At 43.8% G+C, this 287,197-nt stretch overlaps 5 protein-coding genes and 1 long non-coding RNA gene across 24 annotated transcripts; 2 read left to right on the forward strand and 4 right to left on the reverse strand.

Moving 5' to 3' along the window:
* Window positions 1–24,106: 24,106 nt before the first annotated feature.
* CELSR1 (cadherin EGF LAG seven-pass G-type receptor 1) lies at window positions 24,107–192,487 on the forward strand. 8 transcript variants are annotated; one of them, XM_075081303.1, is made up of 35 exons: window positions 24,107–27,808; window positions 95,166–95,804; window positions 112,568–112,790; window positions 116,987–117,102; window positions 120,146–120,234; window positions 141,752–141,909; window positions 143,050–143,213; window positions 144,952–145,077; window positions 150,040–150,206; window positions 150,677–150,862; window positions 151,196–151,309; window positions 151,637–151,811; window positions 152,528–152,669; window positions 154,672–154,792; window positions 156,037–156,220; window positions 157,050–157,151; window positions 158,975–159,069; window positions 159,790–159,999; window positions 162,619–162,802; window positions 164,971–165,114; window positions 166,291–166,492; window positions 166,830–166,997; window positions 169,431–169,557; window positions 170,198–170,398; window positions 175,289–175,463; window positions 180,023–180,135; window positions 181,081–181,160; window positions 182,453–182,579; window positions 184,544–184,669; window positions 184,977–185,113; window positions 185,604–185,707; window positions 186,518–186,688; window positions 187,547–187,789; window positions 188,097–188,361; window positions 190,275–192,487. In XM_075081303.1, the coding sequence occupies exons 1-35, from the start codon at window positions 24,619–24,621 to the stop codon at window positions 190,282–190,284; spliced, it is 8,778 nt and encodes a 2,925-aa protein (XP_074937404.1). In that variant the 5' UTR covers window positions 24,107–24,618; the 3' UTR covers window positions 190,285–192,487. The 8 variants fall into 8 exon arrangements, with proteins under 8 accessions (XP_074937404.1, XP_074937406.1, XP_074937409.1 ...); XM_075081305.1 differs by having other exon boundaries at window positions 187,589–187,789; window positions 190,242–192,487; XM_075081308.1 differs by having other exon boundaries at window positions 184,977–185,071; window positions 187,589–187,789; window positions 190,242–192,487.
* Window positions 118,532–136,651, reverse strand: LOC142051785 (uncharacterized). Of its 6 annotated transcripts, XR_012658636.1 has the most exons (6): window positions 136,159–136,651; window positions 131,005–131,784; window positions 125,843–128,709; window positions 123,134–124,588; window positions 120,839–120,983; window positions 118,532–118,802 (listed from the first exon to the last, which is right to left on the reverse strand). It is a non-coding gene; the product is annotated as an uncharacterized LOC142051785 (long non-coding RNA). The 6 variants fall into 6 exon arrangements; XR_012658635.1 differs by lacking the exons at window positions 118,532–118,802; window positions 120,839–120,983 and having other exon boundaries at window positions 121,446–124,588; window positions 125,843–128,350; window positions 128,569–128,709; window positions 136,159–136,646; XR_012658632.1 differs by lacking the exons at window positions 118,532–118,802; window positions 120,839–120,983 and having other exon boundaries at window positions 121,446–124,588; window positions 125,843–128,355; window positions 128,569–128,709; window positions 136,159–136,646.
* A 16,896-nt stretch (window positions 192,488–209,383) lies between the features above and the next one.
* On the reverse strand, window positions 209,384–222,091 carry TRMU (tRNA mitochondrial 2-thiouridylase). 3 transcript variants are annotated; one of them, XM_075081312.1, is made up of 11 exons: window positions 221,956–222,091; window positions 221,366–221,531; window positions 219,052–219,158; window positions 218,420–218,542; window positions 216,862–217,034; window positions 215,855–215,908; window positions 215,242–215,308; window positions 214,317–214,417; window positions 213,175–213,319; window positions 212,846–212,928; window positions 209,384–211,103 (listed from the first exon to the last, which is right to left on the reverse strand). In XM_075081312.1, the coding sequence occupies exons 1-11, from the start codon at window positions 222,038–222,040 to the stop codon at window positions 210,957–210,959; spliced, it is 1,251 nt and encodes a 416-aa protein (XP_074937413.1). In that variant the 5' UTR covers window positions 222,041–222,091; the 3' UTR covers window positions 209,384–210,956. The 3 variants fall into 3 exon arrangements, with proteins under 3 accessions (XP_074937413.1, XP_074937415.1, XP_074937414.1); XM_075081314.1 differs by lacking the exons at window positions 221,366–221,531; window positions 221,956–222,091 and adding an exon at window positions 219,520–219,629; XM_075081313.1 differs by lacking the exon at window positions 212,846–212,928 and having other exon boundaries at window positions 210,889–211,103; window positions 221,956–222,083.
* A 1,413-nt stretch (window positions 222,092–223,504) lies between these two features.
* Window positions 223,505–235,629, reverse strand: GTSE1 (G2 and S-phase expressed 1). 2 transcript variants are annotated; one of them, XM_075081310.1, is made up of 12 exons: window positions 235,544–235,629; window positions 234,444–234,527; window positions 233,654–233,717; window positions 232,955–233,573; window positions 231,563–231,730; window positions 230,078–230,231; window positions 228,482–228,859; window positions 228,230–228,302; window positions 227,553–227,801; window positions 226,212–226,392; window positions 224,931–225,071; window positions 223,505–223,940 (listed from the first exon to the last, which is right to left on the reverse strand). In XM_075081310.1, exons 2-12 carry the CDS (start codon window positions 234,520–234,522, stop codon window positions 223,857–223,859), a joined length of 2,190 nt encoding a protein of 729 aa, XP_074937411.1. In that variant the 5' UTR covers window positions 234,523–234,527; window positions 235,544–235,629; the 3' UTR covers window positions 223,505–223,856. The 2 variants fall into 2 exon arrangements, with proteins under 2 accessions (XP_074937411.1, XP_074937412.1); XM_075081311.1 differs by lacking the exon at window positions 235,544–235,629 and adding an exon at window positions 235,166–235,255.
* An 18,629-nt stretch (window positions 235,630–254,258) lies between these two features.
* Window positions 254,259–257,644, reverse strand: TPRKB (TP53RK binding protein). 3 transcript variants are annotated; one of them, XM_075081317.1, is made up of 5 exons: window positions 257,519–257,644; window positions 257,145–257,386; window positions 255,675–255,797; window positions 255,213–255,389; window positions 254,259–254,379 (listed from the first exon to the last, which is right to left on the reverse strand). In XM_075081317.1, exons 2-5 carry the CDS (start codon window positions 257,283–257,285, stop codon window positions 254,293–254,295), a joined length of 528 nt encoding a protein of 175 aa, XP_074937418.1. In that variant the 5' UTR covers window positions 257,286–257,386; window positions 257,519–257,644; the 3' UTR covers window positions 254,259–254,292. The 3 variants fall into 3 exon arrangements, with proteins under 3 accessions (XP_074937418.1, XP_074937421.1, XP_074937420.1); XM_075081320.1 differs by having other exon boundaries at window positions 257,145–257,378; window positions 257,614–257,638; XM_075081319.1 differs by having other exon boundaries at window positions 257,614–257,633.
* ALG10 (ALG10 alpha-1,2-glucosyltransferase) lies at window positions 257,575–262,427 on the forward strand. 2 transcript variants are annotated; one of them, XM_075081316.1, is made up of 3 exons: window positions 257,575–257,949; window positions 258,204–258,401; window positions 261,034–262,427. In XM_075081316.1, exons 1-3 carry the CDS (start codon window positions 257,725–257,727, stop codon window positions 262,087–262,089), a joined length of 1,479 nt encoding a protein of 492 aa, XP_074937417.1. In that variant the 5' UTR covers window positions 257,575–257,724; the 3' UTR covers window positions 262,090–262,427. The 2 variants fall into 2 exon arrangements, with proteins under 2 accessions (XP_074937417.1, XP_074937416.1); XM_075081315.1 differs by having other exon boundaries at window positions 257,644–257,889.
* The last annotated feature ends 24,770 nt before the right edge of the window (window positions 262,428–287,197 follow it).

Consider the following 287,197-nt stretch of genomic DNA (forward strand, 5'->3'; position numbering starts at 1 on the left):
AAATTCACCTGCCTACAAGGTGATAAAGTCATCCTCCTTTAGGGAATTGCACTGAGTTTGCTGCGCTGTGGCTGCTCATTTATTATTCGTGTACATCCAGCTTCTGTGCACCTCTCCAATTTATTGGCCATTGAACCTCCTCCTATGCAGGTGTGGGAGACCTAACGTGCCCCATGGGCTAGGACACATCTTGGTGAGTACCAGGCCGCCTCTGGAAAACAGACAGGAGAGCCATGAGTGCTGTCAATATAAGCACTCAGTCTCCTCTCTTCACCTGAGACTGTCTGGGAGGACCAACAAAAGGAGGGAACATAAGTGCACCATACCCTACTTCATTAAAACTAAGGAAATTTGAGGCTCCTATTTTGCCATTTACCATCTTCTTTTTGTAGGCTTTCTGTTTCTTTGGGGTGCTGCAGTATTCAGGGGTTTCTAGGAAGCCTGGTCCTGAGGGCTCTAATGGAAACAAGCTATTGAACTGCTCCATGTCAACAAAACCTGCTCTTGCAGGAATCTTTTTGAGGCATGGGTCAGTTCTAGCAAAGTGGGAAACCTGCAACGGCAGGGGCTGCTGGTAAATGGTTGCTTTCTCTGAGAGGTTACTTTCTTGGGATGACTGTTTATCCCACACCTACTTTCTCCTGTTGTCAAGGTAATAAAATGTCACATCCGAGTGCTGACTTTGGAGATGCAGCTTCCTTCTGTCTCTTCTCACAAACTTGCTGCAATGCCATGTCTGTATGGTCACATCCATGTGAACCCTCATTAAGCTCATACTGCTCCCATACTGACTTGCACTCTGGCCCAAACTGCAGCTTTAAGTGGAAAACTCAGCAGGAGAGCAATATAAGAAAACACAGATTTATCCTCCCCACCACCCTTTTGCAGCTGGCATTATGGCTAGAGGACCCAGACACTTCTCACCACAGCTGACCTCAGCTAAAAAAGCTTTCTCCATGGGGTCCACCATCAGCCCCTGGCCACTTAGCAGGAAAGAGCCAGAGCTCTTTTTAGCCCAGATGATTCAACACAAAGAAGCCTTTATAGCTCAGCAGCAGGCATCTCGCGCCTCTTCTCATCACGCCTTTTCTCAGGTTTTAAATACAAGGGGACAAAAGTTCTTGCAAACCCCCGATTCTGTCAGTTCCTGAAGCATATGCCTGTAATGCTGTTCCTGGCCTGTAAGTGTCTTTAAACGGAAAAGATAGAGCTCAGGAATCACAGGACACTGCATGCACTCTGTCTCTCTCAAAGCCAGCATCTTCCCTGGCATAAGCTAATCACCACTTGTAATGTTCTGCATTTGTAGGGCAGGATACTGAATAACACGGAACTGAAATTTCAATGCAAGCAGCTGTGCTTCATGAAGAATGAACAGGAGGTCCTCCATGCCAAAGGGTATCACAGCAATCATGAGCTCAGCCATATTTTAAAGGGATTAGAAGTGCATAGATGGTAAGAAGAATTTTAATAACAAAAGACTAAACGGATGCAAGTTTGCAAGCACTAGGAGCTCTCCACTTTATTGCAAAGATACACTAGTTACAAAGGAACAGCAGGAACAAGCCTTATCCCACCCTGCCAGCTGCAGTGAGGCTTGCAGCATCCACAGAAACAGCCCATACCTGTCAGCCCTGGCAAGGAGCCTCCACTAGGTAGCAGCAGAATAGAAATTCATGCTATAACTTCCATATTTATATGAATGACCAGTTCAGAAAGCAATACTCAATTTTTGGATTTTCCCTCTTCTTTTTTGTTTGTAATTTACCATTTGGATCACATTTTCCATGTTTTCTTCAGAATCTCAGGGATTAGCCTGGCTGTGGATACCTTTAACACCAGATACACACCTGCCAAGGCCTGAGCAGGCAGCAGCTCTGGAAGTGACCTGGAAAAATGTGAAGTCAACCTAAATACCTGCAGTTTTGCTCTGGGCACAAAGATGCCAAAGCATCTGTGCCTATACAAGGCTGAACAACTTTGCACTGATACTTAACCCTGATGTTCTTCCAGTTTCTCTCTAGCAAACTGTCTTCGAAAAGTAAGAGGACAGAGCCACTGCTTGCTCACTTAATGTATAACTCAGGGGGAAAAAAGCACCCTGATTTCTTTCCTGCCTCTGTTTGGATGAGTGAGTAAGTGAGCTTGAAATAAGACCCCGAGCTGTTAGAAGGAGCACAGGAATCGCTGGCTGTAGCCACCTGCTTTCCAGCTCACAACCCTTAGCTCTGCAGTTACTCCTATTCCTAACCTGGGGCATGCCTTTCTATATCTCCTGCCAAGGCTGGGCCACTATTCAGAAAAAAGAAATCAGGGAAAATACATGAAGGAAGAAGCAAGTGTTTCTGAAGAGGAGGATAACAGATCAGTACCACAGAAACTGTTTGGTTTTATCCCTTAAAAGGTTAATGAGAAAAGTGCACGTGACTTGGAGCAGGAGTCCATTCCACAGCAAGCGCCACCTCCTCCAGGCTTGGCATCAGGTGCACTTTCACTTTCTAATATTTTTGGACAAGGGATCAATTTAGGAGGGCACGAAGGGTGAGGACTCCTTGGAAGTTAGGAACAGCATTATTATTACTGAAACCTTCCACACATCTCTAACACAGCTAAGTGCCTGCACACAGGTGGAAATCCAACCTCTGCTTCTCATTCTAGCTTCAAAACAGTAGTCATCTTAACTGGGTCTGAAGATTCGAGCACTAGTAATAGTAGCATCTCTTGTTGTTGTTGTTGTTGTTGTTATGAACCTTCATAAAAGATCTTTTGCCTGTCCCTGAAGGCAGTGTAACAATGAAAGCCTTAATATTATTTCAGCACTGAAAATAGTGTCCTCTTATCTTGGTTATGTCACGTTCCTGCACTTGTCAGATGATGACCCAGAAGAGGCAGAGCCATATCAGATGGTCTTCTCAGTTCTCTGGAGTCAGCCAGGTATAAGGTTTGACTGGGCATTATAAAATATTTATCAGAAGACATGTGGTTGAGCTGACATCTCTGATCACTTGTGGGGTTTTATGACACAGCACGTCAGGTTGTGTTTCGCTATGCAGGGCTGCTGTTCTGAACTGGCATCTCCCTGGCTGTATCACTGAGCACTCACAGTCAAGATTTATGATGTGGATGTGCATAGTGTAAACCATACCACGTTATATCCTGTGTGTCTTGCTAGAGGCCCAGTCACTGTGCTCAGTAAGCTCCAGTATAAGATCCTACTTAGATTCTCTGGTTATAACTAAGTGAGATTTCACTAAGAATTGAACAGGTGGAAAAAGTCTTTTTTCATCTTCTGAGACTCAGTTCTCTCCTTCGAGTCAGCCACCTGAGACACCTCTGCCAGGGTGCTGCGTCGCACACCGAAGACGGTAGCACCTTGTCCTTACAGAAAGGGGTGTGATATCGTCTGGGTTTTGAACCCTGAGCTGAAACAGTGCCCCTGCCATACAAACAAGCTGAGTCACGGAGACAGCCTCAGGGAGAGAGGCCGTGGGCACAGCAAATACAATCCAGTCCAAAGCCCTGTCCCTGAAGGACAACACACACAGAGCTGCTTCCAGCAACTCCTGTATGAGCTGGCTTAAACCTGCAGCTAACAGTTATTTTCATTCTTATAGATAAAGATAAGCTTTGGATATGGCAGAGCAGTATTTGGTATAAATCAGTTCATTGAAGCTCAGCCAACTTGTGTCAGGGCTGAAATAAAACTGAAAAGAATAAGTCATCCATCCCAATTATTTTATTTTTATTTCAGCAGTTCTAAAATAATTCAAATGACAGCAGGTCTTGACAGCAAAGAAAACATCTTCTGTGCCAGAGAGCCTGCTCACAGGCACAGGGAGAGGATTGCAGGCTGGCAAGGTCACGGAGAGGTGGAGCACAGCAAGGGACCCTACCAGGGTGCAGAAGGTGAGTGCGTCTCCCTGGCCCCGCTGACCTGCCCTGCCCCTTACTGACAGTTTGCAATCTGCTCAGTCTTGGGCAGGTCCCAGCGGTGCCCCATTGATGAGGTACAGCCTACACTTGCTCCAGGCTCCTGGAGAGAGGTTGTGACACCGCCATGTGCAGCCATTTATAGGGGACATTGGATAGTGGAGATTTATGCCTGATGATTTGGTCTGCTTGGCATAGAAAATGGCTGTTTTCTAGGCAAAAGTAGCCTATAGGCTGTTGTCCGTGATGTCTACTCCCATATTTCATGATCTGCAATAGCAGCAGGCTGTAGGCAGCAGGCAGGGGGTGGTGGCTGTTTTATTTCACCACTACAGCCAGAGGGAGCATGGGGCTAAACCTGGCCACCTCTAGTTTAGACTTTACAGGTGATCCTCTCTTGATTCAGCACTGACAATCACATCACGTTGAGGAATTTTTCAGAGAAGATCCTGGTGACTGCCTCCATTTTGTTTTCTGCAGGCCTCTAACTGTTTCCAGACACATGCATGGCACCCCTTGTTGCAGTCTGTTTGGTTAACATAAAACCACAGTGTCAGCATCTGCTTATATCCTACCTTGTCCTCCACAGCTTTCCAGCTTCTCCAGCCAAGTGCTGGCCTCACCGGGTCTCTGTCAGGCTCAGAATCCTTTCTGCAAAGTTTCCTTAAGCCTCCCCCTCTTTTTTCTGCTCCTCACTGCAGGTGGCTTTGGCCAGCTCTTCCCTAACAGGCAAGGAGGTACCATTTCCCTCTCTCCCTGGGCTTTTGTCTCCAGAAGTAGATTAAACTTCAAGAAATAAGATTTTTATCTGCCTCAAAGCCCCTCACCACAAAGCACAGGTGAAAAGGCCTCAAAGGATTGCTTATCATGCTGCCATGATGGAGGAGGCTGAGCACTTACAGTGCAGTTGAAAGGGAGTTGCAGTCCTCGCACACACTGGCAGCTGCAAAAACCCAGCACTGATGAAGTAACATCATATTGCTTTACTCTGCTCTGCCTGGATGACTAGTGCAGGTGCTGGTATCTCTCATCACTGGAGCGAAGAGCAATTTCCGTGCTGTGAGCCAGTTGACCTGCACCAGGATGAAGTGACCTACTCCCCAGGAGTGCACATTTCTCTCATTTTACAATGGAGGGAGCATGAAAACCTTCCTTGAAAACCAATATCTGAAATTAGGCAAGTCTGTAGTAGGTAGGATATGGCAGAGGGAGAACACAGACCCACAAAGGGCTCATCCAGCAGTGCCTGATGGCTGTGCATCCCCCAGGATATTGCATCCCTGACCCTCCCACCAGCAGTCGTACGTAGGCTATTAAGTGTTCGCCATGGCAAGCTGCTGTGCTGAGAGATGCTGAACCACATCTGGTCCAGCTCAGCATGCTGGAGGCTGGCACAGGCGTCTTCTCCACAGACCTCCTCTCCACAGACCTGATCCTCACCAGAACCAGGGACATACCCCTGCCAAAAGTCTTTCCAGAACTACTACATTTCTGGGATTCCCTTTATCATCTTTGTGCCTTTTAAGGCAGAAATTCTGCCTGAGCCACCTCCCAGCAGGGTTTATCTGAAAGCAGCACATCAGGGACACGGGTTATGCCATCTTGGGCAGTGGAGACCCCTTTGAGAAGATTATGCCTGTGGCCCTGCTCTTAGTCACCCGCTCAGCTGGCAGAGCTTGCCTTCCCCACAGGAAGCATTTCCACTGAAAGGGAAAACTCAGTGCTTGTTTCTGAATCCCACAGAGAGCAAGACAAATCCACCTGTGGGAAAAAAAAGAAGAAATAGAGTGTGCAAGTTTTGCAGGCAGCTCTCGTGACACCTGGCATCAGTTGCACACCTCTGTCCTGCCTGCAGGCACTACAGAAGTCTTCTGCCCTTCCCAAATCTGTCCTGGAAGAGCTTGTCTCCCTGCTGTTTGGAGATTGTGGGCACAAGCAGGAGCTTGAGAACAGTCTTGGACTTCAGGAGTTTCAGCTTTACCTGCCTGTGGCATAGGGTTGACACCAAAATGGTATCCCTAAGCCACCTGGTTGTGCTTCTCTTGCACTGGGCCATGGCAGGAGCAGAATGAAGCTGGGCAAATTCAGCCTACAGCTTCTCACGGACTCAGTTCATGCCTAGTGCCAGTGGTCACAGAGTGGCCTACACACACCCTTTCATCTTCTGGTTAGTAATAAAACAGGAAAATTATCCTTCCTCTTACTCTGCCTCCCTTAAGGAAAGGGGTAAGGAAAGCATACATCCCTGAAGCTCATGGAAGGTGGTTAAATATCATCACAGACTGAATGAACATTGTATTCAGCCATCCCTCAGTGCTTCTTCTGCCTACCAGCACTGGTCAAAACTACGATGCTAATGTGGGTGTACTCCCATGGGCATATTCTGCAGCAGAGTTTTGATTCTGTTGTGAGGTGGGTGTTAGCTTCACCAGCATCGTCATTTTGAAGGTGGGAGCACAGGTTTTCTCCTCTACCGATGCCTTGGAGATACCCTGAGGCAGACAAATCTGTGTACTTGCACAGAGGCAGCAGGAGGATTAGGGACAGTTTTTTAAGCCTGAGTCACTCCTCCTGATGCTGAAGGGCTTACTCCCATTGCACCAGTGTGGCAGGGGCAGAAGATGGCTCCATTTGAGTTTGGCTTCCCTTAGCTAGAAGAGCATGGTGCTTTCCTCAGGCAGCAGAACAGGCTGTGTTCCTTACTCTGTGTTTAGATCCAGGAGATTTGGGTTTCTTTGATTCTTCTTGCAAGTCATATCCTGTACTTTGCAACTAATTTCATAAAATACTTGTGGGAACAGAATCGGACATGCTGCATCTCTCCCTAAAACTAACATGATCCTACTAGAGTGGGAGTTTGGGGGATTAGTAGCACTTAATTACACAGTTCTTTGAGTAGTATGAATCTTCCTCATACGCAGGTTGGAAGAGTCACAAGCTAATGACAAATATTTGTTCTCTTTAATTATGTGTAGCAAGAAAGGACAGCCCAGCTCCCTCCAGCTTTCTTTCTTCATCACTCCGACAGCTTCAACACCACCTGTTCTTAGAGCAAAGCAGGCACAGAAATAAAATCCACACTGAATTTTGGACAGGGCATCACAGACTTGTAATGTGAGCACATGCACTTTATTTATAAGTACCAGCACACCTAAGACATCACAGACCTTCCTGATCACAGAATCACAGAATCATAAAATCACTTAGGTTGGAAAAGACCTTTAAGATCATTGAGTCCAACCATAAACCTAACACTGCTAAGTCCACCATTAAACCATGTCACTAAGCACATCTACACATCTTTTAAAGACCTCCAGGGACGGTGACTCAACCACTTCCCTGGGCAGCCTGTTCCAATGCTTGACAAACCTTTCAGTGAAGAAATTTTTACTAATATCCAACCTAAACCTCCCCTGGTGCAGCTTGAGGCCATTTCCTCTCAGCCTATCGCTTTTTACTTGGGAAAAGAGACCAACACCCACCTCACTGCAACCTTCTTTCAGGTAGTTGTGGAGAGTGATAAGGTCTCCCCTCAGCCTCTTTTTCTCCAGACTAAACAACCCTAGTTCCCTCAGCTACTCCTCATCAGACTTGTTCTCCAGACCCTTCACCAGCTTCATTGCCCTTCTCTGGACACACTCCAGCACCTCAATGTCCTTCTTGTAGTGAGGGGCACAAAACTGAACTCAATATTTGAGGTGCAGCTTCACCAGTGCCAAGTACAGGGGCATGATCAGTGCGCTACTCCTGCTGGCCACACTATTCCTGAGACAAGCCAGGATGCTGTCGGCTTTCTTGGCCACCTGGGCACACTGCTGGCTCATATTCAGGGTTGTTGTGACCCCAGTGCACGACCTGGCACTTAGCCTTGTTGAACCTCATACAGTTGGCCTTGGCCCAATGAGCCAGCCTGTCCAGATCCCTCAGTAGAGCCTTTCAACACTCCCGCCCAACTTGATGTCACCTGTAAACTTACTGAGGGTGTACTCAATCCCCTCATCCAGATCCTTGATAAAGATTTTAAACAGAACTGGCTCCAAAGCCAAACCCTGGGAACACCACTTGTGACCAGCCGCCAACTGGATTTAACTCCATTCACCACAACTCTTTGGGCCCAGCCACCCAGCCATTTACCCAGTAACCTTTCTTGCCTTCTTACCTTCACTTGCCTTTTAGAAGGCCCACCCCTAGCAAATTGTTCAGGTGAAGCAGGGAATTAATGTATTATTTCTGGTCACCGAAGGATTTCTAGATGTTGTGGAACACAGAGGCATCACTGCAGTTCTTCCACAGTCAGACAGAAAGGAAGGGAGCGGGGCTGTAGCTGCTGTCAGTTGTGAAACGCTCCACAACGTGAAGGCAAAGCCATACCTGACGGCTGCAGAATAACTACCTGGTCCATCTATCCAGCTCATTTGGGCATCTATGGGAAGAATTTTGATGTAACTACACATGAAAAAAGCTTACCAGCAGTGAGCAGATGGACATCAGCCCCTTTTTTGAAGCAGATGGGTTTTTGTGACCCATGTGCCCTCTGGGCACAGAAAGCTCATCTGAACCGAGCAAAGGCACTTCTCCATTATTGAAGTGTTCAAGGTCAGGTTGGACAGAGCTTTGAGCAGCCTGACCTAGTGACAGATGTTCCTGCCTGTGGCAGGGTCTTGAACCAGATGATCTTTGAAGGTCCCTTCCAACTCAAACCATCCTGTGATCTGAAGAGAGTGAAGGCAGCTGTCACCTGCATCTCCACGCCACTGACCTGGTGGCTGCCAAGCACAGGACAGTCACCCCTTGCTGTCACACTCAGGGGCTTAAAAATAGGGTTTTTACCTGAAGCTGCATAGCTGGGACTTACCCAGCCTGGCCCCAGGCCCATGCTAGGCCTCCCCACCCACAGCTGGAGCTTTGTATCACAGCTCCTGTTTTGGGATGTGTCCACTTCAGACAGCAAGCCCTCAGGCTGATTAGATCTTTTCCTGAGGGTCAGTTAATCTTGTCAGTCCAGAAAAAGTGGGGAAAAAAAAAAAATCCGTCTGGTCTTTCCCCTGAGCTGCTTTTCCTGTACATCACTGTTATTCTTCTACTGCCCTTCCTCCGGGCCCCCATCCCTCACAAGCCTTGTTGCTGAAATTCCCTCGGGAGCCAGGACTAACCTCGCAGGCTCCCACTGCTTCACCTCGCTCCTCACCCGCCGAGGACCTTGAGCACTCTCCCTTGCCTTCCAGGATCTCCCAAAAATGGCTCCTACTCCCCAGCAGCTCTTCTCCTCCTTGTCTTCCTCCTCATCGTCATGTGTTCACCCCTCTCCTTCATCTCTTTCATCTGGGAAGACAGATTAAGCCTCCCTCTGCTTTGACCAAAGCCTAAAAGTGTTGGATCACCCTGATACTGAATCCACTTTCAGACTAATCAAATTTCAGTCTTTAGTGGTAAATCACATCATATAATCTCTGCCTCTATCAGCCAAAGGGTCTTATAAGGGTATCCTTGGAAAAACAGAGCTTCCTGCTCATTTCAGGAGAAGCAAGTGCTGATGATCCCTCTTCCATTTTGAGAAGAAAGGGGTTTCCTCTGAAATGTAATGAAACTTGTACAGAAGATAGCTCAAAAATGGGTACAATCATCACTCCAGGACCAGGTGTTGATCTTCACCAAAGTCTTGGCCTGCACCACTATGCTATGTCTGAAGCAGCATCCTTAACCTGAGGATATTATTAAATGGCACATATTATTTTTGCATTTAAAAATATTCAACAAAAGCTAAAATTAAAGGAGCATGCTCTTCAAAGCCAGGCTGGACAGACCAAAGCACTGCCAGCTCTACCTCTCCTGCTGGCTGACACTCAACCCCTTCCCTGCGGTCCTCCTGCTCTGCCTGGCATTCCTGGCTCACTGCTGGCTTGCAGGGCCCTTCTCTGGTTTATTCCTGCTAAGTAATCAGACAAAAAAAAAGAAGTTCCTGCTCTTCTTGTGTAGCTCTCAGGTGATGAAAAACCACGTTCAACACATTAAATTACTGGTGTAAACATGTTGCAGTGAGGAGACTGGAAGAGCTGACCCAGCAGGCCGGTCTCACCCTGCAACACACGGTTGGGTTTCACAGAGTTTACCAGCAAATGGAATAAAATGCATTTAAAGGCATCCTGAAGCTTCAGACCAAAACACTGGAGGGGTAACCAGACCTCAGTAAGTGCCAGACCCCAGGCTTTCAGGAACCTATGGCAGCAGGAGGATGGCGTGAAAAGAAACCCAGAAGCTGCTTTTCGATAGGAGTGTCAGCCTGATGAGTTCCAGCAGCGTGCTGTGAAGCCATGCGTCTCCCAGTGCTGCCCGCCATGCTCCGATGGCAAAGAGGATGTCATGCAGCCATGCTGGGACCTTCCACAGCAACACCTGGCTGGTGGAGACACACCTCCATAACCCACAACCCCATCCTGGGGTGTCCTACAGCACACTCCAGATGTGGGACTGGGCTCAGCATTTATACCTTCTGCTCTGTGGGGCTGAGAGATAACGTTTTCAGGAAAAAGCTTGCCAACTGATGACCTTTCCTTCTGGACTGATTCTGGGAAAAGGGAAGGAATAACCCGAAGAGTGTCTAGGCTTGGAGTTTTGGGTTGCTGAGAGAAGTTTCCTAGCACCTATAGCCCAAATCCATCCTGATGTAGTTGGATGTCTTTTGAGTTTTTAAAATGGTAAAACCAGGAAATGCTTCAGGTGAGATGAAATCTTTACAGTAAAGCACTGCCAGCAGGGAGAAATCCAACACCTCCCATACTATCAGCAGCCAGCTGAGCAGTGTCCTCCCATCCTGAGCCCCAGCAGTGCTGCAAGGGGAGGCAGGGAAATTCACCTCCCCAGGGCCAGGGGACACTGGAAGGTGCTGTCTTGGTTTTGGAGGTGATAGAGTTAATTTTCTTCCTGGTAGTAGTATAATGCTGTTTTTTCAATTTAGTATGAGAATAATGCTGATTCCACACTGATGTTTTAGTTGTTGCTAAGTAGTGTTCACACTAAGTCAAGGACTTTTCAGCTCTCCATGCTCTTCCAGGTGCACGAGAAGCTGGGAGGGGGACAGGTGGGACAGCTGACGCCAACTGACCAAAGGGATATTCCATACCATATGACATTATGCTCAGTATATAAATTGGGGGTGTTGGCCAGGCTGAGGGACCACTGCTCAGGGACTGGCTGGGTGTCAGTTGGCAGGTGGTGAGCAATTGCATTGTGCATCACTTATTTTGTATATCATTATTATTATTAGTAGTAGCAGTATTAGTATTTTCCCTTCCTTTTCCGTCCTGTTAAACTGTCTTTATCTCAACCAATTAATTTTACTTTATTTTTCTGATTCTCTCCCCCATCCCACTGGGGTGGGGGGGTGAGCAAATGGCTGCATAGTGTTTAGCTGCCTGCTGGGTTAAACCACAACAGGTGCGTACCACCCCTCCCCCTTGCCAGCACCCTCTGCCCAGGGCCCTTGAGACTATTCAAAATGTGTAATCTTATATAACTTAATCATAACAAAATTCCAATCATTTGTATTCAGTTATATTCATATAAAATTAATCATCAGAGGCATTATTTTGCATGTATCGAATTCTGCTCCTCTGATAGATTTTAGGAAACCAGCAAGCATATCACTTCACTGTTCTTCATACAGTACTTCTAAGCTCAAAATCCTATGACATCTGAGAAAATCTTAAAATATCTATCAGTTTCACCAAATTGAAATGTTGGTGTACTTTAACTGCAGTTTTAATAGACTTTCCAGGTTTTCAAATACTTTTACTCAAAAGTACACTCAAAGGTTTGGGGGGTTTTTGTGGTTTGGTTTTGTTTAGTTTTGGGGGTTTTTTTTGACTGCTGAATGAGCAGTTTTGTATGCTGTAATTATGGGGGAGAGCTGAACATCTACAACCCTGCTCCTCCAAGACAGGCATGGATTATAGGTAGTGTCATTCAACCTTTTACATGCAGAGTCTGTGGTGTAATGGGGTCCTGATCCACATGAGCTGCTGCAATATGGATAGTAATAGGTACAGCTGATATATAAGGTCAAGAAAAGATTTATGTCATTGAAAGATCAGGATTGAATGCTGCTCCTGTACAGAGAATAAATTATACATGTAAATTTTGTCCTCAGCAGCCCAATACCTTACATTTGTTTGTTTCTTCTCCTTGTAAGTAATGCCTGAAAACTCATGAAAAGACCATGAATGTAATACAGATACTGCTGTGCATATTTAGTGTTTAATATCTTTGAGTTTTGGTGCTAACATTTGGCTCTTTTTTTAATAACACTTTCATAAGGCCAGACTTGAAAAGTCTGTGACTTAGAGAACTCTCAAAAGACAAATTACTACATTTTCCACAAAAAAGAAAAAACACCTTATTCTAAAGAGCTTCACTGGATGGTCTTTGAGAGTCTTAACACTTACTCTACTGTTTCTATCTTTGTCTTGAAAGGTAGAGCAACTCTACCATGATTAATTTTTCATGGGTTCCGTAGGAAGGGATAATTAGAGTGTTCTTCGTACCTATTGTCTCCAACTGCTTTCTAATTAACTAATTGACTACAGAGCTAATGAGATTCAAAATTAATTTTTATATTTTAATTTGTCAAGACCTATTTTAAGAACCATGAATACAGATTGGCCAGAAGATTTCATTTTATGTCAGTCAGACCCGTATTTTGGAAATACTGTTATATTATCACCTGGGTATCTATTTTGCAATGGCTTTTGCCTCTACCTGGTGGCTGGAAGATGAATTGCATGATTCCCAGTTTTTCTTTGGTGGGAGGCAGGCAGCCTTGTTGGATAAGAATATATAGAAACATGAAAAATACTCTAAGCTTTCACTATCTAAGGACTTTTTTTTTTTCCATTCCACAGTCGGGTCAAGAAACTATTGGAAAGGATAGGTAGTGTGGATATGTGAATAAATATATTCATCACAGCATCAGCGGTCATGACTCACATATCTGTAAGATTTCTTTGAAAGCATCGACAAGCGAGTGTCAACAGACAAGCAAAATCCTACAGATACAGTCAACTTGATTTTCAAAAGGCATTGGGGAAATCCTTCAACAGCAGCTCATAAAGTAGCTTCCATGGATTAAGAAAGAATGTCTTCATGTGAGCAAGCAATTGGCAAAAACCAGGAACACACTAGCAATATTCACAGGGAAGGGGAGTCCCAGCTGTACATAACTGTCCCAAGTAATAAGGATGAAAGTTACTGCAGCAGTTGCAAAAGGGTTTCAGAATACCCAGAAATCGGACTGCAAAATGGCAGGTGAAAATTGCAGATAAAAGGTAGATAAGTTAAAGTCAAACCCATTAGCGAACCCAATTCTAATTTCCAGTATGCAGAGATACAACCTGAACCAGCTATGGTAAATCAAAACATGATGTGCAGTTTAGGGCCCCCATCTCAAGGCAAATAAAATGAAAAAAAAAACAAGTTACAGAAAACAGTTACAGCCATTTAACCTGAAAATAAATAATTGAGGGGGGACTATGATGGCTGCCCATGAAGTCCTGAGCAGTATGAGGAAAGCGAGCAGAGGGACTGTCTGAGGGTGTCTTAGACCCCGAGAAGGTGACAGATTCTACAGGGAGGGAAGGGGAAGGTTCTTCACACAACACGTGCTGAAGCTTCACAGCAGTTTGTGGGAGGATGCCAGAGTTTACAAGCCTCAGAAAGCAACCAGCCAAATTTGTGGAAGATAAATCCATTTGGCACTATTAAAAACAAAGGTATCATTTCTGGTCAGGAAGTCTTTGTACCACAAATGGTTGCAGTCTGCAAGCATTTTTGGGAAGCGCCAGTACCTGCTTGTCTTCTCCTTACACTCTGCCTGCAGGACCTGTTACTGGCCACCACCAGAGATGGGAAGAAGCCAGGAAGCCTTCTGGTCTGCTTATTCTTGATTTTTATGTATCGCTCACATCCAGTACCTACCACGTTTGAGGAGAAACCCCAAAGGACACTAAGCATTTGCTGGAGCACATCTCATCTCCCACCAGATTACATTTCAAACCTCACCAGGAGCTGTTTATTTACAGGGTCTGTGCTAGGAATGGAGAAAGATAACCAGAAAAGCCTCAGCTAAATGTGAAAGAGGGCTAAAATCTTTTCCATTTTTAAGTCCATAGTGTACAACAAGTGTTACGCTGAGAAACTGCAACATATTCCCATAATACATGTACTTAAGGAGGATGTGTAGCATTCATAGGTCACCTTAATTCTGGCATACTCTCAAGAGCTTGACTTAGCAAAGGAAGTAATATTAACTTAATTTGATCTGTGTGTGTTTTTGGGTGAATCATTAATATGAATCATTTATAAAATCAGCAACACGCTACATTTGTGCTCATTTTGAGATGACTTTCCTTTATCAGACCCAGTGTGGCTCAAGCTGCCTGCTCTGTTCCTGTAAGTGCAGGCAAAGCCTGTGCCGAACACGAACACCGACCCATTGGAGGGTCCTGTCTGCCTGCATCCTTCGGTCAGACTGTGTCTCAGGGCAGCCAGTACTCCCACAGTGCTGAAACCCCACAGTGAGCACCGGTGCTTGGTGGATTCAGCCTGAGAGATGCTGAGCACTTGCTGCCATGGCCACCCCTCTTGCGGGCATGGTCCCCACTGCATGGCCAGCCTCTGGCAGCATCAAGAGCAAGAAGGCAGGTCTGTATGTCTTTCAGATATGCCTATGGGTGCCAGATAAACTCTTGCAACGACAGTGCTAATAATAGTGATACAGCAGCAATCCAGCCCAAGCAAGGAAGCTGGGCTCAGACCGCCAGCAGAAAACACGTCAGCTATGATTATCACATCCCAGCATATCTCACTTAGCAAAACTGTCAATGGGTAATTCAGCAATCTAAACGAACACTGCTGGTGAGGCCTGCCGGGGAGGTCCACCCAGCACTGTGTGGTTTTGATGCGCCAGCTGCTTCTGATAGAGCACTGCAGCGCTGCAAGTTCATGCCCCGAAGCAGTTCCAGTTGCCAGGATCCAGACTCCAAGGGAGAGGGAAAATCACAGAAAAATGCTTGATTAGGAGCCACATCTCTCGGATCACTCTGCCATCACCTCTGCACATCCACAGGAAACCTCTGTGCCCATACCTAGGTGATGAAGTGCAGGGACAGAGCAGATACTAGGCAGTTCTGGCACTTCCAGGTTTCACTGGCTCAGTATCGCAGGAGGGCAGGCTGGCTTGGCACAGGCTAACTACAAACCACTGACAACCATCCTGAGAAATTCAGTACCAGGTAGGAAGCCCAGCTGTGAGATTATTGCCATTTTCCAGCTTGTAGCCACTTTATATCTCATTAAGTCCTAAGAGAGACTGGTTTCAGACGGGACCAGAAGAGAGGGAATGCTAACTGATGATCCCTCCTGGCAGTCTTGACCCTCTCTTCTGTCCTGCCTCACTCCATCTTTCTTGCTCTGTTTTATCCTGCCCCTTCTCTGCTGCTTACTATGCTGTTTTGAATCACAGAATCACAAAACTATTGCAGTTGGAAGGAACCTCTGGGGCTCAGCTGGTCCAATCCCCTGCACAAGCAGGACCACCGATAGCAGGTTGCCCAAGGCCAAGTCCAGACAGCTTTTGAGTATCTCCAAGGACGGAGACCCCACAACCTCCCTGGGCAGCCTGTGCCAGTGCTTGGTTACCCTCACAGTGCAAAAGTGTTTCCTGATGTTCAGGTGGACCCTCCTGTGTTTCAGTTTGTCCCCACTGCCTCTGGTCCTGTCACTGGGCATCACCAAGAAAAGCCTGGCTCTATCATCTTTGCACCCTCCCCTTAGGTGTTTATATGTGTTTATAAGAATCTCCCCTTGAGCCTTCTCTTCTTCAGGCTGAACAGTCCCAGCTGTCTCAGCCTTTCCTCACAGGAGAGATGCTCCAGCCTCTCCATTGTCTCTGTGGCCCTTCACTGGACTCTCTCCAGTACGTCCATGTCTCTCCTGTATTGGGGAGCCCAGAACTGGCCCCAGCACTCCAGCTGTGGCCTCCCCAGTGCTGAGCAGAGTGGAAGGATCACCTCCCTCCACCTGCTGGCAATACTTTGCTTAATGCAGCCCAGGATACTGTTAGCTTGCTTTGTGGAGAGGGCACATCACTGCATCACTGGCTCAGTAGTCCTGGCCTTGAGCACAGTAGGCCAAATTCCACTTTCAGCTATTCCCATGATTTAAGAAGATTTTCTGATTCACAATTCAGAATTAATTTGGCTGCACTAGCTATGTCAGTATAACAGGGAAGGTAGAGAAGCAGAGGTTTTGCTCTGAGCTCATTTGTGGCAGACACATTCAGTATTACAGTTTGGCTGAAAAGACTTGCACAACCTCATGAAAACCAAAATGTTGCTCACCAGAAGTAGCAAGGAAAATGAGTCAAAGAAACAATCCGCAAAGTAATGAGCAGAAAACCTGATAAACAGCAGTTGCCTCCAGGAGAAAAATGCTGCAGAGCTCATCTGAGGAGAGAGGTTTCAGTGAAAGTACCCTAATAGCCACCAAGTTCCTACCTAATGGTTTAAAAAGGCTGACCCCTTCTCTATTTTAGAAAAATGCTCCCTTAGGGGTGAGCAAACGACCTGAATAGAATTACGTCTTCCAAACAAAAAGACCAAAGGCTTCCCTTCATCCCCTTTCCCAAGAAGCGACCCATTAGCACCCAGTGATATCCACAGGAGAAGCTCAGCATCCCAACATTATGCCCCATAACTAAGCCAGGACCCTTCTCTGCCCCTGCCTGTGCTGACAGCTGGTTAAAATTTTCAGAGTAAGCCAATTTTGGCAACCTTTTTCATGGGTGACTGTGGCAGCTGCAGGAATATTTTTAGTTCCAAGTCTCTCAACCTCCTCATAGTTCAGAAAATATTTTATCTTTTGCACTGTGGGTGGCAATGGAGATTAGCGCTTCCTAATGTTGCAGCAATGTTCCCTGGATGAGTAGCAGAGGTGACGGTGGGAGTCTCAGCACTTTGCCCGTGGCCTGCAAAACCCAGGGGCACTCTGCATCTTCCTGATGTGACATGGCAGAAGGTGCAACTAATTGTAGAGACAGCAGCTAGGGGTGATGCTGCACACTCCAGAAGGAATGGTTAGAGATATTCCCAGAGGATTTTTTTCACCTGAAAGTGTATTTTCTGCCCCTGAGGACAAACAAATCATCAAGACAGCGTTTATAGCTGTAGGTCAGCTCTGGAGAAGCAGGCAGGGTGTTATGGATCTGTTTTGGCTCTGCAGAGCCCTGTGCGTTTTCCCTGGGAACCATTGCTGTGGCAAGAGTGACGGTGGGATTTGAAACCAAAGTCACTCCATGAGAAGCCGTCTCATGTGTCTCCTGTTTCTTTGAGGACTGTGGGACCCACGTCTGTTGGTATAGGGAAGATCAGCCTGGCAGCAGCAGTAGGGATGAGTTACAAGCCTGACAGCCTCACAACCTTCCCACTCCCCAGCCTGTGTGACCAGTGATTATTTTTGCCCTTTTTCCTGACTACAGCTTCCAGGCTACAACATCTGAAGATAAGGGTGTTTCAGGGAATGCCAGGCAGAATAAAAAAATGACCCCTGGCTGTACCTGAGCAAGAAAGTGGGTTCCCTTGTTTGCACATGGCTCATCCTCCCACAGCCACTGCGGTGCTGCTGGTGAGACTGCTGCATGCAGAGGGGCTCCAGCCGCTGCAAATAGGCTTGACCAGTTTTACTCAAAGAGCAGAATTTGGACCGTTTCCCAGATTATAATTACCTATATATAAACATAATGATAATTATGCTACTTAACCAAGACCTTGGAGCACAAAGCTGACAAGTGATGACAACTAAATTCATTAAGAGTGTGAATGTTCTTCCTCTCTTTTATGAAACATATTGATTGATCCCCAAAGAAATCCAACAACCAGACACATGATCTGCTAATAAGTGGTGAGCCCGGTGAAGGCTGCTGGAGAGGCAGGATAACCGATCCTCCCCAGGAAGAGCCTTGGTGCTATATAGCTAGTAGAAGAGCAGAAAAGTGGACCATTAAAACATTGCATTTTGAAAATGCAATATGTTTCATGCATTTGGAGTGAAACCTATTTTTTCACTTTATTTAGACAGGGAAATAAATCAGGGCAGGGGCTGTTCTTTGGCACAGAGGCCAACTGGTATGGCATGGCTTGCACCCAGAGAAAAGCTCTTTTACCTTTCCCAACAAACACAGGGCAACCCCATCCACATTTCTCACTGGGCATGGTCCCAGGGCTGTGCCAAGCCCAGCCTGGCGTGGGCTGGCCGAGGGGGTGAGCTGGCATGGGACAAAGCTCAGCCTGAGAGCACAGCAGTGGTGCAACACGGCGGTCGTGCACCAGCAGTCGGTCCTGACCCCTCTGGATGTCTGCAGGACGACATGCTGTCTCTGCATACCAGTCCCAGAACCAGAGAGAGTCTAGACTGGGGCCCGTCAGAGTCTTACTGATGCTTTTTTATGCCATTTGGTATATTGATTTTTCAAACGCTTTCTATTTTTTCAGTCACAGGTGCCAAGCCCTAGGTATGATGACAAACACTCAGAAATATGTTACAAAATGCATCTACAAAAAAAAAATTACTCTTCCTAGGCTTCTTGGGAAAAGACAAAAAGGGATTGTGGTGCATGGTGTGCTTCCAGACCAGCACTAGAAACCAAGACTATATCTTCCCATTGAACTCTAGGTATGAAATAGCACTAAGAAAGGGGAAGAAATAGCAATGGCATAATACTTCATCTGCAGAAAATACAATGATTAAAAGACATGCTGAAGACCTACATCACCTTCTTGGTCTTTTTGCTGAGATAGCCACAAAGCCTCAAACCTCACCATTATCCGAGCAACCTGTTATGCTGCCTCCATATTCCCATGTTAAGCATTTCAGTTGATGTTTTTATTTTTCCAACAGGTCAAATAATCCCCTGCCTGCAAGTGTTTCATTACAGTTGCGTGCTTCCTCCCCTAACAGTCTGAAATACCTTGTCTTTGAATGTTGTTGAACTTCTGGAAAAGGAACGGTTCAGACCAAAGTCACAGTGTCCTTGCTTTCACTCTGCCTCCATGCCCACCAGCAGCTCTTTAAATACTCTTTCATAAGCAGTTGAAAGAATTTCTCGTGATGGTTTTCCTGAGCAAATGTTACTGTGTCCGAGGAGCACATGGCAAGCTTATGGAAAACAGGCTACAAAGCCCCACTGCCAGGAAAGAGCTGAACAGAAAGGTGACTGAGTGTGTAGTTGTTACAAAAATAGCCAGGATTGTTGAATCTAATGACATCAAATCTAAGATGCCTCTGGAGGGATGAAGAAGAATATCATGATGCTGAGCGAGTGGGCAATAAAATGGCAGATGATATTCAGTGCTGATAAGAACAAAATAAGGGAGATTGGAGGAAAAAGCCTAATCATGTCTCTATGTAAACCATAAAAAGTTCAGAAAATATTATCTGTAGACCTGGACTTTCTGCTCCACTTACTTGAACTGGATCATTAATCTCGGGTTTTATACACTATTTTGTTACAGAATTTGTTCCAGAACTTGTTAGTTTGTAGAACTACATTTCCGATGCACTAGCCTCCGCATCACTCTTCCCATAAATAAAAGTTGAGCTGTATTCAGCTTTTATTTGCTCTTGGCCACCGTGCAATTTTTTGCTCTTCTGTTGGTTTGTTTGTCTATTTGCATGTTGCAACTAGTGGAGCCTTTAGCTAATGTAACTGAGGAGGGAAAAAAATACCCAAACCAATTTAGAGTGAGGAAATTCACAGGCAGTGTTTGAGAAGGGTGGAGCTGAGCTCCTTAGGGTAAATTATAAATGGATGGCATTAAGTCCATTAAGGAAATAAACAAGTTCCAACACTGAATCACTGCTATCTCCACCAAGGATTTTAAAAGAAGCAACAGTATGATTGGCTACAACCAAACTCGCTGTCTAAGAGCTCTAAATTGTTTCTTCTCTTTCTACAAAAGAGAAGCTACATACAGCCATAAAACCTTCAACATCATTCCTGCAATAAGGATCCCATCATTTTGGAATCTGTTCTTGGCTTTAAGAATAATGAACATTAGCAATAAAAGTATTTTCTGAAATGTTTCCAAACCCGTGTGGTTCCTGCAATAGGTGAAGGTTCAAGTTTCACCTTATGGAGCTCAAACTAATTCTTTTATTCTTAAAATAAACTCAGATGAAACATTAAAATATAAATTTTTTTTGTTCGTTTGAGCTTTTTTTGGGCTGGACGTGGAACAGATTCGTAGAGGGATCGGAAGTCCAAACGCCTGTTCAGAGAGCAACTTGTTATCATGCTTTCTTTCTGTAGAGGTTGGAGAAATTGTCTAAAATCCTGGTTTTATCCAAGATTTTAAAATTCACTAGAATGACACTGGGACTCAGCTCCAGTCCTGGGACCAGTTTACACGCTGCGCTGGGACGAGGCCTCCTGCGGGTGCTTTGGGCAGATAAGCACCCCTCTGTGGTGCCCAGCCCCAGAGAACCAGGGACAAGTCAGCCAGGGCAGCACCAGGCTCCCACCTGGCTCCTGCTATGGGTGGGGCCCACATCAGAGCAAGGCTCACCTCTGAAGTTGTGGAATTCCTCTTAGCTTGCCCCTGTCTTTTTTGGTTAGACTTTGTGTGGGATCTCAGAATACTGACCTCTGCTGATGTGCGCTCCCAGACCCAACCTTGAGGGTAGGATATAACAGCAACCAGCACAGATATCCTAAAAACAAGCAAGTTGTTTGTTATCCGGATTTCTTTTTTTCATGTCAATTTCAATGCAATATGTTGTCAATTTATTTGAAATCACGGCTAATAAATAATGTTCCCCTCCAGAACCTAGTTTTGTTCACTTCTAACGTGTGGCATAAAACTTCCAGTTTCTTTCCAGGTGCTGGAAAATTGGAAGGTTGAAGAATAAAGTGTGGTTAAAGGCTGCTTTATTGCTGCCTGTTGTGGTTTCTCAGATTATTTTCTCAAAGCATTACTTCAGCAGGAATAGATCACCGGTGCATTTGTGAAGTAAATAAATGCTGTTATGAATGTGTGTTACATGTATTAGTTTATGTTAACACTATGTATACAGAGATCCTGTACAAGATACAGTTTGTGTTGCATCGATACCTAAATATGAGGATAATTTTCCTTCTCGTGCATTACTTCCCCCCAAACGAGAGTTTAGAAGATAAAACCACTGGTTGGTGGGGTGGAGGACACGCTACAGAATAATCTTTTTGCAATATACCTCACAAATCCCATGACAAAAACATTTTCACCACTCTTATTCTTTGAAGTGAACCATTTGTAACACAGCATTACTGAACACAAATTTTTCTTTCCTCCAAGTACTGATGGCCCAAGGTGAGATAAGCTCTCTCCTTCCAGAGAAGCACCTCCTCCGCAGGGGTGGATGTTACACTGAATCGCTTCATTCCCAAAAATGTGATTGGCTCTAGATGCAGGCAACCCCAGCTCTGCATTCCTCTTCCTCCGGGCCACAGATCTCACAGCAGAGTTTCAATTAAGGAATGATTCTTGGTCTCTTCCCTGGTCTCATAAACTTAATGTTTTAAGAAAATCCCTTAAAGTTTAATTTTTTTTTTTAAGAGCTGAGCATTGAACTTTTTTCTTTTTTTTTAGCTTCTCAGTTTTGTTTTAAATTCACTTTGGAAAGAAACTCGAAATACTTCACTCCCGGACAAGTCGAAACAGAGCATTTTTTGAACTGTGAAATGAGTATGTCATCGATTGGTACCAAGGAAACAAAGGGTCAGGCAAAACCTCACCCTCTTGCATATTTTTGTGGCTGTCGCCCATCATGGTGATGTCAGTGTGATTTCTTCTATAGGAAAGGGCAGCTTATAGCAGAAAATCTGCAGAAACAGTCCCAAAGGGAGTATCTGATTTTCATAGAAGGATCAGACTTCATTGAAACCCTGCCTGTTGAAACACAAGACACACGTAATTCTGATTCTCCTCTGCACCTTCAGTTGCCTTTACCAACCGTTTGGTTTTGCCATTGCCTTCTCCAACTCTTCCTGACCCACAGAAGCAGCGGCAGAGGCGGATCACGCCAGCCCCGACCTCTGTCCAAGCAGCGACCCCTGTTTCTGTACGGAGCGATATGGGAACAGGCGTGAGACATCTCACCACTGCCTGTGTGTCTGAACACCCAACACGTCAAATAACCAACATGTCAAATAACCCACTCCTTTCATGAGGGCAACGAGTCGGCCTTCAATACTGTATTCACCATTTGCATTTAAAATATATTTTTACAGTAAAATTACATGCCAAGTTGTGTAACGCATGAAAGGAACAATAGGGACTATGCAATTAATGAGAAAACAGTGAAATATGTCAGATAACCAAGACAAAATTAACTGCAAATAGAGGGCAAGTCACACAAACAGGAATGGGATGGAATAATCAGCCAGGAATAGGATGTGTAATTATGCATGTAATTGGTTTCATCCAGATGCCTTTACAATACCTTCCCTTTCCAGACTCATGGATATTGCCTCTTCTTGCAATAAAATGGAAAGAAAAAAGTTTGAGCTGACTTTTCTTGCAATCTGTTTAATCTAATAGAAACTCTGGAAACGTACACAGATCTCACTTTTAAAAAGATGCAGAGAAGGATTTTTTGTAACAAAAGCTTATTTTTCAAAGCATTGGCATTAAGCATCACAGCAAGGAAATGTAGAGAGAGGTGAGGAAAAGATGGACTTAAAGTAGGGCTTTCTTACACAGATCCCAGGTTAATATTGGTATGATTTAACCCAGCTACAGAGTGAGCTGCTTGGCTTTCAGAGTGTAAAACAGATCACCACATCCACTCAGACTTGTTTAATTTTTTTAAGACCTATTTCTTTCCTCTTCCTTTTCACGAGCTATCATTTTCATCGGAGGATCTGAAAAACCAGCTAGGCTTCTAAATTCCATTAAAAAAAATTCTAATTGAGTAAAGCTGAATCAGCTAAACATCTTCCAAAACTGCAATTTATCAAGCTTTTTCCCCCCTGACAGACATCTTGGCAATAATCCAGGTGGGGTTTTCCCTCCCTTGCAATAATGCAGTTCCGGGGATGAAAGCAGTTGAAAGAACCTGTTTTTTTCACAGCCTTCTTATAAGTGTTGAAAAGCCCGAACTGACAGTAACAGACCGCTCTGAAAGCTGCCTTCCAGCTCCAACGCGGCACAGCGTTTTGCAAAACCCCAGTCGGCAACCTTTAGCGGCTTATTGCTGGCCGCCTCCCGGGCTTCTTTGGACGGAAAGCTCTTGCGCCCGAGCTCCTGGAGGTCAGCAGGGGTGCGATGGGGCGACGCGCCCCACCGGGGGGCGACCCGCGCGGCCGCTCCCCGCGGGCGGCTCCGCGTCCCGCGCCCTTCTCGCCGCACCCGCAAGAGGACACTGCAGCCGCGGGGATGAGGGCTCGGCCCGGGCGCGCCGCGCCGACGCGCGCGGGAGAGGCGAAAACCTGAAACGATATAACGCGTTAGGCGTAAATTCATAGAATTGACATTATAATGACACGAGGGGCTTGGCTTTGCTTCTTCCCACAAGCTACCTAAGTTTGCATCTTGTATATAATTATTTGCAATAGCCCCAAAGAAATCTTTGATTCAAGGCTCCGGGTCCTGCCGGCTGTTTTGCGCGGTTCAAAGCGCGAGCGTGGCGGCGAAGCCCACCGCCGGGGCGCAGGGCAGCCCCTCGGCCGGGCAGAGGGCGCGGGTTTCGCCCTGAAAGGTAATTTCACTTTTTTTCTCCCTCCACAGGGAGAACGAAAAAAAAAAACCAGTTTAACTTTGTTCTGGGCGACGGACCGGGGACGACAGGTGGCTGCTGGGAGGGGGGGCTGCTGTGACCCGCAGCACCCCTCGGAGCACCCGGTCTGGCGGGGGCAGCGGGGCTGCAGCAGCGGTACCTGCTCCGCCGCCCCCCGCCGGGGAGGGCAGCGCTGCCGGGGCCGGGCCGGGGCCACGGCCGGGGCCGGGGCCGGCCGCCGACAGGCGCCGGGCGGCGGGGCGGGAGCCCCGCGGGGAGGGACCCGGCCCGGCCCCCGCCGCCGCCGCCGCCGCCGCCGCCGCCCGGGAGGGGCCGGGCGGGGCCGCAGGAAACCCCGCCCCGGGCAGCGCCCGCCGCGCTCCGCGCAGCCTGCGCCGCTCAGCGCCACCGCGGAGCCCGGCGGAGCGGAGCGGGGCGGCAGGAGCGGGACGGGACGGGACGGGACACGGGGTGGCTCCGCTGCGTCGCGCAGCCACGCGAGACCGCGTCGCCCGTGGGTCGACCCCGCCGCTGGGGGGGACTTCGGTATTTAATTTTCTTTTTTTTTTTTTTTTTTTTTTTTGGCGACGGAGACGAGCAGCAGGTTTATGCTAATCACCTTCTCGGGAGCGGCAGTGGGAGGAGGAGGAGGAGGAGAGGAGCCATTTTGAACTCACTTCAAAGTTTAAGGTGGAAAAGTTGGAGCTCTCCAGCCCGCTGCCCGGGGACGGGGCGCGGGGCCGGCGGAGCCCGGGCGGCGGCGGCGCGGGGAGGGGAGCGGGGCCGAGCCGGCGGCTGATGGATGAGGGCGGGCGGGCAGCCCGGCGGGTGGATGGATTGTGCGGCAGCCCTCTGCCCGGCACCGCTGCCCGCTGAGCCCCGGAGATGCTGCGGCTGTCCGCCGCCGCCTGCGTGTCCTGGGCCGCGCTGCTCTGCGCCCTGGCGCCGGCGGGCGGCGGGGAGCTGCGGCCGCCCCGCGCCGCCCCGCTCCTCCACCTGCCTCCGGGGGCGGCGGGGCGCCGCGCCGCCCCCGATCCGCCGGCGGTGCCGCCCGCCGGGCGCCTGAGGGCGGCGGGGGCCGCGCTGCGCCGCGCTCCGCCCGCCGAGCCCCGCGCCGGCCCCGGCCCCGGCCCCGGCCCCTGCCCGCGGCACGGCCGGCGGAGGGCGGCCGCCGAGCCCCGCGGAGCCGCCGGCGGCTGCACCCTGCTGCCGCGGGAGGAGGGCGCTGGGCGGCGAGCGGCGCGGCGGGCGCGAAGCCCCAACAGCCCCCCGCAGTTCCAGCTGCCCAGCTACCAGGTCTCCATCGCCGAGAACGAGCCGGCCGGCACGCCGGTCATCGTGCTGCGGGCCCAGGACCCCGACGAGGGGGAAGCCGGCCGGCTGACGTACTCCATGGAGGCGCTCTTCGACGAGCGCTCCAATGACTACTTCTCCATCGATGCCGAGACGGGCGGCGTGGTCACCGCCCGCAGCCTCGACCGAGAGACCAAGGACACCCATGTGCTGAAGGTGACCGCCTCCGACCACGGCTCCCCGCGCCGCCGCTCGGCCACCACCTATCTGACAGTGACCGTGAGCGACACCAACGACCATGAGCCGGTGTTTGAGCAGCCCGAGTACCGGGAGAGCATCCGGGAGAACCTGGAGGTGGGTTACGAGGTGCTGACCATCCGTGCCACCGATGGCGATGCCCCAGCCAATGCCAACATGCTTTACCGCCTGCTGGAGCCGGGAGCTGGTGACGGGGTCTTTGAGATCGACCCGCGCTCCGGGGTTGTGAGGACGCGAGCCCCAGTGGACCGTGAGGAGGTCTCTGAGTACCACCTGGTGGTGGAAGCCAATGACCAGGGCAAGGATCCGGGACCACGCAGCGCCACGGCTATGGTGCACATCACCGTCGAGGATGAGAACGACAACTACCCTCAGTTCAGCGAGAAACGCTATCTGGTCCAAGTGCCAGAGGACGCCCCAGTCAACAGCCAGATACTGCAGGTACAGGCCACAGATCGGGACCGGGGTAGCAATGCCCAGGTGCACTACAGCATTGTGAGCGGCAACCTGAAAGGCCAGTTCTACATCCACTCTTTTTCTGGTGCCATTGACCTGATCAACCCTCTGGATTATGAGACTATTCGGGAGTACACGCTCCGGATCAAAGCCCAGGATGGGGGCAGGCCTCCCCTGATCAACTCCAGCGGCATGGTGTCGGTGCAGGTCGTGGATGTGAATGACAACGCCCCCATCTTTGTGAGCACTCCCTTCCAGGCCACGGTGCTGGAGAACGTTCCTCTGGGCTACTCAGTGCTGCACATCCAGGCCGTGGACGCTGACTCTGGGGAGAACGCCCGCCTGGAGTACAAACTCATAGAGATGGCACCCTCCACCGGAGGTGCCCCTGTAGCAGCTGACGCTGGGTTTCCTTTTCAGATCAACAACAGTACGGGGTGGATCACAGTGGCTGCAGAGCTAGATCGAGAGACTGTGGAGAACTATCACTTTGGGGTGGAAGCCAGGGACCATGGCGTGCCAGTCATGACTTCCTCAGCCAGCGTGTCCATCACTGTCTTGGACGTGAACGACAACAACCCCACCTTCACAGAGAAGGTGTATCACCTCAGACTGAATGAGGATGCGGCTGTGGGCAGCAGCGTCCTGACCCTGACAGCAGTGGACAGGGACGTTAACAGTGTTGTGACTTACCAGATCACTAGCGGCAACACCAGGAACCGTTTTGCCATCACCAGTCAGAGCGGAGGGGGGCTGATCACACTGGCCTTGCCCCTGGATTACAAGCAAGAAAGGCAGTATGTGCTCACAGTCACTGCCTCTGACGGCACTCGCTTTGACACCGTCCAGGTCTTCATCAATGTCACGGATGCCAACACGCACCGCCCAGTCTTCCAGAGCTCCCACTACACAGTGAGTGTCAGCGAGGACAAGCCCATCGGCACCTCTATTGTCACCATCAGTGCCACCGATGAAGACACGGGGGAGAACGCGAGAATCACTTACATTTTGGATGATAACATACCCCAGTTCCGCATCGACCCTGACACAGGCACCATCACCACCCTGATGGAGCTGGACTATGAGGACCAGGCCTCCTATACGTTGGCCATTACAGCCCATGACAATGGCATCCCCCAGAAATCAGACACGACCTATGTTGAGATCCTCATCCTAGATGCCAATGACAATGCACCCCGCTTCCTGCGCGACCGCTACCAGGGCTCAGTTTTTGAGGATGTGCCGCTCTCCACCAGTGTCCTGCAGCTGTCTGCCACTGACCGTGACTCAGGCCTCAATGGCCGTCTCCTCTACACATTCCAAGGTGGTGATGATGGAGATGGAGACTTCTACATCGAGCCCACTTCTGGAGTGATACGCACACTGCGTAAGTTAGACCGCGAGAATGTGGCTGTCTACAGCCTGCGGGCCTTCGCTGTGGACAGGGGCAGCCCACCGCTGAAAGCCTCTGTGGATATCCAAGTGACCGTGCTGGACATCAATGACAACCCCCCTGTCTTTGAAAAGGATGAATTTGACATCTTTGTGGAGGAGAACAGCCCTGTGGGCTCTATTGTGGCACGAATCAGTGCAGCTGACCCTGACGAGGGGACCAATGCACAGATCATGTACCAGATTGTAGAGGGGAACATCCCTGAGGTCTTCCAGCTGGACTTGCTCAATGGAGACCTCACAGCCCTGATGGACCTGGATTATGAGAGCCGGACAGAGTACGTAATCGTGGTGCAGGCTACTTCTGCCCCTCTTGTGAGCCGGGCAACAGTGCACATCCGCCTCCTGGATCAGAACGATAACCCGCCTGTGCTGCAGGACTTCCAGATCCTCTTCAACAACTACGTGACCAACAAGTCTAACAGCTTCCCCTCTGGCGTGATTGGCAAGATCCCAGCTCATGATCCTGATGTGTCTGACAGCCTGGCCTACACCTTTGTGCAAGGCAATGATTTAAACTTGCTCCTTTTGGACTCTGCCACCGGGGAACTCAAACTCAGTCGCGATCTGGACAACAACAGACCCCTGGAAGCCCTCATGAAAGTGTCAGTCTCAGGTAAGCATGCGTTCGAGGCTCATAAAGTGCGTAATTCTGCTTGTCAGACCAGTACGGGGGCATGGGCAGAAATAACCCACTTGCAGTTTAGTGCGCAGCTATCGGTTTCCCAAGGCAGCAATTTATCTGTGAAATTTTTGGAGAGGAACCACAAAAATGTATCAAGCCCACGTGCTGTGGATTGAAGTGGTGCATTGAAATTGTTTAGTAAATGTAGATCACAAGGGTAAATAAATATGTGTGTGCGTGGATGGGTATATACTCCCTCAGTTGAGGTGGTACCTGGGCTGGTACCTGGGTTTTCTGATGTGGTTGAATAGAGGTAATAAATGAAGTAACTTGCAAAGATGTGAGGAATGCACATGAATCTGTAATGCTGCCTCCCCTCCCTTGTTTTTTCCCTCTTAGGGGGGGGAAAAAAAAGTTGAGGTTTGGTATCTCTACTTTTTTAGCAACAAAACATGTTTAGTTCCATCTGCATCCCAGAGGTTTGTCTGGCAGGTCCTTGGACCTCAGACCAGTCCTCTGCTGGCGTGGCCCGGGTGGATGTGACGCTGGCGGAGCTGTGCTGGTTTGCATTGCTGGTGTGTGTTCCTGTGGGAAATGGCGACACTGAAAGCAGTGACTTATGGCTGTGTGATAGCTGTGTAACGCTGCTAATGGCACTGGAGTTGCTTTAGTAGAGCTAGGGGCAGGTGCTGGCCAAATAGAGCCCCCAAATCAGCGCTGTTGGGGGGAGAGAGGGGTACTGTGCCATTAACTTCCTCAGAGAATTTGTGTCTCTGTGTCTGTGAAGACTGTTCGATATCGTCCAGCGTATACTGTTATATGAGCACATATATGGTCTTAGGATATAATTCTTTTTCTGCTTGGTTGCTTGTTTATCATGGAATTACTTTATGTGCCTCTAATTGTGGCATCAGTCATGCAATGAGTAATTTCCTCTGCAGGTGCCACGCTATAAAGTTTACTGTGGACCTGATCCCATACTTCTGTTGACTTTCAGAAGTTTAACCAGATACGTTCCTCGCTGCCTCTCTCTGCAACCTAAAGCTAATATTTGTATTCTTTGTGCAAAAAATAGCTAAAGTACTAGGTACATAAAATGACACTTTGGGAGATGCTTCATTTTGGATTACTGTATTGAAAAAATATTAATCAAACTGTGGCACAATCCTGGCAGCGCTTTTTTTAATGCAAGTAGTCATGGTTTTGCAGCGGGGCCTCGGGGAAGTGAGCCATGCTCTCCCTTGTGTTGGCAGGCTTGAGGTCCTTTTTGCTGCAGGAAAATGAAAGTGGTATTAACTGAACTGATTGAATTTACTGTTGTGCATTACTTGACAAGCCACTCCTGTTTATTCCGAAATGCTGGGGGGCAGCTAATGTGGTAAGGTAGATCATAAATGCCATTTCCGTGTCCTGTGAGGACTTGCAGAAAAAAACAGGCAGTTGGCTTGTGACCTTAAAGAAAAACATTTGGATTAAGGTGCAGGTGATTGCGTGGTCATTGTCTGTCTGAACCAGTAGCTCCTTATCTAGTAGCAGAAGATAAGAACTTGACTTGGAGCAAGAAGCTTCGTTAGACCAGATGAGGAGAGTGTTCAGAACAGAAAAATAGATTGCATGAACTATTCCTTTCTCAATCTAATGATTTGCGCAGTTTAAGTGGATGAAATCTCAGGTAGGAATGAAGACCTCTCCTTTCTTAAGTAACCAGGAGCTTGATCATTCCAACGTTGTTTTCTTGTTTGGTGAAGGTGTGAACTTTGAAACTCTGCTGTGATGTTGATCAAAATTGGCTGTCCGCTGGATGTGTTGAGATATTTGAAAGATTGAAGCTTTTGATGGGTAGGATTTTAAACTCATTTTGACAAGCACTGAACTCCATTTGACGTTAATCTGGAGAAGTTTGCTGTTTGGAAATTGAAAGGGCAGAAATTTGAGATTTGGCAGTGTGTGATTGTGTCCAGAAAGTCTCACCTGCCTGCTTTCTCTGGTTTATCGGATGCTTTTGAAAAGAAAAGAAAAGAAAAAAAAAAAAAAGCAGAAGCTCAGATAGAAGTACTCCACCACAAGGTTATCTCTAAGTGTTGCAAAAGACCTACAAATCATCTGCTAAAATGACCTGCCAGTTAACTGAAAAATGTGTCTATGGAGTAGCCATTAACCTCTCAACCCAGACAAACCCCAAGTCCTGCCTTGCTCACAGCTGCTCTTCAGGTCAGGGAAGGATTGGAGCTCTTGACAAACTTGGGGAGTTTGAGCAATATCTGAGTCGGAAGTAGCACTGCTGCTATAAAAATGTTACTTCCACCTAACGATGTGTTGTGCTGTGGAGGCATGTCAGTGTGTGCGATGCTAGTGAGGAACCATGCTACTCAGTTAAATGAGTTTGAGACTTTGGTACTTAGCTAAAACCAGCATTTTTTCATTTGATATGGGGATTATTCAAATAAGCACGGTAAATTTGGTCTTCTGCAAATAAACAAAGCCTTAAGAATCATGAAAACGAAGCAAACAAAGCTAAGAAATTTCATAAAACCTGAGAACAGCACACTCAGTGTTTAAAACTTACCCTAACAGTGCAGACATTGTCAGAAGCTACATGGGAAGGTGGGCAGCCCTGGGCAGGCTTGGCCCCTGCGTGGCGCTGCCTTCGCCCTGGGGCCAGGGTACCTGTGCGGCTGTGCCCCCGCAGCTGGTCAGGAACCCACCCAAGCCGAGGAGGGAAGAATGTGGGTGGTGTGGATATTAGCATTTTGCTTTGGATCTGGAGGGAGCTTTTGAAGTCAATCTCTTTTGAAGTGAATCTCTCTGGGTGCCCTTCTGTCTTTGCCTGTTGCACAGAACCATCTGAGTGAACAAACCGGACCCCTTTGGAATGAAACTAATCCAGATATGCTCCAGGGGTGCCCCAAGGGGACCCTTAAAAAGATGCATTTTCCTTTTTCCATTCTACCTTCAAGCCTTTTCTACAGAAAAGCAGAGCTTGACTTTGTGTCCCCACGCCTGCACATAGCGTCGTTAGGTTTATGTTGTTTCAACTGGGGTGAAGTGTGGACCCTGCTGAAATCCTCCCTCGCTTTCCAGGGGGGCAGGATTTTCGCTGGGCTTCTGAAACAGGTGGTCAGGGGTTGATCAGTCTGTGATGTCTTAGTGTTATTAATAAATATATGGCTTAAATTGACAGGATCATTAAAAAATTAGGTTTTGTCCACAGTGATGTTCACAATAATATCAAATTGGGATTTATCCGGTCAAAAAATGGGTTAAACATTGCTCAGGTCCCATTGCATTTGCCCATGTTAAACATTATACTGCGGTCCCCACCGGTGCTAGGGGGGAAGGCTGGTGCTAGCCTCAACTTTGCACAAATGTTGCACAGGTTTGCCTGAGTATCACATTGCAAACGCTGCTGGCACCTGCTTGGCTGTGCTGCCACAAGTACTCCCACTTATCAACGACAGCTTGCCGGGATACAATAGATGTGTGCGCAAACTCCCCTGGGAACCCAGCCTAACTCACCAGTGCAGGCAAAACCCAACCTGACTGTATGCTACAGCTTTTGAGCGGTCCAGATAAATGTAAAGTATCATGGTGTGACATACAGTTCTGGAAAGGTAGTGCTCCTCAGGAGAGCTGGTTTTCCGCATGGAGGGATAGACACCCAAGCGTTTTTGAGGACATGCAAGCTCAAGTGTCGCCTTTTACATTTCTTTGGCTTTTAATCTCTAGTGGCATTTAGTGGGGTTATTGACTATCAGCAAATACAAATTAAGATAGAGCTCGTTTGTGCTGCAGTAAACTTGGGATTTTTACTGAAGGCTTGTTAAAGGATCTTCATTATTATTGTAATGTAAAAGTCATTATGCTAATGATCCTGGATCTCCAGCTCTGTGCCTTCTCCATACAAATGTAACAGAACATGGAATACTTTGGTTTAGCCCTTCTGATGAAACGGTATGGCCACAGGTGTGCCTGAGATGCATGGCATGGGGGCGTTATTTGTGTGTGTGAAAACGATTTGAGATTAAAGGGGGGAAAACAAACTCGAGGGAAAAGACGTCTCTGTAAGTGCAGGAGCACCTTTGGGCGCAGAAGGTGAGCACAGGGCGACAGCTTGGGATGCAGGCCAGGCGCCTCGGCAGCATCGGGGTGTGCCCTGGCCTCATGCCCCCACCTTGGGTCAGCGGGGCAGATGGGGCTGCTGGGGCCTTGTGAGCTCTGGGGGGCAGATCTGCAGGGCAACTGGTTCTTTTAGGGGTGATGCTTCTGGCTGCCTGCAAGGACTTGCTTTCAGGGTCAGCAAGGGGCAGTTAGCACCGGAACTATTATTCTCCATGGCTCCCCCCGCCCAAAGAAACACATTCTCTCACATGGCTGCGGTGGGATCCCTGCAGGTTATACAGTTAGGAGATGATGGAAACGGACGGGTGGAGGCTCCTGTCTCCCCCCCTCCCTCCAGTGGGAGGAGGTGTGTTGGTGTGTTGTGTGGCTGCAGGACTTTTGCACACTTGTGTTCCTGGGGACTTTTGGGCTCTTGCACTTCGCATGTGCATCCTGCAACTAAGGGGGAGAAAGCAGCAGCTTGAAGCCTGCAAAGACCAGGGACGCAATGATGAGGAGCCTTGTTTAGGAAGATGGTGTGCTACTGTGAGCTGTGAGATGGCAGCCCGGGTTGTTACTTGGTGTATTAAGTGGAGCTGAAGTGAAGGATGACCCGTAATGGTTAGTAGCATTGGTTTTTAACACTTAAGTTTATTTTCCTAAAAGAGCAAAGCAAGAATAGTGCCCATCATTTTAAAGTTAGGGTAGCTTCTGGATCTGGTCTGGCTACCTAAATCCTTTATTCCAGCCATATAGGTTTTATATTCTGTTCTGCTCTATAGGCGAGATGCATTTTAGATATCTGAGCCTCCAGCCTGCAGGAATTTGACTTTCCCTCTTCAGCTGTATGATCTGTTCCAGCTGATAAAAAGCTGTGGCTGCCGTGTTGCTTTTGTATGTGCTTCCTTCCACTTCATCCCTGGATTTTATAGGAGTGGTGTATTTTTGTTTCAAAAGACAGGAAAACGTCTGTGGCTATGCGAGGAAAATATTTAATGGAAGGCTGACTGACAAAATAACTTTTTACTGAGATAAAAGCAATCTGCATGAAAATAAATAAAATAGGGAGTTATCTGCAGCTCATGTTACTGTAAATAAGCAATTTATTTGCTCAAACAGTTATCCCCAGTAATAAAAAGAGAAATGTTTACCACAGCACACTTCAGAAAGTAAATGAGATGTTTTAACTCAGATAAAAGATATTTTGTCCATCAACTTCTTTCATTTCAGAAAATGCTACTGTGCATTGTAGCTGTCTCTAAAAACGCTTGTTTCTCCCTGTTTCTGTCTGTGTGCAGTGCAGGCTATATATTTCCATTTTTTGTTACACAGTTTTTAACCAGATATTTCTACCTTAGTGTGCCTTGGTGGTTGAAGTATACACAGATGGCACTTCTTAACCTCACCCCAGAAAGTGAAGCTTTGAACTATAAATACTAGAGGTCACAACTGGTTCCTGGAGAAAAAAAAAAAAAGTGTATATCAAAGCCCCATGTAAACCCAAACTCAGCAATGCAGCTTAGAAACTGAAGGGTGTGTTTGATTTTGCAGCATCTTCTTGTTGAGATTTCTGTACAAGCTATTGGGTTGCCTTGATTGAGAAGGCATGAGAAATGGCTTATTGAGGTTGCAGGGTGTTTGGGCTGCTTTTGTACACGCTTTGCTTAGCCTACTGATAATTTTTTGTTGTTGTTGCCTAAATTTTGATGCTTTTCTCAGTGATTTCTGGGAAAGAGCAAGACTTTAGGATAACAAGAAGAAGGTATAAGAAGAACAAGGCTGAAGGTGTGAGAGGGAGAAAGATCTACTAGGCTTTACTTGATAATCAAATCCCAAGGGATAGAAATTAAATTTAGGGAAGTATGATGGTGGGATTGCCTGGAAAACTTTTTTTCCCCTATTTTAAAATTATTTGCAAATGGGGAGATAGTTGTAATAACCACTTTTAAATTGGATTAGTAATTGTTATATGTTTTTTTGGTTACTTTTTAAGCTCCAGGGTGTACTAATGAATTTGTTTCCTTGGTGTTTTCCCTTGTTGTGATTTGCTTCCCTCTTAGAAGTCACTGAAGTGCTCTTACTTCTGACTTGCACTTGTGGGTTGGGAAGAATCCTCTTTTGTTCTGTTGTTCTGGTCACACGTTTCCTTGCAGTTCAGAATTGGTTTAGGCTGGGGTTGTGGAGCCTGCTGCAAACTGCCAAATAAAGAATAAACATGAAGTTGTTGTTCAGGGTAATGACAGAAGAACCCTTTGTTTAGAGTACAGTTTTCTAGGTTTGGATATTAGGATGACAGTAAACGTGCAGTACAATTGGTGGTAGGGAAAGTAGGTGATGTGAAGCAGTGGGATTTTGTACTTCATTATCTCAACATCCCAAGTGCCACCTGAGGAAGTGGCTGGCTGCTGATAAACTGTATAATTTAACATTTTCTCATTGAATTGTCCATTTTCCTTCAGCATATGTACTTAATATCTTGAAACTCCCTTTTATTGTTGACTCCCATCTTTAAGCTGAATGGGTTTTCTCAGATATCCCACAACCAAGGAAAGTAATGCTGGGTTTTACAGTATGACATTAGGTGAAGGTAGGTAGCGTGCTCACTACTCTTCTGGTAGGGCTCTTACTGGTGGGACCCTTAACAGACACTTGGATGGGACCTCAGGCATCCTCACATTTCCACCAGTCTGATCAGAGCATGGCCTTGGTGTCTCCCAGCACCTTTATGGAAGGGTTGAAGAGGCTCATCCATATTCTCCTGCCTCTTCCTCAGAGTGTGCTGCAGGTCCGCCAGACACCCCTGCAGCTGGCGGGTTGTCTCAGGTGTTTAGGCTGGCTGGGTGCTCAGGGTTCATGGGTTCAGGGATATGTGATAGCACGCAGCACCTAGGACGGTGTTTACAGTTCAGCCAGATATGTAGCTGCTGCATACATTGGCACAGCTGAGATTGCTTTCATCTGGTTATTTTGGGTACAGATGGCAATGACTGCACCGTAGCATGGCTTTGGCTTGAGATCTCACAGGGCCTCTGGATTCCCTTTTGGGTCAGGTGAGACAGATACAAAGATTGTGGGAACGTGACCACTCTAAAAGTTGGGAGCAGAATTACTTTCTGGGAGGAAATGAGCAAACGTGAAGCAGAAACCTCTTCTAAACCTATGTGCTACAAATACCTTTTCAATATTTAGCAGCGTAGGCAACTCTACCTGTAACACTCATGCATGGAAGATGAGTAAGGGGAGGATCAAATGTTGGACAGAAGATCTATTTTTTCCATCCCTTATCCCTCTCTTTTTTTAAGCCCTTGGGATTTTGAGAGCCAGTTGGTGGGGACAGACTCGCTATGTTTGAGTGCTTGAGATAACAGAATTTAGCTGCTTACCTCAGTATTGCCTAATTTGCAGGATTTGGGCAACTGTCTCTCTTGGCTTCCCTTGGCATATTGACTTGTATTTCCAAAAATATCTACGGAGAGTCTCTAGGAAACATAGGAGAGTTAGTAGACCTGAAGATACTCAGATCAGATCTCATGATCCTTTTTTGGCAATATTCCATGTTACAGTCTTTCTGTCCTGGTTTCTGTGGGAATGGTGATGTTTTCAGGTAAAACAGTACTCTAGCTACTCTGACATAGGCTTTGCCATTTAAGAGACAAGTATGGCAGTGCTGTCTTTTATGAATGATAGGCTTTTTTGTTGTCTGCTTCTTAAGGCAATTTGGTCAAAAGATTGCATAAACCAGAGTACAGAACAAGTTGACGAGGGGCTCAGTTCCTCAAAGCCTTGTTTGCAGTGGTTGTCCACTTGAAAGAAAGAACATCTGAGACCTGAATAAATTCAGTTTTTCCACTTTGTGTTTCTCTGACAAGCGACAGTTTTATTACTTTCTCCCCAGTGCAGCTTTTTTTCCAGTGTCAAAAAACACTCACCTATTTATAGATGTAACACAAGTTTCCAAAAGGGGCAGGATGTAATCTGCTTGGAAAATTTTGAAATCTGCCATTGAGCGAGCTTTTGTTTGTTTGGCAAGGATCTGCCTAACAGCTTTTTTTTTGGTAAGACCTGGGTACATACACTTCTGTTGAGATTTCATTGCAATGTGTTGATTTTGTTGGATTGAAACAGCATAATCAACGGTATGGCTTGGGTCTTACGGTCAGATTTGTATCACCCTCCATGATCTGCCCAAGAAATCAGGTACCTCGTCAAAGGCGGTCGTGCAGGCTGCAGCCATGACTGGCTGATAGGCAGGAGGGCTGCTGGCTGGGCATGCCCATCTCACCCCACTGATTAAAGAGGGAACCCAAATGACTGACTTAGGCTGATTGCCTTGTTGTTAGGTGGCTAAAGTTCGATGGGATGAACCCATCCTGAATGTGTGTCCCAGGACAGAAGGTTTATTTTTCTTTTGTAGCGATGATTGTACTCATTTCTGTTACAGCAAACTACCTGTAGTAACAGGTGTAGCAGACTAGATGGAAAGAAGAGGGGAGGTTATAATTTGCAAACAGGAAAATGTTTTCCCATTAATAATGTTAGGAGAGACTTCAAATATTGTCAAGAGTTTGAGTGAACGAAGAGGGAAAGTATGCTTTTATGGGGATTTGGCATTCAACAAAGAAATAAAATTTTAAAATACTTCAGAAAGGTGATATTTGCACTTGAAAAAACAATTGGAGAAAAAAGTAGGATTTGCTGGAGAGAAAAGAAAACTTTTGGACTTTGTTTCAACAAGTCATTAATGCTGCTAAGCTGTAACCACATTCGTATTTATTCCAGTATTTACACTAGACAAGCACAAAAAAGCAAATAAATGAAAGGGTAAACCTGTAATAAATCCTCAGGGGACCACATAATAAACATAGGCATGTTCTGCTTATCAAATACAAAGGAAAGTAATCTGTTTTCAACACCATTGCAGAATGTGTGATAGATGCTACATTCTGTCAGGTCTCCAGCACTTTTGGAAATGATGCATCTGGTCAAAATATTTCAGCACTTTTTGAAGGAGGGAGGAGAGGCCATTGTTAACAGCCATTGTCAACACGGCATCTCCTGCCTGCTGCAGAGTCTGTGGGCTAGGTCCAGTTTCAGGGGGAAGCAAAAGCACCTGGACCTCATCAAAAGGGGCAAAGCAGGGACTATATTATTAGATTTGAGTTTCACAGACATGATGGCCAGCACCTAGCAGTCTGTCTTTGCTGTGAAGTCCCAACGGGCTATTAGGCTTGGAAGCAAATGTACTCAAGGTGATTCTCTGTAGCTGCCATGCCACCAGAGCATGCATCATGAGTACAAAGAGCTGCTGGATCAGTTGGGTTTGCTCTTTCCTTTCCCTAGCTCCAGATCAGACACCTTGGCCCTATTTAAAACTGATGTTAGGAAGTCATTGAGTTTATTGGATTGTTCTGTCATAGCACTTTTGGACTTTCCAGGAACCAGCCCAGTCTCTCATTTACTTGTGCGCTTGCAGCAATGCTCATGCTGGGTGTAATTCTAAAGGAGAGCCTTTAACGTACAAGCTGTGACTTTTGTTTTTAAAATTTATTTATTTATTTAGCTGTCTGAATTTATTTTAAATAATGTAAAAGCTGTCCCACACTAATGTATTACTTGTTTTAGCAGAGTGTGATTGTCAGCCAGCAGACAATGCAGGCACAGCTCAGCATGGCTAGAAAGACGCATTTGGCACCTCTCACAGCCTAAGTCCAGTAGAGAGAACTTGTAGCTAACCACCAAATGCCACAGCGCCTCGCTTTTAGGTGCCTGTTCCCTACAGTGGTATCCTGTTTTAGGCAGTTAAGTGTCCTATAAAGTGCGAGTACTTGAAATACCATCCCGTTACAGCCTGGGCTCTTCACTCACCATAGCAATCAGGACACTTAGCGAGGGCAGAGATGGGCTGGGCTCCAGCCCTTGATCTCAAGGCTCTGACTGTGCTATGCATTAAAGAGGAGCCGAATAAGGTATGGAAGCCATTGTGGGACTCATGTTTCCCATCTCTTAGGTAAGTGCCATAAGCTACAGGGTCATGCTGACACTTGCAGGGTGCTAGAGAGAAGGCTTTCTGGCTCATGTTCATGCATGTGGGCACCTCCGCTTCAGTCGAGCAGAGGTATGGGCAGTCTGGCTTTGACCCTCAGCTGCTGGATTTTGTTTATGCCACAATAAAAGCTGGATCATGAACCATTCAGGCTGTGTCAGGACTAGGTCAGTTCTGCCTGTAGCCAGGGACTTGGCTTTTCCCACCTGGGAACTCAAAGGTAAAATAAACAAGAATCCCAGGGCTTTCCAGGGAGTACTTTCCTATTGATCAGAGCAGATTTGTTTGTCTTCTGGCTTTAACTATTTGTAAATGTATTTTGCTTTTATGTGGAGCGGCCCCCAGATGGGCTAAAGGGTCAGTTATGGAAGGATTCACAGGCTCAGACTTAAATTACACGGCTAAATATCAACCATAGTTCAACCCATCTTCGCCTACTGTTTAATCCTCTTTCTCACTGCAGTTTGCCCTGATGATAGACTTGCTAGTAATTATCGACATGTTGCTGCTCGTCGCTTGGATCCTGTGGCTTTTCCCGCAATGTGCTCATTGACGCTATAACTAGCCGACATTGTCCTGACACATACAGTAAAGGTCTCTTGGCAGCAATGACTGGGTTGAACTACCCTGTCGTTGACTCGGTTTCCCTTCTCACAGGGTGTATTTCTGATGTTGGCCTCCTTTTATTGACACAGTGTAATTTAGCAATGTGTGTTCTGCATGATGAGCTCTCCATCTGGCAGATAATTGCCTGCTAGTTTAAATCCCATCTTAACTTCAGTTTCTTGAGATCATGAAACCTGCTGGTGTCTTCTGGTTGGTTTTGCAGGCTGTTTGCAAAAGGGTTCATTACAAGCTAAAGCGATGCGGACACATTTCTGTGAGTTTTTTGGAATGTTAGGTAACACAGATTAACTTTTAGGTCCTGGTTACTAAGCTACCCAACATTATTCTGCATTGAGTTTGGCAATCTAACACTTACTTTTGTTGACCAAGCTGCTGACAGTAGGTGCTGGTTGTTTGCACTGGTTATGCAAAGTTGGAACCTTGGGTACATTTTAGGACCTGGTGGATGTTGAAGGGTTGTTAGGCAAAACACACTGGTGTTTCTCTTTCCTTTTTGCTTATCTTCTTCTCACCTCTCCCTTTGTGTTCATTTGATCTGTTTACCATGTGCTGTTTTGCAGTGAGGTGCCACATCTGTGGAGTTTGCCTGCTGCAAATTTGTACAGGGCCATGCGCAGTGGAGACTTCATGGGGGCTGCTGTAAATAATTAGGATTGCCACCAGACATCGACTGACCAGCAACCCCATGAGATCGCCAGATACAGAGGGCGCCGCTGGGGACTGCCCCGGGCCTGGCCGATGGTGTGTCCCGCAGGTGCTGGGAGCTGGCTGGCGCCTGCCCACCAGGCACGGTGCTTGACGATGGTGTGGGGGCATCCTTTCTCGCTGCCTCCCCTCTTGCCTTTGAGGGGGCAGGGCAGGTTTCTTATCTGTCCCTCACTCTCTTCTGACCACTGTGCTGTTACTGGCTATTAGGTGAGTGCTTTGGCCCAAGGCAAGGGGCAGGGTCGGTCCCTTCCAGGGGTGCCCTGTGAGATGCTGCCAATGAACTGGTGACAGGCATCACATCGCCCTCATGCTGCCAGTGGGTGCTTTGGGGTTGGGATCTCAGTGGTGCTGGCTGTCGGGTGCAGCTTCCAGAGGTTTTGCAGGTGCAGCCCTTTGACCTGGTCTTGCACAGGGTCCCAGCGGCCATGGCATGAGGTGTTGATGGTCCCACGGTGGTTTTGCTGCCCGACATGGACAGTCGCAGGATGGCTGTGGCCAGCCCTGGGTCATGGGGCACACTGCACACTGAATGCTGGTGCTTGTCATCTTTGCAGTCCATGGGAGCAACACCTGTACCCATGAACTAGAAATTTGGCCCAGTTTGTGTATAAATGGTGACTTTAGGTTTTTTTCTATCCCTTGTGACAAGTTGCAGTCGCCTTTAGTGGCTCATTCCTTCATGTGCTGGCCCCCTTATGGCTCAGCCAATAGCAGTGTCTGGGACTTTATTCAGCGTTAAGAAGCTTTAAACTAAGACATTCCTATTTACTACCACCAGCATTGATGGACATGTCCAATTAATGGCAATAAACTCATGTGAGAACTGAGAGACGAGGATATTCTTTATAGTGTATGCAGTGAACTTGTTTGTTTTGTATGAATGAGTTTTATGAACTTTTGTACGATCTGCTTTTAAAATATGTCCCTTGCCAAATTGTTGGGGATTTCTTAAGCTGAGATGACTGATTCACTCCTTGGCTCAGCCAGTGTACATCAGGCTGTGCTGAAGCCAAGGTGCTGAGATGATCTGATAAAATTACCCAAATTCTTCACACCACCCTGGCAGTTGAGCATCCATCCCCTTTTTTCCCTGGGGGTAAGTCCTCCAGGAGAGGCCATTTTGCCTGCTCTGAGGTAGTGTTGATGACTCCCTAGGTTTTTGCTCTGAGTCTCCTTGATCAGACTTTATCTGTCACAAGATCCTATCATTCTTTTCAAGGGAAAAGAACACTTTCCCTAAAGGGAAAGTAACGTGACAACTTTGATGGCCAGTTTGAAAGCTTTCTCAGACTGGAAAGTGTCCCATGAGGTAAACAACTTTACTCCCATTCTGCACATCCCATACTGATCATACAGGATGGTGTTTTACTGGCTTACTGCTGCATAAAGTTGGGATATTGTGCATTTCCAGGTATCTAAATGAACTTCTGTAAATGACTAATGATAAAACAGACTAATTAAATTTTATTCCTGTGCTGAAACTGAATTTTAAAGAAATCAGTCTGAGATGCCAGCAGTAGTGAAATTTGCAGTGTTGCTCTTTGTACTGTAGAGCCTTTGTGCTTACTGCTGTCGTCACGTTACACAACATTGCCTAATACCCGGCAAGGTGTATTCTTGGCTCATTCAGCAGGTAAGACTCCCTCAGGGTCACTGAATCCCTCCATGTACTCAGCAAAGAGCTCAGCTTAATGATTTTATGGCCGCACATCTGTGTTCACATTTCCAGTGCCTTTTCCTTTTTCCCTTTTATGGTATGGTGATTATTAAAAGCAGGGTTCTGACTAGTTTTGTGACCAGTGTCATCCCTCCCTGCTTCCCACTCCAGGCAGTCACTTGGTGGTGGTCTGTCCTGGGGATGGGATTTTTGCTGTTGAACACCTGCTCCATTCTTGTGGTGCGGTGGAAGAGGCTGACAGGTGTAGGCACCTTGGGGAGATGCTCAGGTCCTGGGTTAGGGGCTCGAGCTTGCAGCAGAGAGCTGGTCCTGTAGCAGATGAGGTGCTGATCCATTAGAGCTTCAACATGATTTAATAGATTTTGGAAAGCACAATAGTTAATAATCCCACACTAAGAAACTGACACTGCTTCTGTTTTGTATTAGACATCTTAATTAGTTTATTTTCCATTTCTCTTCTTAGGCATTTCATAGCATTTAATTTTCTCTACAATAATTTATGAGTCACGAGATCTCTTGGAACAGGTTAGCCTCTGAGTGATGGTGTTTCAGCACCTCTTGTATTTCCTTCAGTTGGATCGTGTGTTGCTGCTTGTTTAGAGGCATTGCTGCCACTTTCCTGAGGAAGACAATATATTTTTACCTGGGTGCGATCTGCCAGGACCACACTGCCTTCTCTTTGGAGTCAGGCTCTCCACCTACTTAGGCAGTATTTAAAGTGCTTATCAAATACTGGGTTGGAAAATTATTCCATTTTCTGAAATGACAGTATTTGGGTAACTCACTTTTGTTGTCCAGCCACTGCCTGTGTGTTTGAGTTGGTTCGGAAAGATGGAAGCAACAGACCAGCTGAAAAATGCATTGGCGCATGGGGTTTCCACCGCAGGGGTTTGTTAAGTGGGAGGGGTTTATTAAAGAAAGTGAGGTATTACATGCTGTTGTACAAGGCACTGTGAATATCTCATCTCTGTACTATTCTGATAGCTCCTAGTCAAGAAAAGTTCATTTATATTATAAAGAGAACAAGTAGAGGAACAGAGAATTTGTTTCACTGGAGGTATCATTTATGGTAGAAGATTGCATCTTTCGTATTGCAAAATGAAAACCAGAGAGGACTATGATTGCTACCTAGCTCTCTGAAGTACTTATGGAAAACAAAGTTAAGAGCAGGGCAGTTTAAAGGAAAAAAAATCTGTAAGTGAACCGACTCTCAATAAATTTAGGTGGGATGTTAGAAGGCAGTTTGAAACCTTTGGGGAAGCAAATTTCTGGAACAACCTCTCTGTGAAGGGCTGCAAAGAAGTGTTGCTGGGTTTAAGATGAAGCTTGATAATGAAGGCTTGATAGTTTATGAGTAGTATTATGTATATACAACACACTTCCTTAAGAAGCTTCCTTGAACAGAAAATTGAACTTGCTGGTGGGAAAATTATTTCCTGTTCTCTTTTAGCTGCAGAAATTAAACACACGTATTAACAAATAGTAAACGCATTAGCACTTTGAACTGCCTCAGCTTGTGCAAGTTGTTGTGTGTTGATAACAGCATTGCTATCTTCTCCTAAACTTGGTATCAAAAGAAGATAAAGAATCCACAGGGCAGCATGGTTCAGCAGATAAACGAATAGGGCTGGAAGTTATTCACAAATGTCACAGGCTGCAAGTTGCAGCAAATCTGAGCCAATCTTGCTTCTGGCTGTTACAGTCTTTCCCTTCCAGCACCTGTAGAACATTGTGCTGGGCTGTTTCCATGCACCAATTTGCTAAAAGCCAACCTGCCATTAAAAAACTTCAAAACAGAGTTCTGACTTAGCATGAAGAAACAGCTCAGTCCATCAAATGAGTATCAGAGACAGTGCCAGGGACGATGAAAGTTGATAAAAACCCAAACTCCCAATAAAAACCAAACCAACAAACAAGTTCTGGCTTAGTGTGGACAAACAGTTCAATGCAGTATGAGATGAGTGCCAATGCAGAAGAGGAGAGGGACTGTGGCAGTCAGCCTTTAGATGAGCATAGGGCTGCTGTGCATTTACAACCAAAGCCCAAAGAAAAACATTCATTTTTGTTGGGTTTTTGAGCAGGATTTTTATTACCTCGTGCTGGAACAGTTCAGCATGGTCGGGCAGGTACCAGGGATGGTGTAAAAGAGGAGGCAGTAATTAGGTGGGTTTAGGCTCTACCTTTGGCTTAGTGGGTTCTCTGCAGCTTCTTCTGGGAGGAGATTATAAATGTTTGCCTATGTTTGCATTTTGTTCCTCCTGGAAGGTAGGAAGTCTCTAGAAAGTCCTTTCAACATATGAGAAGGTTATGCTGCCCCTCCCTTAGGCATGTGCGACCACATTGACTTAAACTAAGGGGAGAATTTGTTCCAGCGCTCTGTACACAATACTCAGCACCTAACCCATGTAGGCAAGTGTGTCAGCACTCGCCACTCTTCATCTGAGGGTACAAAACTCCCAGCTTTCATTTGTATGAAGTTCTGCCACCTGGACGTTCTACAGCTTGAACCTACCACAGATTTTGCGATGCAAAATTCAGATGTGTTGTGCTAACATCAAAACCATAGGAGATTCAGTAAACATGTTTAAAAACACCTGTCTTGGAAACACACAGAGTGCAAGAAAATATTGTAGTAAATGAATGCAAAAATAAACAACTGAATAATATTAGTTCTTTATTCCCTGTAGATTGCTGCCTTTCTAGGTTTGTTAATAAAAAAAATAACAACAAATTTTTGCTTAAAAAAGGTAAGAAATTCTCTGGTAGTAAGGATTTTGCATTGAGAAGGTGTATGTATTTATGAGTTCTGGCTCAGTCCTTTGAATTATCTAGGCACTACTGTAACCGATAAGTGAATGCTGATAATACTGCTAATATTTCAAGGACTCTTTGCAGCTATAGGGAAGTAGTCAGTAACTATCACACTCCTCTGCATTGCAGGACAGTTTTTTTTATTTGCTATCTTAATGGTGTTATATACATACAGTTTTTTTGAGCTCTGGTCACCTTGTCATGCAGCAGGTCCTTGGCAAGCAGCCTCATGAACTCTTTAAGATGCTTCTTACAGCGGCTGGGCTCATTGCCTGCCCTGGTGTGGCTGGGATTTGGATTGCAAATTCCTGATCTAAACAAAGACGAGGACTAGAAAATGCTGGTCTTTGGCCTCTCTCACACTTTAGGAAACCTTGCTGGCTTCAGGGGATTGTACTGGTAACTGACTACACTTAAAAAAAAACTCCCAAACTTCTGTCCTTGCAAAGATGGGTGCAGCCCCACCAGTAGGCACATTGCTAGAGGAGGGAAGAGAGAGTTGGCTCCAGGGGGCTGCTGGGATTTCAGGCATCATCTTATCTAGAGCTACTTCAAGCGTTGTCCACACGTGTTCCCTTTTTCTCTTTCCCCCTGCTTTGTCTCTTCAGAACTACAGGGCTGGAAAACAGTGTTTTTGGAAAAGGCAGAGGGTTGGAGAAAAACTGGGTGGAGGCAAACCGTGTGTGCAGGATGTGTTCCCTCACTGCGCTCGTCAGCTGCATCCAAAGGCCGTACAATCTCAGAAGCAGCTTCCTGTAATTGCTTTCACGAGACAGTATCAACTGGTCCGGATTTGGCCTGTAGTGGCTTGTGTTTGGTGAGAAGCAGAGGAGATCAGTCTAACTAAACAGGGTGACTCATCAGAATTGGGCTCATGCAATGGTTTGTGTGTATAAAAGCGCTTAAAGTTGGGAAATGGGCTGTCATGTTCGTGAAATCATTATCTCCCTTTGGTTTGCCACTCTTCAGAGCTGTTGAAGATGACCTGTAAAGGCAGTGTCAGCCATAGTCAGAGCAAAAGGTGACTGTGCTTTGCTGACACCTAATTCCCCAGGGGCTGTGGGCAGGGACACTCATGTTACTGCGAGGCAACCAACGAGACTAAACTTGTGTCCTTGCAGCTGGGGTTTTTGCCATCTTCATCATCGAAGGTGATCAAAAAAGCTCAAACCACTCGTTTGTGTGGAAACCTGTATGGACAACTTTGCACAATAGTTAGCACTGAATTAAGTGTCATGTAATTATTCATCGGTTGGGTTTAGAAAGTGTGGCAGTTGCTTCCCTGAAGCCAGGATTGTGTAGCATGGCAAGGAAAGCTGATTTCATGTCTCCTGAGCTGTGTTTTGATTTGAAACCATACTCCCTCTTACTCTTCTCTCGGGTATCCTTGTTTTAAAGATATTCACCACACGCTGAGATCTCCACCTCTCTTGTGGCATAAGGTCACAGGTCTTCATCTTAATGGACTCAGAGGAGCCAGGTGGAGGCAGAGAGAGCATATCCAGATGGACACCAGGATTACCCTGCTCCTTACCCTGGGAATCCAGTCAGGGACGCATGAGAACCCTCCTTAGGAGGGGAACTGGAAGGTAGACCCAGCTGCAAAGGCTTGGGAGGAGAATCTGGTTTGATCTGCAGATGAGAGCTCTTGCAGACACAGAGCCAGTGCGGTGGCCGGGAGCTGCCGCGGGGCCTGAGGGCCGTGCTCGGAGGGAAAGAGCCCCGGGGCTCCCTCACACCGATCTCTGCAGACAGGAACAGTCTCTCATTAAAATGATGTCTTGAATATAATATGCACAAAACCAGCCTCTGGGAAAAGCTGGTGCTTGCTGGAGAAGTTTTTTGGGTGTATCCTGCTCTGTGAGTGAGTTACAATTTCTGTGAGGTACAACACACCCTGTTTGGATGTGTTTGTTAGTCAAAAAGTACACTGACTTCCTTCTGCTTCAGAAGAAGTGTCTGAAGCAGAGGCAGGTAAACAGTGAAAGCGGATCTCCTCGCACAGCTCGTTCTGGGGCTAGAGGCTGCACAGGGACTGGGGTTTAGCTGGGCTGTCTGATTCAGCACCCTGTGTAGGTAATTAAGGTATACCCTCCAATTAGCCTAAGCGGCCGTTTTATTGATGTGTGAGATCAATGGGCCTAACTGCCGTACAGATAGCAGAAAATAGTCTGGATTATTTTAACCACTGTTTTGCATGTTTAAGTAATTCAAAGTAGAAAAGACCTGCCCTGCTAGTGTTTACAGAAGCTCATTAAGCAAGGCAGGGATGCTTGCCTGCTCCGGAGGCTAAATGGCAGAGCCTGGCTGGGCCAGCACGGCTCCCTCTGCTCCATCCCATCCTGGCGTGGCCAGGATCCGTCCCTACAAGGGAGCCAGCTTGGCAGGGCGCTACCGCACCGGCCAAAAACTGCACCAGGTCCAGCACTGATGCTGCTGCAGGTGATGGTACGCAGCGCCCTGTTTCATTTACTACCATAAGCATCACCTCTCAGACCTGCTAAATTATATGAGGCCAAAGGGATGCCTAAGCTAATATCCCCAATCTAGCTCTGCCTAGTAACAAATACTAAGGAAAGAGTGTGAGAAATAGGACAAGTACAGACTGGTCCTTCCCTTCTTGCACTGTCCCAGCTCCTGGCAGGCAGATGTTTAAGAGCTTTTGGGGCTACAGGCTTCCCTCGGATCATGGTGTTGACTTGCCATGGGGCAAGTCAGTGCCACAATCCATGGCCCCGTCATCTCTCAATCTGTTTAATCCCTCTCTGAGGTTTATGCTTTCCCCAATGCCTGATCACAGTCCTCACTGTTCAGATGCACACACTTACAGAAATTGTTTCCTGTTAAAACATGTTGCCTGATCATTTCACTGCATGATCTTCAGTTCTTATATTGTGAGGAACAGGGATTATTTGTTCTTGTTCCCCATCTTATTGTGATTTTATATTTCTTTGTCATGCCTCCCTTACCCCTCTGTGTTCCCATCCTACGAGGAGTGCTCCTAGTCTTGTAACGTACTGTGAAGATGATTTCTCCAGGTGTGCCTGACTTGCCCAGGAGGGTATACATTAAAGTATCCCACTGTAAATGGGTGCATTTATGCCCAAACCATTTCCAGGGAAAGGGTAAATTACGGATTTGGTAACTGTCTGCAATGTTCTCAGATGCTTTGAGCTTCTTTTTTTTCCTGCGAATTTTTTAGTGTGTTTACATCATTCTTTAAAACTCATTTGCAAAACTTACAAAGCTTCAGCCATAGACCCACCACTCCCTGGATAGCTGCTGCTGGTGGCTGCTGGCTACTGTCTGAAAAGCAGTGGGGTGCCCCATCTAGGTTTTTGTTATTCTCTTTGCTTATCCCTCTAACTGCGGTGTTTTGGGTACATCTAATACCCATTTCAATACACAAGTAGTAGATATATTGCCCCACCACTCATGGTAAGCAAAGCTTAGTCATGTGCTTCAGAGAAGAATAAAGAACTAGGTACAGCGAATGTATTTTTACATTTTTATTTGTATTTGTTGGCAGCCTTTTAGCCTGCAGATTGCCAACACAAACATGGGCAGGAGAGCTGTGCTAAGCAGGGTTTGCTGTCCTGCCCGTGCTGCAGGTGATACAGGGTAGCCATGACCTGGGCTGGGTTTCTTGTCAAAATTAAGAAGTTTGTCCCTATTTGACTTTCAGTTCCATTCGGGCCTGTCTTCAGGTAATTGCTGGTTGTGGAAACAACCAGGAGAAGAGGAGGGCGGGAGATACCCATGACTTCAGGGTCTCTGCTCGCCTTAAGCCAGTGTGGGCGTATCACACCTGCCGAGCTGACCCCTGTGCTGTTCCTGCACTGGGAGCAGGGACCATCGTGGCACTCTCATCCCTAAGGGAAGAGCTCAACTCAAGCTAAACATTTCCCTCTATTTGCTGGTTTATTTATTTGTCTGGGTACTTTTGCTATTATAACCACATTAATTGTGAGTGCATCTGAACCTCATACTTTAATTGCTGTATGAATTGCCTTTGGATCGGTAAGGAAAATCCCTGTATTTTTCTTCAACAATTAATGCTGCCTTCCTGGTCAGGATTTTGCTTTGAGGTGGGACAGGTACAGCTGCCTGGTTTCTTAGATGCCTTGCTGAGCCCCTTGTTATAGAAAGACCAAGGTGAGTGTACATGGCCAGATTTTTTTCTACAAGAGCTCTTTCCACTAAAATCAGAACACACTGAACTTCTTTACTAAGCCAAAATCAGTTCAGGAAAGATTACTGTAGGCTTCAAAAAAAGACCAAAGCAGTGAGAATATTACCTAGATAGCATAAGGAGTTCAGAGCTTTGGGAGCCTCATAGTGCTGGGGGAGAAGCTCTTCACAGGGCTCTGTCACCAGCCCATCAGAGAACAGCTTTACCCAAAATGGGAGCTCAGAACTGGCCTTGAGGCTAACAACATTGGATGCATATTATTTTTAGGTGTTAGGTTTTAATTTGTCTCTATTTACTGGTTTTAAAAAAAAAACAAAACCCAAAAACCCAGAAAATTTTCAGCAATGTTGTTCAAAGGACATCAAAAGGAAAGTGTTTGCTGTATTTCTTGTGTTTATGTTTGTAGAGCATAGGGTCTTGGTCTTGGTCCCATTTTGGATTATAAATCACTATAATAAAATGAAAAAAAGCCAGCGACTCTGCTTTGCCTTGCACGCAAGTATGATAGAGCATTTCCTTTATTTAATTTTTTAAAGTTTTCCGTATATGTTTTGGACTCCACTTTTAGCAGGTGAGACTTAACTGGAATCTTACTGGTGCTGTCTCAGTCACAGCTGATTGAGCAGGGAATTATTAACCCAGAATAAGAGATAACATGAGGATTACTGTAAAGTTCCTGCCTCTGTCAGCTTTAAGTGAACTGTGTTACTGCAAAAGCTGTGGAAAGTTCAAATTGCTTGAGATCATGCCAAAGGACTGTCAGTGGTCTTTTGTTAGACACTGACCACCTCAGGCAGGGCTCACAAAGAGAGCCTATTTTGTTTAAACTGAGCAGTGCTAGCTCTGTGCTCCAAAGTTACAGCCTAGCTACCTTCCCCTACATCAGTGTTTGGGTATTAAAACTGATTAGCAGTGTCTCTGCAAAAGCCTCCAGGAGAGAACCTGGCAGCAGTGTGACTCGCGTCTTCCTAGCTTTAATGGAAACTAACTGCAAAGCCCCTGTAGTCCTGTGGACTACCTCCGTATTTACCTGAATCATAAAACTTGGTTTTGACCAAACACTGCTGGTTGACCCCTCCATATTGCTGGCACCTGAGTTCACCATGCTGAACTGGACATCTCTGCTGTCATTGAGCTCTGTCAGGTTGATAGATCATTAAAACAGAGCAATACCCTGGACCCTGGACAGTCCAGATGAGGCTCTGCATCGCTTAAGCAGTGCAAAGCTGTGATGGAGACATCTGCAAGGCCCCTTTTGTGGTTGAGATCTGGGGATCAAGTCTCTTTGGCCACCAGTTCCCGTCTCACTGTTGCTGAGAGATGCCCTCTCCGTTGCACATTCTCCTCTGAACAGCTTGCATTCCTCTGGGGGATCTCAAACATTGCACTGCCGTAGTTCTTGTGGAGCAGAAAATCCTGAAATGTCCTCAGCTGCACTGAGGAGCAAGGTCTTCAGTGGCCAAATGGGGCCATTGTGGCCAAACCTTTCTTATCAACTAGAACTGGAGTTGGGAGGCTGGACAACCCATTTCTCATATTGTCATTTAAAGCATCCTCCACTGTAGAAATGGTCTCCTTGATGCCAATATCTGCAACATCTGGATTTTACATCATTTTAGCAGGAACTTTTCTAGGTTGCCAAACCCTTGGAGACAGAGGAAGTGGTGACATCAGCAGACCCAGGAACTATTCTTCATTGTCAGCTCCTGGAGAGGTTGAGATCACCCTCCAGGAACTGGAGGATGTTGAAACCTGTTGTACCTTGCGATGGGAAACATCTAAGTGGTGCCTTCAAGAGGCCAGTTACGGGGCAGAGCAGTGGTGACTGGAGGGGTTTCCATCAGTTCCCCAAACTGCCCATGTCTATCAAAGCCATAGGTTGCCAGCAGCTGCCCTGAGTATGTGACCACAGCTTTCCCAGGTGTTCGTGGAGGAAGCTGAGAGGACCAGCTGGAGAGCTGTATACCCTTGTTGCCAGTGGAGCTTGGTGCTCTGTGGGTAGAGTATCCTGACAGAAGTCTCCAAACTTGAATGCATTTTGTTAAAATAACCTGGTTGGTGGCACTGTGCCAGCAAAATTCATGACTCTCACCTCTTTTCTAGATTGACTGACCTGTGTCTTTAGCTTTAGCTTGGGAGGTGTTGCCTTCTGGGCTGATTTTTTTTCCATCATTGTCAGGAGATTGGTGGGGCTGTGTCTGGCTTTCTGCACCTGTGCCTCCGTTGACTTTGATGGATGCACGAGTTTGTCACTGTTCAAGCTACTCCCAGCTTGGCCAGCATCAGTTCTGGAGGACTAGACAAGGACCAGCCTTTGTCTTAGCTGAGAGACAATGTCATCTATGTATGGAAGCTATAGATAGCCTAGAGCTAAATGTATGCTCGCATAGCTCTGCTGTCCTCAGAGCAAGAGGCCACATTTCAGGAAAGGAATTTGTCGCTCTCATAATTCAGTAAAGAGCAGCATGGCCAGTCCTGCCCCGTCAGCATGTCCTGCCCCCAGCGGTCCTCACTAAAAGGCCTTTTTGCTCGCTCTTGGGGGCTGTGGACGCACAGCCTTAACTGGGCGTCGTGTCTTGAAGTGGGATCTGGCTGCCAGTCCCTTTACTGATGTAATTTTTCTGACAAAGCTTATTTTCATTAGCCAAATGTATAGGCATTCATAAATGTTTTGTAGGAAAGTTCCTAGATCCCCTGGCTGAACGCTTTGGAGCTTAGTTTCCTTTTCTCTAATGTCAGAGACACAAGTATTACCAGTGGTGGTTTATATACTCTGAGAGGTCTACAAATATCCTTAAATTGCAATATTTTTCATGTTTACTGTGTGTTTGTATGTGACCATATCCCAGTATATCACTGCAACTATTTTTGAGGTCAAAATATTGAGAGATCCACTGTTCTGATATTTTAACTCAGATAGAGGCAGTAGCAAGATACAAGATCTTGTACTAGTTTGACAATTTAAATTGCTTTCTGAAGCAGTAGATCCTAGTGAGAGTCAAAAGCATGGATATGCGGGGGGTTATGTGGATTCTTCCAGAACCAAAGATGTTTCCCCAACCCCTTTATGTGTTGTGGTTTTTATTGTAATGTCTCTCTTGTAACATACGTGCTGCTTCTAGAGGAGAAGGCTCAGTACAGTAGTTGTACTCTTACCAAGTCAAAGGCTAGCCTGGAGGATTACATTCTACTCAGGCATGTCTTACATAAAATTGCCTCCTTCCTTTTAACTATTGTATATTTTATACCACTGTATTGTTATTGTATAACATTGAAACCCTCTTTTTTTGTGTGCATACCTACACGTGGGAAGAACACCACTGCGATAAAAGCGAACAATTCTTGCAACACGTCGTTACGGCTGCCAGTGCAGGTGGTTGGTTGTGTGCATGGCCTTTCCATCCCTCAGATTCAATAGCAACAGCTGCTAGGGCTTTTGTGTCAGCTACGATTGGATGGCAAAACTATTCTCTGCCTGTTTCTTCCCGTGCCGCTCCGCCACCCCTGCAGCAGGCTTCCTGTGAGCTCTGGGTAGTGAGACTGTTTGTGCAGGGTGAGGCTCCAAAATCCTCGTTTTGCACTCCAGCATCTGCCACTGATTTACTGCAAGCTGTTTTAGCTCTGCCATGTAACCTGTGTTAATTTATTTCCCTGTGAAATTAGTAACAGGTCAGAAATCAGAGTAGAAAATGAGCTTGCTGGAACCTGGGTGGGTGGAAAGCCTCACTGAACGGGAAAACCAGGCGGCCACATGGCTGCAAACCACCCCGCGGAAATGCAGAGTCTGTACGGGGCTGCGCTAATGTGCCTCTAAATTGACACCGGGTTGGGACTGTGCTGTGAATATTGAAGAGTCTCCTTTATCGTATTCCCCATGAGGTAATTCTTACAGAATAACATCAAATCACTGATGAAAGGAAAACCCTTTATTTGCTTATTCTAGAGAGAGATGGCAATACAGTACAAGAAACACTCTGTAAATACGAGTTGTGAGAAAAGGTTGCGTTTGATTTTGTTGATGAAGATGTAGCAGAGACGTAGCAAATAAAACTGACAAATGTTAAAGAATCTTTATTGTGGATTGACATAAAATGTGGATTTGGAGCGGGTACCTCATATTCTCCTTATGTGTCCCCTATATAACGCATCTTTATAGGTTTGCAAACTCCCCAAGTGCCAAAACCATTAGACTCCAGAACGCCCATGTTTTACACAAATGATGCTTATGGCAGATTGTTGGTTGGTTATTTTTTTTTTTCTTATTCTCTCTACTGCTTTTTCCCTTTACAGCAGCAATCTTTTGGCCAGCGATAATGCAAAATTCCCAGTCCTTTTCGAAAGCTGATGTTTGCCAAAACAGTAACCTCATAGATTATCTTCTTGTCAGTAAGGCTTTTAACCACAGTTTTGGCAGAGCCTTGAAACATGCCCTTTCTCAGGAAAAAGTTGTCTGGGCTAGAAAAGCATTGGCATTAAAAAGAGGTTGTCATAGTGATTGAAACCTCCTCATAGACATTCCTCAGGAAAAGTAGGCTGCAAGATGCACCTTTGTAGTCCCTTTTTTAAGTAAGGGACCCTTTAAATTGAAGAGCCTATTTCATTGTCTAAATGCAGATTTCTGTCACTTGTAAAACAATAGGACTCTGGAGTGCTGTTTGTGTATCAATGCTTATTTTAATTACTTTCTACAAGAAATGGCTCAATGGGTATTAAGTTCCAATTTCTTGCTATTGCAAGGCTCCAGGTTTTTTTAGGTCTAAACCAGAATCACAGCTTGGTTCCCTAGATTAATAGGAAAAGATTCGAGGAAGACACTCAAACTGAGCCCTGAATGACCGGCCCTGAGCAGGCTTGAAAAGCACAGCCTGGGAAATCTGTCCTTGTAGATGTTTGGTCTTTTACATGAAAGGCCTAAAAAAGGTCAGGACTTCACTGTTATCTCTCAAGCAGGCAGATCCACATGTATGACCGATGTGTTTGGGTCTGGACAGAACTGTGTGCAGATAAAATAAGAGAGAATTCAGAATATAAACAAATAATTTTTATATTAAGTCTAGAAATATAGCATTTAATCAGTATGTTTTTTATCTAGAGGTGCAATTATTCATTTGAATCACTGTTATATCTGTGTTATATTTCTGTTTACCAAAATAAAATGAGGAAGCATATGTTTCTGTGTCAGGGTCTTCACTATAAAGTGCAGCAAAATATATGCTGGATAATCTGGGACAATACTGGAAGATAATTAAGCTAGTAATGAAATATGTGCAGGGGATGGGGTGAGATTGTAGAAGTCCCCTGGCAATTACGTCTTTCAGTGCTTGGAGTCTCTGGCTGTGCCTTATTCCGTACACTTACTTTCAATTCTTTCATAACACATGCACACACAAGGAATATTAATTAGATGAAAACTAAACTCATGGCTAGCCCAGAGCCATCTGTTACAGACCCACTTTTTTTACCTGGCTGCCCAACAAGAAAGGTCTAATCCTGAGACATTTGGAGATGGTGGCAGAATGAGAGGTGTTGATGTGAGCTGCGCTGGATTTCAATGCTTACTCGTGCAACAAAATTAACCCCAAATTCCAATCCTGTTGGGATTAAAGGAAGAGACAAAGAAAGAGACCTTTGGGAAGATCTTGTTATTTCTGGAAGTACCTAAACCCTGCTGGGAACGGGGCCTAATGAGAACCTATTATTGTTCTTATTGTTCTCTCTGAAGTCAAAGGGACTTCTGCAATCGACTTGAAAGGAGCAGGACTTGGGAGCCATTTATTTTACTTTCATCCCCTGTGTGAGAGTTCATCAGTTCTAAAATAGTGACTTCGGGGTTCGCGGGTGAGAAACAGGGGCTCGTTTTTTATGTTGCATCAGGGTTTCTGGGAAACTGGGCAAAGCTGTGTTGTAGTTTAAATCTGGCTCACAGTGCGTGCATCTGCCCCTTTCAGTTCAGATCACAAGTGTGCTTTTGAAGCAGATCTGCTGATCATTCCCACTTACTCCACTTCGATGTGCATCGTGGAGTCGCCTGGGAGCACATGAAATGGGCTCCTCCCAGACAAAACTAATCCAGTGGATGTACTCTATCTGCGATCACACAGTCCTTGGGACTGAACCAGGGTGGGCAAGACCAGGAACCCCTGCAATGGTTCAGAGAGGCTGTCGGCCCCCTCTGTTTCACCCAACAGATCCTATTGCACTGCCGTGTCTACATTATGTGCTTGTGCTGCTACAGCAGCCTGGAGGGGAATACGTGCTTGACCCTGAGTATCCTGGTTGTCCATCCTTGCCTGGGTGTCAGGCTGTAGTCTAGAACAAGTCTGCAGGGTGTGGAAAATCCATGTGAGGGACACCAAGCTCCCAAGATCTTCAGTAGTGAGAGACGGGTTTTGTCATTTCAGCACACAGCCGTGCTCGCCCGGTGTCTGCCTCCTCTTGCTCTTGGAATGCTGCAGCAGGCGCCGGATTACTGCTTTCATGGAAAAGTTTTTTCCTTTCACATAAGCAGCTGACTTTAAATACTTGAGAAATATTCCTGGGCTGATTGAAATATGTTGGGTAATAGATTTTTAAAGCAGCACAACATGTCGGACTCGGAGTTCCACTTGGCAAAGTGATTGCTATAGGTGAACTGTGGTTGAAACAATGTTATGAAAAATTTTTTGTCTGCTCTTTCTTCTTGAAAGCCCCAAAGTTAAGGAGGACCAAAATCTGGATCCAGTTCAGAGCTTTGTGGCTGAAGTTCCTCTTACATGTTATTCTCCACATGAGAAATTGCTATAAGTGCTCATTCAAAAATTCTTTAGGAAGAATAATAAAGGCATTTCAAGAAATTTGCTTTAATATTTGCTTTATGGCGACTCCCACCAGCTACAGGTGTCTCTCCAGCTGCACTTTCAGCTTGGCAACTTTCCTGGTCCGCCTTCCCTGGCGTTTGTTTCATGCTGCAGCCTTTCATCCCTCGTTCCCTGCCCGGCCAGCGTTAGGGACCTGGTGGGAGCGCTGGGTATGTGCCTTTGTCCCCAGGTTACTCATCAACCGGAGGGGCTGGCGGGGCTCGGGGGGCGCCCAGTTACTGTGGTTACCGGCGGCATCGTGCTCTGCTTGTAAATGCGATCTTTGACCGTAGCTCCGGAGGAATTTTCACAGCTCCCGGAGAAGACAAAACTCCAGGAGTCGGGATGTAAAAGGTTATCTGATACAAGGCAGATGAAGCAGAGGCTTGTTCTGTGGGAAAGCAAATCCCTCTGCCTCACAATGAGGGAAATGTTGCAAGGTTTTTCAGTTTCAGGCGTATTCCTTTGCAGCTATGGGCTCATTAAACTTGTTTTCTCTAGCTCTGGTACAAGGGTCATGCACAGTGGTAGGGGTTTGGTCGTTGGCTGTTTGGAGAAGTATAAGGTCACTCAAAATTGTTCTTCTGCTTGTGTGTTTGCAGCAAGAAAATTTTATTGAGTCTTTCATCAGTAGTAGCCAGATCGTATCTGCTCCAGGGTATCACTCATCTGGCCCAGCAGAGTTAGCACATTGAATGCCCTGAGCTAGGGGCTGAACTTACAGAAAGTAAGCTTGAGACTTTGCATAGTCACAGCAACAAAACCATGGCTGAACTATAAGTTTCTCCAGGATCTCACAATAAATGTGTTTTAGCCTGAAAGGTTGCTGTCACCTGCCTGTGGGAGGGTGTTCTCAGTTTTAATTTTGTTTCTGTCTGCTGAAAAAAGATACGTCCCTGGATAACAGAAATCAGGGCCAGAGCACTAGACACATGATAATATTGCTTCATTTACCTTTGTACTTTGTCTTGCGATCACTGTTACATTACTTTAATGACTTTAGTTTTCAGAGGATCTTGCATCCATAGACCACATATATCTATTTCACATCGCATCGTTGTTTACTTGAATTACTTAAAACATTTCATTCCAGGTGTGGGTTTAACAGGGGAAGGGGTTGGTGGTCCCCAGTGTTGCTGCGGCAGAAGGGGAAGCACAAGGGGTGTAAGTACGGAGATTGCCCCCCATTGCCAGGACTCTGCCCCCCTCCTACCCGCTTCAGATGCTCACTCCAAGCTCTGCTTGGGATTCTGGGAGCAGTCCTTGCTTCTTATCACTCCTAAGTACATCCCCGGAGTTCAGTCTTCACTGCCTTTATTCTTTTAATACTTATATGGAAAATAAGCCGGCACCTGTGCAGTTGATGAAAACACCCAAGAAATTATTGCCTACCTGAGTTTAAAATCTGGGTGAGCAGATCCTCAGCCCTTACGGTGGGAAGATGGCAGCTGGCTGCTGGCAGTGGAGGTCCTGCCCTTGGGTCAGAGGAGAAGAAGAGGCCACAGTGGAGCACTGTGTTGGCTCCTGGTCCTGGGAAGGGGGTGAAGGGGGAAGCCAGTCTGTTTTGGATGGTGTCAGGAACAAAACCATGGGAGCAAATGCAGTTAAGACGGTATCAATTTTTTTTTCTCAGTTCCCTTTTTGCTTATGTGGGAAGTTCCCAAACCGCGTATGATTCAGTGCGGCCCGACAACATGGGTGTTTGAAGACACTCCCCTTGCACAACGTCAGGAGCTGCAGACGCAGAGCTTGAGGGGTGCTGTGAGGAGAGATGTCCCAAGGCAAATGTGCGGGTAAAGGGAGCCAGAGTGGTGTAACAGGCGGGGGCTGTGTGCTGCTGTGAGATTACAGCCCCAAATGGAGATGATAGGCCAGATACAGTTTCACCGGGGCTTGTTCCATTGCGTAAAGGGTTCTTTTTAGTGCAGCCAGGAATCCCATTAGCCTTTTCTTTTCCTGAACAACCTGTCTCCTATCCATTGGCAGTACATTTTAGTTACCTAGCATCATATAGTGCATCTTATGTGGTTTAGCTGTAAAATGCATCTCTACATGTGTTCACATTACAGTGAAGTCTGCCGCTGCTACGACCAGCCCCTATGAGCCTTAGTCACGCAGTGTCCTGCCTGACTCCATGGGTCTGTCCCAGCGGGAGATGAGCAGGATTTGGCTGATAGTGTGGCTACAGCCTAGCACAGTCTTGGGGAATTAAATGTATCAAATTGATTTGGGTGGTCTGGGATGTGATGCTTTAGAGCCTGCAGCATTGCAGTGATGAAATTTTTGTGAGGTGTTTGACTTGTGGGAAATATTTTGCTCCTTTTCTGTTATTTTTTAACATCTATATAATTTTCAAGACAGAAATCCTCCACCTCTTCCCCTTGAATAGACTGAGAAAGCAACTCTCTTACTGTGTTATAAACATTTTAATATTAGCTATGTTCACCTTCTAGTTCCTATAATGTCACATTACTCTGGACTAGGAGCTTGAGAAGGTATTTGCTTCCAAATGTTAACTGCTGTATATGAAATGATAAATTAGAAAAATTATTCATTTAATTGGTTTAATTGAAAGAGCACCCAAAATATCCAAATGTTGTTTAATCAAAATTAAAATAGTAGATATTAGGCAATATCACTCTTATGTTAGTATCTTCGTCTGCATTAGAGGAAATCTGCCCTATGAAAATCCTTTTATCTGTGTATAGAAGTATCTTAAAACTGTTTATAATCTTGCTGAATTACATTTGAGTTGTCCTTCTGCTGTGAGAGGTAAATACTAATTTAATTTCACTTTTTGATGGAGCTGTTCCATGTGGATACCAACAGCTTATAATTAGTCATGCCATCACACACTGCAGAAGGTGTACCATCCAGTGTTGTTTCTCAGAATAAATTGCTTCGAAAAACTGTCAGCAAAGAGGCTATTGCAATTAGACAATTTAGAACAGTGCTAATGAAGATAAAGCTGCAGGGATATTTGGCCTAAGTCAATGTGGCTAGCAATGACGGCCTCTGCTGTTTCTGCCTGAAATACTAGAATACGTGTAATTTGGCTGCAAGCAGTAACAGTTTTCAGGTATAAACAGGTCAGTTCACTGTAAAGCACAGAGACACAGAAAGTTATTATAATAATTTTCAGGTCTAAAAATTCTGTCTATCCCTCATAAACATTTCTCCAGGCACCAACGCTGCAAATTCTTCCCTGGGTGAGCTGTCCTCTCGTCCCTGAGCAATTTCTGTATCTTCACTGTAACAGCTTGGGTAGAAAGAGGTTTTCAAGACCAGGTCAACAGTTTGACTTCCTTTCCCTCGGGGTGCTAGAGTTTATTATAACAAACCGATTTTTGCCATTTTCAACTCATTTTTAAGAGAACAGACTATTTTTGGTAAGCAGTCTAGACCTGTTGTTTGTCCTCTTTTCATATGGATTTTGTAATGCTTTCCTCCATTGAGATCTGTTCTTACTAGAATTGTTATTTTGGCAAAAGCTGTACGCTGACAGCGGTTTGCATACCTAAAATGCTGAGGTCGCTTGTACAGTGATGCCGTTAGGTTTCTGTGTCTCGTGTATTTGTCTCCCTGTCGGATTAGCCATTCTTGCTACGCCACCAAGAACATCTGTCAATCTTTTCTGTGCTGTCTGGCAGCTTCATTAAGGATCTCAAATGCATGTAAACACCTTGGGGACTGGGGCACTCTCTGACTTTTCTCTTGGCCAGTGCAGTGCATTTAGCCAGTGCTTAACCCGCTACATTTCTGAGTAATAATGACACAGATACTATGTGAGTACTCATAAAAAGCAGAAAATTCATGGTCTCATTTTGAAGGGTTTGGGAACCGGCCTCTCCCACAAAGGTCATTGGGGTAGGGAGAACTCAGACTTTTCCATGTCAAGCTTTTAATGTCCAGAATGTCCTTTTTACTTCAAAAAGGCAAAATTGTCCCGCTGGCTGTTGTTACTGCAGGATGTTCCCAGGTCATGTTCTGCACTGTGATTTACTGGTGGAAAGGTATTTGAGGTCCTGGTAATTGTATTTGTTTATTTAGGTGGGCTTTTTTTGTGTGATTGCTTGAGGGAATCAATGACTTCTTTTGTTTTTCTTAATTTTATTTTCTACCTGCATCATAAGTTGTTGGACAGATCAGAGGCAGTTTTCTCTTGGTACCTGCACTTCAGGTGACATTTCCAATGGCAGTCATATGAAAAAGAAGGCAAACAAACATAGTAGATGCAATCCTTCCTTAGGGTACAATTACTTTTTAGATGGTGCAATAGTGGAATATGCCTTCTAATCAGGAGATACATCGAGGAGAGGGCGAGAGCTTCACTGCGCGGGTAGGAAGGCAGAGGGCTGGGGCTGGTGGTCACGGGGCCTTTGGCTGCAGAGCGCTTGTGGAGCGTTATGCCCGGAGGTGTGCGTCAGGCAGAGCTGCCCCAAAATACAAGGCCTCCTTTCCCTGTTGGGGTGGGGTTTGTCTTTTTTTGGAATGCAGCTTCCTAGGGCTGAGCATAATTCAAATAACCTGTGATTGATAGCTGTTATTAGTGCTTCTCTTTTCAGATAGAGTTCAGGGAGGGTGTGAAGATCAAGCAACCGGGAGCTAGATCTGTCCTGTCTGGGGTGGATCTTTTCCATCCATACCTGGCATCTGTGCTTCTGAAATGATGCAAAGACTTTATTAGTGGATGAGTTCTCTGTTTTTACCTCCAAAATTTATGCAATGGCAGGCGTAGTTTCACTGCCTAAAATACCTACTTCTTGAGGTTGTTTTCACTATGGAAAATATGTTGTATTTTCTGAATTGGCTCAAACAGTTCACTTCAGTTACCCAAGGCACAGCATCAAGAAAGTGAGGGACTTCTGTAATCCTCTTGCAAATTTGCTGAGGTCAGTAGAGTTGTCTTATCTGAGCCCTGTGAGCTGACCTTACAGAAAATAGGAGTGCCTTATCTTGACTGTATTTCCCTCAGGGTCAGTGACACACACTAGTTAACTGGAGTTAAAATAAAACAAAAACCTCCCTCCCATGAATTCAGAGCCCAAATATTCTCCTAAACTTCCTTCCTGTGCTTCTGTGGATATTGCCAGTGCTAACATAGCTCTTGCTACCGGAGTCTGTGGTGCTTCTTCCCATTGGATGTGGATGGCGATCTAGAAGAAGGGTCCGTATGTGTACCCAAATACAGAAGGCAAAGGACTGTAGCTGTATCTCACAGGAGAGTTTGTTTTGTTGTTTCACTGTAGCTTTAGATCAGTCTGTTTTCCATGGCATGCAGTTGGCCCGGTTTTAAATATTGTACAGGCTTGGATTTCTGCTGTGTATTTTTCTGTATAAATTATCTCTGTATATATTCATGAATGTATCAATATCTCTTTATATTTCTCTTATAAAAAATTTAAAACTCTATAGAGCTTTTTACGGCAATGACATAAACTATGGTGTTATTAAAAGACATGAACATGTTGCCTTGTTCTTATATTAGATGGCTTTGAGGATGTAATGAGTGCATTAGCAGTCTTAAAAAATCAGTTTGTGAATCAAATCTTGACTCATGCACAAGAACTTTTGACTTGCTGAGTTAGTCTGTTGGATTTCACAGAGCCAGCAAATTCATGAAGTATATGAATTACTGGCCTCTTGGCAATTCCTTTTTCCTTTTTTAAAATACATCAGATTTTCTAATACTTAAAAAGTTGTTTTCATTGTAAGCATGGTCATTTCATATTATCAAACTATTTTGGTAACTGTAGACTCCTACGCAGCAGTTTTCTGGCCTTTCTTCATAAAGCTGACGTTCAGGTTTCCAGGAGATTTGCATTGGCACAAATCACTGTCCAGCCTCAAAGGGCCGCAGGTGCCTCCTGCACACAGACTGTGCCTCTCCTCCTCCCTTCGAGCTGCTCTTTGCTCCTTGAGCAGTCATGGCATGGTCACGGCAAGGTTCCTTAGCCAGAGGAGAGTCCTGGAGACAACATTACCATTTTTTTTTCTGGTGTGAAACCCTTGCAAGCAGGCATGCTTACTGGTTTTCTTAATGCCCTCACACCTGGAGCTCTGCTATTTCACAGGAATCTGTTTACCATTCTAAGAAAGGTGGTTTTCTAGAGAAGCTTCAGGAGCCCCCAGTCCCCAGTGTCATTAAGTGTCTTAACTTTATAGCACGAATAGTAAGATACCAACATTTGTTTTTACTTGGATAAACCTCCGTGCTCTTTTTGAGGCTTAGCTCCTGATTTCTGAGGGCATTGGAAAAAATATTATAAACATTCAAATACTTTTGTAAAGGAATTCTCTCAGGCTGCAAGCTGGGAGAGCTAATATTCTTACATTAGTATGGAAACGCCTTAGGCCTTTCTTTGTTCTCCTTTATTGATACTATCTGAAGCATCTTTAGAATCAGGTTCTAGATTCATTAAGTCTGGATTTATATGGGTGAGGCGTTGCTAATTAGCCATCACACTCTGTTCACATCAGTCCAGCTGACACCGCTCTTCACAGAAATCTGTAGAATTACGTGATTTACGTGGATATCACAACAAGTGTATGTCCCCTTACAACAAGTAAGGTCAGGGGACTTTACCAGGTTCGAGCATGACAGGCTGGGTGGCAATTAGCAACTTTGATCATTATTGGAGCATTACCGTGCTTTGCTGCTGCACCTCTTCTTCATGTACAGCGTAAATTGGGTTAACCCTGGCTGTAAAGCTCCTCTAACAATTTGAAGTAGTGCTGTTACAGCTAATGGGACTTGCACATCCTAATCTTTTAGATCACTTTGAGCATCTTAGACTAAATTAAAAACAAAAGGGAGAAAAAACCAGTGTTAAGCTAATGTTACGGACCTAACTTAAACTCTCAAAAAACAAGAGGATTTGGCATCATTATCTCTGCCTGTTGTTCCTGGATATTACTGCTATTGTGATCCCTTATAAGAAAGAGACTGACCTGCAGGAGACTGAGAGCTTGGGTGAAAAAAATAAACCTCTTTAGTGAGCAAACATTTAACAGCTTTAATACAAGATTTCCCAACCTGCTTCAATTTACTTTTAAAATCGTGTGTTGTTATGAAAAAGCAATACTCTTGACAGTTGTGCTGTGTTTTAATAGTCCTAGGGCCTAATTCTGCCATGCTTGCATTACGGAACAACTTTGTTCCAGGAGCAGTCATATGGCAATTACCAAGTGTATGCTACTGCACATCATGAGTAAGCATGTGATTTAATTGCCTGGTGGGAGAGTCTCAGTAGTGTAAAAAGAAATATTGACCTTTCTAAAGCCTAATACCTGAAGTTTAGCAAAACTAGATAAAGCTGTTTTCTATCTAAAAGCCAAGAATATTCATTGAGCATTGGGAACTCCATGTAAAAATGTGATGAGAAAAGTTGGCCACAGCTCTGGAAGAAGTGTGGTACAGGTTGGAACCTGCACCATTCCCGGGGATGGGAATTTTTCCTTTGACTGGGCGGAGAGCAAGATAAAGATCGGTTTGCTGAGCTCTGAGGGACCAGTTAAACAACTCTGGTGTTGGTCGTGTTCTCATGATAGACCTATGGACTAAAAACGTACAACTACTTCACCAAGTAAATGCCTCTAAATTAACACTGATAAATTAACTAACCTAAGCCTTTACTGTTCTGTGCCATATTTTAGCATGTTGGGATCTGAAAAGATTTATAACAGAAGAGCAGAGTATGCACTCTGATGAGGGAGAGTAACAGTCTGCAAGCACATCTTACATATACCTTACTTTTAGGGATCTTAACTGGGCATTAATCAGTGTATAGTTCATTAGCAAAATTATCCTTTCAAGTCTATTTACATAAAACACACCGATCGCCTTTCATCAGATTTTCTTTCAGAGGGAGTGGCAAGAATCTCTGACGACAATTTTCTTAATTTCTCACACGATTTTCTTAATTTTTTTGGTTGTTCTTCATTGAGTGTCTTAGTTGTTTTCATTTGAAAGATGTTTTGCTGCCCTGTAGATTTCTCTATTGTTTGTCGCTATAAAGCTGTTGAGCTGGATTCTCAGCTAAGCTCTCTTCTGGAAGTGCATCTTCTCAGATGATGGTTTCGAAGTTGGAAGCCGAGAGAGCAGAAGATCTTGGTGTGTGCTCACACAGAGGTAGAATGGCTCTGACCAGGACAGCTGCTGAGTGTAGCCATGGTGTGGTGGTTACATTGACCTCAGGTCAGGACAGCCGCAGGAAGAAAACCTGGGAGAGATGAGACGAATGGGGATTATAGGGTGGAGGTTTGGCCTGGGAGGGAAGAGTGCTCTCTCCTTAAAAAAAAACAACCAACAAATTACATGTGGTTTGCTTCTGTGAATGGAACTCATTTGGTGCACTGAAAAGCTTTAGAGCAACAGCATTAGCCAACAGCATTTAACAGTTTATCTTCCAATAGCTAAAGAGTTGGTTTCATGGGGTAAGGAATCCGATCTGCCTCCTTTCCTCACTGAGTCCTTTCTGGTTTGCAGACAAGCCAGGTTGCCTGTCTTGTCTTCTCCACTTGACCGTATTGCAGCTAGCATTGTAGCACATGCCATGGTGAAGAAAGGATGCGTGGAAATGCTATGGCAGGGCGGGAGCCCACGAAGAGCTCTTCAGTGTTAGAGTTGACTTTGCTTCCCAAGTAACACATCCTGAGGGTTACACAGTGTATCGTTTTGGTCATTGTCTGAAAATTATTTGTGACTGGGGATGTCCATAATCTACAGTCTGTTTATTCATAAATATCAGCCCATTAATTTCGTTTAACCTTTCTGACTTTATCTTGGCAAATAGTTATCTGCGGTACTGTAGACTGTAAGTGCCTATAGATGCTATGCCTTTTTGATTTTTATCAGGGGTTTACCTTGGCCTTCAGAGAAATGCAGAGAAAAAATAATTAACTGTATAACATCTGCTCAGACAACTTACTGACTGACTTGCAGATGTGGTTGGATTCATATGCACTGTTGGCATGTTTGCTTTGTGGTATATTTGACCAAATTTGTGTGCCAGGTTGATGGAATACAGTAGACATCAAGTCTACATACCTTCTGCATGGTGCCACTGTCATGCAGAATATTCCTACCCTGTGCCACAGAAATATCTCAGGTGGTTCTCATTCCCACAACAAGGAAAACAGATTTCTTATTTCATTACTTTTGCACCGCAAAGCACTGGGTGAGGACTCTGTGGCAGGCAGCGTTGAAATGTTCAAAACCAGAAGATAATGGAAGGACAAAAATAGGTTTCCCCTCATGGCAGGAATCCCTCTCTACTAAAGTAAACAGAGAAAGAATTAATCTATAAATTCCATTTTAAAACTTCTGTCTATTAAAATAGGATTATTTAACCAACATAATACAGGAAGTTATGTAAAGATTTTAATGATGTGCCATGTACTGCTTTCAATTATTAATAGACATCTCTTTCATGAACTGTATTTTGCTCTTTTGATGAGTAAGTGTTTTCACCTGAAGATGATGAGTGAAAACTGTGCATGTTTTGGTGGAGCGCATCGCTCTGGCAGATGGATGGCCCCAGACCTGCTCGGGGCATCTTGTCAAGTAGGTGCCCATTGCTCCTGAGGCATCGGTGGGAGCGGCTTGAGGGGAAGCAGTGCTTGATGTCTCATCCTGGTGGCAGCCATGCTGCTTTGATGGATACGGCAGTAAAAGAGCCCAGGTTATGCCACTTTGAATAAGAGCTTGATCATACAAGCCTTACTTCATCAGAATTGTCTTCTTAGCACAAGACCAAAGGTCATTGCAGAGTGTTTCTCTGAGAAGTAACTCTTACAAGGGTGGACCTGAGTTGACTCCTCTGGCATGGGCTGTTGCTCCTCACAGCTTAGGCCTCACAGTTAGATTCCTCAGAGGTGTGAGGGTTTCTAGGATCGAAAGAGTAGACTAACAGAGAAGTGTTTAATACGGAGATTTATGAACTTTCTGTATCACACATGGAGATAGATATTTAAGAACTAAAGTGACCACAAATGGCATGTGTTGTACGGTCTCCCAGCTGTGGCATGTGGGGCAATGTAACTGTCCCCTTTAGTCACAGCTCATTGTCTCCGACTGGAAATGTCAGCCCTCTTTTTTATTCTTTTTGTGCTGCTTTTATAAACCTTTGGGTAGGAGCACATTCTTGGCATTGTTGGGTGTTTTGGGGGAAAGCAATTCCATGCATTCTTAGCTTTGGGAAGTGATCAGGCAGAAAGGCGTGAGCTAACGTTAGATGATTTATCATTGTTCCACCAGAAAAGGGACAGAAGACATTAAACAACTACTGCCTGTGTAAGCCCAGAAAGTTATTTTACGTAGGGTTGCTTAAGCCTGAAACAGGAGTAGTGACAGCCTTGCATACTGCAGAGGTGCACTCTTGTTTAAAACCACAGGCATTTAATACTTGCATGTTAATTTTGATAATGCAATAATGTGAAAAAGTGTAAAAAGGAGAGATTTGCATTCAGGAAGAATATTAAGACTGTGAAGGCTTAATATGTCAAAATGTTGGGTACTTTGTTCAGTGCGGGAGGTCTTTATCTTTGTGTTTATAACAATGGTCTTCTCCAGTCTAGGATTTAAGTTCATTGATGTACTGTCTTGGTGAATGAAGAACTCCCTTTCTGTGATACTGAGAGAAAGAAAACAGCCTACTTTACTGAGATTCCCCTTTTATTAGATCCAAAATCAATTACTGGACATCTGATCTTATGTTCCCAAGTTATTCATAGAAGAAACCTTGCATTTAAGCCCCTTTCTTATTCTACTGCATATACTGTGTAGTAGAAATTGGCTAATTTAAATACAATACTTGTAAAAGGAATATGTCAAGTGCTGCCTCAACTTCACTGTCTTTCAGAAAGCACTAGCAAATCAGATAGGCAGTAAATTGTTCTAATTTGGTTGTGAATACAGTAAGAATTATCTACAAAGCCATCACACTTCTAGGTTTTCTTGGACAAGCCTCCTTTCTGTTCCCAGCAATTTTGTCCAGGCAGAAAAACAGGATTTTGCCTATATGAAAGCATGTATGTTGGGCCCTTAGATATATTCTGTAACTGTGTGAAACTTTTGCCTAAGGAGGTATTTGATAATTAAACTAACTAACAGCAAGCACTAGGGCAGATTCGCTAAAGATATTTATGGAAGTTGTTTCTCTGTATAAACAGAAAGAAAGAAACAGGAGCAAGAATAAATACAGAAGTAATTATAAAGGGTGAACCTCACCTTAACGTACAGCTTTTAGATTCGCTTAGGTTTTTCCTCTTGCTTTAAGCAGTCTCTGAACATCTCCATACAGAGGTGATGCAAAATGACCCACCTTCCACATCTGTTTGACTGTCATGTCAGAAGTGCTACTTAAAAGGATGAAAACTTTATTTTGGCATTCTTCAGGCCTGAACCAGAACAATAACTACCACAGCTGCTACTTTGGCTTTAAAGATAACACTACTGTGAAGAGTGTCTGGTTTTTTGGTACATAGTTTTCTGGGTGATAGTCTTCTGAAGTTTGCGATGGACTACTTTGTACAAACACGTGCATGAAGTGTTTCCAGCCCTGCGTCATGATAAAGCCTCTTTAAAAGAAATCAAGCAGTGATTTTGCTCTGGTTCGTAAAAGTGGCATTGAATAACGTAGTAAAAACCTTTGCTACTTAGTGAATTGGGAGAGAAACAGCAGTCTGGCCCTGGAGGGAAGACAGTAGTGATGTACAGAGCCTTGAGAAGGTGAGGTCCCAGGGCCTTGGGGTTTATATTCCAAAAGAAATAAGGTAAATTTTATTTTAGAGACAAGTCAGTCTAATTCTGACTTCCTTCAGATGGGAACCGCGGGCAGAGTCAGGAGCTAACTGTGAAGCAAAGTGGTGAGAACTGAGGGACGTCGGAGGGAAAAGAAAAGGCTTCTGTTGTGGGAAGCTGCTGGTGTCGGACACACTTAATCCCAAAGGTTTACTTTTCCTGACTGACCTGGAGTTCCCTCCCAGCCCTCCTGGGTGAGAAATACCTGGTACCCTGGACTTCGCAAAACGTCCATCTCTGAAGGCGTAGAGATTCCTGTTTACAGCTTTATTGAGAGAGGGAATATGTGGAAGGGGAGAGTGGGAGGGGAGGAATATGGGATGGGTCCTGGGGGACGTGTTGTGTTTCCCAGCATGCGAAGCACATGGGAGTTAAACTCACTGCTTGGAAAATATGACTGTCAATATATGTGTTTGTCCTCAGTCCATACATATATATATGTGTGTGTGTGTGTATGTCTCTGTAATATATAGTCAAATGTTGGGATTTTATATGGCAATGCAACTTCCAGTTTTGTAGAGACAGTGTTGAGTGAGAAATTGCTTATATTGTTATATAATTACTTAGTAGCATTTGGACTAGATGGAAAATAGTAAACAAAAGTACTTGAGTGAAAAAAAACCCTAACACCAAAACAAACCAAAACCTCCATTCCTAAAATGAAAAATTATCATATTCAGCATCTGCAGCTGGAAATGGTCCACCTTCAAACTTGAAAGTGAAAACTTCTCAGAATAAAGGAGTTGGGGAAAAAGAAAAAAATCATAAACCCAGGAATGTACATTCAATTTTAGAAATTTGAGCTTTAATACTCCTAAGAAAGGTGAAGGCATTTGTCTTTATGCAGTATGCATACACGTGTGTCTGTTTTCATTTGCAGTGGTATAAACCTCATCAGAACCCCTGGGATTATTTCATGCTGGCATCTGTGAATGTGAGAATAATATTTGGCTTGTGATCTTAATGTTTTAGCTTCTCACCAGAACTCAAAACCACAGGTAAAACACACTGATATTTTCCTGTGACAGTGTGAATTCACAAAGGAAAAAAAAAAATGAATGCATGGAATGATATAGTTAATTTTGAATTCAAAGTAAATTTAGAGAATTCTCTCTAAAGAGAAATTATGCCAAGTCCTAAACCGCAGATACTTAGGCTCACATCTGCTTCCATTATAGGTAATGCCAAAACTCCTATTGTTTTCACTGGGAGCTGGATTGGGACTGTTATTGATGTTGTGCCAGTTTGAATTCCTTCTCCTGATCTTGAGCTTGATCTTGACAATCACTTTTTCCATTACAGTTCCATTAGAGATTTAAAACACAGTATAATAAAACTCAGTGCAAAAATAACTTAATGCACCTAAATTATTATGCAAATGGTACAAATTTAAACTCATGCACATCATTTTAGTTCTCTCTTCTCACTGAACAATAGGATCTAAACTTTATTCTTTTCACTTGCTAATGAATTTTTAGTTCACTGTCTTTTTTTTCAGGGGTTTCTGGAGTATCAAAATAATTTTAAATAATTGGTCTTTCAGATGTTTTACAGTTATTACTTGGATAATGAAAAATGGAACAGATTATGCGTGTTGTATTTTAATAAAACAATTAATTATTATTCAGTGGCCTTTATTCAGTGGCCTCTGTGGAGTATGCCTGGCAGCGCTCAGCCCCAAACCGATGGAGACCAGTCCAGATCACAGAACTGGCCTGTGTATTTTGGCAGCAACTGAAATTGCTTATTATCGAGTCTCCACAAGGAAACAAAAATAAAACTATGGAACTATCCTTTTTTTCCCTGGGAGAAGTTGCTGCTGCAGAGATTTGGGTGCAGGGGCAGCGCAGAGGCTGCACGTATCAGAGGATGCCAGGTCAGCGACATCTCTTCTTCATTTGCTTTGGCATTTTTTCTAAGACTGAGGTGGAGGTGTCTATTTTAGGACCATATGTAGATCTAAATAAATAGACCTTAGGCAGTATCAATGTAGCAAATTCAATCACAGGTGACATCAGTATGGCAATATTATGTATTTACATAATTCTGAAAAATTGTAAACTTGATTTTAAAGACTGTTGGCTCAGAATTTGCTTGTAGAAATAAAAGGGTATTAACTGGAGCTGCTACTGGCTTTCAGCGTGCAACTTTGCTGTCATTCAGACTGACCGTGATTTATTTTTGTTTCTATGGTTTTGATATTAATTTGGTAGATATGATATGAATGAATACAATAGATATGAAGATATGGTTTGAATGAAATTGATATACAAACATCCAAGATGTTTGCAGTGGAGAACCAAAGCGTTTTCTTCCATTTTGGTTGTGGGTCTCCATGACATGAGTTCGTTTGCCTCCAGCTTCTGCATAGGGTAGCTGTAGGAGCATTGCTGTACTGTTTTACCCCTTCATTTGGCAAATATTAAAGACAGTTGAAGACAGTTTGAAAAATGACTGTGTTTTTCAGATTTGAAAGAGCTTTTACAAATAGAGAGGCCTCTTGTTCACAGTCAATATACAACACAGCTTTCATATTATGCCAAGTAATAGTGCCTGATGCAGACAAGGGAAGTTCTGCAAGTGCCGAATCCCTGTGGGGTGTCAGGAGCTGAATGTCGTGGGACATTCCCATGGCTTATCTACATTAGCAGGGTCTTCAGGTACGGCATACAGACACTTAGTATATAGTGGTATGGTAAGAGGCATTGTTCCTTCTTCTGTAAATAAGGGCACACAAGCATTAGATGCAGAGTCTTAAGTCAGTCACAGCAGCCTGTTGTTCCCTGTGAAGCTCAGGCCAGTACATAACGCTGGTTAATGAAGCAGATGTGCGTGGCCTCCAAAACTTTTGCTGTTCTTATGACCAGGCAGTTTTTTAATAGAATAATGTGGGGCTAGGGAGCCTGTCACATCACCCAGTGCTGGCTCTGTGGTGGCTGTAAGAGAGCATGAGCATGTTCATGCATTTTCCCTGTGTGGTTGGACCAGGAAAAGGAGAGTAGATTAGATAAACGCAGTTGATGGAAATATTAGAGACATGTTATACCTAGGTTTTTTCCCCTTCTTTTCATGCATTTTATTCTACATACATTTCAAGCAGAATGAGAATTGCCAAAAGGAACAAGTGCTGTACAGGGAGGATGAAACCTGAATTTGGCAGCCTGCTGAGGGCTGGGAGCTGGGGTATGCAGCCTTCACGGGCGCCAGACCAGGTAGGCTAGTCACATGCAAATCCTCATTTGAACTGCAAAAACACTTTTGAGGTGGATCTTCCTGGGACGGGTGTTCCAGATCATTCTCATATTCCCAAGACACGTGTATTACTGTTTCAGCATGTGGTTGAGACTCACAGAGCTAAGTTAGCTTTAGTGTTGAAATCAGGTTTGCCAAGTTCAGTAACAGTTGTCTAAACCTCGTCAAAATTGATGGAGATACTTCATGTTGTCATCTTTTGGGGGTGGGGACAGTGATGTTTAGCTTTCCACCAGACTTCAAGTACGCAGATAAAAAGGAACTGGTTTCTTTTGCCTTGCTACAAACCAACCAGCTTTGCTTTAACCAGATTTGAATGAGTTTTAGTGGCCTGAGCCTTCCATACGTCATGCATGAAGCATGGTGCAAACCTGTTCTGCTCGAGCTCTCGTGCTCCCTCGCTTTGTAACAGCTCTGTTCACATGCTCACAGGTGGGCAGGTTTGCCTGGAAACGTGCATCGAACCAACGTGGTTTCATTCTTCAAGGGTCTTCTAATACTCCACCCAAAAGTTGCTGATAAAATTGTTCTTTCCCTGCAGATTTAGAAAGATCTCTCGGCTCTGCTTTCAAGTAAATTTACATTATTTAATGGCATATGGTGACAAATCTTAGGTGTTGCGCAGCACTGGCGTGAGTTCTGTGCCTGCAGCTGCAGGGGCAGCTCCGGCTTGATACCCCTTTAGGGTCCCAGTACTGTGTACCCAGCCCTAAACAGCATTTCTGAATTTCTCTAACAGAGTTTTAGGGGGTATTTAATCATTATACACAAATACATGCAAAAATCTGTATCTGTTATGACCGCAGTAGGTTTATGGGCTATGCAAAGGGATTTCACTGAGGAGGGATGCTGGGGCGGAAGGTGTGATCCAGGCTGGTGCAGCTGCAAGGACATCAGCAGAGCCATTGCTAGTGGCTTTCTGCTTTCTTCTTTTGAAGGAGAGACAGATACTTTCTGTGGCCAGTGTGGAGTGTTTCCTGCCTTAAAAAAATCCCCTGGTCCTCTACGCTCTCTGCAGAACCTCTCAGGTGGGTGAACACAAGCTTAGTAGAACACAATAGCTCAAATACTACTTAGGTGGTTGTTTGGATAGTAATATTTTTTTATCCTTTTCTTCACAAAAGGCTTCAGCAAGGTGTGGGTTACTTGTTAACAGCTGAAGTCAGGTAGTGATAGGCAAACCAGTTCTCTCTATTTACGCAACATAATGCAAGAAAGCTGTGTTTTTGAATAGTCTGTGTAAGGACTGTAAAAACAAATGTCTCCACCCTTCACAAACAAAGGCTTTACTGGAAAGGCCATTTGCCAACTATAGAGTAGAGAAAAAGGAACAAAAAGAGGTAAAAATACCCTGTTCTCTGTAGAAGTGAGACCCCTGGCCATTCTTTCCTCCATGTTTGCAAACACATCTCTGGTCATTCCATGAGCTCTGCAGAGCTGAGCACAAGGGAGGGAGAGAAAGGCTTTGGGGGAACAGTCAACACATCTCCCAAACCAGTGCATTTCTGAAACAGGTATGAGAAGAGGCTAATGCCAGCTGGCTCCTCTGAGCTCCTCAGCATAGATTGCTGATGGGGGACTTGGTTCCTGAAGGTTGATGCTTGCTATTTCTGAAGGCTGGTGCTTGGCTATACCTCACTTCTGCCCTGAAGATACCCATTACTGTGCTAGTTAGTCACCCATCTTATATTTTGTACGTGCTAGCTGCTGCTTCCAGAGTAACCAGAGGTGCTCCACAAACAGGTTGCAACAAGACCCTTTAAAATGCAGAAAGGTTAGAATGCAGCAAGTGGATTTTTCAGCACATTAAAAAAAAACCTTGTAAACCTTTCATCCCCAAATTTTTAGTGTCTGTGTATCTTTCTAGGAAAAAAATGTACTTAAGAAGATCTAGAAGCATAAATTCAACTGTAAATTTAATTGGGAAGGAACGTAAAATGAGACTCTTCTCCAGCATTTTCGAAATTGTGCAGCGCAAGACCTTGTAATGATTTTTCTGTTGCTTAATTATTATTTTTTTTTTAATACGGCCAGCTTTCTCTCTGCCTCTTTTTCTTCAAAATGAGGCTTGGTATGAATTGGGAGGTATCTCAGATCTTAGCAAATAGGGTATCTGAGCTCTACACCAACTGCAGTTGCAGGTCTCCCCCACGTCAAAAAAAAATCCCAGAAAGAAGCATTTTTCTCTCCATGTCTATGCTGACCAGAGGAACACTTGGTTGTCTTCTCCTTCCTTGCACTGAAAAAGATCTGCAACAGAGGCTTCATTTGCAGAACACAAGGCTGTTCAAAGTCTCTTAGGCTCCTGTTTCTGAAATAGTGGTCTGCAAAATAGCACAGAGAGACCATTTGGTGCGTTTTGGAAACTGTGTAGTGCTTTCCATTTAACATTTGCTGTTAAGGTCATGTTTTGGTGCTCAGAAAAGTCAGGTGGCCCAAAAAGTATGGACATTGCTGCTGCAGATCTTTTCTAGAGGGGACTCTAAGAGACATTAGCCGAGGCAGTGGTCAGCAACTCGCAGCATGCCAGAAGTGGTACGTGGGCAGCGTTGAGTGACATGGCACGGGGCAGGCGATGGGGAGCGGAGTGGAAGCCGCCACTGCGGTGGCCCCATGCCCTGCCCAGGGACGCTTGTACATAGGACATTTTAGCAAAATTCAGTGCTGGGGTGTAAAGGAGTTAAGCAGCTCAATGTGTCTTTTTATTGTTTAAATTGCCTAATTGCTGCGTTCTATGGAAGAATTATTTTACTCAATTTATTATTCTTTAATTTGTAAGGTAAACTTTAATTCATTGTCAAAAGGTCAGCTCATTAATATTTTTTAATTTTTAGTTATTTAACTTTGCTTTTAAGAAGTCTGTCAATGACCAACATATGCAACTTTACTGTGCTAATTCTCTGTGTCCTGTGAAATCACTCTTGAAATCTACTGAATAAATTAGAAAGAAGAAACACAGGGGAATGATCAATAAAATTTGTGACAAGCCGTGTGCCACTGGGTTGCCCAGGCCTAAACACTATCGATCAGTGATCACTGGGTCTACACCATGTTAGCCAGTACAGCAGCAGCAGCTTGTCCAGGAACTTGCTTAGTTTCTCTTGGCAAAGGTAGCCTCTGATGCAAGGAGGAAGAACATCCCCTGGGTGCCAGCCTTGAACGGCTGCCGACCCCTGCGCTAACCTGCATTAGTCTAGTGGAGACAGATCAATGTGCTTCTCCCAGCATGTTTAAAAATATTGCTAAAACCTTCCAAATGCTAGTCTATACAAGTTAACCAAATTAATTTTCTCCCTCTTCAGTGCTGTAGGAAGGCATACTGTTTGCGTCTGAGCTTTACCTGAGCTCGGTTGTTTGCACTGGTTTGGAGTAATATGGGAATAGCAGATAATATACATTCTTTCTCACAAACGTATTCTTTTTTCCATACTCCTCCTTGAATGAGCTTGTGCCAGAAGTCACTGAGATGTTAGGAAGCCTCCGGAAGCTGGTAATTTGCTCACTTAGAGCTCCACAAAAGATACCAATTTTTTGTATAGTTCTTACCATCTAAAGGCAAATATAATTAAGAAATTGAGTCAGTTTACAAATGGGTCATGGATCATGTAATAAACTGCAATTGTTGACATTTATGGAGGCTTTTTTTCCCAAACATTGTTTATGAAAGGCAACTGGCAAAGGCAGCGAGACAAAAACTGCTGTAGGCTTCTTTTCTGGGCAGCGCTCAGCCTCCCCAGCTCCTCCTTTCTCCTCAGCATGTCTTTTGAAGCTCCCTTTTAGTATTTTCATGTACGTACATGTGCTACACTTCAAGTGGTGCAGTAGTTGATTTTCTTGTACTGAGAGCTGTGGGATGTTAATTGCTGGGCTGGTTTTAATGGGTTTCACCTGAGTGCTGGCTTTCCCCCGGGGACGCTGCAGTGCACATCCGTGATTTCAGCTGTTGTCCGGAGCTTGGCAAAGCCGCACAGGGTGGGTGACCCAAGCGAGGTGCAGTGTCCCGCCAGGCTGCCAGACGTCCTGCAGGACCGTCACCTTCACCAGGTCAGTGTGGAGACCTCCAGCTGTCTCCAGCAGCGCAGACCTTTGTGCATTGCAGCCCCAAATTAACCTCTGGAACAGCTGTAGGCGCACGTACGGTCTTGCTCTTTCCAGGAGAGCAGCAGTACGTCAAAGCATTGTAGCTGTTGTAGTCAAGAAAGGGTCAAGGTATAGCCTGTTCTTGAAGCAGCCAGTAAATTAGCCGTCGGGTTTTTCATATTTCTGTGTGCTGTGGGTTGCATCCCATTCTTGTACCAGAATCATCTACTCCAGTCAGAGGCAGCTGATCTGAACTAAAAAACCTCTTGCTTGAGGCAAAATGCATATTCTCTCTCTATTACCCACACCAGACTGGTGAGAAAAAACGAATGTGGGGAAGGCAGCAAAAACCAGATCAGGAAAAGAGTTGAAAGACCTGGGGCTGAGCTGAAGCCTCATCTGTGTCCATTTTTTTTCTCCCATATCTTGTGTGCTCAGAGGTATAGTTAGTTGGATTCAGGAGAAGGAAAATAAGGGTTAGCCAAGGGATGACCTGGAGCTGAGCTTTTCCAAAGCTGGCAGTGTTGGGATGCAAAGTTGTTTTTCAGCCGTGTTGGTAAGGAGGCAAGGTCAGGGCCAAACAGGGTAGAAGCTGCATCCTGTGGGTATCTTCGAGGAACAATAACATCTTTCATACTTCATGGCTATAAAATGCATGAATCAACTCACCTGAGGCAGGAGAAGTCAGGAGCGGCTGACATCAGCCACGGGAGCCGAGTTGCTCATTCTTTTAGGGTTAGCACATTTTCTGACTGACCCAGTGTGCGCTCCTGAGGCTGTCTCCCTCCCTCCCCACTGATATGAGCCAGGGACAGATGTTTCACAGAATCACAGAATCACAGGTTGGAAGGGACCTCAGGGATCATCTAGTCCAACCTTTCTGGGAAGAGCACAGTCTGGACAAGATGGCCCAGTACCCTGTCCAGCTGACTCTTGAAGGTGTCCAACATGGCCGAGTTTCATATACTTCTTTCATTGCATCAGATGACTTGCCTCTCCCACAGAGCCCACCATGCAGAAGCTCAGTGAGAGACCTAGGTGGATGCTTCTGTTGCTGGACATAACCCTGGGCAAGAGGCATTGTTGTGGCCATGGTGGCATCCTCACCCAGGTGTGGTACCCTGCTCCGTGCAGGGTGTCAAGGACAGTCCTGCCCAGCACGGCCTGGGGACAGCCCTGCTCTCCCTCCCGATGGGCAGCTGGAGGTCAGCATGCAGGGCTTGGCTTTTTGGATAGTCCATGTGAAGTCCCACAGTCAAGTCTGAGAGGCCACCTTTTTTCCCCAAAAAATTTCTGTAGTTGGAATTTTAGTGCAAAAGATACAAGAGTGACCAAGCTGGGATTGAACCTATCCATGAGAAAACCCCTTGGTGCAAAATACCCCCCTCCTCGTGCTGCATGAGTTGGTGTTTGCAACACCGATAAAAGCCAGAAAGAAGCCAAGTTAAATTCATTTAATCTTTGTCTTTTGCTGCGGCGCTCAACCTGGTGTCAAAGACTCGTATTAATAGGATTATTCTCTTGTCAGATGGGAGCTGGAGATAGTTGTCCCAGATGTGCACGCCTGGTTTGAAGGACTGATTATCTTGTTGGTGTCAGTTCTTGGCCTCTTATCAAAGGGACTCTCATGCACATCACCTTTCAGCTCTTCAGTCTCAGCTCTGCAAGGAGGAGTAAACTGAAACAATTTCCAGCTAGTAAGCCGACATTTGTCATTTTTTTCCTCCAGGGCAGTAGTGTTAAGATGAACAGGCTCCTAAGCTTGTCAGGTAGGAGGTAAGATGTCAGGTTTCTCGTGGTTGAGGGCGATAGGTGAGGACAGAACTGCCACGCTGCAGCGGGAGGGTTACTGTGTGGCTTATTGCCAAGAACATGGCACTGTTGGAGCCTTTTGGGAGGCTGGTATATGGTTTATGGTAGAAGATCGTGTCTTTGCTCTGCCGACAGCAGGGTGTATCTGCTCAAGAAACAGCAAAATGTTGCATTGCTTTTGGTGGGCATCATTTAAGAAGACCCTTTACTGGTAAAATGCAGCTTAAAATCTGAAAGTGTTACCAACTGTCTCAAGAGGTGAGCTTAGAAAGCAATCGGAAATTGAGTAAATATTCACTTTTAGAAAATCACCTCTTATTTCACTTTTATCAATATATCAGAAAGCTGAACTAGGAAGTCTAGTGTTTCTGGATTCACTTACACGAACCACTTAGTATCTATTTGTAATGAAGGTATCAAGAGGAGAAACCAACTGTGTTTCCCACCTCTAAAATCTCCAAACATCATTTGGTGCCTGTCACTGTGTCACCAGGCTAAACACGGGTGTATATCCTTCTGAAACCAGCCAGAATATAATAAATACAAGGACCTTCAATCTCTGTCATTCACTGGAAGGCAAAGCTTGTCCTTTCCCAAGGCACGTTGACGAGGGGCTGTTTAATTGAGCTGAACAAACCAGTACTTGGGGGACTGTGCTGTGATGGGGGGGAGCTGCTGGAAGAAGAGCAGCACTGGCCTGCAGGGCGGCTGAATTGGCTGGGAAACCCACGCTCAGCAAGGAGTCCTGGCTTGAAATGTTGAATCTGCATTCTCTGGATGACTTCATGAAGTGCCGAGAGCCAAGCCCACATGCTGCACTGCAACCGGCAGCCAGAGAGATAAATCAAACTAGAGGTGGTGGCAGTTAAGTAAGTAGGTGTGTCGCTCCCAGTTAGATCTGCACATGCAGCCATTGTGGCCATCTCTTGGGTCCAGGCAGACTGGAAGTTACTTCTGTAATTCAATAAAAACACTCCAAAAATATTCAGCTTTTATCATGTATCATTAAAATCAGTAACTAGTCTATGTAAGGAAAGTGCAGCCAGTGAAGTTTGTGTTGGGTTAGGTTAGCTTGTGTCGTGTTTGAATCCTGCAGGTAGTGGCATCACTAGAATTAAAGGTTTTCTTGTTGCATTTGGGAAATCACTTTTAAGTATGCTGGCTGCTCTGTTCATTACTAGCCCACGGTTACTAAAACTGCCATGTTGTTGCATTGCCAGCTACTTCTTGTTTTCATTTGTAAGACCTCTCAAGTCTCTTTTCTTGTCATTAGATTCTACTATTTCTGTACCACAGAACTGTTCTATAGCCCTGCTAGCAGAAAATGAAGATATTTTTGTTACAATGTGTGAAAACACAGTGTGTTAAAATGCCCTGCCTCTTTGAACGGTGTGAAAAGCCAAGCAAGCTTATATTGCCCTGTGATCTTTACCTGATGTCCAAATTCAGTTGCCGCTTACAGTTGCTTTGGTTTTCACTCCATTTAATCTATCCCATAATGTTTCACCTCCTTATTCTTCTGTGTTACCAGTTGCTTTTGCTTTTCTTAGCAATGTCTAGCATTGCATCACCTACCCCTCCACCTCTGTCTCTGTTCTCTCTCCTCATTGCAAGTCCAAGAATCATTGTTCTCTGTTTAGTGATGTTGCCTAGGTCACAAATTCACAGACTAAATTGCATCATTTATTAACGTTTTTACCATTGCTTGCTTGTTTCCCATACCCTCTACATTGTGTGTGCATCCATTAATGTAGTTGTCAATGAGTGTTTATATGTTATTCTAATTAATATTTTTACTTTTGGGGTTTTTTTAAGCCATAAAAAGTGCCAACAGAGAGTTGGATTTGCAGGGTCACATATTCAGCCATTCCCCCAGCCTTGCAGAAAACCCAGATTACATAGACCCGAGAGGCATGTGTGTGTTAGGATGATGTTTACATACTGAGGAGCTGGCGGCAGCAGAAGCAAACACCAGCCAGCAGCATACAATGTGTGTCTTAGCTTCATGTAATGTGTATTGTGGTGCTAAATTGAGATGTGAAAATACATATTTAGGAAGTAAGAAAAATAATTAATTTATCTTTTCTTTTATGCTTTATGCTGGAGCAGTGATGAGACCTCTGAGCCAAGTGCCTCCCCTGTTTTTTTCTACTTATCTTGAAGCTCTTCTGAATTGTCAGCTGTGAACACAGGGAGGTTAGCACCCTCTTTGCTTAAGACCATTTAATCTTAGTACTAACCTTTCATCGCAGAAAGCACCCATGAGCCCTGCTAATGCAGGTCTGTTTCTGCAGCACTCCTGCATCCTTTGGCTGCTGCGTGGTGTCTCTGCTGACCTGTGGTGGGTGCCAGAACAGTCTCGGAGAGGGCTTCCCCTTGGCTTTTCCAGTCTCACATTTCTAATGTGATCCTGTTAAGCATTGACTTGCCTGCTGCTCGTCTCATTAGTTTTCACTTGGAAATAGTGACTTGGAAATTTCCCCTGTATTCCTGAGGTTATTTTCCCTCCATACATTTACTATATTAATCCCATCGTAGCTCACGGAAGGCAGCAGCGCATCCCATTCTTCTTGTTACAGACTACAGGTGTGGCTCCGCACCATGAAGCTACCAGTCACGGTCACTTATTGCATCCCCCTGTCTCATGTTTGCTTCCTGATTGTGAGTTTGGAGAGTTCTGGGTATGCGTCTCTTTGCCCATGCAGTGGTCTCTGTGGGAGCTGCAGCTCAGTCAGTCTGAGCCATCCCTGAGGCCACGCAGTAAATTCTCCACAAACGTATGTATTGGGACCACAAATCCTTTTCTGCAGAGGCTCCTCTTGCTGTGTTACTGTTATCTTCTTCCTGAGAGCCAGAGCAAGATGTACAAACACAGGACAGACATCCGTCCCTTGGGGCTGAGAAAAGAGATGGTATAAGTTTGTCAGGCTCACTCAGGGTGAGGGGTGGTAGAAGCAAGGCCAAAAGTCAGCCATGTACATTTACATCTATGTTTGCAATTGGGACCCTTCTTTATACACATTAGCGTATGAAGAAGGTATCAGTGACTTAAGCCACTTGTGCCTGCTCTCACCTGCCATCACGGGCAGGCAGTTTCCCATAGGTGCCTCAGAAGAGAGAAGTTTACAGTGAGAATAGGAGGGAGGGCTTTGTGGCCACTCAGAGGTGGAGGAAGGGGCAAACACGTGAGAGGAGATGAAACATGGGGGAAATCTGATATTGGGAGACGGAGCCCCACCATGTTGGCAGGGTAGAGGGTAAGTAGCAATGTGTCATGAGTAGAGGCAGCAGAGTGACCATAATGGTGCAGAAATCTCGATGTGCCATGCCTTCAGCAAAATGTGAGCTCTCTGACGCAGTTCCCTGGCTTATGAGGATCCTACAAGCCACTACATTACTGCTTTGAGGACTAAATTTGCTTTAATTGGTGTGCTAGTTCTCCTTTCTTTGAGCTCTTGTAGTGAGGACTTCCTACAGTTGTCAGTTTCCTTCTTTGCAAGCTCTGCAGGTCTCTCTTCATCTGCTCCAACAGAAGCATCTGCTCCAGACAGGGGCTGACAGGACCTGAGCCCACACCAGTAGTACTGAACAAAAAAAAAAATGTCATTACGCTTGAATGATTAATTTTCATATCTCCATTCATGGTTTTCCCCTGCTTGTGCTTCTCTGCCCCACTTCTTTACTGACTGTTGACAATTTGCATTTGAAGTAGTTGGCTTCAGTATTAGTAGATGTTTTGCGACAGTTTGGGATGCCAAACTCGGCCCTGTTCGCCTCCCCAAATGTGCATCTGCCTCCTTGCCCTGCTTTGCAAATCTAGCAGTTGAGAGGGATTATCCTCTAGACAGGGCTTTCAGAAACACACTTTAATTAGAGGTGCAGGATGGAGCTCAGTGATCACCTCTGATTACTGGTGCAAATGCTTTAAGAAGACAAATTAGAGCAATGGCGTATTAAGAGGTGGGTTCTCAGGTCTTAATATCTCAAGTAGTTCAGTCCTTTTTAAAGTGATTTGGTTAGATTCTGCCTTCTGGTACCTGTGTGCAAATCTGGAGTAATCCCAGTACACCAAAGATGTTACAGAGCAGAGTTATTTTGCTTGAGGCAATTCAGCATCCCTGTCCCTTCACCATGTGCTCCTTCAAGTAGAGACTGTTTCAGTTCAGTGCTGCTGAGCACATTACTCAGAAAGGAGAGAGGGAAGCACCATATTTATTTTACAGTGGTAAGTTGTAATAGAAAACTATTCTGTGTTTCATACTTGTTGGTGTCACATTATTTCTTACTACTCAGCTTCTGCTGGTAACTTGGGATTACGTTTGGTATTTTCTAGGACGGTGTAATTATTCAAATCTCACCACTTACACAGCAGTGCACAGCGTGCAGCAAGTGAGATCAGTGCTTTTAAAATAATTACAGAAGCATCATTGCTTGACTGGCAAGTCAAACCATTTGTGAAAGAGAGGCACAAGATGCGCTCAGAGACCTAAGGACCCCCCCTGTTCTTCTATGGTCTCCAAAGCATCCTGCACTTCCCAGACAACTCAGTAAAATGCAATAGATGTTAAATGATACTATATATTAATAAATAGCAATATCCTGTCTATTGGCCTTGGGTAGTGTCTGAGTATGAGTCATGGACCTGTACAAAAAACCTGCCAAATTCTGGTTACAACTGTGGATGTAAGGGGAAAAAAGCACATTAGGTAGGTAATATTAAAATGTTTCCTCTCTTTGAGCGCTGACTTAACTTTAACCACCTGTTAAAGCATTTTCTGAAGCCTGGGGTAACTGCGATAGAAACAACATGCAGGAGGTGTCTTGAGCCAACTGAGAAAGCGAGTTGAGAGAGGCCATTTTACAGAGCTTGAGCTGTTTTAAAGAGTAAGTTGCCCAGCACAAGAGCCTGGTGTCATAGGACAGTTTCCTGTCTCAAGAGCCTCTTTCAAAGATAAATGGAAAGGATTCAGCCATTAAACACAGCCGGCAGCAATCCTGGAGTGAGAACGTGGAGTTGGATTTCCCTAAGAGGAGACTATGAAATGTCTTCTTTGTGAAACAGGTGTCTGAAGAGGAGGCAAAGACAAATGGGTAATTTGGTGGGGGGGGGGGGGCTAGAATATTTTATTAGAGCTTGAAAGTTCTTTGAAATTTTACTGCTTTTTAAAATTTTTAATTATACATCCCTCCTTAATTAGAAAGGTGGGGTTTTTTTTTGTAAAACTGAAGTGAAAGATAAATTTGGCAACTGAGGAACCCCTTTTCAATTTTACTGCAATGAAATTAAAGTAAGTTAGAGGTCATCAAGGCTCAAGTTTGGCTAAATATACCCCACCCTGCAGGCTTCATGCCTGTGAAGTTTCCCCCCCCTCCCCAAAATGCAGTGTGAAAGTTTGGTTCTGCTTTGCTGCTCAGCATAACTCGCCCCTGTGAACTGTCCTGCTCCACCTCTACATCCTTGTAGTTACAAATACAGAAGTCTGTTTTGGCTTGGAAGGAAGAAAGAAAATACAAAGAGGAGTAAAAGCCAGCTTCTCTGGGGTAATTCTTTGCTCTTGGCGGGTGGTATCAGAGGAAGAGCTGCTTCCACCTCTCGTTAGCAGTCACGGGAGTCAGCTGTAATGGGGACAGCCTGAGCTGGAGCTCAAAAGCAGGGACTCTGTACAGTTGTTCTTACCAGTACAGGATTTTGAGTTATATATGGATATCAAAAATATATATATGGGGTGATAGAAGTTATCAACATCATTCCCAATTAAAGTCTCACTGGAGTGGATACATTTCTGTTAATTTATATTGGTTTCAGTGACACGATATTGGGAGGTTTCCAGTAGAAATGGTTTTTCTCCACTAGATGCTTTCTGCAGCCGTTGCAGCCAGCTGTTGTTACACCTCTGTGTGTCTCTTGCTCTGTGTTTATTTGACACAAGGGATGATGTCTGCATGACAAATTGGGGAGCCAGGTTGGGTGACAGCCAGGTATCACCGCTGCCCCAGCCCTCCCTCCCTCTGACCTGGAGCGCGCCAAAGCCCTCTCCCTTCCTGGCACATGTTTATGGGAGTTTTTCTGTCCTTTCCACAAAGGTTGCCCCATGCTGTGCCACTGCTGCCTGTGCTATTCAAGCATCCCAGCAGCCCTATAAACTTCTGATCCATGTTGCAGCTGTTTAGCCTTTCTCCCCATCACCAGCTGTCATGTCCAGAGAGAAATACTTATTTCCATGCAAATCCTGAATCTCTGCTTTCCTTTCCGAAGAGTCCACCTGTGAGACATTCAAGGAAATTAATGCTTTGAGCAGCCAGTGCTGTGAGGTCCTGCAGCTGTGGACCACCATGGGAAGGATTTGGCCACCCCAGACATGAGCGGGTTTCTTGCAGGCTGGGAGGCAGAGAAGGGTTTCTGGTGTGCCCTGCAGAGAGGAGTGGGTCTCTTCGTGGCCCCACAGGACATTTGCAGGGGTTATTGACCCAGTGCAGTGACTGGGTGCTATAACTGGGTGCCCTGTCAGCCTTTAGAAAGCTCCTTCGTGAAGATGCTCAGCACTAGCCAAGTACAGTAATATCAGCCTAAATCTAATCAAAGCTAAAGAGGTTTCTGAAAACTGAGGAAGTTTTAGAAAATACCTAAAATAGACTTTTCTTCCGAGAACTCTATCGCTAGATTGATGCCATGACATAAGCCTGATTTTATCGGTGGAGAGAGAGAGGAGTGGCTGCACTCAAGGGCACGGTCTGCAGAACTGATGTCCTGTATGTACAGATGGCCCAGGAGCTCAGGTGATGAAAAATTATGCTCTGGATGCTGAAACAGCAAATCCTTTCTACTAATTAAACTTGACCAATTATCTGAGCTCTTGGGAAATGACTCCACAGTACGAAGCATCATGCAGGAATTCAGATAAACTCTTTGCAGAGAAAATCCTGATTTACAGACAGCTGCTTTTCAGAGTTTGTAGTACAAAATTTTATAAAGGAGCATTTTTTTAAAATAAAATGTGTATTTATACTCACTCAGGGATAATATTTATCCCATATTGTATGCATACAAATGGCTGATGTAGGGGTTTGGTATGTTTTATGGAAAGGTGATGTCTACTAATGTTTGGTGCAATCTTGCCCTTCTGACTCAGTGGTTTCTCAGGAAGCTGTGCTACCTTGGAGTCATACCAAAGTACAGTCTGTGAGCTCGGGCTGAAGGCTTCGTCTCCAGCGGTCCCGTAATGCTCAGGCTCTGCTGGTATCAGTGGGACTATATGGGCAAGGATTCCTAGAATGAGGATTTTCATGTTTTCCCTGGGTGATTCACATTTTAAGACTCAACATTAACGGTGACAGCTTTTGATGATGTTTTGCATGGGCCCTGTATTTTCTGTTTTTCCATAAAATACAATTAAAACAATGAAGAAGAATGCCTTTAAAGATATTAATAGCAATCTACTGCTACTGTAATGAAGGAAAGATTTATATTCATTAGATTTTGTAGAAAATACAGCCTTGAGAAAACTCAGTGTACCATGAAGCTTTTTCCATGGGTAGTTTATTCATGGGAGTCAAAAAGTCATGGCACCATTAAGGTCACTGTATATCCAGCTTTTGCTGGGTATGTCCTCTTTCCCACTTGGAAATTTTGCCTGGGTTGATAAAGAGGACTTTGCTACTGGATGTCAGAATGTCCAGCGATCTGGTAGGAGCAGTAGTTTCAATGGGATGTCTGGAAATGGTGGATAAATTGTCACTGCACTGGTAAAACTTTGTGCTGTGCGTGATGCAGGTGGCATGAGGAATCATCCTGCCCTGCCAACGCGATGGCATGGTGGCGGGCATGTGCCTGCTGGCTGTTGGCGCTTGCCTGTGATGAGTTGTTGTCTGGATCATCTGCAGCCTTGGCACAGTAGGAAGGAAAGAACCATTACCCAGAAGAGAAAGACAGTCATCCAGCCCTTGGCCAGAAGCATGAGACTGCCAGGCAGAGTCTAGCCTGGTATGCTGCTGGTGTAGCCCTGCTAACGCTGTGGTAAGATGGAGGATGTATTGAGTGCACCAGTGTTTTCCACTGTTATCCAGTGCAGTAAATTCCTTTAAAGATGATCTTTTGCTTATAGAAATTGTTGGGTAGCATTATATTAGTTCTAGAATGCAAAATACCTGTTATGCTTAAGATTTGTGTCTTACAAAGTGTCTGGCAAAAAATTTTATCTGATTCTTAAAGAAGTGAATCATGTAGGTCTGAATCCATTTCTACAGCTCAGCTGAATAGAAATCATTAGATAGGCATTTGAGATTACGGTATCATTTCTGAAGATCAGTGTAGCTGCTGCTTTTCACCAGTGGCTCCGAGTCACTGATGTTACCCATTTGTCATAATCTGTTATAACTTGACCTACCCTTTCTCTGCATCAGCTTCCCAAGGTGACGTACGGCGATAGGAGTCAAGCTCTTGCATTCTCCTGATTCTGTCTGTGGGGCTGCTTTTCTCTTTGGGAAGGTTTTGGAGAGAAAAATACCCACTGCAGGCTCAAGACTATAGAAACAGGAAACAAGTGCTTTGTCCTTCTTGATTCATGTCCAGCATGCTAGTTTTAACGGCAGGGATCCAAGAATAATCTTCTCAGTTGACCGTATGGCCAAAAATACGATGATCTCATTGCCAGTGGCAAGTGACACGTAGATGGTTAGCTAACCAGAGTTCTTTTTTATTTTTACATTGCATTTTCAAAAGATTGTGTGGGTTGCCTGTCAACAGAGAATCTGGACAAAGTACAAGGAATTGTTTCTATAAATATTGCCGGTGCCCGGTGAGTCTTTTCTAAAACTGCAAAAGTTTGGTAAGGGTGTTTTCACCTGTTTGTTTTATCTTTCTGGTTTTATTTCTCTATTTTAATCACATGATGCAAGCAAATAGTTTTTATTTCAGTTTCTTATATGCTTAAGTTTTATTTACTGAAGTTTCTTATTTGCTTCTTATTCTGCTTAACTCAGCAGAACTCAGTTAACAGAAAAGGTCAGCAAAACTGGTCAGTTGGAAATCTAGTAAGAAAAAAGAAAACCTATTCCCTTTGAAACAAAAAATGGGGGAAAATGTGATATTTTGTTGAAAATATTTTCAGTCTGGGGATTTCTAATCAAGTCAAGCTAATTGAAAATCTGAATTCTTCAGACTGTGGGAGACGGGTGTATTTTGTGTTGGATCCCAGCAGATGGACCTTGATGCTTCCCATCACTTCTTTTGATTTTCATCCATTTCTTATTAAAAAGTCTTAAACATTAATTGAACTTGAGAGGGAAAGAGAAAAGAGAGAGTTATAAAGGCTGTGAAACATTTCCTTTAGGACATGGGTGTTACAGGTGGGACATCTGTGCCCCAGTCATTGCTCCCATCAACAAACGTGAGGTGAACTGAAGCAGCATGAGAGCGTTACCCTGATTGTGTGGGTCCCTTGTGTTCAAGTGTGTTCAAATCTCCTGGGGCAGAAGGAGTAGCTGAACCAACCTTTCCTGTGCCCAGTGCATGTGGAAGCTGACACATAGCCATTACTGCTTGTCCTTCCCCAGATCGATAGTCCTCTGTTTTTCCTTGTATTAATTTGAAATGGTCTTGCGATAACTGAAACTGCAGAAAACTGGGGGAGGGGGGGGGAGAAAGAAAAAAGATCATATGCCTAAGAACCCTCATAGTTTCCCAAGCTGTGCTTCGGCACAACACAAACAGTCAGCAACCCGTTCAGCTACCACAGCTGAATTTTCCTGGTGGTTTTTCTGTTTCAGGGGGCTGGGCAAGGTTCTGCACTGCCCTGTATATCAATAACTCTTTCAGCTGATATGTAGATGTTTTGAAAGCTTGGCTGTAAACAGAAATGACATCAGGAAAACGTGACCATCGTCTTTTTTCATTGTTCCCTCCTTTGTTTTCCAGTCAAGATAGCAAACCTGAACTCCGTCCAGCGGGAAGTGTCCCCATGATTTCACTGTGGGTCACAGCAAGGAGCAGAGCGTCTCTCCAGACAAAAGGAACATGGGAATATGGAGGCATTTAGAAAAATAAACGTGACAGATTTAATTTTGCTGACACTGTTTTTGAAAGGATCCTTTTGAGGTTACTAGTACGCAGTATGAGTGCAAACACTGAGGCAGAAAAGCTGTTTCCTTATTGCTGCTCCTGGTTTTCAAACTCCCAGGCCCCCAACCCAACTCTTTCCACCCCTCTTGCAATCTCCGAAATAGTTTTCATCCACTCCTGGTTTGAAACTGCAGAGAGATTTCAGCGGAGCCCTGGCTTGCCTGGGGAAGCCCTTGCTTTAATCAGACTGAGTGAGTACAAATGTTTGCAAGGGGGTGCGTAGCTACGAGGAGAATGGAGGCTTTTGTGGGGACCGATCATCGGTTGCTCCCCCAGCAGCGCAGCCAGGCACCCCGAGCGGGGGCTGTCTCGTTTGAAGTGAGGTTAGTGACGTAAAAACGTGTCTTGGGGTAGACAGGCTGCTGTTGTCTTACTCTGTACAAAATGCATCATTTACTTGAAGTCTCCTGAATGGAGATTTACGCCGGAGCGTCCCATGACTGCAGTTTAGTTTGTCTGGTGCTTTCATGGATCTTTAAGAAACCTGTTTTGAGTCCTGTATACAATCGGTTACATCTGGGAGGGTAGAGATGCCAATGAATAACCCTTTGGCTGTGGGGTGAGTGGGTAACTGGGCTCCCCACACCTGGGCTTTCTGCACCCTGATGCTCGCCAGCATCTCCCCCTGCCCCACAGTGCCCTGTCCAAGCCTCTGTGGCCAGGGCTGAGGTGCACTGCAACAAGTGGCTGCAGGCAATGTGAGCCTGCTGTGAAACCAACACTTGTCTTTTAGCTGTGGACATTTAGCTAAGCATTTAATTAGAATTAAAATGTAAATGATATTAAAATCCTCTCCTTTTAAAGTTCAGAGAGGCTTAAAAATTATCGCAGTAATGAGGCAAAAGTTTTCATTATATATGAAAGGAGATCAAGCTTTATGGGAGGTGGCAGAGCCCCCAGCAAGTCAGTCTGTGAGTCTATCTGGTATAGTGATCTGGAGTGGAGTCTTTCTTCTGAACAGGTCCGATGAGTGCCGTAAGACGTGCTGTCTCCATGGACATTAGCATGAAATGGAAACCCGCCTCTTCGGCTGGAGTTTAAAAGCTGCTTCGCAGCTGGCGTGCTGGCTGTGGAGCAGCAGCAGGGTGGGCTCCTGGGCGGCGCATCCCCTCCAAGGGCCTGGGTGGCTGGGAGCCGGGCAGAAGAGCGCTGCCAGTGATGGCAGGCAGGGAACTGGCCTGAGCCATGATGCTGGGCAGGCTCAGTCCCGCTTCCGAGTGTGGCTAGGCAGAGTCTTGCCAGTCCTTGCTATGAAGGAAAAGCAGCTGAGGTATGCAGAGATGTGCAGAGCCCGGGAAGGAAAATCAGTTTGCATTTTAGCTAGCAGGGAAATCTCATCAGTAAAATGATCTGGAAGGAGCTGGTTATTAGCACCTGTACTCACAATATCTTCCCACATACTGTACTTCCCTCTAAGTATCCTTCATCCTTGTGCTTTCTGCTCAGGACAGGGACTTATTTCCACCGGCCCGTCTTGCCACTGCTGCATGCCTGCCAGCTTCCCTTGCCTGCATCTCATCCCCCACAGCAGTTATACCCTGTGTGCACCAGCACATGTACCTGAAGAGCAAGAGGTGATGCTTTGGGAGGGTGTTAGGAAGTTAAGTGTCTTTTCAGCCCCGCTGTAGTCAGAATTCAAGAGTGCTTATTCCTGCCAGCGGATCCAACTTGCCTTACTTCCCACCCTCCAGAAATACTCCCCCAGACTAGTGTTATCAACCCCATTAGCATTTCAGAATTCTCAGCTTGCAGGTACTGGTTTCAGAAAAGCTAATGGCAATCTTGTACAATGTTGAGCAATCCAGTTAGCACCAATTTGTTCTTAATCCCCTGTTCAAGCTGCAAACCAAAATAGGTCTTTTTTCTTTCCAGTATTGTGTACAAAGTAAATAATCCTGAATACCACAGGCTACATTAAAGATAATGATGCCAAAATTAGTCTGTTTTTTTCTCGTATACACATCAGGAATTCACAGTTGCTTTGTGCACAGTTTCTCCTCCCACAGCTTGGTTGTTTTTTAGCTGTCTGATTTAGCAGGTAGTGCTATGGCTGTGGCCAAGGGGACTGTGGAGTGAGAGCTGCCGTGCGTCACAAGCCCCAAGTCCCACTGCCCACCTTCCCCAGGTGTCCCAGATACCCATCTCTGTTAGGATGAAGAGATGAATCATCTTGCAAAAAGAAGTACCTGGAAGTTTGACTTGAAGTGTTTTTAGGAGTGTCTGCAGCCTGTGAGCATTAGGGGTGGCTTCACCTGGAAGTGTCTGGACAGACTCGTTGCGGTCCTTTGCTTGCACTTACCCTGACATCATTTCACAAGCACAGGTGTGGCTAACGCTGCCAGTGGCAGGGCACAAGCGGGCATAGCCACAAGCCAGGTATGTACCCCATGTCCTGGGTGGGCCGGGGCAGACCCTCAGGTGCTCTGAGCTGCTGCGGTGGCAGCAGGATGGTGCTGGAGGCTGTGTGGTTAACCCTGCTTTAGGAAGAGCTGGTTGCCGGTGCAGGCATGCAGAGGCACCCACTTTGTGCCTATGTGGACCATTGTCTGTCCTCTGGCAATCTTCCAGCCTTGGACTAGTTAATCCCAGATACCTTCTTTTCCCCCCAAAGACATGTTTTCCCCAGGACACTTCCCTCCCATGTAGCTCAATCAGGACTGAGCCCCCATTGCTGGTGTGCTTGCATACCCTGTGCGGCTCAGCTGCCTTCTGTTTTACTTTGCCGTGTAATCTAAAATCCCCCCATAACGCCACGTAACACATCTTTCTCTTCCTCCTCCTTGTGGCCCTTCCAAACCCTTTTCTTTCCAAAGGACACCGGGCAACATTGGCCAGTGTTTTCTAAACCATGTATCTGCAGAATTGGGGCTGCAGCTACTCATCCTTCCTGGAGTTTAGAGATGTTGAGGTATGGATTCAGACACCCAATTTTAGGAAAACCCCTATGACCATTACATCTCATGCTGTGCAGTCCATGTTGCATGCTTCTACTGCCTGCACACTTGCCCTGCTCATCTCTCATCTTCTGCTTTCTACTCTTCCCATCTTGATTTTCAACCGAGCCTTCTCCTGGGCAGACTGCTGCTCTTGTTTGGGGCTGCCGGGTTGGGAATGAAGCTCTGCACGTGTGCACTGGCAAGGACTCAGGGAATTAGGCTCTAGGCCCAATTTTGGCCGGGACTGAAGCCCACTGAAGTAAATGGGAATCTTCCTGTTGACGTAATGGGGTTTGGAGCAGACCTGGACTTCGACGTTCTTCAGAGCAGTGATTCCCACATGAACCTTTGGCACTCTGTGAATAATAGATAATTATTTTTATATATCCTTTCCAAAGCCCACAATTTGTGTTGGCAGTCAGTGCTCCTAAATGTGCAAAGCTGAGACTAGCAGTCTGAAACGAAGGGACAAAAGCAATGACAAAAGCTTCATGTGGCCAAGGGGAATCATTTCCGTGTCATTTCATCTGGCTTGATATAAAGCAGGAATTGCTCGTCAGCGGCCTTTCTGATCATGACGAAAGGGGGCTTTGACAGAATCCATTAGTGCCTGTCTAAGAAATGATAGGACACTATACAAAATACGTTTATGATTTTCCAAAAGGAGTTGTATATCTCAAGGACATTACTTTTCTGTTATTGCACCATTTAGTATCACTTTTCTCTAGCAGAAGAGAAATTTGTACTTTCATCTGTTCCTACCAAAAACCAGGAACTATTTAGGGATGCATGGCAGACATTTCCGCTGCCCGTCGCTCTGGCCTTTCAGAGATCTAAGGCCAACACCATTCCCTGTGTCCTTTGCCAAGCTGCCCTGAAGGCGCTCAAACTGGGGTCACGTACACAGCTTCTGCCCTGAAACACTTCTCCAGTGAGGTTGCTCGCTAACTGGGAAGTCGCTGGGGTAGGGTCTCTGTAAATTCACAGTTATGCCTATTTTCATTTTCCTTTCTGGTAATGTTTTCTGCTGCTTTGGCAAAGAATCTTACGTAGGTTGCCACCTGCTATCTTCTGTGCAGTTTGCTTTCTTTCAGGGTATTTTCTCTGTGCTATTAGTCCCTGAATTTTTCCATAATGTAGAAAATATTTTAAAGAGTTTTCTTATGGATGCTCGTAGACATCTTATTTCTAGTCATAGAAGTGAAGCTTTGTAGTGCCAACAGCAGTGGTTTGGAAGGGACGATATTGATACACTGATATTTTATGTATTTTAGATGTGTTTCCATGGTCATGGAAGCACAATGCAAGGAAGGGACTCAGCCCTGCAAGGCTTGCAGACTTTCTGAGGTAAACTGAAGCTTAGTGCAGGACTATGCATCTCACTTATGTGGGCATCTGCTGATTTTTTACTGCTGTTGGCTCAGCAGGAAGCATGGTTTGGGTTCCAGCTCTGCTCAGGCAGCCAAGTATTGCCTGTGTTCTCCATTGCTATGAGCTGGTGCTACTTACCTGCTACTGCTGCCCACGCAGCACAGCGGATGCTAGAAGTATGGCATCCTCATCATTAAATCAAGGCTTAGTACTGGACTAGGTGTGTTTTAGCTCCCATATGTAAAGACATGGCTGGAAGCAATGAGGGGTGGATTGGGTTACTATTCAAAGGCATGTTACCAAGCAATGTTTGCTACCCATGGGCACACCTGCTTCTTATGAGCTGGGAAGAGCAAGAAGTTATTTGAACCAATGGAGCATCCTTATTTTATGTTTTGCTAGCGAAGGAGTTTGCATGGCTATTGTAAACTCTGACATCTGTTACTTCCAGGTGCATTATAAAGCACAGTTAGAATAGATGTGGGTTGGGCTATCTATGAAGAAAGCTCTGATGCTAAAGTATTTACATAAAATATTCAGCTTTGATATGAAGCTCAAAGACTTTTGTATGTAATAAACCAAAAAAAGTGTTAATTATTTTATTTCTGCCAACTTAAAAAACAAACAAAAAGATCCTTTCTGGCCAGGTACTTCCATTGCCAAATGTGCTTTTCAGTTAAACTTTGCTGTGTTTACATTTCTAGATAATAAAATTATTTGGTTTATGAACTGCCAGGAGACAGAAAGCTGAGATTAAAGTCTTGGATTTGATTGGGTTTGTCATAAAGCAAGGGTAATCATAAAACAATGACTATTTAATCAATTCTTAGTTATTAGTGTATTTTAGAGACGTTTAAGCTTTTGTCAGCCTTACTGTCTTTTTTTTTTTTGCAATGCATTGGCGTATGTGATTGCTATTAAATCTGTTCATTAGTTTGATGGAGGATGAAGATGGGTAGTTCTGTTTTTAAGGAGCCTATTCAGCAATAACAATGACACAAAAGGCAACAGTCTGCTTTGACTTCCACCTTCTGGAGATTTCTTTTGTAGAAAACATACATAAAATAATTTTGCCAGGATATACATTTGGTGTGCAGGGACTGCGTTTGTAAAGGACACCTCTTCTGTGCGACCACCTGGCCATCCAGAATCCTCTTTGTCCATTCACTGACATATAGGACGCTAAAAGTATTTTATTTTAATCTTCCACCTTGTTTTTGATAAACTGAGCTGCAACAGCTTTTGAAAGAACCTTTTACAATTTGTTTAGGATATTCATGTTGCCTTCATTACCCCAGTATCTCAGCATTTCAGCATATGCACCCACTACTCCGCAATATACATATAAGTGCCATTATCCCACTTCACAGAAGAGAAACTCGAGGGCAGAGTGACAAAGGTCATTGGTACAAGGGTTTCAGGAGCCAACCCCACAAAAGGATGGATCAAATCCTATCTTCCTCCTCGGTCTGTCCTGCATTTCCCTTTTCTGAGGCTATCTGGGTGGCAGGGGCTTGGGCTGCTAAGATCCAGGCTGTCTGCCCAAGCCACTCTTAGCAGGATGCCTATGTGTCCCATCTGCCAGCACAGCTCATGTTTTTAGATCTCCTTCAGGAAGACTCTCGAATCCAGCTGGTTTTCTGAAGCCAAGCAGATGATGGCTGTGAGAACCTGTGACAGCTAAGGCTTACATATGTGTATGTATCTGTGTGAAGGTCTGCTCCATAGAGTAAAGTGTAGCCAGAGTCCCTCCTGTGTAGCATCACTTGAAGGGTGTTTCACACCCTTGACTGAAGCCATCTTGCATCTGCCAAAACATGATAGGGACTTTTTATAGCTGTATCATAAGACCTTTGAAAAATCAGGTTGTTAGGGCCATTTTAGCAGAATAACAGATTGGTTGTGCGCATATATCAGCTGCATATGGTAGGCGTGTCAGACAGTGAAAGGACATAAAGTATTATGGCTCCTCAACATAGTACCTCTTAATATTTTTCTCATATTCCTGGCAGTAAACATTTGAAGCTTCCATGGAGTATTTGGCCTGTGAATCTCAAAACACCTATCATGTATTTAGGGCTTCATTCAATTCCCAATAAAGACAAGGACAAAATTTCCACTTCCTTTATTGCACTTGTTCCAGCCCTCAAAGCGAATGTTGTCTGTTGAAAGCAGAATAGATACTAATTTGGTCCCATAAAACCACAGATTGTTTCAACTTTCCATGAATTTCTGAATGAATAGATGAGCAGATCCCATGATGCTGCTCTCAGACTTGCTGGTGATATGAAAGAGGCGCTTGTCCAGCAGGCTGTATAGCCGTGCTGCTCTTTTGTTGCATATAGTGCACATGCTCAGTTCCTTTTTACTCTTCTATTTTAATGCTCTGCAACAGGGCTGCACAAAGGCGAATTGGCTTTAAAAACACAACTTCATTTTGCAGCTATACGTCTGTGCCCAGTTTTCTTTTGTGCTGCCTGCAGAACACAGAGGCTGTGTGGTATCTGACACCAGGCTTTTTCCAGTGATTTATTAACTGTGTCAGAATGGCTGTTGTGAATGCTGGGAAGCTCTTGCATATTGTGACAGTTGATATTGATTATGACAGTTTGTAGACTCTAGGTTGTTGTCAGACAGTGGATCGTATTTTGTCTCTTTACTATACATACCATGGGCTATAGATCATAGTGTTTTCTTAAGAAAAGGACCCATTGTCCAGCATTCTCGCTGGTATGAGAGAACTTCTGTAGCATATTGTGCAACAAATAGCAAAATAGTTCAGGCACCCTATGGGACAGGCAGGCAAATGTCAATTGCTTTAGGAAAAAAAAATGCGAATAGTTTGTTCTGCTTCTGGCCTTTCAGGGGAATGAGCCATGCAGTTGACAGAAGCGGGTAAACTAGTATGAGGATGTCATCGATGAAAATACGGTGCATCCTGTATTGTCTGTTGGCCAGAAATCCACAGACCATGCAGGAGGAGGAGGAGGTTGCAATGAGGATTTTGGCTACCCATCATTTTTAATAGTTGCTTTGGGTCTTGGTAGAGACTGAACCTCCATGTTTCTTGAATGAGTCTGAGGAAGAGGAGATAAAGATTTCTGCAAACTTGGGAGAAAGTGAAAGCTGGCGTGTGAGCTTCTGTGAGGGGCACATCAAACAGATCACCCCGAATAATGGTCTCTTCTGACTGTTTGGTTTTAGCTAGGCAGTAGTAAAGTAGCACACAGGAGAAAAGATTTTGCTATTTGCCTAAAAGCTGCTTTAGTGTGGAAAGAATTCAACAGCTGAGCTTTTACAGATAACCTCATCAGGAGGAGGGAGTCAAAAGCCATTTGGTTAATTATGCTGCCATAATTTACTATATTGCTACTATATTGTTGGAGGAAAAATCTTCCAACAATACATTCCCTTTTAAAAGAAAACCACTTGAGGTGTAGCAGTGACAGAGAATAGAAAAGGAGACATTCTGATTTTTCTGTTCTTGAAAGACCTTTTATAAGAGACCATAATGGGTCATAAACTTTCACTTTGAGATAGCGAAATGTAGGAAAATGACCTTTTAGCAATCCATACTATTAGAATTTTAATCTCACATTGGGTTTAGATTGATTCAATTGCAGTTTCCACTGCGATGTTACACTGATGTGATTCAAAGTCCATTTTTCCATGTGTTTCCATAGTTTAACTGAAACAAACGTAATATCAGGCCACTTGTGACACGATTATTTCTGGAAAACTTTGGGCCAAGAGTACGGCACTGAGCTAGGACCTAGGGAAACTGGATTCAGTTCTTAACCCCACTGTGGGCCTGATATTGGCCACTCAAACCAGTTCATCTCTCTCATGAGATGAACTCACCCCCATTTCTGGTTGTTTATTGACACTGTGAGATCTTTGAGAAGGAACATTTCCTGTCAGAAGCCTGTTTTGATCTCTCATGGTATTTCTAGATGCTGCTGTAGAACTAACCATATTTTCTGTAATGCGATATGTATTTTCTTAATGAGTCCTTAATGTTAGCAAGGAGACAGAATTAAAGTAAGTGGTTTGGTTTCAGTGACGATACAACTTCCCATTCCATCTCACATTGTATTTGGATTAATTATAGCACTAACTGTGTTACAATTATGTTTCATAATGGTAGAATGCTCTAGACTTTGTACATTCACAGCACTACTGTAAGCCTCAGGGTGTACGGAGATTTTATGGTGGCATCTCTCAGTCCAGTGTTGGGTATTAGTGCTATATTTATATATTTATGGGTTTTATTGCAGAACATCCACAGCTATATGAGAAATGCTTTAAAGGAAAGATAAAATGGAAGAATTTTTTAAATGTCTGTTTTTCACTATGGACGTATTTTATTCAGGTTTTTTTTTTCTAATTTTCATAAAGTATTTTGAAGAAGTTAGGTGTGAGGAATGAAGAATTTCAGGTGTTCAGATGTGAAGACTTGTTTCCTTAGGTGACTTTTATCTAAAGCTCTGGTCACAATTCTCTGTCTGTGCATAGTTCTGGCTCCTTAAGCCTGAGACCATGCCTGGAGAAGGTAATTCTGGTCTTGTGCTGTGAAAAGCAACAGCTTCCCAGCACCAGTTGTAGACTAGCAGTGACTTGTACGAAGATCCATTCAGTCACTGTCGTGAGAGGCCCCTTCCCCTTGGCCATCCTGGGGATCTCAGGCTATCCGTTTGCTCACTACCCGTTGCCAGTTGTTTGCCTGGGATGTTCTCCAGGTGTCCTGCGCTCTTCAAGATGTCTCTGGTCCTTTGAGTTGCAATCCTTAAGAGATTTTGTTTTGTTTTCCTGAGTGAAGGCATTGGTAATCACTGCAGAAGGTGGATACATTTGCCTCTCCCATTCTGGTGCCCTGAAATGCCTCGCAGGTCTGTTTTATTTCCAGGAGACTGCAGAAGCCTCCTTGTCCGTCGGTTGAAGGCTGCTCTCTGACATCACTGTTATCTTTCTCTCTTCCCTTCAGACGGTGTCCACAGTGTCACAGCAGTCTGTACCCTGCGTGTCACCATCATCACAGATGACATGCTCACCAACAGTATCACGGTGCGGCTGGAGAACATGTCCCAGGAGAGGTTCCTTTCTCCCCTCCTGTCCCTGTTCGTGGAGGGGGTGGCGACAGTGCTTTCTACCGCCAAGGACGGCATCTTTGTTTTCAATATCCAAAATGACACAGATGTCAGCTCCAATATTCTGAACGTGACCTTCTCAGCTTTGCTCCCTGGTGGCATTCGAAACAAGTTCTTCCCCTCTGAGGATCTGCAGGAGCAGATCTACCTCAACAGGACCCTGCTGACCATGATTTCCACGCAGAGAGTGCTGCCCTTTGATGACAACATCTGCTTGCGCGAGCCCTGTGAGAACTACATGAAATGCGTCTCCGTCCTGAAGTTCGACAGCTCAGCTCCGTTCATCAGCTCCAACACCGTCCTGTTCCGCCCCATCCACCCCATCAACGGGCTGCGGTGCCGATGCCCCCCAGGCTTCACAGGTGACTACTGTGAGACAGAGATTGATCTCTGCTACTCCAACCCCTGTGGGAGCAACGGGCTCTGCCGGAGCCGAGAAGGGGGCTACACTTGTGAATGCTACGAGGACTACACTGGTATGTGTTTTTCTTATCTTTGACCCATGATTTATATGTTAGACCAGGCCGGCTTATTTATAAGCCAGGTCAGCTCTGTGTCAGGCTGAAATTGCTGACATTCTTAGTCAAAGGGAGAAAAACTCCTGGTGCTGCCTTCTGGATGGGTAAAGGCTTGTGAATGTCACACATCACCTAGGCTAAGTCGTATGTCACTTAAGCAGGTCCTGTATCTTCGTGCACATGTGGTGGTAGGAACTGTGCATTTCTCCAGGCCATGCAGGCGGCAGCAGCTGCTGAAGCAACTCGCATTGTATGAGTTTCTTGTCAAAATGCTTTATGCAAACATATTTCTTTTATCTGGAAGAGGAAGGTGGTACACATCCCCTGATTCATGGTTTTCCATGTTAACACCTTCCTGGCCCCTTAGCAGTCCCCTCGTGCCAGGGTATAGTAGGGGTGCGCAGCTTTCGTAGGAGGTCGTCAATGCTTGGTTGTCAACAAGCGCAGAGCATGAGGATGGTTCATGGTCCCAATATGTCTACAAACTCCAGAAGGACGTAGCTGCTTCCAGGCCTGTCTCCAGTGGCCTGCTGAGGAACATACTTTGCCTTATCATGGAGTTGACAGCTAACAAAGATGAAAGTGCTGCTTCTTAAATACACCTGAGCAGTTATGGAAGAATACTAGCTGCATGTTTTCCGGTGCTTCAGTAAAGTCAGTGAGATTATTTGTATTTGAAATTGCACGCGCAGTTAAGTGTTCTGCAGTGACGTGCTGCCAGCTGTAATTTGTGCTGATGGCTCAGCAATGTCTTCTGTAACTCCCACAAACAAGGGATGAAGCAGAGGGGGCTGTTCCCAGTGCTGCCTCTCACTGCTGAAGTTATAAAAAATTAAAAGCGTAAATTACTTAAGTCTCCATGCAAAAAAATCTAGATGATGTGTACGTCTACTGGGCTGGATCCAGCCCTCCACGTGGAAGGGTTTGCCTTCGTTTTTCAGTGGCTTTTGGCTCAGGGCTGCAATTAAAAATGCAGTGGTGGAAGGAGCCAGGAGTCAGTCAGGAGGGACGTGACAGCAAGTGAGCCGGGCTTTCCCCAGCAAAGGGGACAGGAGATGCTCTCTGAGATCACAGCGGGGCTTAGGGCAGCAGGACCTTCCCGAGATGCAGGCAAACTTTTGCCTGACCAGTGAAACCCTGAATAGAGCGGTGAGGTGCTGGGGAGATTTGGTCTTTGTTGAGGAGTGATTTTCCTGCCAGGCTTCCCATGAATGACTTCCACAGTAAAATACATTATGAATTTCATTATCCATTACATACAGCTAATGCAAAATACGTGCAGCATTGGGCATCGCAAAATAGATTTTATGACCAATTGGTTTCATTTAACATGTTTATGTACTATTATACTGTAAAAAGGAATGGTTAGAAGTAGCAAGTTTCATTAAACAAAATACACATATAAATAGAGTTAATTCATACATATCTTAGGTTTTAGAATGACATGCATTCTTACATCACATTTTGAGGGTCTCTTGCTAGAAATCTTCAAGAAAAAAAAGGTGAAATGTACTTCAAAAATGAAAGAGTATAATATTATATTAATAATTGATTATTATATTTAATTATTAACGCTGCAGTCAGAACAGACACGGTACATATTTAGAGGAGAGGCACCATATTATTCATACACAAAGAAAGATTTGATCTGTAACTGTATTTCAGTGCATAGTTGTTGAGTTAAAAATTAACTGCCCTGCTGCCAGGATATTAAAGTGCTCAGAAGTCAAGAAGTGAGCACTGCTTATAGCCTTTAGGTTTTAGAGTTAACTGTGCTTCAGTGAAATACTTTATTCTTTGGAAGGACAGTTTGGGTCATGATCACAGTCAGGTTGGCCAGGGGAAAACACACCCAACCATGGTCAGGAGTGCTCTGGAATCCCTTATCCTGTAAATTGATATAAATATTATTGATTATTTCTGTTTTATTGCTGAATAAATGCAGTAGAAATTTAGTATCTACTCTGTGGTTGGTTTATGTTACATTAGTTCCTTTAGGCTCCATCTTGTATGAGAATGTTTTTTCCGTCAAACCTGATGCACTTACCCCCACATATGGTGGTCGTTAGTTGGTTGATTTTCATACCCTTTATAGAATGAGGTGGAAAATGTTATCAACAACTAATCTGTTACCAGAAGTATTTTATGAAGATGCATTACTGAATCTTGTCCCAGTCTCCCTTAAGAACTTTTATTTTACCGATGACTTTTGTCCTGTCTTTAAATATATTCATATCCATTTTTCAAGTTCAGTTAATATTTGTTAATCATAATACTGTGTTTTCTGCTTGTATATAAATATTTATTGTTTGCAATGATCCTGATTTTATATCTATTTAATATTTGATAACAGAATAGGGTGGTTTCAATAGCAGCAGTGTGTATTGACTCACGGAATGCAGCGATCATAAATCGGAATGAGCAGAGAATAGCTAAGGCTGAAAGTTGGGAGATTCTGGTGTTATTAAAATGTTACCACAGTATTAACTCAGTGTAGTAACATACCGGTGTGAGGTAGTAATGAATCTTTGAATTAATTGGAAAAGATTAAATACAAATAGTAGTAGTCAGTGAAATGCAGCCTGCTCTGGGAGCTCTCATGTTTCCATTTTCCAATTAAGAGCCTATGTAGAAAAATAATTACAAGAAAATACTAAGATCTGTCATCTCTCTGGGGACATATGCTGCAACTCGATAAGAAATCCCTACACACTCATAACCCTGTACTGAATCTACCTGACTGATCATCTGTTAAAAATATAGCATTTGTTTCCTGTAGAAGATAATTACGTCCTATCTTAATCAGATGGAATTTCCCCCCATTTTTTTCCACCCTGCTTTGAAGCCCTCCATTTGTTTTGATGTAATTGTTAGTCATTTGTGCATGATGAAAGTTTCTCTGTCTTCAGGAGTCTTTTGTTACGGGTGCAAAGGTAAACTGAGCTTCCACAAGATATTTCTGAAACCTGAGTACTGGCTAGTTTGTGGTGATTTGGAATTAGTTTCACTTCCTGTGATGTAGGGACATGAGTGAAGAAGGACATATATTTTTAATCATGTTTTTTAAGAATAGCAACCCCTTTAACTTATTTTCTCTATAAACAAATTAGTATAGAGAAGTGAACAGTGTACACACACTAACAATCATACTGTTGATGGCAGTGAGCTATGTGCATGGCTAACAGGTTAAAGTATGTAATTTAAGTTACGCAAACAAATTTAATGAACTTGAACACTGTGGAAAGCCTGTGAAGTTTTTCCAGCTTTATTTCATGTATCTTTAAGCGCTGCAGAAGCAGCTGAGATGAACTATAGGTGAAGGTTTGGACAGAGTTGGGATTATCTGTGCTCCCCAGGGGCAAACCCCAGAAAAGCAAATGCATCATGTCATCCGTACTGGTTTTGGAAGCACAATTGCCCCGGCAGTTCCTGAACGCGCTGTACTTCCAGCCTCCTATAGGACATACCACTGTGGCCATAAGTCGCCACCTTTTCAGGTGTGAATTCCCATGATTCCTGCTCTGCTGTGCGCGGGTGCCTCCTGCCATCGCTGGGTCCTCCCACAGCTCTCGCTGCAGTTCGATGCCTGTGGACCTTCTGCTCAGCAGCTGCCGTAACTGCTCTCCTCTGTGGTTGTGCTCCCAAAAAGTAAAATATCATTTTCACAGAACAAAAGCACTCCAAGGGGAAAAAAAACCCAACACCTGAAATAAGGAAGAGATTTAATGTTCCCACAGTTTTCCTTAGCACAGGGCATTCTCTCTGCCTCCCTCGCTACCTAACCCCTAACAAGGAACAATTTCTAGGGAAAAAGATCATCAGAGAATGTCCCATATCCTCTGCATCTCTCCTTGGATTTCACTTCAGAGAGGGGAGAAATCTTAAGTGGTTCCAAATCTTCTAGTAATCAAATACAGCAATTAGTGATTTTTTGCGTCTTATACATTTTTCCTCCTGATTTATTTTTGTGATACCATATTGACATGAGCAATCATGACATCTAACTTGGCCGCCATGAATTCTGACTTCATGTCATGAGAAGGTAATTATAGCTGTTTTCACAGCATTGTGCCAGAAGTCCCTATTCATGTTGTTTAGTAAGTTCTCAGTGTTTGGCTCTTGTGAACCTATAGCAGTAAAAGTAAATGTGAAGATTTGCTTCTGTGTTATCTTTACTTATATCCATTCTACAGATAGTAATTTCCCAGCTCAGTCTGATACCAGGTTCTCAATTTTCAGGTGAGAGAGGTTTATTTGGGAGAATTTCAGCTTTCAAGTAGAGAAATCTGGCAGCCAGGGTAGCCATAATGAGTGTTTTATCTTGGACGAAACGGTCTGAAATTCCACTCTTGATTACACTTCTGCAGCTCTGCTGGAGCGGTGGGATCACAGGTGTGTAACAGCCAAAATCCTGTACAGCAAACCTTCATTTGATTCCTTCGGGTTCCCCACTGCATCTTTAACTCCTTGTTTAGCTTGTGAAAGGCCATGGCTTTGCAATGGCAACGCTGAACAAAGATTATCCCCACAGTATCATGGGGCTTTGCCAGCACTTTCAAACAGCTGTGACCAAGTTTGTCTTTGCCATAGAACACCAAATAAGAAATTCTGTTGTTCCAAACACTCTCAGAAATGTAGGGATATTGTCCGCAGTATGGGACAACTTCATGGGTCATCTCTCACCCTTCATTCAGATGTTAAGGCGTTGCAGTGAAGGCGCTAAAATGTTTTGTATCGTTGCTGCCTTAACAGTGTCCCTTAGTCCAGGCCTTCAAAGTTATGCTGCTGGATTCCAGGTGCATTTGTGTAATAAACACACAAAACCAGTGGCAAGGTCTAATGCTGTTAGAAATAGTATATTCATTTTCAAGAGTTTAATTACAGCTACTGGGGCACTGGGTGATTTGCACCATTTTCATAATTTAAAGGCTGTATCTTTTCCCATTCGCAGAAGTCTTAACAGTTTTTAATGAAGTTTTTCTGCTGATTCTGGATACAGGAATAGTCAAGTGCTGACTGTCAGCCTTTTAATAACTTCCGTTGTTTCTTGGTGCCTCAGAGGAGAATACCTGTTTGCCTTTACTTGCAGTTTCTGTATGGCAATACCGTGAGAAAGCTTGCGTAGGGTGGATGTACCCCAGTGAAGGCCTGTATAAAGTTGCAGGTCTGAAAATTTTTCTTCTTTTTTCCTGGCTCTAAATACAAAACTGGGAAACAAAACTGGGAAGCCCCTTTACAATTCAGTAAGACTGAATTATGAAAAACCTATTTGGCTTCTGTAGTATATATTCATAATTCCCAAGTTAGACATTTTTATTTTCATCAGCAGATAAACAACAGGAAAGTAGCAGGAAGGATAGTTGGGTGCAGAGATGAGGGTATCAGGACGATGTCCTGTTAAGGAGGAAAAAAGTATCAAGTAGTTTCTTGTTTGTCTGTTCTTTGTGTTACGAAGACTGAAAGTTTTGACAGTTGAGCACCAGACTGAGGCGCTTGGTCTTGAACATCAAGATAATTACAGTTCTGCAATACAGTTGTGCAGAGCATGGTGGGAACCACAACTTCATTGTTGTTGCAAATGCTCTTTTGTTTAGAGCATCATGGTTCAGTGCCTGCATCCCAGCCCCTGCTCCTCCTGGGGCAGGTTTTGTTCTGCGACGCACACTGTACGGTGCCCTTGAATCGCAGCTTCGCGAGCAGTCGTCAGCCTGAAATTTCAGTTTCTAGAAATCAAGGTGAAGATACTTTACTTCAGGCTGTCTCTCAGATTCTCCATATCTAAGCATATGAGAGCTATTATACAGTGTTCTATAATAGAATTATTAAAAATATATTTTAGGTAGATAGGGACACCCAGCTTCAAGGGGTCAGCACACTGACTGCATATTGTAAGAAACATTATTATGAAGCTGAGTGTCTTATATTAATAATTAAACACAACCTAGATGACACAGTAAAGTATATTAACTCTAAGAAGATGGTAATCGTTTAAAGTGACTTTAAAATGAAATCATATTTTACACAAAGGCTGAATTTTAATCTACTAAACTTGTAACAAGAGTTAAGTACAAGTTGTGGAAGCTGGCTGGATTAATTTTTGAAGAGTGTTAAAAAATTTTAAGAAAATGTAACTTTTTAATTTCTACCTAATCTGTAGATTTAAAATTACACTGAATTTGAGATTTTCTGTGTGAGTTATGTGAGACATTACAGTGCCTTTTTCAAGAGTCATTAAGAAAAAGTCGGCTTCACTGATTAGGTTGCTTTTTGTTTTCAGATTATGTTTACTGACCTGTGTAGGAAGCATTTGGAAGTATGGGCATATCTTTTTAACCCTAATCCTTTTAATTTGACAAGCAAAGGGACATTTTTGATTTTTTTTCAAAATTTGCCTTCAGTGTACAACAATGGAAAGTTGATAAACATTGGATTGTGTTTGCCAGTTCAATCGACTCCATCAAGCAAAACCTCGGAACTCATACGATCCACAATAAAGATAGTTATTTTAACCTAATACTTCTCATATAAAATGAAAATACAAAGCTCTGAAATTCCAGCTTCCTAAGATGTAATTACAATAGTAGATTTACTTTGAGCATGTTTTTCAGTTGCATTATTAATATTTTATGGCTACTCTTCAATTATTCTCACTAATTGGCCATTATGCTTCTTTCCACCAGAGCTTCTGGGACCACCTAGGATGTTAAGGAGCACAATTTGGTTTGAGGTCTGCCTATTTCTAAATGCCATCATTTTTACTGTAGTGTTGGATTATGCAGAAGATGTGAAAGTGAGATTTTCCTGTGAAACATTATAATTTTCCATAAACACAAAATGCAGGCTCTCACCAATCTTCCTTTAATGGAGGTGTGCAGAGTTAGCTGCCTGTGCAGTTAATCCCAGCGGGCTGCTGGGGACCAGGGCAGATGGTTTCTTCGGTGCTTTGTCTCTTGTTCTGAGACAAAACATCAAGTACATAACAGCTACACGGAGAAATTTCAACAGGATCTTAGTGGAATAAGGGCTGGACTTTTCTAAAGAAAACAGTGATGTTTGCTATTGAGAGGAAGACCCTGATCTCCTTTTCCCTATATTCCTGAGCCCTTTTCTTTCTTTCTCTCTTTTTAAGGTCAATTATTTGCAGGTATGTTCCCTTTTTCAACTGCTTCAAGATGTTAACTTGCTCAAAAATAACTGCTAGAGCTTTCCCCTTCCCTACAAATTTGGGAACTGGGAGTTGCAGCCCTTTGGCGTCCTCCTCTGTGGAAAGCAGCTTAGGGAAAGCAGGCTGGAAGTGAGCAGGATGCCTGATGGTTCCTGAAAGCACCTCTGGTTTTCCAACTCCTGAGTTCCTGTTGATAAAAGATGTTATTGCATACACACCCCTGGCACAGCCACCACGCCTTGCTTGCTTTCCTCATTCACATAAATAGCTTAATGTACTTTGAAAAGCCCAGTGTGAGGCCACAGTGGCCTGTGGAACAGCAGCCTCGGGGAATTAATGCTCCCAGTGGTGGCATTCAGTGCCCAGTAAAAATTAAAATTTTGCGTGATGAAATAGCGTTTGTTGTCATCTGAGCAGAAGCACACCGAGTTTGTGAGTACCCTTTTTCTTTCTCACTGCTGCCTGTGGAAGGAGGTGAGAACTAGGCATGGCAGCTGGTTCCCATGCTGAAGTGCCTGCAGGTGTGCAGGGATGCAAATACAGACCAGGCTGCAAAGGCTGTCTCTAAGGGAATGTGTCCTGCAAGCCAGGGTGGCTGCTCCAGCCTTCAGTTCCTTCCACGTGCCCCTCCTCGAGGAATGGTCCTGGAGATAAATCGAGGGGCATAGAGAGCAGAGAAAAAAAAAATCAGATGTGTACAATAGTAAAGGTAGAGGATGATTGTTTCTCTTGAAAATAAACGGAGGGAGGGATATTCCTCTGTAAATGAATATAAGTATGTTATGCAGAGGTGTGTTTTGTTCTTACACCTCCAGGTTTTTCATTGGTTTTAAGGTGGGTTTTTTAGGAAGAGATTTATTCCAAGTAAGACATAATGCAAATTGCAGACACAATGGCATAATCTAATTTGGGATTTATATTTGACATCTACAGTAGTGTTTTCTTCCTACTAAATACATCCAGAGATAAAGCTTAAGCTTTTGAAAGGCACTGCTTGGTCACCATATCTTACCCTAAATAAGTGCAATTTGCATTTTAATAAATTGTCTCACATATAAACTTTCTGCAGGACTCAATATAAACTGGAAATTTTGGTGTGTTTCTTTTTTCTCTTGGGTAGATTTGTGCTGTGTATAGTCCTGGGTGAAAGACAGGACCTAAAAAGGTCTCCAAAGCTTTTCCTTAAAGGTCAAATGCAGAGGGAGATGGCACCTTGTGAGGGCACTGTACATTGCAACAAATGGTTCAATAATTTACAGAGCTTAGAAATAGTTGGAAAATCAGCCAAGAGTAAAGATTAAGATGTTAAGAAATCAGCCACTGGATCCCATAGAGCAAAAACTGTTGGTAGGTAGCTGTGGCAGTCTGAATGCATGGATGTTTTATTTCTCATTCTTCACCACATCTAATACATTCAAAAAAAGTGCTTTTCCGTTTCCTCAGAAGTCTGGGGGTGATTGTGCCTGTGGGAGCAGGCAGCAGGGAGAGGCCAGCCACATAGCGTGCACCTCCTTTTTATTGTAGTACCTGGCTCATCAGAGTGCTAAAGGGGAAAAAAAAAAAAATCACAATACTTGTGATAACTGTTGGTAGTGCTCTGGCGCTCACACCACTCCTGGCCTTGTTGCTGGAAGGTGAAAGGTGAGCTATCTGGTATAGAGTAGAAGCTTAATGAATGAGAATTTTTAATCCTCAACAAACAGACAAGGAAGAGACAACAGGTATTAAAGACTCAGTTGTGACTTTTGATTGTGCTCTGTTCCTGCCAGCACTGGTGCAAGTTGCATGGGAGGACAAGGTCCAGTCACCATTCAAAGTGAGCATATATCATTATGCTCGTAGTTTCTGGAATCCACAGACTAATTCATTTCTCCAGCAGATGTGCCCCAAATATCACTAATCCTCCTCAGTATTGTTTCTTTTTTTTTCCCCCAATTATTCCTTCTCATTTAAATGCAAAAACTCAAAAAAACCCAAATCCCGAATCATCCATCCATCCACCCAGCCCTGCAGGGTGTCTTTTGTTTTGCTTTGTTTTGTGACCAGGGAAGGGGAGAAGGCGAGGAGAAGAGGAACGTCTTTGCTCATGCCAGTGCTGCGCACAGGGCCTTGGGCCTGATTTTGGACTGGCAAGGAGTCAGGCACAATTTCAGTGGCTGCTCTGCGTGTGTGGTGCACCGGCGGGCACGGCTCAAAGCAGCTTGAGAGATGGAGACCTGAGCCTTTCCTGCTCTTGATTTTGTGAAATCCATTTTAGCTTGGTTGCTAGTGGGGAAGGATGAGGAGGTGGATGGGGTCCTGGCCTTTGACTTGCCTGTGTGGCTGGGGGAGTTTTTGATTGTGGTCCTCCCCCTCCCAGGAGCTTGCAGGATCCTGGAGCAGCTGGGTGCAGACGCTGGCCCCAAGGGACCCCAGTGGGAAGAAGAGCTGGGAAGGGTCGAGTAGCATCTTCCTCCTGGGATGGAAGTGGGAATGGGAGTTCCCTCAGAGCAGCCAGTGTTGGTTGTGTGTTTTGGGCTGGAATTTGATCACCAAGAACTCTCACAGGCCTTGGGGCCAGCAGATGCCACCCGCAGCTTCAGAGGCAAATAAAAGAAAATAAAAAGCCTCCCATATTAATTTCGGAGCATCTCATGATTAAAGATCTCATGACCTTTATTTAGCCCAGTCTCATGATTTTTGGAAATCTGATTCGTGAGATATCAGGAATGTCCAGCGGGAACTTTGTGGAAGAAGCCACAGGGAAGAGAGAAGGGTGAAACTAGATCTAGAGATAAACAGTGATTTCCAGAGTATCTTATTATAGGATCATTTTCTATCTGTCACCCCAGAGTGCTACTTGGCGAGCTATATATGTGTGTGTGTGTGTATATATATATATATATAGTGTGTATGAGAGGAGTGTTTTTGTTGTTATTTTGCTTAGTGTTTCAAGTTCTTGCAAATACATCTTCTTAAATCTGGAACGGTTAGCAACTTAAATTATGAAGGACAGCTGTCATTACGAGTCACTGGGATTTAGTCCTGAACAGTGCGAGTGTATGTCTCTTTGTGTGGTGTGTGCTTTCATGTGTTTATGTATTTATGTATTATTTTACTTTAACCTGTTTCTCATAATCTGCCTTTATAGTGCAGAAAGCAGCAAAGGGAGCAGGAAGCAAAGGGGAGGAGGGTGACCCCAAAGTGGCCTTAAGCTTATGTTTCTTCCTGTAAGTGTTGGGGCTCATTTTAATGTTCCTAGATTAGTTCCAATTCTAAAAACATAAATTAATAGGTAAAAGGAACATTCAAATTTGAATGTTTAGTAGCAGTGTAATGTAGAAACCTCATGAAGTGACGACCATCCATGTCAGTATTAAGTCTAATGAATGCATCCGCACGGCCTCTCTGAAGTGGCAGTAGATGTTTGGCATTGATTTCTAAGGGACCCAGATTTTAGCTCTGCCCTTCAAATAGCACTTCTGAGTTATCTGTGTAAAACAGTACATGAATATAATTGTCCCCTGATTAATCACAGTCACTAGTACACCAGTGGCTTCTAACTTCTATTCGATCCAGCTTCTCCTTCATTCAGAATTACTTTGTTACTTTTTTCTGTGTAACTGCTTTCTAACTTCTCTCATAAAACCAGTAGATTTTGTTTGCTTGGGTTTTTTTTTTTGTATAATGTTTCATTGGTAAGTGGCATTTGCTGGGAGGTAAGGCTGACTTTTCCCGTTTGGTTCTGAGGGTAGGCTCATGCACCACAGAGTCACTGAAGTAATGAATTTCCCTTTATGGGCAAAATCCAGTATTCATTTTTATTATTTGACTTGCACCAACGTTTTAGGCAAATTTTCTTGCAGTACATCCCTGCATAGGCAGTGGAGAGAGGTGGGTATCCACTGACGGTGTTGATCCAGTTCACCTAAGTCAAGCATGAGCCACCTAAATTGGCTTACAGATGTTATTTCCATAACAGTTAAACCTTTCTAAGACCATTCTTTCATTCTTATTCCTGGGTGCATGGTCCTGCCTCCTTCCCCTGTGCCTGCTGTGCTATTCATCCCATCAATCCTAGGAGGGACCTAATCAGAAGATCACTAACCCTAGAATAAAGAAATGAATGGTGTTTTGCCACCTTAGTTCCACAAATTGGTCAACAGCAGGATTATATGAATGCCAACACAAGAGAGGGGGAGGAAAGTGCAATGAGTTTGGGGAAAGGAGGGGACTATGGTAACTCCCACTCAGCCTAAACTATGGTGAAACGACCCCTAAAGTGGGTGCGTTGGATCCCAGCTTCTTCATCTCTTGTCCAAGTAGAGATTTCCAGGCTGATTCTGCAGCTAATTTTTTTTTAGCAACCTTCTTATTACTCAGTGCACTGATTGCTTTAGTGCCAATTGTCATTTAAGGTTAGTAGCAGTTTAGTTACTAAAGGGAGAGGAGGATTGATTTTCCCATAATGTGCAAGGTAGCAAATACATTTTTAATGATAGTTTGTTCTTTATTAGGGCAATGGGTCAATGGGAATTCTTTGAAGAATGTAGTTGCCCTATTTCTTGTTTCTGCTTTTGCCCTGTTTCTTGTTGTTTCTGCTTTTCACTTTAAAGTAAATAATTTTAGGCTGGCTGGTTAAATCAGCTTCTCAAAATGTTTTCCATTCTGTTGAAGCAAGTACAAACATGGAGAAGATTAATATGTATCTAGAGCAAATGGCAGGATGGAGGAAAGGACAGAAGAATCAGTTCAAGTCAAACAATTACAGATACTGAGTGAAAAATTAACGTGTCTAGGGAAACTGGAAAAAAAGAAGCACATCAGTGCAGGTCTGCTGCTTCATGTAAATATATATTTAATGTAGTATTTCCATTGAAAACAATCAGAGAATTGTACAAATTTTTGAGGGCTGGTCCCTAAACAAGGATATTGGGGAAACATGTTGCAGCAAACTGAAATGTAGGGTAATTCTGTATTTATTCCAATGCCATCATGTTGTTTCCAGCAAGCTTTCTAATGTTATACATTGTCTGTCATTGTAAGGTCAAGCAACTCACCAGCAAAACCACAGGCAGATTTCTGCAAAGACCGGCTCATTGATGCACACCAGTGTGCTCTTTGAAACCCATAATGTTCAGCTCACAAGGTATTTGCAATTGTGAGATTATTTTTAAATTTTTCAGATAGCTTATCTGTATTTCTTTTCACTTTTTAAATCATCATTTATTGTTTATTCATTAAACTCTTCCATTACTTTACTTGGAATAAGTCAGAGGAAGACCAATATTCTAGCCGGTCTTTTGCTTTGCCTTTCTGGTTATGTTACACCTGATATTGTGGTGTCCTCACTTACATAAAATTAATAGGAGAAATTTTATGATTAACATCTTTGTAAAGTTAGTCCTAAAACTGGAGAAGAGGTATATGACGGTTGAGAGCAGGAAGCAGTGTCGAAAGCAGCTATCACGTGGTGATCTCAAGGGCTTTAAAACTGGGAAGCAGTACCTAAAGGGCTGTGTAAAAGCCACAGGACTGTAGCTTTAAGAGTCATCAATATTAATTGAGAGCATATGAGATCAGCTACTACCCTGTAACTGTAAACCGTTTGCTGGCTTGGGCCAGGATTTTTTCAGAGCCCAGGAATCTCCCAGCAGATAACAGGCAGCCATGGCCCATGTTATCTGACAGCGCATGCTTTAGATATAGCAGCTGGAGGGACTAAGCTTCATGTCTCCTGCTTGGATTTCAGACAGTTGTGATTTATAACTAGTTTTTTAAGTGATTCCTAAAATGCTGGCCAAAAATGCGATTTTTGGCAAAAAAAAAAAAAAAAATATATTAGCGAAGGGAATGCCGTGAGGAGCGAAGGGGTGTTTCACGGGCTGGGTGAGGGGGTGAGGCACGCTGGCATCACTGGTGTCGCAGACCCTCCCCAGGCCATGTGTGGCAGCTGTCTGGGTGGTGGCTGTGCTCTTATCAGCCAAGTCCCCCCAGACCCTCGCTGCAGAGCAGATCTCCCTCCTTCTGTACTATTTTTTCCCCTGGACTGCGAGACATCCCCTCCAACAGTGCGTCCCAGCCCTCTGACCTGCAGCTGCGAGCAAGCACAGAGGCACTTTTCATCCCGAAGGCTGGTGGATGCAGATCCCTTCCGTTTCAGCTCCTCAAGTAGCCCTTCCCTTAGGGCTTTCCGACTCCAGCCCCAGCCAGCAACCAGCCCATCCTTCAAGTCCACGCGAGCTTAGATTCAAATTTTGAGGGCGCTTTTCAGGCCGTGCCACAAAGCTCCCGCGGGGCAGTGCTGTGGGACGGCAATATGTCTGGGATGAGGTGGCCGCCCTTGGAAGTGACAAACCCAAGAGCAACCAAAAGTGTGTTCAGTGGCCAAAAGAGGTTAGATGCTCCTGATCAAAGCCCTGCTCTGAATACTTGCTCAGATGGCTACTTCATAAAGCCAAATATGCCATGTTTCTAAATAATTTCAGGCACTTTTTTTACTTTTGGGAAAAAAGGGGTAAATAGGGGTTTATCAAGTTTCTTGGTAGACCTTTGTGCCTTGAAGCACAGTGATGTCTTGGAGTTACTGTAGAGATTTCAAAACCACTATTTTAATACATTTTTCTAAATATACATAAAATATGAAAATTCAACATCAAAGAATACGCATCAACTGCAGTTCTCATTTACATTACAGACTAAAGAGAATTCAGAATAATTTTAGTAACTGGGACATCAGTGGTGCTACAGCTGAATGAATATAGGACAAAAGATCTTATTTAAAGATGAACTACATTCTTTTAAATTACTTCTTTAAGCATCATAATGAAAAGCAGTAATAAACAGAATTCAGTAGAACTTTTCTGTGCATGTTCTTTTCTCTTAAATAGTTCTATGCCTGTATAGGTATCTAAACAAATGGTCTATACATTCTTGTTATATCACAGAATTAATACAGAACCATCAATGACTTCCAGCTTAGGCTTTTATACTTTGCCTCCGTATTGCCATGGCATTGCCACAGCGTGCTACAGTGCCAGGAATCTCTCCTTTTAGCTCACTCCTTTTTCTCCCTGTGTATTCAAGCCTGTGTGTTATTTGCTTTTGCCAAATATATCATTCTGTTTTCACAAAGCCTTGAAGATTACATTCCTCTCTGAGCTGGAGAACTATTTCGCAAAATATCCTACTACTTTTTTTAAAGTGACAAACCTGCATTTATTATTTCTATAGGAATTGTGGTTTTCCAGTTTTTTGAGAGTTTTGGTATACAAGATGCGTGTGTGTTAAGGGGGATTGGATGTGCTTATGCAGTGGATCATCAAGAAGCCCCTTCTGTAGCGCCCTCTTAGAGAATCTGATGTATGTGTGCGCTTTGTTTGGCACATCCAGTACACTGAGGGAATTTTCTGTCTTGGATTATATATACAATTTCTCCCAAAAGAAACACATTGTAGAAGATTTTAAAGTATCAAGGAGGGTGTATTCACATAATCTTGCCTGATACTCACTGTTAATAAAAGGAAACGGGAAGATTTATCAAGTGGTTTTCACAGCATTTGATGTTAATATGTTACAGTGAGAATATAGGAACATCAGTGCTGAATCAGAAAAGCTCTAAGCACAGGCTTGGCATTGAACTCTGAGCTATATGGTTTATTACTTCAGAGGTTTTGGCTTCCACTCCCTGTAGGATGACAGGAAAGATTTATTTCTTAATTTGTTAACTGTGAGAATTTTTACTATAGAGAGATGTGTTCAGCTCCCATGTCCTTTGTGTTACATCCTTTTTAAATACACTGAAACACCCCAGTATATTGTTCACCAGGAGATAGTCACAAATGTGCTCGTCAGGAGGCAGTTGTACAAAGGCTTCGCTCATCATGGGGAGCATGGAATGGGACCAGAGGTCCATTCTCCAGAGCTGAGCCCACCTGGATGGGGCATGCATTTGGCTGACTGCATGATCACAACACTCTGTGTTTGCTCCTGCATTTTGCCGGCGTACATCATACTTGCCTGAGAGGCACGTGATGTTGATGCGAGAGGAGAAAGGCAGCAAGGGTGGAGAGCTGAAACAGCCAGGCTATCCACCTCACCTCTCTCAGAGATCGCTATCCCTGGGGCAGTGGCTAAACCAGCTTGGCATAGAAAAGAGGGGCAGATCCAGGTCTGTATGTGGCAATACTGCTGGCTGCAGCCTGCCGCCCAGCGCGGGGCAGCTTTGGCGTGGGAACCTGTGGGAGCAGCGACTGAAGCAAAACTTTCCGTTTTAATTTGCCTTTGTTTGTGAGTCACTGCCCACAGCTCCTGCTGCTTTTACTTTCCTCCAGGAATGCATTTGCACGGTTTTAACTGTGCTTGAATTAATCTAATTGTGTAAGCTGGTAGCAAGTAATCATGCAAATATCAAACTGTTGCAGATGTATTCATTCCTTCAGCTGGATGTGTTGTGTCATTTTGCTCTCTGTTTATTTCTCAGACATTGTTACTAAGTAAAATTCAACTATAAATGCCACCTTCAATTTCTCTGAGCAATTTTATGTGCAGGTTCTGAACACGCTTTACATCTTAGGAAGACACATGCCAAAACATAAATGTTAATTAATTAACTGACATAGAGGGTTTAGCTTCCTGTACAATGATTAATTCAGCAGTTGCTTTTGTCCCAACCACAGATTTTTTAAGTGGATATCCTCTCTACCTTATGAACACAAATTATTATTATCACAAATTATTTTTTGAAGTTGTGATTCACTCTCAGTTTTGGGCAAATGCAGGAAAAATTATGTCCTATGCACAAAGCAAGACACCCAATTTTTTAGTACTTGCATTTAACACATCTTGATACAGACTTTGAATAGAATAAGGTCGAAGCATTTGGGGGGAAAACCAGCTTCAGCAAGCAGTACACAGAATCTGCAACTTCCACAGAATGCTACTGCACACATCTCTGAAAGGTTCAGAAAATGGCTGTCAGCTGCAGGGTACAGGGGAAAATGTGGAAGCAATATGTATGTCATTGGCATCCTGTTTATTCTTTCTACAAACATTTTGCAAGCACTGTCAGAAGCTCAGCTGTGCCCTGCCACCACCATGGGCAGCAAAGCCAAATTCCACTTGAGGCAAAGTGCAAACATTTATCTGTTTACACAATTTCCAACCCGTAGCAAAACCCCGGAATAATTTACACATATTTTGGTTGACAGGGAGCATGCAAGTTTTTAACTGGTGGTGTTACTTCCTCCCATATAGATCTATCTGTCACCAGCTTTATATTTATCACCAGGTCTGGAAGCACCCAAGGAATCTGAAAACTAGGGCCAACATTGTCAGACATTTGCAAGAGGACTGCTCAGCAAAACATATCCCACACCCCCCTGAGAATTCAGATTTGAAAGACAATGAAGCATCCTTACCCCCCTGCAACTACAGGCTCATACCTCGATTGCAGAGGGGGTCAGGTGCAGAGGTTTGGAAGCAGCTTAATCTTTATCAAACACTTAGGTAGCCGAGTGTCACAGTTTAGTGCTGTGGTGAGGTGTTGCCTTCCCTGATGTCTGCTTCTCTGCTTCAGGAGAGTACTGCGAGGTGAATGCTCGCTCTGGCCGCTGTGCTCCGGGGGTGTGTAAGAACGGAGGAACCTGCGTGAACCTGCTCATCGGGGGCTTCAAGTGTGAGTGTCCCCCAGGTGAATATGAGCGGCCATACTGCGAGATGACCACCAGGAGCTTCCCACCACAGTCCTTCATCACCTTCAAGGGGCTGCGGCAGCGCTTCCACTTCACAGTCTCCCTCATGTAAGTCCCTGTGGGGAAGGGCTCTGTGGCTGGTGGCTTCTCCACTTGAGCTTGGGGGCTGTTTGTTAAATGTTGTCAGCAACCGAATTATCTACACGTAGAGGTCACTCTGGGTATTTCTGACAGTGACTCCTGCGAGTGGGGCGCAATCGTGGTGTTTGAAAGGTTTTGGTTTCTGCCCTGCTGAGGGTGTCACTGAGGTGTTTACTACTGACCTTCCTCTGCTGCAGTGCAGGGCAATGGCGTAGAGAGAGGGGACAACCAGGGCCTCTCTGGCCACCTCTCCGCAACCCTCATCAGGGGAGGTGTGAGGAGGGGTGGTGGGTTTGCTGCCTCTCGAGCATGTCAGGTGTTCTTCTAGTTGTGCCTGTGGCCTCCTGACTTTCAGGCTCAGGCTGCTAGTTCGTGCTGCTTGTTTGGGAGCGCTTCTCCCCTCTCATGTTTCCTGGCCTGTTAGAGGACCTGGTCTCCTCAGGCCATGGCTGAGCACAGACTGGTCCTCCTTGGGTCCTTTCCGCCAATTCCCAGCCTTGGGCTTGAGACAACCCCAACTGTCCCAGCCCCTTGCCTCACTCCTCTTGGTCTTCATACCCAGCTTCTGCTTCTGGTCCCATCCCAGCATCCAGGCACAACCAGCCTCATCCCCATCCCAGCTGCCCTGATGTCCCCATGTTGGACAGTCTTCACTTGGGCTGACTGTCACTTTTCCCTTGGAGGCACTCAGGGAGGTGGGGAGAGAGACGATGGCAGCTGCACTGCATGAACAAGGGCTCTCCTCCCCACAACTGACACATCCCTGGGAAAAAAAAAACTCTTCTGGAGAAGACTTCTTGGGTCAGGCATAGGACTTGCCCGCTGTGGAGCCAGAGCTCCAGGTGCACACATGCCTCTTCTCTGGAGAGGTCGTGGGTTTGCAGTTTCCCATGGTTTAGCCAGCCAGGATCAATCTTTGGTTCTCCCTTGTGGTTGACTGTGACTCAATAGCACAAAATATGTTAGCCCTGACCCAGAAGGCCAAGGCTGTGGATTTGTGGTACGACAACAGCTGCAATGACAGACGTGCTTCTGCATCTGTCCAGAGAAAGTGCTCAGGGAGGACACCACCAGGCACATATCCCGTCCAGCACCAAGCAGTTACCTGGTGCTTTACACCTGTCAGGAGCCAGGCAGCTTCCTTCCATTTCATCCTTCATCTGCCTTAATCCTAAAGTCTGAAATTTTATGGCATCTCAACATTTTTCAAACTTAATGATTCTAAGATTCTATTATTTGCGTAAATCAGAAAGCACAGTCATGGTTTGCATGCCAGTCAAGGCAACGAAGAGTTGCATCTGTGAAGATCATTTTAGAGCGTCAGATCTAAGTATGCAGAAAAGCTGAGGAGCAAAGGCTCTGTTGGACTCGTCAGACCTACAGTGAATGCAAAAGAGTGGTCTGGGCTGGCTGCCAGCATAAATTACCTGCACTACCCGCACAGCCATGTGGTGTCATTTTTCAGGCTTTCAGGAAGAGATCTCTGACATGTAGGGTGCTTCAGGTGAAAGTGACTCAAATGCTCTGTGTAGGGGTTATTGAGAAATGGCAAACTACTGTAGCAACATAGTGCTTACATCAGGGTTTCTTCACTGTCTTTAAAACCAAGATGGCATATTTAGTCATGAGCTAAACACTCTTCAGTCCACTCAGTGTGATTATAGAAAGTCTAGACCATCATGGGGCTCATCCCACACTGTCTGAGATAACGACACGTTTAGCTATTCATACCTGAAGCTCACTTTTATTTATCCTTGTTATTTCTTTGGCTTTTATTATCCTTCAGTGCAGGTGGAAAACATTATGTAAGGATAAGCAAGAATTAGCAGTTTGACTAGACGACAATTTGCCTTTACATATTTTGTGATTTAGGAGCATTCATAAAATACCAGGGTGTCTAGCTTCCCTCAGCCTCAAGTGACTCATGACCTGCTCCTGGTTGGTAAAGAGCAAGATGTTTGCATCGTCCAGTCTCATGACTAAAATGCATTTTTTTTAAAAAAAGTATTTCGGGTACTGACCTGGCATGTCTTTCTGCTCCCAACATTATACATCTTCCTTGCTTCCTTCTAACGCTTGCTACTCCTTCACTCCAAGAGACACTGTCAGTGGAGAGGTTTTCTCACTGTTTATTCAAAACTCTCTGAGAAGTTGTCTTTTGTTTCCTAATATCCTGAGAATAAAAATTTCCCTTATATCAAAACCAGTGATTTTTAACCCTGCTGGTGATAACCAGACAAGTTCAAGAGCAGTAGTGCTTTAACTATTAGTATGATACAAAGGATGCTTTTGACTAGTGGCAAAGAATGGAACTGAACACACATGGAGTAAAGAAATATAAAAAATAGCTAATAACTTATTAGTTTAATAAATAGTGGTTTAATTAAAATTATGGAGGAGGATTGTAACAGTATCAGAAAAATATATTCAAACAGAACTAAGGTTCCTGTTGTTGCTAATCAAACATAGTCTTTCTGCCCACTGAAGAAGCATCACTCATGTTATTCTTATTTCTTTTGCTCATATATATTCTGGATAGATCTGATCAAAAAAGTTTTGAAGAAGTAGTTATCCACTGAGAAATGCAGTCTTGGGAAATGCTTTACATGAACTGCATTCCTTTGGATTAAATGTTTGATGGTGAAAAGGGAAAACCAGATCAGTGTTTTGATAATATTGAAATATTTCAACAGTACTGTCTTAATTCATTTAGTTTGCCTTTTACTTCTATAATATTATCGTATATTAAATAAATTTAGAAATAAAGATGTATTTCAAAACTGATTAAAAGTAATCAAATCTGTTATAATATCTTGATGGACTCTAACAGATACTCTTTGGAGTTTGTGTTTTATTGGAAATGTCAAAATTTTGACTTCTTTTGTTTTGAACCAGAACAATTCATTCTCCTTCAAAAATATTAAACAAATGTATTGTCTCTACTTGGTGTGATCCACAACATACATATGTCTAACAAAAAACTTCTGTTAAAAGAATTCTTTAGTTTTGAAATTTTTTCTTTCAAATGCCAGACCTTGATGTTCTAAAATACTGCTTCTTTCACATTCTCTGGATGCAGGTTTTGTTGCACTGCATGAGACTCTTGCTAGTAGAAGTGACATGACAGGCATAAGAATAATTTCTTCTGTCCGTGGAATACAGTTTTCATTAGGTCTGTTCAGCTTTTGATTCATTTGTAAGAAAAGTGGGTTAATTTAAATCAGGCATATTTCCTGAAGTTCAAGATACAAAATCAAACTACACTGCCATTTGGAAACACAAGAAATTCCCATGGTTTCTCTCTCTTTCTCTCTTTACATAATATTAATCTTTGTAAAAATTCTTATGTAAAGTGTAATAATTTTTTTGCATTTCTAAGTAGGTGAAAGCTGTATGTAAGTCCCCAAAGATGATAGGATTCAATTAAAAATGGTAAAATACATGGAATGTGCAGAAGTTTGCTAACAAAGTTCTGTGCTGACAGAAAACCCCAAGCTTTTTTAAAAGTGGGGTTGCCTCTTTTCCTGCAGAAGAGGTGTGATACATCCCAGATTAGACGCACAAGAGAAATAAAACCAAAAAGCACCCACTGACACTGATTTAGTGCAATCATTTAAATGTTCAGTTTCCATCCTCCAATTGACCGACCTGCTGATTGTCTACATGGCATTATTAATGTAACTCTTATCTTTCTTTCCCCCTTGCCTCCCCATCAGGTCTTTTTAATCAGTTGATGACTCTCCTTGTACCATGTAGCATTTAGACAGCAAGCAGGCAGCAAGTACTCCCCCTTTGATGTGAAAATGCTTTCTAGCTTTGAGACTGTTTGCAAAATGTAGTAAGTGCTACTGTTTGGCTAGTGTCAGATACTCACACTGCATCGTGTGTCTGCCTAGTTTTACCCTTTGTGAGGGTCAGCACCCACAGCCGATCTCTGCAGAGTAGATTTCTGTAATTTCCATCTTGCTTGCCTCTGTTGATTGGGAAAGAATTGATTGATCCTGTGGCTGACTCCTCAGTTTTATAATTTTCTGTCTGAAGAAAGATTGAAAGGCTTGCTTTTCTGCTAAATGCATTGTCATCTTTCTTCTGGGCAACTTGGCCATCAGTCTTTAATTCATAAGCCATTAAGCATGAACTAGCCCCTTGTCTCTGTGCTCTAGGTTTGCCACCAGGGAGAGGAATGCTCTCCTCCTCTACAACGGGCGTTTTAATGAGAAGCATGACTTCATTGCCTTGGAGATCATCGAGGAGCAGATCCAGCTCACGTTCTCTGCAGGTGAGGTGTCACTCGAGTCGAGAGTTTCTGCTTGCAGTCAGGACACCTTCTCAACCTGTTTGAAAATGCACTTCAGTGATTTTACACACCTATTTCCTGCCTCGTTAATTGAGTAACCTGCTGACATTGTACAGTGAACAACTGATGCCGGGTGTTGCAGAGTACTTCAGATTGTAGCGGTTTGTGGTGGTAACACTCTCTGTCATAGGCAGGAGCTTGTCAACATATCAGTTATAAAAGCCAGAGTTTATGACTGCTATAAAAGATTGGCACTAGCCTGAAAGTTGTCCTCCAAGCCAATGTTTGCTTAAACAAGACGTCATTTATCACACTATGATAAACATCATGTGTTAATGCATTTTTACACTACGCCATCAGTGAAACAAGGTGCATAAATGTTATCTAAAAAATGCACACAAGCCAAAGGAAAAGCTAGCTAGCAGACAAGTGAAAACTACCTGCTGTTTGTTAGGGATTTGTGAGGACCAATGCTGTTGCTGGAATCCACTGCTGCACAGTAGAACCACATCCCCTTGGAAGAAGCTATAATCCACGAGGGATTTGGGAGAACTAAGCTGCCTGCTCATTGCTGTGGTGGGCTAGGAAACAAGAAATGGAGGCCTTGGTATTTGCTTGCTTTCTGCGCTAAGACAGAGCTGGTGTCTTTTGGTGCTTGTGGGAGCAGAGAGAGGGGAAGGCAAGTGAAGCTCAGTGTGGCATGTATCCCTGCCACCAGGGCCTTCTCCCAGAGGAGAGCTTTCCTCCCTAAAATCAGCCCTGGCAGTGGCAACGCTCTTCCTGACAAAAGTGTAATCAGAAGGAACCCCGAGCGTTCACCCATCAGCAGAGGAGTGTTTCCTGAGTTAAAAAAGCCCAAGTTTCATCCAAAAACTCATGCCCAGCTGTGCTAATTTCCATGACGGGTAGCAGGTGAGGCTGTTAGCACTAGCGGTACAGCATGGTCGAAGCATATTGAAGCCACCAGGAAACACCCCCTGGACTTCAGCAGGCTTGCTGAGGCTCCTGGTGGACCTCTTGGTGGACTGCTTGCGTTCCTGCTTCAGCTCAGGAGCAGGTCTGTCAGTTCAGTGGGAAGGCATTGGTGGCTTTACTAAATCTCAGCAGGGCAGACAGCCTCTGGTTGTCACCGGTTTAGGGGATGTTTTCCATCAGGACAGAAACAAATATCTGGGAAGGGCTGTTGTCGTGTAGGTCAAGTGGGGTTACATGTAGGTCAAGTGAAATGTTTGTACCTCTGTACTGGGAACGTAACTCAGGAAATAATCTGGTTATTTCTCATTCTCTGTATTCAGGAGAGACACGTGGGCTAGTCAACTCTTATTTTATTTTTGTGAAGAGTGAGACATTGCAAGAGGTAAAGCAGTAGGAGCAGAGGTGCAACACACATCGGTGTTGCATGCTTACCCCTAGTGATGGTCACTGCCCTCAGATCCCATGGTAAATCCTATGTGACCCCATTGATTTACCGGTGATGCTTAAGTGCATATCTGGCCCTTTGGGCTGTAGATATCCAATTTCATTTCCCCTTTATTACCTTGAAGCTGTCCAAATTAGATTTTAAGGCAGGCTTTTGAATGGATTAGTGTAATGAAATAACATGCTGCAGTTGGAGAGGTCTGCTTTCTTCTGTAGCTCTGCTCCGCCTGTCTAAACTTGAATCAAATTGCTTGGAAGGCACCCTGAGGATGAATGAGAGAAAAAAAAAGTACTACTTACATTTATATGCATTTAAATGTGGAGAAACTCCTTTAAAATACATGAAACTAAATTTAGATTTGCACTACTGCACCTGAGAGCAGGTCTGGTCCTGTATATTGCAAATGGTATTTTCTTTGGAAGGAGAATGGTTTGTGTTTTATAGTTTTAAGTGGCTTTTAATGAACAGTACAAGTTTCGGACATCTGATCTGACTGTTTTACCTGTCGCAACAACTTTTTCACAGAAAACAAAGCAAAAGGATTGGAGACTGTTGATCTTCATTTTGCAGAAACTTGCTAGCTGAATAAAAAGCCCAAATTTTGCCACATATTTTTTATCACTAAAGGGTAAAAAAATCACAGCAAGATGCCAAACATGCTAAGCTGAAATCTGTGTTGTTTAAATAACAGAAGAATATAGGATGGGGGTTAAAGGAGAATAGTGGACACAAGAATAATACTTCACACAGGGAAAAGTACTTGTTGCAAATAGAGAGTAGAAAGTACATTTTAAGCTCAACAATACTGTGAACTTTGTTACCATAGAGGAGGGAGTTATTTTTCTTGCGGTTCATTATGTAGCATTTTCCAACTGTTAAAAAAAACAAAGCAGGGGGAAAAAAAAGTCGAAACCTAGCAATCCCTTCTCCATGCTAGGCCTTTTATGTACTTTCAACATGAATGTTTATTTTGCTGCTAGCTCAGAACAGATATGCCTGGTTACTGAGCTGGTTCTGCTAACTCAGACCTGACTTAAAAGCTTCAGCTTTCCAGTTCCAATGGCAAGGACTTGCTTTCAAATTTAAATACTGAAAGGCCACCAGTAATTTAATTCATCACTAGTAAAATTTTGCTAGGACAAAGGTTACCATCCGTGTGTTTTATACTAGAGTACTTTTGGATTTCACTTTCTCAGCTCTGATGAGGAGTAGGCCTCCCTTCCCTGACAAAATATCCTGGCACAATATTCATCATGTTAAAAAAAACCTCAAAGTGCTGCTTTTGGCAGAAATGCAGAAAAATTCACGTACATTTTTTCCTCATTTGACCATTTCAGCAATAGCTGTATCTACCCAATGCTCTGCAGAAGCATAATAAAAAGTAACGTAATTCACCCAAATGTGCCAGAAGCTATTTTTGTATCTGTGCACCAAAATAATTCCATGAAACTGGGGGTATTTACTGTCTCGCAGATGAAAACCCAAAATGTTCCGTGATGAAGATGGCTGCATCCAGTGCCTGATGAGGGTCTCTCCATGTTTTGGTTCAGTGCAGAGCAGAGCTTGCTGTGACGTTGACTTTTTCCCTTTTGCCTGCCATTGCAGGGGAGACAACCACTACTGTGGCACCATTCGTTCCCGGAGGGGTCAGTGATGGGCAGTGGCACTCAGTCCAGGTGCAGTACTACAATAAGGTAAGACTAATTGTATTGGTGGCCTATTGTTTGAAAGTAACAGAGGTGTGGCTCATCTAGCTCTGACCTGATGTGTGTTGGTGACCTGAATTTTATCATTTATTTAACTGAGCACATTGCTACAGCTCTGTACAAATGGTACTGGTCTTGCTCACCTTCCCTGGGACGAAAATTCCTTCTGAGGGCTTTTGAGTTTTGTCTCAGCAAACTCAAAACTCACAAGATCAGACCTAGTACATCCTTTTCAGAGGTACTACCAGGGAAACTTTCAGGTACTTGGAACTATTTTAGTTTTCCGTTTTTTAAACTCTCACAAGTGTCAGTGTATCTAAAGCAACTGATTCACTGATCTGGAGCTTTTTAAAGAATTGTGCAGTGCAGCAGCCTTCAGTGTGGTAGCTACTAACCACTACTGTAGAATTTTCTGAGGCAAAGCAAAATTCTTCCCTATAACTGTCTTTTCTTGTGTAAAATGACCAGTTCAGCTAGCACAAGCTTCTCTGGTTTGGAAAAATTGATTATTTTTGTTTGGTTGGTGTGTTTCAGTAATCAAGGGCTATCATACTAAATAACTTTTTTGTCTGCTATATAAAAAAATACGCACAAGAAATGCAAAAAGTGTCGTTGCACACAGTCCATGACTCTCAGAGGTGGGCTCCGGCGTCCCTGTCCCATAGCTGCGCCTTTGGTGGCTGACAGGAACAGGTTCGGTTTGACTGAACCAAAGGTGGGGACTTTGTGCAAACCAGCTATTTTGTGATGAGACAAAAAGCAGACTTTTAGGGTGTACGGTATCACTGTTTACAGATATATGTCAGAGCTCTTCTGTAATCTATAACAAAAATTAGAGAATTCATTCAGTTACTGAGAAGCGTTGCTTTTAAGCCTGACATGATAGCATTATGGGGAATCGCTTAAGGAAATAGAGGAGCATTGTTGGCTGTTAAAAAGGAAACAGGATACTGGTGTAGGAAGCTGAATGGAAGACGAAGAATTAATGCGATCGGCAAGTTCTTTTTTTCCCAGTGCTGCATCCTTTCATCACAGTTTGTGTAGCAGTTTGAATGGGAGGATTAAAATTTTCTTTGGGCTCCTAGATAGAATCTCCTAGCCTAAAGATATTTTATTAAGGAAATAAAAACATTGTTTAAATTTTAAAAACTTAGTTTTTGAGTTTTGTACCTTAATATACTCTCTACTCTCCAGAGCACAGAGAAATAGAAGTGAAACTTGGTGTGTCGCCATGCATGCATCTGTGGACACTGTGCGGCTCTTGCTTACGAACTGCAACATGCCATGTTTCCATAGTCTGCATATTTCTTAGTGATTCCCTTTAGCAGAGTAATTGGCACTTGCTGAGGCAGCAGAGGGACACTCCAGCTTTCAAGCTCCTCAGTGGACAAGGAGGGGAGGGCACAGCCATGGGGACAGCCACTGGAGTGGCTTGCTGAAGTGCTGCAGAGCAGATGAGGGGCCCGGGCAGCCCCCCAGGATGCTCTTTAAATGGCAAAGAGATCTGACACTGATGTTAAAAATAAACCCTTGACTCATTCTCAGGGCTTGCTGCTGTTCAAGCAAACTGGTAGGTGAGCCATGTTAGCAGCTGGTGTTTTCCTATCGTTAACACATGCACCCTGTCATCATTTTCTTCTTCTGCCCCAGTTTTTCAAAGGGGAACGAGCCAGTCCCCACTGCACAGGAGGAAATTTATGGGAGAGAGGGAGAGCAGAGGGGCCATGCCAGGGAACACCACCGACATCATTGCCTTTGCACTCACATAACGTAAAAGTGATGAAAAGCAGGGTCACTGTGTGGAGAGCAGCACTTTGCCCTTTGCTGTCTGTGTTAGAGACTGAGGTCATCACCTTCCCCTTAGCGGTATTTCATAGCATCACAAAATCAGTGTCCTGAGTTGGAAGGGACCCACAAGGATCACTGAGTCCAACTCCTGTCTCTGCACAGGACTTACACCATATTTATTCTAGAATGGTTACATTTAGGCTGGCAGAGGGGAGCTCACAATATTGAGTAAATACCACAAGTAGGATATGCTAACATATATGTATTTAGCATGCTCTCGGGGCTTTTCAGCATGTCTGAGAATTGCATATGTTGCACCAGCTGAAAGAAGAGCAGACACTGCAGGACAGCAGCAGCCGGAGGCAGGGCTGCCTGCCGCACCTTCCAGCAGGGTTAAGCCTTCGCCTCGGCTGGTATTTGTTTGTAAAGCAGTTCCTTGTCTACTTCGTGTTTTAAAAAATCTGGAAGAAAAGTTCCTGTGAGGAGGCTGAAAAGGCAGATAATTTAGGGATTTGGGTTGTGCCAAGATAAATGGGATACTGTGTCTAAACTTGACTCAGCTAAGACGTGTTTGAATAACAGAGTACCCAAAACTCATGAGTTTGCTTAAATTATGCACTCATATTATTTTGCAGGTATTGCATCCTTCCACTCTTTCCAAAATCCTTCCGCACAGTGTCAGGTCCTCATCCCATCACTACTTCAGCCCCTTTTCTCAGCTCAGACACCATGCAGCCTCCCCGAGCAGGCACAGCTTCCCTGAGCCAGCTCCCTCCTCCTGCCTCCAGCTCACATTTGATCCCCACCTCCAGCCCCTCCCTCCCTCTGCCCTCCAGCTTGCTTTGGCATTCTGCAGCATCACTCTATCCCTGGCAGGGGGGCCACAGGGTCTGCCTCCACCAGCACCCCCACAGGGCTCCTTGCCCCTTCTTCTGCTCAGCTGCTTGCCCAGGGAGCTTCTGGTCTTTGCTCCTTTTCAGACATCTCTTCCCAGTGCGGTCCATGGAAGGTGGGTAACCCATCGTTACAGATACCCGTATTCATTGTCTGCCCGCATTAAAAAACCCTTACAGTGGTGTTTATACCTTCTCTTTCTTACCCCTCACTTATGTTGAGTTTCATCTCCCTCCATCTGCCTTTTGCTCCATCAGCAGGTTTTCTTTATTTTATAGATACAATCTCTTTTGCCTGTCCATTCATCAGTGCCTTCCTGTGTCACTTCTGTGCTTTTTTTGCACAGCAAAACCCATACAGACTTTTAAAACTTTTCTTATTATTCACCCCTCTACAGCTGAGTGCTGCCAGGCTGCTTGTCCTGCTACTGGGGTTATTACAGCTGTGCCTGTCCTCTTCCTACCCACCACTGTGTCCTCGGGCGGTGACAGGCTTCTTCGAGCTGGACCCTTTCCTCCTGCCTTGGAAATGTGAGACATTGAACCTGTGGTGCAGGTTCAAATAAATACCAATCCAAAGTTTTCCTGTTGTGCTCAGAGCAAGCGTTTGGGGTCAGGTACTCTCTTAGCTTCATCCTTCTTTCCCAGTTCCTTTTTTTGTTAAGCTTCTTTAAAGTATCTTTTTAAAAACTAAGGTAGAAACTCTTCAGGTTATTTCCTTCTTTCCCCATTCGTACAGTATCTAGCAAGAAAAAAAAGGGGCAGGTCTTCTTTGGAGCTTTCAGATAATGCTGTAATTCACATAGGAGTATTAGATTTCATCACAGCTGAGGTTAGTTTTTCATCTTCCGTTTTTGAGGAGAATGACTAACAGGCTTTGATACATAATCTAAATCGCTTCAGTCCAAACTAAGTTTTTGTAGATGAGTTTTCACAGCTCTGAAAGCTGTTGCTGCAATCCAAGTTGATCATGGTCAGATACGAGCAAAGGTTGAGTGGTTTTTGGCACCTGCAGCTCTGTGGATGATATTTGGCTGTCACTGGAACGTGGACACCGAAAATGGGTGACTTGGGTGCGGGGAGGGGGCACTCTGGTGGGAAACTTCTGCAGCAGCTGTTTCCTCAAAGTGGCACACAGTTCTGTGGCATCCTGATGATGCTGCCACCCTGCACGAAGTCAGTTTGGAAATAAGAAGTGTAGAAATGACTCTTGTAAATTATTTTCTGTACTCAGCTCAGAAGCGATGTGCTTGGCAATATTTATCTTCAGCGTTGTTGAAAAATGTTGTTTTATAACTAACTCCTTATCATGAGGGTCCCCTGCCACTTGGGGACAAACACTGGAGGCTCATTGGCAAGAGGTGAGTCCAGAGCTGACTTTGTGCCACTGCATTTGCAGAGAAGCATCAAACCAGTTCTCTATCAGCTCAAGTATTCGATGCTGTCTTACAAATCCTGGTATGTACATCACTGTAAATTGCTGCAGTAACGAAACAGGTTTTATCAGGAGAAAGGGAAGCAATGTCGTTTCATTTACTGTGTAGTGATGGAAATGGATGCTTCCTCCCCTGGTAACAGTTGACACGCTTGGTTTCAGTGGAAGTGCCTAAGGGAAGCAGATGGATGTTGTACTAAGGAAGTGTTGGCTGTGTATTGGATTTCTGGAAGAGAAAACACCAAGGGGAAGGAATTAGTAGCTATAAGAGAGCAGAAGTGAACTAGGAGTGTTAATAACAACCGTTCTCTAGTTTCAGTTATATATTAAAAGTCTTGTCAGCTACCCAGTAGCAAGGTATCAGTTTACCTGTTAGCAGTGTTACTTGCCATTATAGACGTTTGCTGACAGTGTGGGGAGGGCAGGGAGGAAAGCTACTCCCTGACTCTGTTAGCTCAAACATATTACCTTCTGGGATCCTGATCTTGTAGGCACTAAAATCAATGGGAGGTATTAAGTTAAAGGTGACCTCTGTGTGACCTGCTTTCTCAAGAGGTATATATATTGATAAGAAATTCAGAAGAAATGGGATTTTTTAATGGGATTTTGGAAGGAAAGGTGGGATAAGGGGGAAGATTTCAGCCTGGCAAATAAAACTGATGAAAAAATAGCAGAAACAACGTGCTGCTTGTTCACAGGGTAGCTGGCATAAGGGGCAGCCGCAATGGGAGCTGCCCTCTTTGCCTTGGTAATGCACATCCTTTCCACATGATGGGAGCACAGTCAGCCTCTGATGGAATTTTGTCCTTACCCTTTGGCTCTCCTGAGCCTGCCAGCATGAGTGACAGTCAGTAGGTTTAATGATGCTGATATTAATTTGGAATAGGAGTAAAACCACCAGGATGTTTGATGGTAACAATGCTCAGCATCGATCATATTCCATGAATTATCTGACATTCATGTCACGTACAGGATCATGTATGATTGTAGTAGTGCTTGCAACAGGAGATTTTAATGAGCCTGCTGGTGGGTGGTGTTTTTAATTAAGTGAAAACTTCAAGCCACTCTCCCAAACTTCTGATAGAAATGCAATTTTGTTCAGAATTTGAGATATACCATCAAATTTATGTTAGTGTTTTACCTGATTCATTACCTCAGGGTAGAATTCATCATTTGGCACAAGATAAAAATGTTTTTTGTATGGACATGTTCCTTTAATTATAAAGGGCATGTACATGTGTATTTATATACTGTGTATCTTCTATGTTACTTATACATATATGACATCAAAGTCACTTAAGGATGTTACTGTTCTGTAGGCAGAATCTCCTTTTGCATCTGTTTAAGGGAGCACAGGATATTTTTACCCAAATGAAAGAAACCAGAAGAGCAGAGAGAAACATGCTATCACTGATGTGCAGTACAGTAATTCTGGGGGGTGGGATGAGCAAATCCCTGAATGACTCACGGAATGACTCACAGAAGTAACAACTGTAAGACTGGGCAATGCGTGTGCATGGGATCCTCTTCCATGGTCAGGAGGTGTAAAACGATGGGTGCCTCAAAGAGTATCTCAGCTGTACTGGTCACTTGAGCCTGTAGGCTCCTAGGATGAGATAGTCAGGACAAACATTATCCTTTTTCCATACCTGGGCTAAAGTTTCTTCTCATATTTTATAAGTGATAGTAAGCCGCTGTTCTTTTACTCCTTCCTTGCATTTCTTTATGCTGAAGAGTGCCACGGCTGTCGTTTCAGATGCTTGACTGTCTTAGGAGTAGCCCACCCTTTCACAGAGGTTGCAGTTAGCAGTTACCTGCTGCTTTCCATACCTGTGTGCTTCCACCCAGCAGAGCCCAGACCTGCGTTTAGCCTGAAGACAGCTGCCAGAGAAAACAGGCAAATTCTTCAGTTAGAGATAAAACTTAAAAGAAATGAGGTCTGCTTAGAGCTGATCTTCAGTGCATTGTGAATTCAAAGCACAGGAGGTACATTGCTCTAAATCAGACTCACATATGCTTTCGAAAATCGCCTGCCTGTGGTAAACAATGGTTTCTCTTGAGTTAGCTGGCCTTCATCTGGGGCAAGCTGGAGCTTGAGTATTGCTGAAGTCTGAGCTAATGCTGTAGAGATTTAGCGCTCAGCCCACTTGCACACTAGAATTTGCCAGTACCTTTCCTTCCCAGGGAGGATCTATCCCTCACTCACTGGCTGAAAGCTGTTTCCAGGTGCCAAAACACCCTCTGTTTCAGTGCCAGGACCCACACTGTAATTGATTTTCCGTACCTTGGGTGCATGCTGCAGCTCTCCCCTTGTGCTTGCTCAGCCAGCAGGCGAGTGGGCGGGAGGGCAGCTTTCTCCTTTGCCCGTGGGTTCCTTGGCCAAAGCTGATCCCAAAGGGTTATTTAACTGTGACTGTACAACTGTGCTATGGCACCAGCAGAACTTACCTTTTTGAGTCTGCATCCACAAATCCTCCATACCGTGTGTCACAGACTGACCATCCATGCCGGGAAGTGGTGTACCTCTGGGCGAAACCAACCAGCCCTATTTCTGGGAAGGCCTCAGTGAGCCCCGTTTGTTCGCAGTGCAGTCTCAGTGACAGCTATTCAGCACTGCTGCACAGAGTTTGTGCGCCCTCCCTGGCTGCTGGGCTCTGGACAGGGCTGGGGGCAGCGGAGGGTCTTGGAGGTGATGTGGAGTTGGGACTGCTGCCAGCTCAGGTAGCCTTGGGATGAAGCAGGTTGCAACAGAGGAACAAATCCCGTCTGCACTTGCCTGGGACTTGGAGAATGAAGTGGAAGGAAGGACAGAGTCAGGGAGGAAAAGACAGGAAGAAAAAAGCAGCCCCAGGCAAGGTCAGGGCTTCATTTGCTGATGTTTATGTAGTCAGGCAATATGTTGGTCAGGAATGTAGTATGGGAGCTCTGGAAATATAAATGTCTGAAGTGGCATAAGTTGAGAGTATACCTCTTGGAAGACAGTATTTGTCAATGCTCTTACTGTTAAAATAAAACAAAAAGCATTGGCAGGTCTGTTCCAAACCACCCACCTTCACTCCACGCACACTGTCCACCTCCATGTGCATTTTTTGTCACGTCCAAGTGTGCTGGTTTTGGCTGAGGTAGAGTTAATTTTTTTCATAGTAGCTGGTATGGGGCTGTGTTTTGGATCTGTGATGAAAACAGCAGTGATAACAGAGGGATGTTGTAGCTAATGCTGAGCAGTGCTTACACAGTGTCAAGGCCTTTTCTGCTCCTCACACTGCCCTGCTAGTGAGTAGGCTAGGAGTGCATAAGAAGTTGGGAGAGGGCGTAGCTGGGACAGCTGACCCCAAATGACCAAAGTAATATTCCACACCGTATGATGTCATGCTCAGCAATAAAAGCTCTGGGGAAGAAAGAGGAAGGGAGAGACATTCAGAGTTATGGTGTTTGTCTTCCCAAGTCACCGTTGTGTGTGATGGAGCCCTGCTTTCCTGGAGGTGGCTGAACACCTGCCTGCCCATGGGAAGGAGTGAATGAATTCCTTGTTTTGCTTTGCTTGCATGCGCAGTTTTTGCTTTACCTGTTAAACTGTCTTTATCTCAATCCAGGAGTTTTCTTACTTCTACCCTTCTGATTCTCTCCGCCATCCCACTGTGGGGCAGTGAGTGAGCAACTGTGTGGGATTTAGCTGCCCACAGGGGTTAAACCATGACACTAAGCAAGAAATAAGAAGCACTTTACAACAGGCTTGGTGTTCAGCAGCTTCAGGATAAAGGCTTTCCATAATGGACAGGACCAAAGGCTTGAGATAAAAATTGCAACATTTACCCAGCAAAGTTGGAGATGTAAAGGGAAGGTTCTTGGGTTTTGGGTTTGTTGGGTTTTTTTTGATGGGGGGGAGAGTCCCTGTCTTCTAAATGAAGCAGAAGAATTGAGCCAGTTTCTTTGCTTGCAAGGCTTTTCTGCAGAGGTGCCCTCCAGATCTCCAGTCCAATGGCAGCTTCTGGTCTAGCAGAAGGAAAAGGGTGAGTAAATGTACAGACTTGACAGAAAGCCCGACGAACCCAGTGAGCTCCCAAGGGAGATGTAAGCGGGGAGGCAGCAGTCTCGCAGGGCAGCTGCAGAGGTGGTGGGAGCAGGCAGCGCGCAGTAGCCACCAGGGCCCACCAGCAGATGTGGAGGGGACAGTTGCACACTGCAGCAAGGATGGCACAAATTTACCTTAGACACGTGATGCGTCTCACTGGAGCGTGCCTTGCTCATACAGAGCACTTGCTTCAGCTGACCGTGTGGTGTACATAAGCTCTCAGGTTCAGTCTTGTACAACGCCTGCATTTTCTCATTCTCCTACATGTGTTATGCCTGCAACTCATTAGCAGAATTATCTTTAGGAATATCTTTATAGCAAATCTCTAACATTCATCACTGCCTTTGTTTTACTAGAGCCTCTGTTTTGATTCTGGGAGCCCGTGTCATACAACTGCCTAGCAATGGCCAGAGGCAGAACACTTCTGAAGGACTTAAGGATACAAAGCTTCCCTTTTGACAACTCAAGTCTACCTGTTTTCCCACCCAAAAGCTGCCTGGGACCACATTTCATCCAGCCACCAGGCTGTGGTGAGGTGACACAGCTGTACCCAAAAAGTCAAGACCTACAGGGCTGCATGCTGATGCACTCATGGGGACCTGGAAGCTCAGTGGCCATTTGCATTCCCCTGCTGTGGACAGGCAGGACCTGCCCTTTAATCCAAACTCCTTGTATAAGCACAAGCATTGTGGGCAGTCGCAGGCAGTGGGAGTGGTGCTCGTCTGTGTTGGAGAGGTTAATGTAGCACTTTGTTTTGAAAAGGGTGGGCTGAAATACAGCAACCTCTGACAGTCTGCTATGGAGATGAGCACAAGCCCTGCTGGCTACAGCACACGTGCCCCCACACCGGGTGCCTGTGGAGCTGACAGATAGGTTATCTCGTTCCTTCTGAAAACACAGACCCTCTCTGATGATGGCAAATTCACCTGTCATGGAAATATAATTATTCTTTATTCAGGGACAATAATTGATCTTGCCCCTTTGCCTTTGGGGGGAAAAAAGGCAGATACCAATATTTTAGTAAAAATCATTGTGACAGCTGTGTCAAAAGACTCTGAGGACATGGGTTACTGCTTTCTCTTCTATAAAGGGGACTAACTCTTGTTAGAAGTGCAGAGTCCATGGTGCCCTGTCCCCCAAGGATCAACAAGTGAACAGGAACATTGCGCTGCTGCTCAGCTTCCCCATGCCACCCCACCGCCACACTGTCCCTCGGGCGGGAGGCTCCCGTTTCAGCACGAAAGCCTTGTTTGCTCAGCTCTCAGTCTCCCTGCCGAGCCTGCCAACAAGGCTGCCAGCACCGCGGGTGATTTATGAGGCAGGCACATGCCTGCAGCTGAATAGGGATTGCCAGCTCCTTGGAGAAAAGCCAGCTAGCTGCCACCAGCTAGGCATAACTTTTAGTCACTGGACCCAAGGTGAAAGACTTTGCCTTGAAAGTATCCAGGACACCATCCAGTGTCACTTACTTCTTAATCTGAATGGTCAGGAAAAGTGGTTGGCAATTACATTCTTAGGTATTAGGTGTTACACCCTCTGCCGGGTGCACCTCTTGCACCAGGGCATGGTTGCCCCTGCAGAGTGCTGCATTTTGTAACTCAGTTGGAAAAGACAGACCCCAGTGGTAGTCAAATCACTGCAAATGCAATTAGTAATAAAGGCTGGGTATGACTTATGCAAATGTCTATCGCTCATGATATCTGAGCAGATCTAATTGCAATCTGAGGGAGAATTTCTGAAGTTAATCCTCCCAGTGGCTTCCAGACTAATTTGTTAAGGGATTGAGGAAGACTTTCTAAATAAACAATGCAGTTGTTGAAGATTATGATAAAGCCACTGTTTATCAAATGTGGGCCTGTCAGAGTTTGGATTTTGCTGTCTAGGAGTGACTTGCCGTGTTTACAGCATCCGTGATCAACACAGACCCACTCTAGCATTGCTCAGCGTTTTCCGGTAAAGAAAAATGCAGAACATTAATTGCAATGTTAAGCAAATACTAGGGGGGCGGGAGGTGCTGCAAATACTGAAAATGTCATTCAGTTAAGAACAGCCTACTTCTCTGGGCATATTTTTCCAGGAAGAAATACAATTTTGTGTATCTGCATTTCCAAACCTAAATTCATAATATCTCTAAGAAATGTCAATATAGCTTTTAAAGGCTCCCTCAAGTGTGCAAGGCAGAAATCATGTTAAAATGTAGTGCTTCCTCTTGAAACAAATCATGTTGTCTTACATAAGATTTAGCCATATTTCTAATTTTATCATTTCCTTATCACCCATCTCATTGGGAATATTTAATATTTAATAACAGAAGGTACTGGCAGGGCTATAGATGTCAGTGGCGGCACAGTGAGGAGGAGGCAGTAGACAGGGCTAATTTCCAGCAGAGCGCTGATGGTATCCTTCACCAGATCATCAATTTGTGCTGGAGGCCTTCCTTCTACGGTATTTTTATGGGATCAAAAGTTCTGCTTCAGCACGAGAAAGATTGCAGGACACCAAAAACACAGGGAGCGTGATCACAGTCAAGTCTTTAGCTCTAGTTTTGAGAAGGACTTATCTGTGGTTACCTGCGTAAGTGCAAAGCCTCTTCTTCACAGGGAAAACTGCTGGGGTTTCTTCAGTTGTACAAGGAAGAAAAGCAATTCAGATGAAGAAGTCACTTTCTTTGCTACTCACAAGCAGAATGTTTGCCAGCATCCTGAGGGACACGCATGTTTGATTTACCTTCCAATTCAAGAGGTCAAGGAGCTTTTACTGGATTACCAGTATTGGTAGCCAGATACAGGATATGATCGTTTTTAACAATTTTCTTAGAAGAACAAAAGTAACTGCATCAGCAGATTATTGTGCTTTTTGGTGGGCAGGCTTGAATACTTACAAAGCATGATGGTAGGTAGCGGTGGGGGCATATGTACAGTACGAGTGTATGAGGAATTTGCAGCCATGCATCTGAATTATTTGTCTTCACTGTGTATTTTGGTGTTAGTGGGCATGGTCATTTAAAAAACCTATAGCAATTAAAATTACAAGCATCTAAAGGAAGGGAAAGAAATCAGATTTTCCATGGCTGAATACATGCCAGGGCTTTACATTTAAAGTTCAAAATGTTGTTCTAGTCAAAGATATAAAATATGTTCTTCATGTCTGGATGCAAAACATGTCATTTCCTACATGCTCAGAACTCAGTTTTTAAAATGCCACAAGAGAAGGTAATCTCTGCAGAAATAGTTCAGTTTATGAGTAATTTCCTGGCATTCAGGCTGAAGATTCAGAGACTCCCATCCTTGCTGAGGCCCGGTTCATCCTCTTCCACCCAAATCCAGAGGATCATCAATGAAAGTCCTAGTCTAGATAAGACCATAGATTTGATATATAGAAACTGAAGCTTGACAGATTCTGATTAGAAATAAGACACAACATTGTTAATAGTGAGGGTATATAATCTGCATGATAGTCTGCCCACAGTTCTGATAGTCTTGCTGTCCTTTGAAATCTTTAAATCAAGTTAGTATTTCCCTTTCTAAAGGAAGATTTTAGCTCAAGTGTAAGCCATGTTACTGAGGCCGGACTCAGTGGGTGATGTTCTGTGGCTGTATAAGGCAAAAGGCTGATTAGATGATAACATGAGTCCCTTCTGTCCATAAAATGTGGCAGTATCCTGTGAAAACATGTCTCAAGCTCCAGCCTGCAGTATTGCAGGTGAGAAGCTGAGAGCCAGGAGGACAGGAGAAGAGTTGCTGCCCATTTGTCCTGTTCTTATGCTCTTCCACGGCATCTACTGCTCCCTCACCATGTCTTTGGTCTGTCAACCATTTATGTTCCTAACAACTTCTAAAAAGTGTTAAAGGGCTGATTGGCTAATACTTCATTTTTCTTGGTCCTGCTCAGACATGGTTGCGGAGCCCTTGCAGGTGGTAGTGAGTGTAACAGGGGCAGCTGATCTGCCCTTGCAGAGTAGGCACACACTGGAGTCTGGACTTCAGAAGCCCCTCCCTGCATTTATTCATGTGGATTTCAATTAATAGTAATTGGTTTTGTTGATTTTTGGGGTTTTTTTTCTGGTAGAGAGTAAGTGCAAAGAGATTGATATCTGGGAAAGGAAATCAGGATTTGGCGGTGGAGCAACATTCCATTGTCTTGACATGAAATAACAAATAACCGTAAATCTGTGTCTTGGGAAATGAAAGTGTAAAGCAGTGAAAGTCACTTGGAGGTCATTGAGATGCAAAGTGTGTCCCCAGCCCTGAGTTGCTCAGCTCTCCATGACAGCTTTGAGAAATCTCTCAGGCAGCTGGGGAGGAGAAGGGCAAGCACATACCCAGTGCCTGACTCCTTCTCTCCTGCGCTTGCTTTTGGAAGTGTTGCTCTCACAGAGTTTGCAAACGCCACCTGAAAACGCTCATTGTGGCAGTGATTTTATACACAAATGCAAGCAGTAACTTTTCAGAAACTGTCCCCGGGGTTTTTGCTCTGCAGGTGACAGTAGGAACCATGTTGTGTCAAAACCAACCCAAGCCCCTGCTCTTCTGGAAGCCTCATCCTCGGCAAGTCTGCTCAACGCTTACTCCTCTTGCTCCCCCCAGGATTTAAAAGCCCTGACTTGCGTGCTCATTTACAGCACTGCCACTTCTAGGTCTGTGCCCACCCCACACCTGAGCTGGGTCCCAGCTGCGTGGCTTTCCCTGTGGTGTGGGGCTCTCAGATCACCCTGGGGAACCTGGCACCCAACAGTGCTCCTTGTGCCCAGGTTCGCTCAAGCCATCTAACACCTCCATGCTGCAAAACTCCTCAGAGGTTAAATGGCACCTCCCAAAATGGTGATTTTCAGCTCCCCCTGAAGGCTGAGGAGATATGAGGGACCTCCATGAGAGCTGGCAGAGTCCGAATGGCCGTTGGCTCACCGTAAAGTCCGAGGACTGTGCTTGAAGGCTGTGCTGCGCAGAGCTTCTGCAAAGCCAGCGGAGTCATTGAAATGGCACCTCAGGAATTTGGTTCGAGTGCTTTGAAGTGCACTGTTATCTCCATTTAATCACACAGTAAATCTACTCACAGTAGCTCACTGATTTGCAGTAACTTTTCAGATATTTTGCATCTGTCTGTGGACTGAGGTGAAGCAGCACTTTGCAATTACCCAGCCACGCAGGAGTCTGCGTGTACCAGGAGATCCTCGTAAAGATCCAGCCATGACAGGGTGTAGCCCATAGAGCATCACTGGATTCTTGGATTTGTAGACCCAGTTGTGTCCCATAACCCACACTGAGCAGCAATTTGCTTGGCAAGGTGTCACCAGGGATGAGTCCGAGGAGGAGTTAGTTGTTGTGAATAAGTGTCACGCTGTGCTATTTCTGGGTATTTCTTGGACTATGACAGCAATAACGTTTGCATCCTGGATGCACAATTAAGTCATAAACCACAAGATTTATATAAAGCTGAAAATATTTGAGAGTGGTACTTTGGCAGACAGATAGGTACAAATAGCAAAGGGAGAAGGGTTTGCTGAACTGGGAGAGGAGAGCATGTGAAGGAGAAGGATGCTCTTCCAATATCCTTCACATGCTCTCCTCTCTCAGTTCTCCGAGGGTGCTGGAAGAGCATCCTTGTTGGTGGAAGGGTTGGTGCAAGGGAGGGTGGCAGCAAAATAGGCAGAAAAAGAGTTCAGAGGGCAGGAGAGGGCAGGGAGAAGGCACACCAGCCACAGGGGCAGATCAGAGGGGAGGAGAGGGCTGCAGAGGGTGGATGAGGGGACCCGCAGCAGTGGAGCACTGTGGTGAGTGGTGTCTCCCACGTGGAAAGCTGGATGTTGTCTTGAGGAGTGGGTATGGTCTCTCAGCAGCCAAAACAGGTCCTTTTTGCTGTGTCACTGATTCAGCATCAGAGAGCTGAGAAGCATCTGGGAATACGAATTTGAGGATAAAATTTCCATTTGCAGGCAAGACTCATTCTTCCCATCAATACTACAGCAGCCTTTGCCAAAATTAGTCAAATCCAAGAATACAGCCTTTGCAGAGCTGGATGATATTTGTGAAGATACTGGTACTGGTCTGTGGAGGGAAGGTGCATGTCTGAATGCCATGTGTGTGTAACCATGGCTTTTCACAGCCTTGCCACGCCTTTGCTGCCTGGTGGGACAGGAGGGCTCCCCCCCTCACCCCACTCAAAGAGCAGCAGCAATTCAGGCAGCACCATTCACATGTGCCAGGTCTCATAGCTGTGCCGAAAGCCTCCTGCTTTGAATATCAAAGTTTAGCCTCTGGATGCGGCCACGAAGGAGATGATAACAGATCAGGCTAGTAAAACTCGCTTGACTTTGTGGCTCAGCCTGGATCATGGGATTGGTGTTTCAGGGATTTTGTCTAGGAAAAGGAGCTGGTCTGGTGGCTTTTCAGGATTTGCATTTTTGACTCATCGATGGGAAGCTTTTTTGTTTTCCTTTTCACTGTCACAGGCTCTCATGTTTCTCTACAGACTCGAGCCAAGTTTGTATAAAGAAATGCCATTAAAATATTCAGGGAATAAAGGGGATACATACATCAAAGGAGTAAGGGGTTTATGTGAAATGATTTGTCCTGCCTTTCCCTGGTGACTAATCAGGATGTGTAAAAGATTCTCAGGTCTTCACACCACCTTATTTTAAGGGTGCTCTGGAAAGCTGCAGGGGGAAGCTTTAAAAAGCAGAGATTAACATTAATGGTTTCTCTTAATCTGGCCTAATTTGGAGTTTCCCAATTGATCAGAATGGTCTGCAAGTCCTTACCACAGTGCTAAGCTGCTCTGGCATTTCCTAGTCTCCCCCCCTGGGATTGCAAGCGTGGTGCTTTCCCCATTTGTTTTTTCCTGTTTACTTATTTATTTTCCTTACAGGGGGCCGGGCTCTGGCCGCTTGCCCAGGGAGACCGCTGCTGCTGCTGCGGGCCCTTAATGAGCTTTTTGACCACTGAAGCAGCACAGCATCGCCTGGGAATCAGAGGGGGTTTCTCCCTTCCTTGTGTTAGATAGTGGAGCAGAGGCCGTCAGGTTAACGAAGGAGCCAGGGCGGCTGGCGGGCTGCCTAATGAGTGCCAGGGAGCCAGCAAGGGGAGACCCCAGCAGTGGCCAGAGCCCCAGCAGCAGCCTCCAGTGGGACCCGATGCCAGTTGCTCCATTTTTTCCCATTATTACTGTAGCTGGAAGCGTTGGAAAGTGAAGAGCCCCAAAGAGTATGAATGTGAGGCATTTTCCACCCAACACTTTTGGGGGTGGTGGGGTCTGAACCAGCACATTAACAATGGAGAGGAGTGCTTTTTTTGTATTAAAAATAACTAGGAAACAGATTCTTTTTAACCTTTAACCACTCCAAACAGTCAATAAATCATTAGCTACTGATTAACAAAAACAGAAGGGTAACACTGTCCAGCAAGCAAACTCTTGGAAGCACTGAAAGGCTGGCACAGACTTCAGGGTGGCTTTTCTTTTTACACATTTGCACTTATTAAAAAGACAAACAAGCCAAGCTCTGCATATTAAGCCATGCCATACAAAGCGTTATGCTAAAAGACCAACTTTCTAAAGTAGATATATTTTTAATGTGTACAGTGAGCTGAGCAAATGCAGTATTTATGATATGCAACATTATATCTGTCCTCCAAGAAAAGAGGTCTCCTCATGCCGAGCATAAAGAGGTGGGTTGTGTCTCACTTGCAAGGATTCCCAGTTTATGTTCTCAAAGTCTTGGCCATACTTACAGTCAGCTGCTGAATCGTCTCCTCAGCTCCTTCAAAAGACTCAATGGGGTGGCTAATGCAGGCGGAAGTCCTCATCGCCGAAGTTCAGGCTGGAGAGCACAGCTTTCAGTTTGAGTTCAGGGAATACCCTTGAAGCTGGAACACTCTCCCGTGGCCGACCAAAACCACTCTTCCTTTTTCCATCTGAGCAAAAAGTCAAGTGGCAATTTTTTATCTAAGAATGGAAGTTGGAAAAAGGTGTTCCTGGTGGAGGAAATGCTTGTGGGACCTTTGGAAAAGCAGATTAACTAATAAAAGGGTGAGATCCAGGAATCTGAGTGTCATCACTGCTGCTGATTGACTAAACAAACATTTGCAGTTTGTACTATTACTATTTTATGTACAGTGTCCAGTCTGGTTTAGTTCAAAGTAAGTCTGCCAAAGATTGGTCTATTTGCTTAAACCTCTCCAACAATTTTGCATCGTGGCTTTTGAAAACAGTAGTATTTATAATGTAAAAAGGTAATGGTTAAATATTTAAGACAAGGCTTCCATTGTCCATTAATCTGTATGTCTTTTCCTTTCACTGCGCATCGTTAGACCATCTGTTTCTTTAATAAGTAACTGTGTGGGCTCTTGCAGTTTAAATATTTACTTTAAAATAATAGAGGATCCAAATGAAACTGAGATACATGAGAATATCTGTGTCTGATGTTTTAAGTGGAACGGGAGTAGATTTGTGCAGTAGATTTGCAAACTATAAACAGGTGTGTTTTGATGACCTTCTCTCCTCTGTCTGGTCTCCATTTATAAAACACAAGTCCACAGATTAAGCTTCACAGCACTACACATGCACCTGGGAGAATCTACATGTGTTTCTTTCTGTTGAAGCTATGGGCAGAAGTTCAAACAGTTCATTGCTCCATACTTGAGTTTCATGAAAATCAGATTTGGCATCAGTAGAAAAATACCTTTGCAGTGGTGTTCTCTCACTCCCCTGTCACCTGCAACCTGAGAGAGTCACTGCAGGTGGCCAAAGGGAGTTACGTGCAACCTTTGCAGCTTGAGAAGGTCACTCCTCCAGATCACCACTGAGGACAGGAGATGAGTGAGTCTCACTGTTAACTCCGCTATGGTCAGAAAGGGAAGTGCAATTTTCACAAGACATCCTGTGAGTCTGGCACTCCTGCAGTCACAGTCTGCCTGTAACTCTGTCTGGGCAAGGGAGAATGCCATGGGTTAGACATGAGGTTTGAGATTGTCCACCCATATATCGGAACCACTAATCTCCTTCATGAAAGCTCAAAGAGGGAAAGTTAAGTTTTGTGACATTGTGTACAATTTTATGTATTAATTGCCGTTATTTGAGAAATATAAATATGGTTCATCTTGTTTCACAGTTAGCGAAAAGGGAAGGTGGCTTCTGCTCTCACATGTGGCTCCTAAGTCAGAGCTGCTTCTTTCTCTTCTCCAAGTGATTCTGTATGCGACTATATCCAGCAGGCATAAGTGTCAGTACAACAAACACAACGTACTTTAGTATGGGGTGCACAGCATTTTTTAAGAACCACTGTGTGATGGTGGTAATACACAGTGACACTCAGGGCTGCTCCCCCGCCCTTTTTTTTTTTTGAATTCAGGATGAATCCACTTCATTCATAGTTTGTTTAAGGGAGACCGAGTTCTCCCTCTGGCACTGTTTGGTACCTCTTCTTGCTATTCATTTGTACAGCATGTGGTCTTTGAAGTTTGAATTCCAACCTCTTTCTGGAGGAGCACTAAGTAAAAAGGCAGCCTTTTGGGTTAGGCAGCGCAAGGTAAATTTTCAGCCCCATGAACAGGAACTCAGTTACATAACTTGCATTATCGTTAATGGGGGTCATGCTGGTAAATTCCTGTACACCACATTGAACATTTACTCATGAGTGCAGAATTGGCACAGCTAATGAAACTTGCCTTTCGGGTAGCATGGTGTTTCAGGAGATGAGTCTGACAGGCAGAAAGGACTGCTAAGTACCCAGATGAAAGTCTGGCTTTTAACTCCTTGAAGCTATTTCCAGAAAATAATAGTGTGAATTAATGCCGGTTAGTGTTAGCTCTTCCTACTGTTAGGGATCAGTCTTGCTCCAGTAGGATTCCGCAGAAGCAAAGATGATGCCTGAAATGTGGATGTGTGCGCTGTCATTTGGTGGTGGCAGTTCGCTTTCTTGTATATTTTCCAAGTACTACTTACTTACTATTCCTTAGCCTTTACTTTGCTAGGCTAAACACGACAAGTCCTTTTTGTCTGTTTGATAAGGTAAGCTTTTCATTGCCCTGGCTCCAGTTCTGTGCATTTGCTCTAATTGGAAGTTATTTTTAATAAATGAAATCAAAATTGTCCACAATAGTCTATCCTGTTCAGTGTCATAAAATTTCCCTCTTACCTGTCTTCATAACAACCCACTGTTGTATTGCCTTTTTTATATTTTAATCACACCGTGGTTCAGAACTGTTTTGTAGTCAATTAATACGGCTAATTTTTTCTTATTTTTCTTCATTTATGGCAGATGATCTTTGAGCCTGCAGCAGAAATTCTTGTCGCTAGATCCCAAGTTTCATGTTCTGTGATTAATTCTCTTTCTAGGACTCAGCTATTCAAAGTGATTCCTTTTTTTAATGAATGATACTCTAAATATCCTTTGTGTCACCAGTAAACTTATTTAGTATTAATCAAAATATTAAATTAATGAAATAAATTTCATTTTTCAGTTCTGAAGGAACTCCTAACTTGGCCTCCCTCTGTTCCAATCTTTTATTTATTTCACATTATTTCAGTTACAAAGTATTACCTGTGCTAGGTGGTGAGAAGATAAGTAGTGTAGTACTTGCCAAATATAAGAGAAAAAACAGCCCATGGTACACTAAATCACTCAGAGAATCTCTCTTTCCTTTCCCAGCAACATACTCTTCCATTTAGGCAAAAGCCTGTTCTGTCAAATGGGTCATTTAACATGGTCAGAAAATAGCTACGTGTTTGAACTAAGCATGGTTTGAACTGCCAGTAGGTCCCTCTTCATTCACCAGAATATTCCATTCCTCTTCATCGGCTTATGGTTCTGTGAAGTCATCAGAGCCGAAGAGATGCCAGCGATCTGCACTGCAATGACCAGTCGACATCTAGAGAAACACTTTGCAATTTCTATGTTAAATAAAAGTAAGGGGGGAAAATCAATCTGCCACTGCAGCTAGTTGGCTGTGAAGGAGCAGCTGCAAACTGCTGAGTCTCATCAGGTTGCAATCTTGATTAACATTGGGCAGATCCCCCCTGCTGCGAGAATAAATACCCTGCCTTTGTCAAGGCTCCCATGTAAGAAACAATAGGTTATTTCAGTGAAGCACAAGAACATAAGTGTTAATCGAATCATTCCTCCAAATGAATAGAAGTAGTACCCATAATGTAAACATTTTAATTTTGGAAGGAAAGGCCTCTCTGTCAGTTGGTTAATTTTCTATGTATTTTTTATTTACTCTGAAAAGCTGCTCACTAACACTGCCATTACTGCATACAATAACATTTTCAGCACTGCAAATATGTATGCTTCCTGTCTTTCCAAGCTAGGCAGTGGCAAAGTCCAGGGAGTATTGGAAAAAATAAAATCTGCCTTACGATCAGTCAAGAGAGGTCAAAACTTTATACTGTATAACTGCCAAACTATGTGATCACATTAGTTCTTGGTAGAGGAAATGGAAAATACTTTCCAACTGGAATTGAGACCAGGAAACATCTTTTAAAAATGTTTTTATATGTTGGGATAATTACCCTTAGAAATAAATCTCTCTCTTTACACATGATGAAAGTGACTTCAGGTATTTTAACAAATTTATGTGCATACAAGCAGAACAAAAAGAATATGCATTTATCCCCTTACTCCTTCCTTGTTTGCTGTACAAGTAAGGTATTTTAGTACACAGTTGAGCAATATGTTTTAAAGCTAGTGTACACCAAACTACAGTGTGATGCCCAGACACCTTCCGTTTTCATCTGGTTACAACTATTGTTGATCAACACATCATAAAAGTATCTTTTGGCTTTCAGTTGTGCTGTATGTCTGGGTCAGATCCTGGTGACTTCACTCTTGTGAGGTGTCCCTTTGCCCATGGAGGAACAGCAGCAAAGCCAGGGGAGGTCAGCTCATTGCTTCTGTTGTACCCATAAAGTTCTCAGAGGTCCTGCACCTGTGGTGGATTAGGACTCGGGAGCTCTCTGCAAACACTGAATATGGAAATCGGTTTTTTACAGAATTTGCTGGTTCTTCACTGAGGCTGATACACTGCTGTTTATACATGGACTCTTTTTTAACAGTCATGATGTACTTCTCCACTGCAGGAATCTGTCTCTTGAGTTTCTGTGTAGCCGATATGGTCTCCTGTCAGTCACACTGGAGTACATCTGGTCAATTAGGAAATTAGTGGAGATGAAGGATGTGTTTGTGGTAGAGGCACAGAAGTTTGGTGTTTAGGGTTGGATTCCCGGTGGTCCTGTAGGCTTTCCTGCCTGTTGAGATCACTGAATTTCCCCAGTTGTCAGCAGTTGCTGGAGTGGGGAGAACACCACCTGCCAGCAGGGTGACTAGCAGAGTGAGCCAGTAACGGCAGAGGTGTGAACCTGAGTGTGATAACTCTAGTTTTGTGACCCTGGTTTTGTTCAACAGGACACTTTGTGGGTGGGTGTGTGGGTAGGTGGGTGGGCAGGAGTTTCCTCCTGCCTGGGTGAAGCCAGAGATCCGGACAAGCCAGAACATTTGTTGCCACTCTAAAACACTTTCTTCCCATCTTCCATGTGCCACCCATGGTGGTGGTCTGCGTGCTTGTACCAAAGCAGCTGCGTGAGCAAGCTCAGACCCATCCCTTATTTTTGATTGACCGACTCTGTGGGTTGATGATCTCTATTTTCCTGTGACTAGAAACCAGGGGAGCTTCTCTGCCAGCTCAGCCATCAGCAGTGGGTTTCCATGCCCTCCATCTTGTAGCCAGGAGGCACTCCCAGCAGGCACAAACAGTCTTCATCTAAGCTCTCTCCTGGTCATCGGACAAACTTTTGCTACAGCCTTTATGGGAATCTGCATTTGGGTTGTGGTCGCCCCAACAGAGTACCCCCATCGCAGCAAATCTGATTTAAGCCTTTAGCCTCACTTGTGATGTTACATCATTTTATGATTTCCTGTCTTTGGACAGAAACAACAGTAACTTGAACGTTAAAATTCAAGTAACAACATTCACCTGAGATGAAAAGTTGCAAATGAGCAGAATTTATTTGAGGTTGCTGTGCAAAAGTAAGAAAAACACCTCTTTGAAGTGATTTGGGCCAAAGTGGTTCAGCAGTGGAAAAGACCAAAGCCACTTCTGAGCATGCTGTGTATCACGCTGAGCAGGTATAGACCCTCTTTAGAGTCATCCATTGGGTTTTTCTTGCCTAGATATTGTAGGTCAACTTAATTTCTGCTGGTTTATTTACACATCCTATTTCAGTCCCCTTGGGGGAATAAGAAGTATGTTGTTGAGCTGGCTGAACTAGCATTTAAATCCCATGTGTATGCAGCACTGTATGACACGTGCCATTTATTTCTTGAAGCCCAACATTGGGCGACTAGGAATTCCTCATGGGCCTTCAGGAGAGAAGGTGGCTGTGGTGACTGTGGACGACTGTGACACAGCAGTGGCTGTGCGCTTCGGGAGCCTCATCGGAAACTACACCTGCGCTGCCCAGGGTACTCAGACAGGCTCAAAGAAGTAAGGATCCCCTATGTTTGCATTTTCTACTCATTCTCTTCTTCCAGGGGAGAGTCAACAGTATGTGATTAACCACTAAACATATAAAGTTGGGAAAGTACATATGATTTAACAAGAAAACATAACATGGTTTAGTTTGGTAGATGGAATTTGTTGGAGGCTACTGCAACTGTCAGTACACTGGGTGGAATGCAGAGTTTTGTGTAGCTACAGACATGTGCCCAAATTACTTGTAAAATGAAAAAAAAAAGACTTGGAGGTCAGTGTGGATTGCCCCAAAAAGTATCTATTTAGTAAGAAAATGTAGAAAGAAGGGTAAATAAAATGCTAGACCATATTGATGAAGGGGATGGCTGAAGAGCTGATTACTTCCATCGTTTAAGTTAACGGTCCTATCTTACAAGGAGATAGAAATAAAGGAAGTACAGAAAAGGCCGTTGAAAAATCATCAGGTATTAAAAAAAACTTTCCTGTGAGGAAAGACCAAAAAGATTAGTACCACTGGGTTTAAAGGGGAGTTGGACAGCAAGCAACATAGCAGGGATATAAAATAATAAGTTATAGCAGAAAGACTGTTGAGATGCACATGGTGCTCTAAAATCCCAAGAGAAGTAGGGACCATAAAAATTAGGGCTAATTCAAACTGGGCAAATGATATCCTTTTCACACAGTGTGGAGTCACTCAGTGGAACCTGCCTCCACCAAATGTTATTAAGGCTAAGGTCTTCAGAGGATTTAAAAAGGGTTGGCACTGTATAATAATTAAGTCATTATATCAAAATCCACAGCATTTCAGCCCTTGTGCTGAGGAGCATAAGTAAGCCTCTAGGTGACTGGAGTCAGAAAGATGTGTCCTGTGGCCGCACATTTTTCCAAAATTTTCATTTTCTTCTTCATATTGACCACTGTTAGGGACAGGTCATTGGATTCTGTATGTATATGACAGCTCCTAAGTTAAAAGTGTGGCGTTTCTGGAAGATCCTTTGATTATAAGCCCTGGAAGTGCTGATGTAGCAGAGGGAAGTGCGTGGCAACACGGGTGAACTAACAGCTCGATTGTGCTTATGGAAGCAGTAAGATAAAGAACAAAACAAAACAAACTCTGTGCAAGAAATTATGAGCATTTCTTTGTTTCTTCAGATCTTTGGACCTAACTGGTCCTCTCCTCCTTGGTGGTGTCCCAAACTTGCCTGAAGATTTCCCAGTGCACAACAGACAGTTTATCGGCTGCATGAGGAACCTCTCTATCGACAGCAAGCCAATCGACATGGCTAGTTTCATTGCCAATAATGGCACTCTGCCAGGTATGAGTGACCACCGCCTTAAAAGTCAACACAAGAAAGCTCTCTGCCATAGCTATGTATACCAGGGCTTAGGATGACAAAGGGGCCAGCACTGGGAGGAAGCCCAGGGAGCGGCAGCTTTTGGAGGGTTCTGAAACAGCCCCTGTCCCCATGTTAGTGCCACTGTGCACAAAGCATTTGCTCCAAACCATGTGGCAGGGGCTCAGAGTGCTGCTGAGAGTTGCACTGCCACCGTGTCACTGTTGCAGCTACATCCAGACCTGCTTGATGCACTTCATTTGTTTGAGCAAGGTGCAGTCTGCACCCACGCTAGGGACGCACACAATAGCCCGTGACACAGCACACACTTACAGGATTAAGTGGCACGCAGGAAAGGACTGGGCTTGTTTAGACCTTCTGCATTGCTACAAGTTTCACCAAGGAATTTACTCCTAAATGAACTTTTCCTCTTTTTTTTTTTCTTAATTACCTATTAAATGTCACTTTGCTCTGAAAGCCATTGGGATTAGTTCATTAAAAAGACAACATTTTTAATGACTTTTTCATAAATTATATTTGTTCTGTAAATCAAATTCTGCAGTCCTCCAAATCTGAAACCTCCCTCATGAAGCAGCCTGTTGGAGTTTCTGATTTGGTTTCCAGTCCCTGGATCCCTGATCAGGATTAGTTCTGGTGTACATATAACTTGCTCTTACATGCAGGAGAGGCAAGTCCCTTCCTTCCACCCTGCTGAAGGTCTGTGTAAGAGCTAAACTGCAGTACTTAGGTAAGGTAGTCAAAGCATAAGCTTCAAATTGCTATTTTATCTTGGAGCCCTTTTTTAACAGTTATGTCTCTAATATTAGTTAAATACAAGTTTTAACATATTGAAATATACATCAGGAGGGACATAAAGTGTTTTCTTTAGGATGAATTTTTTTTTCCTCGTTTGGAAATGTGTTTCTGTATAGTTTAAAACAATGATGTATACTAGTGTTACGCCACTGTGTAACGCTGCACAGTGGCTTTCCCTGGTTAGCGTCTCAGATGACAGTAAGTTGTGAACGGTGGTGCTGCATCATGGCACCAGTCAATCTGCCTGTCTCCAGCAGTGGATGCCAGGGAAGAGTATATCACCACAGGACAAGCATGTGGTGATATATCCCCAAAATCTTCTCTTAGTCCCCCGAGATTTACAGCTCAGTGAATGTATTTAACAGCCTTTGATAGATTTGTCTTTACGAATTTGACACTTCTGCCATCCACATTTTGCTTTGCTGCCTTCAAGGATATTAAAAAATGTCCAAAACCTATAAAGGTCATGTCTTCTTTTTAAATAAAAAATCAGATACAATCATTCATCTTGTCAATACCTATAAATATCTGAAGGGCGGATGTCAAGAGGATGGGGCCAGACTCTTTTCAGTAGTGCCCTATGACAGGACAGGGGGCAGTGGGCACAAGCTGGAACACAGGAAGTGCCACTTACTAAACATGAGAAGAAACTTCTTTCCTGTGAGGGTGGCAGAGCAGTGGCACAGGCTGCCCAGGGAGGCTGTGGAGTCTCCTTCCCTGGAGACATTCAAAACCTGCCTGGACACGTTCCTGTGCCCCTGCTCTGGGTGCGCCGGCTCAAGCAGGGGGGTTGGACGAGGTGATCTCCAGAGGTCCCTTCCAACCCCTACCATTCTGTGGTTCTGTGATTCAGAGCCTTTTTCTTGTTAAAACTATGCAAAGTAACTGTTTTCCTGAATTTCAGGCTGTGCAGCGCAGCAGAACTATTGCGAAACCAACTGGTGCCAGAATGGAGGCACGTGTGTCAACAAGTGGAACACGTACATCTGCGAGTGCCCTGTACGCTATGGAGGGAAAAACTGTGAGCAAGGTAAGATGCAAACACCTCTTCATGCGTAGTCACGTGTGCAGGTTTCATTACCCATCATTAACATCTCATAGCATGTATGTCAAATTCTGATGCTTAAGGGATAGGTAACAGAAGATTGCAATTAAGACTAAAAATCACCCATTATCTATTTGAAATAATTTCAGAGATTGCCTATATAATAAATATGATAGCTGACGTACTGTCAGGAGTAACAGCAGCTTTCACTGATTTACTTAACATAAGCAAAGTAGTTCCCCAGAACTTGGCAGTATTTAGTGATTTGTTTATGGTAAAAATGTCTGATCGTAAGCCCCTTTAAATCAGTGGAAAGAATCCTGCTGACTTTATTGGGCTTTGACTCAAACCAGGGATGAATGTGCAGTTTTAATCACCACTTTCTTGGCAAGAAGACAGTCTCTGCTGAGTAAGAGCGCTTCCAGTTTTTTGGGTTTTTCTTTGATTGAACACAATGTGTGTGTATGCGTAAAACCTTATTAATAAAGGTTGATGAAGGAGCAGCAGATATGTTTTATAGGGCGTGAAGAACTTGCAGTTAGTTTCTTCCCAAGGAACCAAGGAGTCATCTGCGTCAGGGGTCCCATGGGGTCAGTGCATCAGTGGGCTGCTTGCTGTAAGGTGACACCTCCACATCTGGTGGAGGGTTGCTCATTTGGAGTCTTTCTGGAGGCTTCCAGGAAAGGAAACATGCTTAAACCTAGGCATGGCTTTCCTAGAAACAGAAGGCCAAATTCTGGCCTCTGATGCAGATGTGGTAGGTCTTTGTTTCCATTATCCCCCCATGACAACCCAGAATAGTTTGCAGTGTGATCAAGGATTTTGTTCTTTTGATGTATCTACCCCGAATCAGACATTCTTGATTACTCTCAGCAGGGCATGGAGCCTGGAATAGCAGGTCTCCAAGCTGAGGTGCACACACCACAGTGATTTGCAGACCACTTTAGCACAGTATGCCTCAGCCTGGGCCAGATCTAGGGGATGACAACTACTCTCCCCTTGCCTGAGAGGCATCAGCTTAGGAGGAGAGGACACATAAGTTTCTGGCTTGGAAATAAGGGTTTGCAGAGTGAGGGATGGGGGAAAGGAATGATGGAAGCCTTTTCCTATGTCCCACCTCATGCAGAGCCCAGAGCTGCTATTACTGTTGCTAGCAAGGTACCTGCTTTCTGTAGAAGCTCCTCAAATATTTTGAGCTCTCCAGGTTTGTATGAAGACCTAATTTTCCCATGTGTCTCACACCAGACATCTTTGTCAGTGAAGTTCTGGTGTTTTCTTCATGATAGGCTGGTCTCTGAGGTACAAACCCACACTGATGACTCCTGAGAGTGTGCCAGGGCCCAACTCTGGTGTGACCTGTACTGGGGTAAACGGGGAGTAGCACTATCACATGGAAAGACTATCCTTCCTTCTGTCTTTATCTTCATTTTGAAATGGAATTTCAAAATTCTATCAAATAAGTGTTTTATTCATCATTTTCTTATCCCAAGCCCAGGACTAAAACATGAAGTTTGGAATTTAAAAAATCACCTCAGAACTGCCCTGTAGCCATAACTCGAAATTTAAGTTCGAGTAATACAGATGATGACAGTCAGAGCATTACTGTTCCCCCCACCCCCAGCAGTCTCCTCTGCCTCCAGTGATGTGCATTCCTGCATGTTCCTTTTGTCATTCGGGTAACCCTATGTTCTTGCTGATGCCTCAATTTGTGTGGGTTTTTTATAGTTTTAGGGCAGCAGGCTGCTTGCTTGTTTGATATTTGTGGGGCAAAATGTCCCTAAGAAAAAATTGCAAGCAAAGAAAGAAACAAAGTTTTCTGAAATATGACCAAAGATTTTAGGAGCCTGAAGTTAAAGTCAGGAGTAATCACTGATATACAATACTCCTGGCTTTCAGGTTGCTCATTTGAGTGCTCAGATATGATCCTAACAGCATTAGCTATTATTAGGCAGCTATGTTTTAAAAAGTCTTAGCTGGAATATTTGCATTCTTGTGGAGGAGTGATTGGCCGATGCATTTTTTCAATCCCTTTAGCAGTGCTGGATCTGCTTCAGGTTCGCAGACAGCAATGGCTCTGGCAGGTTCAACTTTTTCTGTTGCCCGCTTTTCAGAAACTCTGGGATCTGGTCTGCACCAGTCAGGACAGGGTGTTTTACCTTTACCACCTTCCTAGGACCTGCTGACTCACCTTCTGGCAGCTCCCATCTCCCTCTACTGACATATAGAAGGGAGATAAATTTAGGGGAAAATTAGTTTCGCCTTAGGTGTAGTTTAATTCTTTTAAAAATTGAGATACTGCAATGCTGTGAAGATCTAGCAGCTGTGCCCAACTCACTCTTGGATGGCTAATATTGCACAAGCCTTGGGCTGAACACCACAGGTTTGCACCAAAACATAAGCTGTCGCATGTCCTACACCCAAACTGCAGGTGAAATCCCACTGTTGGCAGTGTGTTTCCCCAGGACCTCTGTCTGCACAGTGAATAACCCTCATGTCTTTCTGATGGCCTCTTAAATGTAGGAGCCTCTTAGAAGTGTATGTAGATACACAGGCAGTGCTTCAAAGTGACAAACCCTGAGAAAACGGTTAGTTTGCATCACTGCATAGCCAATGGCAGGGAAATGCAGTGCTTGGAAGCACGTGCGCTCATCTCTGTGGTGACAGGGGTGGTCAGGCCCCATTGGGGTACATCGGATGTGGCCACCAGCTCCTCTGTGGAGACCCCCAGTCCCAGGCATGGGGAAGGGCTTGGCGGAGGAGGGAGGTCAGAGGGGGCTGACGGATGGGGTTTGCTGTTTTACTAGCAGAGGAAGGTGCACCCTGGCCCCAGGGAAGGGAGGGGAGTTGGGAGGAGGTGTGGGAAGGGAATGGTATTTGCAAGCACTGAAAGCCACCACTGGTGAGAAAAGGAAGAAGGTGGCTAATTGCCATGCCAGTCCAGTTCTCCCAGGAGCCGAGCTGAAACGCTTGCAAACTGCATTCCTAGCCTCCAGCAGGTGGGAAGCCTGCAAGGTTTGCATCCTGACTCCACTCTCCAGAGGGAGGTGGACTTAAAAATCTCAGCAACAGTCTAGAAAAACACTAGCAAGGAAGTTGGAATTTGAGGTCATTGTGAAGGTCAGCAGGGGAGGAAGGAAAAGGTTGACTTTTGCATATGTGGAGCAGAAGGAGGAAATGATCATGCTCAACACTCATGTCCCGCTTACTTTTACACTGATGTAGTATAGTGCAGGCTCATGAATCATACCCTGGCCCAGACAGCCAGAGCTTAAGCACCAAATTCAAGTTTTAAGCAAGCTGGGGACATCTATGTCTGATGGAAAACCGATTTAAATTGCTGTCTGGGTTTCAAGAGCACGCTGAGCTTCAGTTGTTCCAGCATATGCCTCCACTAGCATTCGTGGAGGACTGGGTGTGGCTGCAGAGGGGAGATCACAGCCTGCAGTCGGGGGAAGAGGGGCTGCCAGCACTGACCCAGGGTGGGGTGGTCAGGTAACCACACCTTAGACAGGGCAAGTCAAGTTACACCTCTGGCTTGGCTAGTGGTAGTCCACTAGTCACTAACATCTTGTTTCTCATAAATAGGGAGCTGAAGAACTTGCAGACAGCACTTTCCTCCAAACCCTGCACTCCCTGTCCCCAGCCTTTCCCTTTATGGAGACTGACAAGGCAGATATCAGAATTTGGGGGGGGCAGAGGGGGATGTTCCTCAAAAACAGCTTCATATCATCCTGACTCCATCTTCTGCAATTATGTTGTCCCTCTACCTTTTTCTAAGGGCGTGCCATTTTAAAGTAACATACACATTTGTATATACATAATCTCTCTTACTACACGAAAATTCATAAGAGTCAGCGGATAGGATAGTGTGGAGCAGAAGAGGAAGGAGACTTAATCCCCGTCATCTCACTGACCATCCACGTGGGCTCAGTGCATGACAAGATACAAGGCTGGGTGCCAATCCGTGGTGGTTGTACCCAGTCTCTAAGGCCTGCTTCCACTTGCAAAAAGCTGCCATGAACTTCACCAGTATGCCTGCAAATGAGGACATCAGGCAGGGGCTGACTGCAGACCCCACCTGACTGCAGATCCCACTACAAGGTGCCCCGCATGGTGGAGGTGCTGTATGAGATGCTGCAAATAGCACAAAGCTCCCACAGCTTACTTTGTGCTTCTAATCAGTGGGATCAACTAATCCGTGGTACTGTAGCTCCTGTTACCTGAGGTAGCTACTTTAAAAGTCCAAAGGGTGGGTGTTCCCCTATTTTCCATCAGCAAAGTGCTTTTCATTGAAGGCTGTTATCAGTGTCTCCCTGTAGGAACAGTGTTTGTGCAGGGTTAGAGAGAGGGCCACTCTTCAGCCCTCTTCAGGTATTTAAGGCAGACAACTTAGGCAATTCCACCCAAGTTTTCTCCCTGTGAAAAGGCCGCATAAGTGAGACAGCTGAGTGATCTGGCCCTGGAGTATTTATAATTAATTAATATTTCCTGTTGCCTCCCAGCCTTTTCCACTGTGTTTAATCTGCTAATTAGAAGCAGGGGTAATCAAGGATATGTTGAAAACATCTGCAGCAAGTGTTGCCCTCATACTTCCTGCTCTGTCCACCCACTCATCAGCAGAAGTGTATCAGTAGAGATCCTGAGCTCACCTTTCTAGGAATGCCTGTCACCTGTGTAATGCCATAGCAGTGTGGAGGTGCCGTCTTTGAGTGCACGCACTGAGACAAGGTGCCTACCCCACAACAAGGGAGGTTGTGAATTTACAGTATTATCAGCTGCTTCACAGTAACCCCCCTAGCCTGGCTCTTACTCCATAGTACATTAGAAGTAGCTCAGTGGAGGAGGGACTAGCTACCTTGTGCCATCACAGTGGCATAGCATCATTTCTCCTCTTAACCTTTGTCCTGAAGCATATCAACTCTTTCCCTTCTGTCTTTTGATTTACAGCAATGCCTTCTCCTCAGCGTTTCAGTGGTGAAAGCATTATCATTTGGAGTGACCTGGACATTACCATCTCTGTGCCATGGTACATTGGGCTGATGTTCAGAACCCGGAAAGTCAATGGCATGTTAATGCAAGCCAATGCTGGGTCTGCATCCAAGATCAACATTCAGGTAAAAATGTGGCTGCCTTTGGGTAGAAAAGAATTAAGGCATTCTCCTCCATCACTGGATATGGCCACATGAGCTACGTAGCTTCATCCACCCAGCTAAATGCCCATCAATCAATACAAATTATTTCTTCAGCCTTTTACAAAGATCAAAAGATCAACGACCAAAAGTTCATTCTAAAATTTAGATTCATTGGTTTAAGATTATTTTTTTAAACAGAGGTAGTAGTATGCATTAATATAGATGCAAACAGTGTGTCTCTTGATTGTTCTGGGTTTTTTTTTGTCAGTAGGGTAAGTTAGAGTCTGAATGTCCAAAGTTATATGAGGAGTTATTGCAAGTGTTTCCTTCTTTACTGTTTGGGCTTTTTTTCCTTTTTGGGCTGTCTTAGGAAACATTATTTTCTTGCCTTCTGCCCCTTTCTGCATCAAATACAAATATGTGGCAAAAAATAAGACATTTTTTTTTAACAGATTCTGAACAACTATGTGCAGTTTGAAGTGTACACTGGCCTGAGCCAGGTTGCTAGTTTGAAGATGAGCCAGTCACGAGTCAGTGATGGGGAATGGCATCATTTATTAGTCGAGCTGAAGAGTGCTAAAGATGGTAAAGACATCAAGTACCTTGCTGTCATGTCCTTGGACTATGGGATGTATCAGGTAAGGCACCATCATAACTTTGCCACTAAGCACTACAGAAATGTTTTTAGGAGAAGGCAGGATAACGCACTGTGGACAGACACTTATGGTGTAAGCCATATTCTGCAGTGCTTTATCCCTAACGAAGTTACATTAATTGATTAAGCCTAATAATAAGATATCTTGTGAACAAGTCTGTAAGAAGCCACATTCAGATGTCTAGCTCCTCACTGCTTTGATATTTTTTCTGTAGTCTACTGGCAGCTACTGCTTGACTCTGTCACTACAGAAAGTAGGCTGTCTGTGTCACAGAAGATGACAGTGCTTCTTATCAACTGTCCTTTTCTTCAACAGAGCACTGTACAGATTGGAAATCAACTACCTGGACTGAAAATGAAAAGCATCATTGTGGGAGGTGTCTCTGGAGACCAAGTCTCTGTTCAGCAGGGATTTTATGGCTGTATGCAGGTATGGAATGAAAAGCATAGCAACAAACTTCAAACTTTTAAAGAAAATACCCATGTCAAAATGTGGTATTTTCTTTTTCATCCATCCCTGAACATTTCTGTTTCCTACATCAAAATATCTAAGAATCAAAATATTAAAGTCTACCCACTTTCCCAGATACAAATCTGGTCTCACAGGGGAACAGCATTTGAAAAAGAATCTGGGTTTGTCTCATCAGATGATGTTTCTTTAAATTGTAGCCCCATGGATTAATGGAAGTAGTGAAGCACATAGCACTGTATTCTGAATGGAGACTCTAATTGAAGAATAATTGTCTTTTGTCACCAGGGAGTAAGAATGGGAGAGACATCTACAAATATAGCTACACTTAACATGAAACAGGCTATCAAGATCAATGTGAAGGAGGGTTGTGAAGTGGATAACCCCTGTGATTCCAACCCGTGTCCCCAGCACAGCTACTGCAGTGACGACTGGGACAGCTACTCCTGTGTCTGTGACCCAGGTAACCCAGTGACCCTCCTGTGCACTCATCCAGGAGCTGGATCACATCTTCATGCACTCATCAGAAGAAAAGCAGCGGTGGCGGCAGCATGCTTGCAAAGTGCTCCTCTTCTGATTCTTCCTCTTCCAATCATTATTATTTTTCTCAGTCTTACTGTAGCACCCTTGAAGCTGAAGTCATGGACTAAGGATCATTTGTTCTAGGCAACGTATCAACCAAACAGAAAGACAGGTTTTTTGGTCCAAAGGGCTCTTTCTGTGCACGTCCCCTTTTCTTTTCATCTGTTTTTCTTTTTCTTTACCAGGCTTTTCTGCTGTTGGATTTCAATCTCACACCCTGCATCTTAATCGAGATACTTTGAATGTTTTCTCTGTTTTGGTGCATGTAGTCAGCACATGCTGTCAACACCCAGCACAGTCACCTCCCATACATGCAGGGAGAGAATACAAAACTATTTGTAACACATGCCCTGAATATAGAACTGGGAACCAAAGGCACAAGAGTGCCTCAAGCATGTTAACAGACCGTTGAAAAGAACAGCCCACTATCTTTTTCGCTGAGAGGGAAAAGAGTACCTTCTTTCTGACAGTATCTCAGAGGGAATCTACTGATTATTGAAGATGTGTTATTAGTGTGTAAGCCTAAAATGGTCTTTTGGAGACATGCAAATCATAAATTACAATGGTTGCCGTAATTTTATGACCTTGTCTCCCCAGGGTACTTCGGGAGAGACTGTGTTGATGTATGTAACTTGAATCCATGTGAGCATGTCTCCACGTGCGTGCACAAACCTAGCTCATCCCATGGCTACACCTGCGAATGTGGACAAAGCTACTATGGACAGTACTGCGAGAGCAAGTAAGAGAATTACTTTTTTTCTTGGTTTCTTGATCCGTCCAGGTACCCCTTCTCATAAGACAGCAGTCCTCCCCCTTCCTTTTTTGCTTCTGTTAGCTTTCCTGTTACAATTTGAGTGTTCACAGTAGATGGTATTTGCAGGCTCCAGGCTCTGTGCCCTTCAGCAGTCCTGTGCTCTCTCCCCAGAGACCAGGCAAACTTCCATATACTCAAGGGCCACTTTTCTTCAGTAGCAGCTTAGGGGCTAGACCAACTGTGCTGTGTTACACAGCACTGCATCTGACCTGTACTTTGTTGTGGGCTTTGCTTTAGTTTGCTCTCACCTTTCCTTCAGCTCTCCCAGCACACAGACAGAATGATGCAACCAGTTAGGTGGCCTGTGGCCAGATGAAATGGTTTTGCAGTTCGGGTCAAAAAAGCCATCTTTCTTCTGGACAGTCTGGGAGGCCTATGTCCTGTTGCTGTGTAGAGGAAATGTGCTGATTCCCTTGTCACCAGCTTCCTGGTCTCAGATAAGCATTAAGCAACTGACCTCCTCTTATCCCAGAGACAGCACTTTGATTTACTGTAATATGGGCTATTCATGATGTGCAAATGAAGTGCATTAGTCTGCCCATTTAGGAATAGCTCGTGTGATATTTCCTTCCCTTTGAAAACTGCGAGCTTCTTCCTCTGCCCTTTGTTGTGTGGGCTTTCAAATGTTGGTCATGCTGTTGCCAGGTTCATCTTTCGTTCCTCTGGATTAGTGACGCAGAGACATTGTCCTTGAATTATCTGCTGACATCATGTCAAGTGCGGCGTTATGGTTTTTCATATTAGAAAGCCTAGGAGTACAAACTTGGCAATTACCATAAACAAAATTTGGCTTGGTCTTTGAAACAGACGGCAAACAGCTTTTCTTTCCTAAAATGAGCAGCAGGGAGGGGATTCCTTGTGCATTATGCAGATCACAGACTCAACGGTATTGTCCTTCAGGCTATTGCTTTACAAAGACTTCCAGCTAGCAAAGACCCGGGTCACTGCCCCAGCCCCTTCCCAGAGCTCTCCTTGCCAGCACTAGTGTTGGGGCGTCTGTGGGGCAACCTGCTCAGAAGCTCAACCAGAAGAAACAGAAACAGCAAAAACAAGGGTTATCCTTCAGCAGGGGCAGCTTTTGGGTTGCTGCACAGCCTCCAACGAGCTGTGCTGCACCACTCATAGTCTGAGTCATAGTCTTTGATTCTTAGTCTGGGTCAAAGCATCCACCCTTCCCTCTTCCATGTCCCCATCCACATGTGTCACCCTCCTCCCCTGTGGCAGACCAGAGCTTTTCAGACCCTGTGGTGAGCTGGCTGAGAAAGCCAGGTTGGCTGAAAGTAGTGACTTTTCGTTACAGGGTAAGCTTGCAGCCAGCTTTGCATCTGAGCTGGTGTCCCCACAAACTGAACAAGCACTGCTACCCATGGCAGGGGTGGGACAGGAGCCCATGGGGATGAGGGGGTGGGATATAAAGTGTTGGGGAGCTGTACCCTGAAGCTGTTTGTGGTGGTAGGTAAACCAGGGCACAGGCTCAGCACTGCCTGCAGTTGCTGGAACTGTTAAGTGCTAGCACAGGCTGACACAGGCTGTCCAGCCTGCCCCAGCAAGTGCTTTCCCCAGCATGGGGCTGGGACTGGTTGGAACGGGACCATTTCCACTAGGCAGCGTGGGTCCCATCACCCTCTCCTAGAGGAAAGAGCACCTTATTTACTCGGACAGATGAATACTCCTTACATAGAGGAGCTGGTCTTGAAAATGTTTAGATAAGCGTCCCCTATAGGGTTTCATACCACTGATGATCTTCATTTTCTTTTATTACAGTGTATATGTATTCATATATGTATTGATTGATGGCTGCTGCAGTGAGATACATTACACTCTATAAGCTGATGGAGTTGAGTGCAGATGTGGCCAAAGCTCTTTTTTCTCACCTTTTAAGAGGAAGCTTAAAAGAACTTTCTTTCAATTTGATTTTCTTTTATAGGATCGACCTGCCCTGTCCCAGAGGCTGGTGGGGAAATCCCATCTGTGGCCCATGTAATTGTGAGACCAGTAAAGGGTTTGATTCTGATTGCAATAAGACCAACGGAGAATGCCACTGCAAGGTAAGCAAAATCAACCAGTCTTAAGCCAAAATTTCTTTAATTTAAGAAGTAACTATACCGCTAATAGCTACAACAAGTGCATATCTGAGACAAAGTACACAGAGTTGTGCGTAGAATCATATATATATACATGCACAGTGTAGTTAATCTTTACCTAAAACATTTTGCTGGCACCACCCTCCACAAAATCATACTGTGCAGCTCTTATCTTATTTGCATTTGGAAAGCAAAACTGAGAGGATGAAAGCCTGACTCTGATCTCTCTGAAGTGCAGCCTGGTTTATCGGGGGAGATCAGACCTGGCGCAGAGGAGTGTGCTGGTGGTGTTTTGTGTATCACAAGTGAGTAATAGCCATGAAACAGCTCGGGCCAGCTGGGTGAAGCTCTCCCCTGTGCAATGGCCAGCAAAGGCTTAGCAGCTGGAGAAAGGTAAATAATACAAGAGGCTAAACGCTTTCCTCAGTGACAGCTCTGTTGAGTTTAAGAGGAATTTGTCGTGGACAGGCAGGGACAGACAGGGGATGCAGGAGGGGAGGCGCCTCCCTCCTGAAGGCTTTACAAAGGACTTCTCACAATAGGTTTTACAATAGGCTTGAATGACATCAGAGGAGCTGTGCCTATGCAGACCAGCAGCAGCAAATCTGGCCCCGTACTCCTTTCTGAAATGCCAGCAGGACACACAGCAACTGTTGCGTTAAATCGAGTCAGTGGGGTGCCAGCACCAAGCTCTTGTGTAATCATGTAACGCCTCAGATCAAAAGCATTTGCAGATGCGATTTGAATACGTGATCGTTGGTTGCTCTCCAACCTGTACATGAAATAAGTGGACGGTGCAAGAACTTTCCTTATTGGCTTGTTCATGCCATACAAGAGTGGAATTGCAAAACAGAGAACACTGCAAATCCTCCAAGAATACCTTTGCTGGACACTGGCTGCAAGTACACGAGTAACGTGGGCCCCCCGCCCTTGCTGCAAATGGTGGTCCAAACCCCGGGTCTCTGTGATGCAGGGGAGCCCAGCCATCCCCCCTGGCACTCAGCTGTGCCTCTCTATATTGCCAGGGCTAACACAGCACACTTCCCATAGCTATTACATTTTCTGTTAGTAGTAATATCGTTATTACCCCATGCTTTGCAAAATTAGCCCTTTTACGATGCACATGCTGCTAGAGCAGGATTTTAGAAACACAAGAAATTTGGAATATGAGTCAAATACCTTGTGTCTGTCATTTTGGGTTTTTGTAGGCAAATTACTACAGACCTCAGAGCAGTGACACCTGCTACCCCTGCGACTGCTTCCCGTCTGGCTCCCACACACGCGCCTGCGACATGGAGACGGGACAGTGTCCTTGCAAACCTGGCGTCATAGGGCGGCAGTGCAACCGCTGCGACAACCCGTTTGCTGAAGTTACCACGAAGGGCTGTGAAGGTACCTCCTGTCCAGCAAGCGCTGCTGATCAGCCAGGCTGATCCTGTAGTTGCAGGATCAGAGCCACTAGCAACAGGGAGATAGGGGGTGCACGGCAGTGGGTGTGCAGTTGCATCCTGGGGCACACATGAGCCCAAAGGGCTGACTCCGGCAGGGGCAATGGAAGCTGCAGCAGCCTGAACATGCACCCCTCCTCCAGAGCCTGTGCCAACATGACTCATGGGGGCTGGAGAGAAAGAAAAAAGCTCATATTTCTTTAACTTTCATCAAATGGAAATACAGCAAGCTTGGGGGGGAGAGCAAAACACTAATCCCAATTTAACTTGAAACCTGAGTTCATCTGCCAGTGCAGCATATTGCTGGGCTGCAGCTGAAGAGGCAGGCGAGAGCCCTTGTGCCTTCTGCCCACAAAGGCTGTGGCTGTACGCCTAGTGCCCTCTGCTTTTCTTCCCCCTCTTGCCAGTCCTGCCTTTCCTCTCACCCACCCACCCTCCTCTGATCAGCACAAAACTGCTGCAGCATCCATCTCGCCAGTGTGTGGGTGAAATGAAGGGGAAGCGTTTTCCCACAACAAAGTAGAGGCAGAGATAGGCAGAGCTAAAAGCCAGAGCCCCATAATCATCCTGAGCTCTCCTCTGCCTGTACCTGTCTGCTCACATTGCTAGATAAGGAGCAATCGATAGGTTACAGTGTGGAAGGCACTGCAGAGGGCAGGTATCCTGGCAGAGCTTGGGCATTACAGGAAGGTCCTTTAGGCAGGTTGAAATATCTCCTTGTTGTGATTTTTATCTTGTCAGAAAAATTGCATAATTTCTTTTTCTGTTTTCAGTAATTTATAATGGCTGTCCCAAAGCTTTCGAGGCTGGTATTTGGTGGCCACAGACCAAGTTTGGCCAGCCAGCTGCTGTGCCATGCCCTAAGGGATCAGTGGGTAAGTTCCCTGGGTAAAACATTAACTATTTTGTCTATGTGCTTGTTTGGGGGGGGGGGCGGGAAGCAAAAAAACCCGTGAATATAGGGAATGGCATTAATTCATTGGGTCTAGAGATTATAGATAGCTCGTGTGTATCATAAGCAGAAAAGTTTAGCTAGCTGAAACTCAAGAACTGTTAACAAATACAGTTGGAGTAGTAGCAAAAAATAAATACAAAAGTGCAGCAGATAAACACATATAAAGAACAGAAATTCTGTATCTGTATTTTCAAAAACCAGAGTACAATTTTCTATTTTCTGTTTATCAAGCAATTCGTACACACATAACTTTCAGTTTCTAGCGACTTGTTCATGTTCTTCAGCAATACAGCTCATTTGGGCAAATATAAAATGAGGAAAGTAATTTCTGTGATGACTGCTTTACTGGCGTTGTAGGCTAATGAAGCTAAGAGTTACAGCAGAACTTGTTTTTTTCCACCCGACATCTTTCCTCTAACCCGTAATTCAGGCGGCTGAAAAATGCATCTTATGAGGCACGTGAGCTGTGTCATTTTGTACAGCAAACAAATGACAATCTGCTTTTTCATGCATGTCCCTGAAAATGTTTATCAGATTTTTGAAAATGGAGTTCACAAACTTTTCCGAAGGCTGTTCTGTGGGAAATCAAACCTCTGTCTCATTTCTGGGCCTGGTAACTCTCTGCTGCAAGCGCTCCTCAGGCTCAATGAATTATAAATGGTTATGTGACTTCTCCAAATATTACCTGGGAGAGGTCACTGCCTGTAGGTGCGCAGGAGATTTGTGGTCAACCAAGCTCCTGTTCTGAGGATTTTAGGAGATAGAATTAATTTTTTTTTAGGTGAAGAATATTTACATTATTAAACAGTATAAAGCTGAATTAAAATAAGTTTTCTGCACTGTTTGTTGGGTTGACCCTAGTGTGTCTTCTAGCAAATAGGCTAGCAGGCAAGGGTACTTATAGGAACTGCATGCTTTAAGTGAATTTTACAGAACATTCAAAAAAAGTAAGCTTTATGATAATGAATATTCAGATTAAGAACCTAAGGCTTAATCATAGTCACCTAATCATGGAAGAGAAATAACATAATTAGATATTGTTCAGTTAATGATAATTTTTATTTAGGTATTAGTCATTAAATGGCTTAGGCACGTGCAATATGTTATGTGCAAGTTAACTAGCACAATGTAAATCTTTAATTTGACAACTTGCAATTCACTGTAAAGGAATCACAGCCAAGAACTGCATCTTAAAATGATTTGACAAATAGTACAAAGTAGTAGGCTAAATTAAACACTAAGCTGCTCACAGACCATTCACAAGTGGCAAAAGGCAATTATACGTGTTGGCTGAAGTGTTTACCGTGTGCAGCGTGCAAAGGTGCTGGCATGTTTTGACATGAAGACAGCATTTATCTGGGAGGTCTTTCTATATAGGCTGTTGCACAGAAATCTGAGCAGGGGTATGTTTTCAGAAATATTTAGGAAGTGCACAATCTTTCTCATATTTGGTATAAATTGCTAAATTCATTTGGGGATGTTAGGGCAGCAAGGCTGTGAGAGTGGTTGGGCAGATCTTGAAGTTGGCCTAACTTTCCTCTAAAGCCTGAGGAGGTGATTCATGACTATTAATAGTCTTTAACTTTTCTCAGACAGGGATCCCAGTTTGGAAAGTGAAATGTGTGTAGCTCTAAGAACCTTGAAAACGTAGGAAATCTGAAAGTCTAGGTTATTTCAAATCTACAAAGATTTACCCAGCACAGTTCAGAACATTATTTACCATTATTATTTTGTTTCCTCCAGGAAATGCTGTTCGCCATTGTAACATTGAGAAGGGCTGGCTGCCTCCTGAGCTTTTCAACTGCACCACCAGCACTTTTGTGGATCTAAAAATCATGGTAAGCTGTGTTTTCTTGGTTTTGCCTTTATTTTGTAAATGATCATCCATTCAGACTCCAGTTTGATATCCCCTTACTCCATTTTTTGACTGAGTCACAGAATCACAGAATGATAGGGGTTGGGAGGGACCTCTGGAGATCACCCTGTCCAACCCCCCTGCTTGAGCAGGCACACCCAGAGCAGGGGGCACAGGAATGCGTCCCGGTGGATTTTGAATGTCTCCAAGGAAGGAGGCTCCACAACCTCCCTGGGCAGCCTGTTCCACTGCTCTGCCACCCTCACAGGAAAGAAGTTTCTTCTCATGTTTAGTAAGTGGCACTTCCTGTGTTCCAGCTTGTGCCCATTGCCCCCTGTCCTGTCATTGGGCACCACTGAAAAGAGTCTGGCCCCATCTTCCTGATGCCCACCCTTTAGATATTTATAGGTACTGATGAAATCCCCCCTCAGACTTCTCTTGTCCAGGCTGAACAAACCCAAGTCTCTCAGCCAAGGGAGTCCTTGAACCCCCTCATTTCCCATTAGGACCCTTGTGTTTTTCTGGCTCTCTGTTATATTTTCCATTGAGTTGTCCTGTCAACCCTTCCTCAAGACAAACATCATTTTGATCAAACAACTCCTTTCTGCCAAAAATTCCTAAATTATTATTGTCTTTGTAACTAGAATGAAAAAAGAAAAAACATCCATCATTGAGTTTTTCGTCCTTCTTGTCTCTGATTCAGAATGAAAAGTTACACCGCAATGAGACCAAGTTGGATGGAGACAAAACCATAAGGATTGTGAGAGTGCTGCACAATGCCACCAAATACACACATGGCTTGTATGGCAACGATGTGAGGACAGCTTACCAGATGATGATCCGGGTCCTCCAATATGAGAGCCAGCAGCAAGGGTTTGACTTGGCAGCCACGAGGGATGTAGAATTCAATGAAGTAAGAGAGATACTATATACTGTACCTAGCCTTTACAGTTCACCTTAGAAATTATTTGGCAATGGATAATTAAATTGGTCTTTGACCAAGGTGGAGCAAATGTCATGTAATTGCTTAATCTGTTGCACAAATGAGTTAGTCTTCTCAATTTAGAATGGAAACTTGGTTATGCAAGTGCATACGTGTACGTGTGTGTAATGCAACTATTGTAGAAGGTGCTGTTGTAATAAATATCATCATAGTAACAACCAAAAGCAAAAATCCCCAAATGACAAAAATAATCAAGTTGATATGTTATTCCTGGATAAAAGAGCTTTGTGTACCATATACAATTTTGATGGAAAACCTGCCTAATGTGATGACTTTCATTTAAATGTGCAGTGAACTAACTATGAGCCAGTTACTGACTCTGAAGGTTTCTTACAATTCAGTTTGGAAACACTTAAGTCATATTTATTAAAGAGTTGATACATGGAAAGAACTTCATACCGTATTGATATTTTAAGTGATGCAGGCACATACCAAAATACATGCCAGAGGGCTTCTGCTACTCAGGGCATTCATGAAAGACCGGGTTATTACCAAAGACCTGACCAGGTCTAGCAAACAAGCTGTAGCACCCTCTTGGTCTTGGGGAGACACATAGTTGTGGTGGAAAAATGTGAGATGTGGAAGAAGTTGGGAGTTTTCTGCAGTCTGAAAAAGTGAAGGTTGGATGACCCAGTAGGCTCGTAGAGCTCTCTGTGTTCCCATGTGTGCTGTGGGGTACTGCTGTCATGCTTGCCAACACTATTTCCAAGGTCCCAACCATGGCACAGCACAGAGTCCAAGCTAAAACATACTGCACTGCTGGGCCTGTACTAGCAGAGCCTGGAGCTTGGGCACCAGTGTAGGGATGCTCGATCAACCCTCCATGGGCCAAGACTGGCCTCTGTGCTGGCCAAAGATGGTCTGGCTCCCTGTGAAGGTGTGCTACACCCAGTGTACTCCTCACAGTGCTCCAGGAGGATCAGCCAGGACAGGCAGACTTTGGGGTGAACTTGGAGACCCTGTGCAAGGCCAAGCTGCACCACGAGAGAATGTCCCTGGGGAGGTGGGAGCAGGAGGAAATGTGACTGAGAAAATTCCTCAGTGTCTGGGGCTGTATAGTCAACAGAGTAGAGAACTTCTGAAACACTGAACATTTTAGATACACAGATTTTAAGAGATTCATTTTTTCCTTTGCTAAGGACACACTGTGCTGACAAACCTGTATCTGTGGGCTGTGAAGTGAATTAATTTCCCCATTCAGACCTTGAGAAGGAACTTTGTTTTTAGCATGTTTTGTTAATAAAAATAAGAACAATAAGCAAAAAAGTGTTTTGGAAACCCCTGCTTTAATTTATTATTCTCTGCGCTTGGCACTGAAACTCATACAGATGATGTTTTCAAGAACTCCCTAAATATTTTTAGGACAGGTCAGGGATTTGAAAACTAATCAGTAAAGCTCATGAGAAAAAGAAGTTAACGTCATAGGCTGAGGGAACACAAGGGGAGAATGATTTTTTTTTAATAGTCTCAGGTAGAAGCCTGAGAAATAGATAATAAAAAAACATAAATAATGTTCACAAGGACCAAGGAGGCCTGGTATCAAGTACAGCATGTGTCTCCTGTGTTCCTGGGGAACCATGTAGTGCTTCTTCCCCTAGATAAAGGTAGTCATACTGGCAGCCTCTTTTATCTCAGATACACATTTGCAACCTCAGACAATATAGCATCTTCCCTGTCTGCTTCTAAATGAAGGGTTATGTGTATCCAAAGGTTTGCCTTGGCTATTTCAGAGCTTGAGGTGATTAATTCCTACCATCCTTTATGCAAATTATAACTTAATTAGGAATCAGGTTTTGACACGCTCTCTTTTGGGGTCTTCTTCAGTTCAGCCTGTGAGGGTCCCTTTGGATAGTCTTGTAAGAAAGGGCAGAAGGGACAGATCCTCAGCTACAACATCTTATTTAACACCATTTGTAAGCAACATAAAAATAGGGGGAGAACAACATAACTTAAGTTCTCTTATCTATCTTCAAGTTTGTAGATGCAAGTTAATATTCGCTCCTGTCATTCTTCACCATGTAAGTTGTCCTAGTTACCCAGGAATCAACAAAGTAAAAAAAAAAAAAAAAAAAAGAGAAGGTGATATTGCTATCTATAGACTTCATTTATAGCATAGCACATTATTTTGATTCTCTGGGGGAGTTCTTCAGTGTACATACCAAGCACTCTGCTTTTCTTGTCTCTCATCTCTCCAAGACAAAGAAAATATGGTTAGGTTTTCCTTCTGCATTTTGCTTACTAGGTTTCCTGTCTTAAAAGGGCAAGAAAGTAGGCAGTTCTCATATAGCCTCCAATTTAGGTTTACTTTGCTCATAAAAACTTTGGAGGGATTTGCTTTATGTAGCAAAAAAACCTCAGGGTGAGTAACTGGTGTGCATATTTTCATAAAGCTGCTGTAGAACATGCCTGCATTAAAATATTTCATTATACGCTCACCTGAGGCAGTAATGCCAATCATTTTCAGTATTCCTCACTTGAAACCCAGTGCTTTGGTTGCCTCATCATTTAGGCTTGTACTTTGTTTCCCAGAATATTATCAAAGTGGGTAGCGCTCTACTGGACCCCAGCAACAAGGAGCACTGGGAGCACATTCAGCGAACGGAGGGTGGCACCGCTCACCTGCTCAGGCACTACGAGGAATATTTCAACAATGTGGCCCAGAACATGAAGAAAACATACATGAGACCTTTTGTCATTGTTGCCACTAACATGAGTGAGTATCTGTGTTGAAAACTGCCATTTTGTATTAGAACTTTAAAAATGTGCTAGGTAGAGGTGCTAGCTATTTGTTTTAATAGTAGCCACTGAGAAACAACATACTTGGATTTTCTAACCTAATCAGTGCATTCAAGTTAATTGATCCATATCTGTCAGTTGCCATGGGGAGTCTCCTGGCAGACTCATCTGTTTTCCCCCTGGGCCATGGCACTGCTCCCTGTGTATTTTATTGCAGTGACAGTGCTGTACAGATGGCAGGAACGACAAAGTTTGTAAGTAAAGGTAATGCCTTTTGAGACCAGCTAGTATAGTTGAACATAAGTAGATTACGTTTTTGAAAGAATTACCCCACTGCCACTTGAAGAATTACTGCAGTACAAGGAAAAAACCTTACTGTTAATTGTATACCTCTGATTTTCACATTTTCCTACCCTGGAACCTATCCAGAAAATCATGTCCTGTAGAATTTCTTATACTGAAAGGTATTTTCTCAGAATCACCCATCCAAGCCTTGAAACACCTGTACAGCCTTGCAAAATCCATCATCAGAGGAAAATCCTTGGAGGCCAAAATATCCAGAATGGGTCTCAACTGAGAAGGAACCATCAGGCATGCCCAGATATTTTCCCTACCTGTCACAGTAAATGCCTCCTCTAACAAGCAAATAGCAGTTCCTGCACTTGCAGGACTGTGATGTACTTCACAGATGTCCCCATGGTACACGTGCAGGTGAAGCACAGCAACCACAGCCTGGTCAGCCTCTTTACCCATTTTGTCCCCTGCCCTCTCTATTTCATTTTCTCCCCAGGTACCAACAGTCTGAGCTGATCAGGTGTTGGGGATAGTCCTGCTCTGAGCAGGAGGTGAGACTGACATGGGTGACTTTCAGAGGTCTCTCCCAAGCAGCATTGCTATCCGTTTTTTATTTCAGACCTGAAGAAGGGCTTATGTGCCCAAAAGCTTCTCTTACTTTCTGAACTACACCCGTTGGTATAAGAAGTGAATTTACATTTGCCTACAAATCTTGGGCATAAAAAGCAAAGGCATGAGACAGTCAAGCTACAAAGTTTATAAAGTCCTGCATCAGCTCCAAGGGGGACGGATTATTGTTGAACTAAGCCAAACTGAAACACTTGATTTCTGTTTAATGAACCAAGACTGAAATATTTCCTTTTGATTCAAGACTATCGTTATCAAAATATTTTTATCTTCACACTCAGAAAAAAAAAAGTATGCTTAGCATTTTAACCCAACTGAACTGAGATGAAAACAAAAACTAGAATTTCTTGTAGGTTGTAAATCATTTTTTTCTACTAGCTCTTCCTGAGCGAAAAGACATGAGCTTGGGAGGGATGAGGCAACTCTGGCCTGAAAGGGGTCTGTTTTCTTCTGAAAGTTTTCCCAGGTGACCATGGTGTTAATAGAGTTTCCTAATGGCTCATCTGGGAGTTATTTAGAGACTAGGAAAGGAATGGGAATTTGCAGATCTTAACTTGGATATTTCTTCAGATAGAAATTTACAGTGGATCACAGCTTTCGGCGTAGGGTTACCCCCAGGACTTCCAGCTTCTCACTTTTTTAGAATATCTAAATTGGCACTGAGTGACTTCTCTTGAATGGGGAAGTTCAAGCCAACTCAGCAGCTTTTAAATATTTCAGCAGAGGCAACAGGCAGAGCTGATGAGGTAAGCCAGAGAGGAACTGCTAGTGTAGAAGGAGAAATGGAGGGCTAAGGTATAGTCCCAAGTAAAATCCAGGTTTTTTTCTTTGCTTAGCTGACTTTGCAGTTTAACAGATGCAGAAGAAGTATATTTCTGAAGCAGCAGATTTAGCCTTCCCTACAAGAAGCAAGTCTGAAATTTCTATGTATCCAGTGTTTGTGAAGGTGTTTTCCTGGTATGAGATACTGTCTTGTGAGTTCCTTTCCACTGCCTATGCAAAATAAATTTGTAATTTGACAAAGGTAACGTAATGCTGAAACATAAGCTTTTAGTTGTCACTTAAAGTATTGAGAGAAATTAGATCGGCCTTTGATTTTTGGGGTTTAAATTTCTTCTCCATGTTGTGCAGGTATTTTAACCTTTCAGTCGTGTTTCATTTTGTAGTAATATCATATTTGAAAGCATTGAAGTTAATTTTACGGGAAACTTCTTTCCCCCCCAGTTATTGCCGTTGACATCTTTGACAAGAGTAATTTCACGGGAGCTAGAATACCACGATTTCACGAGATTAAAGAAGATTATCCAAAAGATCTGGAGTCATCTGTTGTCTTCCCTGATACTTTGTTCAGACCTTCAGACAGGAAAGGTAAAACCCTTCTGCTGCTGTTTGGAGGGAAATTTTGACTAGCTCCCAAGAAGCAAGATTAATCCTTGTGAAGCAGAGGGGTACTAGGGTGAGAGCAGGGCAACCATCTACACAAGCAAACATTATTTAGAGATGGAGCAGCTGTGCATGCTTCTGAAGTATTTTGCCTGCCGGCAGCAACGGGAAGCATGGGGGGCTGCGTAACTGGCTGTACCTGTCTGTCAGGTCTCACTAGTGGCCCCTCAAACCACCCTGTCAATGCGGGAGAACTGCTCTGCCTCTGTTCCCACCGGGATGGGAAGGGACAGCTGCCTGGAACCTGCAGACCCACAGCCACCTTCCCCTAGTCCCGGTGGAGGGAGGCAGTGTGAGAGATGGAAAATCCAAATCTGGGCACAGAGCTGTGTTATCAGAACCTGACAGCAAATAAAGTCTTGAGCTGCGTGGGGAGATGGGTGATAAGGGAGAATATATGGGCAATTACGGGCTTCCCGGTGTCTCTGAAGTACCTGGAAATGGCTGAGAGGAACCACAAGTTAGTTATCTTGGGCAAGGGAAGAGAGAGAGGGTAACCCAAAGTGCAATAATTATACACATACCGTGGCTGAATATCCTCTAAATGGGGAAATAGCAACACTTGTGAAGATAACACATAATAATTTATAAGCTAATACATATTTATTACTTTTTCCTCAGAAAATAGGGCACCTGCTTGTATGACTTGCATCTTTTTCTGTAAGGAAAAAGGGAACGTGAATTTTAAGACACACTGCCAAAATTGAAAGCTCATTATGTGACAGAATTAGCAGAGAGAAATCCCTTGTGACCAATTGTCATATTTATAACACTAGCTTTGCCATATATAAAGGTACATGCAATTTAATAGCATGCATGTTGTTTTAATGTTCTCCTTGAATCAAGCACAGAGTATTTATATACTTCTGGATCTTCTAGCTTAGAAATGGCTTATTTTCTAGCTAGACTAAATGGTTATTCATGGTTCTATAGTTATTTGATTACAAATTTTATTAAAAATATCAAATGTAATGTTAGTGTTATAAGCCTAGAGTTACAACAACAGTAACATTTCTGTATCTTTGCAAAGCAAAATTACCAGTTTAAATGATACATCTAAAGTTGTGTGGGAAGAATATAATATTTGTGCTAATTCCATAGCAGTGCCTACAATGAAGCCTTCAAATCAAAAATTATCCTCTAAGATGAACAGTGATGCAGTAAGCCCTGAGAGGGCATTTGCAAAGAGAAAGAAGCGACACCCAGATGACTCAACACATCATACCGTTGCCATGGTCGTTATATACCGATCCCTGGGACACCTCCTGCCTGAAAACTATGATCCTGACCGAAGGAGCTTGAGGTAAACTTCAGTCCTATTTGTGAATTGTGCAGATCCCTTCTTCCACTTCCTCTGAGTGTGCAGGGAAGGCAGAGATGCTTTTATGCTGACCAAAAGTCATCTGTGCTGCAGTTTTCACTGCGGTACTGTCTCTTGTCCTCCTCTGGCACACCGTGGGAGAATAAGCACCTCAGTAGTGCGAGCAGCTTTTGGAAACACAGCTGTGTGGAAGGCTGACTGTGCATCTACTTCACTTTCTGAGTGGAAGCTACTGGAAATCTTTTATTTGCAGAACCTACCAAATAAATGCTCTACATTTTAACTTTTAGATAATTTTGCAATTTTTCCCCTTCTGCAGATTGCCAAATCGCCCTATTATTAACACACCTGTAGTGAGCACAGCCGTTCACAGTGATGGGGAGCTTCCTCCCAACCTGATGGAAAAGCCCATCATAGTGGAGTACACCATGCTGGAAACGGAGGAGAGAACAAAGCCCGTCTGTGTCTTCTGGAATCATTCCATCACGTAAGTATCCTGCTTGCTTTAGGGCTGTGCATGGCAACTGTCTCAGTAGCAGGTAAGTTCTACCTGGGAAGACAATTCTGGAGGAAAAACCTTTTTACTCAGTTTATTCAACTGGCAACTGATTCCTAGTGGAATAGGGCCATATAATGATTTCCCACCAACCTGAGAAAAATGAAAATAATCTTCATAAGTCCTCAAACAAAGGATTAGCCATGTGGTTCCCAACAAACAGTGCCATCGTGTCTTTCTGCAGGGTTCATTTTCACCCAGAAGTAATAAATCTCACAGTTTTCCTGCTATTTACTGATGCTTTTTGTCCATAGATGTCTACCTGGACAGGCATAGTCCAACTCCAGTGCCTGAATTCATGGCTCATCTGAGGTCCCTAAGTCAGGACTCTCATTGCCCCATGCCCTCTTTTAAGGAGGGCATCTCCAGGAGATGATTCAGTTCTTATATGGGATGAATCTTTTCCTGTCACACTCCAGTGACTATGAACAGAGTACATGGCAAGCAGGCACAGAGCCTTAATGCCTCAGCCAGGGCCAGTGCAAAAACGTACAAAACCAAGCTTTCATGTTGGTAAAAAGGAGGACTGAGGTTTTGCAGTTAGACTTACATGAGTAGAGATTATAAATTTTTGAATCTCAAATTTTTGAATCCAAAGTCAACCCAAAGACAGTTGCATTGATAAGAAGCAACTTACCTTTTATTCCATCAACTATTGTGGATTTGATTTCATTTGTTTTAGTGAAAAACTGGAGGGAGAGGAATTATCTTCTTTGGGAGTTTAGGCCTCTTCCAGTTGTTAGGAAGCAATCCCAATACCTAAGCAGAACATAAGCAAGGAGTATTTGACTCTCTAGGAGGGAATTGTGATGGAAAAGAAGAAATATTCTGAAAATGGCTCATTTAGGCCTTTGTATTCAGTAAAGTTAAAGATACAGACATATTTTTCTTGCAAATGTGAAAAATATTAAGAACTGTATACGCTTGAGAGTCTTTTGTTGGTTTTATGGCATTCTAGAAACAGCACAGTCCTGTTGGACGTACTTCAAGAGTGTGGATAAAATGAAAGAAAATGTGCTGAGAGGTAACTACATGCTCTGGACGTTATGATTTCACAATACTGTAACTATTGCATATATAATGCAATTTTCAACCATAAAACCAGGTACATAGTGATAGGTTGATACTGTGTGCCCAGGGTAAGAGTAATAGCTGTTACACATTTCCTAATGATCCAAAACCTCTAGTAACTCTAGTAAACCTATGGAGAAATCCATTAAAAAGTTATATCCTGTGCTGGAAATAAAAGAGCAAACTAACCTAGGAAATGTTTGCCTCCTAGTCAAAACCTTTAGGAGATTATGTCGTTGAAAGGATTGAAGAGGCAGCAGAAATCTGTTATGTTAGCAATAATAAACTACTTTATTTGCCTGCATGTAAAGCAGTGTAATTGCTGCTATGTACAGATGATTCTGCCAACTATGAGGGAATGGCAAGTTCTTTTTCATAAATTTTTAAACGTCGTATGGGCTTGAATAACTCATTAGCTCTAAAGTGATTCATTTATTAGCTATTTGCTGGCAACTTCAATGGCATTGTTGTCTGTGTTACATCTTCCTACAGCCACAGTTAAAAAACAGCTCTTAAACTGCATGTAACTGCATGTAATAAAGGAGTTTTTAAAAAGTGAGTACTTCTCAAGAGAAAGTGATACTAAAACAAATATTTTATGCTGAATGAAAAAATCTTCTGTAATATCTAGTTAAAAACTCTTTCAGTAACAACAAGAGTATAGAGTATTTAATATTGATACAAAATAATTTCTGAAGTCACTGGAGTTAACTAAGGCTGAACAGGGAACAATTTTTAAGGGAGCAGTTTCTCCCCAATGTTAATACAAGAGGGCTCCTGATAGAAAATTTTATTTACTGTTTCTAACCTTTTCTTGTCTACTTTTTAGAGGAACGCTATGATAAAATCATATTACTGCTGAAACATATTTCACGTAAGAGTTTTACAAGCAGTGTCTAAATCTAGGGAAATAGAGATGACTCAAACACATGTGTATTTCTGTGGGTTTTGGAAGTTTTTGCCTTTGTTACAGCCAGCTTGCTCTGTGCAATGACTTCCCCATATTGCTTGTGTGGTCACTGACCCAAAAGCAAAGGTGTTTGGTTTTTTTTTTTAACTCAAAACAGGTTGTTATAAAACCACAAAATTTGGCTGACAAAACCAGGTGTCACATCAGAAGCTGCTTCAACTGAAGGCTTTTTAAATTGATGATATTCTTTCAGGCAGGTGACAGCTATAAATATTTCTGTCTTGGTACAGTCCTCTTTGGTTGCAGAGCAAGAGCTGCAATAGCAGCAGGAGGTGAGGATGGATCAGAGGACGGCTCTCAGAAATGCCTTTTTTTCCCTGCAGGACTGGTGGGACAGGTGCCTGGTCCTCCAGAGGATGTGAGCTGTTTTCCAGAAACCAGAGCCATATTGCTTGCCAGTGTAACCATGTAACCAGCTTTGCCGTCCTGATGGACATTTCGAAACGAGAGGTGGGTGATGCCACGCTCATGATTTTTGAGGGCTTTAGTTTTAAGAGCTTTGATTCAGAGTTTGAGCTTCAGCTTTGGACATGACTCAGAGAATCGTCAGCAGATTGATCCCATGTTGCAGAGTGTCAGAAGAGGGTTGCCCCGTGCCTGACAGCACCCGTCGCTGGGTCTGCTGAAAGGAGCTTCTTGCCTGGTTGGTGCACAGTGCAGCCAGCAATGCAGAACTGCACCAGACCGTGCTGCAGAGAGCCGTGCAGAGAAGGGAGTGAGACAAGGATTACAGCAGACACATGGTAGTTGTGGCATCACTTGATATTGGGTCCATCGAGAATTACAATAGCAGGGACAATGACATAAACACCATAGGTTTTTCAGCATCTCAGGATGGCCTGAACAGGGGCAGTGCAGCATCAAATTCACTGGGGTTCTTGCTTAACTCTGCTCCCTTCAGGTACTGCCCATACACACTCAACAGGTTGAATGACTTAAGAGGTAGCATCATCCACTCCTGTTGGTCCTAAAGCAAATCTGTGCATTGGCTCAGTAGTAATGAAAACATTGACTTTCCGAGTAGTAGGTTCAGTTGGAGGAAAAGGAATGATAAAATTCCCAGAGGTCCTGTCAATCTGTCTTTTTACAGAATGGGGAGGTGCTTCCTCTGAAGATCGTCACTTACACAACTGTATCCATCTCACTGGTGGCTTTGCTGATCACCTTCATACTGCTGGTCCTGATCCGCACGCTACGTTCCAACTTGCACAGTATCCACAAAAACCTGGTGGCTGCCCTTTTCTTCTCTGAACTCGTCTTTCTTATTGGAATCAACCAGACTGAAAACCCGGTAAGAGTTACTCTGTGCTTATTGCTAGAGTTGCTGTCAAGCTTTAAATCGGGGTTCACGCTGCGACTTATACCTGCTCCCATCTGTTGCACTTTCTCTTTTTTACTTCTGCTTGGCCTCAACAGTCATTTGAAAAACATCAGACTTATAATATATTCTTGTGTTTTATATGATCAATAGCAATGCAAGGAGATAGGACTATATCTTATTTTCAGAGAACAAATGACAGCAGCCCTGTTGAAGGCTTATCCCAGGAACTGAACCCTGAATGCTGATTTCTTCCTTCTTTTCCATCAGTATGTTTTCTGTCTTGCTTTGTCTGTTTAGTAGGAGGGTCTCCAGTTTCTCCTGCAGCAGGTACCTCACAAGCCCAAATGACTCCTGGTGTTGACTGGTAGGTTGTCAACTAACTATGTGCTAATATGCATGTTGCACACCCGCCATGGCCATTCTGGAGAAGCCACTTGCCAGGCATGGGACAGCTTGCTACATCCAAGAATAAGTAGGAAACCTGCCGGCTTTGCGTTGTGCCTTCCAGCCACAGTGATTGTTGGCTTCAGCCCATCATATCCGTTGCCAAAGCTTAGTGCGGGCACCTCCAGCATTGTGCATGTCAAGAAATGCAAGCTATGAATGGGCTAAATATGAGATATACGCCACACATGAAGTGTGTATGTTCTGTGACTAGGATCTCATTGCTATCTTAACTATGTAGCATTATATGTAGTATTGATGCTAATTCTTAGTAGCGCCTGTCTCAGAAGTCATGATTACCATTCAGTCAGGTAGGAGACAAGCAAGCAAGGGTTCCAGCGCTGCCAAGCTTCACAGTTTCCTTTACCAGTCAGTAGCAGATGGGAGATGACACACAAAAAAAGTATGTCCTTAACAGATATGAAGACTATTCAGAATGCTAGTGTAGGGATTATCTGAACACTCTGAAGAAAATTTATATTCTAGAAATCCTTTACTGTACATGTTTCAATCTAAATTTTGAGAGGGAATTAGAATCTTGAGATGAAAACACACACACAAAAAATAAACCATGCTGGTTCCACGTTGTCCAAGCAGCAGAAATGGGAGAAAAAGGCTACATTCAATGGGTATCATCACTGTTACGCTAATGACACCATTGTGCCTGACCACGTAGCCTCACTTACTATATAACTTAGGCCTAAACTGTGTCACCCTGGATTCTGATATCCATTTGAGCTATAGCATGCATTTTGGAAAGTATCTGACCTTGACTTAGAGATTTGGTGTGATGGCAGAGTCCCTTACCCCTGTTAGTGTAAGGTGTCGTAGTGTCTCATCCCAGTTAAACATGCTGTCAGATTTTGTCTCATTTCAGCTTCCAGTAACTAGGTGCTGTCAAGACCTTTTCCTAGGAAATTTGAGAGACCTCTCTGTTCAATAGTATTTCTTTTGGAAAACCAAATAAAATTAAGCTGTTTAAATTCTTCAGTTTCTAAGATTCAGGTTATTCTGTTGCCTTTTTTCTGGGCTTTCTTCCCCCAGTTTACCTTTTGGAAGATTATGCACACTAAACCGGACAAAGCTTTCCAGCTGGTAATATTGCTTCCAGTCCTGTATTCCACTATTCTCGTGCACAAGGAACTCCACTTATCTGCTACTATGGTGAGGTCTTCTGCAGTGACCTGCCCTCTGGGATATGGTCTCACATCATGTGTGACCCACGTTGTCTTTGTTGCATAATATGCAAGTTTGCATTTTAAAATAACTTTGCCCAAATAAACTCACCTTGCCAGTTGATCCACAGCATTCCCTGTAACTTGACCATTCCCGTGCCTTCTTGAGCGCACCACTCATTTTTCACAGCATTTCACTAGTGGGGAGTTTATACTCTTTCAGTTCTCTGACATGAATACTGAGGAGCAGGGAGCCAAGCCCACATCCCTGCAGGATCTTACCAAAAATTATGCTGTAAGTAATGGCTCCTCATTTCCAGATTCCTTTAATAGTATCATGAAGCACCAAGCAAAGGTTTATAAGACTAGTAAAGCAGTTCATTACAGCAATACCACAAATATTAATGGTCGTACTTGGTGAGATTGTTCTCTTTTGCTCCTTCTCATTTTCATGCTTTGGGGCTTATGGTGTGGTCGTGTCCTGTGCTGTTACCGGGACTCAGTGAAACACCCCAAACCTTTAACCCACTTACAAAGGTCTTTTAAGTTACAGAATGTATTTCATACAGGAGAAGGCCACTCCTTGGAGCCTACCCAGTCAATTTGAGAAATTAGGAGGGCTGTAAGCCATGTCTGCTTGAGACAATTATTCATCTGTCTGTATGGAATGAGAGCTGTCTAACGAGTCATGCACTGATGAACATAAAGAAGGAAAGAATGCTGGAGCACAAATAATGCTGTGCTGCTTGGCACCCAGCCTGGCTTTTATGGGTTTCTGTAAATTAACAGTCACATTTCTGGGCGAGGTTTTAATCTTTCCCTGGACTATTGATAGAAAGTGATTTATTTTCTTTCTTTTTTCTTACCTGAAAAAGGTAATGTTCAGGGCAGCAGTCTACTCATGTGCATGTGCCAGTAGGAACAAAAAAAGCCCTGCTTACATAGAGGGAAGAAAGGTCTTTTATTTGGTGAGCTACATTTTATTATAACACTTGGTGTTATAATAAAGCTGATGCAGTAAGTGAATCCAGAAAGTCGGCAGTCTCTATGATTCCTTCACTCAGCAAAGTTAAACAGGGAAACTTATGTCTCTGAGTATTATACCATGAAAAAACACTAAAAAGTCATGCCAGAATCTGAAAGCAGGGTCAGTGCTGCATGGGAACAAAAGGATCGAAAACACAATGTAAAACAAAAATTGAATGGTTACACAAAGTGCTCTTAATTCAAGCTTATCAGCAGATCATAGGGAGAATCTTTTGCTTTGCTTCTGAAAGGAGAAGGTTAATTGTGAGATTTCAATTCAGGTGTTGGATGCTTGTGGTTATTCCTGTTTTCAGCCATCAAACCATTAAGTTGGGAGGGAAAGCTGGTTAGCAGATATTACAGAAATGCAAGTCTGTGAAGGTCAGAGGTTTCAAGGTGGCCATTTGGTCACAACGATGACTTCAGCTATCAGTTTGCCCACTGTAGCTGTTTCTCCTAGTTACACTAAGGACTCAGTCTTTATGGTCTCAGCAGGTCTTTCATTTTTGCTGCTCTCAGCCTGGCAGAGCTAAGTGGTCCGCCTTGTACTGCTGACACAGGATAAAAAACAAATCCAGACCTGGGGCTGGAAGCTCCAGATCCCCTTATTCCTGGTTGAACCCATGAACTACCCAGCCAGCACTAGCCTGCTTCCTGCTTGTCCTCATGACTTCTGTGCCTGACTGCAAGTAGCACAGCCTCAAGAGGAGGGTAGAACTGCGTGTTTCTGGATGCAGAATATCCTACAGCATGGTGGTTAGGGTGGTTTTCTGCAGCGGATGAGAAGAGGGATAACCCCCCTGCTCAAGCCAGATAAGGCCTAGAAGCCACTCTCCGGCTTTGTAGTCAAATACTCTGATTCTGACGTTAGATAAAAGGTTGATTCCACTCTTTGGATTTATCTGTAGAGTAGGTGGTGATTTACTTCTCTCTGCATCATTTTAGTCCAGTGATAACAGCCAGGCATCCTCCGTGACTCGTTAAACTATAGATGTGCAAGGTCAGTGAAGGGCAGATCTGCAAGGACAAAAGAGACAGCCACTGCCTTAGCCCATGGAGGCACCCATGCTTTCATTTCTCAGGTTTTTTAATAAAAGAGTCCTAGAAAAGGAGATGTAGATGGAACAGACCTTTTCAGACCTATGACACAGTCACGTAGGGGCAAAATGGTCTGCTGATATTATGCTAGATCATAAGGTCACGTCAAATTTTGCCTATTTGTGAGACGGACATTTCATTTAACTGATAAGAAAATTCCTCAAAGAAAGGCTGAATTTGTTTGGTTAAGGTCTATGGATCATTTGTTGCTCATGTTCAGCATGTTCACTTCTGATGAGCTGAAGCTTCATGGATTTCTGTCCCCAGAAGTGAAGTTTTTCAGAGCAAGAAGGACTTTCTCAGGAACTGGTCCTAAACTGAAGACCTAAGATCTGTCTCACACCTCTCTCTACCTCTGCCAAACAGAAGGAGAGTTTCTTTGTACTTCTTTATCTACTAATATCAGGCACAAAACAGGATCTACTTTAAGGCAAAACAGAACTGTACCAAAATAACACACTTCCTTGGAGAGAGATCTCTCCCTCTCTGGAAAGAATGAAGTAGCAGAAGAACCCATAGGATGGCCCTTGATGTGGAAATGGGAGACACCAAGTCAGTGCAGGGCTGAAAGTGGCTGTTCTCAGGAGCAGTTTGTTGGCTTTGCAGTAAACTGCTTTAGCTGATGCCATTAAACACACTGTGGCTGAATTCAGTGTAGTGGCATTGTGCAGGTGAGACTCATACACGAGGCAGGGCAGAGGGTCTGCAGCCTCCTGCTCTGCACCAGGAGAAAGACTCAGGAGCTCTGCCAGCGCTGCCCCTCCTGCAAGCAAAAGGAATTCAGTCAGAATAGCCAAAATCCTCACCTGTGCAGCAAATATACACAGAGAAATTAACCACAGAACGTGGAGGGCAAGGGCAGTGACCAAAAGCATGTTGGGTTGATAGGGTAAAGCTGAACCAGACTCAGAACAGGCCACATAACTTTAAAAAAAAAAACGCTTTCACAATATGAACAGCTTTTCTGAAACTCTGAAAAACTTAATTAATGGCAGTATATTTGTTCTGCCAAAACCTTTTTATTACACTTGCCTTTAGCTGCACAGGGGTGCTGGTGACTCACCAGGCTGTGATTCAGAAGAGCAACTCTAATTTCCTTGCCCTTTCCCTTCTGCAGTTTGTGTGTACCGTGATTGCCATCCTCCTGCATTATTTCTACATGAGCACCTTTGCATGGATGTTCGTGGAGCAGCTCCACATCTACCGGATGCTGACTGAAGTGAGGAACATCAATTTTGGGCACATGCGGTTCTACTACGTTGTCGGCTGGGGCATTCCTGCCATCATAACAGGTACCCTCACCCACCCCAAAACAGCTTCATTTTCCTTCCCTGCCATCTTCACTGGCCAGACTCAGGAAAGTTACCCCATCCAGCTATGAGTGCATGCAACTACTGCTGTCCCTTCAGTGTTTTCCTGAATGAGGGCAACACCAAATCAAGTCTAGTGGAAGTCAGCCTGAAATTGGCAGCTGGGGTCTGTTGCCCCAGCTGAAGTGATACTGAGGGTTTTACAGTAACATAAACATAATTGCACCTAGATTAAAACAGGACTTGATAACATTGTTTGGGAATAACAGTATTTTTATTTTAACCAGTTTGCCTGTAGCCTTCAGAAATTCTCCTTCCCTGTGCTGGTGCCTCAGGATACAGACACACGGTCTCTCGGGGAGGTTGATGCAGTGGCTTCAGCAGCGATGCTGCCCACAGGGCATTGCTGCCCTTCACTGGACGTTCCCGTTGCCTACCCTCAACCAGCAGTAAATGCTCCCTGAAGGGGATTTCAGCAATTCTGTTTTACTTGGCATAAAAATGAGCTAGGAATACTCAAGCAGCCTTTTACTTCATTTCAGATAGAAAGGCAATAATTTCCAGTTGAAGAAAAGTAATGAAAAGCTGGAGGCAGTAATCTTTTAAACTGTTCCAGGGTGATCCACAGGAGCACATCCATCTCCGCCCTCACCATGCCTATTTTTGCAGTCAGACATTTCCAGTGCTACCCTAAGCACATGGTGCTGCGTTAATTCAGGCAGACAGCTCCTTGGGAAGTGTGCTTCGCAGAACAGTTGGAGCGGCGTGTTTTGGTTCAACTATTTCAGCATGTATCTGTTGCCATGTGGGAAATCAGATCATAGGCAGACAGTTAACTTTTATCCAATTACTTTTATTTTTACAGATAGCAACATGCTGTGAGCAGCGGCAGAGATTTAGATGTCTCTCAGATCAAACAAATAGCTATCACTCATATACACTTGGAAAAATACTGTGTAACAAGTTAGAATTTTAAAAACATATGGGTTTTTTTCCTATGTGACTTAAAAAAGTGTAATACGGAAATATAACATAGGTGAGTATAGGTTAGCTTTCATTCTGGAGAGCTAGTAAGTTTTTTCCATATCACCTTCTACAGAAATAATTTCTGCTTCTATCAGTTTATCCAGAATGCAGTGGAACGTACAGCTCAGAAGGCTTTGCCACTCTAGACATATCTCAGACATTTAAAATAGAAATCGTCATCGAAATTCTAAAATGTTTCAGACCTGTGTAACTTTTATCACTACACACGGGACTACTGCAATATATTTAGGAATGTTTAAGTTCCATCAGATTGTTGGCAGCATCATTTCTGGTAGAGAATAAGTATTATCATTAAATAGTGCAAAACAATTTGCATTTCAGAAAACAACTCTTTAGAAGAATTTTGTCAGAAGGATTTTCTGTTTCATGTTCAGTTTCTCTTCTGAATTCTAAATTAATTCGGAACTTCTCAACAGCAGTATTATCCAATCTAAGTATTACAAGTACACCATTTTTAAGTTTTCTGCTTAGTTATTGTTCTATATGTGTTATGGAACTATTTTGCACTTTTAAAACTATGAAATATCGTTCCAGGTTGTCTCCCGTAATTTATTTAAACTCTGAGTCTACTGAATTTGCAGTTCATTTAAATTAAAATCCCTATTACTAAGCAAGTCAGAGGATTTTTTGAAATGAAAGGTAAAGAAAACTAAGCCCTTAGTTTCCTCTTCCAGGTTTAGAAATCATCTGAAGAGAAAATTAATTCCTCATAAATAGCATGGTGTGTGATTTCTTGCCCCTGGAAAACTTTGTTACTGTACATATTTTAAATAAGCTGCTTTTATAAATTTTAAATTTTAATATCTAAACCATAAAAAGGTTCCAACTACATAACATGATCTTAAATGCAATTGCTTTATGAGAGAAGGATTGTGTATGTTTTTTAATAGTGGAAAAGTCTAGAAATGGGAAAGGATTTTAGTCTTGGACATCCAAAGGACTTTTTTGTTTTATTTGGAAGATAAATATCTAGCCCATTTCATCTTTATCATAGCTATCATGAAAAAAAAAATTAACCTACAGTAGCAGTGGCTTTACTCTGTTTTGTTTATTCATTTTTTTTCTATTTTCCATGATTAAACTGACATTCATTTCAAGCTGGGACATAGTGGTCCTAAGGCAACTGTGATGGGACCAGGCTACTTGCAGAAGGGAACCTTGACCTTTACAGGGGGGGGAATCTTAGCAAAATGTTTACATAGGGAACACTCCAGCAGGGAAGAACCACATTTAAGCACATCATAGAAGAGCAAACTGCCATGAATAAAAGTAGGATGGAAGTTGGGAGAAGGCTTACAGCCATCAAAAGAGTGGGGATCTGGAATATTTCTCCATGGGGAGCGATAGTGGAACACTGTAAATTTTCTTTAAGCTTACTCATTTTAAAATATAGTTTGATCCATCTAGGAGAGGGGTTTTATGACTTCCTTGCCTCAGGAGCAAAGGGCTGGATTTGGCACCCGGCAAGACCCTTCCAGTTCTACGTGTCTTTGTGGTAACACACTTACTGGCTGGCATGTGTGCTGTAACTGCTTTGCCATGGAGACAGCAGTGCTCATGTTAAAACAGGTTCTTACATAGCTGTAAAACCAATATCCTCCAAAAAAAAGAATACACTTTCCAAATCTGCTATTTGCTGTGAATACTAAGCAAGGCGATGAGTCAGGAGAGAGGTGAGGCTGACCTGCAGTCTCCTGAGTCCCAAATGGCTGCTGAGCCTGCAGGAACTCAGAAGGTTCAAAACATGCCCCTCCAGCAGCACCTCCCCACATCATGCTCTTGACATGCTCCCAGGATGTGTGCTGGTCCCCACAGGACATTCGGTTCAGCCACAGGACCAGCCCCAGTTTCTGCCAATGTCTATGAGCTGTCATGCAGCCCACACACTTAGTCTGCTCAGGATGACCAGGCTGCAGCATTTAATTGATGTGCCAAATCATTGGCTTAATTCTGCCGTTGGGTAAAGTGTTATTTCACATATTGTTAACTCCAGTAAAATTTGAACCGTGTACCTGAAGACTGCAACTCGCCACATTTGTTTAATGAAGAACTTTAGGGTAGGATTTTGAGAGTGAAAAAATGTTGCTGTCTGCCAATTACTTTTAGAGCCAGATGTTTGGTCAAAATGTAGTTTAAGTCCCACTAATGGGGAAATCAAGTCCTGGGAAACAGGCTGTGTCTATAGAATTACATCTGTATAAAATACTTTATGGTCCCTTAATCTTTTATGGCTAATTCTTTCTGGATGGCAACTGCTGAAGGGGGTGGTAGAAGGGCCAGTGGGAGCAGGGAGGGAGACCAGTCCTATCTCATTCCACACTTCAGAGAAAACAGATCCAATATCCACTGCTTTGCCAAATAGCCAGTTTAATTTTCATAGACCATAGGCTTGTACCAGATGTGAATATTGGCTGTGGGCCAGCTTTAAGCAGTGAGAGTGAAATGCAGCTACCTCTCCCTTTTTCATTGTCTTTTCATCAAAGCACATGGGCTTCAATTAAAAAAGAGGGCGTTTATTAATGCACATGAATCCTCCTTGTGGAGAGTGGCACTGCCGTCAACCTTGGCTGCCTGCTTGAGTTGGGCCATACGCTCAACACAATAGGTGCCTCCGATGCCCAGACAACATGCTGCAGCCATTTACCATATGTCATTGGCCATAGGCCTCATAGGTATCAATTTTTGTGTCTTGAAGAAGGAGGACCTCTGCAGTATTTTGCAGGTCAAAGACAGCAATCAATCCCAGTCCATCGCCATACGGGCAATGTGTAGGTCAGCAGCTCAGATGGCACTGTAAATCAGCAGGTGGAGGTTGGACTCAGAAACTCCCTTGCAATTGCCCAGGCTTTGAAAAATAAAACAATAAAAGGTGTGTTCTTAACTCAGTTGCCTTAGGGGCATTAGCAAACTCCATTTCAAACAGCACAGAAAACAAGAGGAGGTACCTGGGATGGCAGCTCAAAATGAACCCCACCTGAGCTCAAGCGGTTAACTCCTATGAGTTCCCAGGTTCCTTTGTCTCTGGTGGTGTTTTAGTGACAGCAAGCTCAAGGCAGTTAAGAATGCACTGCTTTTGTAGTATAGACATCTCCTCAGTTATGATTCATGTCATTCTGCTGCATAGGCTTATTGAAATTCCTCAACATGTCACTCACCCTCAAGGCTTCATCACACTGTGTGAGTATAACTATAAAGCTGTGCTGAAACAGAATTAATTTGGGGCTTGCATTTATTGTCATTTTTATGCAACTGAACTTTGTTCTGGTAGGCAAAACTCATAGTATCATTCGATATGGAGTGACCAGTTTAAAGGTTTTGATTTACAAAGTTTTATTTCACTATTTGCCTTGATTTTGACTTCCCAGTCTGACCTACTGAACACATTTTGCCATTACCATTTTGTCTGTCAGACAGTGATTTGAAAATGTGCCTGGTTATATAGAAGATCTCAGCAGCACCTTTCTGGTGTACTTTCTCTCCATTTTGTGACCCAGGGCTTGCTGTTGGTCTGGATCCACAAGGCTATGGGAACCCTGATTTCTGCTGGTTGTCTGTTCATGACACCCTTATCTGGAGTTTTGCTGGGCCCATCGTAATTGTGGTAGTTGTAAGTATGGTGGAGTTGGCATCCTGAGCTGTCTCTTCCTTAGTACTACCTTTTCTTTTATATTTGTCAACCAATAGTCATCTTGTGAAGCGACTGTATTCTTTACATTTGAAACTGATGTACTCAAGCTTGCTTCTTATGCTTAGAAAGATTAAGACATGAACTAGGCTCCTTCAAATCAGACGGCTGCTTGCCAGTGCAAAGATTGCTTGTGGAGCAATGGCTCTATGGCCAGAAACCACTTTTTTTTTCCTATTTGCTTTGTTCCATGTTTGAAGGGTTGGTCAGTGGGCTTATAAAAGAAATCAACAAAACAAGCCATAATAAGTCCCTTCATCCAGAAGTCCTAAAGGAATATTAAATAATTCCCATTTCAGGAATTTAAAAGAATTGGCTAGTGTTTAACTTTTCCCTTAAAACACACCTTAGTAACAGAACACCTTAAGATACATATCTGTGGTGTGAAAGTAACCGGACAAATTCGCAGCATCGATATTCACAATGAATGATTAAGTACGAACACACCACCCCACCTAGTACATCCCAGCTCTGGAAATCAGTGGAGGCTGGAGGGGCATTCAGAGGAATTATTGCTGTATGCTTGCTCTGTTACTATATTCTGCCTTGGCCCAGCTGAAACAAGATGCTGGGCTGAGTGGAGTCTGGTCTGGACAAGGACAGCCATTCTTGAGTTTTTATGTTTTACTCAAGCCTCTTTGCATAGGGCTGTCTTACTGGGTTTCATCCAAATCAAGTCCCAGGATGTTCTTGACTATGTTGGCTTGAAACAAGATGAATCTTGGGACTTTGAAATGTTTAAATTGGAGGAAAATTATTCTTGGCACCACAAACCATTTTAGGATAAAAATTGCATTGTCATTGAAAACTGAAGCCTTAACAACTTTATAGGAGGAATCCATGCTGTTATTTCAATTTTCCTTTCAGATAAACACTGTCATCTTTGTACTGGCAATGAAAGCATCGTGCAGACGAAGGCAACGTTCATTTGAAAAAACTGGAGTCGTGTAAGTTTGGGTTCAAAAACCTGTAGAAAAAGTTCTGGCCAGGAATAATAAAGGGACAGAATTGCCTAAAAGCAAGCGTTGAGGTGGGAAATAAATAAGATATTTGGAGGACACAGTCAGCATTGGTAGAGGTGATTGGAACTACTTCACCAGCAGCTGCTCCTGGGGTTCCCTTGAAGGCTTTGTAAGACCTCCACCACGGTGCTCTGCACCACCACCAAGTGTAGGCAGGAGAAGGGAGGGGAGAGGGAAAGGTCTGGTCTCTAGATGGTATTATTACAGTCCTTCCAGAACTTTCATCATACTCCATACTACACTGTCACTTCACCTCCACCCATGGCATGCCCTGGTAGTAGACAGTTCTGGGTCTCCCCATGCTCCCCTGTGGCTCAGAAAGGTCTCCCCTCATGACTGCCTGGGTGACTAGCCATGTTGCAGCAGAGACAATGTTGAGGTTCCTGTGCTGAGGGCCACCCTCCCCCCATCCCGCTCCCTGTGGGACGAGCAGAAAGCCTCGCAAGCTGCAGCCTGCTGCCTTCCCAAACTGCTGTGGCACCCTGTTCCCATTAACATCTTTTTTGCCCAAAGCTCAGAATTTACCTGTGAACTGAAACGTTATTAGCTAGTGGCAAGACAGCCCCTTTGGATTTTTTTTTTCAAATCGGTAGCTCTATGAGATTTCAAAAAACTTCTTCTAGCTATTTATCCAGCCCTGGCTATTGGGTAATTTTTTAAAGTTTCTTTTTTAAATCTCCCTAAACAAATAGAATATAATTGCTACTTAATGGCATCTATTTTACTCATAATACAAAACCTTTGCCACTAGAATTGTGACAATCTTTTGAAAGCATGTATGGAAATAATGTTTTTAAGCAAACAAATATTCCCGAGTGCCCTCGATCCAAAACTTTAGACTGTAATGTTGAGAAGGAATGTGAGAGTGAACTCAACAAACAAAAATGAGATGGACGTGGCCATTTATGGCTCAGATCTCTTTCTCAGAGTCAACAAGGGTGAACAGCATGGGCTTGGCAAACAGCCTGGTTTGTTTGAAGAATACCTTGGAAACAAACTTGAAAAGGAAACACCTTTTTTTTACCTGAATATGCTAAGTCACTGAGTAGTACAATGAGAGAGTTGGGAACTGGAGCTGGTGAGCACTGCCCTAATTTTCCCAAAGGTCCTTTCCAGTTGGCGAATCTTTGAGCACGTGGCATCACACGGGTGGAGAAGTTGGGCTGTTCTCTTGTATCCTGCCACGCTGCAAATGCTCGTCTGTGTTTGCTTTACAGCTCTGTGCTGCGAACGGCATTCCTGCTCCTGCTGCTTATCAGTACCACGTGGCTGCTGGGGCTGATGGCGGTGAACAGTGATGTCATGACGTTTCACTATCTCTTTGCCATTTTCAGCTGCCTGCAGGTAAGCCGGATGGCATCTTGTCCATGTCAGACCTCGGTGAGCATGCTGCTGCACCCAGACCTCTAAAAACCTGCTAAGCATGAGCTGGCTTAAGAAGAACAGAGATGTCAAGTACAATTTTTGCTCTCTCTTCCCAAAGAGAGGGTTCTTTTCACCAAAACCATAAATTTAAGTAATTGCATCTCTCACTTTTAGTCATTCTAAAGATAAGTGCTCTCCTATTGTAACATGTGACAGATAAATAACAGAAGGCAATTATATCTTTGTCTTTCTAGAGACAAAAATCTTTGTTACTTTCTTCTGCCTGCTCATTGTTAACAGTTGTTCTGTTACTACGGCAAACAAGAGACTCTTTTATTTCACCCAGAGTGGATGGCTACAAGTTCAAGGCTTTCACAAATTAAGCTACTGTTTCAAGCAATGAGCCAAATAATGATTTTCAAATACAACTTGTTGCATTAGGGATTTACTGGATTGACTGTCCTAGTGTGCACGCTTCTTGATTAAAGATGCAGAACATAGCTATTTGTTGGAGACACAGCATGGAAGTAGTCATGAAGCTTCATGTTGGTCACAACTTGAATGTAACCAAGGATGGCAGTAACTGTCATGGCAAGTGCCTGCAGTATTAAGACAGCTACTGTTAGCAGGCCACTCTTGTCAGCTGCAGCACAACAGCCACAAATTGCAACCAATGAGAAAAAGAAGTTTGATGGGTCTCCTCTGGAGACAGCTGTCCATGCCTGGAAGCACACCTCACAGGCCAGGCTGGAGCAAGGTTATTTTGCCATTGTAACAGGTGTGCTCTGAAATAAATACACCTACTCAGGCTGTAAAACCAGGCTTTCACAAACCTAAAATAAAATTAAATTAAATATAAGCCTGATGAGAGGGAAGAAAGTCAGCAGCTGGAACTCCCCAGATGTGCCTGGAGAGGCACAGTGGCATGTGGCGCTTCACGTCATTGCCTTCTTTGAACTTGTATTTTTAAAAAGACATTTATGTGAACTTTATTAATCAATAATCTCAAAGTGCTAATGCCAGCTAAGGTCACATTTGATTGAATGTTTGGAAAGTGAGCTTGAAGTTTAAAGTTTCTCTAAGTCAATTGCTTTAGCTGAAATCATGAGATGCAGGCATCTTGTGGTGTTGGTACAGCTGCAACTTTATGAGTGATTGGCTTCTGTGTACTGTATCTCCAACCAAAATTGATAACAATTTGGCAGCTGCATTAATTTCCTCAGAGCAAATATATCTGAAGGTATACACATGTGTGCCCCCTGCCCCCACCAAAAGCTGTTAATATGTGTTCCTGGCAGCCAACAACTGCGCAGCCCTGAGGATTTCAGTGATTTTCCCACCAGGAGGTATTGCTGAACCGAGGAACATATGGGGCAAAAGTTGGGACCTCTCTGCCCCCAGTATCTTCCAACTTTTCACAAGGCTTTCTAAAGTTATCTAAGCAACTGTATTAAGGACACCTACCACGGAAGTTCCCACTTCCAGAGGTTTTCACTAAAGGCTGTGTTATTTTTTGTGTGCTGGTGTAGAAGCTCTAAAATCTTGCAAGTACAACCCTGAAACTCCCTGAAGTGTCTTCCAATGGAACATTGAGGTCCCTGTTAGGTATTTTTAGAAGAACTTTTCCTCCCAAACAGCAAAGGAGGGTGACACCTACCACAAGCTCTGCTCTGTAAGTCCTGGAGGAACACATTGTTGTGTATATTTTCCCAGGCCCTTTATGCACATTTGAGCATGGAAGCAAATTATGAAGAAGTCCTAGGAGATCAATCAAAGCAATTTCAGTCAAAGACAGAAAATAGCTATTGCAATTGAAATCATGGACTACAAACTAGACTTCAGAGTTTTTTTCAGAAAGGCTGTCCTCTAATATCTGTTTGTATTTGCAATTTGGTAGTAATGAATCATTTAGATTTATTCTTCCTCTCTCTAAAATGATCCAGGGGCTGTTCATTTTCTTCTTCCACTGCGTATTTAACAAAGAAGTCAGGAAGCACTTGAAGAACACCTTAACTGGGAAGAAACCTCTTCCAGATGATTCCACTGCAACAAGAGCTACATTATTAACTGTAAGGAAAAACACTGGGGAAAAAACCATCCTCTTGCTGGTAGAAGTTACCAAAATACACTTAGAGGTGGCTTGTCCATAGTTAAGTGAATTGTCTGATTCATTTCAGTGACTTGGATGACGATTACTGATGGCCTCTCTCAAAAGTTTTTATTACTGTTTTAATTAAAACTTTTGAGAGGAAATAGTTTTTTTCCTCGGCATGAAAAACCACTTGGTTCCTTCAAGACTTTTAATGCAGTTGTGGATAGCATGGGTTTTCAGTAGGATTAGTCACTATTGCTTTGTGTCTTTTTTTTTTTCTTCAGAGATCTCTGAACTGTAACAACACATATATAGAAGAGCCAAATATGTATCGCACAACTCTTGGGGAATCCACTGTCTCCCTAGAAAGCACCGTCAGGTCAGCCAAGAGCCACAATAGCTACCTTGCTTATATTCTCAGGTAATCAGGTGGCAGGTGCATGGCTTTCAGGTGCTTGCCTTTCCCTTTTCATTGCTCTTGTGGAAAACAGAAATGTTTTGGTTCAAATGCTATTTATGTCTTAACAGTTCTGTTTTATATGACTGTCATTTTCTTCCATGCATTTTCTTTTGCATGCATCGTCGGTGGGGAGTTCCAACAGTGCAGTAGTTAACTATATGGGCCGTGTGCTACTTACCTGTTAAAATTTAATCATGTCTCAAGGAGTGGGATTTAGCTTATTAACTTCAGGCTTTTTCAGAGTGTGATTCATGTGGCCAAAGGCAGACAGCTACATTAGGGTAGCTTGTGTCTTGCTGTAAAAGTGACCATATTGACCATCAAGCATGGGCTGGCTAGCATCCACTGCAGCTGTCTGTGTTTGGTCAGAAGGATCTCATCTGCATGTCTGCCTTGTTGCTAGGAACAGTAAAGTGACCAAGAAAGTTGTCCCCTGTTTTTATTCTCTAAGGGACGAGGCTGCCCATAAGCTCAGTGGATCCTCAAGTCAAGCAAGAGCTGGTCAGACTGAAGCAGATTCCTCCATTTTTCATAGGAATCCATCAAAATCCAATGGTAAGAATTATTTCTAAATGCTTTGACCCAGTTGTGCACCTTTTCCTTCTCAGCACTTTTTTTCAAAGGCTTCTATAATAGGAAAAGTAGTTAGTCTGACTTAGTGTGTCTGATTTTCTTGGCATAACAAGCTATGCAATGGTTGCTTTACTAGGGAATCCTGGAATGGAAATATCATGTATCTCTTTCTTCTGATGGTTTGGTTTTAATCTGACAGCTGCCACAGCTGTTGACAGTTTCTGGCATCCCCTTCCTTTCTGACAAATTATGTGCTGTTGCTCCTGTTTTTTAACTGGAGATCTTTTAATGTTTGAGACCTTGAGGCAATATGGTCTTTTACTGCTATGTGTTTTGTACAAGAAAAATGAGAAGTGTCTCTTGCCTGACTTCCTTTCATTTGGGCTCTAAAATTTTGTTGCATTGTAGCAGTTTTTAAGAGTGCGTTTGGAGGTTCTTGATATTTCTAGGTACCTTGGTTTGCCTGTGTGTTGCCTTGATTGAGATCCTGTGGAGTTACTGTTCTGCGTGTTGAATAGGGTAAAAAGTGTCCCCATTCCGTTCTGCATCTCCCATGCACATAAAAGGTCCTGCCCCCTAGCTGAGCCAAGCAGTAGTGCTTACATAATTACTTTGATGGATGCCCAGTCCTTGTGAATTAATCCTGTGTACACTTACGGATGTGAGATCTCATCCCTGGCATGGCCTGAACCAGGCATCTGTCTTTGCTGTCTCCTTGTGCATTTGTCAGATAGATTTGTTCAGTTCCTGTCTGCACTCTCATAGCTGTGTTTCCCCTTTCTGCATTTTTAGAGCACGATTCAGATTCCGACAGTGAACTGTCCCTCGATGAACACAGCAGCTCTTACGCCTCCTCCCATTCATCAGACAGTGAGGAGGAAGATGGGCTCGAGACGGAGAAAAAGTGGAACACGTCCACTTCCAAAAATAATGAACGTGGCCCGCTCCACAGCACACCCAAAGGTACTCCCAGTGCGAGGGGAGAACAATGGGCTTATTCTTTTCTTTAAAATAGCTTTAGAGTAGATGGGACAATTTTGCCAGTCTAGCAATACAATTGAGACAGCATCCCTACCACTGTACCTTGCTTTTTCTTCTTCCCAAGGGCTTGTTCACAGGGGTGACTGAGTGCAAGTAGAAGGATGCGTGAGCAAATCTGCAGCTTAGGGTGATCAGACAGACAGCAGTCAGCGGGTTTGCAGGCAGGTGCTACACAGACAGGAAAGTCTCATATGAAGGAAGACAAAGAGTGGGAACAACTGGCTGTTTAGAGGGCAGAAGGAAGAAATACCTGCCTCTCCTCATGCAATACAGGCATATGGATTTAGTGGGGCTGGGGAGGTCATGGACCTAAAGAGTGGGAGATCATTGGCCATTGATATCAATACTGTGTGGCAGAGTGCAGGCATTTATAGGCACAGTTCATCTTGTCCTAAAGATAAGTCAACTTAGAGTGACAAATGGCCAGGTTGTGTGCTGGTGCTCTGCATAGACACAGCACAAGGCGCCTCAGGTGCCCTCAACCACTCAGAGCCAGCATCAGCTGTGGAGAGCTGCAAGAGCAGGTTTGACACACACCTCTCAGTAATGGAGCCAGCGACCTTGCTCTGGGAAGGGTTTGGACACCCTGCCATCCTACCAGGTGTGTTTTGTGGGTGTTGCTGCACCCTGAGGGCAGTGCAGTCCAGCAAGGATCATGTGAAACATTGCTCTGGTTTGGCACACAACTCCTCTCCAGCCACAGGGAACAGGACTGGCTGGGCAGGTATTGAGAAAACCTATCAAAAATGGTTTTCGAGCTAGTGTTTTTTTGCATTGCAGTTGATACCCTTCCCAATCATGTGAAACCCTATTGGCCCACAGAGTGCTTAACAGCCAGCGATGGTGAGGACCCCAGCGGGAAACAGAAACTCAAAGTCGAGACCAAGGTCAACGTAGAACTTCACAGGGAAAACCAGGTGAACCACAGCAATGAAGCACCCCAGGACAAGGAGAACGAAGGGCAGCAGAAAGAGAACAGACCTCTGTCCCACCAAAATAACCAGCAGCCGGAGCAGAGAAAAGGTATCACGGCCAATCCAGCCTCACAGCTGGATTAGGAGACCAAGGGCACTAATGAGCATTAATTAGTTCATATGGAAGCTCTATCAGGGAAGAGCACTTTCCAAATGGCTCCAACCTGTGTGACTAGATATGCCATGGGAAGCTAGTAGGTAGTTGCTGAAGTCTAATATTTTGGTTTTGAAATAAAGTGACAAACTAGAATTCTGATTAAGAAATACAAAATGTCACTTCTTGGATGTGTTCAGCTTGATAAATGAAATTACTGATACATTTTGAAATTCTCATTAGTCCCTCTTTTCTGTTACAGGCATCTTAAAAAATAAAGTCACATACCCTCCCCCACTGGTGGATAAGAATATGAAGAATCGACTGCGGGAAAAGCTATCGGATTACAATCAGACCACGATTTCATCCAGGACTACTTCCCTGGGGACAAATGATGGAGTCCGCCCTCCCTCGGACTCAGGAGTGACAGTAAAAAGTGCTCGGAGAGAGCAGTCTCGAGACCAGCTCAACGGCATAGCCATGAACATCCATGTGGGAACAGGACATGCTGACACCTCAGACTCAGAGTAAGTGCCACGTCGGGATGCCCTGGCCGACCTCCCATGGCTCTGGCATCTCCTTCCGCTTTCCAGTCCCGAACTCCCACTGAGCAAGGATTTCACTTGGTGACTGGGCCAGAGTCCTTCACCAGTGACTGTCCTGAGTGCTTGTCCATACCATGTCTGCAAGTCACAGTGTTTCACCGATGAGAAGGCCAAAAACAGGTATCACGAGCAAGGTACTGTGACAGACACCTGTCACTGATCACTTTGGTGTGCTCTGAATTGGCAAGCTGATGTGTTACTGGCATGCAGGGCACTAAAGCAACCTAGCTCTGCCTCATCCCCTTGCCATGGGACTTGCTGAGCTTGGCCTGGTGACCCCTGGTCACAGTGAACCAGGTTCCCACATCCACATAAATTACCTATCGCCTCCCTGCCTAGTAAGCTGCTGAGGTCATCGCCCCCCCCCACCCATCAACAGGAGAAGGATGGGACAGCTCAGCAATGTCCACCCATGGTCCTATGAGCCGTGCATGCCCTCAAGGGTGCTCTGCTCAGGGCTACCCCTTGCTCCTGCTTCTTTGTCCCCAACCCCTCACCTTCACCCACCTCAGACCATGGGAACAATTGTTTTTTCCTCTGTTTTCCACCTGTCGTCTCCTTTTGCAGCAGGGAGAGTGTTTGGGGCCATTGGGAACCTATTGCTAACAGGGTACAGTTAATTATAGTGTGGCCAGTACCAGGCACCCAAGGCAGGGCAAACATGGAGCAGCACTCCTTGATGCATGTCCAGTAAGGCCAGCAAGGGCTGTTGAGGGTGTCTGGCAGCCAGCATGGAGGAGGGTGGGTGGGGGCAAGACCCCAGTGAAGAGGACACCTGAGGAAGCCCAGTGTTTTGGGGTGGAAAGATGCTAGGCTGGGGGGAGGGTGGGGTGGGTGTCCAGCTGGGCAGAGGGAAACCATTTCTGGGGCAGGAGATCCAAAGCTGGAGAGAAAGTGCCATGTCAAGCTACTGACCCTAAATTACCAGGTGCACAATTCCCACCCACTGCATGGTAATCAGTGTGCATATTTGCTGTTATAAGCTAAATCAAACATTAACCAAAGGCTGAGCAAGCCTTCAGCCAAAGGGTGTTCTCAGAAACATCGTTACTCGTCATAATTCTTGCATTTAAAATGAGGACAACAGCCATACGTAAAGTCTGCACAAAAATTTTACATACAGTCTTCCTTGTATTAATACAAATAATAGTCTCATTCTTTCTCCAAACGAAGAGAAAATTTCTTACCCAGCTTTAACTCTGACATTGTCCCACCATGGTTGAGACACCTGTTGTCTGGGTGCACAGACCATTCCCATCTCACTATAAAAGTACATCTTTGGGTTGCTGGGGACTGGCTGTAGAAATATACCCTGGTTAGCCAGGAAACTGAGATGTCTTTAACTAGCAATAACTAATTGCTGCTACCAGGTAATACCTTCATCACTGGAGGACAACTAGACAACTTGTACTAAGCAACTGTTTTATCTACACAGCTTTTGTGTACCGTAAAACTCTGCTGTTTGACAGCAGAATACATGAATCTGTCTGAAATACGAGGCTTCTAACAGCTTGTAAGATTTGTGTGTGAACCTCACATCCTCATCTAAGCATTGGCCAAATACAAGCCCTCTGTAGAGCTTCCTCTGAAGAGTACATCTCTTGTGTACTACCTGGGGTTGTTTCTCCCAGCTGGTCTTCCCCTCCAGGGCAGCATCCCCCTTGCAAGCACTGGATTGGCAAGGCATGGTAACTTCACAGAGCATGAGCCCTTACTAAAAAGGATTAGGTGGTTTCAGGTGGAGTGGTTTGCCTGTGCCTGTTTAACCCTAAGCCTGCATGATTACTTCTTCTCACTAACAGAGGCAGTAATGAAACTTCAATTTGAACCATCAGGAAACTGTGATCGCTGCTGCGTGGTTCTGGACTCCTCGCTGCGGGGTCGCCACCTGCCCGCCTTGGACTTTGTTGGAGTGGCTTCATACTGAGGAGGTGGAGGTGGGCATTGATTCCCGCACGGTTTCACGTTACGGCAGACTCCTGACCGCTTGAGGCAGAGACACAGTGCCCGGATGCGCCTGCAATAAGGCTGCTGTGTGGTACGCTCTGCGTTGCATGAACCCGTGCCAAAATGCGTGGTAATGGCCACAGGAATGCACTGTGAGGGACGGACACCTGCTCGCAGTGCGGACAGTGCTGCAGGGGTTGCTTACTACTGGGGAGAACCAAGGAAAAACACATTACTGTCGCAGTGGACCTACGGAAAGTCAATCCATCAGCCTTAAGACAAGCAGCAGGAGACGTCTCTTGTGGGGTTTTGTCCGGCTGCAGTGTGAATCCTTCGGTTTGCTGGGCTCTAGGGAGGAATAGCCCAATAAGTGTCCTTTTGTTTCTATGCCAGCATCTCTATCCACCCCCCTATGGACATGTCATCTTAAGGAAAAGAAAAATTCTTTATATATATATATATATAAAGTGTAGATACTTTTATATATTTTGTATGGTGTTGCTAAAGAAAAAGTTCTTTGTATATTTTACATTTATACTGATATTCTTGATTTGATAATAGGAAATCAGTTAAAAGAGGTTTTGATATTTTTTATATGAACATTGCACAGTTTTACTTGAATTTGGCATTTGATAAAGTAACTGAGGTTTGCATGGAAGCCACCTTAACATGCAGTGCAGTTTTCAAAGTAATACAGTAAAGATTACATTGAAATCTATGACTATAATTTGTAAGTTTTGTTGATAGATTTTGGAACACTTTAAGGACACAGTATGTTTTTTTCATAACCTCTTCTAATACCCACAAAAAATGTTTTATTTTTTAATTTCTTGGGTGTTTTGACCCCCTCTCAAGTGCATTGAAATGTTCAGTAACTGAACTTCAGGACTGAAAATAAGTCATATCTTAGTCTAAGATCTCAACACAGTCCTTGTCTGGAAGAAGTCAAATCAATATTTCCCTTACCAAGAACAAGAAAACAAGCAGTGTCTTTGTATGGTAGGTCTTGACTTTGGTCGGGCTCTGCAACAAAGCAGCACCCTGCATGTTCCAAGAAGAGGGCCCTCATCCCGTGGGGCAAGTTCTGCCTCAGGCACAGTATTTTATTTTACTGTTAATTTCTTCCCACTGGAGTCAGCACGTTGCTAACCAAAGCAGAAATGCGAGTCTTTAAGGATGTCCAGGTTTCACTGCCCAGCTCTTTGACAAACCCCTGGCCTTCTTGGTGTTTCAGAAAACACGTGGAAGGCTTAAGGTTTCATGTTTCCAACAAAATATGCTGGTTTCACAAGTATAGGAAAGTGAAGCATGGCCTGTCCGCCGTCTTCACCTTCCTGCAGTGTTTACAAGAAAAGGGAAAATTAAAATGTGAAAAAGTTTGCATCCAACAGCATGGGGCAGAGCTCTGCTGGCAGCTTCCCGTGGTCGGCATACGCGACTCAAAGGGCAGCAAAGGTGTGGCTGAGACCTGCTCTCTGCCACCAAGGCCTTCAGGAGCTCCTCGCTTGCTGTAGCAGCCCTTTTGGGAGAATTCTGGCTTTCATTTGTGTAACTGTGTATGTGAAAGGGGAAAAAAACCCAGAAAATCAGGCTAAATAAAGTGCAGGAATTGAGGAAAGAATGAAACAAATTTTACTGTAATCTTGGTTTCATTAATTGCTATGCATTTTCAAATGCATCGAGGAGGCCTTTGGAAGCAGAGAGGGAGGAAGGCTACTGTTCCTTTAAAAATTATGCAACATACTGTGTGACATTTTCTGACTGAAGAAATTTTTGAATGTTTTAAGGGTCTGGCACTTGGCTGTGTGCTCAGGCATTGTGTATAACCCACGCTAGTTGTTTTTACATCTGTGTATGTATATTTTGTCCCAGTGAGATGTAGGTAGTTTTTTGTTTTGATCGGAATCGTCACAGTAAATGAGGGTCAGTTGTATTAATGACAAAAAAATTAAAACTTATTTTTATGACTTTAAAAGCTTTATGGCAGATTAGACACTGGAGGTTTTTTTTTTAACAAATGTATATTTATTAATGTGCAGAACACTGGAATTGCAGCACAGATGAAAGGAGAATTTACAATAAATTAAGAATTTTTTTGGAACTTTTATTCTTCCTCTGGTGGTTTATTTTAAGTGCAGTACAGGTGCTGAGGGTCCAAATGGCGTTTCCTGGGGTTTAGAAAGTAGCAGGAGGCGGGATGTACAGGTACCCATGGCTCTCGCCAAGGAAGCAGAGGCTGTAAAGCATCAGCTGCCAGCAGTGCTCCCTGCCGGATGCTTCCAGCCCCAGGTGGTGTCTCATGGCGGGGTTTGCTCCGGACAGACGGACACACACACACTCCCCACACACACCGCATGTACCACGTTTCAGTCCAAACCCGTGGCATTTCTCACACCTGGGAAACAGTCCATGGAAGAAAAACACCCTCTGCAAAGCCAGAGCAAAGCAGACCACCAGGAAGGCACTGGGGTTAGAAAACAAGGTTTGGAGAGGAGCTGGAGGGGCTGAGGCAGCCAGCCCAGCCCGTGAAAGCCTGCAATGAGAAGGACCTTTTGGACTTCCTTGGCCACATTCTTGGCTTTCTCAAGCCAACTGAGGCCAAGCTGTGCTCTTGCTCACTCTGTACTTTTCAGGCTGTTGTGCAGGTCTTCATTCACGCGTCTCACAAGGCACAGCAGTGACCTGCACATGTCTGCCAGCTTTCTGGAAATAAAAGTATTTCTCAGTATCGTCTGGCAAGCTTTTCCATAAATGTTTCTAAACATTAGGCAATAAAATGGGAGGGTGTGAGGTCAGGGGGAGAGAGCCTGGTTACTGTCATGATTTAGGGGCAAAATCAAAGACAGGATCTTCAATTTGCAAACAGCTCTGCCAAAACTTGCCATTAAACAAACCCAAGCCATTAGCCCAAAGGGAAACTGTTCTAAATTTTATTGTACAAGTTCTTTTTTTGGTGGAACACTAATACATGAGTTTGTTCTCAAGTATTATTTCACTTTACTGCACAGCAGTGCTACTGTACTTTTAGCGTTCCTACTTACCCTTCTTCAACCCTTTCCCAGGTCTAATGTAGCCTTTATGGAGATGGGAGAGAGACCAGAGCAGCCCACAAAATGCAGGCGATAGGCCTATCAACTACAAAAAAAATAACCCAATAATCTCCATTTCTTTCCCGTTTTCTGTCCTAATCTTTACAATGACGTTTGGCTTAAGCAAATTTTAAGAAAAAAGGCTCCAGAAGAGATGGACCAGTGGCAGCACCATGGCACGATAAGGCTGCCGGAACCTAAGCCATCACATTGCCCAGCCGCTCCAGCAACCCAGGATACTTGGGGATTCAGCTAATGTTCTTAAAACTCTGCATGATGATTCCAGTACATCTGCGAATAGCCCCCTCCTAGCATCACGAGTTAGTTCGTCCATAGCCTTATGTTGCACTTAGACGCACAGCTTGCTCAGCTGCAGGGGATGGTCCTGCCGAGGTCTGGGGGGGGGGGTGTGGCGGTGCGCAAAGGAGATCCCCCGGCAGCCCTGGCGGTGTTCTCATCGTCCACACCAACATCACCTGCAGTGCCAGCGCCCGTCTGGGATGCATTTGGGCCCCACAGCCTCTTCTGCAGAGCTTCTGCCTTGTCTTTATGCTCCTGTGTGCACAGACGCAGCTCAGTTTTCCTCCCTGTAAGTAGCGATCTGCACTGGACTCACTTTCCAGTTTAGTCTCTTGATTTTTGGACCCACTCTCCAGTTTCTTGTACTCATTTTGGGTTTCAGTCCTATCCATGAGGATGCCTCGAGTCCTTTGGCAGCATCTGCAGCCTTTACAAGCTACCTTTTATTTCATCATTCAAACCATGAATGAAAATATCAAATAAAACTAAGGCCATGAGGGCTTTTGTAAAATTTGCCTTCTTGCCAAGCAAGTTTTGCACCCACCTCATATCAATTAACATCAGCCCGCACTGATTGTGTTTTGTGTAGGCAAATACAGTGTGGGACAGTATGAAACCATTTACTGAAGACATGGCCCATCTGCTGCTGCTCCTTTATCCGCCATGCCAGGCACTATATTAAAGAAGAAAATTTGATTAATCATCTGAGGTGTGTGTTGCAAAGAAACCATGTTAACTCATTATTGTCTTGTAAATACTTAGGAGTATTAGTAAGTGCCCTTGGGAGCTCCCTGGAGCTCTACTGGGCCGGTGTCGCCCCTTCTGGCTCGGTCAGACATCTGCTGCTACCATCCCTCTGCTCAACGACCGCTGTCGATAGGGTAGCCACGCCTTCAGGCTCAAATATTCCATACTCTGAGCATACATTCTTTATTTGAAGGGAGGCCCAGTCCGATGTCTGAGCCGGTGCTTTGTGAAGGCAGCCAAGGCTGCTGGGTCAGGAGACACCGCAAAGGCGGAGCCGGACCGAGCAGCCCCTTATGAAGAGGACTGTGCTTCAGCTGAGACATGCCCCGTCTCTGACAGCTACCGTGTGTCCCAGGGCCATCCTCAGCCAAAACATGGGACAACCCCTGCCCAGTGTGGCCTAAGGCTTCCGGAGCCCACCCTGACCTTCACAAAGCCATCATTTTACATCAGAGCTACTCATGAAATAGAAATGAACTCAAAGCTCCAGCTTTCCAGGTGCTGTCACTCTCTTTCATTAAAATAGTTGCAGTGCATCCAGTTGGGTGGTTTCCAGTATTACTTTTTACAGACTGCAGTTTTTTTCACCCTCTGCAAGTAAAATGGCTTGCAAAAACACCAACCCCTCGGGCTAACATGTAGGAAAACCTCTTGCTTTTGGTCATTTGATGTCAGCTCTTTGGAAGTCCGTCTTGAATGATCTTATTCATATGTTAAGCCTATATCACACTTTCTCAGTGGAGAACATAGGGTTGGGTCTGTGTTTTTGTTAGATACGCATATCCTCAAGGAAATACTCAGCATGTGAAGTCCTGTGCATGTACAAACAGGGCAACTGAGGTCCCTGGGTATGATGTTTTTAAACGCAGTGAAAGTATTTATAAAGTATGAGTGACTCCAGCACCAGCTCTGCTGGGTGAGAAGCAGAGGAAGGAACAGGTCTCCCACGGAACCCCCACAAGCAGATGCTTCCCAGCTGCTGTTCCGTCTGTGTGGGCAAGTGATGGATGTGGCTGGTGGGGCAAGGGAAGACCTTAGAATAGCACCAGCTGGGAGAGCCCACGCCAGCACTCAACCCTGCAGCCACACGGTCCCCCAGAGCCCACTGGTGCTGCACAGCTGGGGCAAGAGTAAAAGGGTGAGAAAAACACAGCAGTGAGACGAGCTCCATGTGGGATGCACCAGATGGTCCTCGCCCAGGCAGAGCATCAGTAAGAGGAGGCAGGTCCCAGCCTGGCTCCCGCAGAGACAGCGATCCCTAGGAAGCCTCCATAGCCCGCAGCTCCTGCACTGAGCTGCTGGAAAAATCACCCAGCAGGAGCAAAACTTCCATCAGTAGGGAGCACTCGCCAAAGCTGACTGGAGGATTTGCAGTGGCAAGGCAAACAGGCAGGTTCTGCAATGACATGATTACTCAGAAAGGGAAAAAAAAAAACACAACCCACATTTATGGCACATGGTAAGCCACCCATAATAAAATAGCTGTGCTGGAGCAAGAACCCCGAAGGTACAAAGAGATAAGCGCACTCTTCGATCAAAACAGCTGCATTTCTAGCGCATGCTCATCAGATATTAAAAAAAAAAAAAAAGAACCTGCAGCAGTAATTTCATTAGTTATAAAAGCAGATCCTAAAAGGCCGTCATGTTGTAAGAGGGGAAAGGATACCTGGTTTTAAAGGAAACAAATACTCTTTTCACCTGGATCCATTCCACACTGTCCCTTCAGTTTGGGACTATCCCGCTGAATCCAGTACAAAACAGCAGCAGCTGCAGTTGGGAGCCAGCAAAGTGAACAAGTTTCCAGGTGAAGCAGTAAATCAGGCATTGACTTCGAGAAAAAGCAGTACATTTTATTACATTTCAATTTTCTGGATGAAACAAATGAGAAAGTCTGGTATGGTTAACTCCTTTGCTTCCAGCTGCACAGGGAAAAAGGTTCAGGGATGGAAACAGTCAGAGAAAAGCCCTGCTGGCTTAGGGCTAGGGTTCCTTCTGCTGGCACGAAACAGCCAAACTAACGGGAGCCAGCCAGCAGTCAGGAGGGCCTGAGCTGCCATGCCACCAAAGCAGGCCTGACACACAGCTCTTCTCCACCAGGTTGCCCAAGGAAAAACACTTTCCTGGCTGATCTCATCTAGTTTATGCCAAGCACAAACCCAAAAGCAGCTTGTGTATTTTCCTTCTCACTCGCTCGAGCTTCCCAAGTAGCCGTCGCCCCAAGCATGGCTTCCCTGCGGGCAGCGCTCGGCAGCAGAGCCAGCACCATCACAACCGAGGTGACCCCAAAGAGGTTTCTACTGATGCTGGTTCCTCTCCCTGGAGCAGACCGTCAGCAGAGCACTCCTGTTTCTCACAGAGCATTTAGCTTGCCTCTACAGGTGATGCAGATACAGGCTGTGCATCCCTTGGGATTTGCTGCAAGCTCGGTCTGTGTTAAACCTGCCTCTCCCTAACTGGAGAGGAGCCTTGCCTCCACTGGGCTGGATTTTCATGGCAGGTGGTCGGCAGCATTAGCTATGGGGATGAGTTACCGCTGATGCCCATTGCAATGAAGAGGTTAGATAGTTGTGGCAAGCAGCACACAAGCAGAGTTGCCTGCTCTGATTCCCTTTTGTGCTTAGAGAGTATCTGCATGCTCCTTCTGATCTGCCAGTGCTCCTCAGCCTCTGGATTCAGAAACGTGGTAACTTGCAGGGAGCCACCTTAAAAGTCATCTATCTCAGATCATCTCAGCAGTGAATTCTCCTCCTTTCTCTGTATTTGAAGCGCTGCTGTTGTATTGCAGTGCAGAAGAGACACACCAGATGAGGGCAGGCTCTGCTCCATGAAATGGCCATGTGGCTTGAATAAGGTTCAACACCTGGCTACTAACAAGTTCACAGAGACTTTTCTTGTGCTATCATCTCCTTCACCCTAAATGCTAGGTGTAAAACTAGCTCAGTGAAAAAATCTTATAGTATATAAAGTGATCTTCAGTTTAAAAGCCATGCCTGAAACCTTTCAAACTTGTAATAAATCGATCACACAATTTTACTACGTATAGCAAATTTGCTAACAGAGTTCCTTGGCCATGGAGCTGGTTGGTGTGACACAACCTGTAGAGTCCTTCATGTACTCCCAGAGAAGAGTGATAGATAAAAATGTGTGAACAGTGGAAAAAACACAACTTACGTAACTAGATAAAAATAAAAACCACTTTTAATCTAGCACTGATCTTAAATCCACCAGATGCCTCATATCTAGTTACCTCATTTTTGTATGCCAGGCCTTTTTATGTTTATAATCCATCCTTCTTTGATGTTTATAATTTCATACGAAGCCTCGTCTACCATAACAAAGCCATACCAGATGGGCTGAGTTTGCCTTGCCATCAGGCAGGAGCTGCAGCAGGGCTGGGGACGCAGCCTTTGAGATGTACAGATTTGTCATGGTTTAACCCCAGCTGGCAACTAAGCACCACACAGCCGCTCGATCACTCCCTCCCACCTCCATGGGATAGAGGAGAGAATCGGAAGAGTTTTGAATGTCCCACCACACATTGCTCTCAGTGTAGTTTTTAACAGTCCATTGTACCGTTCAATTTTCCCAGAGGCTGGTGCGTGATAGGGGATGTGATACACCCACTCAATGCCGTGCTCTTTGGCCCAGGTGTCTATGAGGCTATTTCGGAAATGAGTCCCGTTGTCTGACTCAATTCTCTCTGGGGTGCCATGTTGCCACAGGACTCGTTTCTCAAGACCCAGGATAGTGTTCCGGGCAGTGGCGCGGGGGACAGGATATGTTTCCAGCCAGCCAGTCGTCGTTTCTACCATTGTAAGCACATGGCGCTTGCCTTGGCGGGTCTGTGGGAGTGTGATATAGTCAATTTGCCAGGCCTCCCCATATTTATATTTCAGCCATCGTCCCCCATACCACAGAGGCTTTACCCGCTTCGCTTGCTTGATTGCAGCGCATGTGTCACATTCGTGGATAACCTGTGCAATAATATCCATGGTCAAGTCCACCCCTCGATCACGAGCCCACCTGTATGTTGCATCTCTCCCTTGATGGCCTGAGGTGTCATGGGCCCACCGAGCTAGAAATAGTTCACCCTTATGCTGCCAGTCCAGATCCACCTCAGCCACTTCAATCTTGGCAGCCTGATCTACCTGCTGGTTGTTTCGATGTTCTTCAGTGGCCCGACTCTTGGGGACGTGAGCATCCACATGCCGTACCTTTACAACCAGTTTCTCTACCCGGGCAGCAATATCTTGCCACAATGTGGCGGCCCAGATGGGTTTGCCTCTGCGCTGCCAGTTGCTTTGCTTCCATTGCTGCAGCCAGCCCCACAAGGCATTTGCCACCATCCAGGAGTCAGTATAGAGATAGAGCACTGGCCACTCTTCCCGTTCAGCGATGTCTAAGGCCAGCTGGATGGCCTTTACCTCTGCAAACTGGCTCGATTCACCTTCTCCTTCAGCAGTTTCTGCTACTTGTTGTGTAGGACTCCATACAGCAGCCTTCCATCTCCGGTGCTTTCCCACAAGGCGACAGGACCCATCAGTGAACAGGGCATATTGCTTCTCATCTTCTGGCAGTTTGTTATACAGTGGGGCTTCTTCAGCACGTGTCACCTCCTCCTCTGGTGATAATCCAAAATCTTTGCCTTCTGGCCAGTCCATAATCACTTCCAAGATTCCTGGGCGACTGGGGTTTCCTACTCGAGCCCGCTGGGTGATCAGTGCAACCCATTTACTCCACGTAGCATCAGTTGCATGGTGTGTAGAGGGGATGTTTCCTTTGAACATCCAGCCCAGCACTGGCAGTCGGGGTGCCAGGAGCAACTGTGCTTCAGTACCAACCACTTCTGAAGCAGCTCGAACCCCTTCATATGCTGCCAATATCTCTTTTTCAGTTGAAGTATAGCGGGCTTTGGACCCTCTGTATCCCTGACTCCAAAACCCTAGGGTCAACCTCAGGTCTCCCCTGGTGGTTTCTGCCAGAGGCTCCAGGTAGGGCCATTCTCCCCGGCTGCAGTGTAGAGCACGTTTTTTACACCTTGCCCTGCCCAGACTGGCCCTAGGGCTACTGCATGGACTAGCTCCTGTTTAATTTGTTCAAAGGCTTGTGGTTGCTCAGGGCCCCATTTGAAATCATTCTTCTGGGTCATTTGATAGAGAGGGCTCATGATCAGACTGTAATTTGGAATATGCATTCTCCAAAAACCCACAACACCTAAAAAAGCTTGTGTTTCCTTTTTGCTAGCTGGTGAGGACACAGCTGTTATTTTGTTGATCTCATCCATTGGGATCAATCATTGGGTTTGCGTGGTGTAGGGGAATAGACAGGGATCGGCGACCGGAAGATCACGGGATGTGACGGAAAGATAGACTCCTCCCCATAGGAGTGGCAGGAACAGGAAGCGCAAGAGCTATATAAGCGTGTGACGCAGCTAAATAAACGGACATTTTGTATCCATCATATTGATGTCTGTGCATCACTGTCCCCAGGGTGGGTAGAGCCCTGTGTCCCGGAGATATGCGGCCCAAGATAAGTTCTCCCGTAGAAGCGTACAGCTACAGCGTGGCAAGGTTTTGGTAGTGGAGAGGCTACAGGGGTGACTTCTGTGAGAAGATGCCAGAAGCTTCGTCTGCATCCGATAGAGCCAATGCCAGCTGGCTCCAAGACAGACCCATCGCTGGACAAGTATGAGCCCATCAGTGACAGTGGTAGCACTTCTGGGATAATGTATTTAAGAAGGGGGAACAAAAAAATCCTGTGCAATAGCAGCTGGAGAGAGGAGTGAGACTATGTGAGAGGAACAACTCTGCAGACACCAAGGTCAGTGAAGAAGGAGGGGGAGGAGGTGCTCCAGGTACTGGAGCAGAGATTCCCCTGCAGCCTGTGGTGAAGACCATGGTGAGGCAGGTCGTCCCCTGCAGCCAGTGGAGGTTATGGTGGAGCAGATATCCCCCTGCAGCCTATGGAGGATGAGGAGTAAGATCAGCCATTCTACTCTGTCTGGGAAACTGCCCACTGGAAACTGGAGCAGTAATTTCCCTGAAAGAAGCCCCTTTGTGACTGTTTTCTCCTTGCAATTAATGTACCTTTGCCTCTAGGGTCAAGGTAGATCATAGAATCATTAAGGTTGGAAAAGACCTCTAGAATCATCAAGTCCAACCATTTTCCATCCCACTTCCTCATGTCTTCTCCATGGTCATGTAGGTAAAACCACAGGGTGCCCAGTGGTGCATGCCCTCTATATCCTCTCTCTTGAGCAGAGAAATGCTTACTCCTAATAAGCTGAGATACTGGTCCATGCGGGTGGGGAGTAGGACATATCCTCTTCAAGTTGCTGGACCTTCCAGAACAGTTTCTCCACAGCCAAGATGAAGGAGGAAGAGATATTCTCTTATTCTCTTCATATTGCTGGAGCTGGCCAACCACTTCATCCACCATTGGCCCCTCTCCATTTTTCCAGGTCATTACTGCCAATGACTTGTCATACGACACTGGTGCACTCTGTACAAACTTCGGCCACATGGATTGTGTGCACAGGACTTCATCTGGATCTTTGGATAACTGCTCGTTATCCAGGTCACCATAAATCACCTCCAGCACAGCTAATTCCATCAGGTACTGGATACATCTCTCCATGATGGTCCACTTGCCTGGATGACATGTAACATCTTCCTTGAACGAATATCTTTCCTTCACACTTGACAGGAGTCACCTCCAGAAGCTGAGGGCTCGTGCCTCTTTTCCAATCGCTTTGTCAATGTTCCCTTCCCTAGAAAGGGATGCCAGCTGCTTCGCTTCCCTACCCTCTAATTCCAGGCTACTGGCCCCGCTATCCCAGCCTCAGAGCAGCCAGGTGACAAGGTGCTTGCCTGGATGATGGCTGAAATCTTTTCACATACCCTGCAGCTCACTCAGGGATAGGGATCAGGTGGTTATTGTCTCATTTATGAGTTCTTCCTCTTCTTGTGATGGCCCTGCTTTTTCATCATCCCTTACTAAACAAGCTGACTTTTGCTTCCAAGATTTCTTCTTGTGTATAGGGGTGACTGATACCGGCACGGGTTTGTTCCCTGGTTCAGCTGCAGCGCCTGAGCCGGGGTTGGAGTAGCCACAGTGCCTGTCATTTTGTCATCAGATCCAGAGACCTTCTCTTCCCTTTGAGGGTACTGAATTGTGTTGAACAGGGTTTGGTAGGCATGGGCCAGGCCCCAGCACATTGCAGTGATTTGTGCCTCTCTGGAATTGCACAGTTTTTCCAAATATTTCACTAGTTTTTCAGGACTCTGTACTTGTCTGGTGGTGAAGTTCCAAAACATTGGAAGTGCCCACTGTCCTAGGTACTTGCCCATACTATGCCACACACCCTGCCACTTATAATTATCCAGCCTCAGGGCAGGTCTCTGGGTGGCATTTTTAAACAGTTGTTTAACCCTAAGCAAGACCTGAAACATATTCAGGAGACATAGCAGTATTGAACATCCCAAGGATATTCAAAATTCTCAAGAGCTACTAACTAGCCTGGAGAAGGGGAGGATAAAGGAAGGTGTCGCCCCCATAGACTGACTCTCTGAGAAGAAAAAGTAAAAAGTGTAATTATTAATAGTTTCTGATGGCTCCCAAAGTACAGAGATGACAGTAATGCCCAGTACAAATACCAGATTGGTCTCACGACCAATAATTTTATCATACCATAAACCAATGTTACACAGTACAGCAAAGCGGTAATCTTAATCCAACTCCCAGGGGTGATAAATAGCATCTAAATACTGATAAACAGTATACAGGGCAAGTAAGGTGTTACATAAACAATTCTGAGAGCAAATAAATCAACATTGTGACCAACGACTACTAAACTAATGCTATCAATGCTTATAACAAATTTGTTTTAACACGCTCTGGTCAGATCTATTGTTATCTCGAACCCTTCAAGCCCCATGTTGGGTGCCAAAAGAGACTGTCATGGTTTAACCCCAGCTGGCAACTCAGCCCCACACAGCCGTTTGCTTACTCCCCCACAGTGGGACGGGGGAGAGAATCAGAAGAGTAAATGTTACAAAACTCATGGATTAAGATAAAGACAGTCTAATAGGTAAAGCAAAAGCTGCGCACACAAGCTAAGCAAAACAAGGAGTTCATTCACTCCCTCCCATGGGCAGGCAGGCGTTCAGCCAGCTCCAGGAAAGCAGGGCTCCATCACGCGTAACAGTAACTTGGGAAGACAAACACCATCACTCTGAACAACAGCCCCCCCCTTCCTCTTCCCCCAGCTTTATATGCTGAGCATCACGTCATAAGGGTGGGGTATCCCTTGGGTCAGTTGGGGTCAGCTGTCCCAGCCGTGTCCCCTCCAGACTTCTTGTCTATCTCCAGCCTTCTCTGCCAGTAGAGCAAGAAAAGCTGGAAAGTCTTTGACTTACTATAAGCACCACTTAGCAACAACTAAAACGTCAGTATACCAACATTATTCTCATACTAAATCCAAAACACAGCAATATACCAGCTACAGTGAAGAAAATGAACCCTAACCCAGCTGAATCCAGGACAAGATTGCCAAAGAGATCTGTGCTACTACTCAGCCTTTTTTTTTTTTTATTAACGAAATTTCCCCGAGTCCTTCAAATAAGAGAAGAAATGTTACATGGCTGATTCTAACTCCTCAGTCTCTCCTCCAGCGTTGCAGTGTGCAGTGGGCACAGCCCAGGATTTTCCTGCCGTACTGGTGTTCATCAGCCCTGGAGAGAGCAGCAGACTGGGAGACAGAGAGAGGGAATCTGCACACCACCCGCCCCAGGGGAGAGGAGCATACAAGGCACCTTCTCGGCTCCAGAGGATGTAAGAGAACCTCTGGTTCCTGTTCTGACCAAATTTCATTAAAATCAGGTGGGAACTGGATTCACAGAGGGATGAAACAGCTGGCTCCCATCAAGCTGATGCTACATATCTTTGAGTCTCCTCTTCCTACCTAGGGGCTTTCTCAGAGCAAAAGAAGAAAAAGAGGAATTCACCATTTGTCCACAAGTCCAACTCAGAGTTTGGCAGGACAACCCAGATGGCCCATCTGCCAGCCAGAACTGCTGGATAACAGCTACCACCAGCATGCTTGCAGAGTGCTTCCAGCTCATTGCAGCCCCAGAGACACAAACCCAGGAGCCCTGCAGGAACGCAAAGCACCAGAGGAATTCCCATCATGAGCCTCCACAGCACTACAGAGAAATCCAGGATGGAGCAGTCACGTCACTTTTCTCTTGAAACTTCTTACTGGAAGTCCGTCTCCTGTTGCTTTTCCCCACAGGAACTGATATGCTGTGATTATAAGGCTGGTGTTTTCCTGGGGGCATCCTCAAAAGATGGTGCTACTGAATGGGAATGGTGCCAATGAATTATCCAAGTCTGGAGTGGGGCAGTACCGTGGGAAATTTTCATTTCTCCAGGTAGGGTCTAATTAAGGGGAATCTCTCCATGTATTTAATTGTTTCTAGGACCATAAAACTTTCAGAGGGAGTTTGAAGATCTTTTGTATTGAAGAAATTACTCTATATGCTGTAAAATTGCAAAGAATGAGGAGTCCATTGACTTTTCCATTCTCAAGTTTCTCTAGCTGATGCTATACATTTAGTAAAAAGCAAGACATTTTAAAAAAAGAAAAAAAAATCCCTAGAGATTCATCAAACCAAACCCAGAAGTTAGTGTTCATCAGACCCCTCACACACAAAAATAAGTGTAAGAATCCAGTGCTAGCTCTCAAAAAAAACCCCAAAAAACTCCTTTTTACCTCCAGCCATTCAAGGGCCAGATGAAGTTTAAGAGTGACTGTGAAAGTGAATGACCAGCACAGTACAGTACCAGGGAGGGAGGACAGGCAGGACCTGAACTCTAAAAAAGAAAAAAAGCGTGTGTTTGCTCTGCTGCCGGGACTGTCACTGGCCTGACTCGTACTGTCGTCGCTGCCTGGCCCTAATGGAAGTTAGGCTCTAAAAAGCTACTGTTTGTCACCCAGCTCATAGTGTGCTGAAATGACCGTGCGGATTTACCCTTGCCTTGAGCAAACCCACCGAGTGACAATTCCTCCAATGTACTGGCTCAGCAAAAATCTTACAAAAAAGGAAAAAACTTGACAATTATGGATGTGTTGATTGTTCTTCCCATAGCCACCACCTCCCAAAGATGCATGGCTCACCACCTCGTGCATGGCTGGGAGGGATGAACGTTATGTCCTGGTGCCTCCTGGTGCTGAAGCTGGAAATGGCACGCCGCTTTGCTCCATCATCCAAGCATGCTTCACGGTGATTATCATATTTATGATGGGTAATTTCGTTGTGTTTAACTCATTAAGCATGTAAATACATATAAATGTAGAGGCAACGTTTTTAAAATGTTAATCATAAACTGTGCGTGGTTGCATGGTTGCAGGTATGATCCTGATCAGCGGGACTTCTGCTTCACCTACTGTCACCATCATCTCCTAAATGCATGTGCTACCACAATGCTCATAACAGCCACGTTTCCCAGGCCACAAGGCCAGAACCTAACCCCTCATCCATTTTTCTCCATGTTTCTTGCATGGAAAACGAATCCTTTTTGTTTGCATACCTGTTTGGGTTTGAGGGGTTTTTTGCCCTTGGTAGTAGTCAGGGCTGTTGGTCTTTCTTTGCTTGGAGAAATTAAACAACGTGGATCTGTTTAGAGAAACCAGCGTCTAAGGCATTCAGAGAAATCTGCAGTTTCAACCTCACTTTCTTGGATCCATGCTCATCCTTACTGATAGATCAGCTGGCGCCAACCTCCCCAGCTCACACACACTATTTTTGCCGTAGCCTCGCTCCATATCAGCTTTTCACATTTGCTCCCTTCCCATGAACAGCCTCTTGCCTTCAGAAGCTTCTTCCTGGCTTCCAGCCTGCCAGACCTCTGGATAAGCTGAAGAAATGTTCATTAGTATCAGGACCAGCAGGCAGGAGATGGAAGGGCTTAATCTGCGGTGGCAGCTCCCACTGAGACTCGCTTACAGCCGTGGTGAAACCTCAGCTCTTCTTTATTTTTGGACAGTACCACAGATGTGACTGACAAGGGAGTCACGTGCCCATGGGGAGCAACCAGGAGACGCACTTCGCTGTGCACCCTCCGTATTATGTGCTCCGTCTTCTAAAGGGGAGCCAGCCTGAAGAAGGAATCGCTGCAGAGCACACAGTGCTGCGTGCCTCACGGCCTGACTCCGAGGCTGTTTGGCGGCACAGAGGTCCCCCTGCAGCTCATTCCGCTGTCCCGGGCCGCAGAACCCAACACCTTCCCACGTAACGAAGGGAGAGCAGAGACACTTGCCAGACCTTCCTGCGCTGAAGGCTTCAAGCTAAAATGGGGGGTTTGGACAAAAAGAGATTTGAAAATTCTGGTTTGGGAATAAAGGTGGAAGGGGAAGTTTTATCCTTAACCCTGAAAGAGCATGACCCTGAAATCCAGGCAGCAGAGCCTGCCCTGTGAATCTTCACTCCGGTCCCATCCCGGTACCTGCGGCGGCAAGTCAGCACAGGTGACACAGTCATCTCCCAGCTTCCAGGGAGGGCGCAGCCTTGTCCACAGGGGCTGAATTGTGAGACAGATATATATCGATACAGATATATAGAGATATGTATGCACGAACTTAAATGTTGCATCCAAAGATTATATTTTGCTTGTAAGTATGCTGAAAAGATAGATCTAGTCTAAAAAGACAAAAAAAAAAAAGCACTTCATAAAAACAGCATGTTGGCTTTGTTCCCTGCTGTTCGCAGGTAAAGAGAGAAAGCATGTGAACACCTAATTTTGAAGCAGGAGAATGAAAGCTTCTTTCAGTCCTACAAGCCAAGGCAAACACTAAGAGCCAATGCTTTTACTGCCGGATCATAAATACTGAGCTGCTGCAGTGTGAATTAAGCCCCTCCCAGCACCTGCGTGCTGTCTCACCTCTCCAAAGAAGCTATCCAGGTGAAAAGAGACTCAGAGGACAACCCTGCTCTCCTTGCGAGGCGGACAGCCTTGTCCTCCAGCTCTGCAGGACCAGCTGGCGCAGAAACACTGCCAAGACGGAGCGAAACCAGGAGAGCAATTAGGACAAGTTTTACACAAGCATTTTTTGAATAAAACTGCACTTGGAGTGCAATTTTTCAGCCATTCTACACCCAGCAACACAGGTTTCAAACACATTCACAGGGTACAACAGAGATTTCAATTCAGTCCCAGCCTTAGCTGACAGGAGTTGTGGTTTTCCGGTTACACGATCCAGATCTTGTTACCATGTTCTCTACTTTGGAAGGGAAAAGTCCTCATTTTAAACAGTTATTAACTTGAGTCTTTGAGGCCAAATACTTCAAGACCTGAAAAGCTTAATGACAACTTGAAAGTGAAATCACTTGCTTGAAATTTGTTGCCCAAAGTGGGAGAAAAATGACAAAAAAAGCAAAAAGCCAATGAATTTTAAAAAGTGTGTTGATGTTTATCTTCTATAGCAGAGAAAAAAAGAAACTCCACCTGCCAGTCAAACTGTTCTTACACATTCAAGCTAAACCTTGGCCCAGCAAAAAGCTGAGGAAGGGTGAAAAAAGACCTTTCTTTTTCAGAGGTTAAGGAAACGCATTCAGGCCACGGGGAAACACATCCTCCTGACTGAACAAGCCATCCCCTGGAGTTAGGTGCTTTCTTACTGTGCTCATAGCCAGCAACAATTTACCCAGGCAGCAAAGCAGAGCTTAAACCACCCAGCAGCTCCACCCATCACCAAAGCAACGCTCACACCCAGAAAACCACAAGTAACTACTAAGCCTATAGGGCAGGAAGAGTTTCTTGCAAAAAAATAGCACATTTATCAAAATTACTGTGGGATTTTTTTGTTCTGAAAATATTTGCGAAGCCTATTCTAATTCATCAAGCCTTTTTTTTTGCCTAGAAAACCTTTTTGGACCAGATTCAAATGACTGTCTAAGAGCAAATGAATTTAAAACCAGAAGGATGGGAACCAGTTGTATGGCTCTTGGTTCCTTCAACCTGAGCTCCAAGCAGAGTCCGGTCCCTCAGTGTCCCCAAGCTGATGTGATTTCAGTGGGTTTGGGCAGGTCCAGAAGCAGATATTTTTAGGCAGCTCTGAGAACTTACTTTGTTGACACTTCAGCAAGTCCAGGGGTCACAGGTGGCTATACAATAGCTAAATTTTGGAGTTTTAGAGCCAAAATAATGCACGAATTTAAATCTATGTAGGCACATAGGAAAGGAAACACTCCCTAGGAGAAACATGAAAATTAAAAGGAGGTAAGGACTCATTATACAGAGAAATGTTAATGGTTGGAAACTACTAGTGTAAGCAGATCTTTAAGCTAAACAAAATTACCAGCTGGGAGCATTGCTGGTTTGGCAGTCGTTTACTAACTCTAAAGATCTGACTTTCATTTCCAGGTGGTGGCAACCACAACAGTATCTATTCAGCAACTTCAGGACTTAAAAACCAGTAACTCGCATTTTTTTAAAGAATGAAGACATGTTAAGTGACCCCAACTCAGGCCAAGCTCCTGAGGGAGGGCGCAGCCCCCCAGGCCTGGCAGAGCTGGGCTCCTGGCCTGCAGGAGGTGGGCATGGTGGAGGGTCTCATTCACTGGGAGCATGGCAGGAGGTCTGCAGCCTGGCCCACGTTAGGGGTGATGAAGCAGAGATAACTGGATCTCCCCTGAAACCCTGCAGCCTTAAGGGCCCAAACCCACCACTGTACAGGAGGGACAGGCAAGAGTGACAACAGCAAGACATCCCTAACACAGGGGACAGAAGTTCCAGCTGCTGACCCGACCTGGTGTCCAGGGAGGTTTGCTGCTCACCAGGCACTTAAATCCAGGATGGGATGGTATGGGGAGACCCACTGGTGGACTGGGTTGGCAAGCTAAGGTGGTGGGGTGATCCAAGCAGGATCTTGAAAACGTAACAGGCAGGTCAGGCCTCTCTAGATGACCCTCCAAAGTGCCCATGCACTACACATGCATCACGGGCAACATGCAAGAGGAGTTAGGAGTCTGTGTGCAGCTGCATGGGCTGATCGCACTGGGATCATGAAGGCATGGTGGGACAGGTCACACAGCCGAAGTGCTGCCGTGGATGTGTACAGGATCTCCGAGATTGATGGGAGGGGAAGGGGAGGTTGGGAAGTCATCCTGGATGTGAGGGAGCCGCAGGACGGCATGAAGCTCTGGCTGGGCGTGGGCAACGAGGCAGCTGAGAGCATGTGGGTTAGGATCAGAGGGGCAACCTACATGGGTAACATTGCTGCAGGTGTCTGCTACTGACTGTGTGATCGGGAAGAAAAACAACTGGAAGAAGCCTCGTGTTTGCAGGCCCTTGTCCTCATGGAGGACTTAAGCCACTCTGATACCTGAGGGAGGGAGAACACATAGGCACAAGTAGACCAGGAGGTCTCTAGAGTACTGATAACTTCCTGACACAGATATGGAAGAGCTGATGAGGGGGTAATGGAGCATCTGTCATACAGGGAGAAGCTGAGAGAAGGCTGTTCAGCCTTGAGAAAGCTCAGGGGGATCTTATCAGGGCAGGTTGCGGAGTCTCTGCCCTTGGAGATATTCAAAACATGACAACAAAGCATTGAGCAACCTGCTTTAGCTGCCCCTGCTTTGAGCAGTGGAGTCGGACTAGATGATCTCCAGAGGTCCTTGCCAACCTCTGCAATTCTGTGAATTTTAAAAGAAAGTGAATTTTGAAGACATAGAAATGGCTATGTCCTTTTTGATGCCCTCACAGTTGAACCTACCTCTATCAGTACAGTATCAAACAACAAACATACCTGAGAGTGTTGTGAGATGAAGTAATAATAAAAACCACACTAGTACAAGACAAAACATTTGTGAAGATTTTAATTGGGACATTTAATGGAAAACTCAGATGAGGACAATGTGGAACATTAACTCCTTGGTAATTAATTCCACATTTTGCAAAGGCAAAGTTTCAGAAAAGGTAAGGAAAGCATTAGGAAAACAGAAGTCATGACCAGAACCCATAACACAACTAACCTAACACAAATCAGGAGTTGAGGTGGAACCTGAGTAGTCTTTAGTTAACCTGCACATGGATAGACACTCTGAAGACACACTATTAAATTGATTTTGGCACCGGTGAAAAAGGATGGCTTTCTTCCCCTCTCAAGCAGATCTACTGTAGTGTTAAAAAAATACGTAAGAATCTAACAGCCTAGGTTTCTTCCTTAGGGCTCCCTGAACTGTGTGTTTAACTTTACCAGACGAGCAGGTAGACGCTGAAGTGTCTTCCTCCCCCTTTTACTTCCACACTTTGAAGAAGAGACTACCTTTTACTTTTCTTATCAGAAGAAATAAAAGGAATTCTTAGAAGATACTAAGACAACAGAAAAGGACATACATGTAATCCAAGCCTTCAGATCTCCTGAAAAGATCTATTCACAGTACAGCTTCCCTACGGCCCAAACTGGATGCAAATCTCAAAATTCTACACCCATCTGGAAAGTCCTGCTCCTGCACAGCTGTACTTTAGGGACAGTTACCATGTTGAAAGACAGGAATTAATTTTTGTTGACTTGCTGTAATAAAGTTTTGTTATAAGCTTAGGGTGTCCTCAGTATGCACCCAATCCTTATAAACGTAGATAATTTGGACAGGGGTAATTCAGCTCTTCCTAATACCACTCCATTTTGACATATGGCAAGGTCTCCATTAAGTTAGCTACCTAATAAGGAAATGCATATGAGTTTCCATTTTTTGAAGCACAATGCATTCTGTTCTCCAGGAGACAAACCAAACAGCCTCTGCCCTCAGCAGTTAACAAAGAATTAGTCAGTTGTGTGAAAAAATTTAACCATCAAGACTGTTTTTAAGCCCCTAGATTTGTAATTCTGAGTTACGTAAACATCTGAAACCACTACTTAACACAGCTTAAAAATCTGAAGCATTTCTTATAAAACTATATAAAATGAAAAATATCTGATGCTTGTAGTTCATTCAAAATGCTGAACTTAAATATTATTCATCCCTTTCTCAGACAAAAGCACAACCATACATTTACTGTAAAACAACGTATGTACTTTACCTAGGGACAGGTATCTTCAAGTAAGAAAAAAAAAAATTTCACTTATGCATAAAAGATATTTATGATTTTAACATGATTTTTACATTAAAATTCTTGTATGTGTAACTACTATTACAGAACAACTTTAAGACATCCCTTGATATGTATTAACATAGGTATCGCCATCCAGTCCAGTAAAATTGTACCAAACTGGCCTTAGTTTTAAATTTGTTCAGTGCTAACAGTCAAGAGCTGGGGCTTGATGGTCAACTGACCTTTAGAACATACGGATCAACAAAAAACATCTATTATTTTTTTTATTATTCTCAGGCAGCAAATTCTCCAAAGTCCTTCAATAAACAAACCCAGGTGTTATGTTGCCGGATCTAACTTGTCAATCTCTTCCTTCTTTGGACCCTCCTCTCGGTTTTTGCCCTGTTGCATGGTATACACCGATGGGCCCATCCTTAGGATCTTCCCGCTGCCCAAGCACTCGTCACCCTTGTAGAACACGGCAAACTAGGACATAACCACAGGGAGAATCTTTTCAGCAGCTGCAAACGGCATGGTGAGCCACTGCAGGCCATGCAAGACCTGCTGGACAGTGAGTGTATTTACTTATATTTGTTCTAAATCTTTTTTTTTTAAAAGAATAAAAAAATGCAAGAGATTCTTTGGCTCATATGAGTGTAAATATAAACACGTTGGTGGAAATTCTATCATGAACTTCTACAAGATTATCTCAAACCTCTTCAGTTATTGAGGTGGAATGGATTGTGCATAACATCTGCATCTTCACTGGACCTCCAGGCTATAGTGGCACTTCTCAAAACAGGAAGGGGACCAAGGACTACTGGAGCAGACCATGTGGAAGGAAGTGACTGGGGCTCCCTGATGTGCTCAGCAGGTTCTTGAAGGACAGGAGGAGCACGGACCTCCCAGCCTTGTCTTATTACCTTGCAGTAAAGAGCCCACCTACAGGCCCAGCAGCTCCTGGTAGTCTGGGGCTTCTCATGCCTATCATCAGCTCTGGCTGGAGTCTTCTCAGCTCAGCTCACTTCTCTTAAGTGTATCCCTCTCTCCATCACAAACAACTCTCAATCTCCCTCCTGATGTGTCCCACAGGCCCCCAAGTTTCGGGGAGCGAGAGGGAGGGTAGAACGTATGCTGGGAGAGGGCATGCAGAAAATAAGAACTGCTGGTTTACGATGCAATGGAGTATCTTTATATTAGCAATGTTAAAAGGCATCACTACACAATACATTTTCTTAGTACTGTTCTGGGACAATGAAATGCACTGGACAGAGACCCTCACTAAACAAATTTGAACACTAAAACCATACTAAGCAGCCAATTACCAAACTAATGCCTATTTAAATCTATTTCTTGAACACAACAACAGATTCCATTTCTGCATATACAGTTGATTACCAGAGATGTTTTCATGTATCTCTAAAACTTGTAAGCCAGTTTCCCAGACCACTGAAAACTAGAAACAATCCTTCAAAACAGTTGATGAATTGTCAATATAGAGCTAACTGCTCTCACATGCAAATAAATTAACTATTTTGCCTCAGCTAATAAAAACAGTACTGTTTTTTTAGCCAGTGTCATGGTTTCAGCTGGGATAGAGTGAATTTTCTTCACTGCAGCTGGAACAGTGCTGTGCTTTGGACTTAGTATGAAAACAATGTTGATAACACACAGATGCTTTGGTTGTTGCTGGGTAGTGCTTGTACTAGTCAAGGACATTTCTAGCTTCCCATGCTCTGCCAGGGGCACAAGAAGCCAGGAGGGGAGGGGGCACAGCTAAGAGAGCTGATCCAAACTGGTCAAAGGGATATTCCATATCATGTAACGTCATGCCCAGTATGTTACCTGGGAGGAGCTGGCCGGGGGAGGGAGGCAGCAATCGCGGCTAGGGGACAGGCGTCGTCAGTCAGCGGGTGGTGAGCGGTTGTATCATTTGTGGTTGTGTTTTTTTCCTTTTTCCCTTTTCCTTTTTATTATATTATCATGATTATTATTATCATCATAATCATTATTATTATTTTATTTTAATTACTAAACTGTTCTTATCTCAACCCCCAAGTTTTTTTTTTTTTGCTTTTGGTCTTCCGATTCTCTCCCCTGTCCCACAGGGGTGGGGGGAGCGAGCGAGCGGCTGCGTGGTGTTTAGTTGCCGACTGGGGCTGAACAACGACAGCCAGATAAGCCAAAACACCAAAAAAAAGGGAAGAAAATCACTTCTAATGATTTACCTGCCCAGGGGTGATAGCTCTTGTTGGCTTCACTAGTGTCACCCACACACTCCCATCTTGGTTTAGAGTCAGCACACAAGGCACTAGAGCAGAAAAATGGCCAAACATCTGCCAGTTAATCCTTATATTCCCAGTAAAAATGAAAAACCTTCATCACTAAGTTAAGCAGATCTAAGTCAAGATACTACTACACAGAATTGTTTTATGAAGACACTATAGAAACAGAAAGGCAAGCCAAAACATTTCAACTATTTCGCAAAATGACACTGAACATACTACCACAGTTTCACAAACTCAGTAAAACAAAAAACAAAACAAGGTTTGATTACCCAGTGTCATCTGGTGCTGAAACCTGAAATGACATTCCATCATTTTATCTCTAACAAGCTCTGCAGGAGGCTCCTCTGCTATCCAATGCACTCGGTTTGTCCGCAACAGGTCTCTGTACAGAGCAGGGTGATCTGTTGATGGTGCCTTAAAATACAACGTTTATTTAATGCTGATGTTTTTGCCAGAGGGTGTGTAACTTGTAAAGTAAAGCATGAAATATAGAAGAAGAATCAAGCCATATCAAAAGGAAGGCAAAGTAAGAAAGCACACATTTATTAGCACTTAATCAGCTTCCAGGTGGAAGCCTTTAATGAAAAAAAAAAAAAGGCTAAAGCAAGCCTGAATTATTTGTCAGTCATCTGCATCTCAGTCATGTCACTGCTTGTATTCTTTTTCCTCCAATCATGTTTCTGCCTTCTTCAGACTAAGTTCAGACATCTACTGTCCTCCTTATCCTACCTAAACAAGATGCTACCTCCCTCTTCTCCAATTTCCCAACTCAACACCTCCCCAGCAAAGGCGTTGCACATGCACCACCTCACTGTAGGGCATATAAAAATTTCTTAGTGGTCCTGCCTGTTTCCTCTCAACTCTCATTTTGATTATGAAATTTCCTCCCCCAGGCACATCAACAAGTAGCAGAACACCTCACTATAATCACATCAGTATCAAATAAGAATAACAGCTGCATGAACAGCAAGAAACTGACAACGCTAGCAAGCTGCAGAACTCCCAGTCATCTCTTGTGATTAGTCATTAACACACTCATTATTTGCAGTATCATACATATTGTGCCTCAGTTTTCAAAATGATAGAACTGTATTACTGGCTACTACTTCTTTTACTAGAAAAAGAAAGTAGCAATACGTAGTAAACTAAGATAATACACATTTTATATGATTCTTTTCAGTATTTGCCCTTTGTCTAGAAAAGGTCTATGACAAAATCTAAACCAATTTTCTACCCAAGAAAAGCCAGTTTGGACAAGATGTTTCAAATCTGCTGATGCTGCACTAGTTGATTCTTGTTTCCCCCAAGAGGAAAGCCAAGAACCCTGTCCAGGTTAGAATCACATTCCATACAGCAGGAGTCATAAAATGTTTGCATTAGTCATTTGCAATACCAGTGTTAATTAACTTACCACAAAGACATCTCCAGTGCGGACATCTTTGTCTACAACAAACCAAGCATCCTTCAGGCCTGCTAGCCTAGCCCTCTGGCCTATTGTGTAGAGGAACCAACCTAAAGAAATAAGAAATTGTAATGCTGCTAGCAACTTTTAATCTTTTGCTTTCAGAAAAATATGTTAAAACAATTTACTGGAAACTTTACTACTAAACAACGAATAATGAACCAAGTTGCCCTGGAGAAGTGTGCCAATCACAAACTAAACTAACCTCTCCTTGAAATTTTTTATCTGTACCTGAAGCACATTATTTCAAACTAATCAGTTTCAATTATGGTATTCTTAGGGTTTATAGAAGACAAACATTTCTTTATTTCAGCTTCAATTTGCAGTTTTGCTACCACTCAGTCTTACCAGTTTCCCTTACTTTTATGTACTAGTAGAACATCCTACTTCCATAAATTACTTGGGAGTGGAACCCAGTTCTGGCAGCTAGAACTGAGGAGAGCCAAGGAAGGACACACAGAAGGAAAGGAAAAGGTAAGCTGCCCATGTTTGGTGATGTCCTACTGTGCATCACTGAGGTGTGCGGTTATTTCTTCTGCAAAGTTTAGGCACTAAAGAATCTGGAACTGAAGCACAGTCATTTTGACAAAATTAAATGAACAACAGTCGTTTGTTATTAAATTAACAACCACTTAGTATCACCAGGGTAACCCTAATAATTATCATTTGCTTTCTTGCAACATGGAACAAAATTGAGAATCAGTTGTAGTTCAAGGCTCTATTGTATAAAGCAAGTTTTCCACAATTATTAGAGTTATCAAACTGGGAAAAACCTGTAGACTGGTTTGGAATTTCACAAAATTTGTCCCTCCAAATATAAGCAGTATTGTTCCATTTATCTAAAAGCAGTTATTAAGGTGGGTTAGCCAATTACCTTTGTGTGTTCCCATCACCTTCTTATCTTCAATGGAAACAAAGTTACCTGGTTGAGGTTCTAAATACTACCAAATAGGAAGAGATTGTTTAAGTCACAAGATGGCCCAAAAAAACCTCATCGTATATTTCAGGTTCGGTCACTACATGCTTCTGAAGTTGGAAAATAACTTTTGAAGAAGCAAACTCTTCCCAGGCAGCTTACTGCCTCTTCCCTGATGCTGCTTTAGAGAGGGAAGTAGGAAGGGCAGTCCCCAGCAGCAGTGATTCTGGGCTTCACTTCCCCCATCCTCACTTATGCCAGGGGACAGCAGGATTCAGCCATTGGCCCCTCTCACATCCCAACCACTTGCCAGAGCCTGGCAGGCACAGGAGTGAAAGTTCACACACTCCTCCTGCTACAGAAAGAGACTGACTGGTCGCTGGTGGAAGAGTGACTTCCTACAGGCTGTTGGCGTTAGCTTCTGGGTAGGCTTGGGATGCACAGGGAGATGGAACACTACTACTTAGTGTGAGCCACAAGCTGTTGGGGATTTCTCGGTAGTCAAGGTTATAAATTACTACTGAAAACCAGAGCAGAACAAAAAGATTGTCATAGAGTTAATGTTGCTCACCTCAAGAAGGAAATTTTCAAAGTTTCTTTCACCAATGAAACAGACTCCCATACTCTGAAAAGGAAGTGACATTTAATCCATAAAGCAGAGGAAAAAATCTGAAATAATGCCTATTAATAATCTGTCTAAGATGGATTTTTTCCCCCACTATGTATGCCAAACTATGCTAGGCATCTCATAAAATAAAAAAAACCACAATATCTGCTCCAACATAGGTAAACTAATTCTGTATAGTATCAGCGAGAGCTGTAAGCCCAGAAGAGAAATAAGAAATAGAACACATGTTCAATAAATAAATACATTAACTTTGGTAACTATATTGTATGTATATTAAAAACAGAAATCTCTTTCAGATTAAAGTACAAAAGTAACAAATTATATAGTAATATTATATGTCTTGAAAAACAACTTTCAAAAACAAATAGGTTTTCCTTTTCCTTTCAGTTACTATCTACATTCTTCAAGCACCCATTTACAGTGGACAAATGTAAACATTAAAAGCAATCAAGACGGCATCAGCAATACAACTGCTGCTTGCGTTACATTTTTGTAGGATCTAGTCATGAAGTGTTAGCTCTCAGAGAAACAGAACATTTTTTTTAATAGACTATGGAAAAACAGGATGATCCAATTTCTATAAAGACATATTGAAAAAACAATTAGCGTGAGGAAGCCTCTAAAAGCTATGGAAAATAAAGACCAAAGGCCTCTCTCCTGCTGTGATACAGAATGCTCTCCTTAAGGTTCACAGCATCATAACACATCCACCTTCACCCTAGTTCTTCTGAGATACAATGGCAGACAAATTATCTGCAAGCTAAAGTACACAACTAACCACAAGCTCACAAAAGTACTTTTAAGCAAGCAGACAGCTATAAAACTGCTTCCCAACCTATTCTGTTATGATGCCCAGAAACAGACCAGTTGTCACATATTCAAGTTCAAAAAGTTCAGGAAAATCTATTTTAGAGAGAAATACAAATCAGAAGAGTTAAGTGTTACCATGCCTCTTTTTTCTTTAACACATGATGAAGGCCATGTTCTGCTGCTATCTTCTTCACGAAAGTTTTTGTTAAATCCCCTAAAGGGAAAATGGTTTTCCTCAAAGCATCCTGCGAGATCTGACTTAGAAAGAAGGTCTGGTCCTTAAAGAGGTCAGCCCCTTGAAGGAGTTTCACAGCTGTGAAGTACAGAACACAAAGAATCTTAACACAACCCCCTTTAGTAGTTCGACTTCGTTTAGTATTTTATTTCACAATAAACAGTTTTAGTATTTCCAAATACATGTTACAGACAGTATTTTTCAGGTTTTTCAAAATCTAACTGAAAGTGTTTGGGTATTTTCTCACCACTAAAAATATCTAGAAAGATTCTGATTTTGTACAATGCAGAATCTTACCAAGTCTAACATTGCCTCATCTATTACACACTGCCTGTGTCACTGGCAAGAATATCAACAATAAGAAAAACAAAAAGAACTTTCCTGTTTCAAGTGAGAGAGAATGAAGATTGAAATACCTGAGAGTACACTGTTCTTCAAAAAAGACATTCAGTTTTGCCCTGAAATCACACTGCTGTAAATCAACGATCTGAACGATCGGCAGAGGTATTCCCAATGCTCAGAGAGGAGGGTTTGACCTTTTTCTTTAAAATACATGAAGCCTCCTGATTGCCCAGAAGAAATAAATTGGTGTAGTTTTTCAGTCATGTTCTGTCCACTCTCTTTAGGAGCTAACAGACCTGCTGTTGTAAAAACTCTGCTTACGTGTTTCTTCACTCAATCGAACACTAACTACAGGCCAATAGTTCAGTCACAACCAATAACACAAAATCTCAGCAAGAGGGCAGGAAGCCTGTTTAGAGCATCACAAAACACTACAACTGTGAACCACAGCCTGTCACAAGCACAGACCACTGGTCCCGCTGGGGCCATTCCAACTTTCCAAAAATAAAATTACAACAAAGAAACAAATAAACCCCTTTATGTCCAGAACAAACAAATGGAAGTGGGGAAGAATATAGAGTCCAATTACTGTAAAGAAGTATGTTACTAATCTTAATGTTTCAAAGCATTAATTCTAAAATTCCGCTTAAGCACATCCCCATGATGAATTCTACCTCTACTACACACTGAATAGCCAAAGAATACATTCCCTAAAATACATTCCCTATAATAGAAGCAACATTCAGAAAGAAAATTTTATGTCAGTCATGGAAATACTTGATAAAAATTTCTTTAAATACTTCTCCAGGGTATAGAAGATAGGCCTGTCTCCTTAATCCACATTACAGCTCTTCCAGAATGTTGACTATTACTGAAATGCTTATTCTTACCATTACACCTGGACTGGAACTCTTAAAATAGAAAATGTAATACTTGACTAGTCAGGTTAATTTTTAGTAACGTAAATCCCGTTTTGCGCAATCAACCTTCTACAAAGGCTGGGATTGAAATGGCAATCACTGTGAGAAAGGTAACGAACTTTCCTGATTCTGTGACACCAAATATAGTTTAAATTTCTCTTTCCTATCTAGGATGAAATATGAAATGAAGAAACCACTTACTATTTCTAACTTCAAAACGGTTTCTGAAAAGCCTTTGTGGTCTTTTAATATGTTTCTGTTGAAACACTTCCTCATCCTCTAGGGAGGTCCTAGCATAATGCCCCGTAGCAATTGCATCTGCTCCTACCAAGACAAAAAGCCCAAAGAAATTCCCAGTTTAAAACAGGATTATAAACATCCAGTAAGAAAAGCAAAAAGCAATGAAGGAAAAAAACCTGTAGAGAAGTCTTATACTGGCAATAATCATACTCCTGCTACTTAAATAATGTAAACTATTCATCAGCATCAACTTTAAGGACCACCTAAGAATGTAAAGCTTATCAGTCAGGTCAAAGTTATGTCTTGAATTAAATCTGTTCCCACATATGAGCAACCTGATCTAGTTGAAGATGTCCCTGCCCATGGCAGGGGGGTTGGACTAGATGATCTTTAAAGGTCCCTTCCAACCCAAACCATTATGGAAAAGCAAACTTAAAACCAAATACTTTGCAGATATTGAAATGCTGCCACAGAGATATGTGACTTAGGCACACACAGGAACTCATGGTTTTTCCCCACCTTTTCAAGAGTTTATATCCCTGAAGCATTTACATGGCACACACTCTGTACTGACACACTTGAAAATGCCTTACCAAGGTTATCCATCGCGTAATGAAGAAAGTGGTTGAATTTGATGTGCTTGTTACAGACAATATCAGGATTAGGAGTCCTTCCCAATTCATACTCTTTTAAGAGGTCACTGTAAAATAAAGATTCAAGTGTGCATCAACATTATTAACACTGCCTAATACTATCGGAGACCAAACGACCTCTTTAAACATGAGAGCTTGAGACCCAGCCATACTAAGTGTTTATGTAAGAAATAAATTTACTTAGATTTTAACCTGTGAAAAACAGTGCTTGGAGGATTTTCTCCAAAGTACACTGAGGACGTGGTCAAATGATCACTCACAACCTTGTAACCGTGTTTTATTAAGTCAGTACTGCCTCAGGGGAGACACGGCTGCCCACTGTGCACATCCCACCCATCAAAACACTTACTTTCAGAATTAAACAACCCTGTTTAATTTTTCAAAGTGACAGTGCAGTGGAGTACACACCCGGAGTTGCTGTGTCTCAGCTGAATGGACAACATAATCTGCAATAATGCCACCAGAAGCAGTCATGGGTTTTAACTTCAGAGAGATTTTTTCCTGTCTTTTCTTTTGCCTTCAAGAAATTTAAGTAATTTCACAAGGTCACGTTGCAGTTTTACACTCACATGTAATTAAAGTGCTTAGCATTATTTCTTGAAAACACTGAAATAATAACTAATAAAAGTAAACCAGCGTACAGTGACTCACTGAGATACCAACCGGCCTGACTGCTGCATTGTTCTAGTTGTCCTCAGTAGTCACTGCAGGCAACAGGAACCGAGGGCAGAGACCAGATTTAAAGAACACCAGCAACCCCAGTATTGGGTTTTACTTTCCACCCTCTGAAACATAATCAAATGCTGCTTCCTTGCTGTGTTATACTTACATTCATAAATAAAAAATAAAGCAACACATCTTTTATTTTGTCTAATTCAGTAGTTCTGAATTCAACAATTCATACTAATAATTAAATCACTTGGGCCTACCCAGAGCTGACTCCCTCTTCCTGGCTCAGCACTGCACTCTTACAGTAACACAATACTCCTTTGTAAATGCTGCAAGAGCACGCTGGAAGCTTTATAAAAGACACAGCATAAAGCCAGGCTCGCATTGTTCAGAACTTCAAGTAAAGTACAGAACCAGAGAAAAGGCAACGAAGGATGCCCACTGAACCTCTCTCCGATCTCAAGATCTGAAACAGACTTTGCACAAAGCATAGGGAAGACAAGACCCGGAATACTTCTCTTGATAAAAGATGTTTTTTGATTAATAACCCTTTAAAAAGAGGCCCAGAGGAGAAGTAAATCCAAGGTCAGTGATGACAGTAAAGAAAAAAGGATTCCGAAACAAAGTAAGACACTTGCAGCAGACTGTTTGGGAACACTGGGCATGATGAGAAGCAAAAGAAAAGCTGATCTTATACAATCATTGATTCACAGACACCCCACACCCTCAAGAATTTTGATAACATTTACCCATTCTCTCACACCAGGAGGGAAAAATGGAGTGAACTTTCCCAGAACAGGGCTCTTTTCCCCACTAACTGTACAAAATTTTAGTGCTCAACTTGATGTCATTTCAACATGAAGCAGAAGTCGTGCGACTAGGCTATTCCTAAGACAAGGCAACAGCAGCACTACTTAAAGGGGGATGACGAAGATCAGGGAAAAACTTTTACATACTTATGTCGAGTGCGTAAAAGATAAATTATGTTGTTATACCAATAGTTCCCCTCTCCTGCCTCCCAAAAAAACCTCTCAGCTTTTCTGTGCAGAACTTCCTTCCCTTAAAGTGGAACAAATTCACAGAAAATCTGAATGCCCTCTTTAGAGAATGGTTTCAAATTTGTTATGCTTGAAGAAGCAAGGTTAGCTCATGACCGCTTTGTGGTAAACTGGATTCAGTATACATTAACAGAAAATGCACTGCATAAATGACACACACAGACAATAACAGCACCCCATTAAATAGTTTTTTCTGAAGTTGCAGTAAGGTTGGGCCAGTATGTGGGAAGCAGGAGAAATGAGCTGCAACAAAGCAACTGCTACACGCTCGTAATAACTAGGGAGAAATCTCCTATCAATTTCAAAAATAACAAACGCATTAAAACCAACATAGAAATGCTGATCTTAAATACAAATAAGAGAAAAAGTAATTCCTCCGATATTTAACAGGCTCCAGTACTTTCTCTTGGCACCAATAATACTGTAATAAATTGCTGTTGCCCATTACCTGTCCATCCTTACTTTTCACAGTAACATGGTACTACACCAATATACTGAAAGACCATCTATTTTGAATGTGTTTCTACCTGAATACTTCATTCCAGTATTCTTTTACGTAGGAAACCTGGTGAAAAGGAATGTCAAGCTTCTGACAAACCCGGTAAGCATCTTCACAATCTCTGTCAATGGAGCAAGCTCCTTGCTCGTCCAGAGGGTCCCAGTTCTTCATAAAGACACCTGTCACCTGGTAGCCTATGAAATGAAGGTAAGAATGACTTACAAAGTGAAATTCTTGTAGCCTGGACCCAAATCTGCGTCTTTCAAGACTTGCTTGAGTGACTGCTCCCTTCAGAAGGTGCAAGCAGTCCCGTACAAAGCAAACATCCTGCTCAGCTTCACAGCGCAGTTACTGTATTTTTTCCCACAGCCAACACCTCAGGTAAAAACGAGCTCTTCCGGCAACCCACCGCGGTGACGGGTCATAACTCCCGGTGCCTCCCATCCTTTCCTTTACCGCTCCCTCCTTGCTGCCCCCGGCTCCCCGGGGTGCTCTGCCCGGAGGGGGGCTGCCCCACCGCCAGGGTGGCGGTGCGCAGCCGGGCCGGAGGGCCGAGAGCGGGCCGGGAGGTGCCGCCCGGCCCCGCCGCTCTCCCCACCCACGCACGCACGCACGCACCTCGGCGTCGCAGCAGCAGGGCGGCCACAGCACTGTCCACCCCGCCGGAGACGGCGCAGGCCACCCGCCGCCCCGCCGCCAGCATCGTCCCCCTCCCTCCCCGCCACCGCTTCCGCCCGCGCGACGGCCACTTCCGGGGGCCCCGCAGCCGGGCGGCGCGGCGCCCAACGGTGCTCGGGGGAAAACGCGTCCTGCCTCTGGGGTTCCGGCGGCGGGCGGGGACACCCCGCGAAGGCGGCGGCGGCAGCAGCGCGAGCGGCCATGGCCACCGCCAGCTCGCCGGTAAGGGCGCGACCCGGGCGGCACTCGCGGTGCTCCAGCGGGGAACCGGGCCCACGGGAGGCGCTGTCAGGCATCGCTCAGCTGGCCGGGGGCTCCAACGCAGGTGGCTCGTGGTTGTTTGTAAGGGGTCACAGTCGTGCTCAAAACCCACATTTAGAGGGTGCATATGCCGTATATTCTTTTGGATATATATTGCAAAAGTGTATAAATATTCAGAAAATGTAGTTGTCAAGGGGCACAGAATGCTTGGCACTCCTGCAAGTCCCTGAAGCATAGGGCATAAACCCATTTACCTTTTAAAAGCAACCACAAATTGTCACTAATAAGGAAAAAAAGTTCATTTTCTTTTAAAAACATCTTCCTCTGTTTCAATTTAGCAATATGCAACCAAACTCATTTGTTCCCCTATCCAAAGGCTAGTTGAGGAGCTGGTTTGAGCATGGCTCATCAGAGGCAATTCAGAAGCAGCCCTCCTGCTTTGCACAGAAGGAAAGCAGGAACAAGCAAAGAAAAGACAAAATTCACATTTTTATGGTTCATATTTGACAGGGGGAGGTAGCATGGTTGTTTCCTCTGACGCAGAAGAGTCTTCACAGTCCATCCAAAGACCTCCAGAGTCTGACACTGCAATGACCACAGAAAAGGCAGCTGCACTGAGGAGTAGGCAAGTGCCTTCAGATAAAGCCAAGGCAGCAGCCTTGTTCAGCATCACAGTATGACAGACTCACTGAACACTTCTTCCTACTTAAACACTCAGACCCGCCAGCTTCCACCACTTCTTGAATTAATACAAGCAGCTGAAAATATATCTCTTGCTAAACTTTCATAAACATTAAGCTGGTACAGACATGGCAGAAGTCTCTAGTCTCCAAGGCAGATTAGTTGCTTCAACATTTATGGGCTACTACACTGTGCATTTTTCTTTACATTCACCTCCCTGTATTTAAAAATCTCCATGTGTTATCCAAGTGTGGCAAATTCAGGCAAGAAAGCATTTTTTCTACTTTTTGAGAAAGTTCAAGTCTAACCTTCAAATGTCAAGACTAAACCATCTGGGAATAACAAGCTGTTGCTTTCTCCTTTGAATCACACAAATTCAGCTGTTGCTCTTCATGTTGTTCACTAGCATTCAACACTAAAACATTTATTTCCAGACTTGCTACACTTTGTATGAAAAACCACCCTGAAGTCCACTAGCCTTACCTACATCTTAACATGTTAGTGAAACACTAATAGTCTAACCAAAGCCTGTAATAAAAGATTGCTATTTTGTACAAGTTTGTTGAACAACTCATTTATTTTCAATTAAATCTTCATTGCACATAGGGGATAAGGAATCAAAGGACAATTGGTAGGAAATAAAAAGACAGGCTTACAATAAGGAGAGTATCCCTTTTTGCCTTAGAGCAACACAGTTTAAATACATCCATTGCAGCACATCCACGAACAGAACCATTAATCAGGCTCAGTTTGACTATATCAAGACTGTTAGAATTCTATTGTGTTAACACAGTTTGTCAGGTAAGCTATAGCCATCTTCAAAAAGAAACTATGAGTGAAGAATAACATGTAAACACTTTAAAGATCAGATGCCAAGAATTCTTCATTTCAATTCAAGTTCAGAACCTGAGTAGAGGGGAATCCAGATTTTCTTTGTTTACATCAGGACTCAGAGTGATAAGAGGTGAACTCAAATCAATTAGCTGAAAGAAAAACAATAAAATTTAGCTGTTGGAGTCAGCTGTTGTAAGTAACTACTACCAGCAATAATCTCTGTTAACAGTCTTCTCAAGTACTACTTTTTTGTTTAGGATTCCTATTAGTATCCAGAAGACAGATGTAAGCACCACACAAGCTTTTAGGTTCAGGTTTTCAACCATCTAGCTCATTCTTTGACAAGCACAGACTTCTCACGAGGTGGTTATTGCCTGTACTCACCTTAGAAGCCCAACAGGCATTTCTGTGTGTCACTACCATGCATATTGAAGTGACACTGTCATCCAGGCAGGGCAGAGCACCTCTGAACTCCTCTGAACACGCCCCCAGAAGTCAGACTGCTGTGACCCTCTTTTGAGATACTTTGAAGGACCTGGTATTAAATTGATCCCAACTACATCTAATGTCAAATGCTACATCCTCATGGTTACCACCATTCATCTGACAACATCTAAAGGCATCTACCTTCAAGCCACTAATGCAGAAAACCCACTTGCCCAGAAATGCTTGTCAGATTTAAAGTAGATTCCAATGTACATCTGTCAAGTGAGGATTAGGAGAGGAGTTAAACAGGAGACAGACATGCTTTTTGCTGAAAATGAGCAGCTGCCAAGAGCTGAAAATTTGCAAGAAAAGGAAAAGAAGAGTCATCATGCCTACTCTACTGGAGACAGCATTCACTTCCTGCTTCAGAACAGTTTAACTCCTTAAGAACTGCTTTAAACATTAAGCTCTTTCTCTATCATACTCCTTTTCCTATTTGCAGATTGCTTGAGTTCTAGTTTAGAGCATATTGTTTGATTTTAAACATTTTGTTCTCTTAAAAGCACCTTACTACGTAGTATCATATAGATCATATTGAGCTATTATTAAATAATTATTGAAGTATTGTGGAGCTGCTCTGCAGACGACTATATGCAGCCAGCTGAAATTTTTCTGCCAGCAGATTTGCACTAGAAGACTTAAATATAACTTACCTTTACCTGCCCTGAGAATGTAGGCTTTAGAGGAGCAATCTTATTCACTTCAGGAGTATTAGAAAGGTCAATCAGAGGTCTACTTTCACATTCCAAAGTGTGTAGGAGAGATTTGTCTACTCCAATATCTACCAGTAAGGCCTTAAAAACCAAAAAAGGTAGTTCAGGTTTTCCCCTCCGTTCTCCATGCTTCCTTCATGAACACATTTAGGCAGTCAGTTTAGCTTATACAGCCGTAATAATCACAGGACAGCCTTAATTTACAGGTTGGGTATTTTTCATGCAGGATTACACTGTGTGCAAGCAAAAACCTCAGCTCTTGCTCTGCCATCACAAATAGGGAAAATGCAGTGAGACAAAGCAAAAAAGCTCCTTGGGGCATAAAATAAATTTTCACTTAAAAGCAGAGTGAAGTCAAATTTAAAACAGAACAGTAATAACTCTTAATATTTAAATGACTCAATTACAATTTTTATGCAATATTATTTAGCCATAATAGCTATTCTGTAGAACTCCAAACTTCAGTTATGCTTTTGTCCAGGTGAACAACTCTATACATGTGCTAAGCAATTCTCTAACAGATACTTCATGTCATCAAGTAAGCTAACAAGGAAAATACTGATGCAATAACATCAAGTCATTAATCTACAGCTTATTCTACACCTGAATATCTGTAAATCAACAGCCACTTTGACCGGTTAATATTTCAGAACTACCAGCTCAGTCCTTTCTCCTTAACGCCTGTGGTGTGCAGCTTTACACACAAAGCCAGTAGGTTCTTGGGAAAGGGGAAAAGCATTCACTGGACCAAGTATGTAACACTTAGCTAAGTTTACTGCTACATGGTGGTGTAATCCTCACTCATCGTATGCAGATTTGCACTGCTGTTAGGTTATTTAGGTGATTTAGGAATTTAGCTACAGCAGTGCATTTTTTTTTTCCCCCCAGAAGGGCTTTATGGCAGCAATGGGAACTGCCCTGTGACACTGCTTTTCTAATCAAAGCCACAAGGATTTCACAGCACTTATCCAGAAGTGGAAGTTTAACACAAAATCTGCAAGTATTTGATCATTCAGTTTTGAGATGGAACAAACTTAGTGGAAACACTGAACAGATGTTCAGTGCTAAAAATAGGCACTAGAGGGTGCACACGCTTAGAGTTAATCCATTTTAACTTCATGTGCACTGAAGTAGTTTTCCTACTTATCACCAATCTCAAAATAATTTCCTTTCAAGCTGTTTACTTACTAGTTCTGTAAAAAGTGTCTTGTCATTTCTTACCTCAGTTTGTTTCTCTTCAGCCAGCTGATTTTGTACTTCAGCCTCTTTTAATTCATTTTCTACTACTTCTGTAGCCATTTTTTCTGGTGAGAAGTTAAGTGCAAGAGGTAGCACAGGTGGGGGAGATATATCATCTTCTGAAGAAGATATCTGTGTCTTACCCTCTTTTGTCTGTTTAGAACTAGAGAAAAAGAGCATTGGCAATAATTGAGTTTTAATCAACATGAACCACTGAAGACAGACAAGCCAATGCCCTAACCTCATTTTCTCCTTTTTTACCCCAAGTTTTAATGGCCAAAGGCTTCCCATGTTTTCATCCAAAAGTATGCTAGTTACCTGCAAAATACAAGATATTTCATGCTGCAATAAATTTATAGCCTACCCATGCAAAAAATGAGCTAATGACTTCAGGATGATGATGAATTTAATCTGAAATGGACATATACAGGCAGCTTGAACTTAACACATGGGACTTTGGTTTTTTCAGACTTTTAAAAAAAACAACTAGCAAACAAGTACTGATATTGCATATCACTGAGCAACCCATTTCAGACCCTGCTGAGAGGAAGCACTGACACCAGCTGGAGGGCCAGGGGTTGTAATCTGATCAGTATGATAAAGTCATTGTAGAAAGATAGTAGCTTCCTTGAGAGAAAAGACTATTTCGGACATTTACCCTAAGTAACCTGACATATAGGAAGAGTTTCCTACCCATGAATCATTCCTGCTTTAATCATGTTCATCTCTACCAACCATGAACCAAGACTGCATACATATATATGGCATCTGTGAGAAGATGTTGGGCTGATAATATGAAGCAGCAACATTATTTTCACAGAAAACATAATTAGCAACAGTGTAGGATTCACCCATCCTGCAAGCAATTATTTCAAATGAAACAGAGGTAAACCTAATAAAGTAAAGTTCAGTCAACTAAATCCTTGGCTTTTTGATGCTTTAACAAAGTATAATTTTACAGAAGCATTGGCAACAGTATAAAACAAAGTTAAGAGTAATGTGTTTTAACTGGCTACTTTCCTCCATCAGATGTTCTGACTGAACATCACATACAAGTTTTAAGTTGTCTGCTAGCTCAAGAAATACAAGTAAAGAATTATAATCTCTAATAGGAAGTGAATGTTAGATATTGACTCATCTCAGCAAGGTTTATAGTATTTTACTAGTCACAAGACAAATCTTTATTAGGCCTATACAGCATCTATGCTCAAATGCTTTATTCTAACATTTAGCAGAGATCCTTGGAACCTGAAAGTCATCAAAATTCACTTAAAGGCATTTTGCTTACAATAGTCATTTCATATATGGAGGTTTCTGTCTTACCCAGTTGTAAGAGTCTTTCTGGTAGAAAAGCTGGAATTTTCGTCAACAGATGCAGGATGTGGAGAAAATGCCATTCTTGATGAGGTTTTAGGAGTAACTGCTGGAAATCCTGAGATACGACGAACAGGTGTAGGTAAGCCAGACCGTTTCAGACTGGCAGGAGTCATGAAGACAGACCTCTCAGGAAAACAAGACTTCTGAAAGATCCCATCTCCTGAGGCTTTCATAGGAGTGCTGACTGCCACGGCACTAAAAAAGGAACATGCATTATGCAACAGCTTCTAGAAACAGTTTTATTCAAACTATTCTACCAAACAACAGAAATCAATTTCCCTTTGGTCAGTAAGGGAACAATAATAATTTTAAAGTTGATAATCACAGCATAGTAAGGGCATTACCTCATAAGAATTCTTTCATGAATAGCTCTAGTCTATTTAGCATTGCAAAGAAAACCCTCTTCAGAAGAGAGTGGGGGTGTTGTTTGGTTTAGTTTTGGGTTTTGGTTCTGTTTGACTTTTTTTATTTTAAATCCGTTCCAACAGGCATTAACACAGCTAACCTGGAGGGTCTCAAGGGACCAGACAATGAAGTTAGAACTTTAAGATTGTTGCAACACCCAACCATGTTGTATTTTAAGAAGTAAGCCTCAGTACGTTAAATTTTCAGTTAAGGCCTACCTTCCAAGTGTGCCACAAAATGTTAATCCAAGAGACGGTGTTGCTTTTGGTGCTGATTTGTCTGGTGGTGTATCTAAAAAGAAAAGTTGTTAATTGCTATCCACGTTTTTTTATAAATGAAAGATATCTGTTAAAACATTAATTCCTTCCAAGGGTGGACAGAAGTGTAATGAAACAAATAACAAGCATTTGAGGTAACATTTGCTTTTAATAGCCAAGCTAGAAGACAGGTCATGCAAAGTATGAGCTTACCTCCAGTCTTCACCGGAACCTTGGTTAGGCTTGTAGGAACCGACAAAACTCTAGCCTTGGGCTTTGGACACAGGCTTCCTTTTGTTGCACTTCCATCTTTATTCTGCTGACATAGCTTCTGCAGACTAGGAACAGAGCTCAGCCTCTGAATTCCACTGCCTACAGGCTCAGATGATGTTGCAGAAGCTGAAGATTTAGCCAAGCTTACTGCACTAGGTATTTTGGGAGTACTAGCTGATCTTGCTTGCTTCCTGGATTTCTCAGTATTGGCAGCCTGCAGAGATGACACTCTGGTAGGTCTGATTAGGGCCAGCCTGTTTGTACTAGATGAAAGCTTAGAGCCACTCACACTAGCTTTTGAAGACATGCTTGCTTTTCCTGAAACAGAAAGTTACACTTCTGAATCATTGCTTATTGCTAAGTTTTTGACTAAACAGAATAATTACACCTACACAGGAAAGAAAGCCAGCAACTTACAGCATTTCAATTTATGTTCAAACAACTCAAGTTTAAGGAGAACACATACAGCTACTGAAAACTTACTCCCTAAATTCTCCAGCAATTTTGTGTTTTAGAAAGTCTCCTCACCAAATTCCTGACTTACTGCAGACAAGTCAAAGAAAATTCTTCAAGGAATGCCAAAAGAGCTTGCAGATTCAAGTTATATTTTCAACATTTTCTCCCAGTACAATTAGCACTGTTCCCTTAAGCAGGCATTCAAGGCAGCAATAATTCAAGTTACACTGATTAACACTATAGGTTGAACTACCCCACAAGTGCTTTTCTCAGTTTTCTGTATGGTTCTTACTTTTAGTCTGTAGGTTACTTTCATTAATAGAATGAATCTTGACTAGACAGTTTTATCATATAAAATAATTCTTAAGCTTTAACTTTTACTGATATATTATTATCAATCCAGAAACAAAGTACAAAATAAAAAGTTGCCGTAACCTGGTATCTTGGTAGATCGACAAAATCTGTGCTGCTTACATCTGTCAGTATTTTTAGGAGGATGTTTTCCTGATCCTTTGACGTTTACTGAAAGTGTCAAACTGATGCCTTCGTTATAGTATAAGCCTCTTGGGTGTATTCCGTTAGGTCCCCAGAGTTTTTTTCCGATCTGCTTGAGTAAAGCTCATCCTTTTATTAGGCTTACAGAAACTCAGAACTTGGAACTAGGCCTTCCACCTGCCTTCCATATTTCAGTTGGTTTGGTGTTTTTTTTTTTTTTCCCCCCAATTCAAGTTAAACAAGCTTACAGCATCCAGAACCTCATATATTTGGCTATAATAGAGAAGATCATGTACAAAAAGAACAGGCTTCCTGAGGCATTGCTTACTTTCTAGCTGTGTCAGACCCTTGCACAGACATCAGGCTTACACGAGTCTGGTTTTTACAAAGGAAAAGTCAAATATTTATCTTTAGTCCACAGGGATTTATTGGGCTAGCCTACAAAATTTTATTCTCCATTCAGAACAATTCTTACTGCTTGTATGTACTGGACACCATTAAAACGTATCTAAACCCACAGACCAAGACATGCTTAGCCACTTCCAAAATTGATTTGTGGCACGAATCTATAGTAAGAGTAATTACCATTTTTTCCTACAGGAGAAATGGGTAGACTTGAATTCAGACTTGAATTCATGCTGGAAACTGATGATGAAGATGATGAAGTAGTCTTTCTTGTGACACCATTGACAACACCAGGAAGTTTCAGATGTGTTATCTTCTTTAAGCCAGGCTGAGTCTGAGAACATAGTTTATTCAAAAGAAAAAAAACCTATTTAACACACTATTTTGCCATGCTTTTCCTTGGTATTATAGCTTTTTATTTGTAAGTTATAGAGAAGCTCCTTCCTCAGATTACAGTTTAAAAAGTGAATTTTCGTAGAAGCCATTCATTATATCTGGGCTATTATACAGAACAGGAACATCAGATCTAGGAGGCGGACTGTTTTTTTAATTTCTGCCACAAATTTGAGTATGGAATTAAAGGTATTAATGAATAAAAGGAGCAACCCCAGGAACCAGTATATGCTGGGCACCAAGCAGCTGGAAAGCAGCTTTGCAGGAAAGGCCCTTTGGAGTGCTGGTGGACAAGCTGAACGTGAGCCAGCAGTGTGCCCATGCAGCAAAGAATGCTAACAGTATCCTGGGCTGCATTAGGAGGAGTGCTGCCAGCAGGCCAAGGGAGGCAACCCTTCCCCTCTGCTCACCACGGGGGAGGCCACACCTGAAGATCTGTGTCCACTTCCAGGCTCCCCAGTAGGAGAGCAATTTGGTGCTACTGGAAAGAGTCCAGCAAAGGGCCACTAAGATAATTAACAGACTGAAGCATCTCCCATTTGAGGAAAGGTTCCAGTGGTTCCTGAAGAGGCATCCAGTGGTGCCCAGTGACAGGACCAGAAGCAATGAGCACAGGCTGAAACACAAGAGATTCTACCTCTGAACATCAGGAAACACTTCTTTCCTTGATTAATGAGACTCAAGGTCACCAAGCACAGGTTGCCTGGAGAGTCTGTTGAGTCTCCACCCTTGGAGATATTCAAAAGCTGCCTGGACATGGTCCTGGATGATGGGGTCTGGGTGGCCCTGCTTGAGCAGGGGGTTGGGCAAGCTGGCCTCCAGAGGTCCCTCCCAACCTCAACCGCTCTGTGATTCAGTGAAGCAGCATGCAGCATGGAAGTATGTGTCCAAAGCTTCAAAACAACTCCTGACAGCTATAGGTATTCCACCTTCATACAAGCAACCTTTCCATATGGTATAGTTAACTACACACATTAAAAAAAACCTTTTTCTTACAGAAAATTGCTGATCACTTACCTGCAGCTAGTGCTTTAAAAACAAAGGAAATGCTTGTTAATCCAATGCATTCATAGTTGCTTTTAAGTACATTCATTGTGCTCTAAGCCAATAACACACATTCAGGAACAGAAATTACAGAACAGATACTACTTTTCCTTAAAGCCATTATACACAACAATAAAGCTTGAATATAGTTGACTTTCTAATTTAAGTATTTTCTTTCTATCAGAGCATCACAAAAGTTATTTTCATATTAAGAATGCTTGCCATTACCTTAGTTGGTGCAGGAAGGGCTTTGTCTTGTGCTGAGGAACTGCCAGTGAACAAAGACTCAAAGACATCTGAAGCAGCACTAGATTTATTAGAAATTAGATCTTCAGATGATCCCATGCTGTTCAAGTCTCTTTTTGTTGAAATACTAGTACGTTTTCCTGGTTTGGGCTGCAAATTTCAATGTGACATTTTAAAAGCTATTAGTGTTTTTAGAAACCACTATCAAGCTTTTTTTAAACACATATTGATTTTGTTAAGAAACCAAGACAACAGTCAGTGAAAAAGCCTTTGAATCCCATCAGTCCTTAGTCTTTAGACTAATATAGTTTAGTCTAGTGAGTGTATTTCTTAAGTACTAGAGCATGCTTGAACCCAGATATTGGGCATCAACTTGAGGACAGTGCTGCAACAGCAATTCATCAGCACAAATTTCATATGATCGTGTCCACCTACATACTTTAACAGCTGTTCCTTACATCTATGACATCTCCATTTAATGCATATTCTTCTGCTTTACTCCAGCTTTCCAAAAAATGAGGCATTACAACAGTAGACTGCATCATCCAACCTGCCTATCTGGACAGTGGGGTACAATTTGGCTTGTTAAAGCATTAAGACTGTGACTTTTCCTATAGCACCCAAAATCAAGAAGAGGCTTATACTACAAAGGAACCAAAGGGTCCCCTATTTTCTAGAGGTGAGGGTTCCCAGGGAGCCAATATCACATTTTCAGTAAAATCTGCAGTACGTACTGGGGCCTAAGCCATAAAGTGTAGAGCAATAAAATCCAGAAGATATTCTATGTAGAGACTGGGATTTGTGCACACAGGTCACTAACACAACTGTTGCCTTCTTATCCTAGAATACATTTTCAGTCGGTCACATAGCCACATCCTAAATATAAGGCCATTAATCAGAGCTTTTCATGATTGAGACAAGTTGTGGACAGAGCTAGAGCTAAAAGATTTTCCTGACCTATTAAAATAATTGTGGGTTCCCTCCCCCCTCTATGGACAAGGGTTAACAGTAAACAAAACCATTGCTGCACATTACATCACTAAGGACAGTGCAGTAATTTTACCAGCAACAAAACAGTGTTTAAACAGAAGCTAGGAATGATGGTATTCACAAAACCAGACTACAACAGAAAAGAAAATTGCCTGTGAATGCTCTACATTGTCATAACAGATAAACTAGCTGGCTATTATACCACAGTATCTGCCCTGACTTTTCTTTTTTATATATAATGTTTCCTGCCTAAGGGTCTTATGAGGTAGAGAAACAGAAGAAAGTTCACTTTTAAAAATAAAAGCTTGTGGACAATTTAAGCATTTATAAAACACACAAAGGCCGTGTTTAAAGAAATCATTGCTGCCCAGAAGCTGTCTTTACCTTTTCAGTAGTCAACAAATTGCTTTTTCCAAGAGTACATGACAGTTTTGCCAGTGGCAGTTTGCCAGTTGCCTTCATATTTCTTTCCTTAGTTTTCTGTTCTTGTGTCAGAGGTGAACTGGCAATTTTTGTAGGAGATGCAAGAATTTTAACAGGGCTTCTGTTTGAAGGAGTATGAAGAGCATGTGTTTTGTCATCTGACAAAAGCTTATCTGAGTCCTTATGAAAACAAGGTGGCAGCTGACATGCTGGGCTGTCCAGCACACAGTACGTCTCCCTTTTAACAGTCCTGGGACTTTCCTCTACGTTTTGGTTTCTCAGTATTTCCAATTTTAACTTCGGGTCCTCCACAAATTTTTCTATAATCTTGTTTTCCCATTCTTCTGACTGGCTTATTTTAGTCTGTTCCTTCTTGCTTCCATTCTCTATTTGCAGTGCTAACAAATGAGCTTCTTTGAAAATTTCCACAAATTTCTCTCCTGTAAGTGGGCTCCACATGAGATCCACATCAGATGCAGGCATGCTCTTTTGTTCAGCATTTCTTTTTTCTTCAATATTGACAGCAATACATTTTTCTTTGTGTCCCAAAGGTCCAACAAAAACTTCATCTTCATTCCCACTATGAAGAAAAATAAGTCAGCCCAGCACCTTACGTGTGTCCATTGTAAAGTTGTACTTACCTGTAGACCCTTCACTTACCTTGCTGGAGAGAGTGAAAGGTCAAAATCAAATGTTTCATCAGTCAGAAGAGGAAAGTCTGAAACTATAACAACAAGGATTTCATCACCGTGGGGATTTGCAGTAAAAATGACTGCATCATGCTTTGCCAGTTTGGTGAAGCTGAAGTCAGATAGCAAAGTTTTAGCTCCCAAGTTTAAATAATTAAAATAATAAAAACATGGTTTAGGTCACAGAAATTGAAGGTACAACTGTGAATATGATAATTGTGACAGATATCCAAATATCATGAAAGATCTCAACACTAATCTCTAAGCATCCATAATAGGAACATAGGACCTGGCTGTGGGAAAGGGCATCAGCAGCATCCAATCAAGAAAAGAGAAGATATATGATCTAGAGCTATATGACAATGTAGTTGTCCTATCAGTCAGTTCTTTCTGGTTCAGGCCACCACAGGACAGTAACAGAAGCCAGTGAGATTAGTTTTCCTGTTAGCTAATACATACACCAAATATTGATTGAATCCACAGTAGACAGATAAGGAAAAGGGAGGAACTCATATTAGATATATAGAAGAGAGGATGATGACATCATGTCACTATTACATGTGTTCTAGCACCAGTGCTCCACAAGGTCTTGAGGAGGCTTTTAAGTCTGAGACTGGCAACAGCAACCCATGCAAGGAAACAAGTACACAGAACAAGATACAAAGCAGGTACAGTAGGTCTGTTGTGTCTGTTCTGAACTGTCTTAACTTTTAATAAGAGATACACCAGGTAGAGAATACCCCAACATGCTCTCCACCTACCGTTGCTCCTGCAAACGCCCATTTTTTCTTCAATCACATGACTTGAGCAATGTGCTGCCATTTCTTTTCCTTTGTCCATAGTGCCTGGAAAATAGAGAATTAGCTATGCAGTAGGCTTAGGAAAAAAAAAAACACCAAATAAACCAATAAGGTCACAGAATTTTATGATGCTGCCAAATTAGCAAGGAGGAAAACATTCCCTTTGGAGACTCTTGCATATCATGTTTAGAGACAGCCACATAAGCATAGTTTATGGGATGTCACACATGTCACCATCTTCTCTTGAAAAGCACTATCAAATTACCTGAGACTGTGTGTATGTAAAGCATTTCAACCTCTGTGAAAAGCCTTCAAAGACAGCAGTGATGCCTCGGGTTTCTGAAATTCCTTAACACAAACTCTGTTCAGCAGCTGAACTCCTTGTACGAGCACAGCTGCAACGGGCAGCTCAGCTAGGCAGTTGCAGCAGAACACTGCTGCCCCACAGGCTGAAAAAACCAAAGCTTTTTACAGCACTCATTCGAGACCGGCGCAACCAAGACCCAGCACATCTCTGCTCTGCAGAGGGAACGCGTACTGTGCTTGAGACGGCGCCTTCCCCTTGCGGACAGAACCCCACCAAACACGATCTCCCTGTGAGCAGCTGTCGATTCGTCCCTACCTTACCGCGACCCGCTGGGGCTTTGCCGAGAGATTAGCCAGGAGGCCCTCACGAAGAGTACCTCAGGCGACAGGGCCAGAGCGAAGGGGTTAATGCCGAGCGCCGGCCGAGCAAGCCCGGGCCTAGCAGGGCCGGTCCCTCACGGGACGGCTCAGCAGAGCCCGCCGGGGCCGAGGGGACCCCACGCACGCACACCCCCACAGCCGGGGGAGGAGAAGCCGCCCGGGCGCGCGGAGCCGCTCACGAGCTGCGGGAGCCCCGCAAGGGGCGAGGAGCCGCCCGGGCCGGGCCGCCCGCCTCCCGCCTTAGCGAGCTCCAGCCGCAACGGCCCCTCCACGGCCGGGCCTCGGGGGAACACCTCGGGACATCGCACCGCGGGGGCCCGAGCCGGGCGGAGCCGCCCCCACCGCTCAGCTGGGCTCCGCCGGGCGCCGCTCACCTCCGCGGGGCCACCGGGCACGAAGAAGCGCCGCGCTGCCGTCAGGGCGTTTGAAATCGCGCCCCGCTCACGTGACGCCTCCCGCGCGCCCTCATTGGCAGATTTGAACGATACGCGACACGCCCCTCCCGCCCCCCCCCGGACATTCTGGGGCTTGTAGTCGGGCGGGCCTCCCCAGCGGCCGCCGCGCCTCAGGGCGGGACCTGTAACACATTAATTACCTGCAACTACGGCGTGGCAGAACCGGAGGCGGGCTCCGGAGCGTCCCGGCACCTAGGGCCGTCAGAGGCTGCTGCAGCGGCTGGCGTGGGGTGCCGGGCCTCGGGGTGACTCCTGCACCGCTGCTATGCCCATCGTGGCGGAGGGTGAATGTGGGCTCCTTGTGTTCCCTCCACAGCTTTGCTGGATGTGGTTTTGTACCTGTTCCTAAGCTGACACGAGGAATAGCGAGGTTCCTGGGTGTTGTCCCAGCTACTGCCAATTAATATGGGCTGACCGACAGCGTAGTTTTAAAAGTAGACCCAATAAGAAGCATCAGGAAAACATCACTCTTCCACATTTCTTCTGATGTTTAATGCTGCGTAGTGCTTAGGGTTTTCTGCGCATGGCCTCATAAACTGCAGTCAAGTGATGTATTCTGAGTGTTTAAGGATGACTAACAGTCACTGGACTGGAATTTAGCAGCTAAAAAAGAATGTTCAATCATGATCTGCAGATTTTCTTATAGATAAACTATTTTGTATCCCTTTCTCTACTTGGCCTCTTGTATTTTGGTATCTTTCATGGTGCCGTGCAAGCAGTATATATGTAATTTGAGTATATAGCAAGTATCATATGTATCAGCTAATATGCACAGTGAATGGCTGGGACTAATAGGTTACTAGGCCGAGTATTAACATGCTCACCTCCCACCTTTCCTCCCTCCCTGTCACCCCAGCAGACCCCCCCGGCCCACAGTGGTTGGTCAGGTGGGGAAGCGTCAGGCTTTATTGCTTGTAAAACAGGCCAATCCTCATTATTAGAGAGTTGCTATCTTCCAGCTTTTTATCTCAGGATTTTATACCTGTTCTCTTTTGTGTTTTTCTCATGAGTCCTTTACTTACTATCACCGATGTAACAGTTTCAGTTCTGTGATTTTACCTACCGTTCTTCTCTTGCATTGCTTCAGCCTATAGAGTGTCTCACTAACAGCTCAACAGCAACAGTTTTTTTCAGTAAGTTGAGCAAGGGTCCATGGCTCTATTAATGAAAATGGGCCATGCACATTACAAAGGACAATTTTCCACAAAAAACCACTATGATAGAAGAATAAAGGTTGGTGAGATCTCAAGTCCAATAATCTACAATCCCACACTTCTGAGGTGAAGCTTGCACATGCTTCCTTTTGCCTAGTTCAGTCAAAAAGTGAAAACATCAATAAGATACAGAAAACCCAGATGAAACAAATGGAGGAAGGGCAAATAGGAAGGAAGTGCTATAGATCTTAGAAAAATGTATAAAGAAAGCTAAAAACATAAGAGAAAAATTCAGTACACACCTTTTATTGTGGCATCTACCATTCTGTATGTGTTATTTAGGAAAGCAGGCATCCAACTCCTTTGGCAGAATCCAAAAGTTGTAGCTGCCTATATTCTCAGCATCAGGTCTGAAAAAACTAGAAGTGATTCAAGTCAGTAATTCTTTACAGATGTCCGAATTTCCTCCTCCAAGTCATCGTAATATTTCTATTTTTCTATATTTAATATATTAATAATAATAAACAATTATATGACATCCTCAGTAGCTCCACTGGTCCAGTTTTACTCGCATAGACATTAGAAGTAAACAGCACTTGCACTTCTACTGAAATGCACACTGACGTATGTACTATTCTTGTAACAAGTTTACTTAAAGGAAATGGAGACTCAGTTTCTGTTAAACAGTCATAGTCTCGATGAAATCAAAATACATCTATTTATAAATTTTATTTATGGAAAAGAGTTTTAAGACTGATGACAGTATGAGTAAGCAAGCTCAGTGTTAATTTTCTGGAGTATAAGTGATATCCCAAGACATATTTGGAAATTGCCAAGTGTTTTACTAAAACTAAAGGAACCAATTTCATTTATATAAAAACATAAATACTATGTGAAGGAAAGGCAAAAGCCTTCAGAAATGCACCAGAACTACAAGTTCAGATTTGTCTTATCAGTATTTATACGTGCCAATAAGCACATTCTGTTTTGGGAAAGAAGGGCTTTGGCCTGTTTTTCTGAACTACAGATTTAAATGTGTATATTCTTGAACCCCACAAATAGTTGCTGGACCATTGGATCTTCATTGATGATCTGGATGAGGGGATTGAGTGCACCCTCAGTAAGTTTTCAGTTGACACCAAGCTGGGTGGAAGTGTCGATCTGCTGGAGGGCAGGAAGGCCCTACAGAGGGACCTGGACAGGCTGGATCGATGGGCCGGAGCCAATGGTATGAGATACAACAAGGCCAAGTGGCGGGTCCTGCACTTCAGTCACAACAACCCCATGCAACGCTGCAGCCTTAGGGAGGAGTGGCTGGAGAGCTGCCCGGCAGAAAAGGACCCGGGGGTGTTGACTGACAGCGCCTGACCATGAGCCAGCAGTGTGTCCGGGTGGCCAAGAAGGCCAATGGCATCCTGGCTTGTGTCAGGAACAGTGTGGGCAGCAGGAGCAGGGAGGTGATCGTGCCCCTGTACTCGGCACTGGTGAGGCTGCACCTCGAGTACTGTGTGCAGTTTTGGGCCCCTCACTACAAGAAGGACATCGAGGTGCTGGAGCATGTCCAAAGAAAGGCAATGAAGCTGGTGAAGGGTCTAGAGAACAAGTCTTATGAGGAGCGGCTGAGGGAGCTGGGGTTGTTTAGTGTGGAGAAGAGGAGGCTGAGGGGAGACCTTATCACTCTCTACAACTACCTGAAAGGACGTTGTAGCGAGGCGGGGGTCGGACTCTTCTCCCTAGTAACAAGCAATAGAATGAGAGGAAATGGCCTCAAGCTGCACTAGGGGAGGTTTAGATTGGATATTAGGAAATATTACTTCGCTGAAAGAGTGGTCAGGCATTGGAACAGGCTGCCCAGGGAGGTGGTGGAGTCTCCATCCCTGGAGGTATTTAAAAGAAGGGTAGACGTGATGCTTGAGGATATGGTTTAGTGGTGGAGTTGGCAGTGATAGGTTAGCAGTTGGAGTTGATGATCTTAAGGGTCTTTTCCAACCTTTATGATTCTATGATTTATTATACGAAAGCCACCATTAACCCAGCTAATCATGCAACGCACAACTTTTGGGAGAACTGCATTGGCACAGCCTCTTGTTAATTATGGCTCTAGGTGGTCAGGGAAGAACAGGATGTATGTGACTTTGTAGCCAACCCTAAATGTCCAAATGTTTTCTCTTGTGCTGATATACTGCTTATTCACTGCTTATTGAATATGACTGTGTTATAAAAGTCAACAGATTATTAAAGAAGTCACCTACTTTTTCATTAAAATATTTGAATATTAGAGCACATCTAAGTGATGGTGGCTTGAAATTTCCCTCCAGGCAAGTTAGACCAAATTACAGCTGTAGAAAGGAACTAAGTTTTACCCCAAAATAACCTGTGATCTAATAGAAAGCAGTTCTAAGTTACAGCTCATCCTGCATTTTTCATCACCAGCAACCTCCATCTGTGCATTACTTGTGTTGCTATGAATTTGGCAACACTTTAGCAGCAAGCTACTGTTTATAAGAAGGGATCACAGCAGCTAAAAGAAGCCAGTCATAGGGATTACTCATTACTTGCCTTGTGAGCTGCTCCAGGGAATTTCTTGAAGAACTATGTCAAAATTAGCTTTAGAAAACCAACAGTTTGAGAACTGTGATTGACACACTCCCAGATTAGCATTGGTCAAGTTGGTGGGCTTGGAAGAAAGATTCTTTTTGTTGGTACCGAGTGAGGATTTTTGTCTTTTGTGCAAGGAAACAAGAGGATTAAAAAGAACAACTTTCTCCACTCTGCAAGAAGAAATCTGATTCATTGGAAACTTGATCACCAAGACACCATGAATGCTTCCAGGAGGTAAGCTGCACATACTGCTTTTCCCCCAGCTAGGAACAGGAAAACAAACTACTGACAGGGAGAATATTCCTCTCGTGGTCTTCACATTATGCTGGCAGATGACCATGAACTGTGTTATTTGATTTGCAGTTACACAAAACAGAAGGCAGCCCTTGTCCTTATACAAATGTTATATGTGTATTTCTAATTCTGCAACTACTTTCTGTAAAATCTCAGCTACAGAAATTCTGTTTTATTGATGAATTAGCTTTGCAGATTGCACTTCCTAGTCTTTCATTTTTAACAGATCAGTTTTGACAGATCTCTTCCAAGTGTGCATAAGTATATAAATATAATTTGTCTTTAAAAGCTCTTTACTCGTAAGCTGTATCTGCGGTAAGATTTTTGGTAACTCTTACTCTTCTGTGATAATAACAGCAAGAACATGTATGAACAAGAGCTGTAATACATTTAATACTTCTCAGACCCCATCCTAAGCGACATGAAAATCACAAGCTGATTGATCTCCTTTTGGCATTCCAGTTCAGATGGAATTGTGGACATTCAACATTTTTTTCTCTTAAAAAACAAAACAAAACAAAACAAAACAAAACAAAACAAAACAAAACAAAACAAAACAAAACAAAACAAAACAAAACAAAACAAAAAAGAAGCAGTCACACTGGGCTTAGCAGGCAATTTTCAGTGGAGATAACAATAACTGGAGGTCATTTACCATAGGCTAACACTTCTACTTTCAAACCATTTGGAAAAGGTGGCAAAGCAAGGTAAAATGTTACTCCAGAGAATCCTGGAGATATGATTTGTGTAGTTACTCCTGATTGGTATCTTTAGCTAATGAATAGCTTGACACAGGCTGCCAAGGGAGGTCCCCTCTGAAAAGCAGAGATGGAAACATATTATCAGAGCAGGGTGGGAAGCTCACATGGCACATGCTGTGCTTATTCCGCTGGATTAAAGCTTTGTAAACTGCTATTTTTTTTAAAACCCTGCCACTTTCATAATATTGCAAAATGAAAGGGTATGTTTTTTCTCATACAACTCATCTGTATCAACAGTGGAAAGTAAGAGCACTGTGTGTCCTCTAACAAGCCCATACCCAGCCTCTCTGCTTGTCAGTGGGAGAGAAATACCAAATGTCTGGTAAATGTTTTGTATTTCCAATTATGGAAATTATTAGCCCAATACAGTTTGAAGAGCTCTTTCCCAAATCTAGTCAATGACACAATGCACTCTCTGGACTTAACTATAAACACTACTGAACTGTTAATAAAAAAGAATAATTTTTAATCTTAACCTTGCTTTTTATTATGGCAGGATGCATTCTCTCCATGCTCACAGACAGAAAACCAACAGAAGCAAAAGTGAGAACTGGCACAGCACCTCTGGGTTCAAGCACCAGCCTGGAGATGATCTTGCTACACTCCACACCCTTTACACAGTGATTGTCATGATCCTTCTAATGGCAATTTGGGGAGCCTGGTCAAGACAGGATTCATCCTGATAGCAGCAGCATGCTTTCTTTGTAAAATCTTTAAAGGAATAATTGTGTTGATTATCCATACCCAGGAGGTACAAAAAAATGATCTCAGCATGTTACAGTTCACTTGAAACTGCTTAAACTGTTGCTACTTGTGGAACTGAATCTGTGAAGCAATTTAATAGGCAATGTACAGAACAGACTTTGTGAATAACATATACCTGTTTGCACTGTACACATTTACATTACCCTTTGCATGTATATGAAACTTACTTTAAGCACAATATGCTAGCAAGAAGAGTAGTTCAACTTATGTTTTTATTAGTCAATGTTTTGCATAGCCACCCCAGTTTTCCATTTTTGAACTTAAGTTGTCCAGTCTTTACCTGTCCCAATCCGTGGTAAAACATGCGCTATAAGCAGGCAAATAATCTGCCATGTCACAACAACACAGGAAAAAAAAGTCAGTAAAACTAGATCCTGCAGGCAAAGGAAGACCTCTGAAGAAGTAAAATTCTCATCTGCAATGGTGAAGACAGTTTATATGGGACTTACATCTGCATATTTTTAACTTATGGTAATGTCTTTGTAAATTTAGGAATAAAACCATGAAATAAACTGTAAGCATCCTTTGCTGCAGAACCAACTGGCTCAGTCTTCAATCTTGTACCAATATATTTAATTCATCTTCAACCATTGCTTGCTTTTTTATAGTTCATTAATACCTCACGGTAGCACCAACCTCTACATACACCAGCCCATCCTTGATGGGGGACATTCCATACTCTCACTTTCTCAGGGAAGTAACTCCACTCAGAACACCCGCAAGCTTTCTGGAAATGCAGTCAGTTGGCAGACTCTGTTAAACTCTTTGTTAATTGTATGGTTGCCTGCCCCTGATGAGCTTAGGTTAATGGACTGGCAGCTCGGATGGACAGTGGCTGTTGGGAAGAATATTCCAAGCCTTTGGAGCTTAAACTTGGCTTAAACCCCAAATTTCAGCATTGCCTAAACTAACAAATGGTATCCTAATAAACAAAGCAGAACAGCAAGACATTCTGAATACTTAGGAACAGATGGATACATGTTTGTAATTACGGAGTACCTGTAGACAACACAATTCTTACGAGTATCATGTCCCCCATTTTGGTACCCATTCATAACCAGGAGGGGTACATAAACTGAAATGTTTCTGAGACAACCTACATGGCATATGTCACGGAGTGTTTACAAAGCACAGTGTAGCTCCAGAGACACCTGTGTCAGCTTTCAACAAGCAGGGGCGGGTGCTGGAATCAGTGTTCCCCTACCTATGCAGCACTCTGCCAGCGTTACCCTGCTCAGGCAAGCACCCTTGTTAAGGTACCACCTTGTCATGCTTTAACATGGGAGCAAAGCTTTGATGATGCTCTCTGAAGAGCAGCACACATAGGAATAACAATAAAAAAAAGATAATTAGTGCATTAAACATGTTGTCATAGGACATAGGGACCCCAGTCATAAACCATATAGGATGAACTAATATTACAAGTGAAAGCAAAAGGATGGTCCCTCCCCTGTAAATGTACCAGCAAAGTACATGAGAAGAGAGAGGGACAGTAGTATGAAAAACCCCAGGTGATTGGGGTTGTGTGACAGGGAATAGCCTCCGCGTGCTGGAAGCTTACTGTCATTAAGGCTTTTGCAGAAGAGAGGGAATTTTGACAACGGCTCAAAGAGTGGTACTGAATACTCATTTATTTTTAAAATGGTGAAGGGAGCTTCCTCGAGCTGAAGGAGGCACAGGAGGAGGCCTGAAGCTGCATCTCTGAAAACATAACAAGGCAAGGGGGTAAGCTTAGGCTGTAGGAGACCAATGTAAACTGTGAAGGGCTTTGGAAGTAAAAGCATCTTAGGATGACAGAGAGAGGAAGCCAGTGAAAAGAGCTGGGGAGGGGGGCGCACGTAACAGTGAGGGGAATTCAATTCTGGAACCAGTCACCAACAGCTGACACTGATTTTTCCTTTGCTTATATATTTTCTAAATCAGATTGGCTGTTTGTTCTAACATATGCAGCTTTTAAAGACACGCATTTTACTAGTATCAAACATGCAGTTCAGAGATACACAGGCTGCAGCTCATAAATTGAGCTGCCAGAACAATTAATCCATGTCACTTGTGCTGCCATGGTCATCACGGTGGCCTGCAGACATGGTTGCAGAGTACTCAGGAGTCACCCTGATGCAAGGCAGCCTACCCTGTGCTTCCCTATTTCCGTGCAGAACTCGTGACTCTCCCTTTCACGTTAATGTGATATTTGCCACGTGCCAAAACATACGGTCCCCCAACCAGGTGGTGGACGCACACTCGATCCTGCACACGTGCCCCAGCCCTCAGGTGAAGGCTGCTGGCAAATCCTCCCTGAGGGGAGGACGACTGCCTCCACGGTGACAGGGCAGGAAAGTTTTCCTTGATCATACGTCTGCATTCCTGCCACATGCCCAGAGGTCCATCTGTTACGTGATGGACAGGCCAGCAGTTTGGACATGTATCAGATCTGCTTAGGCTGAATGCTTGGGAACATCTTTAACTCAAAAAAAACCTACTGGCTTTACCGAGTATTACAAAGTTGTTGTAAAAGATGGCTTTGTACAGTCTGTTTATTGCTTGCCCTGTCTCCTCTTTTTTTTTTTTTCTTCCAAAGAAACTCATGTATTGCAAAGCATTGAAGCAGGAAAGTGAGTTCTGTGGAAGACAAGGTTTTAGTCATCTCCTTTTAGAAGCACAGGCTTCTGGTTTTACTCAGTTTGTGTGTGCTGGTTTTGGCTGAGAAGGGGTTAATTCTCCTCACTGTGGGGGTCGGCTACCTTTCCAGCTTCCCGCGCTCTGCCGCGTGGCGGCGGGGGGGGCTGGGAGGGGCAGGGCCATGGTGGGGGCGGCTGACCCCGACTGGCCAATGGCAGGTTCATTCCATACCATGTGACACCATGACCAATATATTGAGGGGGGGCAGTGGCAGCGGCAGCGGCAGCGCGGGGGCGGCGCGGCGTGGCGTGGCGTCGGGTCGGCGGGCGGCGAGCGGCGAGCGGCGAGCGGCTGCGGCGCGTGCGGTTTGTTCCGGCGGTTCGTTCCCCCTCTCCCCTCCCTTCCCCCCTCCCCCGGGGCTTTGCGCCTCTCGTTGTTCTCCTTTACATTGCATTTCTACTGTTGTTTCTTTTAATTTTAATTATTAAACTGTTCTTATCCCAACCCACGAGCGTTGCCCTTCTGATGCTCTCCCCCATCTACCGGTGGGGAGTGAGCGAGCGGCTGTGTGGGGCTGAGCTGCCGCTAAACCACAACAGTCATTTTGGCGCCCAACGTGGGGCTCAAGGGTTGGAGATAACAACAGCTGCTGGTCACAGCACCATGTTGTCCTTTTTGCAGTTGGTGTTAAAAATCGGTGTTGGTTTGTTGAGTCTGCTGTGTTCTGCTGTGATTAGTAATGTTTTGCCTACAAGATTTGTTATACAAACACTCGTTTTCAGCTTTATCTGGTATTTGGGGTTTTTGCTGAAACCGTTACTGTACTTCGGATACCACCTCGTTGAGGCAATTAGCAATTATACCTCCTCCTCTGAGAGAATGGTATCTTTGCAACTTTGTTCTATGATGTCTGTGCCTTTGTTACAACAACGTTTTTGTATCTTGAACATCCTTGGGTGGTTAAGGTGCACTTATTGTTAGTTTTTGGGCATGTTGTTTTGGTTTTGACTAAGCAACTTAAGAATATCACCCAGAAATCTGCCCCGAGGCTTGATAGTTACGAGTGGCAGGGCATGTGGGATAGCATGGGCAAATACCTAGGACAGTGGGCACCCCCAGTGTTTTGGAGTTTCACCCCCGTACAAGTGCAGAATCCTAAAAAACTAGTAGAATATTTGGAGAAAGTATGTTGTTACGCTGGGAACTCCAGAGAGACACAGATAACTGCAACATGCTGGGGTCTGGCCCATGCATACCGAGCCCTGCTCAACAGTATTCAGTGCCCCCAGGGGGAAGAGAATGTCTCTGGATTGAAATGCAAAGTGACTGGCACTGTAGACAATCCAGCCCTGACAACAGGCACTGCAGCCACTCAAACCCCCACAACAAGTACCGGAGCTAGCTCAGAAAATAAACCCGTACCAGTATCACTTGCCCCCATACACAAGACGAAATACTGCAAGCGGACATCAACTCGTTTAGAACGGGATGATGAAGAACCAGGGCCATCGCGGGGAGAGGAGGGAGAAGTAATAAATGAAATAGAGACCACCCGATCCCTGTCCTTAAGCGAGTTGTGAGATATGCGAAAAGATTCTAGCCGTCGTTCAGGTGAGCACATTGTCACCTGGCTGCTCCGATGCTGGGATAATGGGGCCAGTAGCCTGGAACTAGAGGGAAAAGAAGCCAAACAATTGGGATCCCTTTCTGGGGAAGGGGGCGTTGACAAAGCAATTGGAAAAAAACCACAAGCCCTCAGCCTCTGGAGGCGACTCCTGTCTGGAGTGAAGGAAAGGTATCCCTTTAAAGAAGATGTTATATATCGCCCAGGAAAATGGACAACTATGGAGAAAGGCATCCAGTATCTCAGGGAATTAGCTGTGTTTGAGGTGATTTATGGTGACCTGGACGATCAACGGTCATCCAAAGATCCAGATGAAGCCGAGTGCACACGACCCATGTGGCGGAAGTTTGTACGGAGCGCACCATCTTCGCATGCAAACTCATTGGCAGTGATGTCCTGGAAAGATGACGAGACACCAACAGTGGCAGAGGTGATTGACAGACTCCGGGATTACGACACAAATATCTCTTCCTCGCTTGTCTCTGCTGTGGAGAAACTATCCCAAGAGGTCCAGCAACTCAAAGAAGATCTGTCCTACTCCCCACCTCGACAGAGCAGTGTCTCAGCTGTTAGGAATAAGCGTCCTTTGGCTCAAAGAAGGGGATACACACCACGGGCCACCCTATGGTTCTACCTGCGTGACCACGGAGAGGACATGATGAGGTGGGATGGCAAGCCTACTTCGACCCTACAGGCACGAGTACATGAACTGCAAGGAAGAACAGTCACTCAGGGAGGCTCATCCAGGAAAGCTGCTGCTCCAGTTCCCAGCGAGCAAGTCCCCAGACAGAGGAGTAGAAGCGCAGATTTTATTTCTAAGTGTAATAGAGGGACTCCTGATTCACATTTACAGGAAGTGAGTTGTGACTGCCATGATCAGGACTAGGGGGGCCCTGCCTCCAGCCGGGTGGAGGAAAGGGATAACCGGGCTTACTGGACTGTGTGGATCCGATGGCCTGGCACGTCCGACCCACAGGAGTATAAAGCTTTAGTGGACACGGGCGCACAGTGCACCTTAATGCCATCAAACTATATAGGGGCAGAATCCATCAGCATTGCTGGATTGACAGGGGGATCTCAAGAGCTAACTGTATTGGAGGCCGAAGTGAGCCTAACTGGCAATGAGTGGCAGAAGCACCCCATTGTGACTGGCCCAGAGGCTCCGTGCATCCTTGGCATAGACTACCTCAGGAGAGGGTATTTCAAGGACCCAAAAGGTTACAAGTGGGCTTTTGGTGTAGCTGCCTTGGAGACGGAGGAAACTAAACAGCTGTCTACCTTGCCTGGTCTCTCAAAGGACCCTTCTGTGGTGGGGTTGCTGAAGGTCAAAGAACAACAGGTGCCAATCGCCACCACAACAGTGCACCGGCGGCAATATCGCACCAACAGAGACTCTCTGATCCCCATCCATAAACTCATTCACCAACTGAGGAGCCAAGGAGTCATCAGTAAGACCCACTCACCCTTTAACAGTCCCATATGGCCAGTCCGGAAGTCTAATGGAGAGTGGAGACTAACAGTAGACTACCGTGGCCTGAACGAAGTCACTCCACCATTGAGTGCTGCTGTGCCAGACATGCTAGAACTTCAATACGAACTGGAGTCAAAGGCGGCCAAGTGGTATGCCACAATTGATATTGCTAATGCATTCTTCTCAATCCCTCTGGCAGCAGAATGCAGGCCACAGTTTGCTTTCACATGGAGGGGTGTCCAGTACACCTGGAATCGACTGCCCCAGGGGTGGAAACACAGTCCTACCATTTGCCATGGACTGATTCAGACTGTACTGGAACAGGGAGAAGCTCCAGAACACCTTCAATACATTGATGACATCATTGTGTGGGGCAACACAGCGGAAGAAGTTTTTGAGAGAGGAGAGAAAATAGTCCAAATCCTTCTGAAAGCTGGTTTTGCCATAAAACAAAGTAAGGTGAAGGGACCTGCACAAGAAATCCAGTTCTTAGGAATCAAATGGCAAGATGGTCGTCGTCAGATTCCAATGGATGTGATCAACAAAATAGCAGCCATGTCTCCACCAACTAGCAAAAAGGAAACACAAGCTTTCTTGGGTGTTGTGGGTTTTTGGAGAATGCATATTCCAAATTACAGTCTGATCATGAGCCCTCTCTATCAAGTGACCTGGAAAAAGAATGATTTCAAATGGGGCCCTGAGCAACGACAAGCCTTTGAACAAATTAAACAGGAGCTAGTCCATGCAGTAGCCCTAGGGCCAGTCTGGGCAGGGCAAGGTGTAAAAAACGTGCTCTACACTGCAGCCGGGGAGAATGGCCCTACCTGGAGCCTCTGGCAGAAAGCACCAGGGGAGACCCGGGGTCGACCCCGAGGGTTTTGGAGTCAGGGATACAGAGGGTCCAAAGCCTGCTATACTCCAACTGAAAAAGAGATATTGGCAGCATATGAAGGGGTTCGAGCTGCTTCAGAAGTGGTTGGTACTGAGGCACAGTTGCTCCTGGCACCCCGACTGCCAGTGCTGGGCTGGATGTTCAAAGGAAACATCCCCTCTACACACCATGCAACTGATGCTACGTGGAGTAAATGGGTTGCACTGATCACCCAGCGGGCTCGAGTAGGAAACCCCAGTCACCCAGGAATCTTGGAAGTGATTATGGACTGGCCAGAAGGCAAAGATTTTGGATTATCACCAGAGGAGGAGGTGACACGTGCTGAAGAAGCCCCACTGTATAACAAACTGCCAGAAGATGAGAAGCAATATGCCCTGTTCACTGATGGGTCCTGTCGCCTTGTGGGAAAGCACCGGAGATGGAAGGCTGCTGTATGGAGTCCTACACAACAAGTAGCAGAAACTGCTGAAGGAGAAGGTGAATCGAGCCAGTTTGCAGAGGTAAAGGCCATCCAGCTGGCCTTAGACATCGCTGAACGGGAAGAGTGGCCAGTGCTCTATCTCTATACTGACTCCTGGATGGTGGCAAATGCCTTGTGGGGCTGGCTGCAGCAATGGAAGCAAAGCAACTGGCAGCGCAGAGGCAAACCCATCTGGGCCGCCACATTGTGGCAAGATATTGCTGCCCGGGTAGAGAAACTGGTTGTAAAGGTACGGCATGTGGATGCTCACGTCCCCAAGAGTCGGGCCACTGAAGAACATCGAAACAACCAGCAGGTAGATCAGGCTGCCAAGATTGAAGTGGCTGAGGTGGATCTGGACTGGCAGCATAAGGGTGAACTATTTCTAGCTCGGTGGGCCCATGACACCTCAGGCCATCAAGGGAGAGATGCAACATACAGGTGGGCTCGTGATCGAGGGGTAGACTTGACCATGGATATTATTGCACAGGTTATCCACGAATGTGACACATGCGCTGCAATCAAGCAAGCGAAGCGGGTAAAGCCTCTGTGGTATGGGGGACGATGGCTGAAATATAAATATGGGGAGGCCTGGCAAATTGACTATATCACACTCCCACAGACCCGCCAAGGCAAGCGCCATGTGCTTACAATGGTAGAAACAACGGCTGGCTGGCTGGAAACATATCCTGTCCCCCGCGCCACTGCCCGGAACACTATCCTGGGTCTTGAGAAACGAGTCCTGTGGCGACATGGCACCCCAGAGAGAACTGAGTCAGACAACAGGACTCATTTCCGAAATAGCCTCATAGACACCTGGGCCAAAGAGCACGGCATTGAGTGGGTGTATCACATCCCCTATCACGCACCAGCCTCTGGGAAAATTGAACGGTACAATGGACTGTTAAAAACTACACTGAGAGCAATGGGGGGTGGAACATTCAAGCACTGGGATACACATTTAGCAAAAGCCACGTGGTTAGTCAACACGAGGGGATCTGCCAACCGAGATGGCCCTGCCCAGTCAGAAATCCTACATACTGTGGAAGGGGATAGAGTCCCTGTAGTGCACACAAAAAGTATGCTGGGCAAAACAGTCTGGGTTCTTCCTGCCTCCGGCAAAGGCAAACCCATTCGTGGGATTGCTTTTGCTCCAGGACCTGGGTGCACTTGGTGGGTGATGCGGGAGGATGGAGAAATCCGATGTGTGCCTCAAGGGGGTTTGATTTTGGGTGAAAACAGTCAATGAACTGAATGGCACAATGTGAACTGCTATATAATACTGTGTGTCACCTCTGTGTTGTATCAATGATATCAGAGTACGAGCCTCCCAACCCATGGAAGATCAACTATGAAACAAGCCGTGCAGCAGTGATGGAACGATGACTGACTCGGTATGCAGCAACCCACCGCCACACACCATCTCTCCCACCCGGAAAGACTGATACAACAGATGGAGCCCAGAGTCATGGACTGGGTGAACTCAGTGGACATTTTAATGGACATTTTACAGGGAAGGTCCATGAACTAAGGGAATGATGTCTGTGTATTATGTTAAAGGATGGGAAGGGGAGGGGAGGTGGTTGGTACGGTTGTATCGCATCATATGGGACCTGGGTATGGTGTAAATGGTATGGAATAAGGGGTGGAGAATGTGCTGGTTTTGGCTAAGGGGTTAATTCTCCTCACTGTGGGGGTCGGCTACCTTTCCAGCTTCCCGCGCTCTGCCGCGTGGCGGGGGGGGGCTGGGAGGGGCAGGGCCATGGTGGGGACGGCTGACCCCGACTGGCCAATGGCAGGTTCATTCCATACCATGTGACACCATGACCAATATATTGAGGGGGGGCAGTGGCAGCGCGGGGGCGGCGCGGCGTCGGGTCGGCGGGCGGCGAGCGGCTGCGGCGCGTGCGGTTTGTTCCGGCGGTTTGTTCTCCCTCTCCCCTCCCTTCCCTCCTCCCCCGGGGCTTTGCGCCTCTCGTTGTTCTCCTTTACATTGCATTTCTACTGTTGTTTCTTTTAATTTTAATTATTAAACTGTTCTTATCCCAACCCACGAGCGTTGCCCTTCTGATTCTCTCCCCCATCTACCGGTGGGGGAGTGAGCGAGCGACTGTGTGGGGCTGAGCTGCCGCTAAACCACAACATTGTGTCATATACACAATATTAAAGAGACAGCACAGGCAAAAAAAAAAACCCCAAACCCAGCAACCATCCCACCTAAAAAAAACCCCAAAACTAGAACAACTGACCAGACATCACATTTTTGGATTTGGTTGTTAAATTTATAAATCCTGCAGGTGTATTGCTGCCTCTGAAGCACTGGAGATCCAAATAGGGTACTGAAAATTCTTCAGCTTCCTCCCTTTCACCTTGTGATAGAGGAGAAGAGGTGTGAAAGTTCAGAGGAGACAGCAGCAGAACATGAAATGTTTTGAAGACCTATCTACCTTGGTGGAAAGCAGCAGTGGTTGATTTAACAGTTATGTTATAGATCCATATTTACTAATTTTTAATGTGCTCAGAAAGACAAGCCTAACTTTGCAGAGTCAACAAAATCTATGTTTATTATCAGTTTTTGTAAATATTTTAGTTAGATAATGCAACTAGTAGGGGAAAACCGCAGTCTTGCAGTGCGATGGCAAAGTCTCTCGCTGCCAACAGACCAAAATCCTCTGCCTAACTGAATGATACTACAGAGGCTCCAGCTCCCAAAAATAATTTCCAGTAAATCTGCCCATGAAAACAGCTCATTCCGGTCTCACAGTAAATCACAACTTGATAATTTAACTCCTATCAACAGTAACAAACTAATTACTGTTTCTACACCAATGAAATAGACTGACAGGAATTAGAAACTGGGCACCTGAGTTTGGAACACGTGCTTCAATTGTTATGCAGCGATCTTTTCATTAGTATTTCTTTTATATTAAACAGACCAGACCGATGGCTTACACATGTTCAAAAAAGGCTGTGGTTTAAGCGTACCTGCCTGCTGTTATTTTCAACTACCAAAACGAATGTCAGCAGCTCAGCCAGCAAATCTGACGATATACTCCATGTACCAACTGGACTGTCAGAAAAGGAAAACAAGTCTTATTTTTTAATTTTCCGTGGTCATTTTGTTGTTACACGGTTTATTTCAAAAGACTTGAGCCCTTCCAAGCTCCTTCTTTTACTGCTGCCTTATGTTTCCCTTTAGAGAGGATGATACATTCTGTAAACCCACCTTTAAATCAACAAATCAGCACAGCCACTTCTCTGCTTTTTTCTTCTTTTGATAAACCTTGTCATTCCCATCACTCTTGGTAAGTATTGGCTAGATCCTAGAAAACAGGGCTGCAAGCGACTTCAAACCAGTTCTTAAATATCTCCAGCTACAACAGTTCAAAAGAAGGTTGTGAATGCAGATGTCATAATCTATGATGGGACTACATGGTGATTCACAAGAAGTTGACTCTGTTCTGTAGTGCATAAACGAAAAAATCTCCTGCCTTGAAGATTAATCTCTACACCTCAAGTGCCCTAACTCCTCCATTAGGCAGTTCATCTCTATACATTAATAAATATTTAGTTAGATGTGCAAAGCAGAGCTGGTCCAACATGGAAGATGCAGGACAGCATAGCCTGTCAACCTTACAGGGTGCAGGAACCGCCCCGCACCCCAGTGCTGTAAGGAAAACAAGTCAGTCACAAAAACTTCTGTACCTAAGGATTTTACAGAAGTTTGGATGCCCACAGAGTTAAAAAGTTGCAAGGCTGGCTTAAGGGGATCCAACTTTTTTACTTCAATACCTAAATCCTTCCACAGCGACAAACCATTCCCTGAGTCACCATCCATTGACAGTTCTGCATTAAGGCCATGATCTACTTTTTCTTTGGAAAAAGCCTGATTATTTCAATGAAATCACCGGGTACCATTTCCACCCTTGAAAAAAGGCCTTGTGTAAATGTGGGATTACAAGTCAAAGACTAAACCTTTATTTTTTAAAACCCTGCCTTTAATTTAAGAAATTATTTACTACTATAGTTATTTTTCCTCTCTTGTGTAGTCTGAAGTAATGGAGATTAGCAAACAGCCTGTCTTTAACACACCTGAAGTATGCTGCTTTGATATTGATTTGGTTGGTAAGAAAAGGACGGTATTTGTACTGCTGTGTTTTAACTGAGGGAAGAAGAATTAACCAAAAAAAAAAAAAAAAGCAAGCCAGAAGCTAGGGATGTCCGTATTAAATACAGAAACACAGACAGTACTAGGTCCATATGTCAGTTTGCTGGTCTGTTGACTGTAGCAGATAATACTTCAACTCTAACTCAGACTTGCCTCTCCCCCAAAATGTATTTTGTTTTCATAAACACTACGTGTAAAAATCTGGGGCGTACTCTTCCAAATATCTTGTGAGTAGACAAATCATATCTCAAAGAACATTAGGAAAAAAATCATAAATGCAGACAGCCATACAGTTTTATACATGTCCCAGAAAAATGATACAGCATAACAACAACAAACAGTATGGATTTCTACCTAATTAGGACAGTAATTTTTCGGAAACAGGTTGCCTGCATGCGATTAAATGATACTCACACAGGGCTTTTGGACCTGGTTAACTATTGGAAATCAATATTCTTTTTAGTTCCCTTCGATGGCCTTGCCTAACACTGGTTCAGCCAAACAGTTCAATGATCCTTTCAGAATGCTGCATGAGTTGTATCAACAATTTAAGTGAAAAAATCAATGGTGCAGATTTCTCAGTGAATTCTGCACATGGAACCAGGCCCTCACCTGGAACCACCACCATCCATAATTCAGTTTTATAAAGTAAAAGCACCTCTCGTTATCCTTTAACGCCAAAGTACCACAGCAACACACTGGTACCTCAGCAGTATGCTGCATCTGACAACATCAGATTGTCAGGTGCCAGCACCACAGCAGCACCCATACTGACCTTATTCATTGTTCTGCAGGCCTCTGATAGAATCATAGAATAGTTTGGGTTGGAAGTGACCTTTAAAAGTCATCTAGTCCAATCCCCCTGCCATGGCAGGGACATCTTCAACTAGACCAGGCTGCTCAGAGCCCTGTCCAACCTGACCTTGACTGTTGCTAGGGTTAGGGCCTCCACAACTTCTCTGGACAAACTGTCCCAGTGTTTCACCACCCTCACTGCAGAAAATTTCTTCCTTATATCCAGTCTAAATCTACCCTCCTTTAATTTAAAACCATCACCCCTTCTCCTGTCCCTCGACCTGCTGGCCACGCCTTTGATGCAGCCCAGGATACGGTTGGCCTTCTGGGCTCTGAGTGCGCATTGTTGGCTCATGTCTAGCTTTTCATTCACCAGTACCCCCAAGTCCTTCTTGGCAGGGCTGCTCTCAATCCCTTCATCCCCTGATGCCCTGCTCCACACTGCCCACCACTGGGAGCCACAGTGCCCCTCCTGCCCCTTCCTGTCCCCAAAGGGTGGGCAGTGACTCTATCCCATTAGCAGAAAGAACAAGGCGCTGCTGGTACTTCATGGAAACTTCCCTTTTTCTAATCCATCAGCAATACTTCATGCCACAGAGACTCCTTTTCTGGCAGTAGTATCATTAGAAGGATATCATGTCAAGGGTGTGAAAAAAACCCCAAATCAGGGTAGGGTTAATAAAGATTATTTACAATATTTGAATGCTATCTGGGCCTAGCAAAACATTTGACGGAAGAGAGAAGTAAGTACAGGTTTCAAAGCCTTCTGTTTATGATCAACTTAAGGTAGTGGCAAAAGTGATTTTTTTTCTTCTTGTTAAGAAAACAGAGAGAAATGCCAGTGGTAAATTCTGCTCTGCCTGGCAGGATTGCTCTCTGTGCTTAGAATACAGCTCAGGTTACTCCCATATCCAAGCTTGTTCATTTATGGTTAAAGCTCAGATGTCATCGAACTACTCAGTACCACACCCCCTTCTCTGAAATGCATGACGAATTGCAGTGAAGTGTTTTTACATCTTAAAAAGCCCTCTTTTTTGTTTAGAACAAAATTTATTTCCACATTTTCATAAAACATCTTTTGTTGACATTCTGCAAACAATACTGTCCAATAAGGTGCCAATTTTTTCTTCCTGTGGAGTAACTTTGTACATCTGCAGAAAAAAGGAACAAGAAAAACATAAAAACCCGTATAAGGGAAAAACAAATTATCACGTATCTGCTAAAATTATATACTCAACAAGAAAGGTTTCTCTCTCTCCCCTGCTTTTTACATTAGAAATTCCTATCTTGTCTTGCCTGCATGGCAAAACGGGGACCGAGGAGCAAATTCTGAAACTGCAAGAGACAAAAAAAAGCTGAGAAACTGAACGACAGCAGCACTTTAGCTCTACATGTTAAAGTCATTTGTCCAATTGTATTCATACGTCTCCCATCATTACTTCGACAGACATGATCAAGATGATTCAAGCTACCTGAATTTTATCAAGTGGAACACATATGCTTCAAGATACTTATCTGGCATATAGTGGTCTGTTAAGAGCACGCATGCTCTAACACAGCTCCTAGCAGCTGATCAACACGTTTTTATTTTAGCTACCCATGCTGGGACTATTTATGTGCTTCAGATTACCAAACTGTTGAGGACTGAAGATTAATTTTTAATTAAATGGATATTTGCCTTAGAAAACAGGAAGCGCAAGTACCTGAATGGTAGGCAGCAATCTGGAATTAATTCTTATGTTCCAACTTCCTGACAATGTTAAGAATTTGATGACTTAAAATCTGTGATGTCAGTGTGTGACAACTAGGACCTTTTTCAAGTAAAAGAGCTCTGAGAAAGAAATAATCAAGCTTCACTTAAAACAAGTTTCAATTTTGCTAAGGAAATACAAACCCTAAGTTAATTACGTCCACAGATATTTAATCAGACAACTAAATAAATTATCCCTTTTCTCCACGCCAGTCATCTCTTCTAGTTACATACCTTTTTAACTTTGGCAGTGTCTGTTAGTTGGGGGAGCTCCTCTAGAGAAACTTGTTGGCCTTCTACCTGAGATGCTATATCTTCCAGATTTACAGGTTTTTCCCTGTCCGCAACCAGAACAATGAGCACTGCTGTGTCACTGTCTGAAATGCCAAACTTTTTAAAAGCATCTGAAATCTAAGAAAAGATGAAAACCATCAGAATATGAGTCACTTTCTCACCACATTTAAGCAACTTGTTCAGTTGCTGGGTCAAATAAACTAAGAGTATAAACTGACACACATTTTACAGCAATGGAATTCTGATGAGCTACAAGCGGTAACAGCATTAGTGTTATTAAAAATAACTAACTTCTATTAGTAGTCAGGTAAACAGTTAAGTGAATACTTATATTTAGTTTAGCTGCATGGATCTTAGCAATTTTCTCTGGCAAAAAAAAGATATTTGTTCAGTAAATCTTACATTGTTGTTCGGTGAAAGGCTGAAAATAATTTCTGCATACAGGGTTCTGGTCTTCATTTTACCTATCTTGTGTAGATGAACTGCTTTGTTGGCTGCCACAAGAATTTGAAAAGGATCTACAATCTGTAAAACACAACAGAAGAAGTAAACAGAAATTTAACATACTATTTTGAACCCTGAAATAATCTTGACCACTTGATTTTGATAGCCTAAGCCTGCAATCATAGAAGTGAGAAATTCAGTATTCTGCAAGCTATTTTAGCCATTCTTGCTCTTCCACAGTCAATGTGATTATTTACTGAGTGGGGTAATACTTGATGTAAAAATAAAGATTACACTCCCTCAAGCAGGTTACTGAAATCTTTTGAGAAAAGAATCACATTAATAGATCTTCTGTCAGTGAATTGCCAGATTATATTATTTTTTTCCCTTCCCTAACTATTGCTTTGATAATTTTGGCAAAAAAAGACTAGATTCAGAAACTCATTATGGGTTTAAAATGACAACAAAGGCTCCAAACAGTGATTTTTGACAGAGTATTTAACAATTAGTACTATCTTTTACAGATGGAAGTAGATTTAAACAGCCCCACCAAGTCAGACGCGAACTGAATCAAGACAATTGTTTTGGCTAATCCTGCCAAGGCTCTTTCTTTTACCCAGATGAACCCTTAGACATGTACAACACAAATGAAATCAAAGAAGGGGCATTTGTGCAGAGAAAGCAAAGCGTGCACATTTGAACTTGTGCGACAGGGATTACAAACACCGGTCATTTCTCACACAGCTCCTGCAGAGAAGGGTTTCCACACCGCCTTCACAACTATAATGCAGTACAAACAGGACAAGCCAAACATTAGAACCATAGAATGTCCTGAGTTGGAAGGGACCCACAAGGATCATCAAGTCTAAATCCTGCCCCTGCACAGGACAACCCCTAATTCACACCATATCTCTGAGGGCCTTGTTCAAGTGCTTCCTGAATAGCATCAGCCCTGGCGCCATGAACACCTCCCTGGGGAGCCTGTTCCAGTGCTCCACCACCCTCTGGGTGAAGAACCTTTTCCCAATATCCAACCTAAACCTCCCCTGGCACATCCTCCTGCCATTCCCTCGGGTCCTATCATCGGTCACCAGAGAGATCAGTGCCTGCCTCTCCTCTTCCCCTTGTGAGGAAGCTGCAGACCGCGATGAGGTCTGCCCTCAGCCTCCTCTTCTTTAGGCTGAATAAACCAAGTGACTTTGGCCACTCCTCGTATGGTTTCTCCTCTAAACCCTTCACCAACTTTGTGGCCCTTCTCTGGACATTCTCTAGTAGCTTTATATCCTTAATGTACTGTGGCGCCCAAAACTGCCCACAGAACTCAAGGTGAGGCCGCACCAGCGCAGAGTAGAGCGGGACAGTCCCCTCCCAGATACTGGGAAGGGACCCCCCTTCCAACTCAGGACACTGATTCTGTGATTCACTCACCATTGCAGGGTTTATTAACGCTCCTTCAATGGATCCCTCCATGGCCTTCTTTCGGAGGGCAGCGGCATTCTTCACGCCAGTGAAGAGGAGGACGGTGACGCTGCAGCCAGGGAACAGCTCCAGCGGGTGCGTCACCTCCATCCCGCACCGACGGCGCGGCGGGCCCCGGGCAGCGCCCGCAGCAGCAGCCCACGGCGTCTCACAGAGTCCCGGTTACACGAAGACGCGCCCGCTCTCGTCTCCTAAAATCCAGAACTTTAATAACACGCAACCATTGATACACGGCTTTCACGGCTTCTGCGAGGGGAAGCCCCCACGCGCGCGGGCCCCACGGCCGGAGGCAAGCCACGCCTCCCGCCCGCAGCTCTCCTCACCCCTTCCCGCCGCCGCCCGCGCCTGACGCCTCCGCCCCGTGCTCCCGCGCTCCCGCCCTGGCCGCCGCCGCCGCCCCGCGCTCCTGGGGCCCCACCGGGCCCTCACCGCCCGCCGCCGCCGCCGCCAGACCCCGCCTCCACGCGCCCGGCCCTCCCCGGAAGGGCGGCCCGTTCCCGCCCAGCGCCCCGGCGGCGGCGGCACCGGCATGGAGCGGTCAGAGGCCCACAGCTTCTCCGCCGCCATGAGCGGCGCCTTCCTGCTGTCGTGCCTGCTTTTCGCGGCCATCAACCGCCGGCAGCGCGGGCCCTACATGGACGAGGCCTTCCACGTCCCCCAGGCGCAGGCCTACTGCCGGGGCAGCTTCCTCCAGGTGCTGCGGCCGGCGGCAGCCCACCCGCCGCCTGCCTCCCGGGCAGGATCCACCATTTCTGTAAAAGTACCGCGGGCGCTTTGAAAAGGGAATCATTTATGGTGATTGCTGTCCACAACGCTGGTTGCCGCTTTCTGGTGCGGCAGTGCGCCGGGCAGGACGCGCAGTGTTCGAAAATTTCAGTTTAACAGTGCCAGAAATTTGCTAAACATCCAAGCTAACAGAATGAGGCGTGGGTGGGGATGGCATATCGTCTCTGGTCCCTGTTTTGTGTGGTAGCAGCTCCATAACCCCGCTTCTTTCTCGCTTTCCAGTGGGACCCCATGATCACCACGCTGCCCGGCCTGTACCTGGTCTCAGTGGGAGTAGTGAAGCCCGCGGCGTGGCTCTTCGGGTGGACGGGAAGCGTCGTGTGCTCTGCGGGGATGCTCAGGTTTATTAACCTCCTTTTCAGTGCCGGGAACTTCTATTTACTGTATTTACTTCTGTTCAAGATCCATCAAAAGAATAAGGTACGGTCAAAGTAGAATAATTTTGTGTTTGACAATCAATTTCGATGGCTCTGTGTATGTTTGCTTCACTACATATGTGAGCTGTCCTCAGTTCTATATAACTGCAGGTGCTACTACCAGTTTGGCCAATGAGGCACATTTCTTTTCTCTAAACTTTTCTAATATATTTTTTCCTCTCTCAGGGTGCAATCCTATAAAAATTTACTCTTGTGCATAACTATAAGTAGCCCCATTGAAATAAAAGTTGAAGTTGGTATGCATATAGACTTACTATCCAAAAGTCTGAATGCTCATCCAGTTGGAATGGCTTAAGACCCTCCACAAAACTTCAACCAGCAAATCCTGAGCACAGCCCTGTGAGCTGCGTTTAAACTAAAATGTGTTCTTTAGAAAGATACCAAGTTTGATGTCAATATTTAGAACCGGAGAATAATTCAGGCTAGAAAGAATTGGAGAAGAATTCAGGTTGGAAGGGACCTTAGGAGGTCCACTCTCCAGTTCAAAGCAGGCCAGCCCTGAGATCAGACCATGTTGCTCAGGGTTGGGGCCTGGAAAACTCTCCAAGGACGGATAGTGACTGCACAAACTCTCTGGGTACCTTGCTCCATGCCTGACTTACATCCTTCCTACGACGAAGAAGGCTTTTCTTGCATCCAGTCTGAGACTCTGTTTATGACTGTTGTCCTCCCACCGTGTACCACTTGGAGGAGCTTGGCTCCCTTTACCTGTTGACATCCTTACAGGTATTGGCAGGCTGCTGTTTGGTCCCCCCAAGCCATCTATTTTCCAGGCTGAACAGGGCCAGCTCCCTCAGCTTTTCTCAGGGCAGGTACTTCAGCCCTCAGCTGTCTTGGTGGCCCTCTGCCATTGGTCCAGTTTACTAGTGCCTTTTTTGTATCACAGGGCACAAAATTGGATGTGGTATTTTAGGTGCAGCCTAACTAAGAGTAAAGAGTGATAATCATTTCCCTTCATCTGCTGCTGTGCTCTTGTTCACGTAGCCCAGAAGGCTGTTGCTGTTCCTTAGTGCCAGGGCATGCTGCCGGCTCATGCTCTCTTCGCTAGCTGCTGAGACCCCCAGGTCCCTTTCCACAGAGCAGCAGCTCCTCAGATACTCCACACCCGGGCTGTATCACTGTGGGGATTCTTCCTTTCCAGATGAATGCATTTGCATTGGTCCATGTGAAATTTCCTAATACTTCTGTTGCCCTGTTCCTCCAGCCTGTCTAGGTCACTCTGAATGGCAACTCTGCTCTTCAGCATATTGCCTGGTCCCCCCAGTTTAGTGTCATCTGCAGACTTGATGAGAATGTGTTCTCACTACCTTTAAGTCATTGATAAAGATGTTAAAATGGGACCAGTCCCCGTTTAGATCCCTGTGATGCTCTGGTTGTTACACTCACCTTTGGATGGAGTGTGACCAGTTAGCCATCCAGCCAGTTTTCACCTGTCTAGCTGTTCACTCATCCAGACGATAACAGTTCAATTTGGATACAAGAATATTGTATTTTTGAAGTGCTGGAGCATCCACCATTGCAGTAGGTAAATTGTTCCAGTGGTTAATGGCCTATTCAAAATCTGTCACCTTAGTGAAGTTCTTCAGTTTCACTTTTAACTGTAAAAACATTTTTTCTTGTTCCCCAGTAACTGAAGGACTCCTTTACTATAAAGAAAATTTCTGATATATTTTCTTACAGGAGACTCTTCATGTTTAAGCACATGATAAGATTATACAGAATTGGGTCAAATTCAGTAAATTGTTTCCACTTTTGGAACACTTTAATTTTATGCTTGGAGGTGGGAATATGAAATGTAAGAAAACAAAGGTTTCATGGTAGTAGTCTAAGCATTAGAAAATGTACTTGTATTGTTGGCACTGCTTTGAACTCAGCATTTTCTCTATTCTTTTCTGTAAGGTGGTGACTGGCTGTTTCACCCCATGCTATATATTCAGAAACATCATGCAATGTTTTTTAATGTTGAAAATTACATTGTACCATGTAGTGAGTGGGATAATTGGGAGGAGTTTTTAACTGCATGGTCTCCTACCTTTAAAGTTTCTTTTCTAACTGATGAATTATAATGAAGATAAACAATAAAAGCTGCACCAAAGATTAGAAACTTTGGACTGGCTTCAAAAGAGGCAATAGTCTAAGCATGGAATGATGTGTTCGGCTGTCTCACAGATAAACAGAATGTGACAATGAGATTTCAGGGGCATAAAACATTGAATTTCTTTTTATTTTCTTCTGCCCATTAGTGCAGCTCTTTCATACTAGGTATGGGAGCAATTATACTCCCACAATGATTTTAATGCCACGAATATGTGAACACCTGACATATGAAAGGAGTTGGTTTTCATTGCCGTATTTTGAACTTGCCTGCAATAATATTCCATACTTTCATTTGTCTTTTAACATTGTATAATCTGACACTCTGTATTAACATAGCAGGAGGTTAACAAAAATACAGCATGTGTGCTTGTGCAGTAGTGGAACCAAAGAGGGTAAGAGATGTTATATTGTGTTAATGGAATTCTCAAGAACGATACCCTTCATTTGTTTTGGGTTTCTTTTTTTTTTGTTTAATTTTATTGGACATTGCTAACCACACTTTTCTGCTTCTTCTCTAGGCTGTGTCTGGTTTCCAGAGAATCTTGTCTACATTAAGTCTTGCAATGTTTCCTACCCTTTATTTTTTTACATTCCTTTATTATACGGACCCAGGATCAGTTTTTTTTACTCTCTTTGCCTATTTAATGTGCCTTTATGGAAACCATAAAACTTCAGCTCTCCTTGGATTTTGTGGCTTCATGTTCCGTCAGACAAATATTGTGTGGGCAGTTTTTTGTGCTGGAAATATTGTTGCAGAGAAGCTAAATGAAGCCTGGAAGACAGAGTTACAGAAAAAGAAAGATGAAAAGATTTCTTCCAGGAAAGGATCATTTTCAGATTTCATCCAAATATTGCAGTTTCTTATTAAATATCTCATGTTGCCTAAGAACTTGGTTACACTTATTGCTTTAACTTGGCCATACATCATATTAGTAACTCTGTTCTTTGTTTTTGTTTTCATTAATGGTGGAATAGTTGTTGGTGACAGAAGCAGCCACGAAGCCTGTTTGCACTTTCCCCAGCTGTTCTATTTTCTGTCCTTTACTGTCTTTTTTTCATTCCCTCATTTATTGACCCCTGCCAAAATCAGGAAATTCCTTCTGTCATTACGAAAGCACCCTGTGCAGTACAGCTTAATCGCCATCATCTCTTTATTCCTGATCTGGAAATTTACATATGTTCATAAGTATTTACTAGCCGATAACAGACATTATACATTCTATGTCTGGAGAAAAGTCTTCCAAAGACATGAGCTTGTAAAATATCTATTAGTTCCAGTCTATATATTTGCTGGCTGGAGTTTCGCTGATACACTAAAATCAAAATCAATATTCTGGATCTTAATGTATTTTGTATGTTTATTAGCAGCCACAGTTCCTCAAAAATTGCTGGAATTTCGTTACTTTATTTTGCCATTTTTAATATATAGGCTCAATATTCCATTTCCATCTCTATATAAACAACTTCTGGAGCTGGCTTTTTATATTGTTGTGAATGCAGTAACTTTTTATCTTTTTCTAAACAGAACATTCCAATGGCCAAATAGTGACGAAATCCAGAGGTTCATGTGGTGACTTCTTATTATTTTTGATACTTTCATACCCTTAGGAAAACCCAGTTCTGTTTCAGGGCTCTGTAATAAAGCAATACATTTTGCATTATGTAAGGACTTTTTTCCCCAGCTGGATTTGGGGAAGTAAGCTGTTTGCTTATTTCTTGGAACTGAATGTCAGATCTGACTTGTTGTAATGTGAAGACATCCCATATATTGAATTTATGAGTTCCTCGAATTAACAAATCCAATATGAGGGGAAATTTGAGAACACCTTTCTGTAATTAATGTGAAATAAGGGAGATGTTTACAGTAATTTTTCATTATAATAAAATGTTATGTAATATTCCCTTCAAGGTATGACAGTTTATGTTTCAGAGGTTTCTCTTTAAAATTAAGTATTTAAGTATTTAATCTTTTTGTTACCTCTGGGTGCATATTTACTCCTTGGATCAGGCCACCCCCACCTAGGTTTGCTAGCGATCAAGGTATGAACCACTGCTGAAGTATAATGTTTTCAAAACCTCCTACATCCCACTGAATTTTCATGATTTTTTGGTCAATAAATGCTTACATTAATTTTTACAAACAGAATGTAGGCTTTGAAATCATTAGAGCATTTTGAAAATTTTATTTCAAACTGATGTTTAGAAAATATAGTGGCGGCTATGTGCATGTACCTTCTTTGGGGCAATAAGTGTTGTTGTACAACAAAAGATAAATTGCCGTTTATAATGTGGCCTATTAGAAAGGGAGTAATCTGGGTATGTCAGACTGAAATGTGTCGTTACACAGTGGAACGCAGTCTAATGAACACCCTTTGAAATAGTCAGGCTTTTATATCCTGAGGTTCTGTGTTCAGTTTTGTATTGAAGCAGGATATGAAGGCACGCCCAAGTTGAACCGAGTGTTTCTGAGATCTTTGACGTGTAATCTTAAAGAAATACCAATGGTGTTACTGAATTGTTCTTTTAAATATTTTTCATATACATACAAACCTAATGGAACTAGGGAGTATGTATTCTGTTTTACAAAGGTAAAATACAATGTGTATAGATACGTATTTTTTTAAAAGCATCTGGTGCATTATCATCAGAATAAAAGAAGGCTGTAATGGTTCCCGTCAGTAAATGACTTTAATTAGACTAAAAAATTTTTGATCACTTGAAGTTGACTATTCTGCAGTTTTATAAATATAACTAAATTATGTGGTGGGGGGGAATCCAAAACTTCACATACTGTGTAGCATCTTTAAGTTCTTTTGTATTCTGTAATGAAAATACTACAGCCAAATCTATGCAAACATACCGTGTTATTGCCACTCCAGTCACACTGAAATGGAATTGTTTCTCAAAAGGTCAGTACTGTGGAGTTATTACTCACATCGGTACTGTTAGGTTTTTTTCCTTTTACAGTATGCAGCTCAATGTCCTGGCTCTGATCCCTTCCCTGTACTAACACAAAGAGTTTGGTTAACTCAGATTCTCCTGTCCAATGTTTTTGCAACCCCAGTTTCTTCTAAGGAAACCTTAAAACCACTCCTCAATGAGTAGGTTTATTTGTATTGAATTTAAGACATTTACCAGGTCAGTTTTTGCTTCTTGGCCTCTCCAGTACGGTAATTTCTTGATAATGTGTGTACAATAGGGAAAGACATTTTTGATCACTCCCTATTTGTGTATATGTAAGTTGAAGGGGCAAGAGAATCCCAGAATGGGTTGCTTTTCAAGAATCCAGTGTGGTTCTTGCAGAGACCAGGGTGTTGTCTTGTGTTGTGATTTTAGTATGACAGATTTGAGGGGGTGGGGCGGGGGGAAGTCTTGCATGCCTTCTGCTTCCAATTTTGTTTTTGTATACCACACCAGTAAAAATGTAAACAAGGTAAAGAGCATATGTGTGCTTTAGTACAACTTAATTTGTATTCTCAAGATTTCAGTACTGAGCGAGTTGAAATGGTAACCTGGGAAGGGATGGGGTTCTGGCTAGAATTCTGAATTGTCTTCTAGATCTGGTTTGTTGTTTTTTTTTTTTCTGGCTTTATGTAGGGGAGCAGGTGTTTGTTCAGTTGACAAGATGCAAAAATTCCTGTGCTTACATAGTCCAAAGGTGGTGTTTTGTCCAGCATGCCTATTGGTAGGTGTATCTGAATGCCTTTGATTATCAACACTGTTAAGAAACAGTGTTTATGCCTCCTACTTACTCTTAACAGAGATAGCAGACATGTTTCAGGTGAAGAGAACTGAGTTTAAACACATAACAGTTTCAATGTATTTCTTTTGTAACGAAAAGTAAATACAAAAAGTCCCCCAAATTTAGAGCACAATACCTTCTAATGAGCTCCACATCACAAGACACTAGAAAAATTACATGTAGAGAGATGTCTGTGAGCTCTTGGGGTTTTTTTAACCAGTGTTATAAGATGGCATAGTATTTTATCATGGAATTTATCAATATACTTATATATTTTAATTTAAGAGTACAATTATTCTCAATGTATTTTGCTAATGTAAAAGCAGGCTGAGTTGATAAAAGTTTAAATTTAAGGGAAAGTCCATGAATTACTAAAACATGAGAGTCTATTTTTAGAGTAAAGCTATGTTTTCACTTTTGCTGATGAACCATGGGGAGTTTGCAGGTAATATTCAATGTTAGCTGGATTCAGACTCAGAAATCAAGATGCTTGTAATTGTGTCATAATTAGTCATAAAGAAGGGTCTCCAAATTCCATCAACATCCATTAGAAATTTGGCAAATATCAGTAGCAATAATGTTTAAATCTAGAGATAAGAATTAGTTAAACATACTTTATAATCTTGGAGCAAGTATCTTTTGGAAATCGATTTTAGTATTTGGCTCCTGAAATATTTCAGTTGTAAATGTTCGCAATTTATTAGCTGTTCATCTTAAAGACATGCAGAAGGGACTGTGGTTTTCCTGGTTTATGTTGCCAAGGTCTTCTAGTGTCAGTAGAACCATAATCGCTTACTTCAGGTTAATTCCTCAGTAGGTGTCATTCGGCAATGAAATTACTTACAACAGCATTTAAAAAATAATTTATTATAAATTTTATTAATCGGCTATCTATTTAGAAAAAAATCCCACTAATTTGTTGAAATGCCCAAGATGAAAACAAAAATAGCGTAGCTAACATTTTTGTAATTGCTGTTTAAAAATAAAGACTTGGGTTCAGTTTTTCTCAGAGAGAAAGACAATGGTTTTTCAATAACTGTCAGAATAATAAAAACAGATCTGAAGGGCCACAGCTTGGTTGAATTGTTTGAGGTGGGGAAAAAAAAAGACAACTAATCGAACACATTGGGGTTTTTTTTTTTAGTTAAAAATAGGTGGGTATTTGAGAAGATAGAAAGTTTGTTTGATAATCCTATATGTTGTGAACTGTGTTTTCTGTTATTCATGAGCATTCTGTATTTAATTCCTTTTAAATTCTTTGACAACACATGTTCATGTTCAAAATTAGCATTAATATTATACTATAAGCAATATGTGCATGCTGAAATATTTTTTTATGTGTTACTCTTGTGAGTAGATAAATTGGATGGATTGCTTCTGTTAAAAATATAGGAAAAAGATTCTGTAGTCTCTCGGGACAGACAGTTCTTTGTCCTGTTAATGCAGGTCTGACTTTTTTTTTTTCACAAGGTGGCAGTCTGGTGCTGTCTTGTTGAGGTGACCAGCTGCTTAATGCAATGCTGCTTGAAGTCATAACGTCAGGGTTTTTAGCAAGACCTTCCTGAGATTTAGAAAACTTCAGGTTCTGTCATGGCTGATCGCTCATTTTAGTAAATATTTTAGCTAAAGTATCCTGTATGTAATTTTAAATATGTATTATATGTTAAGTTTTAGAAGAAGAGCAAATTTTGCTCATCTTTAAAATGTCTTACTTCGGTGTTTTTGGTATTTGGAATTTTCATGTCTGGTCTGAGAGAACAAGGTGAAACTTGAAAGCTTACTGTTGAAATGATGTCATTGTTTTAAACAGTGTAGTTGCTTAGAAAGTTAGCAGATTTCCTTCTGCTCTTTTATTATTAAATTTCACAGCATTCTTTTCTTTGCATATTCATTCTATTCATTGCTGTCTAAAAAGAAAAAAATTGGAGGACAAATTGAGGAAAGCAAAGTAATTATACTTTTGAGACTGACACATGGTGACTTTCTGAAATAGTAACTCTTTTTAATTGGATGATGCACATATGAAATATAAATGCTCAGATGTCTCTTATCCCTATAGTAGTTGACATACCGCATTTTAAACGCGTCATCTAGTTTTTTGTGTAATGAAAAAGTATAAAGCCAGAATCTGTGAAAATGACCGCTTCCAGTTATCTCAAATTCTTTGTCTATATGCACCATCCTATTGTTTTTTTCCCGGAAAAGCTTTGCTTTCCTTGCTTATCTCTTTTTAGATGGGATATGCTTTTTGGTTTTGATTCAGTGACATTTGTATGTCAGCTGAGGCGTCTTTTATAGAAGAACATCCTTCTTAAAAGTATGCTTTACATGGGTGCAGATAATTGTTTTACTAAGAACTATATTTTTGCAAACAAAAAGAATCTCTCCATGAGAAAGAAATGCTAACCTAGCTAGCAACGTATAGCTAAAATGCCCTTAATTTGTGCGTTTTTGTGCTTAGTCTTGGAATATGCTCAGGGCCTCATACTGTTCCTTCAGCTTTGGGGATAATTGGGATATGAGGAGCAGGAGGCAAGAGGAAAAAGATTTGTACAGATAATTGCCATTGCAGTGCTGTATAGGCACTATACAGTGCACTACGTGTGTGCTATATAGTGCAGCGAGGAGTGTGCAATGCTCCCCGGAGCAGAAACGAGTGGGGTGGTTTTGGAGCACCGCTCTATTTAGCAGCGAGCACGGTGGCTCGCTGAAGTACGTGGTGATATGGGAGAGTTGTTTGCTGTGCCTGACTGGAAAGGTCTTTTCTGCCTGGAAGGAGAAGCTGCTTGTTGCTAGAGCTGGCATGACCACTGTGAGAATGATCTTAGATCCACTTAGCTGTGCATCTGTAAATAAAACCTGTTCTTACTGTGTTCAAAAATGTTGTAAGCTCACTTGAATTGCAACTGTGTGTCAGTAATAGGGAAGCGGCTGCTTTCAGTGGTAGGGAAGGGGTTGCTTTAATTTTCGGATTGTTAGTTGCACAGATACTCCAGTGGTTTTATAAAGACAAAATGGTCATATCTTAAAATAAACACTTTTAAAACCATGTCTTCCCATGTGCTTTATGTCCTGGTTTTAAGTAGATGCAAATTAATATGCCATGCATTTGATTCAAATGGGTATGAACTCGTATTAATAGTAGCAGTGGATGTCTTTTCAAGGATGTAATTGCAAAAGTTCATGCCCTTAGCTACCTTCAGATCTCCTCTAATGAGATTATATTTCCACATTTTCATATCAACCCTCATAAAAGTGTTGTCATAGAAATAATCTTGTCAATGTACAGTGCAAAGGAATGGTTATGGTGATTATCGCTGACAAGAGTCTTCAATTTTAGGGCACTGCTTCAGACCTGCAAGTTTAATATGTGTAAATCATGCTGCATTTGCCTGCGTTCCCATGAAATCTTAAACAAATCATTGCCTAGCTGAATTGAAATTTAAATGACACGCTTCAAAAAACCAAAGGAGACAGAGTCAGGAATATCACCGATTTCAGACATAGCACTTCACACTCTGGGTCAGTGCTGAGCAAATGCCACAACATTGTTGACTGGTGGGAGTAAGCACATCATAACTATAGTCCTGGTGAAGAGCAGCGTGGGTGTTATATACCTGATGTTTTCTTTGTTGCATATAGGATTCCTGACTCGCTGCTTTGTGTGCTCCTGTGCTGCTTTAGTGCTTTATACTTTTCATTACCGAGATTATAATTTTATGTTAGTAGTCCATTGAGATAGTTGTGAAGGTGGGAATTCATCTGCCAGACATCTTGTCAAAACTACCTTCTAGTGTGATCTACTTTCTGGCGCGCAGCCTGTCTGGGCAGGGCACTCACATGAGCTGCAGAAGCCTCACATCCAAGATGTAGGTCAGAATGACCTGTGCTTGAGCTGCTTTTCCTGGCAGCCGCTCTACTAGCTAACTTTGAAAAGTTTCAGCCCAATACAATGTGTTAATGTGCTTTACAGTCTCAAGAAGCCATGTGGAATAACCTTCCCTGTCCAGGTACAGTCCCTCAGGAAAAGAACCAGGAACATGTCAAAGTAAAAGGAATTTATTTCCTGGCTATAGTAAAGAGATGTATGTATTCTTGCTAAAAATGTACTGGTGTACATTTGCTTCAATAACTGAGTTTTGTTAAATTAATTACTACTAAGATGGAGTTTTCTGCATTCTTTTGTGAAACAGGGAAGAACGATAATTTGCTTAAAACCAAAAAGAAATTAAGTGCAAGCACTTATTCTTAAGAATTAAGAAGAAAATATATTTGGGATTTTTGGAGCCATCTGTTTAGAGCTTTAAGTTTGCCTTCGAGAGAAATACTAGTATTTTCTCTCCCCTCTCCTTTACTGCTTATAAAATATATGCTGCTTAAATTTTGGAGGGGTTGGAGCAGGGGGTAGCATTACAATGGCCTGATCCAGCTGCTTGCCTGGCAGGAGGCTGCCAAACTTTATGTGGTAACTTCCACCAAGGAGGCAATTAGCTTCCACATTATGTAAGTGAATCCTGTAGAGTTTAGTATTTTGTAGCTGAAATGGAGCACATCTTCTGAAAGTACATTCTATTTAAAGCCATCAAGTAGTGATGAATTTGCCACATCCTTTGACAAGCTTTTTCAGAGCTTAATCACTTTTAGGAAACTTTTTTCTCTAGTTAAGAGCTTTATGCCAGACCTGTGCAAAGACAGTTCTTCCTGTTTTCCTCTTTTATGTGCATGGGCACCCACCTTTTATACTGGTACGTGCAGATCACAACTCAGCAGCCTCTTAACCTACTGACCTACAGAGACATGAAGACTCTTGCACTCCAGATTGTTTTTCTCAGTCTTCTTTTTCAGCATGTGAAGAAGTGTGATCACCCCAGTTAAAGGCTGCACAATACTTATGAGCTCTTTTTTATAGGGAAGAAGTATCATCCTTACACCTGTGCACCTTGCTTTGTTTAGCCAAAACAAGCTCTGTGGCACCTTGTATGGAAACCCTGTTGCAAATGAGTGGAATGCACCTCACTCAAAAGATGGAGAAGCAGCAATATGTTTTATTGAGGTAAAATAATAATTTGTCAGAGTTCAATGAATTAAATGGAATTTAACAAAGTCAAACAGGGATTTGCCCAGGTTCAATAAGTTCACCTTATTAATTACTGCATGGAAGAAACATACAAAGGAAAATTGAGTTGCACTCAGAATGATTCACACAGAGAGACCATGAACGCAAAAGGTGGACCCTCCCGTTGAATCACAAGGTTCAGAATGGACTTACTTGCTTTCTAACCTCCTCCTCAGGAGTGTATCTGCAGCTAGGTCCAAACCTAGTCTCGGACTTGGTCAACAGTTTATGTCTAAGGGATTTTATATGCAAAATTTATGTAATGTTTCCTTAGCATCAGTTCAGCATGCAATCAAAGTTACCGTGCTAGAAGGTTATGTGTGATATTGGTCATTTACCAAAGATCTGTCATTGGCAAAAAGTCTGTGCCTCAAGGAGCGACCTTGAGAGAGGTCACTGCCATGCTGCCAAACAGGGAGAGCTCAAAGAAGGCTCATGTAGGCTGTCATATTTATGGGATAAAGTGGTTGGCTTGTAGTCAAATTACATGCGATGGAAAAGGTATGCATGACTCCTTGTACCCACAATTTTCTTTGTAGACAAGCTGGAGAGGTGGGCTTGAGAGAACCTCATGAGGTTCAATAAGGCCAAGTGCAAGGTCCTGAAACTGGGTCGGGGCAACTCCTGGTATCAGTACAGGCGGGGGGATGAAGAGATTGAGAGCAGCCCTGCAGAGGAGGACTTGGGGGTACTGGTGAACAAAAAGCTGGACATGAGCCTACAATGTGTGCTTGCAGCCCAGGCGGCCAACCGTATCCTGGGCTGCATCAAAAGAAGTGTGGCCAGCAGGTCGAGGGAGGTGATTCTGCCCCTCTACTTCCCTCTGGTGAGACCCGACCTGCAGTGCTGTGTCCAGGTCTGAAACCCTCAGCCCAAGAAGGACATGGAACTGTTAAAGCAGGTCCAGAGAAGGGCCACAAAAATGATCTGAGGACTAGAACAACCTCTCCTACGAGGACGGGCTGAGAGAGTTGGGGTTGTTCAGCCTGGAGAAGAGAAGGCTGCAGGGACACCTTATTGCAGCCTTCCAGTACTTAAAGGGGGGCTCTAGGAAAGATGTGGGCAACCTCTTTAGCAAGGCCTGTTGTGACAGGACAAGGGGTAATGGTTTTAAACTAAAGGAGGGTAGATTTAGACTCGATATAAGGAAAATACTTTTTTACAATGCGGGTGGTGAAACACAGGCACAGGTTGCCCAGAGAGATGTTAGATGCCCCATCCCTGGAAGCATTCAAGGTCAGGTTGGACGGGGCTCTGAGCAACCTGATCGAGTTGAAGATGTCCCTGCCATTGCGGGGGGGTTGGATTATATGACCTCTAAAAGTCCCTTCCAACCCAAACCATTCTGTGATTCTATAAATGAGTCTTGGAAAAGCTACATGCTATTCCTTTGTTAATCGCATGATTGGTGTTCCAAGCTCATGTGCCTTGATGCTCACTGTGTCACTCTGCTCCTTTGTGGGTTTTCAAAGAACAGATTGAAACTAGAGGAGTTCATGGCCTGGCTACGGCTCAGGCCTTTATCTTTAGCGGAGCCTGTACCAACCTACCACCAGTCTGGTCAAGGGGTCGAGCACACCTATCACACACCCTCAGTTTGAAGAGCATACTGGCTACCTTGTAGGTGAAGCATCCCTTTTTGACTTCTAAGGTCACGCTAATGGAAAAATTGGTCCAAAATAAATATATGAACAATTCCTATAACAGCTGCTTTCATCTTTGTCAGTGAAGTGGCTAGAGATATACACATCTCTTTGTAGGAGTAACCAGGGAGAAGCAAGCAGAATTAGGGCATGTGAAATTTCAGTTTGGCCAAGCAGTTTATGGTTTGGCTGTTTCCTGTAGAGCTCCTGCAGTTAAATGCTTATGGAGGTACATTGAGTTGATTGACTACTGTCTTGGTCTGTAAAGCCAGGGCCAACTTGAGTAGTTTGCTGTTGTATTGAGGGGTTGCCTGTGTTTGCCTTGAGACACAATTTCTTTTTGGAGTTTGAACTCAAGAATTTTCCTTCTCTGTCCAGTTTGAAATAGAGGTATTCAGACTATGAGAATGGGGTGGCTCTGGAAGGAGACCCTCTTTCCTTCTCCTCAGGTTGACCAAACCAAATTGCAGTTGCCCTGATAGGGCTCTAAGTACTCTCTAATCCATGGAATCAATCTGCTTGAGGGCTAGAGGGCTTTAGGCTTTGTTTTAATAAGCTATCAGATCAGCTAACTTTGCAGGAAGCCTTTGGTTTCCAAAACAAATGAACACCACCAAAGTCAGTGGGCACATTCCCCTTGGTCGTTCAGATCCTAGCTTTATAATTAAAACTTCTTTGTGAATAGAAAGTCTTTCTGGAAAATAAATGTCAATCCTACTAGCAATTAAGGCTTCTATAAACCTTAGCATACAATTATGGCAAAGATCAGTTAATGTAAGTGGTTTGTGACTGAATCTGAGTCAAAGATGTTAAACACCTGCAAAGATTCTACCTTGCTATTTAAGTCGCACATAATAGAGTACACGATGCACTTGAATTTTCTTGCCCATCATTTTGTCAGAGAATAAGCAAACAAACAAGAAAAGCCTTTAAAGTCAGTTATAACATCTTGATAGTCTGCAGTTACTTGGCAAAAAACCAGCATGTCAAAATCAGCTTATAGTCAACACCTTTCCTTTAATAAAGAGCTTTAACAAATTTCTGGTAATTTCTGCTATGATGGATCTCATGATAAATGTTCTTCAGCTCTTTTTGTGTTTTCTTTCACAGCGCAAGATCCTCTTTTCTGGACTTAGCTTTATTTGCTCCTAGATGAAAAATTGATTTGGGGGACTTCTTTATTAAGTCAAAGAAGTGTATATGTTTACATATGTACTTGGACCAAATGGACCTATACTCTGCAGTCAAAATGCAGGCAACGGTATGTGTTGACAGAATACGTTCAATACTTTATTTTCTCATTAAACCTAGCATAAAGTAAGCAGGATAATTTGGTATCAGATTTAACCTTTCATGTTACCCTGCAAGTGTATATTGACAATTTCTTTGCTGCTTTGAGCATACATGTCCAAGGCAGAGTTGCAGAAGGTAATCACAATCTAATTCTCTTTTCCATTACCCACACACTCAGTTAATTGAAATTGTAGTAAGTACAATTTCATGAGAGGGATCTATTTTCATTTCAATACTGCATTCTCTGAGAACACCATCTAGAGGATCTAAATCAAAAGGAACTACACACTAAAGAAATAATAACGCCCTTTTGAAACACTTCAGTTGCACGCTCTCAGTCTTATAACCTGAAAGAACAGGCATAAAAACCTTAAAGATTTCTGGATTTGGTATATTCAGTAGAATGCATAATGATAAAAAATAAAATAAAACTCTCAGCAGGGACTACTTTTTTCAAAAGTACCATTTGATATTTACAACGATGAAACAATACAAGGAAATACAAAGCTGAAAGATTTTTTGTAACAGATTTTCTGTTGCCGGTTTGTACAAGGTAGAAGACAGGTGTGCACCAAATCGGAGAAGGTAGAATCTAGTTGTGCAGGTGCTCATCTGCATTTTTATGGTCTGAAATATCTTGATAAATCCGATCTTTTTCTTTGAATGTTCGTTAGGACTTCTGTATTTGGTAACAAATAAGACAACAAAGTGAGGGCTGGGCCAGGTGGGTTGTAGGGAGGAGAAGAAAGAGAAAGGTAATGCTGTGTGTGTTTGCAGGGAGCTTGGGCCAGAAATAAATTCCATAGTAATGGCAACCCTACTTCACCCTGGCCCCTCAGCCTCCAGTGTCATCCCTCTCTAGGGTGGATGAACCCATCCCTCCCACCATAGACTGTTCCTCTTCTTGCTTGGCTGTTCTTTCTGTGGTGCCACCCTCTCTTCATGTAAGCACGAGCCACAGCCTATCTGCAGTGTGTGGTAGTCCTACCCTGGCTGTCAGAAGCAAAATTTGCAGACGGAAAGTTTCGCTTGTCCTGATTTTCATAGCTGTAGTAGGGCCTCTCCAGATGATTGATCTTTTTTAGATAGGATGAGCTAACAGCCCTTTTGCTTTGTCCTGAGATAATGGTTACAAAGCAAATGAACTCAGTGGACACTATTGCTGCACCCTCAAGCGTTAAAGACGGCCCTAAAATTACATATCTGTTGTTAGCCCAGCCTGGTGTCTTTGTCTGAGATGTTGCAGTATCAGCATCTGCTCAACCTGGAAGTGGGTGGCTCTTTAGCAACCCAAAGCCAAAGGTTGCTTTTTGATGTTTACTGAACTTATACACTGACTCTTATTTGAGCTAATATAAATTGTGTCACTAAATCACCTATGCAAGATGTTTTCAAAGGCACGAATGCAGACCTGCCTATCACTAGCACTTAAGCATTATGATTCAGGCTCCAGAAGTCCTAAGATCTAAACTCAAAGAAAGGGACAATTTCTGTCATGCTTTCTTAATTTCTCGTACTCAAACGTACACTAAATGTAGTTTTGTTAGAAGTTAAATGGATATGGAAAACCAAAGTACCCTAGTTGACCTCGTAACGCTCTTGCTCTGTTCCCTTATTTTTGTTGTGCAGTTTCCCATTGAAGGTAGTGGAGACTGGATGAAATAATGTACAAAAGGATATTCCTTACCAGACATGTGGCTACAGAATAGAATTCACTTTTCAGTGCTTTCCATGTATATGTGTCCCTGTGAAAGACCTTACACTGGTTTCTGCTGGTGAGAGAGATTCTCTGGTGGCCCATTATGGCTTGATGTCCTTCAAAATACAGGAGTGCAGCTGGCATTAGTGGTCAAGTGGCACTTGTGAATGACTTTTTTCTTTCATTTCCAATTGCTCCTTCTTTTTGTATTTAATCTGTGGTATGTGGCAAATTACTCTCATTGGCTTTCCTCTTGTAGGATAAGGATATTTTTCCAATTTTGTGTGTGTTGCCTTTATTTTTTCCCTGCATCTTATGGCAAAAGAGCTTTTTTATAAAGAGAAGATAAGAGTTAGAACCAGCCTTGTTCTCTTATTCTATACTTTAATTTGCACTACTTAGAAATTGCTTTAGTTAAATATATTTCCAATACACATAACCCAACAAAGAATTATAACCAGTGTTTTTTGAAGGAAATGTGTTGCATAGTCTCCTTTCTTTGTAGGTTTTAAAAAATACAGATCATCGTGGAAGAAAAAACATTAAACTCAAGATTAATCTTTTATCATTAATGATAAAAGAGATTTTGCTTTAAAATAGAGTTGTAAAGATTAACCTTCTCATTTTGGCTCCACTCACAAAACACAGATTAGTATTATTCCCCTCTTGGACAGCGAGAGTCAATATCCTCTACTTCCTGCTGCTCCTATTAAACCTTCCCTTTATTGTTCAATTTAAATAAATCATTTGCAAATAAAACATAAATGAAAATAACTTTTCTAGGCAATGAAAACCCGAAGTGGGTAAACAAAGAGGAGAAGCCAGGGCACTAAGTATTTATCAACAGCAACCTTTAAATTTACAAATTTTTAGTAAGATGGTTGCTTCTTTCTCTCTGGAGAGGTCCTTCACAGGAGCTAGCGGTGGTGCTGTGATGGTATTTTCTGTATTTCCTGAAGAGCTGAGCTCCCATCAGCTGAGCTTGGACTTCGGCTTTAACAGCCATATACTCAATTTGTTCCCATCTCACCCTGATTCAGGGAAATTACCCATTTGGCTTTTTTATAGTAGCTTCTCATCTGATCCGGCATATTGCGCTATCGTAGCTAAGCACTGGTCAATAACACATTCTGCTACTGGAACTGGGGCAAAACCAGCGCCTGGAAACAAGTCACTTGGTGGTGTTGGTGGGGTCTCATACATGACTCTGGGGCTGGTATCAGGGCTCTGCAGCAGCTGAGGATGGTGAGGAGTTGGAGCTGCTGGTGGCAGCCTGAGAGGAGAAACACATTCTGCACTCTTCTGTGCTCCTCCTCTCCTCTAGCATTTGTTACCCAACCTGTCCCTGTTAAAAACTCATCATGTTTATAAGCTCTGGCGCAGATTTCTTACAATGATCACCTAAAAATGCTACAATAGCTCCTGAAGTGCTGCTCTCGGAACATGCTGGCTGCCTACTGATAAAAGCACATAGCTACTCCATGGCATACAGGAGCTACCCCTGTAGCTGCCATATGGGTAACTGCATGTATCTGTTATCAGCACTCGCCTCACAAGTCAGGTTGTAGATGAGAAATTTAAATGTATTTGGAAGGGACTAATGTTCATGCAGGAGCCCATATGAATGAGGAGACAGAGCACATGTCTGAGTTTTCCTGGGGATGTCATCTGGCCCCAGTTGAAAGTCTGGCTTACAGAGATTAGAGGATTTCGAAAAATTAGATAGGATTTCCAGCTGTTTTACAGCCCACTTGGACAAGCAGCTGTAAAACAGCTGGAAACCTCCATACACTGCACAGATCAACCCCACAGCACACAGGCAGTTGGTCAGGAGCATCCCAGGCACGCCAGGTTTACAGCTCTGCACAGCGAAGTACAAACACACGTGTTTCCACTTGGAAAGGCAGTGTGGAGACATGGCAATCACTGCAACAAGGTGGCAGAGAGAGGTGGAGATGGGTCTGCTTGTGCTCACAAGGGCTGTGGCGAGGGGCGAGGGGCAGCAGGTGGTCATTGGGTGGGAATGAGGAATTTCAGTGCACGGCAGTAACAGGGATGGCATTCCTTGATAAAATGGCAGTGGTACGACACTCAGTTAGAAACTCAATGCATAAGTGAAGATTTTGTTTAGCCCAGTATACAACCACCAGTGAAAAAGAGGATTCTCGTCCAATTGTTATTTTAACGGCCATACAGTGATAACATAAATCTGATGTCCAGTCAAAGTCAGTACAGGAAACTCACAAAACTATACAATGCAGTGTTAGCAAATGTAAAGTTTTCCTTTTCCATGATTATCTGGGGTGATTTTCCTTCATGGAAACTTAAAATAATTGCTGTCAATTTAAAGCCTGAGAGCAGGTAGGTGACCTACTGATGAAAGCCACAGCTCTGAGAGCTCCTGATTCAAACAATGACATTTTTAGTTCTTCACCTCACCTATTACTGTACAACATGGATAATAAGAAAAAGCAGAGACCTTAGCACAGACTCTGTCATTTCAGTTTTTCAGTTCATTGCAAACAGGACTGTGTTGCTCTTAAATACCCAGCATTTCTCTAGTGTATTACTATTAGAAACTTACTGCATCCTATTATAGCATTTCTCTAACACAAGACAATCCTGCCTCAAAAAGTAATAATTTTCTCTCTGAATGAAAATAAAATGCTGGTATGCTTGGAATTAGGTATTGCCTAAGCAGAACATCTTGAAAGATGTTCCTTTATAAAGCTGTTGCTTGTTTCTTCTTTTTTTTTCCCTCTCCTGGAGAGTATGAGATTTTCATTACAAGTGGCACATGTTGTAATAAGTCATATCTGCTCTACAGTATCTATGCTAACCATAAACATGACCCACGGCGCATTAGTCAGCCAGAAAGAGCTTGTCAAATAAAGCCTGTCTGCAGGAGGACAGAAGATGCTTATTGGAATTCAGTGAGTGTCAGAGGTGGTCCCTGCTGCCACTGCCACTGCTCCTCTGAAGGCATGTTAATTAAACAAGATGCAAAGAAAATAAGTCTGTCATGTTCCTGTGGTCAGAATCCAGGGAGAGATACAGCCAGTGACTTCACTGGTTTCCAAAAGCTTTGGTTTGTTTTTGTTTTTAAATAAATTGTTTAATAGATATCAGGTTCCTTAAAATTAATCTTAAAGGATAATTTAACTTTCTCCTGGATCAGGAGCTGTTCCGAGCATATCCCTCTCACAAATAATAGTGTCTATGCAGCTTGGGGAGAAAGAGTTTTCTGATCCTATGAGGTTTAAAACAGAAGAGTATACTCTTACTCAAACTTTGGTTAGAATCTCTATAACAGTTAAAAGCATGCACATTTTTCATAGCTAAAATCACTCAGATTTTGATCCATCTGACTAGAGACAAATTATTGTAATTGAAGCTGATGATGACACAGTGATCAATAAAGTCCTAGAGTTTCACTGTTAATGTTATGAGCATCCATCAGAATCAATTTGCCGAAGGCACGCCTGTAAGGATTCAGAGGATATTGCTGTATCTGGCTCAAGCCGTATCTAATTTTAATTTATCTATTTTATTGCAAGTTCTATGTGACCCTTAAATCTAGTACCAATCATAGTGCTTTCAGGAGAAACTCTATGTTCTATAACAAAAAAAATATTGTATTTTCATTTTTATTTCTCTTTCAAAACTAACTTCTTTTTACTATAGTGTATGCCAAAACTTTGCCAAAGTATTCTTTTTCTGCAGAGCGCACCTTCCCCAAAATAATGAAGAATTTGCTTATACCATCAGGATCCCAAAGGAAGACTTGGGTAACTCTAAAAATTGTATTCCTAATATAAAATAACAAAGGCTTGCAAGAAATATGAATTAATGTGTAAGTGCTGCCTAGTAACTGGGAGCCTATATATACGCACTAAATAAGCCTAAGTGGATTAGATTGCAAAGTTATCAATGACTCTGGTACGTCTACAGATTGATTCACTATTTTAGTAACAAAGCCTGTAATTTACTTTGGGGGAAGAGAGATAAATAGTCTTTGTGGGGGAGATTAAAACTATAGTAAGTAGCACTTTGGATCTTCTATTTTCATCATACACAAAACAGTGAAAAAAATGCCCTGTATTGTATCATGCCATCATCTCTACAACACTTAAAAGCCACATTCCCAGAGCTATTTTTAAAAGCTTGAAGTGGAGGAAAATAGAATTGGTTTTGATGAGAATGCGTGAATAAGGTGGGCAGCTGTATCAGAGACCTGACTTTATATCTCCATTTCCTAATCTTTGCAATAAGGGTGGAGAGAGGAGTTTGCTTTTCATTTTAGTATTCTTGCTAATGACTATTTACCTGCTGAGCATACTCGTTCCCCCTGAAGGTGCAGGAGGTGCAACCCATCGTCCCTGTACTGGGGCTCCTGCCCCAGGGTTATCTCCTGCGAGGGCCTGACTGGGATGGGAGAAGGCAGGGGATTACGGGGAGGGTGTGCAAAAACGCTGTGCCAGGACTGAAAGTCCCTCCTGGCCTCCATCCCAGTGCCCTGAGGACCATGTTGGCTTTGCCCCATGGGGACAGAGTAGCGATGCAGGGGCTTTCCTGGAGAAGGATTGCTCGGTGAAAGAGGGAGAGAAGAGAAGGCATGTGTTTAAATTAGCTCCCCTTGCCAGCATGCCCCTTGTCTGTAGGTCTTGCCAAAGTGAACTTTAAATAGCATCAGACAGCTTATACAGACTAATGAAATAAGTCTGTGTTGATGTTGGCACTTGAGCTACTTCGTTTCTAAAGGCTGCTTTCGAGACGGGAATAACACAGCCACGACCCTGGGCGCTGGCTTGAAACTAGGATGATAGCCAGTAAACTGACAGGGGAAATAGGTCAAGAAGAACATCTACTTGCATAGATACCCTTCGTTTTGGGAAAATGAGTCAACACCTCGTGTGAGTCTGAAGCACAGTTAGGGGGGGTTCGTGCTCTCTGTCTTTAGGGTCTGAAACCAGGGAAGGAGATGGAAAGCTGGTCTTGGTGGGCTCTGGTATGGTCACCGGAGGCAGAGCAATCCCTCCAGGGGAGCTGTTCAGGAGGCTTGGGTCAGTGAGTGCGTTTCTGGATTTTTATAAAGTTTGAAACTGGCATTTTACTGTAAGAGTTGGATGGAAAAGAGGAGGGAGATATCCCGAAGGGCAACCTGCATTTGGGAATGACGACCTCTCTCCTGCAAACCTAAGAAATCAGATCAGCTTTGGCCAGGGACCTAGTTACTCTTCTTTAAGCGAACTACAGCAAATTCTGGATTTTTGAAAGTATATTCAAATATACATACTTTACTTCTAAGACCATCTGTCTGTGTCACCATGAACGTCTAGCTGCTTTCATTGTAGTAGTGGTATGCATTGCCTGATTTTGATACTCAGCTCAAAGCTCTGGGTGAGACACCTGTTACAAGGCCAGCTAAAAGTCAATCCTCCTGGTCTTGGTTTCCTCTAGTTGAACCTGCGGTTGCAATTCTAAAAAAAGCACTCAGAAAACTGCTTTTCTTTGATCTGTATTGAAGTGCATCTCTTCCAGTTAGAATCAAAGGCTACACATCATCTTGTAAAACATAAAGAAATTGAAGAGTGGCATCAGACTTCTAAGTAATATGGGGGGAGGAAGGCTGAATATACCAACAGGTGACTTGTTATTAATCTAGTGAAGATCTTCCAATAAGAAGACCAGGAAAACAAACTTATTCCTGCTGATGTTGGTACTCGGTGTTGTTTATGTACATGAAGCAGCAGCAGGATTGTGGAGCCATCTGATACAAATTACTATTTTTAACATGGGTTTAATCACTCAACTCAAGACTGCCATAACAGAGATAAACTATTTATTCCTTCGTGTTTGACAAAAACGTGTGCTCCTTTCATTCCTTCATAGTCCCTCCCTACTTGCTCCGCATCTCCTCCTACCAATTTTAAATTCTTTCTACTAATGCTTTAAAGCAGATCACTTAGTGTTTGACTTCGTGACTTGGAGCTGAGCGTTTTGTCCAAAAAGGATGTCATTTATCACTGGCAGCTCTCATGTTTACCAGATCCTTCTAAAATTCCATTTCTGAGCTGACTCCAGTATTCTGGCATTGCAGATCTTGCAGAGCACACTAAGATGCCACCCCACTCCCCTTTCCCATGCAGTGCTGGTGTTTCATCCTGCCCACTTAATGCTTTCAAAACCTGGATGTGCTAAATTTTACACATTTCCCTGTATAGCTGTTCATTGTACATACTCATACAAATATTTGGCTGCCTCTGGCTGTACAAGAGAAGAAGGTGACCCCAATCACTGCATTGTGGTCCCTGTAGTGAATTCCCTTCCAAAGAACCATAGGTACTTGAGCCAGTTGGGGGTCTCAGTGACAACCTCAGTAGCTACTGTCTTCCAAAGTTTTCACATCCCACGCTTGACTAGTTCCAAGATTTTCTGAATTTTTGTTTTTACAAGTACTTTTCAGACAAGCCAGTGGTCATCTAAGACTGCAAGCATGTTTCTGTGGAAGAAAAGAGTTCCTTTTGGCATGTTTGTACAGAATATGAAGATTTCATAGCCCTTATAGTAAGTGCCTTGTGTTGAAACAAATTCAAAAAACTGTCTGTGGGATCTGTCCAAGTAATCTTAAAACTATCTTTGGATTTAGTTCTGGCACACGAAACAAGGTGGATGTTGTGGTTTAGCCCCAGTCAACAACCAAGCACCACGCAGCCGCTCACTCACTCCCCCCTGGTGGGACAGGGGAGAGAACTGGAGGAGTAAAAGTGAGGAAACTCCTGGGTTGAGATAAAGACAGTTTAATAGGTAAAGCAAAAGCTGCGTGCGGCAGCAAAGAAAAACAAGGAATTCATTCACTCCTTCCCATGGGCAGGCAGGTGTTCAGCCGTCTCCAGGAAAGCAGGGCTCCATCACGTGTAATAGTTACTTGGGAAGACAAATGCCATCACTCTGAATGCCCCCCACTTCCTTCTTCTTCCCCCAACTTCATATGCTGAGCATGACGTCATATGGTGTCGGATATCACGTGGGTCAGTTGGGGTCAGCTGTCCTGGCTGTGTCCCCTCTCAGCTCCTTGTGCACCTGGCAGAGCAGGGGGAGCTGAAAAAGTCCTTGACTAGTGTAAGCACTACTTAGCAACAACTAAAACATCTCCACATTATCACCACTGTTTCTAGCACAAATCCAAAGCATAGCCCCATCCTAGCTGCTACGAAGAAAATTAACTCTATCCCAGCTGAAACCAGGACAGTGAAATAATTTAACTTGATTTGACCCACTGGCCTGAAAGATCAACAATTGGACTCACATTGATACATTTGCATGGACTGACAATCAACCTTTTGATAGTCTTTTCCTTGTATTGCCTTTCTTCCTCTCCTTTCATCGCCTTTAATTTCCTTCTCCTCTACCTAAACTCTGAAAGCAATCTTTTGTTAAAATAGGTAACGACCAGATGACCAGGAAGACATGTCTTAGCACTCAGATGGAGTCATCTAGTCCATGGGCACTTTAGTCTGGCTGCCTCTAAAGCCTGATTTAAATCAATTGGTATTAGTAGTACTAGAGCTTAGTCACACCTGTATCTCGTAACACCAGCATTTAAATTATTTTATGTTAACAGTAGTATGATACAGTTCTTTTACTGGAGCTATCACACCTTGTAATATGTGTAACTTTACTGCAATTTAATGAAAAACAAGTTTGAAGTTTCAACAATTGTCATTTTCTGAGAAAACGAAATATTTTGTCAAAAACTTTGTCTATCAGCTCAGCCTGTGACAAAACACTTCAAAGCTCCCTTTCATGTTTCTCTTGATGTTAACTGCTGGTGAGAACAGTGTGATTTGTGCAAACGCTTGTAGTGTGATGGCACTGATTCACCTCAGATGATCTGGCTGGTTGGGTGAGCAGTGTCATTGGCTTGGAGGGAAAACATGGTTGTGCTTTCACAGGTGCAAGCCAAAATGACATTCAGTCAAACAACTCATTCAAAAAAAAATGAAAGCAAAGAAAAATTGCAAGTGGAATGAAGCCTAACTCAAAAAGTAAGACATCTGTATTTCTGGGCTCACCTAGTCTAGCAGGTATTATTCATTTGTGACAGAATCCATGTAGAAGCTGAGGGGGGTCAAAAGACCAGAAAATATGTGCCTTATATGTCTTGCACCATTCAGTGTTGTTCTACTACCACAGACATGGTAATGGGCTCTATATTTATGTCCTCATAGCCTTACTCCCAGCAAAATAAATGCCATCCTTTAAGTAATCGGATTACTTATACTGTAGGTCCTTGATAAGGATACAACAAGAGTTTAGTGCTTTAATGAACATTTGAGCTTTTAAAGTAAAAATAATTGTTTTCTTATGCCTCAGACCATTAGTTAGTTTTTTTTTTTTAAAAATCATTTCTTCCAGATTAATTTATTTCACATTGGACAAAATGTGGGAAATGTCATCAAGAAAAATATCTGTTAATGAAATCAGTGATGTTGTTACATCAAGAATCTCCTGCTTTCTCTGCTGTTTATGAATGCTTTGCTTTTCTAAGCTTCAGCTCCTCCCAGAGGCGTCATCAATGTCTTGAGAAACTGCCTTGTAGCAGAAGGACACACCTGCCTAGGCTCTCTGGTCTCCCTCCAAAGGCCACGGAAGCAACTTGTGGCTTTCAAGTCTTTTTGTTTTTCCAGGTAGGAAATGGTTTAGGATTAGTAACTGTTAATGCAGCCTGGAAAAACAACAGATTAAAATTCCTTCTAAAATAGACTAGCAAGCAAAGGAAAAAAAACGCAAACCTAAAACAACCAAAAAAAACCCCAACCCAAAAAACCCCCAACTTACAGGGATGTGTAAAGCCTGGCAAAGACTTTTTCTGTGAGCAAACATGCTTTGAACTTGGATGCTACAAAGGACATTCTAGTCTGAACTGTCAGAGTAATGGATCAAACAGTCCAGTCAAAAAGAAGAAAGAAAACAGTGTGATACATGGAAGAGCAGATTTAGGCAGGAACAGAATTGTGAAGATGCATCAGTGAAATGTGTTAACTTAAAAAGGGATCACCTAGTGAAGGAAAACAGAGGTAGCCGGGTAGCATCACAACAAAATCCTCCATAATCCTCTCTGCTTCCTCATGTCCTGGAAGTAAGGGCAGGTACTGCTTATTTTATGGTAAAGACAGAAGATCATGTTTTTATCCCATTTTTATAATCTTGTGGTGACCTGCTGGTCCCTTGAGGACACATCACAGTCCCGAGGGCCCCTGCCCTCCCCTCCTGGGCCTCCCCACACCCTGCCCATGGCCCAGGACCCCAGTTCAGCCCAGCCCAGGGCCAGCAGCCCCTGCCACAGCAGAGCTGTAGGGTGCTGGTCTCCAGCCCTGTCACAGCCCTGCCTGAAGAAGAAAACAAGGCCTTTCCTGGTTCACTGAATGAATTGCACAACTCCCTTAGGCTTTGAGAGGGGCAGGATGTGGTCTATGGTGTAGTTCCAGTCATCTACTGTATGGTGTAGCAGGTGATCAATTCAGCTCAAAACTACTGAGTTTTTTGAGAATCTTGCTTCCATAATGCATCCTAATTTTTTAAAAGATGTTCTCTTGAAACAGACACAGCCTCTAGCATTTATTAAAGAAGTTTTTCCAGTTAATCTCCAGTCCATAACATTGCTGATACTCAAAGATGATCCAGTATATATTAGTTGTCTTCTTGGTATGACACGGTAGAGGAGTTTTGTAATCTCTCCTGTAATATACCCAAAAGGGATATATTTTTCACTGCTGATTGAAATGCTTCCTGAATGCCAGAAATGCACTCATCAGCATTTCAAGTGATGTATTTATCTGAAGTAGTTTCCTTCTGATAATTTCATTTGATGAATAGAAAATGCAGCTTTGAAATCACTGTAAATGAAGACAAGAATTTTTGGAGAATGTTTATAAAAGCAAGATTGGGTCAGATATACTAGCCTTGGTTGCTAGTGGATGTTTTATTTTCTTGTGATGCTGCCACCTTGCATCAGCCCATTCAAACCCAACATCAACTTATTACAGTTCAGTACTCAGCAAAAGATACAGCTGTGTTTCTCATGGGAAGAATATGGCCATATAATTCAGCTGGCTTCAGCACACAGGGACCTATATCAAGATTGCATTAGGGCACAACTCTCTCAAAGCTTTCACCACTAAATTGTCAGCAAGAGGGTTCTGTTTTGGGTTTTTTTGTGTTTTTTTTTCTTTTTTTTTTTTTTTTTTTTTGCTACTGGGATCCAATTATTTGAACAAAGCTTAGTCTCCCTCCCCATGCTCTCAATGTTTTGCTTTTTCTCCCCCCTCATTGCTTCTGCACTGCTACATCTCAAAAACCAGCTTCTAGCATTCCCCACAGACTTTATTATCCTAAAAGGAGGGAAAATAAACATTTTAGCTTATATATTTGATATGTGCAGAAAAATCTGTGAACTTATTTGAAGTTTCCAGCAAAAAGAAAATGCTTAGGATGGGTAATGATCAATTGAAGACAGTAATCTTACAATATTAAGCTAGAAATCTGAATTTACAGCCTCCCTTTCTGTAAACACAATTACTGAGATATGCGGGTTGATTTTATTAGCTTCCAAAAACCCCAAGGCAGATGAAAACAAAAGGTAAGTGCCATAAATTAGTCTAGGATTTTTTTCATTTAAAATGACATAAAAGCCCAAGGAGGACCCAGCAACTACTGATAAACTCAACTGTACTTAGAAAATTTTATAATACTCTTGCTAGTTGCTCTGTCAAAATACATTTCAAGTTGCCAGAAAAGACAGCCATTACCATTCCCACGTACTCTGCTGTGTCTTCATGTGCTGAAGACCAAAGGAAAAGGTTTCCTAAATTTTCCTTGAAAAGAAAGAGCTTCAATAGCAGCACTGCAGAGAAATCAGAGGAGCACATTGAACTGATGCTTTTGCTTATGAATTCTTCTCTCTCCAGCCTAGCCCTGTGCTAAAATTATGCCATTTATTTTCACTGCCAACTCAACCATGGACAGGACACCTCATACACAGTCTGTCTGTCTGCAGTGAGGCATGGTTTTACTGTGCTTTCATGCATAGCATTTCAACACTGCCTTACCACAGGCTGCTAGATGCGGCTGTGGTGCCAGCTCAAGTGTTTGCATTTCTCTGTCTCTGTCAATTCTCCTGGAGCTCTCCCACAGCAGACTGGAGAAGGGAGACTGTTGCCTGCACCTTTTCATGGTCAGTGGCTGGTTGGACCTCAGGGCAGGTTGCATTCTTTGTGGTGTCTGACATCCCATCAGCCTTTCCAGCCCACCTACACGTACATGAAACATAGCATCATCTGAACGGGCCTTTTGCACTTCAGGATATGACCCCTTCCAAAAATGAAACCATTTCCTGCTTGAGAGCCAGGCAATGCCATCGGTACCATTAGTACCTCTAGTTAACAAAGGATGCCAGAGCTGTGCGTCTGCCACCATGAGATGCCCAGGCATATCACAGAATGACAGCATCATAGAATTGTAGGGGTTGGAAGGGACCTCTGGAGATCATCTTGTCCAACCCACCTGCTTGAGCAGGCACACCCAGAGCAGGGGGCACAGGAACGCATCCAGGCAGGTTTTGCATTTCTCCAGGGAAGGAGACTCCACAGTCTTTCTGAGCAGCCTGTTCTGGTACAGTATTGATAAGATCCCCCCTCAGTCTTCTCTTCTCCAGGCTGAACAAACCCAAGTCTCTCAGCCTTTCCTCATAAGAGAGATGCTTCCATCCCCTGATCATCATAGCTCTCTGCTGGACTTGGTCAAGCAGTTCCCTGTCTTTCTTAAACTGGGGGGGCCAGAACTGGACACAGTACTCCAGATGCGGTCTCACTAGGGCAGAATAAAGGGGAAGGATAACCTTCCTTGACCTGCTGGCCACACTAATGCATCCCAGGATGGCCTTCTTGGCCACAAGGGCACATTGTTGGCTCATGGTCACCTTGCTGTCCACCAGCACTCCCAGGTCCTTCTCAACAGAGTCACTTTCCATCAGGTCAGCCCCCAGCCTGTACTGGTGCATGGGGTTGTTCCTCCCCAGGTGCGGGACCCTACACTTGCATTTGTTGAATTTCATGAGGTTCCCCTCAGCCCAGCTCTCCAGCCTGTCCAGGTCTCATTGGAGGGCAGCACAGCCTTCTGGTGTATCTGCCACTCCTCCCAGCTTGGTGTCATCAGCAAACTTGCTGAGATTACACTCTATCCCATCATCCAGGTCATTGATGAATATATTAAACAGGACTGGACCCAGCACAGACCCCTGAGGAGCACCACTAGTGACAGGCCTCCATCCAGACTCTGCCCCATTGATCACAACCCTCTGAGTTCTGTTATTGAGCCAGTTCTCAATCTACCTCACTGTCTACTCATCCAGTCCACACTTCCTTAGCTTCTTCATGAGGATCCTATGGGAGACAGTGTTGAATGCCTTACTGAGATCAAGGTAGACAACATCCACTGCTCTCCCTTCATCGACCCAGCCGGTCACACCATCATAGAAGGCTATCAGGTTGGTCAAGCATGATGTTCCCTTGGTGAATCCGTGTTGACTACTTCTGATAACCTTCTTTTCCTCTAGATGCCTGGAGATGACCTCCAGGATGAACTGCTCCATCACCTTTCCAGGGATGGAGGTGAGGCTGACTGGTCTATAGTTTCCCAGGTCCTCCTTCTTGCCTTTCTTGAAGATTGGAGTGACATTTGATTTCCTCCAGTCTTCGGGCACCTTTCCTGTCCTCCATGAGCTTTCAAAGTTGCTGGAGAGTGGCTTGGCAAGAACATCAACCCGCTCCCTCAGCACTCACGGGTGCATCCCATTGGGGCCCATGGATTTGCGAGGATCCAGTTTGCCTAGGTGATCTCTACCCCAATACTCCTTAACGAAGGGGAAATCCTCCTTTCTCCAGATTTTTTCTTTCACCTCTGGGGACTGAGATGCCTGAGGGCCAGCCTTAGCAGTAAAGATTGAAGCAAAGAAGGCATTCAGTAACTCTGCCTTCTCTGCATCCTGCATCACCAGGGCCCCTTCCTTGTTCAGCAGTGGGCCCACTGTATCCCCAGTCTTCCTTTTGCTACTGATATATTTAAAGAAGCTTTTGTTATCCTTGACATCCCTCACCAGATTTAATACCAAGTGGGCCTTGGCCTTCCT

The sequence above is a fragment of the Phalacrocorax aristotelis genome, chromosome 1 (genome assembly GCF_949628215.1).
Source record: "Phalacrocorax aristotelis chromosome 1, bGulAri2.1, whole genome shotgun sequence".
In the NCBI taxonomy this organism is placed as follows: domain Eukaryota; kingdom Metazoa; phylum Chordata; class Aves; order Suliformes; family Phalacrocoracidae; genus Phalacrocorax; species Phalacrocorax aristotelis.

What these genes read in the sequence shown, in the direction of transcription:
- CELSR1 (XM_075081301.1), top strand. Translation starts at nt 24,619, where the DNA reads ATGCTGCGGCTGTCCGCCGCCGCCTGCGTGTCCTGGGCCGCGCTGCTC. An exon ending in TGGACTATGGGATGTATCAG is followed by an intron (nt 150,863 to 151,195) that starts GTAAGGCACCAT and finishes TTTCTTCAACAG; the next exon opens with AGCACTGTACAGATTGGAAA. An exon ending in GGGATGTAGAATTCAATGAA is followed by an intron (nt 160,000 to 162,618) that starts GTAAGAGAGATA and finishes TTTGTTTCCCAG; the next exon opens with AATATTATCAAAGTGGGTAG.
- TRMU (XM_075081312.1), bottom strand. Translation starts at nt 222,040, where the DNA reads ATGCTGGCGGCGGGGCGGCGGGTGGCCTGCGCCGTCTCCGGCGGGGTG. An exon ending in CCTGCTGCTGCGACGCCGAG is followed by an intron (nt 221,532 to 221,955) that starts GTGCGTGCGTGC and finishes TTCATTTCATAG; the next exon opens with GCTACCAGGTGACAGGTGTC. An exon ending in GGTGATGGGAACACACAAAG is followed by an intron (nt 214,418 to 215,241) that starts GTAATTGGCTAA and finishes TTATTTCTTTAG; the next exon opens with GTTGGTTCCTCTACACAATA.
- GTSE1 (XM_075081310.1), bottom strand. Translation starts at nt 234,522, where the DNA reads ATGGACAAAGGAAAAGAAATGGCAGCACATTGCTCAAGTCATGTGATT. An exon ending in TTCTCCTGTAGGAAAAAATG is followed by an intron (nt 228,860 to 230,077) that starts GTAATTACTCTT and finishes TTTCTGTTTCAG; the next exon opens with GAAAAGCAAGCATGTCTTCA. An exon ending in GGTTCCGGTGAAGACTGGAG is followed by an intron (nt 228,303 to 228,481) that starts GTAAGCTCATAC and finishes TTTTCTTTTTAG; the next exon opens with ATACACCACCAGACAAATCA.
- TPRKB (XM_075081317.1), bottom strand. Translation starts at nt 257,285, where the DNA reads ATGGAGGTGACGCACCCGCTGGAGCTGTTCCCTGGCTGCAGCGTCACC. An exon ending in GCCTTTCACCGAACAACAAT is followed by an intron (nt 255,390 to 255,674) that starts GTAAGATTTACT and finishes ATCTTTTCTTAG; the next exon opens with ATTTCAGATGCTTTTAAAAA. An exon ending in ACACTGCCAAAGTTAAAAAG is followed by an intron (nt 254,380 to 255,212) that starts GTATGTAACTAG and finishes TTTTTTCTGCAG; the next exon opens with ATGTACAAAGTTACTCCACA.
- ALG10 (XM_075081316.1), top strand. Translation starts at nt 257,725, where the DNA reads ATGGAGCGGTCAGAGGCCCACAGCTTCTCCGCCGCCATGAGCGGCGCC. An exon ending in GGGCAGGATCCACCATTTCT is followed by an intron (nt 257,950 to 258,203) that starts GTAAAAGTACCG and finishes CTCGCTTTCCAG; the next exon opens with TGGGACCCCATGATCACCAC. An exon ending in AGATCCATCAAAAGAATAAG is followed by an intron (nt 258,402 to 261,033) that starts GTACGGTCAAAG and finishes CTTCTTCTCTAG; the next exon opens with GCTGTGTCTGGTTTCCAGAG.